The following is a 288,358-nucleotide window of genomic DNA, read 5'->3' as shown; positions in this document are numbered from 1 at the left end:
TACTACTATTCAACCTAATAATGTTGCTATCAACCTAATAATGTTGCTATACGTGGATTTGATATTATTGTGAAAAGAACTTTGGTAATTATTGCCTTACCTATTAAAGTTGGTCCAGTTATTCTAAATACACCTATTCATATTATGCTTGGACCTCTCAATTATAACCCTCTTTTAGGAAGACCTTGGTTACATACTATGCATGTGGTTCCTTCTACTCTTCATTGCAACATTTGATTCATTTATAACAACCTAATGTATACATTACATGCGGATGATGTGTCAAATACTTGCTTAAATGCAAAATATGTTAAGATCTATGAGCCTCCTCAACCAAGTAAAGAGATTGAAAAACAACCTAAGATACAACAACCTGAGATTCAACAATCACAAATTCAATCTTCTTCTTTGATTGAGGATGATTGGGGGATGTTGTATTTTAATCCTACTTTCATTAGAGAATATAAGGTCTCTAATTTTGAATTCATAAAGTGACAAAGTGATTTTGAGAAACAATTTTTTATTCCTTCATTGCTTTCCAAGGAATGAAAAAATAATCTTGTTGTTGCTTCGATTAATGAAATGATTAAAATGATAAAACCTGATTGTTCTGACATTGTAACATATGTCACTCCTTGGACTCCATCTAAAATGGCTAATTGATATGGTTCTAGTTATCATTTTCTTAAAAAATCTAGATTTAATGGGAAAGGATGTGGTAAATGCAAGCAAGGTATACAAGTACCTTTGGATAATGAAATTTATGATCATATGTATGGATTAGGATTTAATCTATATAAGAAACAATCAAATTTTCCTCTTAATGTTTTGATTAAGTAAAAATAGGTTCTAAAGGACCCAAAACCTTACATTAGCAGAGTATTAAGAAAGTATCATGAAAAGAGAACAAACAAACAACATGAAATAGACCTCAAAAAACATAAAGAGGTCATAGAAAATATTGCTAGAAAAGATAGCAAAAGACCAGCAAAGGAACAACAACCGACCAGCTAAGGAGTATTAATTAGATGCACAACCTAGTCCACCAGAGAATGCATAGTCTCAACAGCAGCATTCACCTTGTCCTTCTTAGTGGTTTCCTCCATCTTCTTAATGTTAATCAAATTTCCCTCTTAATGTTAATCATATATGTGGTGGTCACTTGAAATTGGCCAACCCACTGCACATTGATACGAATCAAGTGCCTACTTTGGATATTTTCCTAAAGATGAATCTTTAATGGAATTTTTTAGGGGTTTATGAAGATTTATCCAAGTTCCATCACAAACATTGGAAGCCTTATTGTTTAAATACAAATGCTTATTTTGGAGAAAATGATAATCAGGATAATCTTTCGTTACAGATAAATCCTCTGATACAAAGTTATTTTTTAATAAGACTGTTGATATTCAAATGGATGAGAATAATCCTGAAAAGATAATAAAGATTGGGAAATGTTTGAATCAAGATGAATGTGATCAATTGAGTTCCCTTTTACTTGAATTCAAGGAAATTTTTTGCTTGGACATATTCATATATGCGATGTATTAATTCTAAGATTTTTACTCATAATATTGTTTTAAAACCAAACATGAAACCTATGAAGTAGAAAATTTGAAAGATGAATCCACGGATTGCTTTATTAGTAAAAAGTAAAATTGAACAATTATTGGATTATGGATTTATTCATTCTATTGATTACTCAAATTAGATTTCAAACATTGTGCATGTTTCAAAAGGAGAAAATAAGGGTGTGTACTAATTTTAGAGATTTAAACCAGGCATCCTTAAAAGATGATTTCTCATTACCCAATATTGATATGATTGTGGATTCAATAGTGGGTCATGCTTTGTTATCTTTCTTGGATGGTTTTTTTGGATATAATCAAATATTTATTCCTCCTAAAGATCAATTTAAAATTTCATTTATAACACCTTGGGGAACATTTTTATGGGTCATGATGCCTTTTGTTTTAAAAAATGCAGGAACAACTTATCAACGAACTATGACTTAAATTTTTCATGATTACATCCATAAGATTCTTGAAGAATATGTGGATGATATCTTAGCAAAGTCTATACAAAGAGATGATCATGTTACTATTTTACGAAAAATATTTGAAAGGGTTAGAAGTTACAACATGAGATTGAATCCTATGAAATGTGTCTTTGGAGTAGACTCTAGTAAATTATTAGGATTTAAAATCTTGAAGAGAGGCATAGAAGTTGATATTGAAAAGATTGATGTTGTTGTTAATATGCCTCCTCCTAAGAATATTTCTCAACTACGCAATTTACAAGGATATATACAAGTTATTCGTCACTTTGTTTCTAAATTAGTTGATCAAACAATTCTTTTTACTTTCTTGCTTAGAAAGGATAAGACTTTCTCTTGGAATAATGAATGTAAACAAACTTTTGAGCAATTTGAGTACCTTACAAATCCTCCTATCTTGTAGCCAGCTAAATTTGATAAGCCATTAAATTTGTATACTTTGAAGTGACTCCAAAGGTTGTGAGTGCCTTGTTAGCTCAAAATGATGATACTAGTAAGGAAACACCTATGTATTACGTGAATCTCCATATATTTGCAAGTGTTTGATGTTAAGGGATGAAGCTACTCATTAACTAGCTATAAGAGCTTCATACTCCACAATGTTATTAGTACAAGGAAAAGTTAATTTTTATGATAAAGGGATTGGATTTTTTGTAGGAGGAATTAAGATAATACCAACACTAGAACCTGTCATACACTTAGATCCATCAAAATACAATTCCCAAATATCATCTTGTTGAATAACTAGAATATCATCATTAGGAAAGTCCATAGAAGTAGAACATGTATTCAAATGAGGACAAGGAGCTTTAGCTAAATAATCTGTTAAACCTTGTCCCTTAATAGACTTTTGAGAAATGAAATTAAGACCAAATTTATAAGTAACATCACCCACTTTTCCAAATGGCCAAAGAGATCAATTTGTGAGAAAATATGTTTCAAAGGATCAAACTTGACAATCACATTGACTTCAACATTTATAAGATAATGCCTAAGTTTTTGACATGCATAAACTAAAGCTAGACATTGTCTTTCCAAATCTATGTATCATGTTTCATAATAAAGTAAAGTCTAACTAATATATACAATTGATTGTTGACAATTAAAGGAGGTTATCAAACTAAGAATGATAAAATGACACAATATAGAGATTTGGATCTAGATGTGCTTTCACAATTCTCTTTTTATAAGATTCAAATCTTACCTAGGAAAGATAATCGACATGTGGACACCATGGCAAGCACAAATTCTTTGGTGTGTCTTGAAAATAATGTTGAAAATTTTCAATTTACTATACAAACTCTTAAAAACCCTACAATTTCTAAAAAGATTACCTGTAATTGTTTCAATTTGCATTTGGATGAATGGTATTCCCACATTTTTCATTTTTTGAAAGATGGTACTTTTCTTGAATCAACAACAAGAAACACATGTAATCATATTAGGAAACTTGCAACATGTTACATTATTTTAGGAGATACACTTTATAAATGCTCTTACGAAGGATTTTTATTAAGATGTCATAATAGAACTAAAATTTTGGTAGCTTTGGAAGAAGCTCATTCTGGTTCTTGTGGAGGGCATTTTCATGGAAAATCTCTAGTTAATAACTTAGTTAGAATGGGATATTTTTGGCAAATTATGGAGCAAGATTCTTTTATGTTTGTTAAGAAATGTCCTCGATGTCAACAACATAGTAATTTGATTCATGCTCCTATTCATGAGCTTCATAATCAAGTTTCTCCATGGCCTTTTAGTATTTTGGGTTTTGATCTAATTGGAAAAATCTCACCAGCTCCTTCTCAAGGGCATACTTACATTTTGACTCCTACAGATTATTTGACAAAGTGGGTTGAAGTTGTCCCTCTTTGTTCAACAACTATAGATGTTATTTGTGACTTCATCCTTAATAATATCATAACACGATTTGGTATACCTTTAGCAATAGTTTTGGATGATGGTGCTTCTTTTAAAAATAAAGAAGTCATGAAATTCTTGAAAAATATTGAATTCAACATAAATTTTTAACTCCTTATTATTCTCAATCTAATGGTCAAGCTAAAGCATCAAATAAAATTATTGATAAGATTCGAAGAAAAAAGTTAACAAACATGCAAAAGATTGTCATACTCAATTGACATATGCTTTATGGGCTTATAGGACAAGTGTTCGTATACCACGAGTACTTCTCCTTAGAATCTCATTTATGGTACTAATGTTATTATAAATTTGGAATTAGAAATACCTTCTTTGCGTGCTTCATTTCATGAGATAATTGACAAATATGTTTTTCTAGAACAATGCTTACAAGAGTTAGAAATATTGGATGAACAACGAATACATGCATTAGAACATATAAAATCTTATCATAAATCTATATAGAAGAAATATAATCATAAGGTAATTGAACAAACATTTTCGTTGGTAATTTAGTTTTATATGAGAATCAACGAAATGTGAATGCTTTACCTGGTGAAAAATGAAAGTTTAGCCCTAATTGGCTTGGACCTTTTGTTGTCATTGAAGACTTTTGTTAGTTCTTATAAAATTGTTGATATTGATGGTGTTTCTTTTAAGAAACCTATTAATATTATGCATCTTAAACATTATTATCATTTATTTTATTCTTTCTTTTTCGTTCTGCATTTATATATTCCTTATAGACTTTGTTTTATAGGTTATGATCTATGTGTCTGTGTATGACTCTTGGATATGTTCATAACATGTGAGCACTCTCTGGTACTTTGCAGCTTAGCTATTAGTTTCGCCTCTCTTTATTTGCACATCCTTAACTCTCATTGGACAACTGTGAAGATATCAGCATGCCTATTGGGATCTCTATAGCCAAGAGAGGACTCTCACTCGCTCATTAGTAGTCGGTAGGATATGCATGTATCCTTTAGAATCTTGGATACAAATCTCCTCCAATCTACTATGCTAGTTGTACAACAAAAATTGCATTTATCAATTTCATACTTTTTCAAATCAAATTACATATTTAAGCATATCTCATATTTCATACTGGGGTCTCCCTCCTAGATATCACTAAAAGATCTAGATGGTGGGGGCATGGATTGACTACTCTCTCCATGCTCATTGTTTCTAGGCCTTATTGGTGTTATCTCTATGTGGGCATATGAGGGTTATAAAGATCTCAGTGGTGATATGTGATAGATGTGTACATCTACACCAATATTACCAGTTGGGGGCATCTCCTCTGCTCTCTCCTCCTCCATGGGATCTCACTTGGAGATTTGCTCCTCCTCATCTCTGATATCCTCATCCTCCTCTATTGTAGCATCATCCCAATCTGTCCTCTCTAAAATGTCTAGATCACCTATAGGATAATCCTCAAGGAAGATGGGGCAGGACCCCTGCAGACTCTCGTACCTAATGTAATCTTGGCTCATGCCTGAATAGGTCACATCTGATGGTAACTCTATATCCTTTGTATCATCAACATCATTGGCCTCAATGTCTGTTGTTGATAGTTAGCACATGGCATTAGGTCTTTAATAGTACCTAGTCAAATGTATATAGTGAGGTACTACTCTAGGGACTCCCTGTACTAGGCCAAACTGTCTCATCACCCGATCATAGTAGTATGGCATCACTATATGATTCCATAACCCTCTAGCACCTTTTTCTACTATGAGTATCTCATCTAGAATCATGTATCAAGCCACTCTGTCATCCAACAGTAGGGTCTCCATATCACATATACACTTGAAATGCAGTCTAGAGATACTCTCCAATACATGATATCTCCAAATTGCCATGCATTCTTCAGCGGATAAGCAAAGACTCGTGTTGTGCTCGCATCTAGCATCACTAGGATACCCTATGGATGTGTACATGTAAAGTGCTTAAACAACCAAATATGTAAGAGTGTGCATGTCAAAAGACTCTCTCTCTCTGATATCTCACCAGCTAACATAGCTTATGGTATAGTTGGGCTAACTGTAATAACCCCAACCTGTTATAACTTTTTCAAGCACCAAATTATTTTATACTTCAGTTGTTTGAAATTTCATCAAACACTTTGCAAGCAAGAGGTATATTGAATATGTAAATTCTAATTACTTTCTAAATGCCAAACTTTAATAAATATGATTCCAAAGAACACACAAAACAACTAACAATGAAGATACAATTGTTTTTTAATAACACTAATTACAAATAGGAAAATATGCATCTACATCAATAAGACATTAGGGCAAAAAATTATGATATAAAACTATAATATAAATTAGATTACAATAGATTTTACAAACCCTATCAATGCCCTAAATATCTACTCTTAAACAATGCAAAATGTAGTAGATAAGAACCTAGAATTGCTAGAAGAGCCTACAACACAATGGTAAATTGTGAGCCTCTTAATTGGGAGGTCTTGATTTTGAATATAATCAAGCTTAATCGATAATTAAAATAATTAATTGCAACAAATAATAATAATTGACCTTGGCTTCAGCCTCTTATTGATCCAAAAAAAAAAAAAACCTATAATTGCTCCAAAAAACATGAATTTTCCAATAGCCAATCACTGTAGAAAATTCCAACTTATTCCTTACTCCACAAAGCTAGCCCTAGGCCACAAATTTGGCACAATGAAAAGACTAAATTTTCTTCTCCAATAGTTGCAACCCTTTGGAAGATATTTCACTGCCTCAGTTATGCAAATCAATGGAAGTGTTTGTTCCCAATGATCAATATAACAACTATAGAAAACCTTGGCTCCACAAGCTATCTGGAGTAGATGGCAACAAATTCAATGCTCAACAATGAAGCTGCCCTCCCTATTTATTCTTTTCATTCACCCTTCTAGAAGGAAATAAAATATTATTTAATTGCACTCTCTAGAAGCTCCCCCCTTTCCAAGGCAATAATTAGTTGTACTTCTAGAAAATGTACTCTCTAAAAGCTTCCCCTCTATCCAATACAATAATTATTTGTGCTTCTAGAAAATTAAATTAATTTAGTATAAAGTAACCTTTTAATTTTTATTTATTTAATGACTTTATAAGAAATTGATTTAATCAATTTCTCCTTATTTCTCCACTTAGCCTTTAGAGAATGTAAAGGCTAAGAACTCCACTAAGATGCTAAAAAGATGGCGACATTACAATCCACCCCTCTTGAAATTGCTTGTCCTCAAGCAATCTCAACTCTAGATGCTGCAAAATTTCTTCACTCTTCCAAGTGACATCCTCTACTGGCAGGTCCTTCCACTTCACCAAGTACTCCCTGATAGTACATCTCCTCAAATCCATCTCCCTAAACTCAATGATAGCCTCTTATACTAAAACCAATTTCCCCTCATCGTCCAAGGGTGGAAGCATTGTAGAAGGAACAATCTGGTGTCCTAAAGCCTTTTTGAGATGTGACACATGAAAAATATTATTGACTCTTCTCTTTACCAACAAATTCAACTTGTAAGCCACCTCTCCAACTCTCCAAATCACCCTAAAAGGCCCATAATAACATGGCTTAAGTTTTTTGGCACCACCCTTCTTGAGAGTGGACTGGCGGTAAGGCTGCAACATCAAATATACCATATCACCTACCTCAAAATTCTTCTTAGTCCTCTTCTAATCAGCATACTACTTCTATTGATTATGTGCCTCGGTGATATTACCCTTAAGAACCTTCACAATGTCCTAGCTCTCCTATAATAAGTCTCTAGCACTGGGTACTCTACTATCTGATAGCAAAAAATCCATGAAACTAGGTGCCTCATATCCATATAATGCCATGAATGGTGACATCTAGATAGACATGTGATAAGTGGAATTAACAATATTCACATAGATAGATCCACTTAACCCAAGCCTTCTATTGCCCTGCTATGTAATTCCTGAGGTATTCCTCCACCCATTTGTTCACTATCTCAGTATGACCATCTATATGGGGGTGGTAGCTAATACTCGGAGTGAGCTTTGTTCCTCACAATCTAAACAACTCCTACCAGAAGTGACTCATAAACCTACTATCCCTGTTGTTGATGATGCTTTGAGGTAAACCATGCAACCTAAATACCTCTCTGAAGAATAAAGCTACCACCTATGTAGCAATATATGTAGTGTTGATTGGGAAGAAGTGGGAAAACTTTGTAAGCCAATCAACAACAACATATATATAGTTTCTACCCTGGGCTCTTGGTAGTCCTATGATGAAGTCCATGGATAAATACTACCACTTCCTGTTAGGAGTCAGAAGTGGCTTAAGTAAGCCAGCTGGGTAAGAGTGCTATTGTTTATTTTGCTAGCAAGTAGGACACTCTCTAACATACTACAACACCTCATCTTTGAGCCCTTTCCATGAAAAATGCTCATGAATCTACCGATAGGTTTTGTAAAAACCTAGATGTCCTACCATAAGTAAGTCATGATAAACTTTCAACACCATCCTCTTCACCTTTGACCATGGCACCAAATAAATGCACCCTTTTAAAATAATGATCTCACTCAAAAGGGTGAAATCACTATTATGGATCAATCCATCTATGAACTCTAATGCCCATGTATCCTTTGCATACTCTGCAATGATCAAATGTCTCCAATCCTCTAATATATCAGTCATCAAGGTCAAGTGGGGTCTTCATTACAAGGCATTTGCTACTACATTTTGTGTCCCCTTGAAATAGGTAATATCAAAATCATATGCACGTAATCTACTTACCCATTTTTGTTTCCTGTCATTAAGATCTTGCTGCCCCATGAAATGTTTCAAGCTATTGTGGTCAATTTTTATGTTGAATTTGCTACCCACTAAATACTACTTGAATTTGGCCAAAGTATGCATTATGGCCAACATTTCCTTATCATAAATGTTGAATCTCCTCTTAGCCCCCCTGAGCTTCCTACTCTCATTAGCAATTAGGTGTTTTTCCTACATAAGCACCACTCCAACACCTTTGCCAGATACATCACAGTGCAACTCAAGAGGTTTGCTAAAATCTGGTAATGCTAGCACTGGACAAGAAGTCGTTAACTCCTTGAATTTATCAAAAAACTCATGTGCCTCAAGAGTCCATAAGAAAGCCCCCTTTCTCATCAAGTCCATCAAGGGTGTTGCATGCTTGGAATATCCACTAAAAAACCTACTGTAGAACCCACACAACCCCAAAAATCCTCTTAATTGTGTCAGGTTCACTGGAGTAGGCCACTCAATAATAGCATGAATCTTTTCAAGATCCATGCATACTCCCTGAGCACTGATAATGTGACCTAGATATAATAACTTTGATAATCCCAAATCACATTTGGACAATTTTGCATACAAGGACTCCTTGCTCAAAATGCTCAACAAAGTGTCTAGGTGTCACACATGCTCATCCCATGTCCTACTATACACCAGTATGTCATCAAAGAAGACTAACACAAATTTCCTCAACTGATGTTGAAAAACCCTATTCATTGTGGACTAAAAAGTAGTTGGAGCATTAGTTAGCCCAAATAGCATAACTACAAACTCAAAATGGCCACAATGACATCTAAATGTCATCTTTTCTATATCCTACTCTCCGACTCGGATCTAATGATAGCCTAATCTCGAATCAATTTTGGAGAAGAAATATACTCCTTGTAGCTCATCTAATAACTCATCAATATGTGGGATGGAGTACCTATTTTTTATAGTCTTCTTGTTCAGGTCCTTGTAATCTATGCACATCCTAAGAGTTCCATCCTTCTTCTTCACCAAAACCATAGAAGAAGCGAAAGGTGACTTACTTGGTCTAATGTACCCCATAGCAAGTAGTTCCTTGATGGTTTTCTCAATCTCATCCTTCGATCTCTTTGGATGCATGTAGGGTATGATCATGACAGGTTTAACACCCTTCTCTAACTCAATAATATGCTTAATACCTCTATTTGGAGGTCTACCTAGTGTTATTTCATTGAAAACCTTATAGTGCTTGATTCTCAATTCTTGTATGTCTAGGTGATATTCTAATTTTTGCTACCCCTATGATGGCATTAAAGTGCAACGAGTTGTCCACTCAATCAGGTCATGTCTCAACAAGCTCTCCATGCATCCGCAAGACATCATCATAAACCCATTGTCATGAATGGCATTAAGTATATGGGTCTTCCCCTCTAACTAGAACTTCATCTCCATATCTCTCAAATTGAGAGTGAACTCCCCTATGTCATGTAACCAAGTCATACACAAGACCAAATCTGTATCACCCATGTTAACAACATAAAAATATGCTTTGAAATCAAAATTTTTGATCTTTAGGGGTAGACATGTAATCTTCATGTCACATTTGAGGATGTATCCATCAACTATCCTTACTCTTAGACCATCAAATTACTCTATTTGAATCCCACACTTCTCAATCAATCTAGAATCAAAAAAATTGTGAGTAGCTCTTGTATCAAGCAAAGTAATAACTCACTAACCAACCAATACCCCTCTCATCTTGAATGATCCCTCTTGTTGTACACTAGTGAGATGAGCCTCCTTAAGTCTACCCTCAGTCTTCTCATCACCTAAATCATCTATGCCTTCCTTTTCTTTAATTGATTCCTCATTTTCAGATTGTTGGTCTAAATTTTTAGAATCAAAATCCTCATAATAAGCCCACATGACCTTGTTTGCTTTCCCCTTTGGCCTCAAAGGATAGTTATGGTTCATGTCATAAGGTCCTTTACAATAAAAACAAATTTATTTCTTCCTTAAATCATTCAATGTCTCTCTATCCAAAGGAGCAAATGATTTATCTTTATTTTCAGCCTTTGTTTCATTCCTCTTAGATTTCTTGAAGAATGGTTTGTCTTTGATAGATGATTCACCATTTGACTGAAATTTATTTACTGGGACTACTTGTTCCATACTTCTAGCATTCTTAATTGCTTCTTGAAAATTGAATGGATCAAAGACTTTTACCCAACCCTTGAGTGGTTTGGATGATCCCTCAATGAACAAAATAACCAATCTCCTATCTGATATATCTAGCACCATAACGAATAGCCACTAGAAATCACTGATGAAATACTCCAATCTGTCTATTTGTCTCAATTGTGCCAACTCCCTAAAGTAGACTTCTGGATTCTTCTTATCAAATCTCTCTACCAACTTGTCCACGAAGTCCTAATATGAAGTTACTTGGTTATGTTGAAGGGTAACCATCCCATGGTACCACCGATCATGTGCAGCTCCCTCTAACTATAGTGTGGCATATTTTATTGCCTCCACTTTTGTCATAGGTCTCGGTGCTAAGAATGTATCAAGTTTATGAATCCAAGCTTGCACTATCATTCTGCTACTCCCATCAAATGTAGTCAAGGAAATCTTCCCTGTAGCCCACTTTAATTAATTATCCTCACCACGAGGTCTACTATTATGTTTCACTACATGGTAATGTTCTCTTCTTTAGTTCACAAACCTCTCAAAATTAATTCAGTCCTGTACATGTGGTGCCAATAATTTCCATTCATCATTAACAGTCATAAGGATATCTACAAATGTCCCATTGTTAGCTTCCTCTACTGGCTCCTATATTGATTCCTCTCTAACAAAAGTAGGATGTGTGGGCCTATCTGCCATTTAAGAAAGAGTTCTATGAGCTCTAAGTGATCCCATTGCACTCTTGTTATCCCTTTGTTCTTGATTCCATCTATCTTTTGGGTTCATGCACTCAACCATCATAGTGAGTGCCTGCAAAGCCTGAGCCATCTGCTCTTGTCCTATAACCATTGCTTTGCAAAATTTCCTTATTTACTGATCCTCATTCCTATTATCTCTTGGTGGGCTATGCTCTTTCTTGTCACCCATGGTGTTTGGCTGCCTATCAAAAACTTGTTCCTTGTCAAACCAAGCTTTCCTAGGAGTGTAAAATATGTGAGAGCCAACCCCAAGTGGATGCATGTGATTGTTTTAATTAAGTAAAAATACATTTTAAAGGACCCAAAACCTTTTATATAATAAAAAAAGTCTAAAAAGATAAGCCAAAAGCTAACAACAGAGTATAAAAGCACAAATCAACATAAGACAGGCCTCCATAAAGAGCAAATAGTAGCCCAACCAAAAAAAAAGCTGTTAAGGACAACAAAAAGATAGCAAAAGACCAACACCTGACCAACTAGATAATCTTTATCAGGTCAAAAGCCTAGTCTGCTAGAATGTACATATTCTCTATAGTGGCCTTCACCTCTTCTATCTTGTTCACTTCCTCATTCTTCTTAGAGTGAGCCCAAGTGCATTTACTAAGATTCTAGTTCTCTACCACTGAAGGGGAATCCTGTCCTTTGTCTTGCTGAAACTTTTTTAGAAGATTGCCAAAGATTATCTACCATAGCCTTTAGAGATTTGCTATTATTGTCAACCATTTGCTTGATCATCTTTTCAATATTGTTCAATTTGGCTTCCAGTCTAGTAACCTTCCCTTGATTATCACTATTAGCCTTCTCTAGCACCCTATTTTTAACTTTGAGCTATAAAATCTTGTGCATAAGGTTTTTAACCTCTTCAGCATTTCCAATTACCTTCAAGAGTTGGTCAATATGTTGTCCTACGGTATGCTCTACTCTGGCTAGTTTGCTAACCTACTCCACTTTCTTACCAATACACTGCATTTATTGTTTCAGGATACCAATCTCCTTTAGAATTGTCCTAGGTTTTCCTAACAGACTTTTGGAAGGACCAATCACACCCTCTATTTTATCATCAAAATTTGGATTTTTCTCTTGATCCCCCTCATCCTCTTTCTTTGGCTCCACATTCTTCATAGCATTTTGAATCTTCTCCTCTTGAAGCCTCAAAGATTTTTGCTTCCTCTCCATTCTATGAGCTAGAGTTTCATCATCAGATGGGGTAGAAGCCCTAACATCATTATGACCCTTGAAACCCTTTCTTTACCACCATTCCTCTTCTTCTAGTAATCTCTCACCATTTCCTCCATAAAATCACTTTCGCAATCAAAGTCACTCCCTTCAACAATCTTCTTCTTCTTCCACGAGCTACTCCCAGAACCTCTTTTAAAACTCTCGTTACCCCCCTCTACATCATCTTGAGTATCCAAGTCATAACCTTTCTCCAGGAGACTACTCTCCATGTCATATTCCACTGCCTTCAAGTTGCCCCTAGGTTTCATAACCTTTTTGGATTTTAACACATTCATAACAAGAACCATAAGGCCCTCATCACACACATGTTATCCATTTATCTCATTTTGAATTGCCTGGATGGAGACACTCAGAGATTGCCTCAAATAAAAGGAGAAATTGATCCTCACATCATGCCTAAAGTGATTAGCTAACATAAAATGATATCCATATAGATTTGTAAACCTACCATCCAAAGTAAGGTACTCCATAATGACAAATGGCATGAATCTCCAAGGTCGAGAAATAGATGCCAAGTTGAAATAAGAATTATCTATTTTCACAAGTCGGTTTCTCTCATTTTTTGACTCTACAAATTCATCAATGGCCCTATCTGATAGCTTCCTATCCCAATAAAAGTTGATGTTGTCCATATCCAACCCCATAGCCTCTGTTATCACCTCTTCAGTCACTTCCATACACTAGTTTCCAACCATGATAGAGTCATCCCTCCAAATTTTAATGAATTGCTGAGTAATGGCAGGATTATTACCTTTGAGCCTTTCCATATAACCTATGAAATTCCCACACCTTAAAATGTCCCAAACCTCCATTTTCTTCATCCACTCCTTGCAACTTGTAGGTTCCACTCTCTTCTTTTTTCCTCCCATATTCCCCCCTTCAATGTCACTGGATTTCTCTCTCTGAAACACCTGATACACACTACTACCAAAAACAATACCGCATTTGAAGGACAAAATGGTAACAACCACCCATAATCCATGTGAAATAAAGCTCAAATTTTTAAAAATCATAACCCAACACACTCTAAGAGTAATCAACACATAATTACAAATATCTGACACCATCGTTATTAAAACATTTTTGCTTACACCTCAATTTAACATAAATCGATAAATTGGCGACCATCAGCAGGTAAAGGCTCATTATTATCCCAAATAACTTTATGCTCACTTAAGCAAGGCACGTTAGCTATGTAATCAACATCACGGTTAGCTTCCTTTAAGTTGTGGGTGATAATACATATATCAAAAGAATTAATAGTATGAATAGCCTAAAAAATAATATTACTAATAGTCCATGAAGGCTAAGTAATTTTATTAAGAAAATTTATGATGCTGAGAGAGTCTCCTTCCACCCAAACCTTCGTCAAATTCAAACTCTTTGCATAAATAAGACCATGAAGAGCAGCACAAGCTTTGGCCATGTGATTAGTTTTACTACTAATAGGAATAGTCATGCAACCCACTTTATCACGATAAGAATTCCTGATAACAACTCCACACCCAATAATGCCCGAGTTCCCTTTAGAAGCCCCATCAAAGTTTATCTTGAACTAATTCACTAGAGGACTATCCCATCTAGCACTATCCCTTGGATTAGGTTCCTATTTATCCTTACACAAGCTCCTTAGGTTCCATTTATGAAACACCTAGTCTTCCCAATCATTATGAGGTTGTTGTCCCAAACCATTAGTTTAAACATTCTTTATTATAAGGGCCTTGATTTTACAAAAAACTTGATCTGAACTAGAGTCCACTCCTCTAAAGACCCTATCATTGTGCTACTTTCAAATACCCCAGCAAAGGTAAGGAAGAATGAAATCCCACAGTTTTAATAACAAAGCATTCTTGGAAGGAGGTTTTCAACTAGTAAAGAACAGTTGAATAGTAGCAAGGAAAACCTAATCCATATTCAATGAGTTACAAACCTTATTGCATAGCTTTTTGGTAAAGGGGCAATGTAAAATAATATGGTTGACCGATTCATAATCATTCTTGCAGAGAACAAACCTATTGATAATGATGAAGCCTCTCTTCACACACCTATTGATAATGATGAAGCATCTCTTGTCAAGAGTCAATATCTTATTCTGCTAAAGAATCCAAAAGAAGATATTAATTTTAGGTGTCAAGCCTTTCACCCAAGCCTTAGCCTAGCAAGGTTCTTCATATAAGTCAAAAGAATTAGCATAGGCTGAGGATATAGAAAACATTCCACTAGGATCTGACATCCATATTAGATCATCCTCCTTTTGACTTAAAAAGACAACATTCAGACAATTATTAAGATCAACCAAGTTATTATTCACCCTTTTAAGGTCCAATCACATATCATTCTTCCAATAATCTGCCACAAGAGTACCAATAAGATTCTTACATTGCTCCATATAAGTGTTTCACCTTGGGTCATCACAAAGTGGGTGGTCCAAGATTCAAATATCTTCCCAAAAGAGAATTGTTCTTCCATTTCCCACCTTCCATCTAACCCCTTTCCTTATAATTTTTTTAAATATCTGAGCGTTTTTCTAGATCATGGATCCCCCTTGTTCCAAATCAATATTAAGGAAATGATTAAAGTCATAGTTATCCGTGTTGTATTTATCAACCCAGATATTCTTCCATTCCCCTTCCTCTTTGTGCCATCTCCATAATAATTTTCCCAATAAAAATTCATTCATTGTAGTAATTCTTCTCAACCCAAGCCTGCCCTTATTATGGGGCATACATACATTTTCCCAAGCAATGAGTGGTAATCTTTTTTTAATCTCTATTCCAGTCCATAAGAAGATCTTCTAAATTTTTTCAATAGCCAGAGAAAACTTTCTCAGAATTTTAAAAACACTCAAAGCATAAAGCAAAACACTTTGTAGGATGGACATCAACACAATTACCTTACTAGCCTGGCTAAGGAGGAAGCCTTTCCAACCAACAAGTTTCAAGTGAATTTTATCAATCAATGAGTTCCAAAAGCTATCATAAGGGTTTAAACCCAGAGGTAACCCTAGATGGGATCCAGGAAGAGAGCCAATCTCACAGCCAATAATCTTTTTGATTTTATTTTTCCTAGCCTCACTAACATTAATGAAGTACATCACACTTTTGCTCCAATTAATGATTTGGCCAGAAGCATTCCCATAGTCAGCCAAAGCTTTTCTAATATTCCTAGCATTTCTAACTGAGGCCTCCCCCATACCAATAGATTCATCAACAAATTGTTGATGAGAGAATATCAAAGAAGAAGAGGAAGGATTAAGGCCTACAAAGTCCCCCTTCATCACCATATTTTCCACAAATCTCGCCAAACATTTAGCCAAAAGAATGAAAAGAATAGGAGAGATTGGGTGTCCTTGTCTGAGACTCCTAGAAGCCTTAAAGAAGGAGGTAGGAGACCATTAACAAGCATCGAGAAGGAAGCTAATGAAACCAACATGAAGATCAAATCCCTAAATCTCTCATTAAACCCAAATGCTTCAAGACCTCAGAGAAGGAAGTTCCAATCCACTCTGTCATAAGCTTTGGAAAGGTCAAGCTTAAGAAGAAACCCTTCATTCTTGGACATCGAAAGGGAGTGAATATTTTCATGAACAATAATAATGGAATCCAAAATCTATCTACCAGGAACAAACCTATTTTGTTGTCTAGAAATGGCAAATGGCAGAAGAGGCTGAATTCTAAGGGTCAACACTTTGGAAAGAATCTTATAAAAAGAATTACACAAGCTGATAGGCCTAAACTAATCCAAGGTATCCACTCTCAGCTTCTTCAGGATAAGAGCAATGAAAGTACCATTCACTTCTTTAAGAATATTCTTGGAACCAAAGAAATCCTTAACCCCATTACAAACATCAGAACCAATGATGTTCTAGTACTGATGAAAGAACAAAAACTTGAACCCATCAATTGCATGTGATTGTTGAACCCTCAGGATGGCAGGATTTAGCTCTAATACCAATGTAATAATCCCAACTGGTTATAACTTCTTCAAACACCAAATTCTTTTATACTTTAGTTGTTTAACATTTCATTAAACACTTTGCAAGCAAGAGATATATTGCATATGTAAATTTTGATTGCTTTCTAAATGCCAAACTTTAATAAATATGCTTCCAAATAACAACACAAAACAACTAACAATGAAGATGCAATTGTTTTTGAATAACACTAATTACAAATAGGAAAATATGCATCTACATCAATAAGACATTAGGGAAAAAAATTATGATATAAAACTCTAATATAAATTAGATTACAATAGATTTCACAAACACTACCAATGCCCTAAATATCTTCTCCAATAGTTGCAACCCTTCAAATAATATTTCACTAGCTTAGTTATGCAAATCAATGGGAGTGTTCATTTCAAACGATTAATAACACAATTGCAGAAACCCTTGGCTCCACAAGCTATCTAGAAGAGTAGATGGAAACACATTCAATGCTCAATAATGAGGTTGCCCTCCCTATTTATTCTTTTCCTTCACCTTTCTGGAAGGAAATAAAATATTATTTAATTGCACCCTCTAAAAGATTCCCCCTTTTCAAGGCAATAATTAGTTGTACTTCTAGAAAATGCACTCTCTAGAAGCTTCCCCTTTTCCAATACAATAATTAGTTGTGCTTCTATAAAATAAATTTAATTTACTATAAAATTGCCTTTTAATTTTAATTTATTTAATTACTTTATAAGAAATTGATTTACTCAATTTCTCCTTATTTCTCCACTTAACCTTCAGAGAATGTAAAGGCTAAGAACTCCACTGAGATGCTAAAAAGATGGGGACATTACACTAACATGGTGTGACCCCGTGAGAATATAGTTCTCTCGCTCTCCATCCTCTGTATAACATGGGTAAGAGGTGTAGAAAATATGGTACCCTTTGATTTGGGTAACACAACCAAGGATACTATACCAAACATCACTCTTTGTACCAAAGGTGTAGGGTCTGATAGTATGGATGATAGAAGGACATGATTTGATCAAGTTCACATCTATGGAACCTATCCCAAGCAATACTTCTTATTTGCAAGGATCTCCTCATAGGCTCCCTGTGCTCTAGGTCTGACGGTCTCACCTTAGATTGGAAGCCACAAGATCCTATAGACATCCTCTAATGTCGTTGTAATCTCTCCCGAGGGAAGATGAAAGGAGCATGTATCCTCATCCCACCTTGCCAATAACATGGCTCAGTGTAGCCTAATCTGTAGTAAGACTACTACCAAGTACAATCTTACATATCTTAGTATTTGTGTCTCATCATCATCAAGCTCGGATAATCTCTCTTTGGCGATAACAAGAAATTCTCCAAAGAAATACCCTCGAAGATGAACCATGTCCTGAAAGCACAAATAAATAGCATATTCATATTCTATATCATCAATTCTACAAATTGAACTTGACTAGGTCAAGGTCAACCTCACTTAGGTCAGGGTCAACCTTCCTGGGTTAGGATCAAACTTCCTGGGTCAAGGTCGACCTTTTTGGGCTAGGGTCAACCTTCTTGGGTCAAGGACGACCTCATCTCAAAATGAGTGGAAACTTGTTAGTCTATGTTGACCTTCTTGGGTCAAGGTCAACATCACTGGGTCAAGGTTGACCTTTAATGGTCAAGGTCAACCTTGCCTATAAAAACCAAAGATTTGCACAAAGTACAAAAACAACCAACATCAAACTCACCTCAAGAAGTGATCCTCTGGCAACTAGGCACTATCTCAACAACTCCATGTGTGTCACTCAAAATTATTCTCTCCTTGACATCTTGTTTCCTCTTCTCAAATCTACAAAAGGTAAGATTGAGTAAGTATAATTTCCCTTTCATTATTTATAAGTAAAATTTAGGGTTTCTTTTAGGGTTTACTCATGGTAAACTTGGATTCCCCTTTTCTCATGCATTTAGATGGACATTCACTATTTTCATCATAACTTTGTTGCCAATGCCGTCGGTGGCATTGGAATCATGATTCAGATTCCTAACTCCTTAAATCAATTTAGGAAGGTTACAGATCCTTCTAATTGGTTTAAGAAAGATCTTTTCAATAAACTACATATCTAGTGTCTAGAGTTATCCTTATCACCCTGTTCTACCCTTTAGAAATAGAAAGCCAAAATAGGGGAGCATAAGGGGCTTTAAGCACTTCTCAAGTGTCATTTAGTAAGATTTAGGTGATTTGTGGATTTTTCATTAACCTTGTGTGTTGTGGGTTCTAACATTTTTTTTCTCTACATTGAGGACTTGGCTATATCCTTTTTATTTACTATGATGTTTCTTACTTTAGCTTACATATTCACATAGTGTCATATCTAAGCTAAAGTGGGGGATAAATGTATCATCTTAAAATGGAATAAAGTCCATCTTGTTGGGTTTATCACCCTCTTTTAGTACATTTATCATGATAGATTTTCATTTAGGGTGCATTCAACACTTGATTCCTTTGTTCTAGGTGAAATTAGGGTTAGGATCTTGAAGATTCTCCTTAATTTCCCTCCTCTGTGGATCTATTTTCTAGGTAGAACTTAGGCATAGGTCCTCCTAGCTTTCATTATATTCATTATAGGATTTTGTGCCTATTCCTAGCATTTAGTCTTATTTTGATATCATTTCTCAATTCTCAAACATCTTCAGGACCTTTTGTTTTCTACCCTAGCTAGTTTTGGATCCCTAGGTCGACCGTGACCTAGGGAAAGGTTTACCAGGTTGACCCTAACCTAGGACAGGGTTGCGATCATCCCTGACCTAGGTCAAGGTTGAGGTCATCCTTGACCTTCTTTAGGATTTGATCCCCCTTTTCAAATTTTGGTCCCACAGGGCCCTAAAATCAATATCGGGCTTTTAGATCTAAATGTGGAAGGGTTTTAATTTGATATTCATTTAATTATTTTCCCTTCGTAGGTGTTTATTATGATTGGACCATAATTTGAGGTAAAATTTGAATTATGGGTCCTCACATTACTCGAGGAGCCTCACCTTGAAGCCTCTATATAAAGACTCATTTGCATCCACTTACAACTAGAACTAGACAACTAGAATCAAGATATAATAAGAGAAAAAGATGACGGTATGAAGATGCAAGATTGCAAGAGAATGATATAGAAGATCAGGATATTTTGGATATCAATCATTTTTATGAACACACTATTGTGAATATCTATTTGGAGCAAGAGAGATTCACTCTTCCTTGATCTGCCATTATCAATATCCAAGCATTCAAAGATAAAATCATGGGGTAGCAATTGCTAATTATGAGTTTGGTAGGAGTACTTCAGCCTTGGGGGCTTGGTATGATTTCTTATCTAATTCAAGTTTATGCATTGCTTTCTCATATATATTCATGCTAGGGTTTCAATCTAGTGGAATAGATCTTGGCATAACACATTCAATACACACACATATTCTATTATATTCAGTTATTCGTAGAGGTGGAAGTCACCAAAATGGGGGGATGACTAAGACAAAATCCTACATAACCACCCCAAAACCCTATTTTCAAATATATGCAGGTGTTGTTTCAAGAATCGAAGTACAAATTTGGATACCCTTTTCGACAGACTTCTAAGATCCACAAACAGAATTTTCATCGGAGCAGTGCAGGTCAAGGTCAACTTTTTGGGGCATAATTATGCCCCAGGGTCAGATTGTACCCCACTATCTAGGTCAAGGTTAACCTTCCTTCAAAAGCATAAAATTTTTATGGGTTTTCTCTGTCTCAACATTGCCAATCCAAAACAGGTTGCAAAATTTCCAAAAATTGTGCACAAGCATCAAAAAATAGGTATTTCTAGATTGGTTCTATTTTGAGGTATGTATCTTATCTTATGTAATTTAAATAATTTCCATTACTTATTCCATATCAAATCTAAAATAATAAATGAAATAGTGGTGAATGTTAGAAGCATTGCTAAAGATCCATTTTTACTCTATTCACTGGGTAACCAAAATCTTTTGTGTTATGTGTTGATTTACATTATGTTATGGATGTGATGCATGGTTAGATATATTTCAGTTTATTTGATAATTTATGAGATGGATGAATGGTGAAATTTTTTTCTGGTAAAATTTCTAAGTGTTGATTCACACCCCCTCCCCCACCCTTCTCAGAACTTACTTTCTGATCTATATTTCCATCAATTGATATCATAGCCTAGTTCTCTAAAAAGTAAAGTTTGACAACTTGAGAGGTAAGATCTTGAAGATGGAAGTCTACCAATTAGAAAGACTATCGAGAACTAGAAGATTGAAATACAACTTCCCCTACATCAACTAAATGAGGCAAGAGATGAATTGCATCAATCATTAAAGAGGAGAAAGGATTTGGCCATTCAACAAAATAACACTCAGTATCAAGAAGAAGACATTTCAGGATTGTTTGAGACAAGAACTCTAGTGAATTTGATGCAACAATTACAGATTTGATGGAAAAGAATAAATCCCTAGATGAAGAAGTTAGGAATTTGAAAAGGGAACAAGAAACTCAGTTAGTATTGTTATGTGATAAATCTAAACTAAACAAAAAAGCTAAGGAAGATAAAGGCGTGATTGAAGAAGACAAAATATTACTGGCAAACAGACTTGAGGAGAAGTCATCAGATGTGAAAAAATTGACAAACACTCAACTACATTTAAGGAATAAGTTGATGCTTGCAAATAAAGAACTGAATAGAAAAGACATTGAGATTGCAACATTGAAATCATAGAATGACTTACTATAGAATGAATTGAAAACTAAGAAGGAGTTCATTGAAAGGTTAAATAAGCCTAATGAAGCCATAAAGTAATTTGAAAAAATAATGAAAACACCTAGAAAAAATGGTGATATTGCGGGATTGGGATATTCTACTACTAAGAAAGGAGAATCATCTAAAAGTGGTGAACAAAGGAGTGATAAAGGAAAGAACATCAAACACACTTGTCATCATTATGGAAAAATAGGTCACACAACAAATGTTTGCGGAAATAATACTGGAAATTAAAACCCTAAGCAAAAATTCAAGGGACACTATCATAATTGCAAGAAGCAAGGACATCAGGCACATGAATGTAGGACAAAGACCATCAACACTCAGATATTTGAAGGACATTATTACAACTATCAGAAGTATGGACATAAATCATATGAATGTAGATCTAAATCTAAGTGGACTTAAAACAAACAAACAAACAAAGGTACATCATCATGGAAATTCTTACAATTGGGATTAGAATACATGGTACAATTGTCACTGTTGCAGAGACTATGGTCATGTTGTTGTAAATTGCATAAGGACTCACTTAAGAGACAATTACAGAAAGTAGTTGAACAAAGATATTGTATGCTTTAGTTGTCTTAAGGTTAGTCATGTAAGCATAAACTGCCCAACTTAGTCACCTGCACTGAGCAATGAATTCAACAAAACCAAAGGTAAGGTAGGTATTGAAAAGGTAAAGATCTAAATAAACAAAACATGGAGAAAGAAAGAAGATTGTAGAACATCAAGCCAAGATGAGGTCACTTTATCTAATGGATCGGGTGATTGCATCACCCCCAACTAAGAAATCAGAGGTATGTATGGAACTGACATATGAGATGATATATTTTGCATCAATTCCAAGTATTTAAGGTATGAAAATGTTTTATCAACATAAATCAAGATGCAATTTAATGGTTGGAAGGATGAAACATTTTGTCATTGTGAGATATTTTGTGTTACTATTGAGTACAAGAGGTAATTGTTATGTTAGCCGAGTAGGCTATATTGACAAAGTATAATGTAAGACTTGTGTAGAATGAGTTGACAACTATGTAAGAATGAAGCATTAAATGTAAGGTTTTCCAGGATATATAGTCAATTTTTCATTTCATTTTCACATACCAAATGATCAAGAGAAAGCAAGAGATTTGTGCAAAAAGATTTGAGCAACTATAATGTGATTCAGCTATGTTTCTCAACACTTTCATCAATCTTGAGGCATTTTACTTGTGTCAAGTTACTTTTATTTCGAGAAATTCAAACCCTAGAAAGTTAAAGTTGTAATGAGTTCTTCAGTAGTAGAGAGGAAGGAAGAAAAAGAGGTTACAAATGTTTAATTGATTAGTAACGATGTACGAGAACCACCAAACTTTCATGTTATACCTAAGATAGCTTACAAGGGAGATCCATCAAGTGCATTGTCTATGATTTTATCAAAATTCTTGATGATACATGATGTGAGATGTTGGTACATGTGAAAGGTTGGAGACATTAGCGACCTTGAAATCAGAGAAGCAAATTAGAAGCTATGCGAAAATGGAATTCTGAAGGAGGAATACAAAATAGTTGAGCAAAAAAGGTTAACCTGTGCCCTAGATTTTCCATAGGTATTCAAGATAGAATAGATTATGGTAATCTTGAGTCAAATACTGGTTGGAGAATGGTCCTATCAAAATCTCAATGAGAATAATACATAGGGTAATAGGGTATCCTACCCTAGGTAGACCAAAGACCTTAAGGAGTGATGCCAAGGAAGCAATTGAAAAAGCTATAGGAGCTACAAGGAACAAGAGGGGGATGTCCATAGACACTATCACAAACCCTATTATTGCATTTTTAGTACATGTAATTACACACAAGTTTTACCAATCTAGCTGACTCAATAGTGTGCCATGTATTGCAATAGACCTCAATTACAAAATTGTAAAAAGGGATCACAATTATGACCTAGCTGAGTTACAACTACAACAACTATTAGAAAACCTTGGAGTAATTAGGAAAGACAAGAATTCCTCATGTAAGTTTGGTTTACTTATTGTATGTATATTTTTCTATGTGCAAAAAACATTTCCTACATTTGGTAAAGTTGTATGGAAGACCAATCAGTCCATTGCCCAACAAATAGGGGATTATATTGAACAACTAGGATAACACTTTGACTCGGTAATCACTAGTTATTTTGAGGACTTTAAGAAGTCAAAGAAGAAAAGTGTCATGCCCAAACTACGAGGACAAGAACACACAATTTTTTTTTTTAATAATTTAAATTTAAAATGCTCTAAGTTTTTAAAATGATTTCTAGCAAGAGAAGTGAAGGTTCACTACAATTCATCTTAAGTTTAAAACTCTAGTGGATGAATACATCGTTAAGATTTTGAAACTTTCGTTATTAGATTGATATCGATCATAAGTTATGTTATTACATTAACTTCACAATAACATACTAAAGTTATTCAAATAACAATTTAAATAAATTTGGGTTAAAATTAATTGAAATATCAAATCAAGAACTAATTACAAGAAATATCATGTCTACCCATTCATATATATATATATATATATATATATATATATATATATACTTAAATTAACTTTACTCAAATCTCAATTTTATTTAAACCCATAATGCTATTTAACAATTAAACATATCAAAAGATATTAACAATATAAATTACACTTAACTTTTGACTAGATGGTAAAGAAAAACAATTCAACATTTTCTATTTGTCTAACATATACTAACGTAATGAAACAAGATAATAGTTTACAATAAGTTTGCTAAAACCTTAAATGTCTAAAATTACTACTAAATATATTAAAAATTTAAAACAAATAACTTAAAAACAAATCTCAATTAAACAAACATAATTATCAACTAACTTAATAACTAAATTCAATAAAAATCTAACTACATAAAACATAAACTAATATAAACTATCTAACAAAACAAAACAAATGAAAATCTAAAACAAAACTTAAATTAACTACTTACTAACTAAATGAATAGAAATTAACTTTAACATAATACTAACTTAAAACTTTAAATCAACACAAACTAAGCTAAATAATAAATAACAATTTTAATAAACAAAACTAATTACAAACTAACAAAGTTTAAACTAACTATGAACCCTAACACCTATACTAACTACCCTATCTAACTCTATCCCATACTAACATAATCCTACTCTACAATCATGGGCAGTGCTTCCCAAGGAGCGCTGTCCTTAGGACAACACTCTGCCCAATCAAACCTGAGCACAGACCAAGCCTTTAATTCATGCGCAGGCCAACTTTTAAAAGGAAGGTAACCAAGTTTGAAAAAGGTTCAAACAAATTTTAATCTTTTCCATACTCTGCAAACATTTAGGATGTGACAAGGTGACGTCATCTCTATGATGACTATAGACTTTGTTAAAAACAAATTTTTTTTTTTTTTCTCCCATTTGCAAACTGCGCCCAAAATGATGGGACAAGGGGGTGACATCATCACCTTAAAATCACAGCTAATGAGGAAAGGGTCAAGTCTTAAGATGTAAGTCATATTAATTGGAAAAAGATTTCTAGGTGGGGAGATGAGGATATTTAGGATATTTAGCTTAGTTTAAAATTTCTTTTCTTTTTTTTCTTGTTTATTTAATTACTATTTTTAATTTTAATACAATATTCAATAAAGCAAAGAGGAAAATAAGAGAATCTTTTAGATTCTTTGTTACCAAAAAGGTAACAATTCTTTTCCAATACAAAAGACAGAGAGTTTACTCTCTTGAAACATACATTTTTTTTTTAGAAAAAAATTCTAAGTATAGATTTCAAAGCCATGTATTTTTTTTATTTTTTTAAAAGCAAATCTAAAAGGATTGATGCAACTTAATATACCAAGGATTTGAATTATCTGTTTTATTCAATAATGTAAAAATTGTTTGATTCTGATAATCATGAAAGTTGAATCTACATCCATAATATGATTTCTTTTTTTCTTTTTCTTTTTTTTGATGGATTTAAAACATAGATTTAATCATTGTGACTCATTCATACAAGATTCATTAATATCTCAAACAACTTAAATTGAACCATCAACCATAATCATTTTTCATATTTAACATATAAGGAAACTTAAATTTTTTGCTTAATTAAACCATCATCATAACATCTTATTTCTGATGTGCATCCATCTAATTTAAAATTACGATTGAATCACATGATAAACAATTATACTCAAACACCAATTTTATTGGCAAACCTGATTCAAAGGCTCAGTCGGGAAAGAACCAGGAAGAAAACCCGACGTCATTGCCATTACAACAAGGTTTTAAGATACAAATTTCATAGGATTTCAATCCTAAATTACAACACTTAAATTAAATTTCCTTCATGACCCTCATCAAGGGTTCCATATCAAATTTTGCAACACATTTCTACGAACCGTGGAGGGAACCGAATCTGATTAGGTGACAACAAGCATGACCAAGAAACAATTCAAACATGAAAATTCATACAAAGTTTTCACAATAGGATTCATAATGAATCAAAACTAGGGAAAGGTGGATTTTTTCAACAGGAGATGTCAGACACAACACCAAACCAGGTGCCCAATCAGGGCTATAAATCAAGAACTTTCGTTCTTCCATTCTTACATGCCAAAACTCATACATGGTTTGTGTTGACAGGTAGGGGCCCATAACACCCTACCCTCTCTCCCTCTTCTCGTCCTGAGAAGAGACTCTACACTGTTGGAGTCCAACTAAAATGCCCTTTCCCAAAATTGGCCACTTCTGCCCTCTCCAAGGGTGAGTAATGCCAAAACACCCATGCAAGAACATCTCAAAATTCAACAAAAACATGAAAGGAAATCATCAAAAAAATAACATGGTTTTCAAAGCTTCCCAACATACCCACAAACATACATCCATTCAAACAACAAAAAGGTAGCATAAGCATGAAACAAATACGAAATATGAACAAGGGAGATGAGAATTCCTACCTTCACAAAGAGGTAATGGCAAATGAACAAGTTTGAGTAGAGCTTTTCCCTTCCTTCCTTCAATCTTCCAAGACTCCTCTCTAAATGTAGAGATTTGGTAACAACCTCCACTAGTCCAAGAAGGGCCTCTAAATAAGCCTCAAACTCAACCACCAAAGGGATCAATAACTTCTCCCACCCACCTACAAATCTAGAAGCTCCTAACTCAACCCACACTATGGTTAAACACTAAGTGAAGGTGGGTTGATGAAACTCATGGTAGCCATAGTCAATTTTCGCACAAAGGCAAAAAGAGACTTTTTGAGTGGTCTCAAAAGTCAATAAAAGGGGCTTAGGGGTTGGAAAAGACCCCCAACCCATACCCATACCCCTTGGGTATAATTATTTCATGTTTTAAAGCCTTAGGAATAGGTTTGGAACCAAACAAAAGCTAGGAAAATAATTTAGGACCAACTAACAACTCTAAAATGCAGATTAAGCACTAAACCAGATTAAGGGTGGCTAAACTCGATTAAGAACCCAATTAGAAAACTAACACTAACTTAAACTAACTTAGGTCTAAAGGTTACACAACTAACCCTAATCAGCACGCTGAAGAGCATACACAATTCACGAGTGTCAAGTGACACTATAAGAACACAGTTTATGAACATTAACATTTACTGATCACAGAAAGATACATACATACATCTCTCAAAAAAATTGATTACGAACAACAAGATTTCCACAATGAGCGCATAGAGATTAGTTCTATTCCTCCATCGATTTTCTCGACTAAAATATTTGCACACTCATTGCACACATCAGTAGTCCCAAAAATCACATGTACATATGTATATATACGTATCAGGAATCACATAAACTAAAACATCCATCTATAACAAAATCAGGGTTCCTCTCATCCTATTCAATTCTTAACCATTTAAAATATCTTAAACCAAAATGTTAATCCTACCTTTTATTTAATTCATTGACATACATATACATAAAACATTAAATGACAGACATCAAATATCTGAAAATAACATCACACAACATGAAAGAATATGATATGTTCAAGTATCTGATAATGTCTCAACATCTCGAGTCGTGAGTATCAAAATGATAAAGTAACAACTAAGGCTACGAAGGGTCGGGGCGAGGCCTCATAAAAAGATCAAGAATGTTTGTGTCTCTAGTAGAGCAACTATACAATGATGTTTGTTTCCTAGTAGATGTCAACTTCACTCATGTACAGGTAGTTATTCCTAAAGTGAGATGGCTGAGACCTCTACCTTATGAGGTGAATGTAGATGAAGCATCTACAGCCATCACTGCTTTTCCAAAAGAGGACATTGACAAGGATGCTATAGTATTTGGTAAGTATGAAGAGGCAAAGGCATGGATAACTATCAACTTGCAAACTGCCACCATAGATAGGAAGAAAAACAAAATATTGAAGAAACTAGAAGAGCAATTTGGTGAAGAAGAAGAGGAAGAAGGTCAAGAACCATTACAGATAACTCAAGGAATAGGTGAAGATCAGGATTTTGATGAGGAAGAAGCTGAGGAAGAGGCAAATGAAACATGAAAGAAAAGAAAAGAATAAAATAAAATTCAAAAGCCCAAAAATAAAACCACAAAGAATGATGAATAGAAGTTTATTGCACCTTTAACAAGGTCAAGCACTGAGGCAACCACTGCACTAGCAAAAGAATCACAATTAAAAGTCAAAAAGAAGAAGAATGATACTGCAAAGCCGAGCAAGCCTAAAAAGAGACTGAGAAGAAGTCTTAAACTACAAGATGAATCAAATGAAGAGAAGACTAAATCAGATGATATAAGTTAATTCAAAGTGGTAAGCCACAATTCTTCATATGATCTAAACATAACTAAAAATAAGATGCATGCATGTAAACATAATAAGTAAACACATGCATCAACACACATAACACTAGATTTGGTAACCCAGAAACCCTCCAAGAATAAGAAGGTAAAACTAGGGTGGGGATGATACCCACAAAAATTACTGCAACAATAATTGTTTGACCACTTCTGATGGTCTTCCCTGTGAAAGGCCTGCCCTGTTAAAGGTTTTATATTGTGTCAATAGTGACCTAGTTAAAGGGTTTACAAATAATTTACATGAAGTGTCACCCTGTTAAAGGATTTAGTCACCTCTTCAAAGGATCTACAAAATAGTTGTTAAGCTAACTTATCAACATAGGATTTTCACTATCTAATACAATGGCTAGAGAGTATTAGAAACCTTCGACCTGATTGCTTACAATCTTCAATTGCTGATTTTAGGAACTTGTTCTGCTCACTCTGATGTGATCCTTGCTTGATCTGATATATGTGTGTATCCCTTGCTTTGTTCTAATCAACTAGATGTGTAATTGCTGCTCATCTGTGATGCCCCTATTATTTTCTCTATTCTGTAATTTGCTATCTACTTAGCAACTTCCTTGACTTCCCTTCAACAACATAAAATTGTGGGGTCTAAGCCTTCTCATAAAGACTTTGTAGACTTAAGGTTAGGTATGAATCTACGATCCATATTGAATCTTGAGTTCCCATTCATTCCTTGCAATTTTATCCTTGGTTGCATGCCTTCTCCATTTTTCTGATTGGTTGCATGTTGATTAGATAGGAAATATAAAAGATTCATTCTTATCCTTATCATCCTTCAAAATTCTTCTATGTTAGCTCTAAAAATGATTTACATCTGAGTTTGTGAGGGCACAAACTCATATGTTGATTCTGTGTTACTCGACACATATTGGACTATTGGTGCTTGGCACATATACTATCCTGCTTTGCTTGGCACCTATTGCATTTTGTCTTGCTTGGCACATGTATGACTCTAGCTTACTTGGCATATGTAGTGTTTTGACTTTCTCGACATCAACTGTGACTCAACACCTATATATCACTCGGCACCTGTATAATGCTCAGCACCTAAAGTCACTAGGCGCTTGTTGAAAATTTGACTTGGCATACACTATGGCTCGGCATACATAGTGTACTTAGCTTCAATGTAGAAAGTAGTTAAGTGTGTTGACACTCAAATGTCAAAACCATTCTAAGACCAACAATCTCTTCCTTTGACATGAGTGTCAAAAACACTTAACTAAACATTACTAATCTGTCCATATGAGTACCCTATCCAATCTGTTTTGCATATGTACAAAATTTCAAAATTTGTTCAAAAATGCCTTATAACTCCCTTGAGTTGATTGTGCCATTTCATTCTTGTACCCAAAATTTTGTGCTAGATGTGCCTAATGCTCTTTGTCTTTTACCCTGTACCTGTGTGCTGAGCAGTTTTGTCGACTATAGCTATACTTGGTTTTATTCATAAAACATTATTTCTCCCATGAAAGAATGTAATCAAAACTTAGTATTCTCCCCCTTAGATATATATTCCTTACTATTATTTCTCCCTGTAATCAAAACTTTAGTATTCTCCCCCTTTTTAACACTTATGTCAAAGGGCTCTAAGGAGTAATACCCTATTTTGCCAAAATTGTGTTGTTTACCTCCATTATAATTTTCAAAGTTGCATCCCAATTCTCCAAAGAAATGTCTAGTGACTTGTGCTAGATTTCAGTCTCTGCATCAAGATGTACAAGTCCATCTAATGTAGAAAGATTAGGATCTTTCTTTAAGATAGTTTTAGCATAGACTTGCTCTTTGTGGAGGACCTCCAAATGTGGGGTTATGGAGGATTGAATCTACATTAATTTGGCCTTTATATTGGCCTCTTCACTTGCTAATGTAGCTAACTCTCTTTGAGTGTGAAGCGATTGGGCAAAATGCTTCTCACTTTGAGCTAGACCCCTTGGTAGTTGCATGCTAGAAATCTTTAAATTTCTCTCTAAGCTCAATATCATTTGATTTGTTTCTTGTATGAAGTTGGAAAAATCACATAGCTTCTTGTACATGAGAAAATGTTCTCAAGTAAAATTTTGACCTTGTCAATTCTCTTGGCCAACTCAACTTGTTCAAGTGCTATACCACTTGATATTTTCTCATTCACCTTCCCCTGAAATTTCCTCTCAGACCATTCCATAAGTTTGGCATTTTTATCCTGGTCTTCACTAGTCACCTGGTCAACTATATCAAATAGTTGTTCTATTATGGGCTTTGCTTCATCTAGTGACTGCAAGCTGAAGGCATCCATAAAGATGTTCTTGATCTCATGTAGTGCTTGCTTGTGTATATACTATTTTCTGAATATTTCCTGCCTCTTCCATTTCTATTATCTAATCCATGGTGATGGTCTTGGAGTCATAGGCAAGTATTACAATGTCTTCATCTAGCTCAGTGTCTCCATAGTGAAGTACCCTGGCCACTCTGGTTGAGCTCGAGCCTAGTGTTGAGATTTGTAAAGGTATGGTTTCAGTGCTCGACTTCTGAATAGTTCTTGTAGAAGTGCCAGGTTTTGGTAGTTCTACCAATGTTTGGATAGTGGCCTGCTCCTTTTCTTTTGAGGTATCCTCCTTTTCATCAGACTTCCCTTCTTCTATGCTTGGCTTCTATAAAGTATTGGCTTCCATAAAGTATCACATGCTGCTGTAGGTGGTGGAAGCATCAAAATTTTAGTACTAGTAGTTGTATAGGTAAAAGGTGGTTCTTGTGGTTTCACCTTGTCTTTTTTTGGTTCTACTACTGCCTTTTGTAGCTCATCTACACTCACCAATACAGGGTTTGTGCATAACTGTGCCTATAGAGTGGATTGGTGAAGGATCTTGGAGAGATCCTTTGCAGTTAGGGGATTGATATTTTGAGCTGACTTGTCAGGAACATCCTTAATGATTATTGTGTCTGCAGGTGTGATGGTTATATGAGGAGGGCTAGGATGTGGCATTTGTGTGTCTTACACACTATGTTCCTCTTCTTGTTGATGTTCAACTGTTGCCATAGTTTCTTTCTTTTGTGTTTCTCCCTCCTTACCTTTTTCTTTATCCTCCTCATCTTTCTTATCTTCCTATTCTTTATTCTTTTCTTCATCTACTCTTGTTGTTACTTCCTTCTCTTCCTCTCCTTTCTTTGCTTATATTTCATTTTCCTTGGTACTGGCTTTTTCCTTATTTGCTTCCTCTTCCTTGTCATTCGTTAGTTTGTAAATTATTTTCCACAATTGTGTGGATTTATTTACTACATCCTCAATCTTGTTTTGTAGGATGCTGAAGGCTCTATATTTAGGTGCAAATTTTCCACCATGTTTCTTATTAGCCTTTGTTATTTGACCTCTTATTAGGTTAGACATCACTTGTGCCAAGATAGATTCTCTGATCTCCTTTTCCATTTTCAGACTATAATGCCATTTATTTTCAATTGTCTCATATAGCTCTCTAGGCATGGTATTGTCTAGCTCTAGAGGTGTATTCTTAAATTCAGCCATCATGGCATATACTCATTCCTCTATTCTATTTTGTTCTTCTCTACTTAACTTATTGAAATCAAGACTTTTCAAATTATTCAAATCTGCATTCCTCACATTTTCACAATTAATTTCTAAGGTAGATTTGGGAGGATGACTTACCACTCTGAATTGGCTGATATCCTCTGACATTATTCTTTCCTCATCATCTATGTCTGGTTGTGCCACATATTATCTTCTCTTCTTTGGCACTTCATTAGCTTGTTTAGTGTCCTTCTTCTTCTCTTTTGTTGCCTCTTTGGCCTTTTGTGTAGATGCCCTTGTGGTAGCTCTTATTACTGGTGCTGGCTTGGCTTGTGCAGGCTTAGTGACCTTCTTGGGCTTGGGCTAAGCTGGAGGCTGAGTTTTAGCCTTTCTTTTCTTTTGCTTAGCTGGTGTAGGTGCTTCCTTGGCTTCTTCTTCCTTGGCACCTTTCTCCTTGTCTTCTCCTAAGCCCTAGGTCAACTCCATTGGGCCTTGCCCTTCTTCTTCTTCACCTTCTCCTTCTTCTTCTTCTTCTTCTTCTTCTTCGTCACCTGCTTCTTCTTCAATACTTGCTCCAAATTTATTCTTTATCTTCTTTACTAATTTATCTTTCTTCTTGATAACAGAGGTTGTCTTCAATTCAGTTTCAACTTTGGATTTGACAACATCATATGTTCCAAAGTGAGGAGCCTTCTTATCTATCTTTTCTACAAACAATGTTGTGATTGTTGTTGAGGCTTCATCTATATCAAGCTCATATCCCAATGGCGTTAGCCATCTTACTCTTGGTATTGCTACCTCGATCTAGGTATAATCAATTTCAACCAAAAATCATATGTCATTGATGTGTTTTTCCACTAGGGAAACTGGTATTCTCACCCTTTGCTTCATGGATTTCTTAAAATCCTTAAAATAGCTTGTCATTTGGGCCTCAAAGTTGTCACCCATCTGATCAATGAACTCATTGATTTGTGTAATTGTAATTTTGTTAGGGTTCCAATTCACCTTTCCAATAGAAGGAAACTCTTCCATAACATAAAAGAATATACAAATAAGAACTGAACCAAATTTGCATTGAGCACCTTTTGATCTCCTTATTGCTCCTAGGTTTTCATTTATTTGATGTAACATTAGTTCTGATAGATCATATGTGTGATCTTTCTTTACCAGTTTGTAGGCTACATCAACAGTTATACATGGCACATTGTTCAATCTACTAGATTGATAGAATTTATGAGAAATCACTCTTACTACAAAATCTAGAAGAGGATCAGTTATAGTATTGATGGTCATACCCCTCTTATTCCATTTGGCTCCAGTATTCCTTTCAATGATCTCTTTGGAATCACTGCGTAGGGTCATAGGTTGATCTAGGGTTGGGAAACCCATAACCCTATGCACTATCATTTTTGTAATCTTTGGTCCTATTTCCAACCATAAACATCCATTGTGAATTCTGTCAAGGACAATCCCTATCCATTCAGTTTTGAAACCTGTAGGGTAAACTAGGGCATTGGTCAAACCCTTTTTCTCAACTACTTGGAATTCATCCTTCAGAATTTTGTTTTCACACAATTTTTCATAGGCTTGGAATATCATAAGATCACCTACTACACCTATCTTGTAGTTATAACACTTTCTCACATCTTGCACCATGACAACTCTAGGTGGAATGATAGACAATGCGCTACCTGGATCGTTATTCTAGGTGACTTCATGGATTGGCCTAAACTCGAGTTGTTTTACCTTATTACTAACTAACTAGACCTCATGACCTTCCTTTCCTTTGGATTTTCTTGAACTAGAAGCCATTATACCGAACTAGGGTTTTAATGTATTAAAAACTTTAACTCTATGTAGCTTGGCACTTGATAAATACCTTAGATCATTGAAATGTATGCTAAATCACTGTTGAGATCAATGCAAATGGCTTCATGATTGCTATATGATTGCTCCTACTCCTTTTTTTGTCTTTGCTCTATGTTTGAATGACGTAAAAATGATTAAAATTTAACCTTACCTATCAAAACCTAGCATTAAATGCTTAGTGCATACAGTTGTAAACTTGGCACTTGAAAATTTCAACATGACTCGACTCCCATTGTATTTTGTTTACTCAACTTCCATTAGGTTTCCACTTCACTCGGCATCAACTATCAACTCAGTCACTATTAGGAACTCGACATCTGAGGACAGTTCGGCAGGATTTCCAAAAACTTCAAATTTTGACTTGGCATCTTTGCTCATGTAGATTTCTTCCTTGTAGTACTTCTTTCTCTTGGAACTGATGTATGATATAACTTTGTATATTAGTTCCATACACCTATTCTTGTTTAGTTGGATGAGATGTGATCACTTGACCTCTTAGGTGAAGTGACCTCTCCATTTGATGTGTTGCACTCATCTTTCTTCTTCCAAGTCTTATTCATTTGCTCTCTTATTTGTTCAACATCAATCTTCTCTTTTCCTTTGTTGACTTCTGTCTTGGGTGCTTTTGACTTTGTTGGGCAATTCCTACTAATATGACCAATTTTCAAGAAACTAAAACATGTAGTTTGAAGAATTCCATCTTCAGACCTTTTCTCTAAGCTATTAGGCTTCTCCTTGTGAGAACCTTGTGCTCTAATACCAATTCTTGAAATATTCAAATGGGAAGAGTACTTCTGAGAGGGGGGGTGAATTAGAAGTATCACACTTTTAACCTTTTCTAATCCTTTAAAAAAAATAACTGAAAATAAGATGCATGCATGTAAACATAATAAGTAAACATAAAGTAAACACATGCATCAACACACATAACACCAGATTTGGTAACCCAGAAACCCTCAAGAAATAAGAAGGTAAAACTAGGGTGGGGATATACCCATAAAAATTACTATAGCAATAATTGTTTGACCGCTTCTGATGGTTTGCCCTGTGAAAGGCCTGCCCTTTTAAAGGTTTTACATTGTGTCAATAGTGACCTAGTTAAATGATTTACAAACACTTTACATGAAGTGTCACCTTGTTAAAGGATTTAGTCACCTCTTCAAAAGATCTACAAAATAGTTGTTAAGCTAACCTATCAACATAGGATTTTCACTATAATACAATGGCTAGAGAGTATTAGAAACCTTTGACCTGATTGCTTACAATCTTCAATTGCTGATTTCAAGCACTTGATCTGCTCACTTTGATGTGATCCTTGCTTGATCTGATATTTTGTTGTATCCCTTGCTTTGTTCTAATCAACTGGATGTGTAATTGTTGCTCAACTCACTAAGTCTGTGATGCCCCTTTTGTTTGCTCTGTTTTGCAATTTGCTATCTGCTTAGCAACTTCCTTGACTTCCCTTCAACAACATAAAATTATGGGGTCTAAGCCTTCTCATAAAGACTTTATAGACTTAGGGTTAGGTATGAATCTACGATCCATATTGAATCTTGAGTTCCCACTCATTCCTTGTGATTTTATCATTGGTTGCATGCCTTCTCCATTTTTTTGATTGGTTGCATGCTAATTACATAGGAAATATAAAAGATTTGTTCTTATCCTTATCATCATTCAAAATCCTTCTATGTTGGCTCCAAAAATGGTTTACATCTGAGTTTGTGAGGGCACAAACTCATATATTGATTCTCGGCACATATACTATCCTACTTTTCTTGACACCTATTGCATTCTATCTTGCTCAACACATGTATGACTGGCTTACTAGGCATATGTAGTGTTTTGACTTTCTTGGCATCAATTATGACTCGACACCTATATATCACTTAGCACCTATATAATGCTTGGCACCTAAAGTCACTCGGCACCTATTGAAATCTGACTCGGCACACACTGTGGCTCGACATACATAGTGTACTCGGCTTCAATGTAGAAAGTGGTTACATGTGTTGACACTCAAATGTCAAAACCATTCTAAGACTAACAGATTTCAACATATTGATTTTGATAAGTTAGACAATGGAGAAAAAAATAATGTTGAAGAGGTTATATATGATGTGATGACTACATTCAAGACTGCTCCATTATAAATTGTTAATTCAATACCTAAAAGCTTGTATAAGCAAGTGGAATAGAAAAGAAAATTTGGCATGACAACTAAAAAGAAGATAAGGGAGGATACCTTGGCACACATTATGTCTACTCTAGATAATAAGATGATTGCAAAAGCCATAGAAAAATATAAAGGCATATTTGCTCCTAAATATAGGGCTTTTCACATTTTAAAGAACTAAATGGAAGAGGTGGTAACCCAAAGTACATTGCTTTAGAAATCAATCTATGGGTTGACCACAAAAGTAGTACAAAAGAAGGAAGAAACGACAAAGGAAGGAATAAAAGAGGACACAAATGTTAATGTGTTGGAAACTTGTCCTCCGTAGGAAGAGAAAGAGAATGATTAGAACTATGTAACTATTGAGGACATCACTAACAATAGTACATAGAATGTTAATCCACTTAGTGATGATAATATCAAGAAATTAGTACAAGACTCTACTAATGCTTCTATTCCATGTGCTAATCATATCTTGATAAGGGTTGATGAATCTCCTAAGGATAAGATTTCACCCTCTGAGAAGCCAGAGCAAGATGCATCTACTATGCCCCCACATGTTGCAAAGATAAAGAGAAAGAGTCACATGAACAACCAACATGTCAAAATGAAGTTTTGGAGAAGAAAGATGAGCATGATAAGGATAATAATTAACCATCTTCAATGCCAACATTTTCCATTGAGATGAAAGAGAAAGAGGCATATACAACAACCACATCACTACTTAATCTACAAAGCTCGGATTTACTAGCAATAGTGGTAATTGATAAAGAAGGTTGTTTAGAAGAGAATAAGGCTAAGAAACATAGTCCTACACCCACCTCACTTAACCTATTGAAGAACACAAGGAAGATGAACAAGAAGAAGAGGATAGGAAGACTACTGAAATCAAGGAGTGGTAAGTCATAAAGATACTAGTTACCTTACTAGTTAGTACACTACCTCCCAACAGCCAGACTCTTCATACATTGAGTACTAAGCAACTCCATTGCAAATATCAGTACTGAGTACTAGTACACCTAAGAGTTACAATACTAAATCATTTGAGGATGTTAGTTTGGATGAAGTGATTGTGTTGCTATAATTCAATCTTGCAACAATCACACTTGAAGAGATGGAAGTTCTTCAAGAAGCTCTACAAAGGAAATCAAGGAAAGAGAAGCTTAGGAGGGAGCATAATAAAAAATAGGTTTTGCATGATATTAAAGATATGTTTGTAGATGCTTTTGATATTTCAGATTCATTACCCAATAAGCCTATCATTGAACAACTTGTACATATAGTGGATAGGATAAAAGATGAAGACTTAGAGACTAATGTCAAATTACTGGAATGATCTAAAAATAAGTTTCACACTAAGGTCCTAGATAAAATATCCAGTGCTATTGCACTCAAATAAGTTGACTTATGAACAAAGATGGAGAATGTGAAGAAAACTTTGGAAAATATATATTATCTCTATACTAAACTTTGCAATGTTGATTTCTTTACTCAAGAAACTCAACAAACTATTGATAAATTGCAAGGAGAATTGAAGTCTACTAGATCCACATTGAAAACATCTCCTAGCACCAGTCAATTACAATTTTAGAGATTAATCCTTACATAGGAAAGACTTGTTAGTTGCAAGCCAAGGATGCCAATATTAGATCAACTTTGATTAGTATTCAGTCCATGTTGACCCCACACATGGAATCTTTTCAAAGAGATCTCACATTTGCCAAGACATTGTTAAAGAAAGACCTTCAAAGCCGACATACTAATGAAGAGTCCTACACAAAACCATGAGGTTGCTCCATGTAGATCTCCTCATGAAGGTCTCCATGCAAAAAGGCACTCTCCACATCCATCTGAAAAGTTGCCCATCCTTGAGAAGCTGCAAGAGAGAGTACAAGGCAAATAGAATTCATCTTGGCAATAGGGCAGAATCTCGAAGTAATCAATACCCTCAACCTATGAAAAACACTTTACAACAAGACATGCCTTGTACCTTTCAAGAGAATCGTCTATAACATACTTGGTATGGTACACCCATTGAAACCAAACCAACTTTCTACCTTTTAGAAGAGGACAAAGATCCCATGTGTGGTTCTTCATCAAAGAAGAGTACTCCTCATCCATATGCCTATCACACTCTAAGTGTCCTATTGACTATGAAAAACTATGTGGATCATCTAAAATGGCACGAATCAAGAGGCCACTACTTGTAGTTTGAGAATGAGTGTGATAAGCATCAGTAGGATTACCTACCAAAAGTCTGACTGCATCAACAATATCACAAGCCTACTTGGAAACTCATAGAACATCTAGTGGAGGTGGTAAAGGGGGATCAATATCTAGATCTTTGTCAAAGGATGAGTAACCCTATAGAGGATTAGGGGAAGTACTAGGTAGTGAGGAAGAAGTTGGAGATGGAGGATCCATATGAGGATAATGCTCATCAAACTAAACATCTCATTGAAACAAGACATCTTCAAAATCAGGATCAAACGACTTGTACACCTTCACATCTTCACAATAGCCAACAAAAATGAGTGGTTGGATCTTCTTCTCCATTGTTTTCCATTGAGCATCTAGAATAAATGCCCAAGCCTCACTACAAAAATGTGCAAAGTAGAAACATCAGGCTTGACATGAGTCCAAGCCTCCTTAGGAGTCAAGTGTTGCAATGCCTTGTGAGGCATTTGATTCTAAATATAGTTAGCACAATTGATAGCTTCAGCCCATAATGAAGAACTCATATCTCTAGACTGAGTCATACAATTGGCCATCTCCCTTAATGTCTTGTTCTTTCTCTCTGCGACCCCATTCTGCTAAGGTGTGCAGGGAACATAGAACTGATGATGTAAACCATAATGAGTGCAAAAATATTTAAAAGACTAATTCACATATTCCCCCCCATTGTTAGTGTGTATACGCCTGACAAAAAGGCTAGACTAGTTCTCCACAAATGTCTTAAAGATTTGAAAGGAATCAAAGACATCAAACTTGTACTTTAGAAAGTACACCCATGTGTGTCTAGAGAAGTCATCTATGAAGGTGAGCACATATTGAGCATGTGAAAAAAGATGGAGTATAAAACAAAATAAGAAGATTGTGTATCAACTCAAATCAAATGGTGCCTTAGCATGTATGGATCTACTTGGATAAAAAGGATCTATGTGATGTTTTCCAAGTGCACAACCTTGAAACACACCATCAGTACAAGAGATCTGAGGCAACCCAATCACTAGCTCTTGTGTACTCATCTACTGTAGATATCTTTAATTGACATGGCCAAAATGCTCATGCCAAAGTTTTCTCATTGTGTCTACATGAGCAATGAGAGAAACACCTATAGAATCAGAGCTCTCAAAGACATCGAACTTATATAAGTGGGACTGAAGATCAACACTCCCTATAGCAATAACCAAGTCAGGATTATGAAGGTCTCAAATAACCACATCATATGGTGAGAACTCAACTGTCTTTCCAAAGCCTAGATGGCAAATCTAAAAGACAGATAGGAGGTTTGAAGATATGACTCAAACCAAAAGAACATCCTATAATGAACCATCTTCTAAAGAGATAGTTCTTGAATTTGTGACTGAAAACTGAGAAGAATCTCCAACTACAATCTGTGTAGTAACACTCTGAGCAAGTGAGGTAACCAAATCAAGTGAGTGTGTCATATGATGTGAAGCTCTGGAATCAAGAACCTAAGGAGTTGTAGAAGACAATGCTCATGTAGAAAGAGCATGTCCTTTCCTTGTAGGAGGAGGTGGAGGCTTTGGGGAAGCAATACTAGAATGTTGCATGGCCTCCTCTAAAGCCTCAAGATTTTTTCAACACCTAGAAATTGGATGTCCTTGCCACAAAAACTACAAGAATCACCTATGTACTTCTTAGTCTTGGAGGAAGTGTAATGCCCCACCCGAAGATCCTTAGAATAAAGATGAAATACAAGCCAAGTTTTTTTTTAAAACAAGTATGAGAGCACAAGTCAACATTATACATGGATCACATAGATCACAATGGAAGACTTAACCACCATCCCAACAACCAACGAATCTCCAAATGCTACTACCCAAACTGACACACAAATAATAGAAAATGGAAACCCAAAATGAAAACAACACAAAGAATCTAAGGTCTGTCAAGACATGCACAATTAAATAAACCTAAAGGGTACTAGAGTCCAAAAATTGATCCCCGAAGCCCAATGGAGATGCCCCCTATTTTTTGCATGAGGACCAATTGTAGAAAGATTCTCGTGCAAAGAGGTGCAACATGCCACATGAGGAAATACCTCTTGCATGAGGATGTGCACCAACCGGCGTGAGAAGGTACTTGGCCAAATAGTCAAGACACCCCAAACTGGTGTTGGGTTTTGTGAGAGAAAGTGCCAAATGCCATGCTAAGAAACCCAATACACCACATGAGATCTTACATTCTCGCGCGAGAAAGCATAATTTCACGTGAGATCCCAAGATAGTAAGCCAAAGAACAAAAGGGTAAAAAGCTAAGGAATGAAGTTCCTCCACACCGGGGAGTACCAAATCCACAATTTGAGGCATAAACACTCAAACACAATACTGAAAGATGAAAACAACCTCTAACCATCTAACAAGTAGTGAAGGGAAAGTATAGAAGGAAACATCATAGTGTACTAAAACAACATCACAATAACTGAAATAACATCACAATGAACAATACAACCAAATTAAGTGCGCGATTCCTCCCAACCATAATAACATCATAAGACCATCGTGGGCCCTAGCCCTCCCCCACGCATAACATCCCAAGCTATCAATTAGATCATTACTACTATAATATAAGGATTTCATTACTAAATTATGCTACAACAGAAGCATAAAGAAATCTAACGTGCTAGGAGTAAAACATATGATAATCCTACAAATCCAGATAACATCATCTAGCATATGCTAATTAACATAATAAGGACATGCATCAATAATTAACATCATCAAAACATGATATACAAGCATTCTAATGAAAGCATAAATCACAAGAAAGCATACTCCAAAACCTGAAGTACCAAGTGAAAACATCCAACAACGGTCACACTAGGATAAAAGATTGTCTTTATACACTACTCTGTAGTAGTGGTATAGGTAGCTATGCCTCTCAATCATGTGGAGCCCATAGGCCCACTCCCACTATGCTAATGGAGATAATGATCCAACCACAAACACTCATAAAGCACAACGTCCATGGCTAACACCCACACTAGATAGTATGATAATTGAAACCAAGAACATAGGCAATGCATAAACTACAGGTCCTGATCAAACACTCAATGGGCTACTAAGTAGGGTTGACATCATAGAGAGTCACTTGGCATCGACAAGCCCAAGCCAGTTTTGGCAGCTACACTCCCCAACAGAAGTCGCACAATCCGAGTACTAACTCTTCCCAACAGAAGGTACACTTCCCAACATTTTAATTATCTTATATTTATTACCACCTAGTAATTTAATCTTGTTATCACTTATATAAAACTTCTTCTTCCAACCAACGGGAAACAGTCACCAGGTTGTAGGATAGAAGCCCCCTCCATAGGCTACCCTATCCTACCCATGCTCATTCAATGATGAGTGCTCGTAGGCATGCAAATTCCCAACCCAACCCCAATGATCATAACTTCCAGAAGTACCATAGAAGATCGAGCTTCACAAGTCACCTAACAAATGTACGTGCACATACTCATGTATGGCGCACCACCATCACGAAGATCATAACACAAGGACCAGATGAGAACACAAGCAGAAAGTCACTCAACTGAAAATAGACTTGGGACGACGGCTGTGGCATGCATCCTAATGCGACATAAAAGTGCAATAAAGGTCCAATTGACATCCAAATAGATGATCCAGGTCCATGACCAAACTCATGCCAAGAAAACTTGAGAAAACAAGGTAACACACAAAATGAGGTAAACACCCCAAAAACTGGAAAACTTCAAAATTAAAACCCATTTGGCATTTGGGTACAAAAACCCTAAAAATCCAATAATATTTGCGTTCAGACACTATATGCAAAAATGGCCAACATAATGGTGCGAAACCCCAAACCCCCATCCCAAAAATAGGAAAAATGTTAGTACCCAACCAACTAGGTAGAACTAGCAAACAAAAATGGAGGGGAACACTAGTTCTCAGCCTCCAAATAAACAACTACCAAAAATAGAAGCTGATTTAGAGTAGAAACAAGAAAATTGGAAAGCCCTACCTATCAACAAAAGGGGAAAAAATTGAAAACAATAGAGTAAAAATAAATCGCCAGCTGAATTTGCCAGAAATCACAACAAAGCAAGGTCTATCGAGCTAGATCCAACAAGATTGATCTCGCAAAAATGTCACACTCACAGCTCTCAGAATGAGTAGAAAACTAATCCTTCTAGAAGAGGATTTTAGAAAAGCTCTCCAAATTTCTAATTTGCAAAATAGAAAAAAAGTAATGAATTAAATTCCTCTTTCCAAACTTATTCACTTTTTGAGTAAATAGTCGATTAGGGCAAATAGCCAGTTAGACTAGCTAGACTCTGAATCAACCCAAATGAAAATAGGTTATTCCTCAAAACGAGAATTCACCTAAGGAAAAGATTCCAAAAATTAAATTCGAGGAGATTTAAAGCCTGAAAACCTAAAATCATAGAGAATCACTTAACAACTTATGTGACAATGCAAACCTCTAAATGCATCGACATGCTCGCTAGTCTAATCACACAATGCAGATGAGTTTGGATTTAATAATCATTGAAAGGTTTTAATTTAAACAACTAAAATAAGGATATGTCAACCCCATAGGGATGACATTGGTAAAATATGAATAGTTGAATCACTAACTCCATGTGCCACTGCCAGGAATATAATTCCTACACACTAAAACACATGATCAAGTACAATTTCATATAATATCATAGCTAAAGCAATAATGCATTAAATATCTAATTTAACCACTTATTCAATTATACCTAAAAATCCATTTACATCACTCATGTTCGAATAAAGCATAAAGAGACAAGAATGAAGTAACTAACCATAGCATAAAATCCATCACATGGCATAATCAGAAAACATGTATCCAAATACCAGATAATCATATATCATCATAGACCTACTGTCATCTCAAAATGACATCAACATGCAAATATGATAAACTAAACAGCATAGCAATAATGCACCCATGGTACTAAATCAAAGAACAACATTTGAACCTCAGGTCATCTCAAAGTACATATAATAAGAGTATCAAGTATCGCTCAAATAAAAAATAGACAAGGTACAGACTGCAAATACGAGGGGCACTATAGGAAGACTCACCAGACTTAGAAGAAATACCCTTCTAAGAGGGCTTCTGAGCATCTAATTTGGGAGTAGGCTTGGAGGAACTCTCACTGCCTACTGAATCTGACTTATGCTTTGGTTTCTGCTTCAGCTTTCCTATAGATGTCTAAGCTACCAATGCCTTTGTCTCAGAACCAGTCATAGTATCCAACTATGTAAGGTTTAAATGCTCTCTAGTCAAGTGATCACAAAAGACCTCAAAAGTAGGCATAGAAAATCTATTCCTGAAAGCATCTTTGGTGGATTAGAAGGTAGAAGCAAAAATCTAAAAGTTCCCTCAAAGCTTAGAGAGAATAAGATGAATGCACTCGATGTCAGTTTTCACCTTTCCACAACCCTGCAACAAAGATCTCAATTGATTAAACTTCATCAAGAAGTCATCAATGGTCTAAAAGGAATTCAATGTAAGAGAGGTAAGCTTTTCCTCAATATGAAGTGCTCTGAACTCATTCATAATACCAAACAAGCCATGATGCTTGGTCCACATAGCTAGAGGAGTATTTCACCCGCCCACATGAAATTGTAGACTATCTGATACCTATAAAGAAATCAATCCTATTGCCTCATCCATCTCGTTCTTGTGTTGCATGACCTCGTGAGGCCTTTGAAAATTTGACTGCATGACATCTAAATAAGACCACAACCCTTTTGACCTGAGAAGTTGAGTCACCGAGGTCTTCCAAGTGTGATAGTTATGAGGGGTTAGAAGTTCTAGACTAGAAGAGATCTTGGCCATTTTTTAGAAGATGTTGATTATTTTTTAATGTAGTTCTAGTTTACATGAGTAAATAATAGAAATAATATGACAAAACACCCCCCACAATGCAAAAAACCAAACCCCAACTGCTAGAAGGAAAACGTAAATGAGAGAAGAGCAAAAAAGCTTTAGAAATGAATCATAGATACTTGATACACAATACTGGTGAAATGACAGAGAATCTGGAAAGTTCTCAAGAAGATTTTTTTGATGCTTTTTTTAGATTGAAAAATAGAGCTATAATGAAGAAGTTATGCCCTCTGGAAGATAAAAGTCATCAACAAACTTCAAATATGCAAACCAGTACCAATCTAGAAAAAATCACAAAAATACCTACTCCATTGTCTTTGTCTCAGAACTAGCTTTTTGGTGCTTCTTTCAAATTGAAAAAATTCCCCCAAAAGCACTTAAACAAGATTATTTTTATAAATAAATAAATAAATCCCCCAAAAAATTCACCACTTGGGTAGAGCAATACTGGAGCGATGACCTGGCTAAGTTGCTGCTAGTGGTTGCAGGCAAGGAGGAGTAGAGATGGAGCTCAATAGGTTGGTGCCAAACAAGACTTGGCGATGGTCGACAATTTTAAACAGTGACTAATAGATTTAATCAATGACCAAAGTGTTTTTGTGGGCTAGTAACCTACTACAGGGGTCGAAAACCTACTATAGGTGCCAGAAAAAGTGTGGCACTGGGAAAATGGTTTGCAAACCATTTTTAAAATTATTTTTTATTTTTTTGAAATCACTTTGTAAAGCGTGCAAGAGGTCGTACGACCCTACTAGACAAACAAATTGCCTCCTAGATCAACGTTGTCCAAAACGGATAAACTTTATATAAAAATGAGGGTTTTGATGCCTTCTAGATCCAATTATGAGGTTTGTTTTGCTTCAAAGTGCTCCAAAAATCAAAGACCCCCTGATTTCACAAAAATAGCCAAAAAATACTAGATCTAATCTGTCAAACCCTCATTCTCCTTTTTCTCCAAATAACAAACAAGCTACAACAGATCTAGCTCTAATACCATGAATGATTTGAGCAATACAAATCCACAAAGCCCAAAGAATACCTGCATGTAAAAACATGTCACAGAGAAGAAAAAGACAAGAGGAGACAAGGGTTTTGCTCTAAAGTTATGCAAATTGTATTCTCATAAATGAAAAAGATGTAAGATAATTACAAATGATCTATCCTTATAGAAGGAGATCGAAACCCAAAGAGGGTAACCTAAAAGGTAAATGCTATTTAATAATTATGAATTAATTATTAAATGAGAATGCAAAAGGTACATAAAGTAAAATCTTAAGAAGGGAGTACAACACATTTAATAAATGAAATTAAATTAAAGCTTTAGAAAATAAAATTTGCAAAATCTTTGTTCAAATGGGCACTAGTAGGAAAAAACGTCCAGTCTTGCCCAGGACTAAGGGTCCTATACAATGTACAAAGTTAAAAGGGGCATTCTGCAATTTCCCTATCCTGATTAAAAATATGAAACTCTACAATTTTTATTCTTAAAAGAAATATCTATTTAAATTTTGAAAAGGGTAAGAAATATATCGCTTGTATTGAAGCATAGTTAGATGCCACCTACATAGCATGAAGATAAGGTAATTCTATGAACTATTTAAAAATTCAGTTTTCATATTGAAATCTCACTTATTATTGCACACCACAAAAACAAACCAAAAAAATAATTATTTTTATCATATGTTTTGTTGAATTTTTAAAAAAAATCGTAAAACTAAAACATGTGGCAAAATCTTTTGTATGATTAAAGATCATATAGTTTTTTAATACACCTTGTTGAAGTAATAAAAAATAAAAAATAATCTGAAAACTAAAACATATCAAGAGCTTCGTGGAGTTGTAGTCCTGCCTTCTATAAGAAAGGGTAAGTACAAAGTATTTTAATATTTATTTGGAGGAGAGGAAATGTTCAAACAATATTGTTCTATGGTGCAAATCTTGGTTGCAACAAACTTCTATACCCATAAAAATATAATAAAAAACTTGAAACTATCATAGACAAGTCTAAAAATATGCAATCACATAGTAGTAGTACATGAACTGAAATGATCTTTGTTGAGAAGATATTTAGAAATAAGTTGTTGTCATATTAACTAGAGAAAATTAGATGGTCTTACATTGATTTAAAAGATTTGATTTCTAAATTAATATCTAAATTTTTTAGTCAAGATGCCTCAACTTTTTATAGTTGGTTCTCTAATATAGTTATATCCCAAACATTAGCAAGTTATTTTGTATTAGTAACACTTCAAAGCTGATTTGTAGTCATAGTAATAGTTTTTCTTTAATATATTTGTGATCAAATATAAAAGTTTGCCTTAATTAGATAGTTCGTAAATGAAAATTATTACCCAATAGATCTTCCAAACTCATTTGGACACCAATTTCAAATCTAATTTTTCACATGTACCACAAGAATGAGAACAATGAGATAAAAATATTTCTTAAATACTCTACAGAACAAAGAAGTAAAGATTGATTTTTTCCTTATTGTAAAAATTGGATAAGAAGCGATAGGTTTAGACATTAGGAGAATATATTTTGTTATATTTTTAGTTTTTGGAATTCATGTTAATTTCTTTTGAAAAACAATATTCTTCAATTTATTATTAGCTAAAGTTGTGTTCTCATCTACCATATTATTTCACTTTGAAAAACATTTACAATTGGGAAGCATGTGATTCCATGATGAGTTAAACACCTCCCCTACCTATCTTTTAATTTTGATCTATTGTAGTAAAGCAAATCCATTAGGAAAATAAACTACAATTTTAGAATGCTAAATTGTGATTAATGTAAATCCCACCACACTATCCCTACACAATAGGGTAGATGTGGGAAAATATTGGTGAAGTGCCAATACATGAATTCTTCTTAGTTCACAAGCAAAAGTGGGTTGAGAAAAGTAGGGAGAATGGAAATGAACATAACCTACAAAATCACTAATAACATTAGCTAGAAAGAATCATAGTTACATTAGAAGAATAACAAAAAATTAAAATAAGATCTTACAAACTGAGACATAAATTAGCCACGTGATCACCAAGAAGGATTACACTTCTTTGATAAATTTGTAATGAAAAATAATTGATTCCATATTAAATCATGAAGGATTTGAACAATACAAATCCAAAAACCTAAAGAATACCTGCATGCAAGAACTTGTAATAGAGAAGAAAAGACAAAGAAGAGGCAAGGATTTTGCTCTAAAAATATGGAAAATTATATTATCAGACTAAAAGAATGAATAAAATTTACAATTGATCAATCCTTATAGAAGGAGACTGTGAAACCTAAAAGGAAACCCTAAGAGGTAAATGACATTTAATAATGAATATTTAATTATTAAATAGAAATGCATGTACATAAAGTGAAATCTTAAGAAGGGAGTAAAGGTAATTTAATAAATTAAATTAAACTAACCCTTTACTCTAACACCACCCCCACTTAAGATGAGAAATAATGAAGCTACAAACAATGCATGAAAAGTAAGGAAACTATAATGTTGAAAGCAAACTTGGGTCTCGACAACAAGGCCTAATGAGGTACCCAATCACAACCAAATCTCTATGAAACAAATAAATGAAGAAAACCACATGGGAAAACCCCTACTCAAAAAAGAGATAGAAGAAGCTGAAAAACAAGAAAAGAAGGAAGGAATGACTTATCCCTAAGACCCCCTAAAGACAACTTCCTTCACCCCAAGCATAGAATGTAGTTGAAGATACTATCGAGATGCAAAAGGCTTAGTGAATATGTGTGCAACCTACTTAGCACTGGGAATGTACTCAAAGCTAAGAGAGCTATCCTGAATCAGATGCTTGATGAAGAGCATGTGAAGCTCAATGTGCTTGGTTCTCTGATGCTCAACTAGGTTGCATGAAATGTGTATAGCACTCTGATTGTCATACCAAAGAAAGGTGGAACTATCAAGAGGAAATCCAAACTTTGTCATCAACTATTGAATCCATAAAACCTCTTGACTAGCTAGCACAACCGCCTTGTACTCAACCTCTGTAGATGATAATGCATGAGCATGCTACTTCTTGCAAGACTATGTGATAGTAATTGGACCAAGATAGAAAACAAATCTAGCAGTAGACTTGTGATTATCAATATCACCAACCCACAATGAGTCTATGTAACTAATGATGTGAGGATCCCTTGATGTGTAGTGAATGTCATAACATGTAGTATCCAAGAAGTACCTCAAGATACATGTGGAAGCTTGTCAATGAATCTTGTGTGGATCATGTGAGAACCTAGAGACAAGTCCAATCACAAAGGAAATATTAACACGGGTGTGTGTGTCAGGTACATCAAACTACCCACAAGTTGTACGTATAAAGTGGAATCCACTGTAGGAGCAGTGCAAGTGGAAGATACAACAACACTCAACTGAAAATGTGTGGGATAAGGCTTGCAATCAAGCATGCTGAATCTTTGAAGCATATTAGGAGCATACTTTTGTTGGAGTATGACTATCTTATTCAAAGACTAACAATTTATAGGCCCAAAAAATAGTGCAAAAGTCCAAGGCTTGTCATCTCAAATTGCTCTCTCAAATCTCAATGAAAACTGTGAATCATGGAGGATGAGATACCTATAATGATGAGATCATCTACATAAAGCACAAGTATCAATTAGTCATCCCCATGATGTTGAATGTATACTGTATGATCAGAATGACACTGAGTGAACTATGAAGCAAACAAGAAAGAATTCATCTTCTCATACCAAGCTCGAGGGGCTTGTTTGAGACCATATAAAGACCTCCAAAGCCTATATACCAAAGAAGAGTCCTATACAAAACCATGAGGTTGCTCCATATAGATCTCCTCATGTAGGTCTCCATGAAAAAAAGCACTCTTCACATCCATCTAAAAAACTATCAATCCCTATGAAGTTGAAAGAGAGAGTATAAGGCGAATAGAATTCTTCTTGGCAATAGGAGCAAATGTCTCTGAGTAGTCAATACCCTCAACCTGTAAAAAAATATTTTAACAAGACATTCCTTGTACCTATCAATAGAACCATTTGCAACATACTTGGTATGGTATACCCATTGACACCAAACCAACTTTCTTCCTTTCGGAAGAGGACAAAGATCCCATGTGTGGTTCTTCATCAAAGAAGAGTACTCCTCATCCATAGCCCTATCCCACTCTAAGCATCCTATCACCTATAAAAAACTATGTGGATCATCTGAAATGGCATGACTTAATAGTCCAATACCAAAAGTTTGAGCATGAATGTGACAAGAATATGAAGGATCACCTACCATAGCTCCTACTGCATCAACAATATCATAAGGCCACTTGGGCACTCACTAAACAACTAGTGGAGGTGATGAAAGGAGATCAATATCAAGATCATCCTCAAAGGATGTATTATCTTGTGGAGGAGTAGATGAAGTATTAGGCAGTGAGAGAGAAGCTAGTGATGGAGGCTCCATCTAAGGATAACGCTCATCAAACTGGACATCTCTTCGAAACAAGGCATATTTGGAATTAGGATCAAACAACTTGTACACCTTCACATCCTCACAATAACCAAAAATATGAATACTTGACTCTTCCTTTGCATGGCTTTCTGCTAAGCATCTGGAATAAATGCCCAAGCCTCACTACCAAAAATGCAAAATGTAGAAACATTGGGCTTGACGTGAGTCCAAGCCTCCTCAGGAGTCAAATGACACAATGTTTTGTGAGGCATCTAATTATGTATATAGTTGGCACAATTGAAAGCCTCAGTCCAAAATGAACAACTCATAGCTCAAGACTGTATCATACAATTGGCCATCTCTCGTAATGTCCTATTCTTTCGCTCTGCAACCCCATTCTGCTGAGGGGTATGGGGAATTATGAACTGATGCTGTAAACCATGCTTAGTGCAAAAATCTCTAAAAGATTGATTCAAATATTTCCTATCATAGAAAGACCAAACTTCTTCTCCACAAATGTCTTAAAGATTTGAAATGAATCAAAGACATTAGACTTGTACTTCAAAAAGTACACCCATGTGCATCTAGAGAAGTCATCTATCAAGGTAAGCACATATCAAGCACTTGAAAGGGATGGAGTGGGGAATGACATAAGATCATTGTGTATCAACTCCCATGGTGCCTTAACACATGTGGATCTACTTACCAAAAATGGATCCCTGTGATGTTTTCCAAGTGTACAACCTTGACAAACACCACTAGTACAAGAGATCTGAGGTAGCCCAATCACTAGCTCCTTTGTACTCATCTATTGTAGATATCTTTAGTTGACATGGTCAAAATGCTCATGCCAAAGCTTTCTCACTATGTTTTTGTTACCGTATCCTTTCCTTGATGTGCAAAGTTACCACCTAAGGGTCATTTTGCAACTTGAAGTTGAAGTTGAAGCCCGATTTACTTCAAGTTTGAGTTTAGCTTCACTCTTTCCTTTTTGTCTTGGCAAAGTGTCCTCCTCATCGACCTAGGTTTTCTTGTTGAAGTTGAAGTTGAAGCGAAAGTTGATTCAAACTTCAACTTCAACTTCGACTTTGAGATTTTCAAATGTGTGCTTGTTTTCTTGTAGAAAGTGCATAGCGAGATTATAAAATCATCTTCATGAGCCAATGGAATGGGTCCCACCTTAAGGTGATATTGAAGATGCAAAAGGAAATAATTATGGTAATTATGAGAAATCATGCTAATGTATGGTTACTTTATGGAAAAAGGTGGTGCTCAGATTTTGTGACATCATGAAAGGTCAAGCTGCAAGAAAATTTGATGGGTATTAACTACAAATTTCATTACAAGTCTTGTCAAAGTAAAGGTGACATGTTTGTAATAGATTTTCCACCCACTCATATCTATTCTTGGGTTTCTGAGAAATCACTCCCCATAATTACTCCACTTTTCATGTACGAGTGTTCATTTAATCATTTTGAGCTTTTGACGACTACTGGTAAGCAAGGAAGGTGAAAGTCTGAACTCAACCAAAAATTGTAAGTGCATTATCTCCCACTTTGTCATTTCTATGCCTAGCTTTCATTTGAAATGTTTTTGGTTTAGTTCTGTAAATCTGTGTCTTTTAAATTGAACCATGATGCTCTTCCACCCCAAAATGCCTAAGCTCAAAAAATCTTTCCTTTTGAACTCCCTTCCTAAAATTTGGGATACTTTCATGGTAAATAAAATGCTAGGGTATGTAATTGAGTGGGCGAGGGATGTTCAGTCTGGTCCCATACATCAGAAGTTAGCCAGTAGTGGTTTGTTGGAAGCCCTTGCCTTCCCACTAGCTATTGAATGCCTAGAACTAGTTGTTGAGTGCGCAAATCACTACAACCCTAACACCAGATGCATAAAGAAAGTTTCAAGGGAGGTGTTAGTAAGAATAAGTAGGACAAGTGTTAGTGCAACCCTAAGAATCCCTCATAAAGAACCCTATGAACCATAAACCTTTGAGGAATCTGAGTGTCTATATCATGGCAGAAAGAAGATTATGACTCCATTGTGGCTCAAACCTGGTTGTTTAGGCTGGCTGAAGGAGGCTCAAGATTGCCTAAGCCATTGACAATTGAACATTTCATTAAAGAAATAACAGACATTGTGTTACTCCTGAACAGGGTCAAAGGCAATGATCATGCTTTTCATTGGGAAAGTTGGATGTATCTTTTCATTCTGAAGATTGTTGAAGGTGAAAAATTTATTGACTGGGCAGACTTAATAGCTGAGAATTTACATAGAGGCCTCATAGCGATAGGTAATTTCAACCCGTTCTTTATGTATTCCTTCCTAGTCTATATTTTAGCCGCATCCAAAGAATGGGAGGGACTTCCACATATGCCTTGGACACAAGAAATGACTATCTACTAATACTACAAAGACCTTCATGCAACCAAGTCTTGCAAGGAATTTAGGAGGGTTAATGATGTCTTTCTTGGGAGGTTAGTTTTTGAGCTCCAAGGTCATGAAAATCACAAGTTATCAGAGGAATCCATGCAGGCTATTAAAATTTATGGTTGTTTTTATATTCAATTCCCTAAATTTACATATCTCAAGATTGGGGGTTTTTTTGGTGAACCACTTAAGTTGCCACGTTATTGTTTAGATAGTATTGTTTTATCAGAGATATGTAGGCAACTCATTTCTATGTTTGACTCCTCCAAAAGTACAAAGAAGTCAGTCCCATTCTTGTTCCCTATTGAAATTGGTCACTATAAGTGTTCAAACTACAAATAGGCTAGGTAAGTACAACTCGCATTGTCACATTTATGCCTCGAACCATATACTCCTAGAAAAGAGTTTGATTATGCAGGATTTGCTAGGGATAATTTTAGGTATGCATCTTCATTAACCCATGTTCCTCATCTAGAAGATTATTGGGCAAATTGTCTTGATGAATTTGAAGTTAGAAAGAGATTATGGTCTAGATTGACAGTCAATCAAATCAATATGTTTAAGGTAGATCTCAATACCCACGGGATAAAAGGAGATAAAGTTGAGGAAGTGATTGACCCATTCTATGTTGAACAAATTGAATGCATGCCTATCCCTGAGCTTGACTGGATTAAGAGGGAAGAAGATGATCTAATGTCCCATACTTCAAAGGTGTTGAAAATAATTGAGAAATGGTTGAAATCAAAAAATGTTGAGTCAACCACTCTGAAAGTCCTAGAAAAACACTCAAAAGCTAAGCACAAAAAAGCACAGCCCAAACCTAAGGCCATCTCTAACCTTGATGTTGCTGACTCTATTGTAGGTTCTCCTAAAGCTAAAGCTGAAGTAACTCCCAATCCACTTCAACTTCAAGTCCAAGAAGAGGTCCCAAAGTTCAGAAGGGTAACTCATTCCAACACTAAGAAGACAACATTGAAAAGAAAAGGGGACAATCACAGTTGACCTAGATCCTACCGAAGCAAAAGCAAGTTTGAAGCAGTCTCCTGTTTCCCTCATGGCTGATAATACCCCGAATCCTCAGAAGCCTCCCAAAAATACCGGTTCTCAATCTGATGCCCTGGCCTTAGCAAAAATTTCTCCTATGGAAGGTAAAGAACCTACTACCCCCAAGTGACTGGAAAATTATGTTGAGAAGAAAAGGAGTTTAGTACCAATATCCATGCCTATTGATGACCTGGTCAGCAAATGCCTAGGAAAGCCTTCAAAAACTAAAAGGGCCTAAAATGAGTCTAGGTTGAGATAAAAACTCGGGACACTGGACAACTGAAATAACCAAGCCACCAAAAGGTAGTTCCCATGAAAACCTCACTCCTCAAGACTACCAAGTATTAAAGATTGACCTTGGAAAGGGGAGTCGTGCTATTGATATGAAGATTTTTGAGGTTTCAAATAAGAAGATATCATATAGAGTTTGGAAGGATGCTCAAGACAAGTAGGAAATGAAAGAGGCAATGAAAAGCATGGCACAATATATCAATGCCATCCTGCACCCAGAACCCAAACCTCTGAATGAGATGTCAACGATGGTGGATGTATCCTCTTCAACCAATCAACAATTTCTTGAGAATCTACAAAAGTGCAAAGCTATTGCAAAAACATTCGAAGAATGGTTGCAGCTTGTCCTAAAAGAAATCGAGTAACAGATTAGACTTTTGGACAAGGCTCTGAAGGAGATCACTGTCATCGTTAAAAAGGTAGAGTCCAGCAACGAAGGTTTTGAAAAAGAGGGAAATAACTGGGTGAAGGTGGTGCTTTGGATTGAAGAAATTCAGGGATTCGGTTTGCAAAAATTTCAAGTTGAATGCCCTATCGCTAGCCTTGATGAGAAAACCTTATATGTAATTAAGGATTGCATCAAATGGAGGAATGAGGTGCTAGTCGAGGCAGTCATTAAAATCAAAGAAATTTTGGATAGCCTTAGGCTCATGGATGAAATTATTCAAGGTGATCTGAAGTGTTTCGGTAAGAATTGTGCAAGAAAAGAGAGTGACTCTGTTGCCCCTATGGAATAACTGATAAGAGAAATCCAAAGAAAGTTCCAAGAGGTCCAAGACAAAAAGACACCATGTAGGCAGGATTTCTACAATGTTGCTCATACTGAGGCTATGCTGATAATCAATTTGAAGCATTTGGAGATGCACGCAGAGAAGATGACAGAACTAAAAAGAGAGAAAGAAATCTGGAAATAGAGGATGGCATATATTGGCTTACCTCATCAGCTTATTATCTCTACGTTTTCAACCACATATGAGACATGGAAAGCCACAAGGATTATAGCTGGTGCAGATAGTTCCTCCTGATGTGTCACATGATCATTGGGTAGTTGTTTTTCTTTCCTATTTTATTTCTGATGCTTTTCAGTTAACACAGTTGTGTTAACGTATAGACAATTTACCTCTGGCAGGGCAATTTTGGATAACTATCCAACCCTATGCCTATATATATGTAATATATGATATTTGATAGGGTTAACCTCTCCGTAGACAAAAGAAAAAATACTTGATACTCTGTGGTTTTAAAATTTTGAAATAGAACATTTCAAATTTGCAGCAATTGAAGTAAAGTTCTATAATTTTATTTTACTGAAACTTCTTGAAGCAAATACTATTGTTTTCTTTGTGGTGATATGCATTCTTGAGAGTGTATGTTATATTTGGAAGTTAAGTTATAATTGATGCATTCTTTTGGAATTATCTATTTTGAATCTCAAAAGCTGTGAGAGGTTAAATCTTTGTTGTTTTAACACTATTATTTTATCTTAACATTCAATTATGTATATGATATTGATTGTTAAGATTAAGTGGTTTTTCAACATCAAAATTTATCTTGTATTTGTCAGATGATTTTGAACTTTTAACTATTTTTAGTAAAATACTTCTTGGGAAGATTTCCCTTGATAGAGGAAGAACGATTATCTTTTCATAAAGGTTAGCTGCACCTTGATTAATATTGAGTAAATCTTTAAAGTAGAGAATTCATTATCAATAAATAGGAATTCAATTTGTTAGTTTGGATTTTTCTCCCTTGTTCAAATTTGCCAAAGATTTTGGGGAAAACTATTCATTAACAGTTTGCATGAGCAATAAGAGAAACATCTGTAGAATCAGAGCTCTCAAAGCCATCAAATTGATATAAGTGAGACTAAAGATCAACACTCCCAGTAGAAACAACCAAGTCAGGATCATGGAGGTGTCAAATAACCACATCATGTAGTGAGAACTCAACTATCGTACCAGAGCCAGAATGACAAATTGAAAAGATAAACATGAGGTTTGTAGAAATGGTTAGAACCAAGAGAACATTTGGTAGTGAACAACCCTCTGAAGAGATAGTGGCTAAACCTAAAACTAAAATTTGTGTAGAGCCACCAATTGTAATCTGTGTATTAACACTCTGAGCAAGTGAGGTAACCAAATCAGGTGTGTGTGTGTGTGTGTGTGTGTGTGTGTGTGTGTGTGTGTGTGTGTGTGTGTGTGTGATATGGCGGGGAGCATCTGAATCAAGAATCTAAGTAGTTGTAGAAGACAATGATTGTGCAGAAAGAGCATGTCCTTTCCTTGAAGGAGGAGGTGATGGCTTTAGATAAGCAATACTATGCTATTGCATGACCTCCTCTAAAGCCTCAATACACTTTCAACACCTGGAAATAGGATGTCCTTCCTTATCACAAAAGCTACAAGGATCACCTATAAACTTCTTAGTCTTGGAGGAAGACTCACCAAACTTAGAAGATTTACCCTTTAGAGTGGATTTTTGAGCATTTGATTTAGGAGTAGGCTTGGAGGAACTCTAATTGCTTGCTAAATTTGTCTTGGACTTCGATTTTTGCTTTAGCTTCCTTATTGATGTCCAAGCAACCAAGACTTGGGTCTTTAATCCTGAGAGTATCCAACTATGTAAGCTTGGACTACTCTCTAGTCAATCGATCGCGTAAAACCTCAAAAGTGGGCATGGTAAATCTAGGACCCAAAGAATCCATAGTGGAATGGAAGATAGAAGAGAAAATTTAAAAGTTTCCTTGAAGCTTTCAAAGAATCAGATTGATGCACTCCTTATTTGTCTTCTCTTTCTGACACCCGTGTAACAAAGTTCTCTGTTGTTTCAACCACATGAGAAAGTCCTCAATAGAGGGAAAAGCATATGGTACAAGTGAAGTAAGCTCTGCCTTAATATGAAGTGCTCTGAACTCGTTGATGGTACCAAAAAAGTCCTTGAACTTGTTCCACATTTTTTGACAAGTGGAACATTGATCAAGATGAAATTGTAAGCTATCTGAAACACTCAAAGAAATCAGACCCATGACTTCATCCATCTTATTCATGTGCTGCAAAGTTTGATATTGACTATGAAAAAATGGTTGCACTGTATCTAAACAAGAACACAAAACCTTTGAACGAAAAAGTCATTGCATAGTAGTTTTCCACGTGTAATAGTTATGTGGGTTTATAAGAACTAGATAAGAAGAGGTCTCAATCATTTTTTTAAGAAAGTATTTTGAATTTTTCTAATATACCGATATTGTAACAAAAAATAATGGAAAAAATACCCCCCACAATGCAAAAAACTGAACCCCAACTGCTACAAGGAATGCATATACAAGAAAAGAGAAAAAAGTTCTAGTTCAGTATAAAAAATACTTAGTACAAAATACTAGTGAAATGATAGTGAATTTGCAAAGTGCTTGAGAAGATCTTTTCGACATTTTTTTGGATCGAAAAATGAAGCTAAAATGAGCAAGTTATGCCCTCCGAGAGATAGAAATCATCATTTCACTTTGACCAAAAAAATAGGTACCAATCTAGAAAAAATCCAAAAAATATCTTCCTTATCATGTTTGTCTTGGAATCAACTTTTCGATGATATTTTTTTTTCCCAAAAATGCCTTCGTACGCTCAAGTTAGAGCCAAAAAACCAACAGGGCATCCATAAAGCAATAAAAATTAGAAACCCCAACACAATATTGAAAAAGGGGCTAAAGAATAAGCCCTTGACCCCCCATGTGCGTAGGTTGGGCACTAGTGACCGGGAGGTGGCATGTTGAAGGTGCACTCGGGCAAAAGAGGCAATGTGGCGGAGGAAAGTAGTAGTGCGGGCCAAGCGGAGGTTGCAGGCAGAGCAAAGCAGCGGAGTGCGGGTGGCACATTTTTAAAAATGTGACACAATTTTTTTTTTAAAAACAATTTTTTGCATCGTAATGTGTGTCGAGGGTCGTATGACCCTAGTAGGTAAACATTTCTTTTGCCTCAAATTTGCCCAATGTCCAAATATCAATAAATTTTATATGAAAATAGGGGGTTTGACATCTTCTATATCCAACCGTGAGGTCTGTTTGGCCTCAAAGTGCTTTGAAATTTAGAGACCCACTATTTTCACCAAAAAAAACCCTGAAAAATAGCTAAATTTATTCTATTAAACCCTCGTTACTCTTCTTTTCCAAATAAGAATAAGCTACAACAGATCCGACTTTGATATCATGAAGGATTTAAGAAATACAAATCCACAAAACCCGAAGAACACCTACGTGCAAGAACCTGTCACATAGAAGAAAAGACAAAGAAAAGGCAAGGGTTTTGCTTTGAAAATATGAAAAATTATATTATCAGACTGAAAGAAAGAATGAAATTTACAATTGATCAATCTTTATAGAAGGGGATCATAAAATCTAAAAGGGAAACCCTAAGAGGTAAATGATATTTAATAATTAATATTTAATTATTAAATGGAAATGCATGTGCATAAAGTGAAATCTTAAGAAGGGAGTAAAGGTAATTTAATAAATGAAATTTAATTAACCCTTTACTCTAACAAATCATATTTTAAATTGACTAAGAACTAGATGTATCAAGATATGAGATTTGTAAGCAAGAGCCTACAACACAATGGTAAACTGTAAACCTCTTATCTGGGAGGTCTTGGGTTCAAATCTACTCAAGGTTAATAAATAATAATAATAATTAATCACAATACATAATAATTCTAATGAATCTTGGCTTTAGCCTCTTAATGATAAAAAAAAGAAAGAGATTTGTAATCTTTTGGTTCTATAGTTGCAATTATATATGATGCAATGAAAGCGACAAGAAAAAACCAAAAATAAAATGAAAAAAATATCAAGTTAAATTTTTTACCATGGAATAAATAGTTGCAATAAAATATAATGTCTAACAAGAAGCCTTAATGTGTGTGCATGTGTTGTTCAATAAACAAAATTGCATCCACAATTTCTGCCACAAGGAAATATATTCAAACTAAATATCAATCATAGAATACAATATGATTAAAGTACTTCACAAGCGTAGCCTTTAATATAGTCGCACCTTGGCAAGATCTTGATTTTTGTTAGTCGTAAGAAACTTGGATGCTAATTGATCCTTCAATCTTTCATTTCCCTCCTTTTACCAAGTACAAATAATTGAGTGATTACTATGACTAAACCCCAAACCTAATCTATTCAGAAATTCACGGTTAAGAAAGATTCAAATACCATGAAAGGTCCAATAGCCGATTCGATTTGTATTTGAGGGCAATTACAAATGAAGAAGATGCTCTCAACTCCTCCAACTAGCTCCCCCTCTCCAATGGAACAAGTTGTCCCCTTGTTAATAGAAAACAAATCACCTATATTCAAAACTAGGAAAAACCTAAAAGTCAATCATGGAGCAACATAAAGAAGTGGGAAGTGATGCCAAACATTGAAGAACATACAACAAATAACAAAATAGAACATGCCCATTACAAAATGAAGGCAAAAAGAAACGGTTCCATCAGTTATTCTAAAATGCTGATTTAGTATGATAAGATTTTTGGACTTCAAATCTTAGTGAGATCGATAAATAATACATTGCGTCTTTGTAGCCTCTGTAAATGGAAAAAAGGATATATTTGTTTCATATTCACTTGATCAATGCCTACAAATTCCACAAGATGAGTAAGACACAACAATAGAAAATTTGGGGTGAGAATTCTACTTACAACATTGGGATTTAAAAAATTCTAATGCTCGAATAGAAGCCAATTCAACATAAATTCTAGCAAAAAGGAAATTGGGCAATGGGCATGAAAAGAAGAGGGGAGCAAAATGTAATATCAAGAGAGACATGCTCAATGCCATTTGTTCTAAATAGATGTTCTCTAATTACACCCAACTAATGTGAACGATGCCACCTAAAACGTCTCTTTGTGTACAATAGACACATCTACATAATATTTTGAAAATTGCTGCACTTCCAAACAATTTTTTTTGAGATTTTTTTTTTTTGGAAAACTGCCCCAAAAAGCCGCTCCACCAATGAGATAACAAGAATCGTAGAGCTAAAAACTCGTTTTAATAGGAAATGCTCAAATGACCATCCCATAGAAAGAATGTTATGAATTTTTTCACGATCCCGAAAGACTAACTAATTGTGAAGAACGATGTGAGAACTATAGTCTCCTAGGCGGAACTAATAATTAAAAAAATCTAGTATACGGTTAAAATTATATATAAGTCATAATTGTAGAAATTTCGATTTGGACGGATGTCTGAAAATTTCGTTGCGAAGACATGAAGTCTGAAAGGGCGAGGTTGTAAATTATGTTATTCCGGGCGGAGGAATTCCCCTCTCGTATGTAAACAGGGCGTAGTCGATCGTAGAAGACTAACAAATTTGTAAAATCACATCTTTGGCTCAGTGAGAAATTATTCAAATTGACAACTCCTCGAGTATTCTGCAATCATAGAGCAAAAAATACATAATGGAGGAGTCAGAAATAGAAAATGCAGTATTGGCATATTTGAAGAAGAAGGGTTTCCGTCAAACAGAGCTTGCGCTTCAGGAAGAGCAACGGAAGACATCTTCCTCGGCTGCCAAGACAGACCCCGAGATCGCCAAGCAGATTATTGCATATGCAGAGTAAGTAAATTAAAATGTTTTTATCATTCGTTCTCAAATTCTTTAGTCTCTTTAAGCAGTATTTCAAGTTTGTAATGGAATTTAATTAGTTTTCTGAGATTTTTATTTTCTTTTCGTTTGGATACCAACCTGAGTGTCTTTTATGACAGCTCCAATATATTTACCACTCAAACTTATTCCATTCCTCAGGGCTTTTTTTTTTCTAGGTTTAACTGATATTGAAGGAGAATAAGTTAAAATTTTTGAACAACTGACCCCTGTCAATTTACATGAGATGGACAGTTCTGAGATGTTTACAATTTGTTGAGTTTTTTACGGTAGATGAGTGATAGGTGAACTGTTACAGATACTCGCTAATCAGCTTGCAGTTATGTTGTTTTGCATTTTTTTTTCTCAGAACAATCACCAGACAAGAACAGAATACGTGAACAGCAATAAGAAAACCATGAAAATCTAGTAAACCCGAAGAATAGAAAAAAATTTAGTCGAGACACAGCAACCCCACCTTTTCCACCATTTAATCAGCTGAGTACATTGAGTCGAGTGCAGGAAAATCTGAACACAACCAATAGAGCATAACAAATAGTACCAAGAATTCAAATAAACAACAATTTCCTGTTCTGTTCTAATCAGCTGCTCCAGTGCTGTTTTATAATGTGAGGTTTATTACTTTCAGTAAAAACCGGGTGTCTACTAATTTACCAACATTAATTCATGTATATATATCTGTCTAAACTTCCCAAGTATGGAGTTATCAAAACAATGCACAGAAGAGAAAATGTACAATTGCAACACATTGAATTTCAGCCTTTGCACACACAGATGCAAGTTCTTATGTTCAAAGATAAATAGTTTGTTACTCCACAAATGTGCAGGGGCAAATGGTTGTTCTTTGCTAGATTTTAAAATGTTTGCAATGGTGTCATGTGAATTTCCTTCTTGTGTAAGTGGCAGACTTGCCAAAAGCCAGAAACACCAAGCTAGCTAGACATGCAAGTTTTTCTTCTTCCTGAGGATGTTTCAGGTCACCCCGAGTCTTCAGCAACTTTGGTTTCAAGTCCTCAATGTCCATAACTGATGAAAAACAATTGTTTGCATGGAGAGCCTTCTTAAGTGGGGGAAAATTGACTTTTCAATCTTGTAGATCAATAGGAGAGGGTGAGACAATGTTACAAAAGAAAATGTTACTACCAACAACCTGTGTAATGCCCCTTTCTTGGACCACCTTGTACTTTGCCCTAAATTCACAAATCCAATGAAACAAATAGCAAAATATAGTTAGAGATATAATCCTCACTTAAGAATAATATGAGATAAGCTTGTTTGGAGAAAACCTGCTACTAGATTAGCTTTGATTCATATGTAACTCATGAACAACATCCAGTTCTAGAGTTAGGAAATACGTGTGTGTGCACACTTGCATGTGTGTATGGGAAAGGAGGCAAAGGTTTGTAAACCTAACCCTAATCTAGCAGGAGATTTCTAGTGCAATCGTTTTTACAAATCATAACTGTTAAAGAATGAAAAAAACGCATCCACAAGGATATTGTAATCATGCATAAAGTCTATACCAGAGAATACATGATATATCATGGGGAAAACCCTTTTAGGAGAAAAACCACACACTCCAAAAGCACAATACTTTTTATTACCGAAACAACAGTTACAATACAATAGCATTACAGTGCTTCTTCAACAGGAGTATTCAACAATCAATCCAACACCTTGAATCAAATTTGGCAGCATGACTCTTAACCTGCAAACATAACTCATAGTCTCCTAGGCTACCTTCTATAGAGAAATACAACAGAAGAGGTAGCTTTGAGATTAAGATATAAGATGGGGTTGTGCATAACATTTGGCACCATTTTCCAACGACCAAAAAACATGCAAATGTCACATGTACATCTCAAATGACTCCCCATTTAAATCTCCTATTTAAAGCACCCAAAATTTACTATTTTGAGCTATGACAGATGCTTTTACACATCTTACTGCTGTTATAAGAATCTGTTGTAAACATTGTCATAACTTACAGCTGTAAGAGAATATGTCATAATCGACCATGAATAGTATATTCTCTTATAATTAATTGTAACCCAAATTGGGAACCCACCTTCATCATGCAAAGGGTATCTTCTGCCACTTGTCCAATTCATCATAAAAAATTGTCATAGGATGACACATATCAATATCCTCAAAGTGGGGTGCCTACCTCCACATGTGCAACTTAGGTCACAAGTAGGATTCACCAAGCTTGTGAGTCCCACTAGATGACTAGACATTCATAGGCAATTAATTTCACCTTCCCATCTTCTACTATATCTCAAACAAAATGAAACTGTACATCAATGTGCTTTGTTTAGGCATGGACACTCAGATTCTTGACAATTACAACAGAGATAATCAATCCTACATCAAACCCAAAATGCGACCACAACTGCCTAAGCCCAGTGGCTTCCTTCCACTGCTTTTGTCATGGACAAAGCGACTAGAACTTGTTGCTTACTCATCCAACTAATAACACCATCATATATAGTAAAAACATAACCACTTGTGGATCTTTTGTTGTCATTCTTGAAGTACAGATTACAATCAGCAGTACCTTTATCAAATCCAAGCTTCAATAAATACTTATTCAATCTAGCTTACCATATAAAGTTTTTTTCAATTGGCAAACCATATCACTTTGATCATTCAATTGAAATCCATCTAGTTGCTCAATGTATACTTTTCAATTCACCATTAAGGAATGCTGAGTTGACACCGATCTAGTAGACTTTGAAATCCTTGTAAGTAGCAAAAAAAAAAAACAAGAAAGAGTCTTATTTCTTCAATTCTTACCACAGGAGCAAAGATTTCTTCAGAATCAATTCCTTCCATTTGTGAAAATACTTTGTAAACAAGTCTTGCTTTGTTTCTAATAACTTCACCTTCCTCATTCAATTTGTTTCGGAAGACCACATGGCATACCACAGTCAGTGATTCACATTGACAGCTTGGATGGAGAGCTAAAATGTACATGTTGGAGGACTGTCAGGGAATTAAGTTGGGGGGAATGATTAGCCCCATTTATGCTTATTTTTTAGATATTTTTATGTTTGGTTAGACTCTGTTTAATTGTATAAGCCCTTGACTATATGGTTTTGTGGTATTCTATTAAGATTTTTATTATGAATTGATGATAATTAATCCTGCTATCATAATGACATATGTGGTAATTATAAACCTAATAATTGAAAAAGTTTAACCAGTCAGATAACCAATTCGGAGCGAGGTTAAAGTAAACATAAGAGATCTACAATACTCAATACATAAGAAACAAGCCATATCAATGGCAGATGGAGTCTAAAACTCAGATTTTACAATTAACTCAACCAAAAATATCTAAGCCTACCACTGAAAAGTGAAAACAAAGAACACAAACCAACACAGTAAGGCAGGAGTATGAGAAAAGCCTCTTGCAGAGAAAATCATCAGGAGAGGCCATGCAAAATCTTAAGCTAAAGCACAACATGCAAATCCATAGCACCAAGGAGCTGTGCAATGAAGCCATACCATGGCAACCAAAAAAGCATACCACAGTACGATTACCCATATCACCGAGGAACTATTAGTCGAAACTACGAGGAGTCTACCACCAAAATTGCAAAACCCTTGAAGCATTCAAGCATTTGCAACATCATGAGGGTTCACAAACTGCGTCAGCCAGCCATTGTGCCCTTGGACAATGCTAACTACGTCGTCCCTTCCGGAGTCTGCAACAACATTGCCCTAAATAGGCAGTAAGAAATGTTCATGGCCCAAGATGCATAACATTGCATTAACCCTGTCTCGGATCAGCTCGCAGAGAACCACCCCCAAATCCTGCCTGTGACAGATGCTGGCACGTTGGATGTACCCGAAGTCCTGAATCTGCACTGCATACTTCATGCTATCCTACATCGTAATAAATGCATGATCAGTAATCAAAAGCTTCCTATTAAACAAACCAACCGCATAACCCTTGACCTCCCAGAGATTATAATTCTGAACAACTGCAAGAAGGGAATCATCTGATAGAACCCCCAGAAGAACCACCTTCCTAACAACATCCTGCAATGTTTTGAGAGACTGTAAAAGATCCATCGCATTGGAGAGAAAGACAGCTAAAAATTGGCTTGGGAAGATGATTCAACAAGCAACCGGTGCAGGAATCTCATGTCCTATAAGGTGTGTTTCACATCTTCATAAACTGGTAGTAGTCCAAGACTAAGAGTGTGCAACCTCCTATAAGGTGTTTCACATTCTTAGGTCAATATTCCATTATACACTTAATGCACAGGCTACACCTAGGAGGAGTGCAAAACTCAAAATTGCCAGAGATTACTGAACCCACTTTACCTTTTTTACTCATATTTCTTCTGATAAATGGGAAAGAGTAGGAAAAATAAATGTAGAGGGCACAAAACTGCATAGTATTGTAGAGGCCACAGGAAGAAGCAAGATAATTAGCTCAGCCCGTGGAATGTGGAATTAATTGCAAAGGCGTCACAATAAATTGTGAAAAGACAATGTTCTAAAATTATCAAAGTTGCCAAGTACAAACACTGCTGTTTCCCACATGTTAGATTGATGTGTCGCACCCTGAGTAGATGGTCAATACTAAGGACAAATCACATTGCGAGTAAGTGGAGAGGAAAAAAAAACTGACAACGCAAATATATCGGGAGAAGATTTGAAAATCATACTGTGGTAACAGGAGAAATTAGTAATTGTCCCCTCAATTGCATGATTGTAGTGGAAAATGTGAAGTGCACAATCCAAAGTGCACCATGTCAATTAGGAAGAATGAGGGTCATTAAAAATTGTCTTGGTATACCCAAGTCATGATAGGACCAACAGACCAAGTTGTGAGCTGGATGATGTGACCCATCAGCTCGGTTATGTTTATTAAAACTCCACACGAGCAAAAGTTGAGGAATATTCAAATTTGAGCACTTGGAAAATGGAATACCCATTGGCAGTGGTAAGGATGTCTTGCCTAGCAAAGTTGAGAATTTTTGAAGCACTTGGAAAATGGAGTAGCTGTTGATAGTGGTAAGGATGTCCCACCTCATTCTGCACAATATTTCAGCTATGTTCATTGTGAAGGATATGCAAAAAATTTGGTCAACATATGCATCTTCAAAGTTCACAAGAATTGGTAGATTATCAACAGCACATGCTAAATTGGAGAAGCAGTCAACCAATTAATTGCCTCCCTGTAATTGTGTGAGATCAAGTACATCTGAAAGGAGTTTAGGATCCTCCATGCTTGTTGCAACGTATACCAAATTTTACAATTGTATCACTTTCGACTTTTTGTGATCAGCTGTGAATCATCTTTAATGTGCTGGTACATAATACCCAATCTGTGAGCTTGTACCAGACCATGTAAAAGTGCGAGTGCCTTGGAGTGGTTGTTTGGTCCCTGGAATTGCTTGGGTGACACTAAATCCCCAAAAGGTTCTAATACAAATGCCCACTCTCGAAAGACCTAGATTTTCTCTTGAAGCTCCATCAAAGTTGAGCTTCATGTATGGTGGGGGCAATCCATCTTAATTTTGGCTTTGGGAAGAGTCATTATAGGTCCAGGAAATGGCAGCTTGATACTTGGCTATCCCAAGACTTGGAGTTTGAGGAGATTACCTTGGTCTTTTGGGTGCAAGAAACAACAGCCTCCCTAATTGAATCTACAATTTTCTTATTATGTTCCCACCATATTCACCATACAAGTACTGCTAGAGCAATCACCCAAATGCAAAAAGAAAACTGACTCATTACATAGAATTGGCCAAGTCTGAAAGAGGTCACGCAATGTTGATGGAAGAGGCATGTTGAGCTGGAGTTTTGCTAGGAAATATGTCCAACAATCTTGTGGGAATTGATAATGAAAGAAAAGATGATTTGCGTTTTCATTCAGAAAATCACAAAGGACTCAAGGAAAGTGTTCTGCAAGTCTGTCACTGGTGAGAACTCTGTTTTTAAGGGCTAACCATGTGAGGATGGGGCCCAAACAATTGTGTCCTCATAATTACTAAGGAAAATAGTTCTATCACGTAGTATGTGCATTAACTGGTGTTAACAAATGCTTTACTGTCATATTGTGAGATTTTGTCTGAATATGTATCAGAGGATCTCTTCTTCTTTTTCTCCTCCTTACAATCTTTTCGGAAGTGACTAAGTTTTCTGCAATTCGAACATTTTGCCTTGGGCTTTACAGGAAACTTAGATCTCCCACAAGTTTTGGAACTGCCTCTATCATCTTTCTTGTCCCTTCTTCTTGCCTTTCTCTTTTGATCTACCATGAACCACAAGAGCCTCCGTGGTTGACTCAGAAGTTTTCCTCATCTCTTCAAAAAGCAACAATGCTACGACCTCATCCATCTTGAACTTGGTGGTTGTACTCTCAATAGCCATAACAAGGTCATGCCACGAGTTAGGAAAAGAGCATAGTAGAAACATACAACAATCTTGAATGCATTTAGATGATCAGCAATAGATCGTCTTTCTTCCATCCTTAGAGAATACATCTTTTGTTGAAAGAGCTTGTTTACCAGGTATTTAACCTGATAAACATCTCCAAGTTTCTTCCAAAGATCTTTTGCAATCTTCTCTTCATGCACATTCAAGAGCATTGAATTAGCCAGAAAAAGTCTTATCAAACCCTTGGCTTTTTGATCCATTTTATCCCAAACATCTTACAATGTATCTTGAGGTTTTGTCAAAGAAACAACAGCTTATGGATCTCTATCCACCAACATGTCCTCCATTTTCAACCTCCACAGTTCAAAGTTACTGTCATTAAACTTCTCCATATTTGTGAATATGCTTTCCATTGTCTTCCCGCAGCAAGAGTTTGAAAATACTTTGCAAAAGCTCCCACTCAAATATCGATCACTATTTAAAAACCCGACCCGATAATGAAATGGAAACTGGGGAGGCTCTGACACCAATTGAAAGGAAGCAAAGGCGCAGAAAATGCTTCCTAACACTAATCTAGTGCAAATTTTCTTTACAACTCATAATTTTTACAAAATAATAAAACACACATACACAAGGAGATTATAAACATGTACAAAGATTATATTAGAGAACACATGATACATACATATAGATGTGTGTGCATGCATGCACAAGAGTTCATACCAGAAGAACTTTGGCATATGTGTGTAAGGCTGAATTATCACAAGGCTGAATACCTCCAAATGCACTGCTCCATGGCTGACTGTGGCTGGCGTGAACTTCAGAGGTATTTTGTATGGCTAACCCAAGCTCATTGAATGTTTGCAAACTCTTTTCCCAACCTGATCTTCTTCTATGTCATCTAATTTCTGAAGTGACACTCAAATTTCTGAATTCTAATTCTGAAACATGCATAGTTATCCTTGCTGGGATACGTCAGCCTTCTATTGCTATGGTATGGCCTGTAAGGAGGCTGAAAGAAACCTGCAATGCATTTAAATCTGCACTGAGTTGACTGATTTGCAATTATAATATTTAATCCGCTTGGAAAGAGGTGAAACAATGCTTATTCAATTCAATTTGAACCCTATTGAGCTTTCCTCTCCCTCTATAATGCTGTGCAGTTGGAGTATTGCAATATTTTGTCTGAATCAACACAATTCTACATTGCTGGAAGCCAAAAGGGATGATGTCAGCCTCCAGGAAGTAAAGTACGGCCTCTACAATCTAATATGAATGTGAATACTTGCTGCTGGTCCCGAGGTATGCTGATGGGGCTTCACAGTCAATTCTGGGCCAGAAGTAACCACATTCAAACTCCTATTTGCAATTTTCTTGCTTCCTTCCGCTCTTTCTTCTGTCCAAAATCAAACCCTTCATAAGAAAATCATTGTCTAAGTGCTGCAGAAAGTTGATAGTACATATAGGAACCAATTCTATCAGCAATGGAGGAGTGTCCAAGCTGAAAGAGATCAAGGGTTTTTGTCTTTGAGCCTCTGCAAACACTGAAAACTCCAAACATGAAGTTTTTCATCAACCTGTAAGTGAAAATTCTCAACCATAGATGTCCAAAACGAGCTCCGAAAACACTTTCAAAATTTATAACCAGCCCTAGCCTTAATTTCAAATTAGGGTTTCATTTCCCCTTTTTAATACTAAAATAAATTTATTAAAAAGTGATAATAAAGTCACCTTTAATTATTTTATTATTATATTATAAAGTGAATATTATATCAATTTATATTATTATTCCATTCTAATCCTAAGCTTTGGAAATGGTAATTTACTTCCTCAATTACTCATAAAATGCAAACCATGGCTCAAAGTCAAATTCCATCTGAAACTCACTGATCTTTAATACTGTCTGAACCCTACAGGCTAGCTGGAAGCCCACTCAAAACAATCTGAAACTGCACATGAAGTCCCAGAGTGAGTCCCCTTAAAAACCAGTTGGCCTATGGGAACTCTAGTGATAGGCCGAACTCCTATTGACAACTGAGCAATCTAATGAGGGGACATGACATATATAGAAATACAACAGAAGAGGTATCATCTAGATGAAGATATAAGATGGGGTTGTGCGTAACAAAAAGCATTTAATGATACATGCATGTTTTTAAATGACTCCCCACTGAAACCTGCCATGTTGGGCACCCAAAATGTACTATTTTGAGCTATTACAGAAGCTATTACACACCTTACCACTGTCACAAGAATTTATTATAAATACTGTCATAACTTACAACTTACAGCTGCAAGAGAATATGTCGTAACCAATCATGAATAGCATATTTTCTTACAACTTGTCATAACCCAAATTGAGCACTCACCTTCTCCATGCAAAAGGTATCTTTTGCCATTTGTCCAACTCAATATAGAATCTGTTATAGGCTGACACTTGTCAAGATCCTCAAAGTGGGAGGCCCATGTGCACATTTATATAAATAATACATTCGTTGGCAATAAATCAATCAAACAAATAATTAATTACAACAAAATGAATGTGAAATCATTGTTAGGATTTGCAAAGGTTAGGACACCTCAATTTATGTATGTATATATGTATATATATGTACACTTACATACATACAAATGTATGTATTTATATATATGTATGTTTCTACACACACACACACAAAACAAGGATTAGTTAGGAGTTCAACTATAACGATCGTTGTGATGGAAGACATGACATGGTTCCCCAAGTATCCTTTGCCCTAGGCTCAACAATAGGATCTTGTCCTTGTTGGCTTCGTTTGGCCCTTAAATGATGGTCCTTAATCATCATCATGCAGTGATGTACCTAGCGAGCATTTTGTGTGATTCCCTTCCAACATGTCAATTTCTCACCTCCTACAATTGGTTCACTTCAACAATGGATCAATGTGGGGATAGTAGGGGAGCTGCAATAGGTTGCCTTTAACCCTCAACCATAGTTCTTAGGGTAGGACCTTATCCTCCTTGACCTCATGTGGTCGTTAACCATCATAATGAGGTGGCCTTGTGGTCCTTACCCATATTTACGAGGCACCGTACCAAGTGAGGAATCTTTCACCACTCACCCTCCTTGCACCTCCTCAACACAAACAATTAGTGTAAAATTTCATATTGATGAATGCATAAATATCAAATTCAAGTATATTTTGGTTGCATATAATCAGTTATAAATGCATATGTATTCTCATCTATGTATGTATTCACATCTATGTATGTATTCATAAGTGCATATGTATATCTATTTTTTCATACCGCTATAATCAAAAGATTAGAAATAGATCTCTTTGCTGTATATGATTGTCTTGTGCTGCTTATTTTATTGTTCTCTGCTGTCTTGTTTGATTGTCTTTGCTGAGCATATGTTTTCTTCTGCTGGTGATCGGTTTGATTGTTACTGAATGATTGATATTGGTATGGTGAGTTAATTACTTGAATGAACTCCTTTGATTTGATGATTCAAGGCATTACCGAGTTATGATCAAGTAATTGTTGATTAGATGAATGAAAAGTTATGATATAATGAATGCTAGTTTGATATATTGGTGGTCGACAGTTGAATGAATGTTGACTTGATAGAGTGATGCTTGATTGCTGAATTGCGTGTTTTTTCAATCCCAAGTTGAAGTGATAGTTAATATGGATTTCATGATTGTTTGTTTGATCTTGCTTATTGATTGTTTGCTTGATTTCTGAGGGATTAATGAATGATGGATGAGTGATGATTTATAATTCCTCCTTCAATGCTTGGAATCAAATATCCTTTATGCTTTATTGCTGAAGGGTGACAACCTTTCATAAGAAATGAGTCACTTTTCATTGTTGCCTTAAGGATATTATATTATCCCCAAATTGATGTTCCTTGAATGTATTCCCCTTTGCATTTTCCAATGTGGGTGAGAGTTACACCTCTTCATCATAACTACCTCTTTGCAATGGTCACGACCTTTCATAATTACCACCTTTTGAGAGAGTTACAACACTTAATCATTTCTGCCCTTTGAGAGGGTCACAACCTTTCACAATTACCACCCTTTGAAAGACCTGCAACTCTTCAAAATTTCTGCCTATTTAGGGAGTTACAACCTTTCATAATTACCACCTTTTGAGAGATTCAAAACCCTTCAGCATTTCTAACCTTTGAGAGAGACACAACCTTTCATTATGATCACCTTTTGAGAGAGTAAAAACCCTTAATCATTTCTACTGCTGAGAGCATCACAAGTTTCATAATTACAACCATTTGGAATATTATGGAGTAAATGGAAAATATTTACTTTTTATTAATAGAGACCGAGAGGTCATTATATACAAAAGAATGGAGCGATATTTCCTTAGGAAACAATCGTAAAGAATAGAAACATTCTATTCTAATTGAAAGAAAGCTAAAAAAGCTACAACTAACGAAAGCTAACTAAATATTAGAAACATTCTAATATTTACAATAGTTTACAAATAGATTACCATTAACTAATAATAGATAATTATGTATTATCGTAATACCCTCCCTTAATGGTTAATCTATCTACAGCACCAAGCTGTCTTCTAAATTTGACAAACTTATCAAGACCAAGAGGCTTGGTGAGAATGTCTGCTGTCTGATCTGTGGTAGGAACATACTGCAAATCTATTGTCCTGTCTTCAACCAGTTGTCATTATGCAGTGATAGTGAACATCCACATGCTTGGTTCGTTCATGGAAGACTGGATTTCGGGCTAACTTGATAATGCCTTCATTATCAACAAATAGAGTAGTTGGTCCTGTTGGTGACATCTGCATATCTCCAAGCATCCGACGAAGTCAAATAACTTCACATCTTGCCTTAACAGTCCCTCTATATTTGGCCTCTATAAAGGAGAGAGAAATTTCCGACTGCTTCTTGCTGGTCCATGTGACTGCATTAGATCCCAAACTGATCTCATATCTAGAAGTTGACTTTTTATCATCAGCAGAGCTTGCCCAATCTGAATCTGTGAACCTACTGAGTCTAGGATTAGAACTTCGAGAGTACAGAAGTCAATAATCTGAAGTGCCCTTCACATAACGAAGCAGATGCTTTGCGGCCATCCAATGATCAACTTTAGGGGCTGTCATAAAGCGTGAGATGTAGCTAATTATGAAGTTGATATCAGGCCTAGTAGAAGAGAAGCAGATGAGGTTGCCTACTAGTTGCCTATATGTAATATCATCAACGAAAAGAGAATCAGACTTTGTAGATAACTTGAGACCTTTCTTCATGGGTGTAGATGCAGGCTTGCAATCCTGCATACGAAATTTGTCTAATAGAGCCCACGCATATTTGGACCGAGAGATGAATATACTAGAAGATTGTTGCCTAACCGTAACACCTAGGCAATAATGCATGAACCCAAAGTCAGTCATATCAAAAGACTGGCATAAATTATGTTTGATTCCTTGAATCAAAGATGCCAAACTGCTAGTGGTGATCAAATCATCCACATAAATAACCAGAAGGATGATGTCACTATCAGTAGTCTTATGTACAAATTTGAGTCTAATGAACTCCTCTTCAAGCCTTGACCACTGAAGTACTTATCAATTTTTATGTACCATGCCCGAGGGGCCTACTTCTAGCCATAGAGAACTTTTACAAATTTGAGAACCTGATGGTCTTTACCAACAACCTTGAAACCAGGAGGCTGCGTCATGTAGACCTCTTCATGGAGATCACCATTCAGGAAAGCATTCTTGACGTCCATTTGAGGGACCTTCCAGCCAAACTGTGCTGCCATGGCGATGGTGCTCATCTTTGTTGTAGGAGCAAAAGTCGCCTCATAATCAATGCTCTGACATTGAGAAAAGCCCTTCGCAACTAACCGAACTTTGTACTTATCCAAAGTACCATCTAATTTGTATTTGATTTTGTAAACCCATTTGCAGCCAATGGGTTTCTTCCCTTATGGAAGATCAGAAAAGACTTAGGTGTTATTCTTCAGCAGGCTCTAGTGTTCAAATGTCATGGCCTATTCCCACTCTGGAATTCCTTTAGCTTCGGAGTATGTTTGAGGTTCAAACACATTGAATGTTTGCCATAAGAGCAAACTGGATAGACTGTGTAAGTTTGCTCTTTTTTCGAGCAGTTCTACCATCAATGAGCTCATCATCACAAAGACTAGCAAGTGTCTTAGCCCACCATTTGGGCCGGAGAGGAGAATGACCAACATTAGTACCAGGAGATGCTTGGTGATTAGGTTTCTCATCAAAAGAATCTGGATCAAACTCAGGTGAAGCATCTACAAATCGAGGTAATCTTGTAGGAGAAGCTAGATGTGTTTGTACAGGGATCACTGGTATAACTAGAGCTGCATGAGCTACTGGAGCCCTCCTATTAGGTGGACCTAATGGAAGCCTAACTCCCAAATCATGAGCCTTCATAGGCTAGTCTGTTGGATTAGGAACAGGAGAAACATGCATGAATGGTCTTCGTTTCTAATCGAAGACTACATCACGACTGTAGATGAGACGAGATGTCTCAACATCAATCAGGTGGTAGGCTTTGTGAAGACTACTATATTCAACAAACATGAGTTTCTGTCTCTTGGCATCTAATTTGGTGTGTGAGCATTAGGGATCCAAACAAAAGCAAGGGAGCCAAAAGCCTTCAAGTGACTGATTTTGGGCTTGTGATCTCCCCAGGCCTCTTCCGGAGTTTTACCTTTAACTGCCACTGTGGGTGACCGGTTCAAAAGATAAACTGCAGTGTTGATTGCTTTTGCCCAAAACTTCTTTGGAACATGTCTGTGTTCGAGCATGGATTTAGCCATCTTGGTGATTGTTCTGTTCTGTCGTTCAACTACACTGTTTAGTTATGGTGTGTGGGGTGTGGTTAACTGCTGTTTGATGCCAGGAGTATTCAAGAAGCTAGAGAAAACATTAGAACAAATTTCCCCCCATCGTCTTATTTAAGAGTAATAATAGATTTCCCACTCTTTTTCAACTAAAGGTTTAAACTTCTAAAATACAAGAAATGCATCTGATTTCTTTTTAAGGAAATACACCCACATTTTTCTACTAAAATCATCAACAAACAACATAAAATACCTAGACCCAAGAACAAAAGGAGTGGCAATAGGGTCGTAGATATCGGCATGAACAAGTTGAAGTACCTGAGAAGCTCGCCATGAATCGCCACTGGTGACAGGTGTGCGATGTTGCTTTCCAGCTTGGCATGCATCACAAACTCCAAGTTGTTGAGTTTGAATCTTTGACAATCCAAGAACAAGCTCATCTCAAGCAAGTTGTGAGAGATAATGCACATTTAAGTGCCCCTATCGTTGATGCCAAATTGTGCTGACAGAAGACCACCGAGCAGCCATAGCTAAGTCCCGAGAATCACCAGAATCAGTAAGTCTGAAAAGACCATGATCCTCGAGACCCACTGCAATAGTAGACTGAGTCGCTTGATCAGTGATGGTGCACTAATGTGAACTCAAACGTGACATCCAAGTGTGGAGAATGTCACAACAACTGATTGATTGAGAGTAGATTTAGTTCCATCCCTGGAACACAGTACACATCAAGGAATATGAGATTCCTCCCAACAGATTGAATCTGAATATTGCCTTTGCCAACAATCATGTACTTTTCTCTGCTACCAAAAATAATAGTCTAAGTAAGGCTGGTAATCAGTAAACCAGTCTTTGCAATGAGTGAAATGACGAGAGGCACCTGAATCAATATACTAGGCAGACGACTTCACATGATCTAGTAGGTGTTTTAGCCATGAAGGCGTAAAAGGCAGATTTCGTCTGCTTAGTGTGCTTTGCACTGGTCGCTTTGGGCTGCGAACCTGATTGCTTAGATTGTGTAGCTAAGCATTTCTAACATTCAACCTTCATGTGTCTAAACTTGTGGTAGTAGTTGCATTGAATGTTCTTCTTTCATGAACCATTTGATGCTAGAGTAGAAGACTTCTGTTGAGATGGCTATTGAAACTTGCCTTTATCCTTTTGAAAGGATATTGCAGCAAAGGCTCACTCTATGGAAGTGGAATTGGAGCTGCTACTGAACTGTTGTTTCCACCGATCTTGCTGAAGCAGTAGGGTGCAGAGATCAATGAACTTCAAATCAACACCAGAAGATGTGATGTTGAGAGTCTCGATAAAATGCTCAAAGGACTTTGGTAAACTCCGAAGAGTGATAATTACAATATCCTTTTCCTCCATCTTGCGATTGATGGCAACTGATCATAGATTTCCTGAATCATATTCAGGTGAGCCTGGAGCGAGGTTCGCTCATCCATGATAATAGAAAATAGAGTGTTCTTCAAGGAGAAAGTTCTGCTTTTGTCAGAAGTCTTATGAAGACTTTTGAGATGTGTCCAAGTCTCTTTAGCTGTCTTGCTAGATGGAATCCGAGAGAGCTGATCGTTAGCTACGGATAACTTGAAAAGCATCACCGTGTCTCGATAATTCAAATCCCATGTATCCTCATCAGTACCAGGAGCAGACAGACGCTTCGTAACACCCAGAACAAGTTGATCAGTATTCCGATATTCAAAAATTGCAATAATTCGCTACTTCCAAGTGCCATAATTTCAACCATTGAATTTTGATTTGTACTTCAGTAGAATGTTTGTTAGAGATGCAATGAGATGTTTTTCAATAAAAAAAATGAAAATTTGTGAAGGCACGTTCTTTGAGGCAAAAAACGAAAGACAAAAATTTGGAGAGTGACCCAGAAGAGCTCAAAAAACCCAGAAAGAAAATGTTGTCATTTTTTGGATCAGTTGGCTCGAAAATCAAGGCACCCCATAAAACGGACGACAACCAATTGTGCTCTTGAAAAAACCACCAAGAATTTGTAATCAAAAAAGTTTTCCGAGGTTAAAAAACTAGGGTTTTAAAGAAAACCCTAGCTGGCCGCTATGGAGGTCATTTGTTGTAGAGAAAATGGCGGATTAAAGTGGCAAACAGTCGATTTTTCCACGGAGATATGAAAATAACATCGTTTTTGGCAGATATGCCATTGAATCATTAGATGATTTGCTCAAATAAACGTGTGGAGTTGCACATTTTGGAGGAATGGCCACAACAAGATTCGTCAACAAGAAAACGTGATATGCAAAGAAAGTTGTGAATACTACTAAGAAGATTAGGCCGCTATTCCAAAAATATCAGACATGCACTGTTGAGGGAGGTGTTTGTGACACGATTTAGAAGAAATGAGCTTTGCAATAATTTCAGACTCAACTAGAGACCAAGGCCCGCAATTTGCACAAAGGAATTTTTCACCAAGATAAAAACCTTAGGCAGGTTTTGGAGAAAAAAACCTTCGGAATGATTTTGAAAAAATCTAAACAAATAATTTCAAAAGAAATCATAAATTTTTCAAAAAAATTAAGTATAGGCTCTGATACCATATTATGAAGTAATTAGAAAATATTTGCTTTTTACTAATAGAGATTGAGAGGTCATTATATGCAGAAGAATGGAACGATGTTTCCTGAGGAAATGATCTTTAAGAATAGAAACATTATATTCTAGCTGAAAGAAAGCTAAAAAAGCTACAGCGAACGAAAGCTAACTAAATATTAGAAACATTCTAATATTTACAATAGTTCACAAATAGATTGCCATTAACTAATAATAGACGATTATGTATTATCGTATTATGGAAGAGTCACCACCCTTCACTATTTCTGCCATTTGAGAGAGTCACAACCTTTCATAATTACAACTCTATAACAGACTGACGAGATTCACAACCCTGCATCATTACTGCCCTTGGAAAGAATCTCTTTCTTATTTCCTTCCCATTTCTTTCTTCTTACACTAATCGTTCATTCCTACATCCCCCTCTTAAGTCCTTCCTCCTTGTCTCCTTTCAAATGGACTCTTTCCTCTTATATCTTATGTTGAGGGAGTCACAACTCTTCTCTGCATATCACTTGATCTTTCATTAAACTCAATTAACTTGTAATAATATTATATTATATTAATTATTTTTATATTTTAATTTTTCTATTATATCCTATTCTAGGAAGGGGACATTACAACTTGGGGCTGACTGCAAAAATATAGTCCAAATCTTAAATAGTGTTGGTAAACAGATTTGTCACAATAGAATTGGCCCAACGGAGTGTGTGGCAAACTGTTCACAACAGTTGGATAGGTCCTTGATATGCGGCCTTCCTCTGCGTTTAGAGGGGCAGCTCCCTCGTATGATATAATTTTGAAGCTTTTCAAATAGATGTAAAATTAAAATTGAAAGGGGAGAAAGCTCATGATGACGAATGCACCACACGACTTCAAGGCTTTCCCAAACTACTAAATCAAAACCGCTAATAACAACAATCAAGATCTACGCTTGAAAACTATTACTAGCACAACGTTGATCCACAGATTAATAAACATCTACACCATACCGTGAGAATGCTCACTACAAAGAGAATCAACATTCTAAACAATTTAGATTTAGAATCAGAGAACTCAAATTGCACGTTCCTTTACTTTCTTGTACCAAGAACTTAAGAGGAATTTCTAATTATAAAGACAAATTTGTACATACTTTCCAAATATCATCTTCTAATCAAAATTTCTGCATAGTATTCCCTTTTTCTAAAGCCAAAAAGAGTCCCCCTTTACAAAGCCAAAAGATGTCCTTATATAGACATAGAGGTTAATAACTACCTCTTCGTGGTTAATAACCACCTCCAAAATATGTAATTTTGGAAGGTTAATTAACCTCAAGAAAATTAACCTATACAAGGAAACTTGTAAAAACCAAAACTTTAGCTAGAGTTCCTAAAGATGTTTGCATATACAATCACTAATTCTTCTAGCTACTAGCCCTATCTATCCGGACACAATTGATCTATCTCGGAAAGCCCTGTAAGCATCTCGGATGAGCATCATTGATTCATAGTTCGGAATGAACACATTTTCCATCCTGAGTTTGGCTGTGAGGTATCTATCTTGGATTTCTTCTGACTCTTGTCGATAGGTTAAAATGTTACAATCTCCCAGCGTGACTGCAACCAGGCTAAGCTTCATCATAGTTTCAGCATCTGATACACGGTTCTCTATTTCTGAATGAATCTGAACACTAAAGGAATCAAGGAGAAACTGACAATCAACATGCTGAAGATCACTTACTGGCACCCCACTTGTGATAGTAGAGATTAATTCATCTGTACTTTTTGTTTTCAGTTGCTCCAAAGAAGTTATTAACTTTTCGAATTCAGTGATCCCTTTGTTGATGTTTATCATCTTCCAACCAACACTTTTTCTCCAGATACGTATTTGGTTGTCATTTGGATCAGCAATAATTTTCTCAAGGAGTAGGGTGCTCGTATCCAACTTGGCCATTTCTTTTAATTCATCAGCTACTTTTTGCCAGTTGGATTTATGTTCTTTTCTATTTTCCAGCTCCTTAGAAATTTCCTGTATCTGCGTGATGGCTTTCCCATATATCTCTTTTACTCTAGTTATAAGTTTTGAAGCATCTTCTATCATCCTGTTTATCCAAGCCTCGATCATCATACTATGCGACTTTTGTTGGTCGATTCTTTGAACAACAGTATGATCTAAAATACCATCAAGACCTGTTAGAACCGGCGGAGTGGCCACAACTTGGGTATTAGAAGGATTGCTGATTGAATTAATATAAGCTACCATCATCTGAACTTGTTCTTTGAGTTGCTCTTTGGCTCTTTTCTCTTTCTTCGCCCTTTGCAACATCTGAGTGGCAATCAGTTCAAAATTTTGAAACTCTCTTTCCGCATTAGAAGGACCAAGGTCAACCTTTTCTAGAATGAAATCTGATTCAGATGCTTCATCAACATTCTTTTCAACTATAGGCTTGGCTAATTCCACACATAAATTGCCTGAAGTTTTATCAATAGCTAACCTGGACATCACCTTGGTCTTTTTCACTTTAGGAGGCTTGAAGAATGCTAGAGATCATATCAAATGGAGGTGGAACCATTTGTACAACTTTCTTCCTCTTTTGAAGACTATCCTGGAACCACGAATGTGTAATTTTTGAAGCTTGTACATCACCTGTTACGTTTTCAGCAACCATCATTAAGTCTTCTGAATTAGATAATGGGTTATCTAACTGTGTGATGTCTATTATTGACATATCGGGAGGAAGGAGACTCAAATTAGGAATCACTGTATCATGAGGGGATGTAACAGGGACATGCGATTCAGCAATTTGAGGAGTTCTTTGATCTTTTTCACTGGCTTCATTCCATTCTTGATTCATTCTACCTTTCATTCTTGTCCTTTTTCTTTTGACTGTAAACCTATCCGGCTGATTCAGATCTTCTTCCCGATCTTGAGCACCTGTATCCAGTTGTTGTGTCGTCTCACTAGAAGTTGCCTCTATCGCTATTCGAGACGATTCCCCTATATTATTTCTCTTCTCTTTATTTTGAGATCCACCAGTTGCTTTTTCGGCTCTGACTTTACTGATCCAGTCTCTTGTTCTTTTAAGAACATAGGAAGACCTCTCCTTCAAGCTTTTCAATTCAGGAATTGACCAATCAATAGGGGGGAGCTCTAGCAATTCAATCTTCTCATAATAGTAAGGATCGACCAAGGAAACCTCATTGTCATCTATGCCTGTCACATCAATGTCCAACTTGAAGTCTATTACCTGTCGTACTGTAAGCCGCATCCAATCTCTCTTCTTGACTTCGAAGTCATTTTCACAATCCTCCCAAAAGTCCTCTAGAGCCGAGAAGTGACCAAGACTGGAATTTAACTTTAATTCATTCACTGCATAGCCCTTACTATCATAAGGGAAACGCATCGTGTAAGGATGCAAATTTATTGTGGCAATAGATCTTTCAATGTTCCTGGCATCTGATGCAGTGTCACAACTATAATATCCGATGCCGATAGGAAAAGTTATTTCATCTGTCCTCCTATTCCTGCAAAGTTTATTGATTTGATTAATTTGCCTGCACATTTCAATTAAGATTAGTTTATCATCAACGAATCTCGGTAACATCAGCGGACACCCATCATAGGCAGCTAACCGGATATAAGTGAACTTCGGGAATTGTATGAAAATACTTCCATACTTTTGTACTTTCATCGCTGCTTCTGGTGAAATCCTGAGCCCAATGTTCCCCTGAATTTCCCTTACAGTTAGCATAGTGAATGCGTCATTCACTCTTCTGAAATGGTGCAGGCTATTATCATACTGAATTTGAGGAAGATGATTATAAATGATGGTTGTGTCATCATAAATGCCCTGCCGGTTAAGTCCTGGCCAACTTTTGGTACTTGCAATAGCATAGAAAAGATATTAAGTCATATAAAAGTAGTCATTTTCTTGAAGTCCCATGAGCTGTCTATGCAGTGAGTCATTGATAATTTCAGCCCAATCAATGTATTGTTTTCCTTCGCAGACCATATTAATGAATAGAAACATCCAACCTTCGAACTCGTGTGAATCCCGAAGACAACGATCCTGCTCAACAAGGTTACCATGTTCGCCACATCTTCTTTTAGTGATGATCTGTGAATGGATTTTCCTAATTGAGATTTGCCTCTTCTGGGTTGGAAGAACCACGATCTTGCCACAGTATTTAAACATTGGGTTTGATTGGCAGTAAAATATTCCTTGGCAGTCCTCAGGTTAATGCTGGCATATTGCATCCTAGTGGGCAATTGAAAAATGATAGCAATAGAGGCAGGGTCCAGACGGACAATTGTTTCGTTGTTCGGTGAAAGAACTTCTCTAGTGCTGGGATGATAAGCCTTCATGCATTCCAACACTAATTCTGGGCACTGTACAGAAATGGGATGCCCGCCTGCTTGGGCCAAGCCACTTTCCAATATTTTTCCAGCTAATGGAGTCTTTTCTTCATTTACAAGAGATGACCAGAAGTCTTGAAGGCAGATACTTCCTAAAATGGTATCATCGATATCTGGAAGCGTACTTCTTAAAACAGGAGCATAATCCGGCCTTTGGTACTTGTACTTCATGGTTTAATTTCCAATTTTTCTTTCAAATATGGTGGATGTCTTCAACCCTGCACTGCACCCTTTATTTCCAGCTGAATTTGGGTGACGTAATCAATGAGGCTTCCATGGCTACAGGTTAGGAACGAGCATTTCATTTTTGTCAAACATTTGCGTGCTTCCCTAGCACTCTATATGTTCTGTTTGTGCCCACCACCCTTTTTTTATCTTGACATTACGTCAAACAAATCAGGGGCGATCTCGGGAGGTGCTTGCATTCCTCGTTACATGTCCATGGATTGGTATTTTGTCTTCACCAATACCGAGCTAGATAATTATCCATTTATGTTTGCAGATGAGCGCTGTCCACAAATTATACTTTAAAGGACTTTAGGAAATTTGAAACGTTGCGGGCTGAGTCAGTATGTTATGTTTTGAGTCTGCGGCTGGTACTGTACCCACGTAATTTTAGACTCAGCAAAGGTGGTATAATTTCGGGTTTTAATATCATATCTGCTGCTCAGCAAAAATGCACTTGATTCTTCAATGTATCCTTCCCATTTAGTAAGAAATTGACTTGAGGTGGAGTTACAAGACAAGCAGATGTCTCCAAATCATCAGAGCGAACTACAAACAATCGTATTTTCTCATGTGGGGTAGGTCTTTTGGCAATATGAAAGTCAGTTGCAAGAACTTTGTAGCCTTTCTTAACTTTGAGAGAAACTGTAATGCCCGCCAAGCTCAACCGTGGATAAAACTGAGGAATAATACTTGACATGATGCTCATAGCATTGTGTGCATCAGAAAGTCGTCTCCCCCATACTTGTGAAGTAACTTGTTAACTCCTTAGATATTGTCAGAAGTTCATCTGTATCTGTAACACGAAACCAACCATTTCTACAAGCATTCTTGACAGATGGCATAAGTCCCATTATTGCTGGCTGAAGTCGAGTGTCCTTTTCCCTTTCAAAAACCTATTTCACTAATTGAGGTAAATCACGTACCGTAGCTGGAACTAGATTATAGACAACTGCAGAATTGATTGCCCTCTGAATTAGTTTCTCCATGCTTGGATTGGAAATTTCATATAGCTTGCCAGTATTGGAGAAGATGAGGAGAGCCACCTCTGCATCACATTCGGTATTATTGGCATTTCTTCAAACATTTGGTGTACTACTACCACTGTCCCAAGTTTCTTATGATTTATCACTTGTATTGCTTAATGAGCTGGATAATTTATCATTATCGCTGCACCCACTCTAGGTATCAGCACTGGTATCCCTGAGATCAAAATCATTTCCATCACTTTCTTCTCCTAGTGATACTCACTCCTTGTGTATACTTTTGTGTTCGGCCACAACATTGTTGGAAGTGGATAATGTGGGAGCATCTGTGCTAACATATCTATGAGCTCTCCTCTATGAAGGCTTCTCTCTGCACACAAACATCGACCATAGGCAGACGGAGTCTCATAGAGAAATATATACGCTCTCGCCACATCTCTCACATCCACATAAATGTGTGTTGCATCAACATATGTCTTGGATGACCCAGTTAAGTATTTCAAAACATGAGCAGTGCTTCCATTAATATCGGGCTAGAGCAAAGGACTTGATACAATACAGGGATGGATTCTTATCAATACAATGCAATATACTGACACTGATTTCTCTTGCCAACGTCTTTGCATAGCAATACCAATTCAACATATGGGTTAATCACTACATTATTCTGGGTTACATCTCTGGATTGAGCCTGTTGTGCATTCTTCGATCTCACAAAACAACCCGACAGCCTTGAAAGTATATCACAATGAGAAAAACCAAAACTGTCGCAAGCAGATTGGTCACATTTGGAAGGTTCTGCCTGTAAAATGCCTCTCTGAGTGCTCAGACCTTTCCGTTCGAGTTATCGACAAATGGAACAATGCAACCATAACTCCCTCAAATTCAGCACCCCGTCCACTATTGATTGTTGTGTGACTGTTGACAGCAAACATTCGCACACTGCGGGAGCCTTGCAGTTGCAATGGTCTATGCTATCTGCACAATCCGTCTTGTTATTTGGAGGGTCTCACTTTAATTGAAACTGGTTTGATGTCTATTGATCACCTTTACTATTCATTCAGGAACTCAAATATGCAGTCAAGAAACTCCCCATTATTTATACAATTCAAATTGCCTTTCACTGCTCACGGTGAATTATCAGGGACTCCCATTTGATTCATTTCCATTGTTGCCCATCGCTTTCATGTACATATTTGAGTTTTCATGAAAAAGCTTTGAACAGGTTAATAACTACCTTATAGAGGTTAATAAAAATGCGTTTTTAATGGCTATCATTAACCTTGTGGGAGGTTAGGAAAAACACGTTTTTAGTGGTTAACATTAACCTTTTTAAAGGTTAGGAAAAACACGTTTTTGGTGGCTAACATTAACCTTTTCTTTGGAGGTTAAGAAAAACGTATTTTTAGTGGTTAACATCAACCTATTGAGAAGTTAAAGGTTAAGAAATACGTGTTTGGGTGGCGATCATTAACCTTTTATAACTTGAGGCTCAGAAGTTGGATTTCAATGATCTCAAGTGCTGTGCGGAACCGCTAACAAGCCGGGGACATGGAGGCTTAAAGACTTGCAAATTTCACAGATAGAATGATCAATTTAAGGCTTAAAACCAGGCAAGTTTTAAATATTAACCATGGCTCATAGAATTGAAACAAATTCTATAGTCGGGCAACAAATAGTAAGGACAAACATATGTAACAAAACCTAGGACTGAGAACGGCTGATTCCTGAATAGAATCTACCTCTGTGCTGGGCTCAGGCCCCTGTCGGGCCATCTGCATTCTGGTAGATTATATGTAGTGGGAGGATATAGATACGCTCTGGGTCGGTGGGGCAGATATGATCGGTCCCAGTATTGGGCGAGTTTTTTTCCGAAGCGCAGGTCTTCCGGTGTTTGCAGTGGGGCCCCCATGGCCCATAGAGTTTTAGGGCATCACGCAGTAATCTGCAATAATGAATAATGAATAATGAATAATGTTTTCCCCTAAAATAGATTGATTATTGGGCCTACAATAATAAAGGGCTAGGTGGGAATAATCTAATAGCAGGGAGCAATAATCTGCCCATAAAATTCTAGGGTAGGGGCGGGTAGGGCACTGTTCAGCAATTGAAGCTGCTAAAAGCTACAGCCATAAATGCTTGGCAACTCAACAACACAATGTACAATTGTTAACTTCTGAATATGCTGGTTGCAGGACAATGCAAGTGGAACGTGTATGGAGAAACCTTTCTTCAAGTTAAAACGGAAAACTCCCTCAATAATATAAACTAAACTCTGAAACTTATGAAAACCACCTCTAGTTTTGAATGATATGTACAAGTTATATATTGTGATTTTGGGCATGCATAGCAAACTCACTTAAGAATTTGCCCATCCTTTTGGTTCTTGCATAAGGGCGCAAACTTGATCAGTATATCTTTCTCGGAACTAAATCTACAACAATGAACAAATGTTTGTGCTCTCTAGCTAAAAGCAAAGACGAAATGACTTGGTTACAAAAAAATTGGATTGAATACAATGCATTTGATTTTGTAATTTGAACAAAAAGAATTGTATACAAAGCCACTATTACTTGAATATAACCTGCAATTTCAATAAAGAAAATCAATTTACCTAATCATATATATGCATGATTACACCCGTGACAAAATACTTGAACAATAATCTTAGCAGCAACAAATACTGTTTCCAAAATGTAAGTGTCTATTTTGCTTATTTTTTAAAACTTTACTTGCTTTTTACCATGCAATTTATTGTAGATAAATAAAAAGCATACTAGATGTTTGTGTGCTAAAAATGGCTGGCTTGGACTTAAAATACAAAATTGTGAAACATTGCTGAAAATAAGGTGAAAATAGAACATCTTTGAATAGATCTTCTTGAAGATCATTTCAAAATTGCAGTCTCCATTATGGTGAAGATTGTAGCTGCGATGGAGATCTTTATCTCTGATTGTATGAGATAGAAATATATTTATGATTGTTGTGGTCATCTATAGCTGAAAGAGATATTTGTGAGAATATTTAATTAAAAGATGTGTCATATGTCATGCCAAAATGCATGCATACGGAAATATGAAATGTTGAATATTTGGAAATATGAATGCTCTTGTATTTGGGATTTGAATAGACCTTCGTGTGTAAGACGAAGAGTCTAAATGCAATCTATTTATTTGATTGCTTGGTATATTGTAAATCAATGAGTGAAAGCCTTGTACTATGAACATTTCTTGATCAGTAAAAGTCATATTTTGCTGGTGTAGCTGGGTTTTCCCCTTCTAGTCAAAGGTTTTTCCCAGGAAAAATGTATTGAGTAATTTGTGTATTTTTTTTGCTCTTTTTTTGCTGTTTATCTCTATTTCTAGGAATAAAACTTAACATGGTATCACAGCCAGGTTTTGGTAACAACAATTACGGTAGTTTCTTTCACTAGCGCATGTATCTGTTCATAGATATTTTAGACTATCTGTATATGTTGAAATCTTGAGTAGTAGCAAGATAGATTTGTTACGTCTAAGGCTATCATATTTTATTGTATTCCTGTTGTTGTCTATGGCTCTCCATTTGTATGATCTTCTGAAGATTTGCAGTTATGAAGTAGCAAAGGATTTGTCTAGGAAAGATGGAACAAAGATGAGCCTTGTTAAATGCAAAGGATCGACAGAGTTAAGAGTTATTTTTACTCACATAGTAGAGAATTTTAGAGACTGTTGGCGGATTTGGGGAGGTCTTCTTTAGGAAAAGCTGAGAGATGCTCTCAGAATTGCCAGGAAGAAAATGACAACTATTTCAGAAACCCTGTGAGGCCAGGGAGTTTTCAGGAATTTGAAGACAAGAGTTTCCTGTGCTGTCACGTTACATGAACCAAGTTGCTCAATGTACCTGGGAACTATCGTTCTTTCACAGCAAATAACCATGTTGTTTCAGACTTTTGAGTTCACTCAAATAGAACGTGAATTCACGGTAGTTTCATCAGTTTCTCTTCCTCAAGCTGAGGCTGAAGTCTTCAAATTTCTGATTCCACAAAAAAATCTAAACAATATGGTGGAGAGAAAGTACAACCATAAAGGCAATTATGTCAATGCCTTTAGTGATATTAAAGAAATGGCAAAGCAAATGGACAGGTCATTTTGATCAGGAAACCTTCTGCTTTAGCCTCTGGTTCCTAGTCGAGTGCTGTACGACTGGGAAGTTCAATTGTATATTTTTATAAGCTTGTGATACTGGTATTACCTTTTTGTTTGGCCTGTGTATCTTCTATAGGCACATATTTATTTAGTTGGTTTTTTTCACTATCATCCATGTGTGATAAAGTTTAAATGATTGCTGTGGATGAAATAACATTGTTTCTGATTTCTATGTTTTTCAAATACAACAATCTCTCTCCATTTATATAGAGAATCAGCCTATGAATAGACATGTCCCTTCAAGGGACACGTCTATTCATTAATTATATAATTAATATAATATCACATAATAATAATAATAATAATAAACACATTATATCTTATATATAATTATTCATAGTTTTATCCAACTAAAGCTATAAAACATTAACACTCCCTCTTAGCTAGGAAGGATAAACATATGATAAATATTACACCATTGGTAATATTAGGAAATCACATCAAGGAAATCTTTGTTCAGAATACTTCCATTATATAATATCATATAGGTATTGGCCTATTAGAATATCAACACATGATATTCACCAAATACTCTTTTGATATCATATTAGGTAACATGAGTATTGGCCTATCAGAACATCAATCAAATGATATTCACCAAGCATATAAGTAATGGCTCATCAGAACATCAACTAAATGATATTCACCAAGTACTCAATGCGGTAATGGCCTATTAGAATATCAAGGTCAGATATTCACGAAATACCTATCATATATCTATAAAAACAACTTATAGATAGTCAATTTAATGACATTTAACACTTAGTTTTTGATTTACAAGATAAAACCTTTCATGATCTATATCAACATTTACTCAAAATGTATATCATGATATAAGTTATTGTAAGGTCGTCACCCTTCCAATAACTTCTGCATGTACAAGTGATAATCATTTGGAAGTCGTCACTTCCGCATGATGTACACAAGATGGTTTCCCATATACATGAAGTCACCACGGATACTGTCATGTGACATCATCATGACATCCATCCGAGAATAAGGTTTTTACCTCAAAACTTATCTCTCATAGACAAGAGTATATTACAAGGGATTGCACTTGGAGATTCTTCTTCACAAAGAAACACTAACCTTTTGACCTCCTTGTCAAGGTTACTAATTAAGTGTCAAAACTCCCTCGTAGTCTGATACCAAATTTTCTGATATCTTAGTACAAGGTTCGCTCCGATGAATTGTGAGACTCCCTCTGAATCTGACATCAAACTTTTGACCTCGTTAAAGAAAGTTGTGTCACGCTCCTTGGGGTTCAACAAGCATCCATCTATTTGGAATGTTATAGTCTAGATATTCACAAAATGTGCTAGTTCCATAAGATCGAGTCTTGCATAAATGCCTTGGCAATATACTTGAAGCACTATTCTTCTTTATTTATAAGAACATACGCGGAGACAAAAGAAAAGAACAAGAGCATAAGGAGATAAATAACACTAATAATACATACAAGGATACATATAAGACCCCGATTGCAAAATTAAAAAAAAAAATATTACTCTTCATATAGAATACTTATCTCACTATTCTAAATCACATTGGGATAGTTCCAAGTGATTGTAGGCCTTGTCTTTACTTGGATCCAAGGCATTTTGGATTGGTTTCCATCGCATAAACACCTCTTAAAATTGTAAATTCCACCATTCCATGCTCATCTATATCAATTCTACACAATGGAGTATAACGAAGTAATTGGTAAAATACTTGTTATTAATAGAGATTGAAAGGTCTGTTAGTGTAGTTTTTTATTTTTCTTATTTTGCTAGATTTTTCCTACACTTTTAATAATCTCGCTTAGGTTAATAAAGCATGTCTTATTAAGTGAATGGTTGTGAGGTGTCACCTTCCTACATGTGAGTATCAATTAGCTATCTTGGGAAGATACTTTGCTATCTTTAGTCCGATAGATGGTTGCTCCTCATTGGTTGGTGTTGCCACCTCCTCCCTCTTCCTAGCCTATATAAGCATGCTACCTGGCTTGTATTTGGACATCTCTTGTTTTTGCGTCCTCTTAATGCTATTTTGCTTCCAACATTTGCATTACTCTCTTGGAGACTAACTCTATGATGCTATTTTGATTTTGTATCATTTGCATTCATAGTTTAGATATTTACTCTTTGCACTAGTTTTCTGGGTTATTAATCTTTTCAGATTCTAACATGGTATCAGAGCTTTTCTATGTGCAAGAGTAGATTTTAGTTTCCTTATTTGAGAGATTTGGGAGGGGCAAATAAACTTTATTGTAGTTTTTTGAAAAATGAAGTATGCTCTTCTCTTGCATCTTTGGATGATCCTGAGAATCAGAAAAGTTTTGACAAAAACAGTTTTTCTCTGGGGTTTCAATCTCAAATCTGACAACCAACATGCATATTTGGAGTTTTCAATCAGTTTTACAGGTTCCAGCATGCCATTGATGGACTTAAGAAGCTGATTCAGCATTTGCATGTCATATTTTGGTTGCTGGGGTCGTTTTTTGATTTTTGGAGCCGTTTTTTACTGTTAAAGGCATCTGATTTACACTACAGCAACATCTTCTATACATCAGCAAGAAAAACGCTTTCTGGGTTTTGTTTGCAGCCCCGAAAAACCATCTGGGTATCTTTTAGATTTTGCATGCAAGCTGTATATTTTTCAGAATCGAGCATGCAAAGCTACAACAATACCCCTCTCCGTTGGCAGCCGCAGATTTGAATGCAGTTTTCAAATGTTTCGTTCTTGCTCATACGGACTCCGATTTTGATGATTCTTGTTATGAACTTGGCTATTTTTTTGTGCTCTATCCACTAGTGGAGTTATTTTTTGATTTTCATGCATGAATTCTTCAGAAATTGCAGATTCTCAGCCGTGACTGTGCACAGTTTTCGTTTTGAAAACTTCGGAGGATCATAACTTTCTCATACGACCTCGTATCGAGGCAATTCTTTTTTTGAAAGTGCATGATTTTTCGAGTAGATCGCAGTGGTACTATATGTTTCTTTGATTATTGTGCCCAAGTTTCACTTTTAGCATATGCTCTTCATGAGGAGGCCCTTTCGATTTTTCTTCTGTAACTTGAGCATACAGACTTATTTTTTCGATCCAAAAAATGGGTTGGAAAGCTGGTTCTGAGACGGAGATGATGGTACAAGTTTTTTTGATTTTTTCTACAGTCTGGTTGCCTATTTTGGCAGTCAAATCCAGATGTTCTATTTTGTCTTCCGGGAGCCATATCTCGCTCATTCAGACTCTTTTCTGGGCTCGCCAGATATCATTGGAAAGCTGGTTCTGTGAGTTATTCAATTACAGAGATCTTTTATCCAGATTCTACTCCAGGTTCTTTCTCCTTCGAGTTTTGCACGTTCGCACTCTGGCGGATTACTTGGATTCTACAGGTCCTGGAATCTCTTCTTCTGTTCTTTTGGCTCACTCTTCTTTCTGAATTCTAAGAATTGTATGCTTCTATTCTGTTGTTTCAGCCTTATATTTTTTCTGATCATTGTTGATATTCATTGTAAGCATCTTTATGCAACGCACTGAGATAAAGTGCCACTCTTGCGTTTCGGGATCCTTTTCATCATTGTGATTCGTTGTACTCACATTATTATATAAAGTGCCATGGGGGGGATAGTTGTTTGCCACTTATAGGCCCTCTTTCTCTAATTCCTCATGCAGTGTCGACGACACATGCCTTTATTTGTGTTTGTACCTCACTCTCGATGAGTTTGGCTCCTGTGTTGTAGGAGATTTTTGGCCCATCTTTTCAGCTGCTTGTCACCTCACCTACCTTAAGGGGAGGTTATATTGTTGTTCTATGCTTCTTTGGTTGATGGTTCGTGCCTTCTATTTCCATGGAGGTTCTATAGATTAGCATTTTGACAGAGTTTTGCGGTTCTTCATGCTTCAGTGATGCTGCTTCTTCATGATCACTCCTTGTTCCTGTTTTAGGGGACAATTTACCTAGCGGGACACTTATTCAGTTCTTCACTAGGTTCTTACCTCTTTTTGGGGGAGGGTTTTTCCCATGTGGTTTTCTCTCTTTCCCCACTTTCAGAGGTTGCATCTTCTTGCATTGTACTTGGGTACCTAACATGGCCTCGTTGCCGGGACCCATTTCTACATCCACCTAAGCTTCGCTTATGGGGGGGTGTTAGTGTAGTTTTTTATTTTTCTTATTTTGCTAGGTTTTTCCTACACTTTTAATAATCTCGCTTAGGTTAATAAAGCATGTCTTATTAAGTGAATGGTTGTGAGGTGTCACCTTCCTACATGTGAGTATCAATTAGCTATCTTGGGAAGATACTTTGCTATCTTTAGTCCGATAGATGGTTGCTCCTCATTGGTTGGTATTGCCACCTCCTCCCTCTTCCTAGCCTATATAAGCATGCTACCTGGCTTGTATTTGAACATCTCTTGTTTTTGCGTCCTCTTAATGCTATTTTGCTTCCAGCATTTGCATTACTCTCTTGGAGACTAACTCTATGATGCTATTTTGATTTTGTATCATTTGCATTCATAGTTTAGATATTTACTCTTTGCACTAGTTTTCTGGGTTATTAATCTTTTCAGATTCTAACAAGGTCATTATATACACAAGAAAAAAAGATATTTCCTAAAGAAATGATTGTAAAGAATAGAAACATTCTATTCTAATAGAGAAAGCTCAAAAAGCGAAAGCAAACTAACGCTAACTAGATCTTTACAATAGATTACCATTAACTAATAATAGATGTTTATCTATTATCGTAATACCCTCCTTTAATGGTTAATATATCTAGAACACCAAGCTGTCCTTTGAATTTGACAAACATATCAAGACCAAGAGGCTTGGTGAGAATGTCTGCAGTTTGATCTATGGTAGGAACATACTACAAATCTATAGTCCTGTCTTCAACCAGCTACCGTATGTAATGACAATGAACATCCACATACTTGGTTCATTCATGGAAGACTGGATTTTGTGCTAACATAATGCTTTTGTTATCAACAAACATAGTAGTCAGTCTTGCTGGTGACATCTCCATATCTCCAAGCATTTGATGAAGCCAAACAACTTCACATCTTGCCTTAACAATCCCTCTATATTCGGTCTCTATAGAGGAGAGAGAAATTGCCTGCTGCATTTTACTGGTCCATGTGACTGCACCGGATCCCAAACTGAACACATTCAGAAGTTGACTTTTTATCATCAACAAAGCCAATCCAATCTAAATCTGTGAACTCACTAAGTTTTAGGATTAGAGCTTCGAGAATACAAAAGTCCATAATCTGAAGCGCCATTCACATAACGAAGCACACGCTTTGCTGCCATCCAGTGACCGACCTTAGGAGCTATCATAAAGCATGAAATATAGCTGACTGCGAAGCTGATATCAGGCCTCCTAGTAGAGATGTAGATGAGGCTGCCTACTAGTTGCCTGTATGTAGTATCATCAACGAAAGGAGAATCAAACTTTGCAGATAACTTGAGACCTTTCTCCATAGGTATCGATGTAGACTTGTAATCCTGCATACGGAATTTGTCTAACAAGGCCTTGGCATATTTGGATTGAGAGATGAATATACCAGAAGACTGTTGCCAAACTTGAACACCTAGACAACAATGCATGAGCCCAAGGTCAGTCATATAAAAAAATTGGTCTAAAATTTGTTTGATTCTCTGAACAAAGATGCCGAACTGCCAGTGATGATCAGATCATCCACATAAATAATCAGAAGGATGATGTCTCTGCCAGTTGTCTTGATGTACAGATTTGAATTTGAAGAACTCCTCTTGAAGCCTTGATCACTGAGGTACTTATAAATTTTAATGTACCATGCCTGAGGGGGCTGCTTCAAGCCATAGAGAGCTTTTACCAGTCTGAGAACTTGATGGTCTTTACCATGAAGCTTGAAACTAGGAGGTTGCATCATGTAGACCTCTTCATGGAGATCACCATTCAGGAAAGCAGTCTTGATGTCCATCTGATAGACCTTCCAGCCAAATTGTGCTGCCATGGCTAGGACTAATCTGATGGTGCTCATCTTTATAGTAGGAGCAAAGGTCTCCTCATAATCAATGCCCTGATGCTGAGAAAAGCCCTTCGCTACTAAATGAGCTTTGTACTTATCCAAAGTACCATCCAATTTGTGTTGGATTTTGTAAACCTATTTGTAGCCAATGGGTTTCTTCCTTGATCAGAAAGGACTCGGGTGTTGTTCTTCATCAGGTTCAGGCGTTTAGATGTCATGGCCTGTGCCTACTCTGGAATTCGTTTAGCTTCGGAATATGTTTGAGGTTCAAACACACGGTAAATGTTGGCCATGAGGGCAAAGTTAACAGAATCTGTAGTTTTGCTATTTTTCCGAGCAATTCTCCCCTCAATAAGCTCATCATCATGAATATCAAAAAGTGTCTTAGCCCACTACTTAGGCTGAAGGGGAGAACAACCAACATGAGTATCGAGAGATGCTTGGTGATCAGGTTCCTCATCAGAAGAATAGGGATCAAACTCAGGTGAAGCATCTACAAATCGAGGTGATCTTGCAGGAGGAGCCGGAGGTGTGTATAGGGATCATTGGAATAACTGGAGCTGCAGGAGCTACTAGGGCCCTCCCATCAGGTGGATCTAATGGAAGCTAAACTCCCAAACCATGAGCCTTCATAGGTTGATCTTCTGGATCAGGAATAAGAGAAACAAGCTTGAAAAAGACTACATTAGGACTGTAGATGAGACGAGATGTCTCAACATCAATCAAGTGGTAGGCTTTGCGAAGACTGTTGTATCCAGCAAGCAAGAGTTTTTGACTCTTGGCATCCAACTTGGTGTGTGACACATCAGAAATCCAAACAAAAGCAAGGAGCCCAAAACCTTTAGGTGACTGATTCTGGGCTTGCGACCTAACCAGTTACGGAGTTTTACCTTTGACTGCCATTGTGGGTGATTGGTTCAATAGATAAACTACAGTGTTAACTGCTTCTGCCCAAAACTTCTTCGCAACATGTTTGTGTTCGAGCATGTATCGAGCCATCTTGGTGATTGTATGGTTCCGACGTTCAACTACACTGTTCCATTGTCTAATCTAAGAGTAATAATAGATTTCCCAGACTCTTTTTCAACTAAAGTTTTAAACTTCTGAAATACAGGAAAGCATCTGATTGCTTTTTAAGGAAATACACCCACATTTTTGTATTGAAATCATCAACAAACAATAGAAAATACTTGGACCCAAGAACAAAAGGAGTAGCCATAGGGCCGCATATATCGTCCTGAACAAGCTGAAGTACCTGAGAAGCTCGCCATGCATTGCCATTGGTCAAAGGTGTGCAATGTTGCTTCCCAGCCTGGCATGTATCACAAGCTCCAAGCTATTGAGTCTGAATCTCTGAGAATCCAAGAATAAGCTCATCCTGAGCAAGGTGTGAGAGATAATGCACATCTAAGTGCCCATATTGTTGATGCCAAATTGTGCTGACAGAAGACCACCAAGCAGCCATAGCTAAGTCTCGAGAATCACCAGAATCAGTAAGTCTGAAAAGACCATGATCCTCAAGACCCACTGCAATAGTAGACCGAGTCGCCCAATCAATGATGGTGCACTGATGTGAATTGAAGATGACATCCAAGCGTGTAGAATGTTATAAAAATTGACTGATTGAGAGTAGATTTAGTTCCATCCTTGGAACGTAGTACACATCAAGGAATATGAGATTCCTCCTAGCAGACTGAATCTAAATGTTGCCTTTGCCGACAATTGTGTCCTCTTCTCTGATACCAAGAATAACAGAGTGAGTAAGGCTGGCAGTCAATAAACTAGTCTTTGTGGTGAGCGAAATGACGAGAGGCACTTGAATCAATATACCAGGCAGACAACTTCACATGATTTGTAGGTGTTCTAGCCACAAAGGTGTAAAAAGCAGATTTCGTCTGCTCAGTGTGCTCTACACTGTTCGCTTTGGGCTGCGAACTTGATTGCTTAGATTGTACAGCTAAGCATTTTTGACATTCAACCTTCATGTGTCTAAACTTGTGTCAGTAGTTGCATTGAATGTTCTTCTTTCGATGATGCTAGAGCATAAGACTTCTACTGAGATGGCTATTGAAACTTGCCTTTATCCTTCTGAAAGGATTTCACAGCAAAGGCTTGCCCCGTAGAGTTGGAATTGGAGCTGCTACTGAACTGTTGTTTCCACCGATCTTGCTAAAGCAGCAGGGTGCAGAGATCAGTGAACTTCAAATCAACACCAGAAGATGTGATGTTGAGAGTCTCGATAAAATGCTCAAAGGACTTTGGTAAACTCCGAAGAGTGATAACCACAATATCCTCTTCCTCCAGCTTGCGACCAATGGCAATTAACTGATCACAGATTTCTTGAATTCGATTCAGGTGTGGCTGGAGTGAGGTGCGCTCATCCATGACAATAGAAAACATAGTGTTTTTCAGAAAGAAGGCTTTGCTTTTGTCAGAAGTCTCATGAAGACCTTTGAGATGTGTCTAGATCTTGACAGTTGTCTTGCTAGATGGAATCTGAGAAAGTTGATCATCAGTTGTGGATAATTTGAGAAGCATCACTAACTCCCAATTATTTAGATCTCATGTATCCTGATTAGAACTGGGAGTAGTCGGACGTTTTGTAACACCTAGAACAAGTTGATCGGTGTTTCGATATTCAAAAATTGCAATGATCCGTTGCTTCCAAGTGCCATAATTTCAACCATTGAATTTGGAGTTGTGCTCGAGCAGAATGTTTGTTAGAGATGCCATGACATGGTTTTTAATGAAAAACTGTGAAAATTGGTAAAGGCACATTCTTTGAGGCGAAAAAACAGAAGACCTAGAAAAATTGGAGAGTGACCCAGAAGAGAGGTCAAAAATCTTAGAAGGAAAATGGTGTCGTTTTTTGGATCTACTGGCTCGAAAATTGAGGCACCCAGAAAAATCTAATGACAACTCGGTTTAGCTCTTGAAAAACCCATCAAGAATCTAAAATCAAAATATTTTTTCAAGGTTAGAAATTAGGGTTTTGAAAAAATACAGTTGATAGCCATGAGTCGTCAAAAATTGTAGAAATACTGAGGTTTTTTGATAAAATTGTCGAGTTGGCTTCTAGGATGGATGAATAGGGTTGAATACTACTTGAACAAACACCAAAGAAATGGCGTAGTAGGTGTGAGGAGGAAGACTTGAAGGTAGAAACTCGTTTGTAGAAACAACGGTAAGTTTTTTGCAAAAAAAGGGATGCAAAACACAGATGTCTGCAATTTTTAGTAGCACCGAGCCCCGAGCAAACAGGAGTAGTAGGTTTGTAGCAGCGCCAAGTTCCTTAGCCGACAAGAACGGGAGCAGTAAACAAAAACCACAAGATTCTGAAAATCATGATTTTTGGAGGGTTGACTACTCTGAAAAAATGGAAAATCACATTGGATGCAAGCTTGTTTGCATTCACGAACTAGAGATCATGCAAAAATTTAGACAAATTCAAAGATTTGTTTTTGACGATTCTCCAAAATTCAAACAGAAACCCTAGCTGAGTTTTTAGTTTTTTTTTTTAAACAAGAAAACTCTGAAATAATTTCAACAAATTTTAACAATTAAAAAAAAAAAGAAATTATAGAATTTTCAAAAAAATTTCTAGTATTGGTTTTGATACCATATTACAGAAGTAATTGGTAAAATACTTGCTTGTTATTAACAGAGACCAAAAGGTCATTATATACACAAGAATAAAACGATGTTTCCTTAGGAAATGATTGTAAAGAATAGAAACATTCTATTCTAACAGAGAAAGCTAAAAAAGCGAAAGCAAACTAAAGCTAACTAGATATTTTCAATAGATTACCATTAGCTAATAATAAATGACTACTATTATCGTAATATGGAGTACTTAATCTCAACACTCTCAAGCTTTACAATTGTGGCATGGAGCTGGTTGGTATTTGAATATCATCATCTCTATAAATCATTGTCTTATCATATCAATTGCTCATTGTTTTGAGTGTCGTCTTTTTCCTATGACTAATAATACACGATAGCTGACTTTTGACATTCTTGTCAATTGTCTTCATTTCTTGTCTACAACAACTTAAGAGATTCAGATAGAATTCCATTTGGATTATTTACTCTTATCTTCTGATTAACTGATGAGAAGGCTTGTAGAACTGAACATCGTGTGCATTCAAAGTTATGTCCAATTATTTGAGATATTAAGTGGACTTTGATAACTTGTTGATTCATTCGCTCAGTATTAGAAAATGACACACCTTAAAAAAAACTTTGTGCTCACTTGGTTCCTTGAAACAATATAATGCAGTTGTGCATTTCGCATCCAATATTCTCCTGCGACGACAACAATATTGTTTTAGGAATCAAGATTATTTTTCAATGTCTCTATGTTTTACTTTAAACTAGCATCGCATACATGTCATCCTCGAACTAGCTAATTGCTATTCCAAAATGTATGCATGAAGTCGATAAGATGATTCTATCCTTGAGCCTGTGGCTTCCTTTCAATTGTTCATAATATTTAATCCACAGTGCATAACTTGTTGTGCATCCAAGAACATAGAACATATATTGTTCTCGTCATCTATCGATCCCCATCACTGGAAGATCCTTAAATCTTCTTAATCCTCGATACTTCTTGTACACGTCATGGTATTCACGATGCCTCTTGAATTTAATAGAAGAAGGTTTGATTGGCTTAGGACCTCTGTCCTATTATCATAGAGGCGATATGTTACTTTTCCTTTTTGTAGCATTTCATGTACCTATACTTGCCTATAGAATAATGAAATTCATCGTGCTCGTGTTCCTCTTGATTCCAGGGCCCTAAATGGTACAATTTTATACTCTCAAAATGCCCAGCTACATCCATATTCATCAAAACCTACTATATTTTTACTAAAACAGAGGCTTGTATTTCAAAGCTAGGTTGATAATGTTTTGAGTGTGTAACAACACAGAGGGAAAATAAGCATCAATGCAATTCGAAGCATGCCTGAGCTTGCCTCCTGTGACATCCAAACTTGGTGATTCAAGTCGTAGGCACTATCATTACATCAATCCATAAAAAATGGTAATGTTGTCTTGCATCCAATCAAATCCAATGTAACTTTAAGCGGACCGTGATCTAAACCAGATCTTTACGGTTGTCTTCAACTTCCGAAGGGGGATTTATCGTTCAACCCCTATAAGAAGGCAAGATGCTTGAAACAAGATGCTCAAGGGAAAGTTATTCCAGAACACATTAAGGAGAGAGCCCTAACTGCGAGGAGTGTCACGCTCGGGGAAGCAAAGATTTGACTCAGATTGCATATTAACAAACATTCATGATAGCGATCAGTGAGAATATAATCTTCAGCTGATATAGAGGGGTTTGGATGAAATATTGAATGAACTGTTCTGTGAATTAAATTGCCAACCTCCAATTATCTACAATAATCTCCTCACAACACTGGCAGCACCTTTGAAATAATGTGGGAACTCAATTATTAAGCTGCTAATAACATTAATTCCCAAATTTCCAACAATATGCCAAAGGAGACGAAAATGTTATTTTCAGCAATGGACTTACGGCAAACCTGAAAAGTATCACAGCAATATAACAATATTTAAATGCACCAACTTATGTGGAACTGTTATCATATCGCTACCCATTCATTTAGGATGATAGTTGTAAAATGAGAATCAGTATTCAATATATAAAGGTTGTTGTCACTTATTAGAGTATCATCTGTAGCAATGACTTGTTAAATTAAGCAGCTAGTGACTGAATTGCTGAATGCGGTTGATTTATCCACTTGCTGTAACTGGTTATTACCACAAGTCTTCCAATGATATTGCAGATGATACCAAGTATGTCAATCATTTGAGAACTTACAACCTCACTTCATTTAGGGAATTATATCAAAAATGTAATTCCATAAATTTCATACAATTCATTTAATTATGTTAATTCCTTGCTGGTATCCTCTGCTCGATAGTGTGAATGATGGAGTGAGATCACTCTTCAACCATTATTTTTGTATAGTAGTTTTTCCCTGGTAAAGAACCTGCTCTGATACCATGATAAAGTTTAAATGATTGCTGCAGATGAAATAACATTGTTTGTGATTTCTATGTTTTTCAAATACAACAATCTCTCCTCCATTTATATAGAGAGTAAGGCTATGAAAAGACATATCCCTTCAAGGGACGCGTCTATTCATTAATTGTATAATTAATATATATATATATATATATATATATATATATATATATATATATATATATAAACACATTATATCTTACATATAATCATTCATAGTTTGATCCAACTAAAGCTATAAAACATTAACAATGTGTAAAGTGTTCAAACCATATGACATGGCATTTATGCTGGTGATACTCTCTATTCATCATATTCTTTTATATACCACATGGTATTTATGTTCTACGCTTTCGACACCTCTTTTATGTGTCAACTGCAAGATCAGAGATAAGATTATTTTTTGTTGTTTTCTCTGGAAAATCTTCTTTTGGTTGTATGTATTGTGCGAAGACAGAATTTGTAGACAATAAGATAGAATTTGTGTTTCTCTACAGCGATTTTCATTTTTGGTGGAAGTTCAAGAGCTTTATATTTATTATGAACGGTGAAAAGCTTCTGTTAGAAACTCCCTATGTATCAGGTAGTCTTTGTCGGGTGAAAGGCTCCTGTGAGAAGCGTTTTCTATCTCCTATTGTCTGTTGAGGTAATTGATGACATTGTGCAGTATTTGTCTTTAGTCATTGTGTGACAACACTGTTTTGTATCTCTTGGCACCATGCAGGCATCTTTGATATTGCTGTCAAGTTATTGGACTAGGCAATTTTTCATTATATATATTCATCAGTTATCCTATTGTATGTCTGTCCTTTCACCCATGTTGTTGCTTATGTTCATATCTCCATCTTTTGTATTGTAATGGGCAGGTGTTGTTTAGTTGGTTTGTAAAAGTCTTCTCATTTTAACGTTTCCTTAGTATCCTTAGTGAACTTCAGTATCTCAGCTGCTGTGAATATCAGCATTAGTAGCTGTTTATGTTGGGGGCATCATCTGCAGTTTAAGCTATTATTTACTGTCAAGTCATCACATATGTGGTGCCATGGCATTGTATTCCCAGCAGTTAAGAAGGTGAATATGAAAGGAATGAAATATAGACGAGAATTTTTGAAGGCATATACACGGTGTGTCCGGATAAAACTTCCAGCTCAATGCCATTACATATAACTAGGCAGTGACAGATAACAAGGGCATCTCTATGCCTTCTGACAAACAGCAACTTGAACCCAATAGAGTCTCTGCTAAACATGTGAATCAGCATCCAGTGATACATAACAGAGAACCAAGAATCTTTGGATGACCCACAAGTGCTCAAACTGGAAAGAAGAAGAAAAAGATCAGCATAAGATATATAATTCTGGTAAAGCTGAAAAGATCAACAGAAGTATGAGAGATCTCTCATGCAGCTACAAAACTTTAACTTTGAGCTCATCTCATTTTGATGTACATGACTACTGTGGCACAATCCCAGTAGTCATGTACATGGTACATTCTATTGACCCATTGTTCTGGTGTAATCCATTCTTGTGGAGCAGTTTTAGATGTCACCTTTCTTATGAAGATGTCTGAAGGTTGAAAAACCAAAAAAATGAAGAGTACATCATTTTAGAACATATTTTGAAGATACCGATGTCCTCTAATTTGAATGAAAGTTAATTTTTTCTATTCTAACCTGATATGAAAAACTAAGCCTTGTTATACATTACTGCAGATTAGATAATGGACCAGTGCGATACAGAGAGGAGTACAGCAGGCTACGAACATGGACCTATAATTCGTTAGATGTGCATAAGGTATGTTAATCATTTTGATTTTACTTCTACCTTAAGAGAAATGAATGGATGAAGTAAATATCATGTTTAAACATTTTGATTTTACTTCTGCCTGCAGAGAAATGAATGGATGAAGTAAATATAATGATGGTCTTCTGCAGGACTTAAGAACTAGATTTGCCATTATTGGCTCGTGGAGCAGTTTTTATTTGTTTATATGGCTTACTGGTGTTTAAAAACAGTTTTCAACTCTTGATTGATACACTTGGGATTTTACACACCAGATTTTATCCAGTTTGTTAGTGTGATAGAAGATAGATCTCTCAGTAGCACCTTGTCTATAACATTTTCATAATATTTATTTTTGTTTATGTTGTGTAAAGTTTACAAATATAGCTCATATGAGCAACTGCTTGAAAATGTGACTAAAAAAGAGCTCTGAATGAGCACAATATAAGACTTAACTATGGTCTGATCCGTCAAAAAATAATATATAATCATCCAAGCAGAGTAAATAGTAACACCTAACAGACTGACAATAAAAAAGGATGACAGTCCAGATTGGCCATGAGACAATATTAAATATTAGCCAGAAACGAGTATCATTTCATGGTCTTCTTACGAGCCCTCTTATTTGTTTCTGTAATGAGATTTTTAATTTTATTCCCTAATGCATTCACTCTGTATCATATACTCCTTAAGTGAGCAATGTGGGTAAGCACAAATAGTAATAGCAGGGTAGAGGGGGCAGATGCATCATCCTTTTCACCAGTGTCATATAATGTAATGTCTCTTCTTGGGATTTACCCAAATATAATCTTGAATCAGTAATTCCAACTTAAGATGAGAACTGTGTTACCTTTACCAGTGTAACATTATAATAATATTAACAAGTGTATTGCCCTTTATTCGATATTTCTGGTTTAGGACGTGGAAACAGTATTAGTCACTAGAAACTGACTTTAAATACATTATCAAGAATCCATGATAGCTGCAAAGTCCATATAAGCATCATTCAGATCCAAATCAATACACCATAATATCATTGCAATTTGGCCTAGGCATATTCCTTATAGTCAACCATATTAGGAATTCATTGGATATGCTTGCAAACAGCAATCAGAAGGATGGTTGCCCTTATCTTATGAGAGCACAGAAGGATTTCTCATCCATTCTGTCCCTCAGGCCACCTTGGAAGCTGGCGATCCTCCTCTTTGTGCAATTGCCTCATGGCAATGCAGCTCCACTTCTTGTACTATTGTATCATGCAAATGTTTCAGTTACATTAACAAGTGAAAATCCTATCATAGCACCACTGTTGTACTATTGTATCATGCAAACGTTTCAGTTACATAAACAAGTGAAAATCCTATCATAGCACCACTATTGAATTTTAGAAATGTCAATAGTATTTGAATGTCTGTATTCTACTTGCAAACATACCATGGACACTAATAATTAAGATCTCCGTTGTTCGCACAACTTATTGGGTTCTTGAATTATGAATGCACTTTCCACACATGTAAAGCTAGTGGTACTGTGGTACAAACTCAAAGGAACTCCACATGGCAAACTGAAAAGAAATCTTCATCATTTTCACTTCAAAGTGGACAATTCAATTCACTTTAGGCCATTGTGCAAATATTTAAACTCCTGCAATGTCAACAAAGTGAAATTTCTGGTACTAACTGAGCATCACTCTAGCAACATCCATTTCATGATTTTTACAGTTAATTAAGTGTGATGCATGGTAATAAGTAGCTGTATGATGCGAGAAGGAAACACTCTTACAAAAATGCATCCTCAAGAGGTTACAAGAAGCCATTTGTGGCTACATGCGAGCATTTGATGAACAAAGGCTGCTAAGTATGGCTAGATTACAAAGGATTCAGAACTTCGAATAGATATTGGACTGCCTATGGGCCATGATAATTAGCTTCAAGCTAAAGCTAAAGATCAAAAGAAGATGCATATTCGTTGCAGTGTCTGTTCCTTTTGCTGCTGTATCTCCATCATAGTGGACAAACTATCGCTATCTTTCAAATATATTATGAGAATCTTAATATACTGTGACAGTGCTTATTAAGTGACATTGTCGTTTAATGAATAAAAAATTTGAGCCTAATGTGTAAACTTTGGAGACTGATTCAAGCAGCACTTATATGATACAAATTTGGAGTGCATGGTGGAACAAGTATCATAAATATTTCTCAGAGTTAGAATTCATATGCTCAAGACAAGTTTTTGTCAGAGCAAAACCCTTTCATGGACATTTGTGAGAAAAGAATTTGACTGGACTTAACCATGATCAAAAGAAACATTTATCACAAGAAAATTAACTGAGTTTAAGTGCAGTTAAAAACAAGTTTTTTGGCCTTCAAATCTGTTTTTTGGAAAGAGACTTTTTTTTTTTTTTCGGGCTACAAATTTCAACCCAAATCCACAATGAATCCAACCTGGGGTCTGCACCCAGACTGGTTTGTTAGGATATGTCTCCAGAAATGGTGAGCTGGTAACATAGATTTTTGCTGATGATAAGCTTCCTTTTCCTTGACGAGCATTTTTTCTTGTATTTTGACTATTTTTCTGATAAATTTATTCTAGTTAGGAGCTACGAATAAGTTCAATTCCTGCTCTAGAAAGAAATGCCATTGTCTTTATCAAATGCGGTATATTTAGACTCTAGATTATGCTGATAATATTCGATTTTGCAGCATGAACTTCTTCGCGTACTTTATCCAGTATTTATCCATTGTTTCATGGACCTAGTGGCTAAGGGTCATTCACAGGAGGGTATGATGACCTTTCTTTTTCCGCCATATGCCAATTTATGTAAATATAAGATTAAATCATTTTATTTAACTTTGTGTTCATTCTAATAAAGCAAAAATGTTTATTACACACCAATCTCTTTTTCGTGCTCCAATATTTCAACACTTGTGTGACAGCTCGTTCCTTTTTTCAAAGCTTTCGGGAAGATCATGAACCATCACATCTTCGTGACCTGCAAAAGTTGGAAGGTGTTCTATCTCCCCACCATTTGGAGGTAGCTTATGTCTGTAATTTCACAGCTGGCTTTGTATAAATTTTTTTTGACATCATGAACCTCAGAGTAATTTTTAACTGTTACAACTCTTTGGATTTTTGACCCACAGGAGATGGAATTTGCACACTGTTTGAGACAGAATAAAGTGACCATGAAATTGTGCAAGGTGGGGGATACTTATTGATTGATGATTTCTATTACCTTTTTTATTATGCTGTTTATCATCCTTTTCTTCTGTTGCTTTCTTCACATCAATTTGTTATTAGCATTTGGACGTCTTGAATGATCTGATTTTGGATTCAGTAACAATTTTAAAAATACTAGGTGGGAATCTTTTTGAATCATTTGATTTTGATTTGTAATAAATTTCTCAGATTGCTCCAACAATAAATTGTTCATGAACTGAAATTTTTCAATGGGTAACCATAATTTTCAATGTTAGAATACATTTTGTGAATGTACCATTCTTTGTAAAATCATATAATTAGGTAGTAAGAGCCTAGTTCTGGGTTCATTGTGTATATTTTATAGATGGTGTGTGTTACTGTTGGCACACAAAATTGCAACCTCTAGAAAACTTTATCTTTAATCATATTTTTTAGCCCAAAACCAGGTCATGTATGTGACAACTATGCCAACTATATTATCTCTCTTGCCAAATAAGCCAAGTCCTTAGAGTTGGTTTATCAGAAGGGTCAAGGGGACTGTTAAATGCCAAATCGACTACCATGTAATAAAATCAAATAATGAACAATTTATGGGAAATAAAATTCTGCTTTGTTTCTTAATAAGAGAAGTAACTACTATCCTCTTCACATGAACATGAATAACTGAATAACTAACATCTCATGAAAAGGAATTTAATTAACAATTTTCCATTTCATTAAGATTAATGCCAAAATAACAGAAATCATTAACTGATATAACCAGTGCTGTACAAGGACACATCCCTTGCCTAATTTCCACCACTACCATCCCGGGGATGGTTGTTCCAAAAATGCAAAAAGAAACATCCCAGAAATGGTGTTTTGTGTGAAAAAGGGGACTTGGGGACACTATTAGGTACTAGGGACAGCCTAGCACTCCCCCAACCATCCCGACTATGTAAAAGCGTCTCCTCTTTTCCAGCCAAAAAAGCGTCCGCCATTTTGCAAAAAGTTACTTTTTATTTTTTAACTTTTTAATTGCTGGGCGGGCCTCATGTGAATATAAATATCAATTAAAAATTATGGAACCCTATTTGGAGGATAGAAAGGTAAAGTCTTATTTATTTCTTCATTTCAACCATTCTTGAGAGGAAGAAAAAGAAAGAGCAGCAGCAAGATTTTTTTCATTTTTGAGTTGCAAGATGAGGGTTTTCAATTTTGTTCATTTGCTATTTATTCAGCTTCTAAAGTGTCTGTGGTGAATGGTTTATCAATGTGATGGTATGCATATTTGAATTCTTTCTCTGTATGTAAAAATTTCCCTAGTTTTTTTAATAGTCATTCCCTGCTGTCCCTTGTACTGGAAACATGTACCTGTCACCTAAAACATCTCCGTCCAGTAAACTCTGTGGAGCATAGGATATGAATAACAAAACATAAACCATAGAACTTGCTAAGCTTGATGGTTCAATCTTGTTTATCGTTACTTCAACTCATTTGATCTCTTCTAGGGGTTGGGGGGTGGGGGTGGTGCTGGAGAGTATCAATAGAGGTTTTACCTCTCAACAATTGATTGTACGATCTTGAAATTTAACAGTTGGTGCACAACTTCCTTACAGAGTGGCCCAACCCTACATGAGTGATGCAAGCCCAACCCTACATGAGTGATGCAAGCATAGGTTCCAGTCTTTCATGTCATTTGAGACTTGGTGTAGAACATGCAACTGTCATAGTCAATCATACCTATGGACATCTTTGCCTATGAGAAAGACCTTCCTAGCTAGACTTCTACCTATTGGTTCTAGTAACCAATTGTTGCATTTTGTATACATAGTACCACCTTGGCCAAGGTTTTATAAGTGCAAACATTGTAATTTTGTGTTGTCATTTTCACCACCAAACTTGTATATATAGTCCTTTAGACCTTAGTTACTTATTCAAGCACCTGAATCGGATCCGTGGATTCGCGATTTTTTTCCCAATTATGATTCGTGAATACACACACACACACAATGTCACAAGGTTTGCCAAATTTTCGGCTTCAGATTAGAAATTCGGCGAACCTAGATTTTTTTTTTAAATCATTTAAATTCGGGTTGAGTTCGTCCAGCTTCAAAAAAAATGCTGCTTTGGCCTTAGTTCATAGGAATACAAATCCATTTTGCTTCTTTGCCTGAGCTCCGTCATTATTACTATCGTTATTTCTCTACCCAGACTGTTGTCGCTTGTTGTCGTTTCTCCTCCGTTTGGATTGCTGTTGCCACCATTGTTGTTTGTGTAGTGGGGAAAGAATGTCGTGCATGGTGTAGCTGCCGTGATTGCTTCCATCTAGCCGCAAACACAGTTTCCTCTTGCCTTGTCAAGCTTTTTTGTCGCCATGCGAAGAATATTAGGTTTTCATTTCATTTTTTGATTTTTAAGATACATTTAATATTTTAAGGTTTAAGTTCATTTATTTTTATAACATTTATCTTTATTAATTTTGATGATAATATTAATAGTTAGTATATAACTTATTTATTATTATATTAATGTGTCAACGAATTTATTACTTGATTATTTTTAATATATTTCATTTTGTTTGTAAAGTTAAAGAAAAACTATAGTATTTTTTTATTTTATGTTTTAGTTAATATAATTGGTGATTTTGTTTTGTTTTTAAAGTTTAATGTTCTGTAAATAAAAAATAGTATTATTTTAATTTATAGGAGTTAATAGAAGAAAATGAAAATAAAGTATTGGATATTCTATTATATATAATAATTTTTTTATATAAAGGTAATTTTTTTTCAAGTTTTTATTTGTGTGTGTGTGTGTGTGTATAAGAGAAATATACAATGAGAGAGCGCAATAAAGAGCAAATTTGAGGTGAAGTGTATTTGGTTGTTGAATAAAAGGGTCATTTTAGGATTAGAAAGCAAAAAAAATATTAAAAAGTTCACATTAAATAAGTTAGACCCGCTTAAAACCTTGGTCTACTCGTTGATACTTGAGGGATTCACATTGGATCCTTGAGGATTTGTGCTGGATTCATGTTGATTCGGGCAAGATCCTTGTTTTACGTAGTGGATTCGTTGCCCACGAATCCGGATGAATCCACCGTGTAAAAGAAGGATCCTGCCCGGATCGGCATGAATCCAAGCACGAATCTGGATCCGACTTCTAGGGCACGAAGCCGGTAACTAAGCTTTAGACTCTTTAATGCCATAGGGGATATTGTTGCTTATGCCATGCCAGATTTAATATCTCATCACCAGTTCAATAATCTATAGGCAAAATTCAATTAATGTAGTGCGAAATATCTATGAATGGCTTCTTTCATATATAGTCCACATATAAAATAAATTTGGGAGCTAATCTATTAATCTCCACTATGGTGTGGCTGTAGCTTATGAAGGAGTGGTTTTGTAACACGTTGTATTAAATATAGCATTTTTATTTTGGATGCAATAAACAGTCTTTTATTGACTGAGCTGCATGAAATTTTAATGGGAGATGAGTTTATTAATTTAGGCCAGTACATTATTTCTTATGAGGACGCTATTAAAGTGGTATGTGAATTTTAATATGGCTGGGCGTTTTACATACTTCCTAGTCATTTTTAAATATGTACTTGATTATAATGGAAATGATTTTATTGAAGTTGTTTTTCTGCAGGTTAATAATTGTGACAACATGGGTCAAAAACGTTCATTCAAAAATAGAATCAAGTATTTTAATGAATAGAAGCTGCATTTTTTTTTGGTAAAAGGAGTGTTAGTGAATTGTGTGGGGTATGCTGTATTCATGATCAAGTTTCTTGATTTAAAAAAATGAAGAGAAGTGAACATGGTAGGAGGATTTATCATTGAGTTTCAAATTCTTTATCGCTAGGAGTCTTTGGAGTCATGGTTTTCACCCGTATTACCATGTGAAGGAAGAAAAAAGACATGCAATGTGGATAAAGTGTGTAGACAATGCCGTTTTGGAAGGAAGACGAGTCCATGAGTTGAGTATAACAGAAGCCGACCATTGGTCTGTTGAATACATGTTGGTGAGAATATATTCCACTACATATTTGAATGCATTTACATTTTGTGCTGGGTGATATATTTTTTAGTTTGACTGGGCAGTGTGATTAATGGTAGCTTGCATTCCTCATATAGACTATTATGAGCGCAATTCCTTAGTGGAAGAGATGAATGGTGCAAATAATTGAATGAGCAGATTATTGGAGCTGTGCATATTGTTGGAGTCGAGCCTTTTTGAGTGGGGTGCTGTGCATTCTTTTCAGAAGTTTTGTTTTGACTGCCTTATGAGTACTCTGTGGGATAGAGTTTTGAGTTTTTTCCCCTTGGTTTGCAGCTGCTACATATGGTGGTATTGAACAGACATGGCCACATGTTATGAGTTGAGTTGGTGAATTCTTATAGAAAAAGTGGACATACTATTTTGGTCTCCTGCAAGCCTATATTCATTGATACATTTATTGCTAGGAAAGGCAAAAATGTTGTGTAATTTTAGCTTGGGATTGAAGTTCTGAAAAGCATTATTGACTTTCCTATTTCTGATTTGGTGCTCAAACTGTGGCTGGTGCCTTAGCTGATTAGAGTTGGTGCTTCAAGGAGAGTTGGTACTCACATTTGTAATTTGGGTTGGTGCTTGTTTTTGTAAGAAAGCTATTGTATGTTGTGGGTTTTTACCCAAAAAGGTTTTCCATGAGAAATTTGGTTTTTGCATCTTATGGTTGCTTTCTTTAAGTTTTTATGTGGTTTCATGTGTAGTCGGTAAATAATTGTAAATGAGTTGACGGGTAGGATAGTATGTATTATTTTTTATGTAGCCGACTTGTGCCCGATGGGTTCCTTCTGGAACTTTCCGAAAGACCCTTCAGTGAAGTATTTATACCCCCTTCGGGAAGCATTGTAATCATCTTATCAAGCATAATGTAATGTCTTGGCATATGCGAATAAAGGAAAAAGTTCTGCTGTTCTCATCTACCGTTTGTACGCATTGATTTCTTTACCTTGTACGGTAAACATTTGGTGCCGTTGCCTGATGGACCTGGTACAACAACAGACGGATGAAGACTAAATGCCAAATCAGTTGAACAAGAATAAGAATAAGTTGAAGGAAAAGGACGAAATACACACAGTGCAAGAAAATTTAATTTTGGCACAACAGGCTGAACGCAGACGAAGATTTCAGCAAGTTACCGACGGACGTAGAAGCATGGAAAAATTATTGGAAGAGACTCGACAGCGGCTTAATTTGGTGGAAGAAGCCAGGGAGGAGTTTTTGAACTGCATACGCCACGGGAAGAGAATCCAGATAGAAGGGGATCAACTCGCATGGCTCGGAGTGCCAAGGGAGTGCGAGTGTGGAGTGAACTCTTCGTCCAAGATATACTTCTAGAACAGACAGCTTCGGTTGACGAAAACCCTTCTTCACCAAATAGCGTGACAGTCGAAAACAATGCGGGCATTGGAAACAACGCGGGTGTCGAAAACAGTGCGTGTGATGAATAGCGCAAGTGTGCAGAACAACGCGGGTATTCAGAACAACGTGGGAGTGCAAAACAACACAGGAGTGCAAAACAACGTAGGTACACAACAAAACCTACAACATCCAGTAATAATGGTAGGATCAAAAGAAAAGTTGCCTAAATTTGATGGTGAAGGAACCGCCGATCCGATTCGACATTATAAAACATGTGAAACGGTCTGGAGGGTGAATGGCATAACAGATACAAACGAATGGGTCCGACAGTTTTCGGCCACCCTACGGGGTGTTGCGATTGATTGGTTTACTAATACAGATCCACAAAAGTTAAACAGTTGGGATAATATTAAGGAGTTTATCGTAGAATTTCAAATATTGAGCGACGATAATGAGATTGTAGCGGAGATATTCAATATTAAGCAGGGGAAGAATGAAACAGTCTGAGTCTTCGCCAAGAAGTTGAAGGACCTGATCAATAAGATGGAGAATAAGCCGGCTGATGGGCTACAAAAGAGATGGTTTATTGAAGGCCTTCACCCAAAGCTGCAAAAGAAGATTAAGATCGTGCCACCATCCACATAAATTGAAGCATACAATTGGGCAATGAACCTCGAAAGTGAGCAGAAGACAAAGAAGAAGAAGACTAGCTCGTCCGATTCAGATGATGAGGAACCTTCAAGAGAAGATAGCAGTGATGATGAAGGCAACAGCAAGAAGGTCCGCGCTCTTCAAAAGGACATGATTCGGATGATGAAAGAGTTCAAGAACATGCACAAGGAGACCAAGGGCAATGAGTTATGGTGCACGGAGTGCAAGAAAGGTCATACGAAGGGATCCTGCTCGAAAGATCAATTTTGTGAGATTTGCCAGATCATGGGACATTCGATAAAGGAATGCCCTTTCAACCTGAAATCAAGAGCACCACAGCAAGTGTTCCTCACGCAGGAGGCGTCCGTGTCAGGAGGGAGCGAGAACACCAATACGGAAGGTGCCACATCAGGTGGATACAGAAATAACTGGCGTGGTCAAAACAACAACAACAATAGCGGCAACAACAATAATGGCGGGAGGAGTCGAATTCAGTATGATGCAAATGGCCGGCCGATAGTTCAATGCCGCGCATGCAATCTGTGGGGTCACTTTGCTCAAGAGTGCACAACGGCGAACACACTGAAGTTGTTATGCCGATGGTGTGGACTAGGCGATCATGACGATGCTAAGTGCTCGAAGTCTGGAGTAAACTTGATTACCGTCGGGACGGACAAGGAAGAGGTTCTGGCAATCACTCGGAAACAAGCAAAAGTGTATCCTGACCCGACGGAGGAAAATAAGAGACTGGAGGAAGCATGGGTAGAGATCCACAAAGCAACGCAAGTAGAAACGACACACTTGTAGGACATGCTTGGTACCTTTGTATGGAACTGCGCAGAACATAACATTGTACGACAAATATTGCAAACTGAGTTACCTGTCAGGATAAATGATCTATTACTCACTATGCCTCAACTCCGTACGGCACTCACGAATATAGCCCCAATTGCTAAGCAACCAACAGAGCAAGGAAGGGAGAAAGAAGGTGGCACAAGTGTAGAAGATCCGATGCTGTTAGCCCTCTCATTTGGACGCCATCCGACAGTTGTCGAAATGGGCATCCTCGGAATTGTTTTGATAGACACGATTGTGGACGGAGGGTCCAGTGTCAATGTGTTACTAGAGGACACCTAGAAAAGGTTGGGGCAGGCGACATTGTGGCCACCCACATTCCAGCTACTAACGGCCGATCAACATGGAATCAAGCTATTGGGAGTCCTGACAGCACAACCAGTGACGATTGGAACACAACTGTTTCTGTTGGAGTTTGTCGTGATCCCACTGAAGCGGAAAGGATACGATGCTATTCTGGGCTGGGGGTGGCTAATACAAGCCAAGGTGAAGCACGATTGGAAGAAAAATACTTTATCACTTGAAAGCAAAGGGCGGAAGTACGTCATCAATCTACACACTCAAATGGTCGGGGAAGAAGCTCTATCGTTAGATTCCGAAGAAGAAGAGGATGAAAGGAGGTAGAATATGTAACCAAATCAGGAGGGAGTCCTACGATTGGAAGGAGATGACGATTTGGATTCAGTAAACGGTCTTTACCATTGGCAGATAGAGGACTATGAACTATTTCAGAGTTGCGACGTACTGACGATAGAGGAAGGACACAACGCTGACGAATTTCCAAGGGAATTTGCTGAGATAAAGGAAGGAGACACGCCACTGGATGTGACACCGGCACATAAGTTCACTGACGAGGAACCTATCAAATATAACGAGGCCACGCTACAGACCATGAATTTGGGAGATGAAGCCGAACCACGAAACATACTGGTGGGAGACAACTAGGACCCAGTATTGAAGGCAGCGGCATTGAAGATATTTTTGGAGTATAAGGATGTGTTTGCATGGACATACAAGGACCTGAAAGGAGTACCCCCGGAGTTGTGTGTACATCGCATCCCCTTGATTGAAGGAATAGTACCTGTACGGAAGCAGCCCTACAGGATGAACAAAAACTACGTGGCACGGGTTACGGAGGAAATCAATTGGATGCTAGAGGTTGGCATTATTTTCAAGGTGCAGATCAGTGAATGGGTGTCACCGATAGTAATCTCACTAAAGGACTCCACCCAAATCCGGATATGCGTCGATTTCAGATGCCTGAATACAGTAACCATCAAGGATCCATTTCGAATTCCATTCACGGACAGCATCCTGGAGGAGGTAGTGGGACATGAGATCTACTCATTCATGGATGGATTTTTCGGATACAATTAGATTTCAATCGCAAAGGAGGATAAGCTGAAGATGACATTTGTCATAGAAGATGGGGTGTACGCCTATAATCGGATGCTGTTTAGTCTGTGCAATGTGCTTGCAACGTTCCAACGGATCATACTGCACATCTTTGATAAGATGTCCGTCGGAAACTTTAAGGCATTTTTGGATGATTGGTCGGTATTCAGTGCGGAGGACAAACATCTGGTAGCATTGGGCGAATGTATGGAGAGATGTCGACGCGCGTGCCTAGCCCTAAACCCGAAGAAGTGCAGGTTTATGGTTCCGCAGGGAAGGTTGCTCGGACACATAGTTTGTAAGGAAGGATTGAAGATAGATCCAGACAAGGTGCGAGTCATATTAGAGATGCAGCCATCCACCAATGTAATGGAGGTAAAATCTTTTCTCGGACATATAGGCTATTACAGACGGTTCATCAAAATTTTTGCCAAGATAGCATATCCTTGGACAGGCTAACGTGCAAAGGAGAATCGTTTCGATGGGAAAAGGAACAGGATGAAGCATTTGAAGGACTCAAAGTACGACTGGCTACGACACCTATTTTGGCGTATCCGGATTGGAATAAGGAGTTTCATGTTCATGTCGATGCATTGAACTATGCGATCGGAGCAACCCTCGCGCAGATGGGAAGCCACGGGTTGGATCACCAGATCTACTTTGCCAGTCGTCTGCTATCAAAAGCCGAACAGAATTACAATACGACTGAATGGGAAGCGTTGGGGATGGTCTATGTCGTGTAGAAATTTCGTCATTACTTGCTGGCTACTCCATTCGTGTTCTATGTTGACCATCAGGCCTTGCTGTATATGATCAATAAACCGGTCATTTAGGGAAGAATTAGCCATTGGTTACTTCTGCTATAGGAGTTTACCGTCAAGATTATTGTACGGTCGGGGAAGAAACATGTCAGCGCAGACCACCTGTTGAGAATTAAAACAAGGGAATTGACAGATGGAGTGAACGACGACTTTCCTGATGCATAGTTGTTTTAGATCGCAGTACTGTCGGCATGGCATAGAAGCATTGGAGATTACCTTTCGACATGCCAGTTCCCAAGTGAAATGCCACCAAATGAAAGGCGTAAGTTGATAATCAGAATCTGTACTTTCCAGTTGATCAACGGATTACTCTACAAAATGGGGCCGGATCACATTCTACGATGGTGTGTGTTAGAGGAAGAAATACCACGGGTGCTAAAGGAAGCACATGAGTGTCCAGCAGGAGGACACATGGGACTTGATACCATAGTGCGGAAGATATTGCTGGCAGGACTGTGGTGGCCAATAGTGTACAATGACGCACGGTAATGGGTCGTTGGGTGTGACACGTGCCAACGGGCCGGGAAGCCGCTCAAAAGAGACTTCATGCCATTGTACCTATCCCACACTCAGGAACTTTTTGAAAGATGGTGGCTAGATTTCATCGGACCTCTGAAGGTGAGTAGAATCAGGAGGTGTCGATACATCGTTGTAGTGACGGAGTACCTGACCAAATGGGTGGAGGCACGCGCATTACCAGATTGGCGGTAAGCACAACAAAGTTTATTTGAGCAAATTATTACTAGGTACGGGATTCCATTGTAGCTAACAAGTGATAAGGGAGGACATTTTGTAAACCATGTTATCCGCTTGCTCACCACGGAGTTCAAAATTTATCATTCGTTATCAAGCCCATACTACCCAAGAGCAAACAGACAGGTCGAGGCTACCAACAAAATCCTGGTGTCCATCATCTACAAATCTTGTGTTGTCGAAGGGGAGGATTGGGAAGAAAAATTACCCTCTACTCTTTGGGCGTACCGTACAACGTACGAAGTGACGACAAGGCATACACCATTTCAATTGATGTTCGGCCAGGAGGCAGTAGTACCAGCGGGATTCATGATTTTGAGCCTACGGATAGCACTGGAAAACAAGTTGGGCGACATGGAAAGCCTAAGGGAGCGGCTGTATAAATTGAACAAGCTCGAGGAGAAACGATTGTTGGTACAGTGGACAATGGAGCAATAAAATTGTGGACTTTGGATGGACAAGAAGTGCCTCAGGTAGTGAATGGCTTGAAGTTGAAGATATACCATGGCCGGAAGACTCCATCGCAGAATGAAGTTCGAACGACCCCTTCGTCATTGCAAGATGGTGAAGCTTGGGTCCAAAACTAAGTTTGCTATGCAAAAAAAAAAAAAAAAGAAAAGAAGAAAGTGAAATGTCACCGTATGGATTTTGGAAGCCCAACCACCGTATGGATCTTCAAGCCAAGTTACCGTACGATTTTATTAGAAGCCTGTCCACCGTACGGATTGTGATAATTAATTGCAAGACCATTGTACGAATTTCTAGCATGGTGTGTGGACTTTCCTGGTGTACAGATTTGTTATCTTCCTGGCGTATGGATTTGTTATTTGATTTTTTGACTTGCCCAACGTACGGATTCCAATAAATTGTGTACGGATTTTGAAAGGCATTAATTTCACTTGGTGTACGATTTTTGTAGGTTTCTTTTATGGTCATTGTACGAAATTCTTATTAAGCTTTGAGAGGGTACGGATTTTGGGTGTGGGCTGAAGCATTGAAGCCGTACGGATTTCGGTGGAAGTTTAATAGGTTTTCATTATATGATTGGAGACGTACGGATTTTGAAGGATGAGGAAGGATATTGCTACAGTATGGATTTCAATGGATAAGTCCCCTGTGTGCTTCAGTATGAATTTGCAAATTTAAAGCTTCCAGTTGCGTACGGATTTTGCAAAAGGGAATTGTGTACGGATTTTTGAAGACTGAAAGACTTGGCCTACAGAATTGAAAGATTAAAGTTCTGTTTAATAATCTCAGGGCTTGGCCTGAGGAAGAGCCTTCCAAAATTTGGTATACGGATTTCATTATATACTTGAAATATTGTTGTTGTATGGATTTTGCCTTGCAAGGTTTGAGTTTTGCATAAAATGCTGCACGGGTTTTTATGGCGTATGGATTGTACAGGTCTGGGCGTACGGCTTCTGCAGGAGATGGCATTCAGATTTAATAACATTCTAGGTTATTGTTGTATAGGATTAAAATTTTGAAGAAGAGATTGCTTGTTGTACGGAGTTATTAAAGTATTGATTAAGGCGTCAAGTTATGAGGAATAATTGATACGTGCACTTCTCCTATAGCTTGGTAGTCGTATGGATTCGTACGATCGTTAGGAAGGGACGAGGAAAGTATAATAATTGACCTAATGGTATATGGAGTCTACAGGCAAACGTAAGTGGAAAAAGCAACTGGAACAGTCTGAAGTTGGGGAGGGCATGAACATTTCTAGTGCAGGAAATCAGAATGAAGGCACCAGTAGCAAGCAAAAGCGTAAGCCCTCGACACCTGCAACAATTGAAATTACACCACAAACTATACAATTCGAGGGGCTGAGTGGAATGGACTGCAGAAGATGGTGGCAAGAAACCCTTGATACGCATCCAGTAAAAGCCAACATCAGAAGAGCACAGGTGGAATGGGCAATTCGGATGCCTGTTTTTGCATTCGAGATTATGAAGGGTTCTTGCGCGCCATGATTGAGACCTATAGCAGAGCACATTTGAGTATTTGGACAGGGACTTGGTGGTCTTATTCAAGGCAGCTGATTCCACACAAGTCTTTGGCATTCCAGGGCCGCAGGGCAAAAAGGTTCAACCGAAGAAAATTTCTTAGGTAAAGCTATTTTTGATTAGACTGGTATGTGGAGATATGATTGAAGCAGAGTAGGTGGCATTGGCTGAGACATCGAAGGGAAGGGGTTTAAAGAAAGCCGACATTCAAGAAGGACCATGGCGATGCCTGATGGACTTGGTCAAAAGCAGGCTCACGGGATCATATAGGGCATCCGATATCTCATTTCCATAGGTGTCTATGATGAATGGAATAATGAACGGAAAGGTGTATGATTGGGTGTTTGTGCTAGCCGAGCGTATGCATGAGTTGATGACTCTCCAGCATAAGACATTCTATATGCCTCACTACACCATTGGTCTCTTCCTTGATGTGGCAGCATGAATGATTCTAGAAGATGAGTTGGAGGCAAAACCGGGACCACTTGCTCCCGGGGAACCCCCTATCATGCGGTGGAAGCACTTGGATGTAGCCATTGGATAGAAAGGTGCTGTAGGATAGAAGAGACCTCGGGTGGACACAGGAGGTGATACGGACAACGGCCGTCAAGAGACATCTTTTGAGGAGGGTAGCGTGGGGAACGAAGAAGGGGAAGAAGATGATGATGAGGTTCAGGTTGTCACGGCTACCCCCTTGTTTCCGCGCACTACAGTTCCTGTTACTCCCTGTTTGGTGCTAACAGGTCTACACATGGCTCACATTCCAGGGTTTGGACAGACAAGGCGGCCGATACTGATGATTGTTGCACCCTAGCAGGCAGTTGCAGTAGCAGCACCATGGCAGCACGGGGTAAGGTCTTCTCCTGTCCGGTCGGGAGTTGGGTTTGCTGTAGGGTTTGCTCAAGCGTCAGCACCCGTTAGTCGAGGGATTTTTTCAGCCCCTGCTGAAGCACTTCCGGTAGCAGCACCTGTGGCACCTACTGTATCATAGCCAGCAGCAGATGTTGCCATAGCGTAGCCAGCAGAAGTTCCCGAAGCACAACCAGCAGTGGAAGTCACCATAGCACAGCTAACAGGAGTTCAGGAACCTTCAGTAGAGAACATACTAGACGGAGGAGACCAGGTGGCCATGGAGATAGCTAATCTCCCAGCACCGGAGCTAGCAGAGAGACAGAGTACTTCGGGTGTACACTTGGATGTCGTAGGGTCTGATGCAGTGGTGACGGTGGATGAAGCACTTTTGGCATCACCAGAGCGTGATAGAGAGAGTCGCATTCGGGAGGTTAGTGCTTTCTTGAGCACGTAGTTCCACCGTGCTCTAGCTCCTCGAATGGCTTATGTACAAACTCCTACACGAGATGATATTCTCGTAGACACTCAGCCACAGGTAGCAGAGCTAGTTCCGGATATTGGACCATCGCACAATACTGTTGAGCGTATGGCGGACGTTGTGGAGATGGCTATGGGTATGTAGGGACATTCATCAGCACGGGAGATAGGAATGAAGGACGCATTTCTTGTTGACTTCGCAGCTTTAGCATCACGGGTTCGTCAGGTGTTGGATTCCATGGAGACTCGTGCATTGGATTCGATTGTGAAGGAGCTCGAGGGAGTCATCTCGTTTATGTGACTTGGATGCCCAGCTGCCCTCATGGTCTGTTTTGAGGAGCGAGGTTGGCCGGATGAAGAGATTGATGAGATGCTTCAGGACTGGGCCACTGCGGCAGATTTTGGAATGGATATCCGAGTTGAGGTTTTGCTCCAGGAGATAGTGAAGTTGCACAGGCAGGCATACTACACTCTTCGGAAGGTTCAAGCGAATCAGGTAGTAGCTTAGAGAGTTCGAGAGGAGTCAATTGCCAGGTTGGCTTTAGAGAGAGCAGCTTGGGAATCTGAGAGGACGGACTAGCAATTCGAGAGAGACGTCCTGTTAGCAGAAAAGGAGCAGTTGGTAGCAGAGGTGCAGGCGGTAGTGGAAAAGGAGAGAGATGGGAGAAGTTGGAGTGATGATGCAGTCCGTGTTGGAGCTTCAGATGGAAGAGGAGGCTGAGTTGAAGGTTCGGAAGGACCAAGTGTACAAGCTTCGGGCGGAGTTGAGCAATCTGAGAGCACGAACCTGTCCTCCTACCTAGTAGCTTGGTTTCTGATTTGAGGTCATTACTTGCACAATTTTGTTGTATTGTCGTTAGGAGACGACTATTTTTTTTGGGGGATGATGTAGTCGGTAAATAATTGTAAATGAGCCAACGTGTAGGATAGTATGTATTACTTTTTATGTAGCCGAGTTGTGCCCGACGGGTTCCTTCGGGAACTTTTCAAAAGGCCCTTCGGTGAAGTATTTATACCCCCTTTGGGAAGCATTGTAATCATCTCATCAAGCATAATGTAATGTCTTGGCATATGCGAATAAAGGAAGAAGTTCTGCTGTTCTCATCTATTGTCTATACGCATTGATTTCTTTACCCAGTACAGTAAACATCATGCATTTAAAAGTTAAAATTTTGAAATACTGATTCAATCCCTCTCCTAGTTTTCATGCGTGCTCTTAAAGATTGTGTTGTGTATATAGTAGATTTATTTCTTGTTATAGATTGAGTAGATGTAGAATGGATCTTAACCAAAGTAATAACGCATACATCCAAGTATACCAGATCAACAAAACATTTAATACAAATATCATATGTACTGAAGTTGGCTAGGGAAACTAGTATTCTTTTATTGATTACCAAAAACAACAAGTACATCATTCATATTCGAATGTTCTTAAATAGAGGTTGGTTGGTTAGGAAAACTAACTGACACATCCCCTCGCTATCAACTAGCCAACCCCAAACTATCTTTAATTACAATATTGTATTATTAGGCTCTACATCTCTCCCCTTCTACTAAAAAAAAGAAGTCGTCTTCCAAATGACTACCCAACAAGAAGGAAACAATATTTCAAGAAGTAGGGTGGGAGGACGTCCCTGCACTGGATGCCTACTCACAAAGGCACTATATGTTATGCTCCGCAACCATCTGCATAACCCGAACTCCCTGCAGGAACTCCCTACAGTAGGCGCAAGGCGTCCATCTAATCCCTTTCAGCAAATGCCAATTTCTCACCTTGAGCTGCTTTCTCCATTTCTCAGGCTGCTTTCTCCGTTTCCCAGGCTGCCTTCTTTGCTTCCCATTTTGCTTTCGTCCCACTAATCAACTCCTTTGTCTGCTGAAGCTCCATGACGGTTTCTCTAAACTCTTACTCCATATGAGCAAGTGACCGCATAAGTGGGGGCTGCCTTGTTGTAGTAGGTATGGTATGTCTCATCTGCCATATGCTAATGATCTCATGCCAGACTCCACTCTGCATGAGTAATTTCCTATTTGTACAACAATTTGTATTCATGAATGGTACTAGGGACTTTGCTGCCAAGACTATAGTATCCAAGTTCTGTGTCTTGGCTTCTTTGAGAGTCACCTTGGTGATTTGTTCCATCCCTTGTAACTCTAAGGAAGTTTTTAGCTTTTTCCTCAAATGAAAGCACTGCCATTTCTGCTTGTATTAGTTCCAAGTGCTCCTCGTGAGTTTCTATTTGGTCCTCTGTCTCCATTTCCAAGGGATTTGGTAAAGGGGGAGGTATCATTTCAATTTTTTTCAACAATTTATCGACCTCTACCAACAGTGTGTCCTCATCCTGTGCTCCTGGGGTACCTGTGCTTGTTCCGAACATGGGCTTCCCACCTTGTACTTCCTTCTTGCCAGTAGATTGAACCACTAGAACAATTGGTTGAGCCACTTCTATACTCACTGTTGTCCTGCATTTTGTCACCACAAAATTTAGGTAACAATACGAAACTTTTTCAAATTAGTTTCGCATTTCTCTGAGTTTATTTCATTATTTAATTGGTTAGTATTGATTAGCCAATTGGTACCAATTGATACAATGAATCCTTTTACTGAAGGCCTTCGTCAAGTCATTTTCGTTTCGCTTTCTGTCGAGCCTTTGCTTGATTTTTGAAGCCTTCACAGTCCGTTCTTTGCTTTTGAGTTTGTGTTTGTTTGTTTTAAGTCCTTTGGTTCAGCTCATGTCATGCCTTTCATTTTCCCTTTTGATTCGGTTTAACCTAGAGGTCAATCGGAGTTGTCAGTCAAGAGATATAGTCATTTTAGTGCCTCAAAAGTGGACATTTTAGGTGCAACAGCAAGAATTAAAAAAATGATGTTATATTTTCATTTTGACATTCACTTTTTGAAAATATAACATTTTACTCACTTTTTGTTATGTTTTGAAGTTACTATTCATTTAAATTTATAACTTAAAGTGACTATAGTGCACTTTATGTTATAATTTTAAGTTGAGTTACTTTTTAATTTTTCACTTAAAGTGACTATAGAACTATATAGTTACTTTTTAAATTTTTGATTTTTAAATCAAATACTTATATAAATGTCACTTTAATATAATGTTTATGTATTATATTGATTAATATGATGCATAAATGTTATTTTTGACCCATATTGATGACATTTTTATAAAATTAAGTGAAATACATAACTTAAATGCCTCAAAGTGGACTTTTTATGTGCATATGCATGTAAAAAAACTACGAAAAGTGAAAACTTTTCATGCTAATGCATATAAAAATTCACTTTGTGGATACTTTTCATGCCATTACATCAAAAGCTTGTAAAAGTGGACCTTTTTGATGCAATGACATGAAAAGTTGAGTTTTCATGCTTGTGTATGAAAAAGGTGAGATATGTTTATAAAATATGTAAATGACTCCAACAAGTGAGATTTTGGAGACTTGCACATTTTAGAATATGTAATGGGCCTCAAAAAGTGAGATTATGTCTCAAGACATATTTTAAAACATGTAATGGATTCTAAAAGGTCCTCTTTTGCCTTCCAACATGTTTTAAAATATGTAATAAACATAAAAATGTCCTATTATGTGAAGAAAACATGTTCTTGCTCCAAAAACCTCCTATTTTGATCATAACTTTTGATTTTCTCCATGGATTTGAATGAAATCAGTTGCATTCATCATGTTTTGGAGAGGTGATCATTTTGCCCTCATCAAAAATCAAGTTATTACACCCAAAAACGTGTTTGAAACTCCCAAGCTAGGGCACGTTGTTTGTATAAAACTCCATAAATCTTCAATTTTTGATACACATTTTTGTATGGAATCAAATCGTTTTGGCCCAATTTGCTGATTACATCACATAGTGATCACCATTTTTGTGTTTAAACATCAAATCGTTTTGTTTGGAAGATCACGTTTTTTTTGCTTGGAGAAACACGTTTTTGCTTAAATTGCTTGGAAATTGGGGTTTTAATCCACTTTTTTGAGTTTTGAAGCCACTTTTTTGCATTTTGATCCATATATATGCATTTGGGGAAGTCGTTTTTGCATTCACAAGTCAAAAATGACTTTAAAACATGCATTTTTTAGTCACGTTTTTGCAAAAACGGCCCAGATTTTTGAATTAAAAAGTCATATTTTTGTTCAAAAAACTAAAAAAAAATGCATTTTCAGCCCATACATTTGATCAAAAGGGATTGTTTTTGAGTTTTAAATGCATGATATTGTTTTTGGAGACCATTTATTTGGCACTTTCATGTCAAATCCGACTATTGAATGTCCATTACATGAAAGTGCTGAAAAAGTCAAAAGATTGTTTGAAAATCCGGATTTAAGGGAGAATTGGTCTTAAGACTATAAAACTTGCTATTTTAGAGCATCTTTTCCTTCATTTTTGGCACATATTCATCATGTAAGTGGACCTCTTCTTTCTTGCATTTTAATTCATGCTTATCCTTGCTGATTTTATGCATGAAATCGTTGAATGGATGCCATTTGTAAGAATCTTTGCCTTAGAAAGTGCATTTTTCCTTCATTTTGATGTTTTTGATTCTTCCCCAAGTTCCAAATTCAAATTTCATCTTTGGAGTGCATTGCATCTTGGCATGTTTTGAGTTGTTTTCAAAGGTATGTTTTTCTTTTGTTTTGGTTTTTTGTGTTTGTTGCCAGTTTTTCTCCATTTGGAGAAGTTGCAAGTTTTTTTTTCCAAAAACTTGTTTTTCCTTCATTACATGCAAAAGCGTTATCATTTTTCACATTCCATTTTCATGTCATTACACCTCACATCTCATCCGACAAATGTGATTACATGTTTTTCACCTCATTCGCCATTCACACATGCATGTAATCCCATTTTCCACTTCCGTTTTCATCCATCTCATTTTTTCGCTTTCATTCGCACGACATGATTACACAAAATGTCTTACATGTAATTGCATCTAAAAGGTCCAATTTTGACTAAAAGTCACTTTTTGTAAAGTCAAAAAGATGTCATTTTCTCCTCTCCATATGCATTCACACCTCCATGAGCAAATACATGTTTCCTTATCTTTCCATGCTTTCCATCTTAGCTTTCATCCGCATATGCATGTAAAGCGTATCTTTCACTCACACTTGCATCTCATTTCACCCTCCACCTTCCGTTACATGTTGCATTTACATGTAATCCATTTTTCATGCAGTGACATCTTGAAAGCTCAAGTCACTTTTTGAAAATTGGCAATCTCCATTTACACGCATTCCCATACGCCAAGCACTTTACTTCAAAAAAAAAAAAAAAAAAAGAGTTAAAGGTGCTGATGGAAAGTTGTTTCAAGTGTACGTCTGAACATCATCAAAAAGATTTTCAAAAATTCAAAGACTCCAATTTGTGCTGATCTACAAAGGAGAATTCACGACAACTTGAGCAAGAAAAGATGGATCACATCAAGTTTCCACATGATAATGGACAATTCATCAAAGAGAGCTAGAGGTTATCAAAAGATGCAACACTATGGTTATCAACGTGAATGTAGCAGTACAAGGTACAGGAACTCCCAATCCTGTTATCATCTAGGATTGCATCAACAAGTACAAGGCCTTTCAGAATTGTTCTTTTCTCTTTCGTCTTCTTTCTTCTTCTTTCATGTTTGTAGTTGGAGAAGATGCATTACATGAAAAAGTGTAATTACATGTAATGCGAGTTACATGTATGTAAAACAATGTAATGCGAGTTGCACATGCTGTTGCATGTAACCCTTTATTTTCTGTAGTTAGACTTGGTCAAAGTTGTTTGAGTTGCTCCCACTTTTTCCTCCCCCTTTTTCTCAATTTCTTTGCCTATATAAAGGAGTGCCCCCTCATTGTAAAAATTATCTTTTGTTGTATGCAAGAAAGCTCTACCACATTTGTGCAAGCATAACTTTGATTGTGTAGTACGAATTTCGGAGAAAAGTGAATAAAAGAAGCAATTGGATTCGAAGCTTTGACTGGAAGCAATTGTGATAGAAAAAATTAGAAGCTTTGACTATAATTTGTGCCTATTGTCTTGATTCATGTTATTATTGTGTGTTCAATAAAAGAGCATAGAGAGTTAAGAAACAATTGAAGCCCGAGCTTTGACCAGGAACATTTGTGAAAATCCATAGCTAGAAGCTTTGACTATGGCTTGCATTTTCATCTTAATTTGCAAAATAGTTAGATTGATCTTACTTTTAGGAGTCTTTGTGCCCTAATTGTAAAATTTTTACCATATAGAAGTACGATCGGACTTAGAGCCAAACCGGTATGTTTTAGCTAGCCTTTGAGTTAGTGAAGATTTATCGGTATCACTATTTCCAGCTCTTGATAGAAGTGTAGTTAGAGATTTACCTTGCCCATTATTCATTCTACGAGTAAGTGGATCCTTTCTTGAAAGTTAAGAAGAAAGGATATTAGTAACACCCTATTTAAGATCTCTCGACTTCTTGCTTACCTTGAGTTGATCTAAGGAACGGTGAGAAGGGGGAGCCTTCCCTTTAAGGTAGGAGAGACTCTGTCTCACACGCTGTGGCTGGTCATCCTATTTTGCGACTGAATTTTTACCCAAAACCGTCGGTTGCAAAATATCCACCCAACACTCACCAGTGTCTCAAGTCTAACATTGTGTGCCATCTTCTTGTGGCATCGAAGATCTATCACCTTACTATGAGGCCACTACTTTGGGCCAACCAAACTTGCTACCGTGGGCATGGAGTGACGTTTTGCACCCCATTCAGTAAGTTGTTTATGACCTTCCCTTTCTTTATCCAATGTGCTACTGCGTACTCCTCTTGTTTCCTCCAGACTACTGGTAGCGCTTGTTGTACGAGCTGCGTGGTTACAAACAACCGTACTTGTTATTGCATCTTCCGTATGGGCCTCCTGATATTTTTGGGTACAAACTTTCGTATGGGTTCGCGTACAAAATGCCTGGTGTGCCTCTGCTTCAACTACATAGTCATTTCCTTCCATATTGAGATTTGCTCTCTTTCCAATGCTTGCTACATTGTCTTGTATCTCTGCATACTTAGGTACTCTTGGTAGTGGTCCCTCTCCTCCGGTGAGTAGAAAAATAATATTTGCATGTGTGCCCTTAAGATGACTTAGCTGAAATTCCTCCTTGTTCGATTCATCTGAAGAGGATGCTCGTGTACTTGTTCCTTCTTCCGTTGTACTCCCATCTTCTCTGATTCATCTGAAGAGGATGTTTTTGTACTTGTTCCTTCTTTTGTCGTACTCCCATCTTCTCCGTTTGTAAGTTGTGTTTGAAAAGAAGTCTTAGGAACCCTCATGTGCCTTAGTTTCTTTTTCCTTGGCTGTCCCCCTCCAGGTCCCATTCCAAAGATATCAAGATGAAACCAGTATGCCATGGTTGGTTTATAGCATTCCACTCTACTTGCTAGTACAATTGTCCTCCTATGCTCTGTGGCTACTTGCATTCGAACTGCTTCCAAGAACAATGCTATGTCATGATGGGGCATGAAGAATGCTTTATGTTTTAACTGAAAAATTTCCCTCAACCTTTCTGACAAAAGTTGCGCCCAATTGTAAACTCTTCCCATATGTAGTCCATTTACTATGGCTAACATCCAGATGACAATATTAGATGTGCGGCTTCCACCAATGAGTTTTCTCTTCACTAGGTTTTCAATGCACCTTTAGTCATTATTGACTAAGAATATTATCTTTAGCTCATAGCTGTTATTCTTGTTTATAATGCTTTCCCATTCCTATCTTGACAGATCATTCGTGAACATCAGTTGAAGCCATTGCTCCTTTTCTTCCATTGTTATCTTTGCGGTTTTTGTTGCATCGTGCCCTTGGTTGGGAACCCCAAATACTTTATTTATCTCTTTTGGAGAATATGTGATAGTGAGGGTTTGCTGAAAATATTGAGTTACAAACTTATGCCCCTTCTTGTCATATCCAACAACCATGGTTTGCAACACAAGGTCAAATTCCTTTAAATAAAAAATGGGCATAAAAATAATTTAATCAACCTCTTCTTTTTGTAATGCCTCCTTGAGTACATGGTTTTGCTCCACATTCTCCCACCACATCCGACACTCACTCCTTGCTACACTTTAAAATGTGACATTTACAGCTGTGATGTTTTATGTGTTTTTCCCGTTGTCCTTCATAGCCATTTTTCTCACTTGCAAACCCTTGTTTGTTTCTTGAATAAAAAATGGTGCCTTTTCTTGGGTTGGTGATACTTGTCTTCACCATTTTATTGCAGTTTTGGAGGGTCTAGGTGGCTTTTGATGTGTTTCTTTTCCAACCGTTTCCCCTTTCCACATGTTTCAATTTGGCAATTTTTGTAACTTGTAGAGCCTGTATTGTATCTTGACTTGTGGTGCTTTGCTTGTATGCCAATTTCTTTTTGTGTTGTTCTACTCGTATGCTGGCTTCTACTGCTTGTACCCTTGCAACCTTTGTATAGAATCTGCCTCGTATGTGTGATCCAATGGCAACCTTTGTACAAGTTCTTTCTCGTGTGACCTTCGTATGGATTCCTTCCCATACTCTTGCTTGTATATTTCTTCCCCTTGTTCGTACCTTTGGTGGCCCTTCCGATTGTACGACAGTCCTAATGCTGTCTTTGAGCAAAGCCTCTTGTTAGTAACTTCTCATACAGTAACTTTTTGTGCTCCGACCCTACTATGTACAACCACTCCACTCTTTAATGCCTCAACTCGTACGCCTATTCTTTCTCTTGATTTCTCCCGTTTTCTGGCTCCTTTTTCGACTAAGAAAGCATGTAAGCCTAGCTTTTCAAATGATTTTTCCCATATGCTTCCTACATTGTGAGCTCCTATGGGCATTGTATGCAGCTTCATACATTCTTATCTAGGCATCTACCTGTATGTGGTATGCACCTAGTATGTCTGCTGCTTATACCCACACACTTGCTTCTCTTACTCATATGCGGTATCCATTGCACACGCTTGGGGTCTCAATTTCGTATGTAGGCTCTATTCGTGGCTTCCACTTGTATGTGGGCTCTACTTGTTGCCCACACTCGTACGCGACCTCCATGGCATACACGTGGGACTTGAACTCGTACATGGTTTCCCATTGTTTTCCTTCTTTCCCTTGCTTTTTGTGCGATGACCTTCATTATTTCAACTCTTCCAACTATCTCCCTTTGTACTCCAATCGTGTTTATAGATGATGTCCCTTGTACCATAAGGTTAGGTACTCCAACTTTGCTTCGTACCGCATTTTTTTCTCCTTGGATGCTATTCTTCCTTACATATAAAGCAATTTTAGGGTTGCTTTTTCTTTTTAATTTTATTATTCCTTCTTTAGTGGCCCCTTTATTTTAATTATGTCTTGCTTTATTTCCTTTGCTTGACTTTTTTCTTTTATGCCTATGGAGTAAATGGAAAAATCCTCCTCCTTGTCTTTATAAGGTTTCAATTTAGACCCATTGACTAGGTCCTTGAGAGGGTTATTATCTAGGGTTGACAATTTTATTGCTCTGTTTTCCCTTCTATTATTCTATATGGTCCCAACCATCCTATTTTGAACTTCCTATGCTTTATTTCGTTCTTACCATTATACTTAAGTATTAACTGCCTCAGTTTAAAATTCATTTCCTTCAAATGTTTATCATGCCAAAATTTTGGTTTCCCTTGTGCCACTTCAGTAGTCCATTGAGCCATAGTCCTTTCATCCAATTTTATTAAGGTATTTAGCCATTCTCTTTAACTCTCCATATCCCCTAGCTTATGTTCAACTACTATTTTTAGACTGGGTACTGCATATTCCGCTAGCATCACAACCTCTTGCCCATACATTGAGTGAAAAGGATCTGCCCAGTGGTGGCCTTGTAAGTATTCCTGTAAGCCCATAAGACTGCTGGAAGTCTTTCCTCCCAATCTCTTTTCTCCACTCCACAAGTCTTATACAAAATGGTTACCAAAACTTTGTTTGTGGCCTTCGCTTGACCGTTGGCCCTAGGGTAGTACACACTGGAAAAAGGAATGGAAAATTTCGTAGTCATTTGTCATTGTCCAGATGCCTAGCTTACAAAGTGCACACCTTTGTCACTTGTTAACTATAGGGGTATGCCAAACCAAGTCACTCTCTGTTCATAGAGGAATTTGGCTTTACTTATTGGTGTTGTCTGGAAGCGCCCTTGCCTCCACCCATTTAGTAAGATACTATGTTGCAACCATTATATATCTGCATTTGTGAGTGTTGCTAGCAGGTAGAAGGCCCACAAAGTCCAAACCCCAACGCCCAAACAGCTCCTATGGTGGTAAGGGAAATAGTGGCACAAAGTCTCTTTTGAAGGGTTTCCCCGCTCTTTGGCATGTATTACAATTGAGGAGCCATTCTTGAGCATTTGCATGAAGTGTAGGTCACCATAGTCTTGCCAAGAGTACCTTTTGAGTTGTAGCATGTGGTTCCATATGCCCTCCTGCTAGTCCTGCTAGGGATTCCCTTAGAACCCTACTAATCTCTTCCTCCATGCATCTCCTCAACACCTCATCCGACCTCATCTTATACAATAACCCATTAATAAGCTGGAATATTTTGCTTTTCAATACAATCTTTATCCTTTCAGCCACTGGCATTTCTTTTAGAAAGGTAGCACTTGATAAGTACTAACCAATATTTTCGTACCATTGTGGGAGTAATGCAATACAAGTGGGCATTTGGGAACTCTTCGTTTACTCCATTTCTAGTAGGTTCCCTTGACTTTATTCTAAACAGCTGGTTTGCAATCACATGACTTTTCCCTGGCCAAACTATGATTTTGAAAGTAAATTCTTGAAGAAGGATTAACCACCTACTTATCGTTCCTTGGGTAATTGATTTGTTAACCAGATACATGAGCGCTTGGTGGTCCATAAAAAATGTAAAAGGAGTGGCTAGTAGGTAATGTCTAAGCTTCTGAACTGCATAGACCATACCTAGTGCTTCTCTATCTGTGGGATTATAATTCTGTTCTGCTTTTGAAATTAGCTTGCTAGCAAAGTACACCGGATGGTCTAGTCCCTGTTTTCTAGTTTGTGCCAGAGTGGTGCCTATTGCATACTTAGATGTGTCCACATGGATGTGAAATTCCTTGTTCTAGTCAGGATATATGATGATTGGACCTCCTACCCATCTCTTCTTTGGTTCTTGAAAGGCCTCCTCCTAGTCCTTTTCCCATGCAAATTTCTCTCCTTTTCTTGTTAATTTCTCCAATGGTAGGGAGACTTCTGCAAATCCCTTTATAAACCTCCTGTAATATCCAATGGGTCCTAAAAATGATTTGACACAAGTTATATGCACGAGCTTCCATATCAATAATGACTTTGATTTTGTCAAGGTATGTTTCCAACCGTACTTTGCATACTAGGTGTCCAAGAAGCCTGCCTTGAGGGACTATGAATTTGCATTTCTTTGGGTTTAATACTAGCCTAGCCCTTCGGCATCATTCCATGCATTCTCCTATTACCTTCAAGTGGTGTTCCTTCCCGCTGTAGATAGACCAGTTGTCTAGAAAGGGCTTGAAATTTCCTACTGATATCCCCTCAAAGTTGTGCAAAATAATCCTCTGAAATGTGGTTGGTGCATTGCACAAGCCAAATGGCATCTTGTTGTAAGCATATACCCCATCCTCTACCACGAAGGTTGGTTTTAGTTGATCCTCATTAGCAATGTTGATTTGGCTGTACCTTGAAAATTCGTCCATAAAGAAGTACATCTCCTATCCAACCACTTCTAGAATACTGTCAGAAGGAGTCTTTTATGGTTACTGCATTCAGGGACCTGAAGTCTACACAAATTTGGATTTGATTTCTGTCCTTTTTCAAGGATATGACTATGGGTGACATCCACTCCCTGGTCTATACTTTGAATATTATGCTTGCATCCAACATCTTAGTTATCTCCTCCTGAACTTTAGTTGCATAGTTCTTATTCATTTGATAAGGCCTTTTGCATACTAGTCTTGCTCTTGGTATTAAGGGTATTCAATGGACACAGTTTTGGTGGCACTCCTCTTAAATCCTTGTACATCCAAGTGAACATGTCCTTATACTCAAGAAATATTCTAAATGCCATTGCTTTCAATATAGGATCCTAGTCGTCTCCTATAAAAATCTCCTTAGGCTGGTCTTTTTTGCCTAAATTCAACTTCCCCAGCTTAGCCTCCTCATACTCTATTCATTTATCCTTATGGAATGTGTGTCCTGGGGTATCATCAATTGAGGTCTGACCTTCTATGTGCTCCTTGTAACACCTTGGATAACCTTCGTTAGGTTCTATCTCTTGAATCTGCAACATATTATGCTCTAGTTGAAACACTTCATAATCCCCCATTTTCTATTTTGAGGGAGCTTGTTTCATCTTTTGAATATTCTCCTACCTATATAATGCCTCCTTCAATTGGCTTAATTCCATTGCCATCCTTTCTCATGGTTTTAAAATCCAAAGCGAGCTCCTGACATACAAATTGGCTCCTTAAGTAACTTGTGTATTTCCGACCGTCCACTTCAATAGAAATAGTATTTTTCTTCTAGTTGTGATTTGCCTTTTTTGAGATTAACCATCCTCTCCCCAATAATGCACCATACACCTTCTCTAGGGCAATCACTACAAAATCAAGGAAGAACTGCTAAGTCTCAATTACCTTTTTTTGCCCCATTAGGGTTCCAATTGGCTTGATCACATGTTGGTCCACTCCTACTAATTGGAAAGTGGGTGGCCAAAGGGTTGGTTTCCTGAGAGCCTTCCATGTTTCTTTAGGGAGGACATTAACTCTGGAGCCTCCATCTATAATTGTATTGGTCAATTTTCATCCCATAATCTCCTTTTCTACCTTGCCGGTGTCCTTCCCATTTCTATGGTAAATGTAGAGTTATTGTCTTTACCCATTTTTACTTTCTTGTTCAATGGTTCTTCCTTAGTACCATTTCCATGTGTTATTGCCATCCTTAATTGTGGCAGTGTCTCCAAAAGATCCCCAATCTTGACTGGTACAGTGATATCTAGGACTTGCATCATGATGTTAGTTTCTAGGTTGGACTTGGTGGAGGAAGTTTTGCGAATGCTCACCTTTCCTTATCCATTACCTGTTGTATCTCCCTTTTGACTTTGTCCAACCTCTCCTTTTCTGTACTCATATGTTGATATGTCAGTTTTCTGGCTAGGATCCGAGTGATAGCTAATACTTCCTCTTCTAGTTCTACCACCTTTGGCATGTTCACACTCTATTGTTTGAGGCAGTTGGCATCCTTATGATTATTGGGTCCACACCATTTGCAGAGCATTCCCCCACCATGTCATCCACTCTGACAGTCATGGGCAAACTGTCCAAATTTGTTACATCTCCTACATTGTATTGTGGGCCGTCCCCTAGAGTCATATTTAATTCAGCTCCTTGGTGTTTTATTATTACTATCATTATTGTTACCCCTCCTATTGTTGCAGTACCCTCCAGGTGATGCATCCATGTCTGTGTTGTGTAGGGGAGTAGAGGGTGGTGTGGATGGTTCTCTGTGAGAAAAAATACTTTGGTATTGTGTGCTTTCAAATTGTAGGGACAATCTTTGATGGAGTACCCCATTACCTGACATATGTCACAGAATGCCCTTCCTAGGGCAAGTGATCTTTGTGTCCTTGCTTTTCACAGTTTGTACACCATAGTTTTTTTCCTTCCTTTTTCTCTTACTTGCTTCATGTTATTTCAATGTAACACTAGTATTGGGTTACATCAAGATGAGGGGATGAAAGGACAAGATTTTGGGACGAGGGAAAATGGGCCTCATTTTTGAGATGGCGGGGAGACAGCCAAGGGACGGTGACAAGGGGAGGAAGGGATAGGGAGGGGTGTTGTATAGTATACATATATAACTTGAAATACTAGTTGTGAAATGATGTTTTAATAAAACATACCAAATTAAACTACTTGAGTATACCAAAATTACAACATGAACTAGAAACATTGAACATTCAACAAGGTAACATATTACATACCCAATAGTAACATTTAAAAATCAAAATTGAAATAGAGATTCAAGTACCCATCCCGACAATGACATGGCGAAGGTGGAGTTACTTGGGTACTCAAGTACCCGGTGCGGGGACGCCTCGGGAACGGGTACTACAAGGTTTGGGAGCAGGGTGTGAGATGCTATGTTACGTTGTGTTATTTCCTTTATTATCCTCATCACTTCTTTTCGCAATGCTTGGATGGTTTTAGTTTCATCCCCCACTTTCTTCAAAACTCTTGCTCTCGCTTCCATGCCTCCTTCCTTTAGAAGTTTTGCTTTCCCTCTCTATATCCATCGTGCGAGTACATGCCTCAGCAAATGATGATGGCAGAACAATTTTTCATTTTCCTTCGTAGGGACAATGATAATCCTTCAATAAACCACTTTTTCTTCAACCCCTTTGTGGGTGTCTTATACAATTTCCCTATTAACTCCTTTAATCTCCTACTATATGCTCTTAGTGATTCATTTTTGTCTTCTCTTGTGTTGTATATCTTTGTTACAATCTCATCATCTTCTCATAAAATTTGGAATTCCTCCTCGAAGGTTGTGTGTAGATCCCTCCATATGGCCCTCTTCCCAGCATCCAAGTTTGTATACCAATTGAGAGCCATACGCTGTAGAGTGGTTGGAAATGCCTTTAGCCATTCATTCGTGTCATTTTCTCCATTCGCCTGCCATATAGTTATGTAGGTTTTACAATGGCTTGCAAGGACTTTCATTTGGTTTGTTGTGAACCTTGGAAGTTTTTGCTTTTTTGTGGCCGTCCAGTTCCTGCTCCTTGTTTGACCGTTCCCTCCTGTCGGAGTGTGTTCCCTCCTATTGGGAGGGTTTCTAGGGTACTTGGTTTGGAGATGTCTCCTTCTCCCCCTAGTTCCTCTTCATAACTAGAGCTTTGTTCCTGAGTATAATGGTGTTCCCTTCAAGTTGGGGTCTCAAGGTCCATACACCCGTCTTTCCTTCTCTGACCTTTTGAGATTGCCATACTGGCAATTCCCTTTATTGTATTTTCAATTAAATTCTCATCGAGTTGATTTGGCTCCAAATTCTCTTAAGTGGTAGCGTCTTTCTTCCTGTTCCTTATTCTGTAGCAGTCGCCGCAAGGTAGTTTCCTACTTGGCTTCATCTTCTTCAACTCGCCTTTGGTCCTTGTTTGGAAGTAGGGGCATGAATTATTTTTAGTCTATTTGTCTTTCCTAGTTTTTCTCTCTCTTGAAGTTCCCGTGCACTTCTTTCAGTCAATTCTTGGAGTACTTGTTGCCTTCTCTGCACTCTTTGTACTTCGGCTCTTTCTTCCTCCATGCGTACCAAGTTTCTTGCTAGCAATTGAGGAATTTGTCCAAGAAGGTTGTACACTGCTGGTGGCATTGAAAATTCTTTCTGTATCATGCTTTCTGGGATTGTTCTCTTAATCACTAAAACAACAAATCATGTCAAGGATGAACCCTAACAACCATTCAGAAGTCCTTTAACCAGGCTACTTCTAATAGGGAAAGATCTTTACAGGTCTTATTTGATACAACCGACGTGTTGATGTCAGTTTTGTACCACTACATAACATATAGCAATTGAACACTTGATACGGGATATCAAACGCTCAATTCCTCTCTTGAAAAGTTAATAATAATGAAGACACGAGAATAACTCCAATGTTCCTTACACCTGTGGATGCTAACTCAGTATATCGATGTGATTTGCTGGTAATCACGTTGGCAGGTTTACGTTATTCATTCGAAGATAACTTGGTGGTACTTCGCTTGCTTGACTTGTTCTTTTCTCCTTGATCACTTTCACTTTCAACTATTCCTACCACTAAATGCTTATGCTCTATTACTAGTCCTATGAATGGAGAAATTAAGAAATGGACAGGGATCTAACCAAATGAAAGCTTGCCAGCGACGCTACCTCCATTAGTGCGATGATTCTAAGGGATACTCTTAGGATTTTCACATTGACACCTATCTCCCAACCCAACTTGAAGTACAAGCGGAAAGATGATATGCAAGTAGAACTTAGGAGTGATTCGACTAGATTACCACACAAGGCTTCCTAACAAGCCGCTAGGATGCTAGTGGCCTAGTATATAGGTCCCTATCAAACATTCACTAACATCACCATACAATTAGCCATCTACTTCTACTCTAAAAACATGAAATGAAATCCTACTTTAATTTGAGAGATGAGAAGAACCATGCAATACACCAAAATGATAATGTATATCCACCATGCAAGCCACAACAATGAATAGAGAACAATTTTGATAGTATTGTGCCAACAATTCTCCAACATAACTCTCACAAATGAGAGCAAAATGGCCTTATATAGAGCCTCCAAATTACAATGAATGGCCGAGATTAAGAGGTAAAATCAAGGGCCAAGATTATATCTTACAAACCCTAATTAGGGTTACCATTATTCAACCAATTACATGAGGGCACCAACTTTGTGGGCCAATGAGAAAATTACAATAATTTGTCAACCAATGAGAACATAGGACACTTGGCACGATTTGATTGCATGCACATGAAAGTGCCACCTCATCAACCTTATAAATTTATTCAATCCTTGAGATAAGGTGAAGCCTTGGATGCTTGAGCTTGTCCTTAGAAACTTTCTCATCACCACTCGAACTTGCCTGTACTTGATGTCCTGACCTTGAAAGGATGAGGTCTTCATGCACTTGGGATAATCTTGCCTTGGCCTCGATGGCTTCCCTAGATATGAACTTCTTTGCAACTTGAGAGCCTTGCTTTTGGCCACTACCTTGAAATCAAACTTAACCTCCCCCATTATCCTTGCCTTCCTTAACTTGCCTGGTCTTCCAACCTTCCCATTCAAATCCAACCAAGCTAGCTTGCACGGACAACCAAGCCTGGCCTAGCCTCAAATATTTTCAAATCTCTTCTACTAATCCACTCTTTCTTGAAATTGCGGGGCTTCTTGAATCTTGATCTTCAATCAAATTCGCCCTTCACCCAATTTCATTCTTCACCAAAGCTCGCACTTCAACCTTTGCCGGCTTGCAATTAAATAGAAAGGTTAGGACCCCATGTGGAATTGCTTCTAGTTTTGCATTACCCTAAGTTGTAATTCTAGATTTTCACTTATAATTCTAGCGCAATCAAATTTGCCCTTTCCATTTGCAATTCCATCAATAAAGTAATACATCCAATTCTCGAATTGCATACCTTGTGAGATGCCCATGACTCAGTTGAACAGCACAATGAGGTCGCCATACTCTGATTTGAAGTCTGATCGGGTGAACCTTGACACCTTGGTGACTCCCTTTTTGCCTTCATGTACCCAATTTCGTTTTAGGAGAGTGAAGTAGGCATCTTGATTATCCTGGTGGAACTTGGCAGCCTGATCCATTGTTTGTCTCTCAACTGTATCATGTTTATAGTGCCATTGTTGGTGTCACAGACTTGCTTCAATTTCAAAAAGGCGGTCTTTGACATCATGTCTTCCTTGTCTTTTTGGTATACGTTCCTCTTGGGTTCTTGCTTGCATTAACATCTACCATCCTAAAGACTTATTTCTGCCCTTTCGTTCTAAGTGATATGTACTACCCTTATCGATCTCCAACCTTCTTTCTATTGATGGATTCTCACTTATTTCTGTCTCGCCAAGTCCTATCACTACATTTATAAATCACCAATCTTCAACCTAGGAGTGGGACTACCACTTATTTCTGCCTCTTCGTGCCTTAGGATGGACTACACTTATGACTCTCTCTCCAATACCTAGGGCGGTCTAGCTTATTTCTGCCTCTCCAAGTGACCTATCATGAAAACTACACTTATATCTCCCAACTCCAACCTATCAATGGGATGATGAAGTGGTGGATGAAAAGTACAAGCAAGAGAAGAGGAACAAAATCAAGCAAAAACAAGAGAGAGACAACCTTGCCCTTGGAGTGGCCTCCAAACACGGAATGAAGTTCATCCTTCTACCAACAAAGAACACTTTTGGAAATTTGTCCGGCATGTGAAAATTTAGTCCTCCAAGCAAGAATGTGAAGTCATGGCAAGTGAAATAAGACCTTGGAATTCTGTCCACCTTATGCAAATACTGAAAATGCTTATTAAAAAAACTCCTTGTCTAGGGCACCAAAATGTGCGAAAATCTGCCCTTATGTTGTCCAAATCAGACTTGATCAAATTCTGGAAATTGTCATTGAAATACTTGATCTAGGGCGCAAAACAATGTCCTCAAATCTGCCTAAAATATCCTTCAAATTTTTTTGCCAATAGTAGAAGATGTCAATAAAAATTGCTAGAGTTTGGTTATGACCCAGTTAGGACATGAAGTGCTGCAATAAAACCTTTCAAATCAGGCCCTCAAATTTGTCATAAATGATATAATCAGACCTCCAAAACACTATCCAAATTCTGTCCAAAATGCCCTAGAAGTTGCCGGCAATAAAACCCTAACATACACATGCAAATTGCCCAAAATGAAGGTGCTCAAATGTGATGGATTTTGCTGCTTTATGAAGACTGGAACTGATGCCAAAGGCTTAGATTTGAAAATGAATCAAATGCTGCCCAAAACAGTCCACCATGGAGGCGCCAAAACCCTAGATGTTAACACATGCCTCAAAACCCCAGATCGCTGCCCATGAACAGATCTGATATAAAATCGCAACCCCTTTGTAAGAAAAAAAAATCAATCCTTCACAAAATTTACCCAAAAATCAGGCCTCCACAAAATTCGCCCAAGAAAGAAAAATCTGAATTTGCCTCAAAATCACCTAGGGCAGAAATTCGCCCAAGATGGAAGAAGAAGAAAAAATGCTTCCAAGCAAGGAAAATTTGCTCCAAGAAGAAAATCGCCTAGGCTGGAAATTGCCTCTCCACAAATTTCGCCCAACACGAGGAGGAGGAAGATGGAATGAGAAATGAAAGAGGGGGAAGCCTCTCTTATGCCAACATTTGACTAATCCTCCAAGCTGGCTGACTTGCCTTGGGAGAGACAAAAAATTAAATTAGGCCAGCATTCATGGTCCAAATTTAAATGCATCATTAAAATTACCTCTTTCATATTGAAATTAGCATATTTAATTGTCGGTTAGGACCAAAATTGCAAGATAAAATTAAGAAAGCCTTGGAGATGTTAAAATTTCCAATTAATAACATTTTAGTAATTAAAATATCATTTAAAATCGGATTTAACAAGCTAAAATCGATTTTCAACTTTAATTTACCAATTTTTAAAAATAATTTAAAAATCTTCAAGGCAAATTTAACCAATTTAATGCAAAATTTTGCAATTTAATCCATTTTTGATTTTGCAATGCAATTAATTTTTTTTAATTACTAAAATAAATCATTTCTCTAATGTCCAAAATCAATTGTTTTCAATTTAATTTCACTCTCGCAACTTTTTTCTTTTCACCAAAAAAAAAATAAAAATTTCAAAACAATTAAATCTAAAAAGATTTTTTATTTTGAAAAAAATGCTCAAGATTATACAATTACATCTAGTTTCAAAATAAATCGTCTAAGTCCAAAAAATTTGTAAATTTATCCTGCCGAATATGGTTCTAACCATCAAAAAAATGTCGTCTTTGAAATTTGTTCGGCCTAAGGATAAAATTGCCAATTCTGGAAAATCGAGCTAAGACCAAGTGAAAAATAAATTTAACCTCGGAGCTCTTGACCCGAAGGTGTCTAAGGCATAAAATTTTCTAAAATCAAAATTTTTTGGACTTCAAAAAAATTATTGCCAAGGCGATAAAAAAAGGGGGTCCCCAAAATTTTTGGGGCAATGATGTGAAAGCTTCACAACATGATGCCATGATAGATTTTTGCAATGACCTCTGTTGCCATGATATCACCTTTCGCTCCGATTTTTTCTCTTGCGACCTCGACAAAGTTCATGATCAATGGCTCCCAATAGTGTTGACTCCGTAGGCTTTTGGTGTGCGTTTGTTTGGTTTTCTCTAAATCTGTCTCCTTGGTGTGGTTGCGTGGATTTTGTCGCAGATATTTTACGAGAGTGCCTACGTCCTGGTTACGGGTGTGTCTGGATGTGGTTGCTGGGTTTTTGGTTTCTGTTTGCTGCCTGAACTTGGTTGCCCTGTGTTTACTGGTTTGTCTGTTGTGTTTTCCTCTGCCATGGATGTTATATGCCGTGGATGCTACTGTTGGTTCTGTTGTGAATGTTTGGTGTTCTCCCACTGCTTGCTTCTTGTCTTAGATCCTACCGTGGGTGTTTTCTCCCACCGCGTGCTTCCTCTCTCCGATCCTACCATGTGTGCTAGGTGTTTTGTTGTGGGTGTTTTCTCCCACTGCTTGTTTCCTCTTTCATACTTTTTCGTAGGGTGTTGGATTGCTTTTGCTGGGGTTTTTAGGCAGTGTGGGCTTTAGCGCTTCTCTACATTTGGCTACGGTTTCTTTGTTCTGTCTGATTATGGCAGACATTGTTGATTCAGGGCCAACCGATGGCTAGCAACTCCTCACTTATCAGAGGCTATGTGATAGAATTTTCAAGCTAGAAATTGATAACCTACAGCTGAAAGAGCAGGTTTCCTCCCTAATTGTTACCATTTTTGAACTTAGGAGTGCCACAACTTCTAATACGGCTCGATTCCAAAGTTTCTCAGATTTTTTCACTACTGAAACAACATGATTGCAAACTAGTATCAACTCTATCATTTCACAACTGAAGGACTTGATTCCATCAAAGAACAACATTCCATCATTACAGCTAAACACTCCTCTCTTGTTTTAGAAATTGAACTAAAGGTCAAATCTTGGGCCTCTCTCTGTGGTAACACAGACTCTCAACCTTTGGCTAATATTTGACAAAGTGGTACAAGGCAAGATCGAGGATGAGAGGGTGAGACGTGTTCATGTGCTTAACCTGCAGGTTTGTGAACTTTCCTCTTCTCATGATCCTCTCGTAGTGGACACTCTTTCCTCTGTGACCAACTTGGTCTTACTAATATCACGTTGGATAGGTGCTGGTTTGGACATGGGGATGTCCTATTTATCAGATTTCTTTCAATTGCTGACAGGCTCCGAGCTCTCTGTGCTAAGAGGAAGCTTTTTTCTCTTCCTTCCAAGATCTTCTTAGATGAAGATCTCACGAAGGCTCAGGTTGTAGAGCTCAAACATGCTCACAGTGTTGTTGCAAATGCGAGACGAGATGCTAATTGAGCAGTTATTAGGAATCTGAAAGTGGTTATTAGAGATTCAGCCTTGAGTGGTTGGATAGAGAGACATGCCCCTAAGGCCAAATGATGGTCCCACCAACAGTCTGACAAGAGGGAGACCCCCACTTGCTCCCTTCTTGTTAATTGCTAGAATGGTAATGGATCTTTAGAGTCATTACCTGGTCTGCTCCGTGATGCTGTGGGATCCGCAGATATTCTTGTCATAATCGAGACTCACGAGAGTCCTATATGTCCTTTCCCAAGTGTTACTGGTTTTCAGTGGCTTTTTATTTGTAGAGAGGAGGTTCATGTCTCTAGCAGTGTATGGGGATTTGGTGGTGTTGCTTGTTTGATTAAGGATGATATTTTCAGTAGCAGTTCTATTGTACACTTACTCATTTGCCAAATTTATGTGGGTCCGCATTGATCGTAAGTGTCACCATCAGAGAGATCTTTATTTGGCTGCTTGCTACATTCCACCGGCTTCATCTCACTATGCTATTCATGCTACTGATGACGGAGACCCTTTTATTGATCTTTGTGAGACTATTTCTCAGTTTGCTGTTCTTGGGGACATTATTATTCTTGAGGATTTCAATGCGAGAACCAAAATACTTCAAACTCCACTATATGATTGCAGTTCAGATTCCATATGCTCCACCGAGATTGATCTAGCTTTTTTTCAAAGGTGTTTCGAGGATGCTTCTGGGCCGTTATCCATTTATGGTAGACATTTGCTACAGCTTTGTGAGTCTTTTGGCTTGGTGATTTTGAAAGGCCTTTCTTGTTTCCTTGGTTTTGAGTTCTTCACTTGTTGGCCTCATTGTGGTGGTGCTAATGTCGTTGATTATGCTCTTGCCTGTCCCTCCTCCATCCCTTGCATTCATAGTTTTACCATTTTGCGCCTTCCTCTGGCTTATCACGCTCTCCTCAGTATTCATTTTCACCTCTCCCCTCTTATGTTGCCTCATCTCTCGTCTGTCATGGCTCGCTTGCCCAGTCGCTTCCATTTTTTCGATGGTGATTGTGAGCTCTTTTCCACTCTTTTCCACTCATCTTTCGAGACTCCTCAGTCTGTCGTGCTTCTCAGACTCATGCGAGGCCGCCTCCATGTTTAATTTGCTTGCATCGGCTATCCTTAAGTCTACCTCCCTTTCCATTCCTCATTGTCCTCTGTTGCTCCTTCGCGACACTCGTCGTAATACTTGCCCCATGAACCAGTGGTTCAATTCGGATTGCAAATCTTTTCATCGTTTTATGCCCTTTGCTTTTGAGGCTCACTCCACTGACTTTGTTAGGATTTGCTCGTATTATCTCCACTTTCTTCGGAGTAAGAAGCGTAACTTTGCTGCTTCTAAGTGCAAATCTCTTTGCTCCACACTGATCCGCAGTCCCCAACTCTTTTGGCGCACTCTTTTCCCTCATAATTCCTCTCCATCTTCCACCCTCAACTTTCACTCCCTTACCTTGCACAGTATGGCTCTTTATGACATTCCTAGGCAGCCGTCCATTCATCCCTCTTCCCCTCCTTTCATACGCCTTTTCACCCCTTACCATATTTATGAGGGAATGTGATCCATGAAGTGTAGTAGAGCTACTGATGAAGAAGGTTTTCAGGCTGAACTTTTCGAGTTTGATTCCTCTGTTTCCGGGCCCCTATCTCTCTATTATTTTTAATAGAGTGATTCACATTGGGTTTCTGACTTCTTGGTCTAGGAATCTGATTTATCCCATTCACAAGACTGACCCTGTGTTAGATCCGGGGAACTACAAAACCATCATGATTGGGCACACTTTTGCCAAACTGTATGCGACAACTTGTAATGCTATGCTATCAGCAGAACTTGACAGAAATGGTTGTAGGGCTAGAGGGCAGGCTGGTTTTCGTGCAGATTATCAGACTATGGATCATATCTTCACACTACGGGCTATCATTGAGGAGGCTAGACACAAATTGGAAAAGGTTTATTGTTGCTTTGTTGATTTCCACAAAGTTTTTTATTCAGTTCCTAGGGTGGCTCTATTTGAGAGACTTAGGGAGATTGGCATTTCTGAGATGCTACGTATTGCTATTATGAGATTGTATGAGATTGTGGTTGGCAGATTCCGAACTCCTGAGGGCTTCTTGGATCCGATTCATAGTACCATTGGGGTTAAGCAGGGTTGTCCTCTCTCTCCTACTTTATTTGGGTTATATATTGATGAGCTTGAGGACTTCCTCTTGAAGTCTTCGCTCCTGGGAGATGGTTGTTATTTTCATTAGGTTTTGATCTCTGTCCTTCTTTTTGCGGATGATGTGATTCTTCTTGCTTCCTCTCCTAATAGGTTACAAAGGCTTCTTGATGGCATAGCTTTATTTTGTGATCAGCAACAGTTTGTGGTTAACTTGGGTAAGACTTGGGTCATGGTCTTCAATGGCTTAAAGACTTCTCATCTTCACTTCATTTTTCAAGGCTAGGAGATTGAGATCACTTCATTCTACACATATTTGGGGGTTATGTTTTCTAGTCTGCGGTTTAGTATGAGAACGGCTATTTAGCCCAGAATTAATAAGGGTATGGGTTCTCTTGCTTTGCTTGAGAAATAGGGTTTCAGGCATCACTTCCAGGATACCCCATCTAAGCTATCTCTCTTAGATGCTCTTGTTCGGCCGACTGTTCTTTATGGATCTGTGGTCTGGGGCCCTTCTCTTCTTAGCTTTGATTGGGCCTTGATTGAGAGGGTTCAGACTCTGTTCTTGAGGCGCATCCTTAGATGTCATAGTTTTACTCCTCACAATATTATTTTTGCTGAGTTTGGTACTCATCCTTTCAGACTCGCGGCCATTTTTTATTTGGTTTGCTTTCTCATCGTCTTCGTGGGTTTGTAGATTCTGCTGGGGGCCAGAACCGCTACTCCTACTTAGCTTATTGTTCTTCTGTTTCTACTGCGAATGCTGAGTTTGGTTCTCGCACACGATGTTGGTATGCACAAGTTTCTTCCTTACTGTGTTCGATTGGGATTGACATTGAGTGTCTTCCCCCTTTTTTAATTCTCTTTGGATGCTCTTGCTCATCTTCTCCCCTCACGACAGGAGTTAAATGAGCATGCCCGTCTTGATATCTATAGATGTTACATTACCACTACTTGGGTTAACCCTCCTGGCGGGTTACGCCTGCGGATGTCCTTTTATGCGGAGTAGTTTTTGGAGATTTCTAATGGGATCATTGTCCATCCTAGTTACCTGTCACGGAGGTAGTCTCATGTTCTGCGAATCTCTCTAGGTTCTTTTAGAGTTGGTTCCCACCGTCTTCGAGCTCAAATTGATCATCATATTGTTAGTGGGGAGCGGATTTGTATGCTCTGTACTTTAGGGGAAGTGGAGAATGAGGCTCATTTCCTTTTTCGATGCCCTATTTACTATGAGATCAAAGGGAGATTCTTCTATTTGTTCTGGGAGTGCTTTTCTCTCTATGACTTTTTCAGCTATTATGATCAGAGATGCCTTGTACTTTATCTTTGTGAGGCCACCACGCTCTACAATAGCACGATCCAGTCACTGCTTCCTCACCGACACTCATCTACTCAACTCATCACTGCCTTTTTTACATTGTTATCTCCTTTGGGGGGTGTAAAAAGGCCTTCCAGCTCTATTCGTTCTCATGGGCTTTCCAAATGTGTCAAATCCTGTTCTGGATATTTGCACCAGTGACACTCTTCTGTGGGTAGCCAGAGACAGTCCAATGCCTCTACACATCGACACGTGTATCATTCAATGACTGATTTCTTCTCGCCCAAGAATGACTCTTAGCGCTCTCTGTCTTTGTTGGTTGTTATTGCTCTAGTTGTATTCGTTTATTTTCGGACACCTTTGTGTGTTCTTGTTGGTGTTAGCCTAGCTGTTGTAATCTTTCAGTCCCATAGACCTCTTTTTGGTCTTTTGTTGGACATTAATATCATTATCTTATCGTATCTTATCTTATCTTATCTCTCTCGGGCTTCCCTTTGCACATACTCATCCACTGAGATTTCCTAAGCTACCACCAGATCTCGTGCCACCTGATCGTCCCTTGTGATTTCCTCTTCTTCTTCATCACTATTCATTTTTTGTATCTGTGGACAAAATGGTCTACTCATCACTCCATTCTGTTTGATATATGACCTCTAGGATCAAAGTGAAGCCAAAATGTAGAATGGATCTTAACCAAAGTAATAAATGATACATCCAAGCGTACCAGATCAACAAAACATTTAATGCAAATATCATATCTACCAAAGTTGGCGAAGGAAACTAGTATTCTTTTACTGATTATCAAAAACAACAAGTACATCGTTCATATTCCAATAATCTTAAATAGAGGTCGGTTAGGAAAACCGACACGTGTTTACCGTACAGGGTAAATGCTTAACATGTGTAACACGATTCAACGCAGAACATATACTTTATTCATATATGCACTTATTGATTGCAATCCGAATACAATGACTACAATGATCACAATGATTACAACGGTGATTCCAAAGTCCATCTCGAACATGTACATATACCTTTCCGAAGGGGTGACTCAAGCGTCACGCGCCCATTCAGATACTATTCTACCCGTCGGCTACACTATACATTTTACCGACAGCATCATCCCCCCCAAAAGAAAAGTCATCTTCAAATGACAATACAACAAAATTTCAAAACAAAATACATCAATGCCTAGTACTAGACAGAGGGATGTGTCCGCGTCCTCAACTCGTTCAACTCCATCCGTAACTTGTAGACTTGTTCTTACCTGATCTTCAACTCTGCTTCTGCTTCCATCTGAAGCTCTAGGGCTGATTGCATCATCTCTCCGACTTCTCCCAACTCATTCTCCTTATCTGCTGCCATTTTTTCTTTTTCTGCTGCTAACTATTCTTTTTCTGCTAACAGGGCTGTCCTCTCGGATTGCCAGGCCACCCTCAGATTCCTAGGCTGCCCTCTCTGAAGCTAACTTGGCAGCTGACTCCTCCTGAGCTCTCTCAGCTGCTACCTGATCCACTTGACTCCTCTGAAGAGTGTATGCCTCCCTCTGTAACTTTGCTATCTCATGAATTAGAGCCTCTACCTGGTTCTCCATCTCAGGGTCTCTCGTCGTGGACCAGTCCTGCCGCATCTCTGTGGTCTCCACATCTAGCCATCCCCTCTCCTCAAAACAAACTTTAAACGCAGTTGGGCATCCCAACCTCATGAAGGATATGACTCCCTCCTTCACCACTGACTCCAATGCTTGAGTCTTAGCCGAAGCTAACACTTGGCGAGCCCGAGATGCTAGAGCGTGACATCATCAAGAAAAACTGCCTCTGTCATCACTGTCTCTTATGCGACTTGGTGTTCCTGCTGTGCACCCATAGCCCTTTCCATAGGCTCCGCCATACGCTCAACAATGCTATGTGGTACTCCCTCACTCTGTGCCTGCCCAACCTCTCGTAATGGGTTCTCTGGAACTGCTTCTCGTGTGGGTGTCAGCAAGTATGTCACTGGAGGTGCTGGGGTTCTGTGGAACTTTGTACTCAGGAAAGCACTTAGCTTCTGGGATCGGCTCTCCCTGTCTCACTCAGGTGCTAACAATATTGTATCTACTGTGACCACTGCATCAGAACCTACTACATCCAGTTAGACACCTGATGCCCCCAACTCCTCGTCTGCCGGTACCTCCATCACCCCTATCTCTGTGTCTATCTCTTTATCAGGTACCAAAGTCTCATCTCCTGTATTTGGTAGAGTCTCATGAACTAGCTCCATCGGTACCTCCAGAGCTGCTATCTCTGTCGGTGTCGGATGTGATTCCGCTACAACTCGTGTCTCTGCGATGGGCTGTGTCATAGCTGAAACTGGTCTCATCACCACTGGCTGCCTGAACTGTCCAAACCCTAGGATACCATGTATGCCTATAGGAACCAAGTGTGTTGTGGTCGAAAGTATAGGTCACGGAAATCTCAAAGGTGTAGCCGTGATCACTTCTACCTCTTCGTCCTCCTCTTCTTCCCCTTCAAACCCACTCTCCTCTGAAGATGTCTCTTGTCAGCCACTATCTGTGTTTCCAACATCCGGCCTTGGTCACTTCTGTCCTACAGCTTTGGTGCCAAGAGTATCCAAATGCTTCCATTGCATAATAGGTGGTTCGCTAGGCGCGAGTGGTCTTGGTTTCTCCTCTAGTGAATCATTCGGGATCATCCATGTCATTGCATCCAGGAACAGACCAATAGCATAATGTGGCATATAGAATGTTTTATGCTGCAAAGTGAGAAACTCTGACATCCGTTCGGCCAATAATGCTGCCCAATCATAAACCCTGACATGCAAAATTCTGTTCATCATGGCTACATGGGGAAAAGAGATATCTGAAGCATGGCTCGAACCTGTGAGGCGACTTTTCACTATATCCATCAAACAATGCCAATGACCTTCCTGAATACTAGATTTCTTTAACCCTTTGCCCTTGGATGTATCTGAAAGAGCCTCCTGTTCCGCCTGCGACCGGTCTCCGCACACAAGCTGTATCAACTTCAACTTCACTTCACGGCTCATCTTTTTTTGCTATCTATTTTTCTCGCACCTTGAGCATGGCCAGGTATGCCAAATACTCGTGTAAAATCAGCCGGTCTAAATGACACTACTAAATTGCGATCAAGATACTCAAACGCACTGGTTCGAGAGAACTTGTCATATGTTTTAATCATAATGTGCAAAAACCCTTCGTAGTCTCTAATGCAAAATACTAGCATTTGCACTACCCATTCCACCTGAGCTTTCCTGATACTAGCCTTCACCGGATGGTTGTCTGGAGTCTCCTGCCACCACTTCCGACACTCTGCACCATTTAACCCTCCGAATGTGATACTTTTTATTGTAGGAATGTCTTCCGGCTGCTTCGGTTGCTTTGCTTTTTACTTACTGGCACTTGTACTAGTCCCTGCTAGTCCCTGCATAGGTCCCTCTTGCTACATGAATTTCAGAAGGTAGTGTTTTCGCGTTCTTGTTCATGGTAGTGTCTTCGTCCAGTTTTCTCTTCCAAGCTCTCTTTCCAACTGACTGCATAACTATCACTTCTTTTCATTTTGTGAATCAATCTCAAACCGTTAAGGCAGTTACTTTTTTGTGTACAACTTCTACAAATTCTCCTTGGTATTCGTACTGTACGGCTTCTTCAGGCTTCTATGGTACAACTTCTTGCTCTCCTCTATCTGTATGGTCTCTATGATTCTTCCTTCAGTTCTCTTTCAGATGTGCTGTATGGTTTTCTTTGGTACGGCTATGTGTCCTTCTATGCATTCGTATGAAAATAGATTTATAGCTTCTTTGCCATATGTAGTACGACCATCCTTGTTTCCTTAAGCGGCTTCTACTTTCTCATGCGTGTATCTTTAAGGCTCTTCAGCCGTACGTTTGCTACTTCAATGCTCCTTACTGGCCGTACGTTTGCTCTTCTCTTGGAAAACTATTCTTTTCAGCCATACGACGTACGACTTCTCATTTTATTTCCTTCGTACCGTCACAATTCCGTACGGCATTGAGATTCAAACCTATGTATTGTTTTTCTTGAGACTGTACGGTCTTTTCTTCCTTTGCACTTTGTTTCCACCGTACGACTTTACTTGCCCTTCATGAGTTCCCACGTACGGACCTTTCCCTTCCTGTATTCTCCTATTGTTCGTACGGCTTAATTTTGTTCTTCCTATGATTCCCTCTTGACCATACGGCTGCACTTTTATTCCTTCTATACTTTTCCTCTTGACCTTACGGTTTGTATGTTCTCTGCAACTTGATTTGCTCCTTGACCATATGGTCTTTATATGGCCCACTCACTTGCAATGTTCTTGTACATGCTTCCATACGGTAACAACCTCCTGTCCTCGTACGGCCGTAGGACTTTCAATTTTCACCATCCAGTTGTCTTGAAGCCATACGGAAATCTCTCTTCCTTTTGTGAAATGTTTCCCCTCATACGGCTATGTTATTTCTTGTCAATGTACGATTTTCTTGCATTTAATCATGCTCTCCCCTGGCTGTACGGCTTCCACTTCTAGCCGTACTATTTCAAATGTGATTGTTTTTATGTCATGGCTTGCATTTTATATTCTTTCAAAGCCGTACGGTAGGCTTTTAACTTCATATTGCATCTTCTAAAGCCGTATGGCAGACTTTTGCTCCCCAAGTTCTCTTAATATTTTAAAATTCCCGTTATATACATTTGCCTGCTGCTTCATGTTTCATTATTTTATTACTTCATACTTCTAAAATTCTAGTTTATCACTTGGCACTTTAAAACTATCTTGACTTCATTATTTTATTATACACTATTTACATATATAGATTATTCTCAGTCATTTTTTCCTCACTCAATTGTTTGTCGGCGGAGGGCCATTTCTTTCACCGTATATTTTCAACTTTGATCCATTTACGGCATCTGATATTTCTTTTCCATCCAGTGTCCACAACTTAATTGCTCCGTTATATCCAACTTCCCATATCTTATACGATTTGACCCATTTAACTTTGAACTTCGCAGGCTTGATTACAGTCCATCCATTATACTTCAGTACTAACTGGCCGGGTTGAAAGTTGTTTAATTTTAAGTGCTTGTCGTGTCATGCGTTCCTCTTGTTTTGTGTCACTTCGATGGCCCACTGCGCCTGCAGCCGTCGCTCATCAAGTTTGTTCCGATTGTACAATCTCTCCCTTAAGCTCTCCATGTCGCCTAATTTGTTCTCGAGTGCTATCCTTAAACTTAGTACCATAAACTCTATCGGTACCACTGCCTCTTGCCCGTACATCAGCTAGAACGGGGTATGTCTAGTAGTTACTTTATACAAAGTACAGTACACCCATAGAGCGGATGGTGACTTTTCTTCCCAGTCCTCCCCTTCAACTACATAGGATTTATAAATTACTCCAACCAAGATTTTGTTCGTTGCTTCGGCCTGTCTGTTAGCCCTTGGATAGTACGGGCTCGACAATGAATGGTAAATCTTGAATTCAGTAGTGAGCACTTTGACAACATGGTTGACAAAGTGTCCTCCCCGATCACTTGTCAACTGGAGGGGGATCCCGTACCTTATAATAATTTGCTTATATAAAAATCTTGCTGTGCTTATTGCCGAATTCTCTAGTAATGCTCGTGCCTCCACCCATTTAGTCAAGTACTCCATTGCTACCACAATATATCAGCACCTTGTTTTACTCACCTTCAGTGGTTTGATGAAATCTAATCCCCATCTCTCAAAAAGTTCCTGTGCATGCGAGGGATTCAAGGGCATAAAATCTCTCTTCAATGGTTTTCTAGCCCGCTGGCATGTATCGCATGCAACGACCCACTCCTTGGCATCGTTGTATACGGTTGGCCACTATAGTCCTGCTAGAAGTATCTTCCGCACAGTAGTATCCAGCCCCATGTGTCCTCGGGCCGAGCCTTTGTGTGCTTCCTTTAGTACTTTTGGGATTTCCTCCTCGAGAATACATCGCCTTAAAATCTGATCTGGTCTCATTTTATATAATAGTCCATTGATTAACTGAAATGTCTGGTTCCTCAGTACCAATTTTCGTCTTTCGTTTGGTGGCATGTCACTTGGAAATTGCCCCGTCAATAGGTATTCTTCAATCTGTGTGTACCAAGTTGGTAGTACCGTGACATGAAATAGTTGCGCATCTAGAAAATCATCATTAACCCCCTCAGGTGGCTCCCTCGATTTTATTCTTGACAGGTGATCTGCACTCACATGACTTTTCCCTGGCTGTACCACAATCTTAAATGTAAACTCCTGTAATAATAACAACCATCAACTTATTCTTCCGTAAATAATCAACTTATTCACCAAGTATAGCAGCGCTTGATGATCTATGTAGAATACAAAGGGAGTGGCCAACAAGTAATGTCTAAACTTCTGTACTGCATATACCATCCCCAACACCTCTTGCTCCGTGGTACTATAATTTTTCTCTGCCTTCGACAACAGTCTGCTTGCAAAGTACATTGGATGGCCCAACCCGTGGTCACCAGTCTGCACCAGTGTTGCTCCGATGGCATAATTTGATGCATCTACATGGACATGAAATTCTTTATCCCAATTTGGATAGGCCAAAATCAGAGCTGTAGCCAACTTTGTCTTCAGTCCCTCAAAGGCTTCATTCTGTTCAACCTCCCATCTGTAAGTTTCACCCTTGTAAGTGAGTTTGTCCAGTAGATAAGAATTTTTTGCAAAGTTTTTAATAAATCTCCGGTAATACTTGATGTGTCCTAAAAATGACTTCACTTTTGACACATCCGTCGAGGGTAGCATCTCTAAGATCATGCGGACCTTGTTTGGATCTGTCTTCAATCCTTCTTTACAAACTATGTGCCCAAGCAGCTTTCCCTGTGGTACCATAAATCTACACTTCTTTGGATTCAATGCCAATCTTGCTTGTCTGCACCTCTCCATACATTCTCCTAATGCCATTATGTGTTTGTCCTCTGTGCTAAAAAATGACCAATCATCTAGAAACACATTAAAATTTCCAACTGACATTTTATCAAATATGTACAGAATAATCCTTAGGAATGTCGTCGGGGCATTGCACAATCCGAATGACATCCTGTTGTATGCATATACTCCATTCTCCACAATGAATGTCGTTTTTAACTTATCCTCCTCGGCGATGGATATTTGATTATACCTAGAGAATCCGTCCATGAATGAATAAATTTCATGCCCCGCTACTTCCTCCAAAATGCTATCTGTAAAGGGTATTGGAAACGGGTCTTCAATTGTTACGGCATTCAAACATTCGGAAATCCACACATATTCTTATCTGTGTTGTGTCCTTTTTCAGGGATATCACGATTGGTGATACCCACTCACTTGTTTGTACTTTAAAAATGATTCCTGCTTCTAGCATCCTGTCAATCTCCTTCGTGACCCGTGCTGCATAGTTCTTATTCATTCGGTACGGTCGCTTCCGCATAGGTACCACACCTTCGATTAATGGTATCCAATGGACACGTAGCTCTGGTGGTACTCCATTTAAGTCCTTATATGTCCAAGAAAAAACATCTTTGTACTCCATGAATATTCTGAATGCTGCCACCTTCAACATTGGGTTCGAGTCATCTCCTACAAGAATGTTCTTCGGATTTTCCTCATCACCTAAGTTCATTGTTTTCATTGTTGGCTCTTCATACTTCATCGGTTTATCTTTACTAATCATATGGGCTGGTGTTTCATCCACCTGCACTTCTCCCTCCTTCAATTCACTGTACTCCTTCGAAAACTCATTGCCTGCTTTTTCTTCCTCGACGCTCAATATGTTGCAGCCTGGAAAAACCTCGTAATCTTCCATTTGCCAGTGTAGCAATCCGTTTACTGAATCTAGGTCGTCATCCGTTGACCCTCCTAATCTCAGCACCCCTTCTTCATCTGGTTCCATCCTCTTTTTCCCTTCGTCGTCACTCTTGCCTTCGCCTTCTCCTTCAAAGTCCGACGACGCTGCTTCTTCTCCTACCATTTGCGTATGCAAATCAATTATTGAATCTCTTGCCTCCTTTTTCCATGGACAGGGTATTCCTTTTCCAATCATGTATTACCTTAGCTTGCACCAGCCACCCTCGCCCCAAGATGGCGTCGTACCCTCTTCTCTTTAGTGGGATGATCACAAAATCTAGTAAAAAGGGTTGTGTCCCAATTGTTACCGGCTGTGCCATCAAATTTCCCAATGGCTTTATTCCATGCTGATTCGCTGTAAGTAACTGGAAAATAGGTGGCCATAGTGTTGGTTGTCCAAGTTTTTTCCAAATATCTTCCGGCAACACGTTCACCCCCGATCCTCCATCTACTATTGTATCCGTCAGCACAGTACCCAGAATGCCCATCTGCACCACTGTCGGGTGTCTACCTATCGTAAGTGCCAACAACATTGGGTCTATTGCTGCCGCTATTGTTTCCTTACTATCTTTTGCTTCCTCCATCACTCTCGGGGACGACATCATATTTATAATAGCCATACGCAACTGTGGCATCGTGAGAAGAAGCTCATTCAGTTTAATCGGCACTTCCTTTTGCATTATCTGTTTCACCATGCTTTGCTCTGCCAAGTTTCTTTTTGATGTTTCAACAATGCCCTTCACTTGTAACTTCTTTGCTTTCATTTGCTTTTCTATCTCCATTCGGGCTTTTTGTAACCTCTCCTTCTATTCTCCACATTCAGATATTTTGCTTTCCTTGCCTGTTCTCGTGTGATCGCCAGTACCTTCTCATCACACGTTTGAATACTTAATAGATTTACGCCTTGCTTTGGACATTTTGAATCTTCTTGTCCCCCTGGACCACACCATCTGCACAATAGCTATGGTGTCTCCTTCGTAGGACAATCCCTAGCGAAGTGACCCCAAAGATTGCATGTCCGACACTGTATCATCGGCCGTCCGCTTGCATCGTACTATATTCTACTTCGGCCTCCATTGTTATTATTGTTTCCATCCCTTCCGCGTCTATTAGTATTACGATATCCACCTGAAGTTGCATCATTGTTTGTGTTATTGTTGTTATTGGACACTTCTTGCATTAGTAATACCTGCTAGTGTCCTTTTGCTTTCAAGTTAAATGGGCACTCCTTCAAGGAATGTCCTGCTACCTGGCATATGTCACAAAATTGCTTCTTCGGGCATGAACCCTTCATATGGCCATCCTCTTTGCAATCTGTGCACCATAGTTCTCCCTTCACTGTGTCCGGGTTCTTTTTCAAATTCTTGAATTCTTTCATCATCCGAAGCATGTCTTTTTGCAATGCTTTCACATTCTTGTTCGACTCCTCATCGCTACTGCTACTTTCTAAGGACGAATCATCCGAATTAGAGGATTTATGCTTTTTCTTCTTACTCGTCTTTTGTTCACTTTCCAAATCCATGCCACGAGTATACGCGTCGGTGTACGATGCTGGTGGTACAATCTTCATCTTCTTTTTAAGAGCCGATCGTAGCCCCTTCACAAACCACCGTTTTTTCAAACCGTTCGCTGGTTGGCTCTCCATCTTTCCAATCAGTTCTTTCAATCGTTTGGCATAGGTCCAGACTGTTTCGTTCTTTCCTTGTTTAGTACTATATATCTCTGCTACTATTTCATTATCATCTCGGAGCAATTTGAATTCTGCTGTAAATTCTTTTTTAACATTCTCCCATGTATTGAGTTTCTGAGGACTGGTGTCAGAAAACCAATCTATCGCCACACTCCGTAGGGTCACTGAAAATTGTCTCACCTAGTCATCCTCATCCGTCACACCATTCTCTATCCATATGGTTTCACACGTTTTACAATGTCTGATAGGGTCTGCTGTACCATCACCATGAAACTTGGGTAATTTTTCTTTAGAACCTTCCATCGTCACTTTCCTTTGATTCTGAGGTACTTGTTAAGCAAATTTGGCATTAATCTTCATATCATTCCTTTGTTCCAGGTTCGTTTGGCAACGGTGCCAAATGTTTACCGTATAGGATAAAAGCTTAACACGTGTAACACAATTCATCACAAAACAAATACTTTATTCATATATGTACTTATTGATTACAATCCGAATACAATGACTGCAATGATCACAATGATTACAACGGTGATTCTAAAGTCCATCTTGGACATGTGCATATACTTTTGCGAAGGGGTGACTCAAGCGTCACGCGCCCGTTCGGATACTACTCTACCTGTCGGCTACACTATACATTTTACCGACAACAACATGCCCTCGCTATTAACTACCCAACCCCAAACTAACTATCTTTAATTAGAACATTGTATTATTAGGCCCTACAGTAGACTAAGTCATAGAGTGTAGAAGCTGAAAATTAGTTCATACCTGAGGATGCGCTGCAAAACAAAAGATAACTTTCCATAAGAGAGTATGGCAACAAATGAGCTTGCATTATATCAAGACCTATATTACAAAGTGCACAAGAGGCCTTGCTTATAAAGGCAAGAAAGAGGGACAAGGTTATGTAACATCCATAACTCTTTGAGCAAGTAAAATAAATTTTTATATACTAATTGCGGAAGTGAAAACAGATTTATAACTACTTTCAATTTGACAAACATGAAAAGTTACTTAACTTTCAGTAACTACTAACTACGTACACATGAGACTGAAAATTAACTAACTAATTCAAGATGCTTTATAGGAAAGTAATTAATGATGATTTAACAAATAACTTAAGCAGAGTGGAACCTGCTTATGCTGACCGTATAACTTGATTCTGTTCGTCTGGATTTTTTTCCATCCAACCATGCATCTTTTGATCATGACCATCACCCGCAAAACTTCCATGTCCCCAGGTAATTTAGGCCAATTAACATAAATTAACATATATTTAATATACATCAAATTGAATTGCTTAAGATGTATTTATTTAACTCATGCCATTATAATGTGTTGGTAAACATATTTGTTCTTTTTAATTATAACTCTTAAATGACCAAACTTGGAACAATATCTGGTTACAAACAGTTGAAAAGCCACTTATGGATGAATTGACTTTTCTCTGAATTGGTAGGTGCAATTCTTTGGAATGGATTTGCAATGAATTATGTTTTTCTCCTAAACTAATTCGGGGTATGTTCTTAACCCGAGAACAAAAGAGGTAAAAACAAGCTAGACCTAAATAGAATCTAACTTAGGCAAATAAAAATTTCTGAATATCTAAACAAGTTTATGGATTCACACATCTGATGAATTTACAAAGCATAAGTGAGTAATAGTTACTATTGGACTAAGTTAATTTGAATCTGAACTATGATTTAGAAACGGAGAACGCTGAAGGGATTTCTCTTTGAATGAACAATGACACTACCTATCACATTCATTCGTTGCTTTGAAATAGGGGAGTGAAACTCTGTTCTTTCCTTGTTTCAACTCAAACAAAAGAGAAATCATAAGATTAAATCTAATAGAAATTGGAACAAAAAATAATTGATATAAAATACCATTCAATTGTCTCTGCAACAAAAAGTACTTAACACCAAAAATTCATTGACTTTTTGTTAATCTTTCAATCTCATACATATACAATTTCGAAATGATTGTTACAATGGAAGTTCAATCGGTTCATCTTCTCAAGATTGACAAATGGCAAGGCACCAATTTGTCACATTTCAATAATTACAAAAGAAAACAAAAGAAGCAAAATGTGAATCACTTTGACTTCTTCCCCTTTTCTGCTTTTGCTCTGTAGGCCTTGGTGGCAGCTATGATTTGAATGAGCTCTTCATGCCTAGGCACGTGGATATTGGTATACCTTAAGAGCTATTTGGAATGCTCTCTGGCTAACTCCTTTACAACGTTTAGTTGATTTGGTAGTTCCTCTGTGGCCACGTGTATGCACCCGCTAAGTGCCTGGAGTTCAGCTACCTTGTTTTGACTACGGGAAGATATATCAGACAAACTATCAAGAAATTTGGAAAAGTTCTCCTTCATGACGTTGATCCCAATAAGTGCTTTTCCTTGGCCACTAGTCTGAGAATCTATATGTAGTCCCTTCATAAGTTTGAATCCTTTGTCTTGTGTCTTCTTGACTTTATTCTCTGTTTCTTTAAGCCCTTTCTCTACGGACTGGATCATCTCAGTTTTAAAAGGCATGCTTTGAAGCCACTTGAATAAAGGTTTGTCTCCCTTTGGCAAGATTTTTGCTTCAACTGCTTCCTTGGCCTTCATTTGGATTGTCATCTTCAAGAGGGAGATGCAATCATCACACTTCACCCTTTCTCCAGCTAGAGTATTGCTATTTGATATGATGTTATCTTTTTCTGTTTCCAACCTTAAGATAACATTACCAATCTACTCCACTATAGTGGCTCCTTCTGATTTGAGCTTCTTAATCCATTCTCTACCAATCTGACCAAAATGCCTATTTTCTTGGAGTTGAGAGATGAGGGCTTGAACTTTAGCAGCAGTAGGATTTTTGGTCATTGATACTCCAGAGATGGCTGCCAATGGAGTGACTAGTTGTCTGATGAACTTATTCAATTCTTCTATCTCAGCCTTCATTTTGGTCTTAGACAACTTTAGACTTTCTAGCTGCCCCTTGATCACCTCGTTGGTTGACTTCCATAAGCCAATTTTGGTGTCATGCCTAGCTTCTTCAAGATCCACAAAGTGCAAGGTAAAATCATCGGTAGTCATGTCCTCAATCCTCCCTCCTTTGTTGGGCTTGGCAATCTCCATTGTCAGGTGTCCTGTTTCTGGATTTTGCCTAAGGATGGACAAGGTTTTTTGCTTCTTTACTCTTGTCAGTGCAGATCCAGAGTGGATTGCGAGAGACACAGTATCCTTAGCAGAAGTGCTCTCATCTTTCCTTTTCCTTTTTTCTTCCAGAGTATCCCCCAACCAGGAGTCAGTACCTATCACCTTGGAGGCTGTCCCGAGTGATTCTATACTAAACATCTTTCTCTTAGTTGGAGTTGCCGTCGCAACAGTCGAAGAAAAAGGATTCTTTGGATCTCGAGAGATAACCTTAGAAGAACTTTGACCTTTATCTACTTCTGGAGTTTTCTTTGCTGCTTCATCCGACTCAGTAGACTCACTACTACTGCTCTTTCCATCCCCTCAGTCTACTATCTGTATTGAAGAGCCACTTGGTTGCAAAAGTGTAGCACTTACTGGCAGAACGGGACTATGATGAGGAGAGGGAACTGGAGTAGTATGGGGAGAATGAATTGGAGAAACATGAGGTGATGGAACTAGTGTGACATGGGGGGATGGAACTGAGGCGGCCGTGCTATCCTTTGGCTCCTCCATCTTCTTTTCTTCAGCACCACTCTGGGTTCTAATGACTGGGAGGGAACCATCATGACAGGTCTTGGCTATGGGGACATTCTTGTTTGGAGGTTGATCACCTCCACCTGAAGGTTGAGCTGGCCCTTGAGTGGTAGCTATTGTTATGCCTGGCATAGCACTCTGAGATGAGGAAGGTGTTGCAGCTGTTGGAGAAGCTTGAGTGGCTGCACCTTTGCTCCAGCTCCTCTTGGTTGTCCATTCAACCCATTTCCTCGTTCTCTTGATGATTTTGGCCATCATGATATCAAAATTCTCTTCAACATCTACATACGGCTCTGAACTGATAGGAATCCCCCTTAACTTAGTTAAATATGTATTACTATACATATTTTGGCCATCGTCTTCCAAGCCTTCTACATAAAAGTTGATACCATATCTTTTGATTTGCTCCACTAAAAGCCTAGCGAAAGCACAATCTCTGCTTTCAAGCTCATCTCTATAGTCCACCCAATAATCTTCGACAGTGGTAACATGTTTGATCATGCTCCCGATTTGCAACACATCTCTTGCATACCCATTCGGGTCAAACATAGGTCTTACGACCTCATATGCCTCCAATTGATATTTAGTCTCGAATGCATTGAGCATATTTTTCGCATCAAAGCGAGACTCGCAACTGTAAGCTCCAACCTTCATAGGGAATTCATACCCCTTCTTCTTCAGGCTTGCGCTCAGCACGTTCACCTGGATCGCCTGCGTCACGATCTCTATTAGCACAATCATATCGCTCGAATACCTAGGCAGCTTCAAAGGAAATCCATCGAAAGCTGCAAGACAAAAATAGGAGAAGGATGAGAACTGGATAAAATAGTTACCAAACTGGCTAATAGCCGCCATTGCCTCCGAGCTGAACCTCCTCTCCAGGCATCCTTGGAGTTCCCTGCAAATTCTCATTGTAAATGCGTCATTAACCCTGACATATTCTGCATAACTGTTTTGGAATGTAAACATGGATAGAACTCATAGCTTTTCACATCATCAGGAAAGTTCTCTATTCAGGGAAGACTTGGCCACAATTGTAGAGATGCTAGCACATAAATCAGAAAAGAAGACATGTAAAAGGTATTGTAAAACTTCGCGGCGCTAAGGGCTCTGGATAGATGCTCACTTACCTTAGAGGCCCAATCAACATACTGTGTGTTTGAACAGATAATTTGTACCAGAAAGAAATATTGTTCAACAAAATTAAGTGCTTCTACCTCACCTTTCAATCTGTGCAAGAGAGCTAGAATGTCTACGATCTTAGGCTTGAGATTAGTGTTGAATAGAGTTTTAGGAACCTTACTCTTGGCGCCCTCCGACTTTTGAAACCAGGACCTCATAATTTCTTTTCTCTACACCATTTTCTTCAAGGAGAACTTAGACATTGCTCCTCCTACTGTCAACTCAGAAAACTCCTCACGTTCTGGAACTCAAGGGCAATTTACTACAGTTTGCCTATCAATAGAGATTAGAACTGTATGATTAGGTAGTAGAATTTGTTTGGTATGCGGGTTGTAGTCATTTATGCATTCAACAATCAACTTGGGAGCTTGAATCACCACCGGAAATCCAATTGCCTCCACTAGCCCACTTCCTCGGAGCTTCTTGGTTATAGGATGAATTGGCTCCGACCTCAACCTCCTTTGAAAATCTTGCATGTCATAGAAACGGAGCGAGGTATCTGTGTAACTCTTTAATGTGGATTTGATCCCATTAAGCTCATCAAACCTAGCAAATCACCCAGCAAATCTGGTTGCCATTTTATTTGAGGTGGAAGTCAATCGAAACTTTGAACTTGAAGGAAACGTAGAGAATAGAATTTGCAAGTATAAGAGATTCGAAAACGTTGTGCAATTCAACAATATAACAGTTCAAGAAAAAGAAGTAATTTGAAAAACTGTTATGTTTTCCTCTATATAGAGATCCTAATTCACCTGTTAATCTTCAAGATCCGTGCCACACGAGCGAATTAAAGGATAAATCCATTGGATTAGTAAATGCAGGAGTTTCTAATGAACATTTCCATGTCTTTTCACTGTTTCCATTGGCCTAATGGTAACTTTCCTTTATTTCATACTTACCTTCCTATTTTTCACCTAGTTCCGGAGAATTAAGAATAGAGTACCTTGTAAGGAAATATCCACCCAGTTAGATTCTGTTAACTACACTTTTCCAACTTCGATTAGCTTGTTTCCATTACCATCTTAAGGTATCTTACGTGCAATTTGCGTGCCCAATTTGCTTACAAAGTCAATTTCTTCATGAATGCGGAAAGCCACCTTCATGGGTTGAAAACCCGCCGAGGAGAAGGTGATTTCCGTTTTTCCGCCTATGCTTTTATTTTCGCTTTATCCTTCAAGTTAGCATACCTTTTAGTTTCAGAAAAGCTAAAAAGGACTTGTTTTTCTCTTTTACAAATGCCTTTAGCGGAAAATTGACTTCATGGGTTGAAAGCTCGCTGTGGAGAAGTCATTTTAGAATTTTTCGCTTAAGGTAATTCTGAGCATAGTTGGAAAACTCGCGAAATGCAAAAACTCGCCAAGCCCCCCAAAAGTTTAATCGGGAAAAACTCGGCGATTTAAAAAAAAAACTCGGGAAAAACTCGGGAACCTAAAAAACCGCTGAAATTTAATTAAAAATACATTTATTTTGCAAAATTTAATGAGAAGATGCATCTAATAAGTTAATTAAAGACAATACAAAAGAAAGAAACAAAGTTTAGATATATATAAATGCATAATGCGTACAAAATTGCATTCTCATGCAGAATGCTCATGGTAGGAAGCAAAATAGTAAATTACTAAATAGTTTCAATCTGTCAAACTAGAAGTAAATACTAAAAGTCTAAATACATCAATACAATGTGACAATGCCAATCACATCTTCCTCTTTCCACTTGCACTAGCAGGAAAGCGAGGGGGTCTAGTCTTAGAAGAAGTGCCCCGCACTGGGATAGGGCGTGAGCTGCGTGACTGTGAACTCTGTGGCTGTGCCCCCTCGCTCGACGTCCCTACTGACTGGCTCAGCGTCCTAGAAGAGGATGCATCTCCTCCTAATGGTAATGTCTGATCCTCGCTTGAATCATCATCATCCTCGTCCTCATTCTCAATGTCATCCATAGTGAACTGAAAATCAGTGTCAACCTCCCCCTCCATGGCCTGCCTCTCCAAATCAGCGATCTCATCTGGTGTAAAAAATGGACTTGGCTCCTGTGCTGTCCAATCAGAATAAGGATCTATCTCATCTAGATCAAGCGGACCAGGTAGTTCTAAGAGCTGTGACTTTTTTATGTGCAACTTAAGATTATAGTGCACATAAACAAGGTCATTAAGCCGTTTTTGAGTCATTCTGTTTCTTTTCTTTGTATGGATGGACTCAAATAAGCTCCAATTGCGCTCACAATGGGATGAGCTACAAGGTTGGGATAGGACTCTGAGAGCAAATTTCCTTCAATTGGGGGTATTGCCACCCCAACTTGCCCACCAAGCATCTGCAAAACAAAATTAAAAAAGTTATAAAGCAATAAAAAACAAAATCAGAAGCACAACTTATCAATTAGCAAAAGTTTTAAAGTTTGACGCTTTACCTGGTGCTTGAGTAGATCTTGCTCTCTTTGCTAGCATAGAAGAGAACAAAGGACCCCTTGATTCCACATAGATTTGTTGTTCGGTCACAATAAGGTCTCTCTCCTCTTCACTTGATATCATTCTCTCAATGCATTTAGAGAGACCTTCCATGACCTCTCCATTAGGATCTGAGTAGGAATCATCAACCTTAAAACAAATAGAAAATGATATCAAGTCTTACTACACAACCTTAAAAAGTAAAGTAAAATAAAGACTTATTAAAATCCCAACTTCAAGGACAATCAATTATCATAGTACCTGAATTTGGGATTGAGGAAGTAGCCTGCTGCATGAATAGGTTGGTGGAGCATATTGTTCCACCTCCTATCAATTATTTCCCAAATGGGGTCAAATCTGAGACTGTCCCCGTGATAGTAACTTCTAACAGCCTCTTTCGCCCTATCCATGGCCTCATAAAGACCTCCCATTGGGGATTGCTGCCCATCACATGTGCGCAAGACTAGAACCAGGGGCAGAGACATCTACATTTGAAATTTGAAAAATACAAATTAGTTAATAACATAGTAAGTTATGAATTGAAAATGAAACTTGAATAAACTAAAAATATAATGAAGTTACCTCCACAATCTCCTTAGCCTTTGCAAAAAAGCTATCATCAAAGACTATTCGTGCCACAGCTTCTCCTTCAGGCTTCTTTGAGTAAGGTGAAGCAACCCAATCAGCACACACAAACATTTGCTTCAAAGCCAATATGTGGTCAAGAATACTTTGCAACGTCAAGAAGACCGTTGCAAACCTTGTCATAGCAGGTCTCATCAAATCTTTGCCTTTAGTGGCTTTTCTCATCAAACTGAGAACTCATGGGTGATTATAGATATATTTCGTGACTCGCCTAGCATCTTCCACAACTGGACTCACCCAATCAAGTTTTCCTATGTCCTCCAAAAGAAGGTCAAGGACATGTGCTGCACAAGGTGACAAAAAAAGTGTGGGATGCCTCTCTTGGAGGATTCTACCTAAAAGATTAGCAAAAAATCAATAATCAGTAACAAACTTTCCATATTTAGTATTTACAAATTACATCAAATCTAAATTGAATAATACCATAGCATTACATTCATGATTCATATTGATTCAAATATAAAAAATTAAATCTACCTGCTGCCACATATGCTGCTGTATTATCTGTGATTATTTGCACCACATTCTCTATTCCCACCTCCATGACAACATTCTCCAACATTAAAGCCAATGTGGCTGCATTTTTCACTTTGTTGGAGGCATCGACAGATTTCCAAAACACCACATCATCTTTGCAAGCAATCAAGAAGTTAATAATGGTTCTACTTCTTCCATCTGTCCACCCATCAGATAAAATGGTGCAGCCATACTTCTTCCACTCTTTCTTTTGGTCTTCTATCAACAATCTTGCCCTACCAACCGCTTTGTCAAGCAACCTACAAAATTTAAGTGTAATATTAAATAAAGTGTAAGTGTTAGTAAAAAATTAGGAAATAAGTTATAACAATTAAGATTTAAAATATAACAATGAACTAAAGTGAATCTCAATTATTTACAATTACTAAATAGTAAAATACTAACCTTTCACTCATATCCTTGCGATTAGGCGGCTTGTACCCTTTGCCTGATATTGTCATTGCATTCACCATATTGACCCAATAGGGACTATCAGCGGCATTCATTGAGATATTGTTGAAAAACCAAAAATCAGCTGCTGCAATATCAGTTTGCTCATGCACCTCTTTAAACCATGCAGTGCCCTCTAATGATGGCTGTGCTCCAGGTGTGTTCTTGGGCACAAAATAACCACCTATCCCTGATGGGGATCTGGATGGTGATGATGAAGAAGTAGGAGATGTAGAAGAAGTGGAACCGGTAAAAGAGAAATTTTGTTTGCGGGTCCGTGGGCCACGAAGAGATCCTGGTATGTTCTCAAGTGCTTCTTCTTCCTCTTGCATATCAAAAGGAGCTCCTTCAGATTCAGCTATGGCTGCCCTCATAGCTATTTTTGCCCTCTCCCTATTCAATTTTTTCTCTTCAGCAGCTGCAAGTAGGGCATGGATGAATCTTTTTTCTTCATCAGTTACCTTGAGACAAGGATTTGAGTCATGTTTCTTTATGCCTGCAAGGTGGTATTTGAGGCGGTTTATGCCTCCAGAAATAATTCTCTCACAGGGAATGCATATCACCTTCCCAATATCATTTGGATTTGGAGCTTCATAGGCATACCGCCATGCCTTATCTCTTGTATTTTTAGGCCGAGTGCCTATATACCCAGATGGGCATGGTGTTTGTGGCCACTCTTCTTGTGGGTTTGTCATTTTTTTAATGGTTGACCGCTGCCCTACACATAAATATATAGAGAAATGAATAAACAAAGTTAGAACTTAGAAGCTAGGGTTTCAAATGATTCAAACTTCAAACTTGAACCATATCCTTAGCAAACAACAAACTTCAACCATATCCTTAGAAGCTAGGGTTTCAAATGATTCAAAATGATTTTAAATGATTTGAAAACATTTACAAAAAACAACAAAAACAAAAGAACATTTGTTATAAAACTATAAAAAGTTTTCAAACTATGATAAGATGAACATACCTGGAAAGAAATTTGTCTTCTAAAATCGGTTAGAATCCTCTACAATCCACTCAAATCCGCCTTGAATCACTTGCAATCAGCCAAGAATGCCTCCAAACCTTCTTCTCTTCACTCCTCAAGGTTCTAAACAATGCAAATACAAGAAAGAATGAGAAAAAACACACTCACTGCCGCTTAAATCCTCACAGGCCGCGTTCACCAGTAAATCGCGAGTTTTTAGGAAAAACTCGCCGAGTTTTTGCCGACTACTCACCGATTACTCGGCGAGTTTTTACCAGATTGCCGAGTTTTTAAATCGGCGAGTTAACTGGTTAAAAACTCGCCGAGCTAGGAAACTTGGCGAGTTTTAAAAACTCGCCGAGTTTTCCATCTATGATTCTGAGCACCATGATGAATCCCGAATGTTTTCCAAGGCGGAATACTGTGATGAAAATAAGGCTTATCCATAGAACAACTCATTCTCTTCTTGCTTTAGTCCGCAAGCCACATTTATTAACCTCTGCGAAAAATCATCTTCATGGGTTGAAAACCTGCTGAGGAGAAGGCGATGTTTGATTCTCCGCAAGCTTCATTTTTTTCACATGTAAATCATGATAAGCCACGAACAAGTCCATCATTGAAAATAACTTTGTGAACTGCAAGAATCTCCATCGAATTAGGTTCTAGACTACCCACAAACTCATGACATTGAGGAAAACCCACCTGGCCATGTGATGAAGGAGAAGGGAAAAATGGATAATCCGATGGAGAAACTTTATACCTAAGAAAGAAAGACTAGACCTAGACATACCTAGACCAAACTAAGACACAAAATTTTCCACTTTGCAAAATGGGTACAGGATGAAAAGTGGGGTAACATAATGTAAGTCAAAGAACTACATGTATGTATTAAACGAGAAATTCATGCTAAACTTATTATTTTTAGTCTTAGAAGGATGCCTGGATGTAATCAGATTGCTTGAACACCAATTCTCAATAGGCTCTCTCAAAGTTTATAGATCATGCCCTTAAGCCTTTCTTGGGACAATGCCCTCAAGGCACTCATGGTTACTGATCCCCACCCTATTTTGGGAATAACCTATTGACTGGAATTCAACCTAGCCTCTCCCTGAATATGTCTACAAGATAATAAAACTAATATTAAGTTTAGCCTGTATACCCGATGTTAAATATATTAACTATACATAATAAGAGTTTCAGGTTCATATACGTACCTGCTATATAATTGTATATTTATATTGCAACAGTTGATTCTTTGTCTTGGTATTACTCAGTCTAATTTTTAACAAAATACTGAAATATATATATATATATTTGTATTTTTGTAGTATTGCAGAACAATACACTACTGTTTCAAGTAAGATCCACCAGTTTAGTTAGTATCATTTGGTTATTATGGTTTGACAAGTCTTATTGATTTGTCATATTTGCTGATTAAATCTATCTTTGATAACCTTTACCGTATTTAGTAGTGTTTAATAGTTAGTCTTAGTAGACTGTCAACGCCTTGGTCTACATGGACTGTGGTCTGAGAAATATGTGGAGCTAAGAGAAAAAGGTGGGAAACGTCTAATCAACTTTGATTGTTGCTACAACTAACTATAACTTATTCCAAATTGCAGTCCTAATGTAACTTGACTTCCAATTTGCTTATATGCAATTACAAGTTACAATTTACATGTAAAATGTTTATTTTCAATTACAACTTTTCATCAACATGTAATTTGTCGAAGAGATTACATCCTATAAATAAAAAGTGGGAAAAAAACGAATTGTCTTGAGACACTCGACACTCTTCTCTCTTGTTCATGAAGGCTTGATATTTGTGAATTGATTCACAGTTTCACACACTTCTTCAGGATTAGGCACACTTGTGTTCTTTGCCACCAGAGTTGTCTTAATAATTGCATTTGAACACCTAGTGATTTCTTGTTTCAATTTTAGGTACTTTCAGATTTCAGTTTGACAAGTTCCACAAAACTAATAAATTGATCAGGAATTAAAAGTTTATATCTACTACTGATTCACGCCCCCCTTCTCAGCAGTAGAATTGTGTTCTAAAAATCCATCTTCTGCAAATTTTTAAAGAAATCTCTCACTACAACCCTTTTTAAGAGTGCACACTTTCTACTTGTGCATTTTTTGTCTTCCAAAATGTGTTTATCTCTTCATGATGGTGCTCACCATATATAACTTTACCCTAAAGCTTAGAAGGGCACTTTCCCATCCATTGTTATGTAAATTTTTGTCTTAGAACTGTCTTGCTTCTCTCTAACAAGGTAGATGACTTCATATTGCAAGCAATTAACTCAAAGTTAATATTGTATCCACTCGATGTGGTGCATGCTGCTCAAGTGCATTTAATATTAATCTGTTTCTTCATTGATCAAACTTTGGTCTTTGCCTTGATGTATGCATTTGAAAGTTTTTTTTATTGGCCTTGCAAAGATTGGGCAAAGATGGCAAAAACTACAAGGTAGATGGTCTTGAAGCTTTCAAACGAGTCATGATTTCACAAAAGGACAAGGGTTTAGCTTGAAATTTTACAAAGGAAAAAAATATTTAATGGGTACAAGAGATTCAAGGTAAGGAAAAGACTGGACATGTGAAGAGAGATGAAGGCTGGCTCTAAGTTTTAATCTAAGTCATATGGATAAAAATTTATCCGCTTAAGTGATGTTATGGTTAATTGATGTATTAAACAAAGGAGATGAAGGCTCCTTAAATAGATTTACAAGGACGATGTTTCTAAAAGAAACAATTGTGTACTGAAGACAAAGAAGGAAACTTCTCAAAGCAACTAAGATGGCCATTAAAGAAACATTGTAATATCGAGATAAGTGAAAGGGCTAGTACAAATTGTAATGGTATATGTGGAAGAATTTTTAGGACTGACTCGCGGTACTTGGGTGATGCTAGGATACATCTTTGGGAGACTCTCTAAACATACACAGGTTGTAATCTGTCTGGTTGGATCTCTTAGGAGGCAACCATGGATATTGGATCCTCTTCTAATGGGACATCACAACAACCTTGTCTGGAACAAGATAATGAGTAGAATAAAGATACCCTAGTGTTTCTTGCTGAGATTGACACAGCCTCCCTGAAATATCTCCATCCGTGTGAGTAATTTTGCTATCCAAGGAGCTCTTAACTCTTTAATTCCTGAAATAGGTAGGAAAGAGCTAATAAATTTGGTTCTTTGTGCCACATGGAAAACCCTAATCCTCAATATGATACCTTTTAGGAGGTAAAGAACCAAGCATCCTTTAGCAAAGGTATACTTCTAGTATCTCGTGGTGGATGTGAAACTCAATAATAAATGATGTGCAGTTGGTCTTCTTTCTACTGATTAAGAGAGGCAGAATATAGGCTGATTTTCCTAATTGAGAATTTTTAGTTTCTACCATAACATAAAACGTAGTATGCTATATTTATCTGAATGGCTTCATTTTCATAATTTTGACTGCACATTTTTTATTGCTTACAATTCCTTTCATAGGAATGTTTTGCTTCATATTAGTTGGCTTTGTATATGTTTCATTGCTTGATTGACTCCTTTCTTTTTGGATTGTATTACTTCTTATGTTATATGTGAGTAATGTTTTTGAGTCTTCAAAATTATTCTCTGTTGGATCTCTTGTTTACAATCACAATCATGCTGTGTTTGTTCCTTTGTCCTACTTTGGCTGTTTTGTGTGTCAATATGATGCATTCATTATGAGGTTAGCATAGTTGACTATATATGATCTATTTTCCTTTATTCTATCTGTAAAAATGAATTATAAGTGGCAAATGTTCTAATGACAAAATAGAGATGTTTTGGGCAAGTAAATATCTTCTGTGACACAATGCTGATTCATTTTCTTTTTCTTGTTGTGCTTCAGTACTCTTATGAATTACTGCTACAACATTTGCACAAAACCGATTCTATGGTTATGCTCGGAGTCATTAATGAACGGATTAATCTGCAAGGCAAGCAGATCGCTTGCACCCTATTCTCATTTTTTCATGCTTATCTTAGTCAGAATCCTTTGTTTTTATTGTTGTGCCTTCATTTTACTTTAAGGGATTATTTATATTTTCAAATAATATTGATCTTTTGCTTAACAGTACCACCTGGACAACCATGTTCAAATTCGGAGGAGGTAGAAGTTGTAGCACTAACTGGCAGTAGTCAAGAGGCAGTTGAACAAATAAATCAAAAGGAAATCCATTGGGGGGTAAGCTTAGGTGTTTTAAATCGGTGAAAGTATTTTTTTTTGAATATTTTTCAGTCAATGAACAACCACTAGAAGCATACCTGTAGAGTTTTGTGGATTTGTAACCTCAGTGTAAAATAAACGACTTCTTGATGTAGAAGCATCTAGATTTTGTATGATTTTCCTAAATGCATGTTTGGTACTTTGTATGTTTGTAAAGAAACATGAAGGAATTGCATTTGTAGTCTCTTGACATTTGGAGACCTTCCCAGATGCCTATCTCAGGTGAGGGCAGGTTTCCGATATGGGAGTCAAGTGCTAGGCGTCAGAGTATGAGTCTTTGGATAGCTATGTTGTATGTTAATGACTAAGATTTTTAATGTTATATAGTCAACAATCATGTTTGAACTTTGAATTAATTTCACTTTGAATTGTCGCAATTATATATGTAAATTTTTAAAGATTGGTTGTTCAGGGACCACAGTTCCTGTAAGCTTTCAGATCTGGAAGTAGTTATTATCTCATGCTTGTTATGCCATATATCACAAATTATCAATGGAGAGGGTCACGTGGTGAGATTAAAAGTATATAATGTAGGGATACTGGTTATGAATCTATGATTTAATCCATCCTACAAAGTGTGTTATTTATTAAGTGAGCCAAATAGTGTTTGATGGTGTTCTTACTGTCATTTAATAATAGTGGTGTTCTGGAGTTGAACTGTTGAACAATTTGCATAATGTATTCATGAGAGGAACTCCATTTATGGTAATAATGAAATCCATCAATTGTTATGTATTTTTCAATTTTATTTCCTTGACAAGGAACGGGAGCTATTCCTAAGTTGTAACAACTAAGAAATATTAACAGTTTGCATCCACTTTTTTTTTTTTCATTTAGTTATGATCATTGCGATGTTGGACAATGAAAGCTAAGTTGCAATTATTATTGGTCTTAGTAGCATAGGTAGTTTAAGTACTTTTCATGTGGATGATATCAAACTTGTAATGCATTGACAGTATTTTCTCATAGCTGGATGAGCTATTCATATCCAACAGTATTTGATAGCTTCATGCTTTCTACATGCATTGTGGTTATTCCTCTTTAATGTTTAATAAATTAATTGTTCTCATGACTGGAGGGGCTATACATATCCAGCAATATTTGATAGTTTGATGCTGTCTACATGCTTTTTGGTTATTCATTTTAGTTTTTAATTGAATAAAAATCTTATTTCTATCACATGATTGTTCTTACCACAGGTCCTTGAAGACTCCTTGGAGGAGAGATTGGAGAAAGAGATCTTGGCTGCCGAGGCTGATAAGGCTGAAGCAGAAGATAAAGATGGACATGGAGAAGAGAGTAAGGTTGGTAGGAGATGGTCTGGTCGTGTTGAGAATATTTATGATTAATTTCCATGGTATTTTAATAAGAGTGGTTATATTTTGGAGATCTTATTGCAACACAATATACTTATTAGTTTTTTTCAATCATGCAACCATTTAGGTTTTTTTTTTCAAAACAATGGAAAAAGGTTGTGCACCAAAAAATTGTGAAATCATATAATCCAAAGGTGATAAAGGTATTTTTTTCCATTCCCCGGGTCAACCAAAACCTGAGTTACAACTGTTATAACTCGAGAGAAATGAACATAAAAATTCTTTGACATAGCCAAAAGCATTGACTTACTAGTGGAATCTTCTTGTACAAAAGCAACATGTATGTTTGAGGCATACAAAGGACTACTTTGATCTCATGAACACCATCTTAGAAATTATTAATTTACCTTGTTTTAAGCAGGTTCATTGATTCAACATGAAATTTGGCTACATATTTCTAAAGAGTTGTCTTTTTGATTGAACATTTGAGATGCAACCATCTTCTTTGGAAATAGTATCTTGAATCTTACTCCACTTATTATATCCAGCTTTCTCTTTTTTTGTTCTGTAAAAGGCCAAATTTCTGTTCTGTGCAGGCACTGGTAGGAAAGAACAGAGTAAAGAAAAACTCCGTCCTGCCCAGGACTAATTCAGTCCTGATACCATAAAACAGAAAAGATATAAGGACCGCTCTGGACTAGTGGGAAAAGGAAGTCAGAAACCTTAATACAAGTCCAGTCTGAAAAGAGTTACAAAATCAAGGAGACCTTAATACAAGCCCAGTCTGAAAAGAGTTACAAAATCAAGGAGACCTTAATACAAGCCCAGTCTGAAAAGAGTTACAAAATCAAGGAAGCTTAATATCTCGCCCTGGAGCCCTAGGTGCATTAGGAGACATCAAAATGCTCCTTTACATGTCCAGGATAAAGAATTATCTCCACCTAAGGGGAATTACCTAAATCTATAAAGAGAACATTATAAAAATCCAAGATTCAGTTCTCATTCTGTGGCTTCTCTCATAGCATGGAATCTAACCTCAAACATAAAATCTATCACTTGTGCCACGAGATGGGTCAGCCGAGAAAAAGAGCAAACCTACAAAGTCAGTTAATTTTGTTCTTATGGCCAACATTCACATTGTGTTTGAACCTCAAGCATATTCAGAGGCCAAAGGAGTTCAAGAGTGGGAACATGCCATGACATCTGGACACCAATCTTGCTAAAGAATAACTCTTGGGTCCTTTTTGATCATCCATTAGGAAAGAAACCCATTGGCTGCAAATGGATTATAGGTATGCAAAGCCAAGCTAGCACTGTAGAAATTGCCTTTTTTTCATGCATAAAAGTTGTCGGCCATTTTTGAACGTGCCAATTCCTAAATACAAATGTGGTGGTAATTTGGATAACTACAAAGCTCGTTTAGTTGCAAAGGGCTTTTCGCAACATTAGGACATTGATTATGAGTAGACTTTTGCTCCTACTGCAAAGATGAGCACAATCAGATTAGTCCTAGCCATGGCAACAAAGTTTGGTTGGAAGGTCCATCAGATGGACGTCAAGTGTGCTTTCCTTAATGGTGACCTACAAGAAGAGGTCTACATTACACAACCTCTTGGTTTCAAGGTTGCTGGTAAAGAACATCAAGTTCTCAAATTAGTAAAAGCTCTCTATGGATTGAAGCAGGCCCCTAGGGCATAATACATGAAAATTGATAAGTACCTTGGTGATCGAGGCTTCCAGAGGAGTTCTTTAGACTCAAATTTGTACATCAAGACTATTGACAGTGTCATTATCCTTCTGATTATTTAGGTGGATGATTTGATCGTCACTAGCAGTTTGACATCTTTGATTTAGGGAATCAAATAGAATTTACGCTAGTCTTTTGATATTACTGACCTTGGGCTCATGCTTTATTACCTAGGCATTGAGGTTTGACAACAGTCTTCTGGTATATTCATTTCTTAGTCCAAATATGCCAGGGCTCTTTTAGACAAATTTTGTATGCAGAATTGCGAGCTTGCATCTACACCCATAGAGAAAGGTGTTAATTTATCAACCAAGGCTGATTCTCCTCCCGTTGATGATACTACATATAGGCAAGTAGTAGACAACCTCATCTACCTCTCTGCTACTAGACTTGATATGCGCTTCACAGTTAGCTACATCTCACGCTTTATGTCAACTCCCAAGGCTGAACATTGGATGGCAGCAAAGTTTATGCTTCGTTATGTGAAGGGTACTACAGATTATGGACTTCATTTCTCTCAAAGTTCTTATCCTAGACTCAGTGGGTTAGCAAATTCAGATTGGGTAGACTCTGTTGATGATAAAAAGTCAACTTCTGGATATGTGTTCTATTTGGGATCTAGTGTCGTCACATGGACTAGCAATAAGCAACAGGCAATTTATCTCTCCTCCACAGAGGCTAAATACAGAGGGAATGTTAAGGCAAGATGTGAAGTTGTTTGGCTTCGTCAGATGCTTGGGGATATGTAGATGTCACCAACAGGACCAGCCACTTTGTTTGTTGATGTTAATGTTATAATTCTATTGGATAAATTATATTATATATATGAGATATATAATATATGAAAAATATTATATATGGAATAATTAACTTATATTAAGAGTGATATATATATATATATATATATATATCTTATTATATAATCATTATAATATATTGAGGGTATATTAATTGTGTTATAACTAATGTAAGTTAATATATTAAAGAGACATGTCTCTTCAAGAGGCATGCCTCTTTATATCACATATATATTCATTCGTATAGTAACTTGGAAAACACGTAAAATATCTAGAAGTGCTATTACAAGTTATAGAACAGATTAATGGATCCTATTTCACTAACATGATATCAGAGCAGTGTTATGATTGGAATGCTAGATCAGATACTTGATTTTAGAACTTGTTAAATCAACAAAAGAAAAATTATTTACACTAAGACTTTTTAGATCTTATTTTACACTTTACCTTGATTGGCTGCTCACGATGTAGAACATAGTTTGCCAGCTCACGATGTAATTCACAGGCCCGACTGATCTTGTTGCAAATTTTCTAGACAACTTTATAATGGACATTATTGTTAGTGTTTAATCAAGACTGGAGGGTCTCACCTCCACTTCTAGAGTATGGATGTTCTTCCATGAATAGTGAAAGACCTATTTGCTTTTGTAAGACCTATCCAATCGGAGGCATATAATCCACGATTATTTGTAATGATAATCTGAAAAGGAAAAGAAACCAACAACAAAGTAAAATTGAAAGTTGTGAAAACAAGTTATTACTGCAAGACTTGAACACCCATCTTGGGTAGGTTTGGATGGAGTTCCAAGTAGGTGATTTAGCTAAGACAATGTTGTGAGGAGTGAGTTTTGTGACATCTTATGATATGCCGTAACATTAACGTTTGAACCCTCTCTTTAGAAGCCCAATCAGAAGTAGTAAGAGAAGGCCCTCGAGCCACTGAGCCAAAGAGGACTGTCAGACGAACTAAGGAGTCAAAAAGGGACAACTTGGATGAAATATCCTAGAAATGATATTTGAAGCATTGTCTTTCCAGCAAAGTCAGGGAACCCATTCCCTTACTAACTCTGGATTGAATGGCTGGTCTCAAGCTAAAATGCGGCCTCGAGAACTTCACACCAAGATACATATAAGAGGAAGTAATCTCAACCTCATGACCCTGAAAGAAGAAATGAAGATGAGAGGTCTTTAAACAGTTAAAGACCATAACCCGAGTCTTAGAAAAATTCATCACAAGCTGTCGCTGATCACAAAAAGAAGCCAAACCATTAAGGAGTCTCTACAAGCTGTCGAGAGAAGAGGCCAAGAGAGCCACATCATCAGCGGGAGAATGGAGATCAAAGCTTGATGTAAATAGCACCCATCACCCGGTTGAGAGGAGTTCACAAGAAAATCCTCCAACTCATCAATATATAAGCCAAACAGTGTAGGAGAAAGATGACAACCCTGCTTCACTCCAATGGTACTTTGAATCGGAACAGAAAAACCCTCTGGAGTCCTAAGCCTACTGGTTACCTTCTCATAGCCTCATAATAGCAGTCTGTAACATATCTGAGATCCCAACCTCCTGAAGTCTCTGAAATAAGGCCAACCTGGGCACAAAATCGAAAGCCTTACGGAAGTCCACAAAACAACAATATACCTTCTAAGAGCGGTGCCTAGTCTCCTCATTGATAGCCCGCAGCGTGAATACATGGTCCATAGTCTGATAGTTTGCCCAAAACCCAACCTGCCCTTTAGCTCTACAACCTCTTCTATCAAGTTCATTAGAGGTGTTTAGAGCAGTAGCATATAGTTTGGCAAAAGTATGCCCGATCATAATAGTTCTATAGTTACCCGAATCAAAAGTAGGCCCAGACTTATGAATAGGGTAAACCACATGTCTAGACCAGGACTTAGGAAACCCAGTGCAAACCACTTTATTAAATAGTATAGGAAGGTAAGATCCAAGAACTGAAGCACCAAGTTTGAAGAGTTCTTCTTGGAAACCCTCTTCATCATCTACTCTACTGCATCTCAAAGATTTGATAACCTCAATAATATTGGAGTAGGTGAACAAATGGTAGTAAGGAGGTGGAGGGGAGTGAAGAGGTGGCTGCGTAGGAATGTCGTGAAGCGTAATGATATGGGAGGTCAGAGAGTGGAGGACAGGGGGGAGCACCACGGGACAAGTGTATGCCAAAAGATCTAGCGATTCTGAATAGCGTGGAGCAAAGGGTTCTGCATTGAAAAGAGGCAAAAGAATGTTTCTTGTGGTGAAGAAAATAGAGGTATGAAAGGCGTAGACGGGTGTAGGCAGGAGACTGAGTCTCACGAGCGACGCGAACCGAGCGATGAAAAGCTTTGCAATTAGTATCAAACCATTTATTCATAGGACAAGTATTCCAACGTTTAGCTCTGGGAGAGGGAGGGGAATGGCAAGGAATGGAAAGGAGAGCAGAATCCTAGATGGCAGAGGCAAGTGAATCAAACATGTTAGATGCAGCAAGCGACTCACTAAAACTAGCAGGTGTCATAAATCTCCTAAGGTGATAAGTGAAAAGTTCACCATCGCTTTCGAGGTAATGAAAGCGAGTAGGAAAGGAGACAGGATCAGCCGGGCAGTGAGAAGACTAAAGGTAGTGCAACAGGTGGGGTGAAATGCACAAAGAAATGCTAAGAAGAGCATGATCAGCCAAGGGGAGATGCGAGATGATGAAACTGCAAAATGGAAGAAATGAAGGAATGAGAGAAAATGATATAGTCCACAATACTTGCACCACCACAGTGTGGCCAATAAGTAAAGAGGTCTGAACCAGGAAGGAAGGATAAACCATTCAGAAGACTCACAGAGCTGGAGGAGGTGATGGCCATAAATTGAGAGCAGTCCAAGGACATCCTCTGAGGTGTGCTGAAGTCCCATAGTAGTCGGATCTAACTCAAAAGTGCAGTTCGAATCAAAACCACAATCATGCAAAGGAGTTTGAAGATCCCTGGTTCTAGCATTGAAGTCCCCAAGAATAATAATGTTGCCCAAAGCCTCAAATTGTGTAATGCTCTCCTGAAGGTCGCAGAAAGGATCTCCATTCTCTGGGTCATGAATGGCATAAGGAGAGGTGGCCGGTGGAAAATAAAAAACCGCAATAAAAATATCTCTCTGTCAGAATTTTCGCCGACCAATCCGAACCCACATAAATCTGGCAAAGGCGTCAGAGTGAACAACTGACGTGAAACTGTAAATATCATCACGAACCAAGCAAGCAACACCCTCTGACCCATGGACCCCACCAGAATTCTAGACATCCTCTCTACAAACTGACAGCCATTGATAACCAGGATAACCTGGAAGAGGGTGCATGGGGCTCTCATGAGTCTCAGTAACGGCCAAAATATTTGAGAACCCCACCGCATCTTGAAAAAGACCAAGTAATGACCATAAAGAGCCATTACCATTCCAGTAGTTGACAAGAAGAGAAGGGGGCTTCCTCCTATCAGAAGAGAAAATGCAATACAAGCACTTGTGAACCGAAATGTCTCAGGACCGTCAACATGTGAAGAAAGAGTGGTGTTGTTGATCGCTTCTCCTGACTGTAGTGAGTAGAAGAATCAAAGATATCCAACACATGTGAGCATCATGAGTGCCCTAAGATGAGAGTTATAATCTTGTAGTAGGAATAAGAACTATTATGGTAGCCCTATATTGTTGGACAATTAATAGAGACTCGTCCAATCTAATACAATAAGAATATATAAAGATTGTATGGGTGCAATTACATCGCTATCCTTGTAATAGATTGAAATCTTCATATTGAGTGCAGCTACATTACATTGATTTTCAATGGTACTTATCGTAGATGTGGAAAATTAGTAAGGCATAAAATTATAATCCAAAAGAAGGAAAGTTAGCAAATTCCTCTTTTCCAATGATATATATTTATGCATAGCATTAAGAGATAAATAGTATTCGAAACCTGTTTGATCGAAAGAAAGCACTGACCAAATTAACATTTATGAATGCCAGTGTTTGGAGGGGACTACAAATTATCAATGAGACTATTGTATATGTTTAATATCTACTAAATGTCCTGGTATTCTACAAATTTGACAATGTTGCCTCTCTATATGCCAAAAATGGTGATCGATTCAGCAATTGTAACGTCTTTGAATAATTTGGAATCGCAGTGTATCAAACTGAATTCGTTGTCACGGGTATGTGGGTACACTGAATGTATTCATAATGCTCGATCCTCAGATGTAGTATCTCTGCAATTTTCAAATATCTTGTATTAAATTCGATGAGGATTCTATGCAATAATTCGGTCTCTATATTACATGAAGAAAGTTTGATCGTCAATGATACTGATGTTTAATATCGTTCTTCTTGATGTTTTCAATGTCAAGTATCTAATTGTATATCTTGAGTACAATTTTGATGCATATATTGAATCTTGGATTGACTCAAGATGTTTTTTTTGTTTGATGTAAATTGGGGGATCATTCCTTAATGTTTTATTATGGAAATTCACCATCTATTTCAACATGCCCTAAAGTTTACAATTGATGTATAGACCACGTTTGAGTGCATACAACTATGAATGATGTCGCTTGCTAGAATGAATGTACGCATAGAATGCAAGCATAGAATTCAGTCGAAGGAATGAGCTTGGATTACAAAGATCATTTTCTACACAGAGATCGTGTTTTGTGTGTAGATTTTGTTTTATGAAGGATTTTGTAGGGATCACCTTGAAATACAAATTTCTACAGATGGATATGAAGACCTTACAAAATTATGGACACAAACTTTTTGTTGTTAAATTACATTCATTTCAAAATATCAAATAGAATTGGCAATACAAAGGTACCAATCAACAACTACCAGGAAGGTCATATAAAGGCATCGAACATAGTTAGCTGGTATAAGAATGGGAATTTCACATTGCAAGGGGGAAATAGTAAACAATGTTTATTCCCATTTGAAACATCTTTAAAGGAGAGATGTTCCATCTCAAATAAAATAAGAAGGCATTTTGTGATTCAATGTCTATGGACCTTCATGTGCAGATAAGTATTTCTCAACTTTTAGTATTACACTTATCTACTTATTGTAGTCTCTCTCTTATTTGTACTTCTATATGTGCTATAAAGAGTCATTTGCCTTAATCTTTTCCTTTGTCTCTGAGGATGTCCTTGCAGGAGAGAAGATTGAAACATTAGGCATGCTACCAAATATTGTACAAACTCAATCTTATGATAGTTACTCCAAAGAGGCTGTGATTTAGGATTCATTAATCATCTGATCATTATGTTGGTTAATGTGAGGCTCTTGAAGCAAATATCCATGATGATTATGGTTATGAGAGGAAGTCTGACACTTTGTCTAAGGCAAGAAGCTCTGAAGATTGATGTTCAGAGGGAGCCTGACATTTCATTAGAGGCAACCTTGGAGAAAGAGAGGGAGTAGAAAATAAAAATGCTTAAATCAAATTTTTGATGATCTTGGTTCAGAAGGAGTAGACCTTGTTGATGGATTCTCCACTAGTCAGAAACTGTAACAACTAAAGGACTATGATTCATGGGATAAAGTCTCATGTATGTAGGCTAGAAGGCCTTATGCTTTCGGGATACCTATTGAACTAGGGAAGCATGACATTACTTGCTACCAAGAGGTTAGAAGGATGATAACAGATTCAGAGGGAGTCTGACACTTCATCAGAGAGAACTTTGTGCTAAGAGGTCAGAAAAGTTGATATCAAATTAAGAGGGAGCTTTGACACTTTATTAGTAACCTTGACAAGAAGATCAAAAGTGGATGTTGTGACAACACCACGTGACAGTATTCATGGAGACTTCATGCGAACTTTTGATGTCATACATGTATGAGCCTGTCCCCTGTGTACATTATGAAGAAGTGATGACTTCTAAATGATTATCACTTGTATTAGGAGAAGTTATTGAAAGGTGACAACCATATAATAACTTGTATCATGATATGCATTTTGTGTAAATGTTGAAATAAATCATGAAAGACTTTATCTTATAAATCAACAACTAGGCGTTAGATGTTATTAATTTAACTATCTACAAGTTGTTTGTATAGATATATTTTAGGTACTTGGCGAATATCTTGCCTTGATATTCTGATAGGCCATTACCACATTGAGTACTTGGTGAATACCATTTAGTTGGTGTTTTGATAGGCCATTACTTGGTGAATATCATCTGATTGATGTTCTGATAGGCCAATGCTCATGTTACCTAATATGATATCAAATAGTAATTGGTGAATATCATGTGTTGATATTCTGATAGGTCAATACCTATATGATATCATATTCTAAAAATATTTTGATCAAATATTTCCTATATGTATTATTCTTGAAATATTACCTATGGTGTAGTATCTATGTGTTTTATCCTTCTTCATTAAGAGGGAGTGTTAATATTATAATTCTGTCAGATAAATTATATTATATATATGAGATATATAATATATGAAAAATATTATATTTGGAATAATTAACTTACATTAAGAGTGATATATATATATATATATATATATATATCTTATTATATAATCATTATAATATATTGAGGGTATATTAATTTTGTTATAACTATAACTAATGTAAGTTAATATATTAAAGAGACATGTCTCTTCAAGAGGCATGCCTCTTTATATCACATATATATTCATTCGTATAGTAACTTGGAAAGCATGCCTCTTTATGTCACATATATTACAAGTTACAGAACAAATTAATGGATCCTATTTCACTAATAGTTGATAATGAAGACATTATCAAATTAGCACAGAATCTAGTCTTCCATGAATGAACCAAGCATGTGGATGTTCATTGCCACTACATATGACAACTGGTTGAAGATAGGACAATAGACTTGCAGTATGTTCCTACAGTGGATCAAAGTGTAGACATTCTCACCAAGCTCGTTGGTCCTGATAAGTTTGTCAAATTCAGAGTTGAACTTGGTGTTGTGGATAGATTAACCATTAAGGGAGGGTATTAGGATACTAGATAGCGTCTATTGTTATGTAATGGCTATCTATATGTAATCTATTGTAAATATTAGAATGTTTATAATATTTAGTTAGCCTGTAGTTAATTGTTAGTTTTCTATTAGCTAGAATAGAATGTTTCTATTCTTTCTGATCGTTTCCCAAGGAAACATCGTTCATTCTTTTTGTATGTATTGATCTATTGATTATTGTTAATAACAAGCAAGTATTTTATGAATTACTTTGTAATAGATACATCTATAAGATCAAGTCACTTTAGTATTCATTTAATTATCTAAATTAGAAATAGAAGTGGGATTGATATTAATCATTATTTTTGGAATAACATATCATTATCTATATGTTATCAATTGCATAAGTTAATATTGTATCAAATATTGTAATTCACATAGTATTTGGCACCGTTAAAAAATTATGGGCTTTTGGGCACATTGTGTGTAGGGCATCCAATGTGTATTCATGCCATATTGTATCTGTATCTGATACGGATATAGGGATGCATGCACCAGAGGAGGGGCAGAAGATTTTCCAGCTACTTTGATTATAATAACACATAGTGAAACATTAAATTTTAGAAACTTAAGTAGATGACTTAAATACTCCAGTCAAGCTGTGAAAAGCACTGCCAAGTCACTGGAAGCTAAACTTGATCATGCCATGAATTAACTGAAGCCAAGGAGTGACGATATGTGCCAACTCAAGGACTTAGTAAAAATGGATATTCTCTCTAAGAAGTTCAGAGAACACACTAGAAGGCCAAAAGTGCCACAATGATTCGTAGCACTAGTGGTTGAATTCGAATTCAACAACGACAACCAAGAAGGGATGTGCCAGTGCACTCCAAGAAGTTTGGAGTATTCCCCATCCCACTTGGAAGCTTTATGGCAAAAGCTGGAAACTGGCCAAAAGCTCACAGAACAATATTTCAGAAAACAGGGACAAATGGTTGGCTTGCCATCTGATGGTTTCCTTTCAGCAGTTTCTTTCAGATTGGTTGTATTCAGGAACAGCATATGCTCTCAACTTGCCCTACTTGGCAAGCTAACTTTGTTTTTTACAATTTTCTTGAGGGTGGTTATTACACTGGGTTTTGAAGTATCAAGAAGTTTAGGAAAACACCACACCAGACGACTGAGTGCCTTGGCTTGCTGGACAGTCTTTGTAGAATCTTCTTTGACTACTGTCTAACCATCTGGACCTTGGTTTAGAGGATATTGATGATCAAATAGAGGTTGATATAACTGAAAATTGAAATTATTGCCACGAGAGTTTGTGTCAATGTTTTGGTGCTAACAACATTAATGATATTTAATTATGTTTTGGTAATCAAATTTCAAAAATAAAATATCTTTGAAGGATCATCAAAACACATTCATGATCAGAGGCTTTCTGCTTTGGGATTTCCTCTTACGTTTTAATAATTACCCTCAAGAAAGCCATGCATCCTTGCTATTAAATCTGTTCTCATATTAGGTTGTGGTTTTGCTAGAATTTGGTTAGTGCTTGGAGGTCGGTTTTCCAATCTTTTTGTTTCTATTGATTCACTTGAAAACAAATAAACTACATTTATCTTGGAAAATAGGCTTGTTATAGCCTATAAAAAGGTAGCAAGAAACTTGTAAATGTAGATAGTAGATTGAGTGTGTCAGGAGTTATTATGATGGAAAAGAATAATGGTGATGTATGCAAGTTTAAAACAGGTTCTATAAACCTATTATTTGAAACTATTAAAGAAGCAATTTTTGGATATGAGAATCAATATAATAAGACATGGTATCATTCCTTGTTACAAAATTCAATAACTAGATGAAGGTTATGCCGTTTCATCTGCTGGACAAGCTGGCTCTGGTCTTGAATATGCATGGCAGGAGATAGAGACATGATGCTAAGGATGAGAATTCTTATAGAATACCCAGTCCAGTGAAATTCTCTTGTGCTATAGAGAACTTTATAAAGGGACCAGACACTCTAGCATGAATCACTATTTACATTGATTTTTGCTGGGCAAACCAATAATGTTAAACTAGAGAGATTTCTGATGTGAGAATAATGAACCTGAATGTATCATTGTTGAAGAGCAAAGAGCATGAGTCTCTTCTTCAAAAGTAGGATTAGAATACATTTTTTCCTCAAGAGAAGTGATATAAATATATCCAAAAAAATGCTAAATATTGCTTTCTTGTGGAATAAACTCTCCTCAGTATTGCGAGACTAATGTGTTTTTATTGTATGGAAAATTGCATATTCTTGCTTCATTGGCGTTTGATAGACCAAAGTTTGACTGTTTTACATACCAATGTAAGCAAAGCACAGTTTTATTGTTTTTATGGTAGAAACTTTAATAGAAGATATATGTTCTAGAAATCTGTCTAGATGTCATATATAATTTATGTTTCCAGAACTTTTAAATATCAATATATTTCATTTCAATGTGATGTTTGGTCTACATTAATGTTGTAATATTTTACTTTTGCGCCTACAGAAAAAAACTGGAGAAGGGGGAAAGTCTGGAGGTCCTAACAAAAAAATGAAGAAGGATAAACTGACTGGTACAACAGGCAAGGGAGTTCGCACAGAGACAAATGTTGTTTCTTCGGCTCCCCGTGTTAAAGCTGAGCTTACAATGCCTACAATGTATGGCTTGATTTTTAGTTTTACCAACTTATGCAGATTCTTAATACTGTCATGTTATTTCTATAGGTTTTCTGTTTAACAAATACCATTTTTTCTTTTGGGAGAGTTGGTAGATCATATTCTATCTCATATTGCAAGTGTAAATTATATTGAATGCTATTTCAAATATAGCAAGATCATTAATGTAATGAATTGGTAAGAGCATAAGAGTCATATCAGTGCAATCTGTATTAGGTTTGTATTCATTATTACTTTTGAATAATAAATACAGGTCGAATGCCCTAAGCTCAAATTGATCACTGGTCTTTGCTGGGCTTAGGTCACGGGGACACCCCTATGTAAAAAAATTTAAAAAAAGACAGCTTGAGAATGATTGTAGCAAGAGAGTTATTGATGTTTGGTGTCAACAGTTGAAAGGGAAGTCAAGAGTAATCCCTATTTAATATGGTGTGAGATAACGCACATTCCAACTTTGGTATTACTACTATAGTGATTCACCTCTATGCAGACTGGATGTGTCATTGGAGTTAGGCATGGAAACTAAATGAGCCTAGGCTATTTGTGTGTCTTCCCCTGAGTCAGGTGATTGAGTTATTGGCTTAAGCTTGCAAATCTTTGCTAGATGGTTGAAGTTGATATCACTTCCTTAATTGGGAAATAAAAACTTTAAGGCAGATATTGTAAGATTTTTCAAGAGTAGCAAGAAAGGTTTGAAAAGATAAATTACTATTCTTTCTCTCTTTCTCTCTGTCTCTGTAGTGTGGTTCCCATGCATTGTGGTTTGAGACGAGATTACAAAGGTAGGCATCAAGCTGGATTATTTACTGGAGAAGTGATTGGAAGCGCTTTTGCATAACAGTGGGGCTGTGGATATTAAAAAACACATTCATGACTGCAGCGAAAGGGTTTGCCTATCTGCACACAATCTGGAGCTCGATTGCTTGGAAGGAGGCAGTCTGGTGCCTGTGGCATTTTCTCAGATTATTGCAATTCATGTAATTGGTTAGAAAATCAGTTAATGATTTTGTATTAGTGATACCAAAGTTGGAATAAAATAGTTTGATTTTTATCTCTTTTATGTTTATCATTTATTCTTTATTTATTTCTGTGTTTTAATCTGCTAAACCTGTCTAACCACTCATGTTCATCTTGCAAAATTTATAAAAACTATCAAACCAAATACCTGATATTCCAGAGAAGAAAACTTGAAGAGCAAAATTTTTGGATAGATTTGGAGTTGGAATTTTACATTGAGGAGAAGCTTGAAGGTTCATTTTGAGTTTTGATTAATACTTTAAATGAGATTTTGCGGTCATGGCAAATTCTTACTAGAGGAACCGTGATGATGTGCTGAAGATTTGGGGACAAAATCTTCAAAACTCGTTTGAGCAGTTTTATCCTGAAGTTGCCATTGTATTGAAAGTCAATAATTGAAGACACAGTTTTTATTGAAGAATTTATCTCTCTTAGAATTGATGATTTAGTGGTACAAAAAAAATGAAGTTTTTGTAAACAAAAATCAATTTGTTCTGATATATGAAATTGCATGTGCATTGGGTGATTCGGTTTGGAAGTCTAGAAGAATTTAGACTTGAATGCCTTGACTCATATTTTGAGTATTTGTTGATTCCAATCTGCTGGATGTGGAATTGACTCAAGGGAGGCTTGGATGATAAGGGGTCAATTTAAAGAAGATTGTGTGAAATTTGTTCGAGGTCATGTGATTACTATAGGATTTGTGATGTCATAATAGGAGGTTGTGAAACAAATAAGGTGTTTGTCCTAAGTGATTAGATTACTGAGAGGTTGGGTGAATTAGTAATGAAGCAACTTTTACACCTTTTAAACCTTTCTCAGATAATCAACTTAAATCCATGAAATAAAAACATTCTTCACATGAAATCTCTGTTCCCTTGAGTTTTCGGGATAGGGGTGGTAGGGAACAAGGGGACCGGTTTCCAGGACGACAATGTTTGGGCGATTTTGGGACCATTTCAATTTTGTATGTTAAGGTTCTATAATGTGTGAATGCCATCTAGGAAATATTAACCGATTTTAGTACTTAATTGTCAATATGCATATCAATATGTGAACAAAAATATTTAAATATAAGTTTAGGAGTGAACAATATCATAAAAATATGAAAATCTAAATATGCAGAAAGCCCAGAGGGCTGCCATAAAGTATCGATGCATGATCATCATGTTCAAGTTCAACATTAAAAAAAATAAATAGAAAAATAAAGCAGATTGCGGCTCATATTCTTGTTATATACTTATAACCTAGTTACAAATCAATTGCACAATTAATTCACAGAAAGAAAACTCAATCTGATTTATAACAATTAATATTCTAGGTTAATTAATATAAGAAAATAGTAGAAGCAAAATAACAGAAGCCAATCAGGAATAGACAATAGCATAGATATAACCAGGAAACCCCAGCTTGGAGAAAAACCTGCAAATGGTGGATCTTCTATTCAACCTAACAGCAAACTTTCTCTTCCAAAATACAATAGAATCCAATCCAATTAAATACAAGTTTGTTATTGCGATCTTACATAGATAGAGCCCAACTACTTTACTTAGCTTGCAAGAAAAGAATGTTTTCTTGCTTTCTTAGGCGTTAAATCATATATAAAATCACATCTTGTTTTTCTTAAACTCACAAACTTAGAAATATTCTTTTAAAGAATAAAAGCAAAGTTGTTGCTAAATATCCAACTTAAAACAACTTCACTCCACCTTCCAAGCTAAACAAAAGAAAACTAACACTCCCTCTTAGCGAGGAAGGTGTTCTACACATCACCTAGCTTATCTCTAAAGAATACAAACTTATTCTTCACCAAAGCTTTGTCAATATATTTGCTATTTGTTTGCCAATAGGAAAGTACTGGAGTTTCACTATCCAATTCTCCACTCAATCTCTGATGAAGAAAACCTGCAACCGCACCTTCTATCCATCTTGAAGAGCAATAACAGACTACAAGATTGCTACAACAGTTATACAAAAATAATTTCAGCCTCACAATCCTCTCTCTGTTAAGAAAACAACTCTCACTGAATATGCACACAAAAACTTGTGTTGAAAACTGCCTTCAGAAGAATTTGAAAAATTTACAGCTAAAAGTATAGCAATTTCTATCCACAAAAATAATTGCCTTTGCTTCCCTCGCTGAAAATTTTCTTTCTCCATCTTCCCCAACTTCTCTTGGAAATCTCTTCCTCGTAGGAAATCACTTGTTCTATGTCTCCCAGAAATCTGTTCCTCTCAACATATCCAAGAAATGTCTTCCTCTCAATATATCGAGGAAATCTCTTCCTCCGGGAAATCTCTTCCTCAATGTCTCCATGCAACTCATCCTTGCTCCTTGGATCTGCAACATGCAAACCCAATGCCTAAGGATGATCTGCATAGCTGCCCTGCAACCTATCTTTACTCGATCACTAGTTGCCATAGCCACAAAGGAAATTGGAGACAAATCTTTTTTTTTTTTTTTGTAATCTGTGTCATAGATCTTGGCTCTGTACGTAGAGTTCATAGCTCTGATACCATGTTAAATTCTTATAACCCAACTATTGATTAATTGAACAATAAATTCACAGAAAGAAACTCTATCTGATTTATAAAAATTAATACTTTGGGTTAATTAACTGAAACTAAATAGTGGAAGCAAAACAACAAAAGCCAAACACCATTAGACAATAACATAGATATACCTAGGCAACCCTAGCTTGGGGAAAAACTTGCAATTGTTGGATCTAATATTCAGCCTAATAGCAAACTTTCTCTTCCAGAATACAATAGAATCCAATCCAATTTAATACAAGTTTGCTACTGCGATCTTACATATATACAACCCAGCTGCTTTACTTAGCTTGCAAGAAAAGAATTTTTTCTTGCTTTCTTAGGCTTTAAATCATATATAAAATCACATCTTGTTTTTTCTCAAACTCACAAACTTAGAAATATTCTTTTAAAGAATAAAAGCAAAGTTGTTGCTAAATATCCAACTAAAGTTGCTTTAAAGCAACTTCACTCTACCTTCCGAGCTAAACAACAAAAACTAACAATTTTGCCACTGCCACCATGTAGGAAGCAAAGTTTTTATGTTTTTTTGGTTACTTTTCTTTTGCATGGAAAATATTGGGGACGATCGGTCATCCCCAGTCCAGTTGGGGGATGTCTGGATGTCCCCTTTCCATACTGGGGACGACATTAGTCCCCCTTTTTACCCAGGCGTCCCTGAGTACCCAAAACGTCTCCTGCTTTTTTGCACTTTTGGGGATGGCAAGGGGAAGTTCCATAACTGTCCCCTTATCTCAGGGACGTCCCTATCTCGGAAACTTGGGGTTTTTTGCCGGGGACGTGTTCACGGAATACATAGGATGAAACCATTCACACATTTGACATATGTTTTGGTTACACAGAAACCAAACTTGGATGAAAATCGTGGTGGGGATTAGTACCCACAAATAATTTGTACTCTTTTAAAGTATGCCCTATTAGAAGCTTAATCCTGATTGGAGTTTACAAAGACATTGTTAGGTGCCACCCTATTAGAGGATTTTCCCATAGCCGTTTTAGAAACTTTACCCATTTAGGAGTAGCCTTGTTAAAGGACTTTTAACACTAGCCAAAGTGTCATCCTATTAAGGGATTTACAATAAGGACTTGTTAGGATCCATCCGTTTAAGGGATTTCACCAATTGCAACTTTAACTTTTAGGGAACAACAAAAAAGATTGATTTGTAAAACAACACTACCTCTGCTTGATCAAATCCACTTAAGCTTTCTCTCTCTCTCCTCTCAACTCACTTTTGTACTTCTTAGTTGGACTGCACCTTCCACTTCTTTACTTATGCAAACTGGACCAAAATTAACAACACTAAGCTTGCCCTTCATTCACTTGTATATATAGGTTTGTCTCCTCCACCTAGCCAAACCCTAAACATATTACTGATGAAAAATTCAAATCTCGCTCAGATCCAATTGCCATAAAATAATATTCTATTTTACAAATCATTTTACATCGATACACAAACTAATTCATGGTATTCTGTGCCAAAGTGTTACGTCCCAATTTTTGACCTAATTTAAAATATAGCTGTCGAGGTTCACATGATGTTAGTTGACAGTTAAATTGGTTATAATTTTGTGAAATGATAAGATGGTTAGTCGTTATAATTTCATGTGAAGATAACATGTTAGTTGATTATTTATCATGAATTCATAGAATTGAAAAGGCAGCTAGCCGTTATGAGCATTTATAACTTGTTATGATACTAGAATAGATATCTTAAAGAAATCTATCTAAACAAATGCCAATAGATATCCACTACAAAATAATTATAATTTGATTTACTACATCTAAAATTATTTATATTTCCTTTATCTTCATTTATTTAGTTTTTATTAATTTAAGCTTTTTATTTTAATTTCTTAATGGATGACTTATATCTACAAATATTATTTTAAATGTATATTTTATTTTCTATTTATTAAATTCTTTTTAAAAGTATATTATATTTATACTAAGATTTAAACTTTTGACATGTAGATGGTTGTCAAATTTAATCTAGAAGAATAAAAGTTAACATTAACACGCTCACACCATCCCATTCCCTCATTCTGCCATTGTAGAATGCCTATCAGCATTAAATATGATTTAATTGTGAAGAATTTCTTTGCAAGAAACACGTCGAAGGGGTGGAAGCATTGTCAGAAAAGAATTAGGCACAAGAGCATCACCATCACTAGGTAGATGGGTTGAGGATTTAGCGACTTGAAACATGATACATCTGTGGGACCAGCATGAGCAATTTAAATAAATAATTCGAGAAACATAAATAATTGGGTTAAAATATAAAACGTACCTCAAAGGATTTAATATGATCTTTCACCTTATTATTATAATAGATATATCTATATATGTACATATAGATATAAAAATGAAATGACACCATTATATTATAATAATTTAATAAAGTGATGTCACCCCATTAATATATTTACATTTACAATATAAAATTATAATAATATTCAGATATACTAACATTCGAATTATAATCCTTCCAACTTTATCTTCCAACCTTTTAATCTTTTCTCTCCTCTTCTTTGTTTTTAATCGATTTATTACTTGGGAATTTGAATCGATTATAATCTTTTTGTAACTAGTGGGAGCCAAGAAGTCATGTTTGCTCTCCATTTAATGAAGCCGGGAGGGAGAGTTGGGATCACCTTTTCTCCTTGGTACTCGAATTCCTCCTTCCTTGTTTTAGTCTAGATTTTTCATGTTCATTTACCAACTTGTCCCTGCACTGTTATGACTGCAATCTACCTTGATACGATTTCCAATCAGCCATTAAAATGTCTTTTTGCAATCTGCCTTGATACGATTTTCAATCAATCATTAAAACGTCCTTGCAATCTGCCTTGAGCGTTTGCAATCCGCCATTAAGTCTTTTGTAAATTGCCATTGTTATCAACCTTGTTCAGATTGAGCAGTTCCAACATAGCCGAGCAAGTAATTCTAGCTAGGATATTGAGGTCAACCGCTGAAGAAATCAAGAGGGAGCTGATCAGATTGTGAGTTCGCCAAATGATACATATCAGGTCATGAGTTTCCCTTCTATATTTTTGAATGCATATTCTCCTGCAGCCGGCTAAGCTTAGGAGTCTCCTTTAAGACTATGATTATATTATGCAATTTGCTGATTGTACTATGAGAATCATAATGAGCTTTTCTTTTTATCTTTCATTGTATCTAGTCGGATGGTATCTCTTATGGGAGAGTTTTCCAAATGCAATAAAACCTGAAATAAAAGGTACAATAACATCGAATTTCATAACAACAATTCTCAGCATTTATCATGATGATATCTTGCTTGAATTTATAGATTGAACTTCTTTAAAATTAACCTTGTTCATGGTAAGTGATAGCCAAGTAACCATAGTATGGATCCATAAATCATTATGCCAATGGATATTAGAATTAAACAATTAATTCTGCGATCTTTAAAGAATATAATCTCTCAAATCACAGATTGTGATAAGCTGGAATATATGTTAACTATGAAACAGTTGAGGATCAACAAAACGAACCAGTTGTTTTGAGAATTCCGAACACCTGGGACTCACCCGGCTATGTAGCCAAGGAAAAGGGTGAAGAGGTGAGAGAAAGGAATCTGCAATAACATGAAACAAAATCAGATATGATATAACAATGTTTATCATTTTTAATATGAATTATTTAATAACTCATGCATGATCCTGTTATTGTAATCTCCTACTGTCAAGACAAGTGGTGTGGTTAGATACTAGGATGCTTAGTGGATGACAAGATGATCCTTGTCTATTCTGAGTAGGGAGGGCCTTTCTCGTTAGAGATTGTGTGGGGATAAGTTGTGGTTTGAGGTTGGGTGGTTAAGCCCCTAACAATGTTTCACCTCTTCCCAAGTTGTCGGATGTACAACAAACAAAGATAAGCTATACATTCAATTGTTTGTCGGGAATAGGTATTTTTACTTTTATGATGTAAATGAAAGACTAAGGTAAGATTAATTGAGTTTTATCATTGATACAGTTACTTCACATTTAGTTGCAAGAGAAAGATTTATCTGATGGATTGTTATATCAATCTTTCATTTATATGAATAATAAATATGAGCATATCTTCTAATCTTATGTTATTGCCATAGTTAAGAAATCAGAAGGAAAGGAATGATACACTGGTATTTGAAGCCCTTATTAATTCAGTGGTATCTGAAGCTCTAAATGATATAGTGGTATCTGAAGCCCTAATTGATTTAGTGGTATCTGAAGCCCTAATTGATACAGTGGTATCTGATGCCCTGAATGATCTAGTGGTAATTGAAGCCCTAAGTGATATAGTGGTATCTGAAGCTATAAATGATCCAATGGTAATTGATGCCCTAATTGAAATAGTGGTATGTGATGCCCAAATTTTATGTAGTGGTATTTAATGATAATCATCGTTTGATTTTGATATAGTGGTATTGAATGGTAGTTTTTATATGATATTGTTATAGTGGTATTTGTGGACTAATCTGGATGATTGCAGAAACATTCTTACAATGATTTATTGGTTCAAATTCCATGGTATGTAAATTTTAATTTCCATAGTAAATTCATTTATGGTATTTCAATTTTTAGTTATGAAAATTTGTCTAATTGATTTTAATGGTGAAACTCATTCACATGAACATAATTGATATAACTATCTTCTTATGAAAATGAAGTAATAACTGTATTTCTTTGGATATGTTAGTTAATAGTCAACACTAGGGAAAACTGTATGTTACACAAAGGCCGAACACGTTTTTAGTTGTCACAAGCTTCCTCTAAAACCTTCTTGACAAACCCGATCTTGATCATTGTGATGCTAGATCATGACCTCCACATGCACATCTATGTCACTAGATCATTATTGACTCATCTAGACTCATCACAACCTAAACACATGTCACCAATGACTAGTTCACCAATCGTCGCTTAGGAACTCATTCTTCCATAACCTATCTCTCATAGCTTTACTTGTCTCTTACAGCTTCACCGTTCACCTCCAAGCTGAAACTGTCTCACTTGTCACCTTTTCATCTTGGAAATGGTTTATTTGTCATAAAAATGAGTTGCTGTAATAACTTTATCAACTTCACTGGCTGGTGAACATCATCTTGCGATCGCTTGTCTCCATTCACCACAGGATTTGATAAACCAATCAAATCACCTATTGTTTGTCACTAACTATTCTAGTAGTTGCACACTTCACCAATCATCTTGCTTGTCTCTTCACCAATGATAATTAACATATGCATCTCAAGAGGTAGTCGCAATGCTCTTTTGATTATGATACACACTAATCCTTATTGCAACACTCAATTCTCCATGACTACTTGGCCACATACTAGGAACACTAGGTCAATCTTTTTGACATCATGACAATACAATAATTGCTTATCATGAAATCAAATCATCCCTCTTCTTACTATCATCTCATCAACAATTATGCCAACATAAGGGAAATGCAGGTGATTGTTAAAGATGCCCTCAAACACTATCATCACCATTATTGAAGTGGTGCTACTGCTTGACCTGTCATTGTTAGCTGATGTGAGAGCTTTTTGGAGTGTTTTAGGCAGTTTGAAATTGTATTCCTCACTTTGTTAATTTGATGTCCATCTACAAGTGTGTTGTGAGTTTTTTAGACTATCACCGTTGTGCAAATGGGGACTGCCTCTTTTTGCTTTAGTAATAGGGTAGTGCTTTTAGGTGATCATGGTGGCAATTTTCAAGTCTCCAAGTCAAAGAGATTATTTTTTGCAACTCTGGCTTCCTCAATAGTCAAGTTTGTCAGGGAAATAGGCGAGAGCTGGGCTAAGCTAGTTGAGGAGTTGGAGTTGAAACCAAAGGATTTGTGATGAGATGCGGTGGAGTTGAAACCTTCTGAAAATCCTTGTCTAGTTTCAATTCTATCTTAGAAAATCAGAAAAGGTTGAGGGAGGTACATTGCTAAAGGTGTGCTATCCTCAAATTTGGCTAATGGAAACTCAAAATCTAAAATCTTATTGTAACTCCTATAGAGTCGAAACCTATCTCAAACATCTTAATAGTATTTATAGAAAATTTAACTTAAAGTCTATATAAATCACTTAACCCTTTGAGTTAAAATTTTTGACCAAGTTAGGTCAGGAGAGTAGGAGGTGGCAGAATTCCTCAGCCTAGGAATCCTGATCAAGGCCAATTCTTCTACTTCCAAGACCTCTGCCCAAGTAAAAATACCCCTTTTGAATGAAGTCAAGCACCAAAGTTATGACGATGGAAAAATTGATGATCAAGTGGATGAAATTCAAAAGGCAAATGGTGAGCTTTTTGAAGCATAGAAAAGACATGTAAAGTGTGGCGGAATTCGTCTTAGCCAAGGAATTCCACCCAAAATCATTCGTCTATCACCAAGATCTCAGCCCCAACAATGAAGACAAATCTTGATGCGAGCTAGATATACCCAAGTGGAGGAGATAGATAATTAATGAGGGAGAGAGGCAAATGTTGCAAGTCGAAGAGTTTTAAAGATATAAATGTTGAAGACATAGGGCAAAGTTGATCACGGCCAGACATATAGAGGTGGTGAAATTCCTCTCATCCAAGGAGTTCCGCCCTAGAATTCATCTAAATATAAAATTTTTGCCCCTTCAACATGAGGCTTCTTTTAAAATTGATCAATTCAATGATTTGGTGAGTCTAATGGCAACAATTAGAGATGAAATTTGGTCAGATTTTGAAGGTGAAATCAAGTTGTTTTAGACAAAACAATGAAGTATCATATTAGGTTGGAAAATCTCTCACCCAAGGAATTCCACCATGAATTCAAAGGCCAAAAATGGACGCTAAAAATAAATAAAAATAAAATAAAATAAAAACTCCCTGTACCTCTCCAAAATGATGAAATCTGCCAAGAACTTGTCAATTTACCAATGAAGTAAGGTCTTTAGCTTGGTTACCTTGGTTCGGCTATATGCCTTCCGAACTAGGCCAAGGTTTGAACTGGTACCTTGTCCGGGTACAGTTTGAACAAAGTTCGACTAGGGTTCATTGTTTTGGCGCCCAGTTCGAAATGGTCCCAAACAACATTGAACTCGGGCTAACTAGCATGCCATAGGTTGAATTGGGCCCTGTAGGCGGTGGAAAAGTTGCTTTTTTTGAAATGTTTTATAATTTTTTTGAGTTCCTTAATCCTAAAAAGTGAATGTGAAAGGCTTATGTTGGCTTCTAACACTCATTTGATGTTGGACTTGAAATATATGATGGTATGATCACGATTCATGATGCTATGATTACAAATTTTAAGTTTATACCTTTGGTGTTTTTGTTGTTTAAATGATTAAATCATATGATTTTAATGATACTATGTCACATTCTAATATAACTTTTGCTTCTAGACTTCATAAATTTTTATTTATGTAAAATTTTATAATTTTTACATGTTTTTGTACATATGAACGAACCCAAACCCCTTAACAAGATTTTTCTGCCAAGGCGAACCAGTTCTTTGAACTCGAACCGGTGACTATGGTCTTTAGTAGGGGCATGGTTTTTTAAGGGAGAGGAATTTTATTCCTCGCATCCCAAAATCTCTGCCAGTGCAAAGGGATACAAGAAGACTAAACTTGCACAACGAAAGGGGAGAACAAGCTTTTTTTCCATTGTCAATCTGTTCAAATGCATTAAGGCTATAACTTGGAGCCAAGTAGCGATTTGGTGGAATTCCTCCCAAGGACTGTTCTCTGAAACTGAAATCTCTGCCTTAGAGAATTTCAACACCAAACCCCCAACTCATCATTTCAATCCTAGTTTTTCAAAGACAGAAAAAAACGATTTTGATAAATGAGAAATCAATCCAAAGAAGGAGAAAATTGATCCACCCAAAGTGACAAAGAGCTGAAGCAAAATGAATGATTATGCCTAAAGAAGAGCCAAATTGAATTTAACTGGCTCAATAATCAAGGTCAGCTGGCTTGCAAAATAAAGATTGATTTGAATGCTTTAATTGGCCTAAAGGTCAACTTGGCCCAATGAAGAGACATATCTTTTCAAGTCTCAAGCAACCTATGTAAAGAGTGAAGTATGGATTGATTTGCAACATCAATCAACACAACTTCGCCTCTGCTTTTGACAGCGATCTTCTCCACAAAAAGGAGTTAATTATCTTGTGTAGAGTAGCGGTTTCTTCAACATTATGGCAGCAAACTATTAAGGAGAAGGAAATAACATTGAAGAGGACAGCATACAAACTTGGGAGAACAATTGCATCCTTGTCAACAACTTTGAGAAACCAAAGGACATACGATTTTGCAAAAAAGCCAGATTTTCTCCAAAACCAAAGATAAAGAGCAATAGAAACAAATCTGGGCATGATATTCATTAAAAGACCTATTCATTTTCCAGATTCTAAGCAATTTCAGATGGAAGTTGCAAGATTTAGAACATTATTTCAATAAAATCAAAACCTGGGATGGGCAAGAGGAAAGAAATATAATCTTGGACTTAAGAGGATACATTTTGCCTCTTTGATTTGATGTTGATTTTTATGAAAACATACAGTTTTCTTTCATTTCACTATTCCATGAGCTTAGTGCATTTTTCTCTTTTATTTTTGCAAGGTGAAAATGGAGAAACTTGGAGAGTAAGGAGATGATGGTGAGGCCAAATTCAAGACTTAAACGAGAGAACATGTAGGTTGTTTCAAGCTCAAGCTCAAGGATTTCGAATGAGAAAGAGGTTCAAACTCAGATCATCAAAGTACAAATTCAAGGCAAGGTCAAGACAAAGTTCAAGAAATCAAAGGATAAGGACAAAGGAAAATCAGAATTTACTAGTGAAAGAAAATATTTCATCAACTTAAATTTACTCTGGAAATGCAAGTTCATTTTGAAGGACCAACTACATGAAAAACTTCACCACTTCAAGAAGATCATGGTCAAGGCATTGAAAGAAATATCAAGCTTGTATGTATGTTTCAAGTTCAAATCATGATGATGACAAAATTTCCAAGAATGAGGATGAAGAAAGCTTGAGAGGATGAAGCAATTTGGGGATATGCCACCATAATCAAAGGCTTGATAATGTTGAGTATCAAGAGTTATTTACTCATCATCAAAAAATTGATCAAGTCTATGAGATAAGGATGTTGAGGTTGTGCCCACTTGTCTTCTACAAAGTAGAAGATTCTGGTCACACATATTCAAGCACATTCAATCATATTATGCCTAGTGTACAATTTTCTCATTGACTGTCAAAAGCAATGTAATTTGCTTATTGACCCACACAGCTATTTAATTTAATAATAGTGTGGCAATCCTAATTAGTGTTTGTAGTGATAAATATTAGCCCTTAATCTTTAATTGATCTTGGCCCTTCATTGTAATTGAACTATTATAAACGACCAAGGCCTTCTCATTTGTAATATTTAGTTAGCATGTAGTAGAAGTAGAGTAGGTGAGGAGATTTGATGAAATTGTTGCCATAATGTTATCAAAGTAATTGATGATTCATTGTTTGCCTGCATGATTGATTACTTAGTGCTGCTTTGAACTATTGCATGGTTTCTTCAATTCTTCACTTAGATTAGATTTCATTTCATGTAAAGTAGAAGTAGAAGTAGATGGATGGAAGATATTATTGAATTTTGATTAATGGTGAAGCTAGTATCCATGGCTTTTGGTACATGCTGATTGTAAATAACAATGCAAGGTTAGATTTTGGCCTGAATTGCAAGTATTTAACTTCTATTGGAGATGTTCATTAGATTTTCTCTTTGTAGGGCATCTGGATGTGCATTAACAATATGAAAATCATTTCTCCATCCTTAGAAGCTAGCACCCTCCTATGCCTAGTTGACTCAGCAAAGCAAGGATTGGTTAGAGGTTCACCTTATCATCAAATTTTTCTTACATTCCTAGAGTTAGTTTTTGTCTCTTTGCAATTTTTTGATTGGAAGCTCTTTGCAATTTTTTGATTGGAAGTGATCGAGGAAGTAAAAGTCAAGTTGATATCCATTGAATGAATAACGTAAGTCCCTTTGTGATAATCAACATATCACATCATACAACTGAATGAAAGTCAACAATTAAGAAGGAACCTTGAGGTTCTCTCATTTAATTACATAATCTGTTTACATTGTATAGCATATGAGTATCCTTATTCAAGAGGGATTTGTACATTTTGTATATCATCTTGGGATATTAAGTATTTGATTCTGCATGTTGTAGTGGAACAAAACTCATATCAACGACAACAAGGTGTTATTGGAATTGTGAGGAGTTTATAGAGGGTTGTTTGGCAAGTGATCAATTCACTTTCAAATTTCTGTAGCTACTGGTATGGCTAAGATTGGGACAGATAGATGCATCTGTGTTCACTTTATTCCACAAAATTGTGGTCTAGTTTATTGGGAAGTAGGAAATTCTTGTTATGTGTTGCACCTCTATACCTGAAACATGCTGTCCAGTGACAATGCAAATTTCCTCACCAATAAAGAAATTCACAATCCAATTGCAAGTTCTAAGGTTAGGTGGACTGCAGTAGCAAACATCAATCTTTTCTGTGGTCAAACAACATACGTAAGAAACATGGAAGGTTTGAAGAACAATTGGCAAACACAAGTGGGTTTCAAGCAATTTTCAGTACATGGGCATTAAAGATTTAGTCCGAGCAGTCTGAACTTATGTGCTACGTCAGATTGAGATACCATTGGTGTGGGTATTTAATCTTCTAATATTAACTTGCCTACATATATTGATGTATATTTGGCTTTAAGTGAATGTAATGATCACAATATGACTAAGTTCCTGATGCTGGTTCCTATACCGATGCGGGTGCAGGGTGCTGATGCATGGATGCACGAATTTTTTGGGGGGCGATTTTGGGTGCATCTATATATATACTATAATTTAGGTGGACTGGAGTAGCAAACATCAATCTTTTCTGGGGTCAAACAACATACATAAGGAACATGGAAGGTTTGAAGAACAATTGGCAAACACAAGTGGGTTTCAAGCAATTTTCAGTACATGGGCATTATAGATTTAGTCCGAGCAGTCTGAACTTATGTGCTACATCAGATTGAGATACCATTGGAAACATAATAAACTGATCTACCAATAGAAGGAAACATCAACTGGACCAAATATATCCGAATGGATTAAATCCAAAATACATTAGCACTTATGAGAACTGGAGTAAAGCTGAATGTAGTTTTGTTTACCATAGATACAATGCTCACAAAAATCAAATTCAAGATTGCAGTCATTTAACCCATCAACAAGGTTCTTATTTTTCAAGGTCCGTAGACCCTTCTCACCTATGTGGCCGAGTCTCTGGTGCCATAACATGGTCTTCTCTGCAGGCCACTTTGATTCAGTAGACAAAGCACCCTTGGGTACCCAAAAACCACAACTATCTATTGAAAGAGAAATCTTCTCCTTCTCCAACTGAGTAGTCTTTTTCACAATCTTATCAGAAGTACTATTGCACTCAATCGTGCATGCATCAAGCTGGTACAATGTACCCAGTCTGTTTCCTCTTGCTATTACCATAGCACCTCTCACCATTTTTACACCTGCTTCAGAAAATTGTACATGCACACCCGCATCTATTAGCTTACTAACGGATAACAAATTCCTTGCTAGTCCAGGGATATGCAAGACACCATCAAATCTTCTAATTCTACCATCAGAAAATTTCACACGAATACTTCCACGACCAACAATATCAAGTACTGAGTTATCACCCAAATACACCTTACCACCATCAAAATTTTCATACTTATTAAACCAGTTTCTATTAGGAGTCTTGTGAAAAGATGCACCTGAGTCTATTAACTATGCATTTTCACCTGCATGAGTGGCCAAGGCTGCGATGAAAGCGTCTCCATCTTCCTTCTCGGACTCAGAATCAGAATCTTGCTTCTTCTTCTTTCTCTACTCCTCTTTGCGGTCCTTTTGGAAGTGTCTAGGTTTGCCACAATTCCAGCAGATTGCCTTGGACTTATCAGGAGATTTTGATCTCCTATTATTTTTGGATTTAGAATGGCCATGCTGCTTTTCGTTCTTGCCTCTTTCTTTTGGTCTTCCTCGAACACTCAAAGTCTCTTTAGCATTCAGAGAGACCTCCTTCTCATCTCCTCAGAAAATAGAGAACCAACAATGTCCTCCATCTTCAAGAGAACTAAAGTGCTCCCTATAGCCATCAAAAGACTATCCCATGAGTCTGGCAACGAACATAGCAAGATTTAACACCTTTCTTCATCCATTGGCACCCCTACTAAGGTCAATTGAGTCACCAACATATTAAAGGTTTCTAGATGCTCAGAAATTCATTCACCTTCTTCCATTCTCAAGGAATACAACTTCTTCCTCAAGAAAATCTTGTTCACAAGTGATTTTTCTTGATAGCTCTCTCACTTAGCTTTTTCCAAAGCTTCTTTGCGGTAGGTTCTTCATGGACATTAATCAAAATTGAGTCTGCAAGACACAATCTGATGAGACCTTTAGCTTTTCTGTCTGTCACATCATATTCTACGGCTAAAGTCGGATCTGTGGGCCTCGACTTTTTCTCATTAGTCGCATCCCATAGATCCTGATTAGTCATTAGATCTTCCATCTTTAGCTTTCACATCTCAAAGTTTGTGCCAGAAAACTTTTCAACATCAATTCTCCCCAACATGCTAGCCATCTTTTCAATCCTGCAACACAGAAATGAAATACTCTGCATAAGCTCTCACTTAAACCTTGATTAGCTCAAAAAACCCTATACCCAACAAATAGAGCCAAAACTAGCTAGGCTTTGATACCACTTGTAAGGAAGCAAAGGTGTGCAGAATCGCTTCCTATGCTCATCTTTGAGAGGACGATTATGCAAATTCAACTAACTATTGCAGAGATCTTAAGAAATGCATAATAACATAATCAAAATAACAATGAACACATAACACAGTGATTACTGTGGGGAAACCCTTCTGGGAGAAAAACCTCACCCTCCAAAACTTGCACAATGTATTATCAAACTAAGATGATTACAATGCACTTGCAATGCAAGTTATTACAGGAGCGCATCGCCACAACTCGAACTCGGAGAGACTCCTTCTAGCACCAATCTTGCAAATTGAACTCAATTACACAAACACCTCCCCAAGCCCTCCTTTTATAGTGATTTTACAACTTGGAATCCACTTGTGGTTTTACAAAACCATGGGCAAAACTACCATGCCACATGTTACCCACTTTTGACATTTACATTTCCAATATGGAAAAACAACCAAGTTAAAATAGTAATCCCGTCCATAATTTTGTCTCTTAGTTTAGACCCCCATAAAAGTCATAAAACAAGCTAACTATGCTCTAAAAATGGCCCTCCTATATTCTACTATGGACAAGGCACCTTTTGGTATTTTATACACTCTTTTCCAAGATATAAACAAGTAGAAAACTTCCACAAACAAATTCTGGAATTTTCCAGAAAAAAGATTGCAAGGTTGAGACACATGTTCTCAACAATAACTAATTAGTAAATTGCTCAAGTTCAAGATTCCAATGCAATTTTAGTTACAAAATCAAAACATAGTTCATGATTCAATGTTGATCAATCAAGAATCAAGACTCAGGATTCACAAATCAGATTCAATCAGTCAAAATCATAAGGATTCTCAAAAAAATCCACATTCTCATCATCTCCTTTTGCAAGATTTTCAAGTTCATTTGAACTAAACATAGTTCCACTTGTGATAGATGCATGTGTGATGATGTTATCAACACCATCACTTGTCATTATAATAACATTTTGAAATGTTGCATCCAAGTTTTTACACATTCAGGGGCTGCATCCCAAAGCTTGGTTGACCCTTGCCTGTATCCATCCTCCTCATGTGACAAAAGACGCAAGTTGGTATGTATATCAATCTACTCCTCAACTTTCTTTGAGCCCAACCAATTCACTGAATGGATATAAGAGTTTGTACTCCAATTGTTTTCAGCAAAAGAAGAAATTGCAACTTGGATAGTCTTCATAAAATTAAACATACAAATGAAAAACAAATTAAAGAATGTTAAACACTAAATTGTAGAATGCAATTGTTAAACAAAAATAAGTAAAAAATTACTTGTGAGAATATCTTAATTGCAAGAGGTTGTAGATGCTTGAATGGTTGACCATACATGTACCAACATGTGATAGCTCCCATGGCATTTTGGTCCTTTGTTGCATATGGAATAAGTTTTGATCTCGAAGCAAATAAGCCAATTTCTAGCCTCACCTTTTTGTGTAAAGTTTCTGCAAATTCCTTAAATTTGGATCAGACTTTGGATCAGACTTTGAATCAGACTTTGGATCAGACTTTGATTGCTGAGAATGATATCTTAATATTCTGAATACTATGAATTGTTTGAGAAAGTAAACACCTTGTTCAATGTAGATCCAGTACTTCTAAATCGATCTTGATTGAAGAGGAGTAATACTGATTTTTAATTCGCTGGATGAGGATACTTGAAGAAGCAGACTTAAGTTTTCTATGTGTCCTTCAAACTGCATCAGCAACCAGCTAAATATCTAAACCAAGAGACTTAATCCGCAAAGGACATGTCCCTATACTTGGTCGGCTATCATGACCTCGAAATCGGCAACTTTATAAGACTTAGTTTAAGATTAAACACTAACAAACATATAGTATTAGTTTAGCATTAATACAAGCAAGTCTGAAAAATCGCCGCCTTAGAAAGGAAATACTAAGAGTATTTATAGCCATTCGAAGACATCTAGACTTAGAAGAATAAGTGTGACCTGCACTTATGGACCTAGAGATTATCATGTTACATTCTTAACATTTTGTGCATTTCATCATTTGGGAAGAGTCTAGCAAATGAATTGTAGCACCCAGTTGCAAGAGGTAATTACGTAAAATAAAGTACTTTAAGTAATTGTTAAGAAAAGTCTTGTACCAAGGATTGTGATGCTTGGCTCTTGTAACCAACCTAGGCCCTTTATATAGGAATCGTAGAGTATGGGAAAGTACACTGGTGATGATTGGTCTTTGTATGTAAACTCTCTTGCTATAATTGATAAAGATATATTTTAGTATTTGTGCGTATTGTTCTCTTCAATTATTTAAATGTGGCAATAAACTAGATTAAGTGCATTAAGTCTCATACTTAGTTGTAGGCTTTGCCATATTTGCAAAAGCATTGTTTGGTGCCATTGTGCAAGTACAAACCGAAGGGAGGATCAACTGACACAAGATATGCGGGTTGGTGTGTCGCCCCAAGTTTACCAATGGATTGGCGAAGTTTGTACACATATGCGGGTTGGCATGTCTCCTCAAGTTTACCAAATATAAGTCAAACCCTTGGGCCCATCGCCAAAGGATTTATTTCATTGGATCGCATTTCGAAACGAAATAGCCAATCAGAAATATTTTTGGCACACGACAAATTAACACATTTGCCTATGATTTCCTAGGCGGATATTTTTGGATGTCTTCAATTTGCCCTTGGTTTTAAAAAATGTTTTAGGAGAGGGATGACATTCGCCCCTCAAATATGCAGACTTGTGTCCACACAAATTCAATTTCACCATCTATATCATGCATGGTCGTATAATGGATGAACCATATTCACCTTGGAAATTTCAGAATATAGGTATTTCTTATGCAGGCTTCACCAAATATTTGGTACGTGCTATAATATTCCCGCGGATTTCGCCACAAAAGAGTGGTATAAATACATTCACAGATCATTAGGTTGTCTCAATTCCAATTAGTATTCAGTAGTGAAGTCTCAATTTCTCATACTGTCGAGATCATTGTCGGGTGATTCGTGAGTGCAACAACTACATTTTAGCCAAATGTCAGTAACTCACACCCCTATTTGTGTGTTCTCTGTAATTTTAGCTTGTTCTTATATGTAGTAGATACAAGTTTGACTCTTAATGGTTAGTTATCAACTGGGACAAGTGACCAGTACCACCGAGTCATGCAATAACCAGGGAGACTTAGGACATAAATATTTTAAAGTGTAGGTCGTACAACCAATGAATACTATTTGGATAAATATATGTAATAGACTATAGTTGATTGTCACTTTTTGGATAACTTGAATTTTATGGCAGCCTATATTTCTTCGGAGATGTCGAACATGAACAAGGGAAAGAGTCCTACATGCGGTGGAAGTCAAGAAAAGCCAGCCAAGCGCACTCGCACCTTGGCGTCATATTTTGGTGGCAAAAATCAGGAAGCAACATCATCACAAGTGCATTTACAAGATTCCCAACCACTGCCACTACCAGTTCCACCAGCACATATTGAAGAAGTTGGTGAACTGTGTTTCTTGATGATTTGATCAACACTTAGGATATGGTATTGCCGATGTTGGATTAATCTCTTATATATGCAGAAGCATGGATTCATATATATTTGCAGAACCTTATATGTTTATTGCAAAGGATTTACTATCTTTGTAAAATCACTACCATTGTGTCTTGATGATTTGATCAACACTTAGGATATGGTATTGCTGATGTTGGATTAATCTCTTACATTTGCAAAAGCATGGATGCATATATATTTGCAGACCCTTATCAATTGCACAGAAAATTATATAATACATGGCAAAGTATATATGGTAAATTCTCCTCTTACAGTTGCAGAACCTTCTAAATTGCATGGTAATCGCTATTAATATTGTCGTTTTCCTAAACAATATGTATTTCTTAGTAATTGCTAATAATGACTCGTTAGTCATGGTAATTACTATTTTAGTTAGACAACGATTTCCTTTATGTAATCAACAACTTATCTTTATGTTTTGTCTTACTGTCGGGTGCTTATTTGTCATAGCCTTCCAATTTATCACATTCTTTTAAGATTGGTCTACAAATTTCACGATCAACTAAATGTAGATAATCCCATCAATGTGATAGTGCCTCTCAAGATTACTTTTCTAGAATTTTGACCCGCTCTAATTCAATCTTGTGTTTTTGAGAATCGATTACATATGTAATAACACTGCCTGTTTATGGTACGTGTGTTCCAAATGCAACATCCTCTTAAATTTATATATAGGCCATGAATAGACATGTCCCTTCATAGGACATGTCTATTCATTAATCAGATAATTAATATAGTAACAAATTTAATCAATATATATATATTATATTAATTTTTCTCATATGACAATAACTTTATATCTCAAGTATAAAGAACACATATAATAGGTTTATCCGACTAAAGCTATAAAACATCAACAATCAGCCGATGCTTTAAGGACGGCTGCGACCATTTCCTTCCAATATGGCGATCTTACTAGCTTGAAAGGAAGACCATTGGCATAAAGGCAACATGCAATTGCTTCATCAACAAGCTCTCTTGCCTCCATTTTGAATGCATGATCCAACGGACCTCTTTTCTAGGTAATAACTTCTACTTCTTCCTCCTCCTCTCCCACTTGTAAAAATGGATGTTCAGAGGATGCAACATGATTGGTGGGCAAATTCACTTAGCTCTTTTGGGAGGAAAGTTGATACAAAATTGTTTTTGATTTGTTCACTAAACAATCAACAACGTGTTCATCCTTTTTCCATTTTTGCTTCCTTTGCACATTCCTATTCCTTTACCAATAGGGCCCATAAAATGAGCTTTGACCTGATAATATGAGCTGTTGAATGCTTTACTAGGACATACATAGTGTTTCCAAATGTATGAGACACCTCATGAAACCTGTGATAATCTTGTGGTATGTCTCCACAATGAAGATGCTATACCAATATTGAAGTTATCACTTCGTTCACCTTACCTTGCTGCTGAACTTTGACTACCAGCAGTGGCCATTCTTGCACAATACAAACTATGAATCTAATAAGAAGATAAAATAAATTAAATTAAAAATAATAAAATAAACAATGAACATCAAACATACAAGTGCAAAATACGATATAAAAATATTAAAAAAGATAGCTAAACTTGTTCCTTCATTTCTTAAAAAAAAATTAGGAAAAAACTTTTAAAAGTTCTTCCAAAACTTGAAAAATTCTTCATCATGTCAAAAAAGATCAGTAAAAGATCTCATGAAAGGGATCAATTGCTTACCTTAGTTGAAGCTATTCGACACCCTATGAATGATCCTATTGAAAAATAATGACTTTGCTTCCAAAATGCCAAAATGGAGACCAAATGAGAAGAGAGCCCAGCTGCAAACAAAATGAGAGAATGAGCAATGGATGGCCTCTCTTAGGGCCGTTTTAGGGTTTAGGAGCAGAAAGACACAAAAATAGAATTAAAGAAAATCAATTAGATACATGATTTTAGAGTAACTTAAGTGACTAGGCGTTCAAAAAGTCGTAGGTGCTCTCCAGATATGTCTCGGTGTTGTTTGGGCACACTAGTGCAGTGCCCACAAGCATCAGCGCACCCAAACAAAACAGCACCAGCACCTGGAGATTTTCAGGACACACTGGTATATTAGCAATATAATGAGAACCAAACTTTGGCATTCCTATCCACTTGCTATCATTAAATTTATGCGAATATCTATCTGTGGGAAGTCAAAGCGCCATTATTGTGATTCTCAAACTCCAAATTGTTAAATCATTTTCCTTGATAATTGTTGGACAAATTACTCAAGTAAGTTTGGCATTCCTATCCACTTGCAATCATTGAAGTTATGTGGATATCTACCTTATGGGAAATCAAAGCACTATTATTATGATTCTCAAACTCCACATTGTTAAATCATTTTCCTTGATAATTGTTGGACACATTACTTCAGTATAACCAGACTTCGAAGACAAATTTTAGGAGATTTTGATAGGGTTTCTTACATTCAGCATGATGAAACATGTCCTACTTTAGATGCAAAATTATCTCCTGATAGACTCATATGTAAGGCCTCTTCTAATTCTAGATACACATATGGAGTTGGATAGATAGAAATTACATAGAAGTTTAGAACACTTCAGTCTGGAGCACTTCTTTCTATTGAAGAAGAAGACAAATTTTGCAATTCTTTCAGGTTTCTTCTACAAGATAGTTATTATGCTGGGCTGGACTACAACTCAAGGAAAAAGAGACTTGGCACAGGGATATTTTAACTGTTATCAGAGTGCTGCAGAAAATGCCATAAGTTAATTGGGAATGGCAAGCTTCCAATTTGTGGTATTTCGAGTTTTAACTGAGTGCTGCAGTGAATTCCTTAACTTATTGGGAACGAGAAGATCCCAATTCGATTTCGGGGTGTAGGGAATTACGTTATTGATGGATTGCTTTGCAATATAACAGAGAAAGGAAATATTGTTCTGTCCAGTTGTATCAGAATGGTGTAGTGCAATTATGATGGAGCATACTATAGGTTCATTTGGTATCTTAGTATTTGCATATAGGTTCATATTGGTCGAGGAAAAGTAATCTTTGGGAATGGAGGATTGTAATTTTCCTGTCTTCAGCCCAGGCTGTGAGAAGAAACTAATTTAATTGATTGAAGTATGTTATTTAAATTAATGTTTAAGGGAACTTTGCATGGGGCCAAAACTAAACTAACATAAAATATTATAATGTTGTTTTAATACCAAAAAATAAAATAAAATTTTTAAAAGTGATTTTATAATTTATTTTTTTGGAAGTTTCAGAAGGGTTTTAAAAGAGGATTGTGCAAACTCATTACACACTGTTGTTTATTTTGGAGAACCCATCTTTCGCAATCCAAGCAGTGGTTGAGGTAATTCAACTCAGGCATAAGGACAAAAGCCCTTAGGGGGATATGGGAGTTTTTGGACAAAAATCCACGGTTTGTTGGGATTTTTGTTCGACAGTTGCTGAGTCTTTAATCTAGGTAATATTTATAGAGTTTTTCCTGCAAATGTAAATTTTTAAGTGCACAAATTTATCTGAAATTATTTGGTTTGTGAGTAAGTGGATTTGGATAGAGATTTTTGGTGTCGTATGTGGTGGTGATTAAAGGAAATAAAAAATTAAAATATTTATTTCTGCTGACAGACTAGTTTCAGCTTTAGCATTATACCCAAATGGAGGCCATACTACCGCACAATAGCGAAGCAATGGATATATCAAAGGTTTAATTGCCTTGTTAGCCATCAACGCATCCCTCCCAAGGTCAAACACAGGTCAACCTTAGATTTGTTTTTTTGGAAAGATAAGGGCTGAAGCCTAGATTATTTATTATTATTATTTGTTAAGTTATTACTATATGTTAAGGCTGTGTAGACTCAAACCCAAAACCTCCTAGAAGAGACTCAATTTATCATTGTGTTGTAGACTCTTGCTTGGTCAACTGTAGAATATTAATATAACAGTTTCTGTTATAAATGATTTTTTTGTAAGAAATGTTTGTGTATGTCTTGGAATGGCAATACAAATTGATACATCTAATTTCTGTTGTGATCTTATCTTGCCATAAATTCATGTATACATGAACTTATAATTTTTATACTTATGAATATGGCGAAATGAATGTGGGATGAATAATGATAGGCAAGTTGAAAACATTCTGAGATGTCATGTTTAATGGGATTTTTGTAAGAAAACTTGCAACAAAGAATATAACCGTTTCCAGATAATCCATAATAGATTTGAAATAAATATGTAATTGAAATCCACATGCAAGAGAATAGACAACATACCCACAAAAATTGTGACACAAGATATACCCTGGGAAACTCTCATTTAGGGAAAAAAAACCTAGCCTCCAAAAGCATCCATCATTATGTATTATTCAGAAAAAACATTATTGCAATACAACCATGGAAACCTTCAAAGCCATAGCCACAACCAAGCAATCCATGTGAACAAGCATGAATCCACACATGTCATGCCATGCTTCCAACTTTCACAAATGCTCCCTTCGCTAACCTGTCAAGCCTTGTCCCACTCGACTCTTTCCCTTTTTTGGCCTTATATCTTGTCTCTACAATTACCCTTGTGCCTGCTTATATAGTAGCAAGTCTCACAAAACCAGCAAGTGGTATTACATAAACCATTTGCTACCTAACCCATTAACCTCACATTTAATATTGAAAATTTAATTCTTTTCTCCAATATTAAATAATTACATCAAATATTATCATAATGTTACAGTATATCCCATGAGAATCTTTACATGTTGCACGTCCATCTAGGTGCAACACTACATAATAAAATAAAATAATACAATATAACAATATTATGCAATGTGTGCAACACCTATTATATCAACAATTTCTTCATAGCAAAACTGTGAAATACTTGGGAGAAATTGGTTTAAAAATTTAGCAGTGGTTGTTATAGTTAATAATCTGATATTATATGCTTTGTGCAACTTGTAATAGGCTAGGCTTTGTAAATCTAAATATGGTAGTTTATTAGATTTAAATGCTATATACTATTGAGAAATTTAACCTCATAGTGAATTGAAGCCAATTCTATATAATAAATATGTTAATATACGTGTTGATGGAAATCTAATCTAATACACATAATAATAATAATAATATTATATATATATATATATATATATATATATATATATATATATTATTACAAAGCATATTATTAAACCTTGCCAAGTATCGGCTTTATCAAAGACTGATTGTCAGTCAAGTATCGACCTTCATTAATAATGATATTACATTTGAAACAGCAAGCAATGTGCTACAATAGTCACAAGTGTTATCAGGTATGATCATGTAGGGTCATGACTATACATGGCATGAGCCACATAGGGTCATGCCCCTGCGTGGGTATGCCATTCTATCTATGTGGGTATGTCATTGTATCTATTTATATGCCTTCGAAAACTGCCGATGATCATCAATAACAGTAGGCAATGTGAATCACAGTCTTCGACAATAACAATTCAATCTGCAATATATCTTCCTTACAGTCTGCTATATATATATCTGCCCTCATCAAAGTTCATAGTCATCATTCATCTGACAAGCATTACTCAGCATATTTGAACTGCAAGAGAAGAACAATGAAATTTATATCAGAATTATAATAGAAATGTATATGTAATTCTCAAAAGCAATTTGAATAATACTCTAATCAGTACAGTATTTCTGCCAATATAAGTTAGTTCAGTCTCCACCAAATCGATCTATATTATTTAACTTATAATCTATAAAACCTATAATAAGCATAAGGTTTTATAACCTTATATTAAAACATTTGATAACTTTTATAAGGGTGAGAGATCTAATTGCATTATGATCCAACACTAATGGATGACATAGGGATCTCTAATGCCAGCAGACCAAACATTAGTAAGACGGGCAGTGGATCTCGGATGCAAATTAAAAATTTAGATCTTAAATTTTTACTAACATTTTCCTAATATAGTGTTACTAACATGCTAATTTAATTGCCTACCTGGTTCTGTTCATTAAAAATTTAATAGTTTTGAAATGATAAAGGAGGTCTAAGAAAAGGAATTGATCAATTGTATTTTAGATTATTTTAAAAAGCGATGGATTCTAATTTTCCTATGTGATGGAGATTTTATATTAAGCTTCTATCCCAGAGCCTGTTGTGTATGAATCTTAGTTTAAAATATACTTTTGAAGTCTGATTCTTCATATAATTATTCCTAATGTTGCTAATGGAATGCTTGTTTTTATAATCTTATATCACCTCTTTGAAGGGATATGCTGCAAACATGTAGTGATTTTGTTTCTTAGGTTTAATTTTCAGATTAGATGGTGATTCTTTATGTTGCGTGTTTATAAAATTTTAACATAAATTGCATCATATATTAATTGAATGGAAATAATAATTTTCCCGATATCTATGTATATATAGTTCCATGGAAGTTGAGCGTTCTGCTCTAGAAGATCTCCGAAATCGCGCTCGTCTGAGCAGCTCGGCTTTGCCATCTGTTAGCTTTTATACCTTTGTCAACACCCATAACAGGTAAAATAAGTGTCCATAAAAACCTAGTATAGTGGGTCCATCCTAGCAGGATCTTAATGGACTATTTAAGAAATTGAGTATATTATTCCATTTAATATTAGAGGTGGTAAACTTTGGTTTTTTTGTAGTCTGAACTGTGCATCTATATCTCATGATGGAGGATTGCTCGTTGGTGGCTTCTCTGATTCATCTTTGAAGGTTAGCATTTATCAGATGATATTTGTAGTTTCAATTAGCTTAGTTTTATTGTTTTTTACTAAACGTATTGTGCTAACAGGTATGGAACATGTCCAAAATGGGTGATCAACATTTCAATTCTGAAAACGGTAGCACTTCTTATGGCTCATTAGTAATTTTCTGAATATGGTTTTTATTTAATTACAAAATGAAAGTAAAAAAATCCATGCAATGTGCTTATAAAGATACTCATAGCTGCTCCTGTATGTCTGATTACCTCTTTATTGTTATCAATGATTGATATGAACCTTCTACTGAATCTTATTGTGATCAATTCTCTAACAAGCTAAAGGAACCCATAAGCCATGTGAAATTTTTCTATTCTCTTGCTCTCTATCTACAGAGGAACAAACTACCCTAACATCACTTTTACCCTCTATGTATTAGTTGGTGGACTGACTGGAGAGGAGGACATGGTCTTTCCAATTATACTTCTCTTACAAAGTCCAATTAAAGAATCATTTTGTGGCCTCGTTATGAAAATTTCTGGTATATTTTGGATGGGAAGTCTGGTCAAGGTTGAAAGCACACACAAAATGCTGAGAGCGAGAGGAGGAGGTGATGAGGGAGAGATGAAAGCCAAATTAGTATTTCAAAACTTTTTAACACTTTTGAATACGTAAAACATGAAATAAGCAATTATTATGACACCAGCAAAAGATTTCTCCTTGAAAACCCTTTTGGATAAAAAACACATCATACAGAGTTTTCATTGACAAGAATAGGCACCAACCCAATGAGCACAAACTTGGATTACAATAGTGAGCACCAACACACGGAGAGCACCAACTCTTATAGAGCATCAACCCTTTGTTCTACTGAAGCACCAACTTCAGATTATATACAAACTCAAAGATTCATTGAAATTTTGAATAATACAACACTTCTAAATTATTCAAATCCACTAAACAAACAAATAAAATCCTTGACATGATAGTCAGTCACAATCCCTCGCACTTCTGAAAATATTAATGATAGTCTTAGAATGTTGTATAGCAGCAGAGATATATACTGTAATGTCCCCACTTTAGCAGTCAACCAAGTGTGCGTGCGTTAGCCTAGTTCCACATGGTCCCAAGGGCTAACGAAGGGTTTAAAGGGATCTTAGAGTGTTTTGGCTTAGTCATCTCCAGTTTGGGCTAAAATGGAGTTGATTTACTTAGTCTCAAGCATGCTTACTATTTTTAGTCAGTTAGCAGGACACAGGGGAGGTTAGTTTTGGTGATTGAATTTGATACTCCGTGGCAAAAGCTTTCCGACGAGCTATCACTTATGCTATTTGGAGTCTGATAGCTAATATATTTTTATGCTTGAAGTATTATTAAAGTAACAATTAATTTAGGTGTAAAATATTAAAGTGTTACTTTAATATTAAATTTTTATGGGAATGTGTGCAAATCAAAAGGGGTGCCTAAGGGAGACGAGTGATTATTTTAATATGTTTTATATCACACATCTTTTATCCCACATTGCTCTTGTGAGTGGAATCGACTCTTGGAGAAAGAATAAAAGGGAGAGTGAGTGGCTTCATTCGGCAGATTGAATATGAGAAGAAAATGGATGTGTGAGTTGTAGATTTGTTCTTGGCATTAGAGGACGTCTATCCTCTCGTGTGACATTTGAGACGTTATTCCTTTGGGGTTTGGCATTTGGAATGCATTACTATCAGCTTTATATCCGATAGATTGGGTGCATTTCCAGCTACAACCAAGTTACTGTAGCAGCCCGTCACTATAGCAGCCACGTCACTGTAGAAGCCAAGTTATCGTAACAAGTTACTGTAGCAGTTTAACTATAGCAATCGAGTTACTATAGCAGTTGCATATTGTTTGCAGCAGGTCAATGCAAGGGCCATGCCCTCATCTATTTGATATAAACAATGTTTGTTCTGATTTATTGCTGGAGTATTCAGTGAGTCAGCTTTGCACTTGTTATTAAATTTTGGAAATCAATATAAATATAGTGTGCTAGTTATTTTTGCGATATATGTTATGCTTTTTCAATTCCTATATTTATGTTACATGCCAAACACACCAGGATACAAACAACCTTTTAGAGCCATAAGGGTTGTAGCACATATTGGAGACTGCTAGCTAAGTGTTTGATAAAATTACCATATAGTTGTGAATACTTGTAAGCAGATTTTGGGGGTATCCATGACATATACAGATCTCTTGTCATGAGTCACACTTACAAACTTATTTTTTTTTGGTTCCATTGTATAAAGACGACAATTTATATTAGACTCATTTTTTTTTTGTTCCATTGTATAAAGAGCACAATTTATATCAGTTTTAATGCTAGCATCAAACCACTTTGTATTAGCTTAATCTGTCATATTTCTGTACACTAGCTCTCATACTAGACAACATGTTTCTCTCCTCAATGTCAATAATATTGTCTTCGTGCTAAAAGCAGATGTATTGACTTTCCTCACTAAAAAAGAGTGACATATACCAAGATAGAAGACACTAATCATCAAAATGATTTGCACTACTCCTATAAAAAAAAATTCTGCACAGTTCATCATGCAAACAATAGAGCTCCGGCAGTTCACATTTATGTTACACAACCCAGATGACAAAGAAAATACACACACACACACACACACACACACATACATATATATATATATATATATATCTATACATATATACATGTATATATATAGATGTATATGTATACATATATACATATACATATACATGTATATATATATATATATATATATATATATATATATATATATATATATATAAACATATACATATACATATACATACATATACATACATACACACATATATACATATACATATACATTTACATATATATATACATATACATACATATACAAAACATATATATATATATATATATATATATATATATATATATATATATATATATATATGTATGTATATATATATATATATATGTATATATACACATATACATATACATGTATATCTATATGTATATGTACATGTATATGTATTACATATACATATATATGTACATGTACATATACATATATATAGTAACACATCTTCAACAGCCATCCAACCACAAAAGTCATGACACTAAAAAAATCATTCCACTTAAGTTTTTTAATGAAATAACCTTTCATTCCTCTTTTCTTTAAAATGCATCTTCCGTTCAAAGAGAGACTGTCCGCTTTTTGTATGCACATAGCTGTAAATAGAGAAACGCGTTACAAGATTATGTGTGTCTGCTGTAAACAAAAACAATACCCAAATATCACACCCAGTCAGAATATCAGAAATACTTGGCGTTAGTATCGGCTCTATCTTCACTGTCCAGACATCAACACACACACTGTGTAACTCTGATGCATGATACAATAATAAGAATATGCTGAAAATATGATACAATGCAAGCAGGTCCTTTCTGAATACACACAACACCATATATTATAACCCACAGGTTTTCTTAGAAAATGAGACTTCAATTATAAAATGCCCTGCTAAGATGAAAAGCCAATGCACTACAATTATTAGCGCACATCAACATTTAAAATGTATGACTTCAACACCCATAACTCAAAACATTGCACCAGAAATAGAATGAATTTATTTCAAGAAGACACCCAGCACTTAGTTCTGAAACGGAAAACTCCTTTAGGATAAATCACTTCTTTATACAAAGTTGTGTTAAATAATATCGGTTCTATATCAAGTCGGCACATAACTTTCCATCAGTTGCTTATAATATTTCACCTTTTCCTTTGATAGGCTACCTGGCAACTCATTAAAACAACAAATAACCAACTATAAGCTTTGTGCAACCATGCAAAATCCAAAATTGAAGAATAAGCTTTTGGGTGAGAAGGGACAAGAAGTTCCCTCTAAAGACCCTTGGAAGAAGAAGAAGACTACTGCTGAGTGGAATCCCTATGAGGCTTCATTGATTTGGTATGGCCAGAAGAGGGACCAAGACACCACTTGGTACCATGTGCTAGGGAAAGTACTGGGAAGAAAGAGGTGATAAGTTGTTTGAGATGCTGGCTTGTGGGTAGCTGATGCAGGAGTAAGTGACAGTGAAGTCTCAAGGCTTGTTGAGGATAACGTGCCAAACACCTCTGATCAATATACTTGAAGGAGGAGAGAGATTGAGTCTCCCTGAACAAGCAGTAGAATCTTCCTCTGATCTCATAGTAGACAGGGAGTGGAATATGAAATGCATTTTTGACTCAACCTCGACCATGTTACCAAGCAAGCAAATCTTGTCCTCCCTATGCATATAATGGTTAGTTTGGATTCGAAGCCAATGTGTTTCCATTTTGAAAGAGCCAAGGAAGATGTAGAGTGACTGAGGCAGCTTAAAGGGCGAACGATGATCTCATCTCTTATCTCAAGAAAGTGCTCAGTATAGAAGATTGTTTTTGGGCGAAGCCCCTCATGGGGATTAACCCAAGTGGTGTGAATATATTGATTGTAAATGTCTATTCTGATGTCCATATTCATCTCTTGTCTAGATGGGAAGAGATGAGGAGGGGCATCCAAAGAGTATTGGAAGAGAGGAAGAAAACCAATCTCGATCCTGATTAAATCTAAGAGCTGAAGCCTAAGCAAAACTGGCCTCATGCATGACCCAAAGAATTGGTAATTGGAATAGCCTTTAGGAGCAATAAGCTAGGTAGGAGTATCTATAACACACCTCTTAGAGGAGTTCGCATGATAACCAAACTAGGTTGAAGATAGTAAATAGGTAGAAAGGGTGAGCTCCAAAATTAGCAAGGATAATACTATGAGAGATGAGATTCTTGCATCTGATGATGCACCAAAGAAGTGTTTGGATTGGTTCAACTCAAGCCTTGTTTGACTTCGGTAAAGAGGGCTCTTGAACAATTGAGCCATAGAGCACCATTGATTTGATTAGAGCGTCCATAAGTCAAATTGGATGTGGTGTCCTGGAAGTGATGCCAAAAATAGTCTCTCAAGAAGGGCCAAAGAACCATAAGCTTTGCCAATGTGAGGCTGTAGGGCAGGTCTCATGCTGAAATAGGGGTGAGTGAACTTGATATCTACATATAGGTACAAAGAGGAAACCTCCACCTCAGTGCCGTAGAAAACGAAGTGGAGGTGAGAAATCTTGAGCCTATTGAAAACCAACACTTTAATCTTGCTAGTTTGACTAACAAGTTTCGTGAATCACAAAAAGAAGCTAGACCATCAAGAAGTCTCTATACCTCTTTAGAACAAGGAGGATCATATTGTTTGCAAAGAGAGATAGAAATCATAACTTGGTGCTGAAAACAATCATTTCCTCGAAGCAAGTGGTCCTGAAGAAAAGCCTCAAGCTCATCAATATATATCCCAAACAAGGTAGGGCACAAAGGATAACCTTGCTTTAATGAGGAAAAATGACACACCAAAAATACTTGGGGGATAGGTGAGTGAGGCACATAAGGCTCTACTGTGCTGCAAAATGTATGGTTATTTCTTGTGGTAGTGGAAATGGTAGGAGTTTCTCAGCAAGGTGTAAGAAGTGGGGTGAAGGATGAAAGTAAAAGACAAGGTGCAGCGAAATGACTTGCATTCATCATTGTACCACTTATTCATAGGGTAGGTGTTCTTAGGCTTGGAGAGAGTAATCAACAAAGTGGTGTGGTGTGGTAAGGAAATGAGAGAAGGGAAACCACCTCGATAGTAGTAGAGGGTTGATAAACTTGGAGGAGGCGCACATGAAGGTGGACAAGGAATATGAGGGTAGAAGTTCTTTGAGATGAAGGGTGAAGAGGTTTTGGTCTCCGTTGACACAAACGTTTGCACCCATGGTTGAGGCATGACCCTCAAGAAACCTTGTGTAACATGCAAACAACCTCCAAGTATGGGACTTGTGTTTTGAGGCTGAATCTCCTGAGAAAGCTCACTTCCTTACATTTAGGATGCACCTAACTACAACTTTTGAGGAAAAGGGAGGAGTGCATGAAATTTAAATGTTGCAAGGGAAAAGGTGATGCACCAGATTGAAATATGGTTACTTTCTCTGCCTAGCACTACACTATGCATCAATAAAACCCTCAAACATACACAACTCTAAACTCTATGTGTATTTCCTAAATATTACAGTAATAGATAATTCTCTATTATTAGTTAATAGTAATCTATTGTAAATATCTAGTTAGCTTTAGTTAGCTTTCGTTTTTTAAGCTTTATCTATTAGAATAGAATATTTTGTTTCTTTTTAATAGTTTCCTAAGGAAACATTGCTTTATTCTTTTGTACATATAGACCTCTCAGTCTCTATTAATAACAAGCAAGTATTTACCAATTACTTCCGTAATATGGTATCAGAGCCTAGACTTCAAATTTCTTCGGATTTTTTATAATTTCTTTCAAAATTATCTGCTCCAAAAAGAAAAAATTTCAAAATTCTTTCTAAAGTCTTTTACGTGCTTCGTAATACCTGTTATGGCTAGGGTTTCAGAGACAAAGATTTGCGAATTCGTCTTAAAAAGAGGCTTATTTTTCTTGGCCTTTTTTCTTAAAATCAAAAATCTGCAAATCAGTGATTTCTTGGAGTTTTTGGTGCTGTTTCCTCATCCTCTTTGCTGTCTCAGCCAAAACACCTCTATTCTGAATAAAATCAGCCATTCTTTTGCTTGCAAAACACTTTTTTTTTGCAATTTCGACCATTAATGGTACCAGCTAGGGTTTTCTTTGAAACCCTAATTTTTGGGCTCGAAATTTTTTTGATCACAAATTCTTGGGTTTTTCAAGAGCTCAATTCAGTTGTCATCGGATTTTTTGTACCTTGATTTTTGAGCCAATGGATCCAGAAAACATATTCTTTCTGGGTTTTTCGAGCTCTCTTCTGTGTTACTCTGAATTTTCAGGGTCTTCCATTTTTTGCCTCGAAGAATGTGCTTTCACAGATTTTCATAGTTTTTCATTGAAAAATGTGCCATGGCATCTCTGACAAATATTCTTCTCGAGCATAACTCCAAATTCAATGTTCAAAATAATGGCACTTGGAAGCAATGGATTATCACAATTTTTGAATATCGAAACATTGATCAACTTGTTCTGGGTGTTATGAAGCGTCCAACTTCTCCTGGTCTTGATTAAGATACATGGGATCTGAATAATCGAGAGGCAATGATGCTTCTCAAATTATCCGTGGTTGGTGATCAACTTTCTTAGATTCCATCCGGCAAGACAACTGTCGAGATCCGGACACATCTCAAAGCTCTTCATGAGACTTCTGACAAAAGTAGAGCTTTCTTTTTGGAAAACTCTGTTTTCTATTGTCATGGATGAGTGCACCTCGCTCCAGGCACACTTGAATCGGATTCAAGAAATCCATGATTAGTTACTTGCCATCGGTTGCAAGATGGAGGAAGATGATATTTTGGTTAGCACTCTCTGGAGTTTACCAAAATCCTATGAGCATATTAGCGAGTCTCTCAACATCACATCTTCCAGTGTTGATTTGAAGTTCACTGATCTCTGCACCCTTCTGCTTCAACAAGATCGGTGGAAACAACAGTTTAGTAGCAGCTCTATTTCCACCTCCACAAAGCAAGCCTTTGTTGCGAAATCCTTTCAGAAGGATAAAGGCAAGTTTCAACAGCCATATCAGTAAAAGTCTTCTGCTCCAGCATCAGATGGTTCTCGAAAGAAGAACATTCAATGCAACTACTGCCACAAGTTTGGACACATGAAGGTTGAATGTCGGAAATACTTAGCTGTACAGTCTAAGCAATCAGGTTCACAGCCCAAAGCGAACAGTGCATAGCACACTGAGCAGGCGAAATCTGCCTTTTACGCCTTCATGGCTAAAAGACCTATAGATCATGTGAAGTCGTTTGCTTGGTACATTGATTAAGGTGCCTCTCGTCATTTGACTCACCACAGAAACTGGTTTACTGACTACTAGCCTTATTCAGGCTCTATTATTTTTGGTGTCGGAGAAGAGTACACGGTTGTCGATGAAGGTAACAGTCAAATTCAATCTGCTGGGAGGAATCTCATATTCCTTGATGTGTACTATATTCCAGGGATGGAACTAAATCTACTCTTAGTTAGTTGCTGTGACATTCTCCACACTTGGCAGTCACCTTCAGTTCACATTAGTGCACCATCACTAATCAGGCGACTAAGTTTACTGTTGCAATGGGTCTTGAGGATCATAGTCTTTTCCGACTTACTGATTTTGGTGATTCTCAGGACTTAGCTATGGCTGCTCAACAGTCTTCTATTAGCACAATTTGGCATCAACGATATGGGCACTTTAATGTGCATTATCTCTCACAGCTTGCTCGGGATGAGCTTGTTCTTGGATTACCAGAGATTGAGACTCAACAGCTTGGTGTTTGTGATGCATGCCAGGCTGGGAAGCAACATTGCACACCTTTCACTAGTGGCAATTCATGGTGAGCTTCTCAGGTACTTCAGCTTGTTCATGTTGATATCTGTGGCCCTAGGGGCACTCCTTTTGTTCTTGGGTCCAATGATTTTCTGTTGTTTGTTGATGATTTCAATAGAAAAATGTGGTTGTATTTCCTTAAAAAAAAAATCAAATGCATTTCCTGTATTTCAGAAGTTTAAACCTTTAGTTGAAAAAGAGTCTAGGAAATCTATTATTACTCTTAGATCAAACAATGGGGGGGAATTTTGTTCTAATGTTTTCCCTAACTTCTTGGATACACATGGCATGAAATGCTAATTAACCACACCCCACACGCCACAACAAAACAGTGTAGTTGAATGTTAGAACAGGACAATCATCGAGATGGCTTGATCCATGCTCGAACACAGACATGTTTCAAAGTAGTTTTGGGTAGAAGCAGTTAACACTGTAGTTTATCTGTTGAACCGGTCACCCACAGTGGCGGTCAAGTTAAAACTCTAGAGGAGGTCTGGTCAGGTCGCAAGCCCAGAATCAGTCACCTGAAGGTTTTTGGCTCCCTTGCTTTTGTTTGGATCCTTGATGCGTCACACACCAAGTTGGATGCCAAGAGTCAGAAACTCATGCTTGCTGGATGTAGCAGTCTTCACAAAGCCTACTGCCTGATTGATGTTTTGACATCTCGTCTCATCTACAATTGTGATGTAGTCTTTGATGAGCAGTTAGGACGCTTCATCCCTGTTTCTCCTATTCCTAATTCAACAGACCAGCCTATGCAGACTCATGATTTGGGAGTTCGGCTTCCATTAGGTCCACCTGATGGGAGGGCCCCAGTAGCTACTACAACTCTAGCTATACCAATGATACCTGTACAGACACCTCCGGCTTCTCCTGTAGGATCACCTCGCTTTGTAGATGCTTCACATGAGTTTGATCTAGATTCTTCTGATGAGGAACCTGATCATCATGCATCTCCTAATACTCATGTTGGTCATTCCCCTATCCAACCTAAGTGGTGGGCTAAGGCACTTGCTCATCTTCATGATGATGAGCTCATTGATGGGATAATTACTTAGAAAAAAGAGCAAAACTACAAATTCTGTTAACTTTGGTCTCATGGCCAACATTCACTGTGTGTTTGAACATCAAACATATTCCGACGCTAAAGGAATTCCAGAGTCCTACATGCCATGCAATCTGAACACCAGAGCCTGTTGAAGAGCAAGACCTGGGTCCTTTCTGATCTTCCACTAGGGAAGAAGCTTATTGGCTGCAAATTGATGTACAAAATCAAATAGAAATTGGATGGTACTTTGGACAAGTACAAAGCTCGTTTAGTGACGAAGGGTTTTTTTTAGGGTTAGGGCATTGATTATGAGGAAATCTTTTCTCCTACTGCAAAGATGAGCACCATTAGATTAGTCCTAGCCATGGCAACGCAATTTGGTTGGAAGGTTCATCAGATGGATGTCAAGAGTGCTTTCCTGAATGGCGATCTCCATGAAGACGTCTACATGACGCAGCCTCTTGGTTTCAAGGTTGCTGGCAAAGACCATCAGGTTTTTAGATTGGTAAAAGCCCTCTATGGCTTGAAGCAGTCCTTTTGGGCATGGTACATAAAAATTGATAAGTACCTTAGTGATCAAGGCTTCAAGAGGAGTTCTTCAGACTCAAATTTGTACATCAAGACTACTGACAGTGACATCATCCTTCTGGTAAGTTATGTGGATGATTTGATCATCACTGGTAGTTCAGCAACTTTGATTCAGGGAATCAAATAGAATTTATGCCAGTCTTTTGATATGACTGCCCTTGGTCTCATACATTATTGCCTATTTGTTGAAGTTTGGCAACAGTCTTCTGGTATATTCATCTCATTCCAAATACACCAGGGCCTTGTTAGACAAATTTTGTATGTAAGATTGCAAGCCTACATCTACACCTATGGAGAAAGGTCTCAAGTTATCAGCAAAGTCTGATTCTCCTTCCATTGATGATACTACATATAGGCACCTAGTAGGTAGCCTCATCTACCTCTTTGCTACTAGGCCTGATATCAGCTTCGCGGTTAGCTATATTTCACACTTTATGATAGCTCCGAAGGCTAATCATTGGATGGCAGCAAAGCGTGTGCTTTGTTATGTGAAGGGCAGTTCAGATTATAGACTTTTGTACACTCAGAGTTCTAATCCTAAACTTAGTGGATTCACAGATTTAGATTAGGCAGGCTCTGTTGATGATACAAAGCCAACTTCTGGATGTGTGTTCAGTTTGGGATCCGTTGTAGTCACATAGACCAGTAAAAAGCAACAAGCAATTTCTCTCCTCTACAGAGGCCAAATACAGAGGGACTGTTAAGGAAGGATGTGAAGCTATTTGGCTTTGTTGAATGCTTGGGGATATGCAGATGTCACCAAAAGGACCTACTACTCTATTGTTGATAACAAAGGCGTTATCAAGTTAGCACGAAATCCACTCTTCCATGAATGAACCAAGCATGTGGATGTTCACTTTCATTACATACGATAGCTGGTTGAAGATGAGAGTATAGATTTGCAGTATGTTCGTACCACAGATCAGACTATAGACATTCTCACCAATTCTCTTGGTCCTGATAAGTTTGTCAAATTCAAAGGACAACTTGGTGTTCTAGATAGATTAACCATTAAGGGAGGGTACTACAATAATAGATAATTGTCTATTATTAGTTAATGGTAATCTATTGTAAATATCTAGTTAACTTTAGTTAGCTTTCGCTTTTTTAGCTTCATCTATTAGAATAGAATATTTCTGTTCTTTTTAATAGTTTCCTAAAGAAACATCGCTTTATTCTTTCGTATATATAGACCTCTCGGTCTCTGTTAATAACAAGCAAGTATTTACCAATTACTTCCATAATACTAAAAACTCATATGCATGTTAGAACTAATGAGATGCCACAAGGAAGATGTATCCACTTATATAGCATTCACGATCAAGTAGATGCAACATTCAGACTTAAGAAAATGAGAAAGAAACATGTAGCATAAGGCAGATAATATGCACATACAATTGAATGTGAGAAAAGGTAAAACTGAAAATTCTATTAGTGCAACTCATAAGCAAATTACATCTACAAAGCATAAACTTCTATAAATGAAATGGAGAAGAACTAACAAAATATGTACAAAGGTGCATTTTAAAGAGATCAAGCATAACTTAGATTACAAATGTTGAGTTTGAACTCCAATCACAATGGAGTTAAGTTACAGACTTGCAAGTCAAGAAAATATCAAATAAAATCTGATTTTATGTTTACATTTGATCATAGAAGTGACAACAAATAACCAGAGACGAAGGAACTTTGCAGAAGGAAGAGGCAACGCAAGTAGAATAAATTAGAACAAATCTTATTTATTTGCATATCTGATCCATGAAGTGATAGGGAATGGGCTAATAAATGCCCTTGCAATCAAGAAAATCATGCCCATGCCCTCTGCATATAGAACCCAAAAAATGCAGCTTGACATTAAATATTTTGCTCTTGGGTCGTGTGTAGTCACTAGTAAAAATCAACATAGGCACAAAAACATGCCACATTTCACCTAAAAGGTTAAAAGCATACAACCTTTTGGCTTTGCACAACTTGCTTTTCCATGGTTGAGGACATGTGGCACCATCACATGATCCCACAATGAATAATCATTGAGCATCTTTTAGCGTGGGATCACGCGAGTCGTTGATCTCAAAAGAAAGAGGATCGAAGTTCAAATCCTCAAAAGTGACTAGGACCCACCACAGGTTGAAAACAAAACATGTTTCCACTAAGAGCATATGTCGAAGAAGAAATTAAATATTGATTGATAGGAATCATCTTTTACATTGTCTATCGGAAAGGGCCAAAAATCTTTCTTCGATAAGCAATTTTATCCGATGACAAAAACACACTATTTTTGATCCCTTGGGAAGAGAAGAGCTATTCGCATAACATACACTATTGGCCAAACATAAATTTATCTCAACAATACCTGATGAAGTTATCGGTAAGAAAAAACTCAATGAAGTACTTGACAAGCAAAGACTATCACCAAAATTGATATTGAGCCTCCTCGGTCCCCAATGATGTTATTGGAATGCCCTACAATGATGGCAAAAGAACACAATGTTTTTGACTATCTGCAAAGAAAACACAATACACTTCTTGTGCCGATAACAAACAAAACTTTGCCCATGAAAGGTGTTTGTAGTCGGTACTGTCAAAGCAAAAGGAGGTATGGGGGGGGGGGGGAGGGGGGGGTAGGGACTGAAGGGCGAGCGATGAAGGGGGAAGGATAGTTGGGGGAGGGAAGGAGACCCCTAGATGGTGAGGCTAAGAAGAGCATGGTCGGCAAGGGGAAGGGATAGAGAAATGGCTGATGGAGGAGATGGAGGGACCGAGAGGGCATAGTTCACAACCCCCTCCGCCCATAGTGAGGCCCACAGGTGAAAACTCTGGAGTCGGAAAAGTAGGAAAGGCTGTTTAAAATTGTTAATGTTGATTCAATTTATTGTATTTCAGAATATAGATATCTTTTAAACTTTGTATCTTATGAATAATGTCCATACTGACTTATGATTCTTTGCAGATTACAATTAGAATGGTGATGCAATGATATTTCACAACATGATTATTTCTAATATGATAATGCTTCAATTATTTCTGACTATGGAACACAAACTTCTGAATATATAACTTGAATACCAATGACTTGCACTTGTGAATTTCTGTACTTTTCATGTTTCAATCTGCTTGGAGGTTTTATATATATGTGTGTTTTGATAAGACATACCAGTGGATAGACATGTCTCTCCACCAATTATTATATCTATTCATTATCGTTGACTAATATATGTTTTGTGCACTGTTTCAAACAATCAATATACATTATCTCATACCCAATGGCTATGAGCAATATATCAAGTCTTAATCAGATTCGGATTTGATTCATGATCGAGGCTATTTTCTCTATATCAATTAATTATTAACAGTTATAAATGACAAAGATAATGCTAATCAATATCGATCAAATGCAGATCGATAATTCAGATTATAGTTGCAACAATATTAATGATAATCAGATCATTATGAATGATAATTGGTTTTACAAATATGATCAGTATAATGATATATGGTTAAGTATCTAATATGTATGTATATATATCAATATACACAATGTATAGTGATATATACGTGCACATAATTATAGATTTATTCTATTGATAATTGTTATTCATAGTTTTCTAACTGAAGCTATCATTTCAACACACCCTCTTAGCTAAGGAAGATAGAATCTAGCCAAATATATATCACAATAAATTCTTTTATCGTGAGAAAAGATATCACCTTACTCGTGATATGAGGAGATAAGATATACTTAAGAATATCAAGTCATGTGATGTTCTTCATGACTCAAATATCCATATTATGGTATGTGCACTGAAATCAACTCTCATGATGTCTACCACATGGATGATACATCATGGTATATCCATAGATACATTATCCACCATGATTATCTCTTAAAGATCATTACGATCTATCAAATGATATCAAGGCTCATGAGATTTATCAAAATGCCTAAGAGATATTAATTGTCATGAAATGTCCACAGATATCAAGTCACATGATATACATCATGATAGTGAAACAAATCATTCTAAGGTCGTCATCTTACAATGTCAAATACAAGTGTTCATAATTTGAAAAGTCGCCACCTTTCAATTATTAGAATATTGTAATGCTTCTTTAATGGTTATCTTAGTTAGTCTTTAGTTTATTAGGTAGTTTCTATTTTTCGTCTTTAGTTCATGATTGTTTCTATTAGAAACATTGTTTTTGTAAATCTATTTAAGGAGCTTACATGTTTTTTGTTTAATACAACTACACCAACATCCATTTACCATAACATAGTATCAGAGCAGGTCGATGGGATTTTATAAAATTTGGATAATTTTTAAAGAAAAATTCAAGCCTCTTTTGATTTGGAACATTAGAATATTATAATGTTTCTTTAATGGTCATCTCAGTTAGTCTTTAGTCAATTAGGTAGTTACTATTTTTTGTCTTTTGTTCACGATTGTTTCTTTTAGAAACACCTTCTTTGTAAATTTATTTAAGGAGCTCTCATCTCCTTTGTTTAATACAACTACAACAACATTGATTTACCATAACATCAATAATGTCTACAGGGGCCCATAAAGGCATGGAGCCACTCACACGCCATAAAGTCATGGAGCCACTCACACGACACCAAAAAGAATTTACACATTAAGCATCTTTATATATTAGTACAAAATAAATAATAATTGAGACTAAATCTCAAGTTTGATTTACATTTTCAAACATACCAAGATTATTCTGAAAACGTTCAACTTTTACCCTGGAGAAAGGTTTGGTGACAATGTCTGTTGTTTGATCACTTGTGCTAATATACTCCAACTAAATCACATTCCTTTCTACTGTGTCTCTAACATTGTGATAAGAAATCTCGATGTGTTTTGATCTATCAATGAATATTGGATTTTTTGAAAGCTTGATGCAACTTTGATTATCATAGTGGATAATAGTAGGATTCAGGGCTCACCAAATAACCCCACAAGAAATTTTTTCTAGCCATATTGCTTCTCTTGCTCCCATAGAGGCTGCAATGTACTTGGCTTTTGTAGAGCTTTGTGCAACTAAGGATTGTTTCCTACTGATCCATGAGATCATTGCTGATCCTAAATTGAATCAACATCTTGATGTGCTTTTTCGATTAGTTACACTTCTTGCCCAATTTGAGTCAGAATATCCATGTAGATCTAGGTCAATACTTTTGCATTTAAGAACATATCCAATTATACCTCGAAGATATCTTAGAATATGCTTTGCAGCAACACAATGTATCTCCTTTGGTTCACACATAAATTGGCTAAGTGCAGTCACTGCATAACATAGATCTAGTCTTGTGTTGACCAAATACATTAGAGATCCAATTATCTGTTTGTAGAGAGAGGGGGATTTGCAAATTTTGAGTCTACTGCTGCTTCCTTCAATTTGTGCAAATTAGTTTCCCATGGGTATAGACACGGGTCTACATTCCAATATTCCTAACCTCTTCAAAATATTAATAGTATACTTCCCTTGGTTAAAAGTGATGCTATTTGACTGTTGCCAGACTTCTAATCCAAGAAAATAATGTAAAATGCCCAAGTCCTTCATGTGAAATACGAAAGCTAGATCGGTTTTATATTGAGAGATTAGGTGATCTCATGCTTGCGTACTCAAACTCTATTTATAGTGGGGTACTGGCAACATCATTTGCTGCTCTTCTATTATCTACCATCACCCATTTACTGTCATCTCCCACTTTCTAAATTCTTTCCTTCTTTGTATGGAGGTTGTGATAGATTTCCTTCTTGGTCTAGAATCTAATTATTACCGGTTTTTTCTCCTTTGGGACTTTTATGCTCGACATATTTGCTCCCTTTTTCTCTGGGTAGTCAAGCCCTCATGGTTTCTTATATGACACCAATTGCACAACAAATTGTCATTGTTCAATGTCACCTTTCACTTCCCAAAGTTATTCTTTCTCCATATGGGGTTTGGGATAAATTTCCTTCTTGGTTTGGAGCCTGGTTGATGCCAGCTCTTCCTTCTTTGGTCTTTTATGTTCAACATGTTAGAGTAAATAATTAATTAATTATTTATTATTTATTCTATTTACTTAAGCTTACTTAGGTTAATGCATTTATTTAATATTTAGTAGTTAATAGTTGTAGTGATGAGTTGTTGACAACACGGGAGTTTGTTCCCTTCTAGCATGTTCCACCTTTTTGTGGAAGAGTGCTTGGTTGTCAACTTTATCTTCTACCTCCTTCCAGCTTGTTCTACAAGCTTCCTTGAAGCTTTTATAAGCAGTCTCTCTCTCATTGTAAATCCATCAATTCACATAGCAATTTCATTTATCCTATTGTGAAATATTTTCTCTTGCTTTGTTTCCCTCAAGCTCTTGCCCCTTAGGTTTCTCTTCAGCAAGCTATTTGCATTGCAGGTGATTTTGGCGACTGTGGAGTTGGATTTCATGAACTCCTACATGGTATCAGAGCCTCCCTGTTGCTTCTTGTTCGAAAGATTTTTTTGAAGCCGCGATTCAGAGACACAAACCCTTGTTTGTTTGTGATTTTTTCTTCAATCTGGAGGAAGAACATTTTTTTCAGTATTTGGAGAAAAAAGAGAAAGAGGGTTTGGCACAATAGATCTGATATTTTTTGGGCTTTTTTCTTTATTTTTTGGAAGTGCGATGGCGGCGATTCAGAAAAAATAACTACAGAGGTGATTTTCAAACAGTGATATCTCCCTCATACGGATTCATTTTTTTGAGCAATTTTTTTTTGTTTTGGGGTAGAATTTCATGATCTACACATTGGTGTAGGTGGTTTGACATCTCTGTTCCTGAATGTTTTTGCAACTCGCAAATTCCAATTTTTGCCACTTTAAATGCTTTGTACGGGCTCATCTGGACACATAATCAGGTTCCATTTTTTTTGAAAGTGCATTTTTTTTGTCTACTTTCTAGATCTATAATTAGATTATAGATTCTGTGGACAGAAGTATTACTTTCAAAAATAGGCCCTAAATTGGCTATTGTAATTGCACTAAGAGTGCCCAAGTTATACATTGTGGTGGGGGAGCATTTTGTTTTATGTAATTTACTTCAGAATAAGGCCCTTCTACTTCTATCTTCTTCTTTCTCTCAATGGCGGATCCATCTGTGACCTGTCTCACACCACACAACTATCACACCTGGAAGGCACAAATGATAAGGCTTCTCATGTCAAGAGGCTTATGGTCATGTCTAGATGAGAATCAACCTGTTCTCACATGCTCTTTTGAGGTTCTTCAACATAGAAGCCATGGGATTGATTGCATTAAACATTTCAAACAATCTACCATTTCACTTGGATGGTTTGACCACTCCTCAGGCTTATTGGCTCAAATTTCAGACTTTGTTTGGCACAGTGAATGAATTTCGGGCATTGCAACTTGATGCAGAGTTGACTTCTTTGACACCTGACAGCTTTCCCACCATTGAGGGCTTCTTGATGAAATTCAAATCTTTGCGTACACTTTTGCAGGGATGTGGGAAAACCAAGACAGATGATAAGTGTATCTTTTTGATACTCTCAAAGTTGAGGGGACAATATTAGATCTTCTCTTCCACTTTCTACTACACTATGGATGCCTTGGGTGATAGACATAGGATGCCTTCATTTGAGATATTTTGTGATCAGTTAACTCGTGAACAGTCCAAAATCAATCAGATGGATTCACTTTCAGGTTCACAGTCACAGGCATTGCTTGTCAAGGATACACAGGAGCAAGAGTTGAAGCAGATATCAGATTCCCCTTCTACTAGTTCATCATCTTCTTCTAAGAAGAAGGAGAAAAAGAAGACTCAGACTCCTACCTGTTCCTATTGTCAGAAAGGATCTCATGATGAGGCACATTGTTTTCAGAAGAGATTTGATGGCTATGAGAAACAAATTGCAGATTTGCAAGCTCTTCTTCAGAAGAACACCTTTTCTTCTCCATCCTCTTCTACCTCACAGGGGTCTGCCTTTCAATCTTCTTCCACATCTTTGCCATCTACATCAGATCTTAGAAAGGGTCATACATTACAGGCTACAATTACATCTCCTTCACAGGTTCCTTGGATACTGGATTCAGGTTCTTCTCACCATATGACATCTTCTCAAGGTGTCTTCTCTACTCTTGAGGCTTCTCCTATTCCTCATATTCTCATGGGGAATAACACTACACTACCAGTCTGTGGAAAAGGTTCAGTTCACATCCAGGATGGTATATTCAATGATGTGTTGTATTTTCCATCTTTGTCTGCCAACCTTCTCTCAATTTCTTAGATTACACATAGTGGATCAGGGAAGATAGTTGAGTTCATTGCCGATTCAGTCTTCATTCGAGATCGTGCAACAGGAGGTCTTATTGCTACAGGGGCCATTGATCCTTCCACTCGTCTCTACACCTTCTCACACTTTGGTCCACCATCTCCATTGTTGGAGCACACTTCTCTTTTGCAGGAACATCATGTGGTGCAGTCAGGATACTTGAACCTTTGTATTGTTCTTGAGATCCCTATTTTGACTGCCACACCACATCTAGTTGAGGGCTTTTCTCCTCTATAGGATTGTTCTTTCGCTCTACCTGATCCTCTAGCTTCATTCATTAAGACTCCAGGAGCACTTGTTGTAGATACTATAGTGGACATTCATAATAGTGTCATCACACCTGCCTTGGGGATTCCCTTTCCGGTTCCTCATACATTCTCCTTCGGGCATCAGCTAGGCTTTCCAGTTTTGCCTCTCATTCAGGGATTCCCTTGTTATGCACCCTTGTTTCTTCCACATTGGAGTTGCATTGGTTCGATCCCTCCTTCACGGGCTCCTTTATTCTGGGGAGGCTTTCGTATCTCTCATGGGAGGGCTGGTTGTCCTTATGGTTTTTAGCGGGTCTCTTGACTCTTTTCCGATGGAAGTTGTCCTTGGGGGGATTGGTTGAGGCCTTCCTTCACTTCATGTTTTTTTTCTACATGTTGTTTTTATCTCTTTTTGGGGGAGGGTTTTTCCCACATGGTTTTCTCTCTTTCCCCATTTATAGAGGTTGCATTTTTTTTTACATTGTACATGGGTACTTGACATGGCCTCGTTGCCGGGAACCATTTTGCATTTTCTCTTAGTTTTTTGTGAGCTTAAGGCATTCCCTTAAGTTGCACTTAAGGGGGGCTGTTAGAGTAAATAATTAATTAATTATTAATTATTTATTCTATTTACTTAAGCTTACTTAGGTTAATGCATTAATTTTATATTTAGTAGTTAATAGTTGTAGTGATGAGTTGTTGACAACACGGGAGTTTGTTCCCTTCTAGCATGTTCCACCTTTTTGTGGAAGAGTGCTTGGTTGTCAACCTTACCTTCTACCTCCTTCCAGCTTGTTCTACAAGTTTCCTTGAGGCCTTTATAAGAGGTCTCTCTCTCATTGTAAATCCATCAATTCACATAGCAATTTAATTTTTCCTATTGTGAAATATTTTCTCTTGCTTTGTTTCCCTCAAGCTCTTGCTCCTTAGGTTTCTCTTCGGCAAGCTATTTGCACTGCAGGTGATCTTGGCGATTGTGGAGTTGGATTTCATCAACTCCTACACAACATACATACTCCCTTTTGCTTTGGGTAATTATGTCCTCATTGTTCCTCCGACCACACCACTTGTACAATAAACTCCCATTGATCTCCTTGCTCTGACAATCTCATGCAAAGTGACCCCACTTATTACATTATTAGCACTATATGATAGGACATCTCTCGATTCATACAATATTTGATTGTGATGTTTATTTCCATTACTACATGGAGTCTTTGTGTGTGAAGTGCACTTGGGCACATTTTGTCTTTAAATTATGTGGGCACTCCTTTATTGAATGACTCATCACTTGAAAATCTCACATAACATCACTCTAGGAATTTGGGACAATTACATTTAATGTGTCCTTCAATTTTGCACGCTGTACACCATAGCTTATTACTTTCTTTAATAGTCCCTTTCTCGGCCTTTAGTTCTTTCACCATTCTCATTATGTCTTGTTATAAGGCTTGGAGTGTTGTTGATTCATTGTCAATACTACCCTTGGTGCTATAGTCATCATGTGTCTTCCTCTTCCTTCGGGAAGATGTCTTGTTTTCACCCTTGGTGTCCTTCACTTGATTGTAGGCATCATCTTATGAGGGTGTAGGCATCATCGTACGAGGGTGTAGGCTTCACTTTCATCTTCTTGCATAGGGAGGGAGTCAACCTCCCTATGAGCCACCTCTTCTTTAATCTGTTGGCTAGTTGTTTCTCTAACTTGCCCAACAATTGTTTGGGCCTACAATTGTAAGCCTGGTAAATTCTTTTTTCTTAATTTGTTATTAATAAATTTCAGTGACAATCTCATTGTCATCTTAGAGCAATTTAAACATAGCCTCAACATCCTCTTGTGTATGTACCATGAGGCTATGTCCGAAGCATATAGTCTTGTTAACCAATCGATGGCTATACCACATAGCATTGTTGGAAATTCTCTAAGCCAATGGTCCTTGTCAAGCTGACCATTTTCTACCTAGATAGTCTTGCAAGTCTTCCAGTGCCCTGTATGCTGTTTCAACCAGTTTCTCATGAACTTTGACAGTTTCTGCCGATCCCCATTTGGACTTGTTAGAAGATTCATCATCTTTCTCACTTGCTTTCTCCCTTGTGCCTCGGAAATAGATGGGCTGTTCCAATCACTAATTTTTGGTGCTTTCCTTGCACTTGTGACCATGCATCTGTCCTCCACATGTTCACCTCCAACGTTCCCAACATCTCGGGTATTTTCTGGCATTGACTCGTACTTGTACTCCTTTTGTCTTAGGGTCTTCGGTTCAGATCCTCTAATGATGGGTCCTCCTAGATAGATAGATTCTCAATCCCATGCAATATGCCTGTCAATTCAAGATTTCCTTCTTCATACTTCTTGTCTGACAATTTGTACAGATGGTTCTCTTACTTGGTTGGTGAGGTATGTTTTGTCAAGGGGTGGTAAGTTTCTGTTAATTTCTTGTAATCTTTTTCTTCATTCTTGTTCTGCAATTCTTAAAGATTCCCTGATTACTTGGTCTTGACGACCTTGTGGTCTGCTCTTTCTTTTAGTGGGATCTAAGGGCATGAGTCATGCAACGCAGACCCAGCTGGTTTTAAGGCTACAATGCCAAATGTTTACTGCTATACCTAGTAAATTACATACGTGGAATAATAATATAGATTGCAATACCCACAAGATATAGGAGTCAGATATATCTTTATTCACTCATTAATTCATGGAGAGAAGAAGATCATAAATGGTCAGCCAAGGATTACAATTAATCTAGGTATGCGTTGCTACCATCCTTGGCAGTGCACAATGTATTCAAAGGACCTGTTTGTTTCCAAGAGAGACACAACCACCAACCAACCAACACCTACAACTAGCCTAGAGTGACAACCAATGGACAATTAACACATTGACGGATAACCAATATTATCAAACATAATAATAAGCATTGTATGCTTACTACAATAAAGCTCTACAAGGATTTGTTGGCTTCTGCCATGATGCCAACCTTTGGAAATGCTGCCATATTCCTGTTAACTCTGCTTAAACATCTGTATATTTTGTTTCTTGAATTGGTAAAATTTCTTATTGCAACTCATGCTGCTAAGAGCTACAATGTATCGATCTTCATCACATCATGCACACACAATAGTGGTAAGAAATTGTCCTGAATGCTGGAAAGCAGTCTATGTTTAATCCTAGTTATTCTGTCTGGGTTTGTTGACATATTATTATACTCACAGGAGTTACAATACATCCATTACTTGCCAGTTAACTGTAAAGTGGAATACTTCTATCATTTCTGTTCATTCATATTTGATGGGAACACAACCCAAGAACAGAATGGACACAACAGAAAAGGGAAATTGTATTAACTGAGAAAATAAGCTAGTAAAAACAGTACAGAGAAAATAAACTTCAAAACATGCCCTAAGGGCTTACAATAGCATAAATCTGGAGATAATTTCTCCTTTCAATACCTCCTCTCAAACTCCACTCCGAACTGCCGTTTACAATGCTAGAAATCTCCTTAAATAGACCCCGGAGGGTTAAGGATTAGGAGTACATTCTAGAAAATGCTAGTAGGCATCCACCGACAAAATAGAAGGTTCCAGAAGCTGCATTAGAAGTCAGTGCAAATCTAGAAGAATCTAGAAACGGTAACCGAATTTTTGGGAGGCATAACTTTTGAACCGTAGCTCCGATTGACGAACCGTTTACATTTTCGGAAAGCTCTCGAAGCGCTCTATAGCCCTATGGACAGCTTCGCTTGTCCCCCATTTTTTGGCCCTTTTCGAGGTCATTTAATGCCCCTAACCTGACTTTGAAGCATTCTTAGGAGGTCTCCAAAACTCGAAAAACTGCAATAACTTTCAAACCGTGGGGCCTTTTGACCTGATTCTTTTTCTGGAATGCTCTAAATCACAATTACATTCATCTGGCCAATTCACACCTTCTAGGTCACCAAAATGATGGCCAAATTGCATGCTCCTATTTTTTCGGAATTTTCTAGCACACTGATAGTTGAACTGTGAGAGTTGGAACCTTTATTTGACCCAAATGGGTATCCAAAAATGAAATCACATGAAACAAAAACTAAGTCTAAGTACATTTTTTTGGGTGACACAGGATTGCCCTTATACCTCTGGATGCTCTTGCATCAATATTTCCTTGCAGGAGATTGTTTACTCCAGGCATATTAGTCATTAGGCGATTATTTACCACAGTGAACTAAGAGGTCCACACTGAGTGAATTGGATTCAGCTGGTCTCTTTTTGAAACACAACTTTCTTCCAGTTAATGGTCCACTTTTTAAGCTTCTCTCGTGCATTGTCCACATCAGTGTGGATTTAAAGTCTCTTGAAGAGGAATTTTTATTTTTTCACAGAGGATATAAGAAGTAACTTTTCTACCTCAACCAACTTCTTTCTCCTCTTCTTTTGAAGTCATTCCATGACCTTCAATTTCAATTTGTGTAGCAATATCTTTTCAAAACAAGAGTTAACTCATTGTATGCATATTATTAATTAACTGCTGTAACTTGTAATAGCACTTATTTTATTTCTGTGTGTTTCAAGTTACTCTTTCAATAAATATGTATATGATATGAAGAGGCATGTCTCCCATAGAGACATTTCTCTTCTTAACTCGTATTAGTTATCACAAATGATATTTGCTCAATGTATTATCATGATTAAAAATACCTACCTACTTAATTATTTATTATCAATAATAATGCTCCATGATAATAATAGAGAGATAGATATCAAATGTTTAAGGCTGATAGGCCATTCAAACATTTGATTTCATTGATAAGAATCATCTGATCGAAGATACAATCATTATCAGTACCAATTTACAAAAAAGATATTGTTGCTCTCCCACAATTCATACACCTCTGTGCCTACATTTTGTGTAAGATTATTAAGGATTTACTTTTCATTTTTCTTACCTACATCCAGTATATCTCAATTTTGGTGCAGAAACTAGGTTAGGGAGGAGTTGCTATAACTACACCTAGCAAGGGGCCAAGAATAAAAATGGTATATAATTCATTTGAAACAAAACTTTATCTTAGCCAGCTTTCTCTTTCATCCCAGCTTATCTCTGGACAGGAGGGGCCAGAGTGACTCAGATAAAAGAATCTACCTTGTACTCCTGGCATGGTAATTCCCAAAGGTTGCACTGTGACATTAATTTAAACTAGGAAATGGAAAACCCAGCTGAACTAAAAACTCTGGTTTAGTTTTTCAATTCAGCTTTCAAATCTGTTGCTTTGAGTCAAATCTCTACATCTTATGGTGTGCAAACTGCCACCACAGCTGTAACTGTTTTGTTTGACATCCCTCTTCCCAATAGAGATGTGATGTCCCAACTGGGGAGTAAGTTTTAGTAAGGAATAAAGAATTAAATCGTCAAAGTTCTAACAATTTTACAGATATAAATATTGATAATAAATACACACACACATACATATATTAATATAATATTAAATAATTATGATAATACAAATATTAATTATAACAAACAAGATAAATAGTATTAATGTGATATACATATATTCGATATATCTAAAATATGTATAATAATATATATTATTTAATATAATTTAATGGTATGTTTAATATAAGACTACATAATATTATTCAAATTAATAATATAATATTATAATAGTCTTGTTAATATTAATTTATATAATTTATATATAATTAATATAATAATATAATATATAATTAATAATTACCTTATTAATATATTTAATACGAAAGGACACAACTCTTTGAATACACTCATATATATATATATATATATATATATATATATCAACTCATCAAATGAAAGGGGAATCATCAGAAAGAAATATTAAAAAAGCATACTAATAAAAAGGAGAGGTAAATTTAATGAATGACCAGAAGGGGTCATTACAATTGGTATTAGAGCAATGTTCCTGCCAGCCTGAGGGATGTGTGGAACACCAAGAAATGGAAGCCATGGGAGGTTGTCTGACAATCATATTTTTGTACAAATAATCATTTCATTGAAAAAACATTAGCAAATCCAAGGGAAGCAAGGCATGTGTAGTGACGGGAGCAGCTGAAAATTGAAAGGGATAAACAATATTCAATAATCAAAATTTAGCACGTCTACAGCTGTGCCCTCCAAATAAACTTTTCTGTCTGCATTTCCTGTCACTAGTCCTCATCCATTGGAACTTCTGGAACATCCCATCTATCTTCTTCGATTGTTTTATTGATAACAGAAACTGCAGATGGTAATGTTAATTAAGGAACACTAAAAATAGTTTCAAAATAACAACAAAAATAAAGTGCAGTAAGGTGAAACACAAAATGCGAGAGCAAAAAATGTACATTTTATCAACATTGATTATATTTAGCAACCACCCACCCCACAAAGTACTGTTGCAAAATGGATTTGAATGCCAAGAGCACTACCTACAATCCAACCAAACACGAATCAACTGGTACAAGCATTCAGTACAACATTGAAGTCTCTATAAATCCACTCGCTCAACTAAGTGGATTTCCACCCACAAAACTTATGGCCAAGAAGGTTTTTGTCTTTTGACTATAGAATGAGCCCGGTCCAATCTCCTAAATTAACAAGGATTTCATAAAATGTTCTACTTAAACAAGTGTGGAGAGCTCCCAGAATGCTGAAAATGCATCCAGAAAGTGCCATTGGACTCCATCACAATTTCTTGTATTCAATATCACTCAAAATTTCTTTCAAAAAGATAGCATTCTCTAAGAATCTGAACTTTCTGAGAATGTAGGAGAGGGTCATAACTGGAACACAACGCATTAAGCCTTTGGTAAATCTGTGATCAAGAACACTAGGCAGACTGTTTGCAGACACTGGCTTAAAGGATTGTGTATGAAAGAGGATGCGTGTCACTCGCTCACCATGTCGTTGAATTTAGAATGTAAAGTATCCATCCTTGTTGACATCTACGGGTGAAATTCATGTTAATAATTGTCATCAAGATGTCTAGACATGGCACCAGTTTTTGACAAAGCATGTACGTGTCTGGAATATCAAGCTAGAGGAATAGGAAAATCAAATGCATATGAGCAGTTGAAGGAAGTCAAAAGTTGCACACCAATGGAAATAAACCCTACAAAGAGAGTGGAGTGGAATTATTGAGGATGATGTATACCCCTAACCGTGGATATATCTAGAAACTTTGACTATATTGCACCTCCATCAATCATAAATACAATTTTGCTCATGGCAATGATCAGAAATAAGTTGTTCTAAATCACAGAAAATGCTAAAACGCACAAGGCAATATTAAGATCATTTTCCTTGATTCTCTATTTTGACAAAGTTGTCATCGCAAAGTGGTAATAAAATTAAGTGCCATGTCAAATGAAGGAAGTACTAAGGAAGGCTACGTTGCAACCTTTGACTAAGGAGTACATATGGAAGAATTATAATCTAGTTTCAAAAATGAAGTTATATATTAGGTACGTAGTTGGGGAGACCCACCTCAATATGAGCAGGCTAATAAATATGAAAACTTAATGTAAGACAATGAAGGTAAAGGCGATCCATCACTTCATAAGAAAAGTGAAAGAGGAGAGTGGACGTAAATGTATGCAATGAACAATTTAAAAGAATAAACGGTGAATACTTTCAGTAAGAAAGGTAAGTATGTCTTATTTAATTGAATGAGCATTAAATCAAAAAAATAATTTTTATAAAGATACGTAAATGTTCATTGTTATTATTAGTATTATTATTATTTTTATTAGAAATATTATTCTGAGATTCAAATATAATGATTAATATTGTATTTGAATGAGATTAGAATAATGAAAACAACGCTATCATCATAACTAGTATTATTATTATCGGATATTTAAAAGGGAAGTCTAATCATGATTAATAATATTTTGTGGATAAGTAGATAAATATTTTTGTGTTAATATGTAATGGATAGGGAGTGTACACAGGGTGAGGAGCAAATCGGTCGCGTTGGGGCGCGAGAATCCCAATATGTATTAAAAATCTGAGGGAGCCCCAAGTTGAGTGTGTCCAAAGTCATAGCTGCAATAAATCTTCCATCCATGTGAAAAGTAATTATGTTCCTAGTGGGTAGGGAGTGTGCACAAGGGGAGGAGTAAATTGGTCGTGTTGGGGCAAAATGAATCCCAATATGGACTAAGGTCTGAGGGAGCCCCAAGCTGAGTGTGTCCAAACTCAGAGCCGTAGTAAATCTTCCATCCACGTCAAAAATTAAGTATGTTCCTAGTGGGTAGGGAGTGTGCAGAAGGGGAGGAGTAAATCGGTCATGTTGGGGTGCGAGAATCCCAATATGGATTAAAAATCTCAGGGAGCCCCAAGCTGAGCGTGTCCAAACTCAGAGCCGCAGTAAATATTCCATCCACCATGGAGTGATACACCCCATTATAGTACTAGCTATAGAAAATATACATTTCCAATCTAACTTTTGATTTTTAGATAGGGGAAAGGAGCATGACATTCATGATCAAGGTGGTAAAACATTTCCTTACCTTTTTTTCTTATTTCAATTTGTAAGCAAGGTTTTAACATGTATACTATGTGTCTACATTGTGTCTTAATGCATCAATATGTTTGCTTTGTGTCTTCCTGCATTCATGTGTCTACATCGTGTTTGCATTGTGCCTTCATGCATTAATGTGTCTACTTTGTGTCTTTATACATATGTTCTTGTAAATGCTAACATGTTTACTTTGCAAGTATCTAACACATATGTAGGAAAGAGAATGAATCCAGACTATTCGACCGGGGAGGAATGTAGGACCAAATCAATTGCTTGAGGACAAGCAAATTCGAGCGGGGAGGACTGTGATGTCCCAACTTGGGAGTAAGTTTTAGTAAGGAATAAAGAATTAAATTGTCAAAGTTCTAACAATTATATATATATAAATATTGATAATAAATACACACACACACACACACACACACATATATATAATAATAATATTAAATTATTATGATAATACAAATATTAATTATAAGAAACAAAATAAATAGTATTAATGTGATGTATATATATTTGATATATCTAAAATATGTATAATAATATATGATTATTTAATATAATTTAATGGTATGTTTAATATAAGACTACATAATATTATTTAAATTAATAATATAATATTATGATAGTCTTATTAATATTAATTTATGTAATTTATATATAATTAATATAATAATATAATATATAATTAATAATTACCTTATTAATATATTTAATACAAAAGGACACAAATCTTTGAATACACTCATATATATATATATATATATATATATATATATATATATGTATCAACGCATCAAATGAAAGGGGAATCATCAGAAAGAAATATTTAAAAAGCATACTAATAAAAAAGAGGTAAATTTAATGAATGACCAGAAGGGGTCATTACAAGAGACCCCATCACCACTTTAGCTGCACTTTCTATATAAACTATCATTTGGTATTTTATGTTAATTGCATATTTTCATTTATTAGAAGGAAACATGAAAGAGAATTGAAATCGTATTGTCCAAAGCTACCCAAAGTCATAAATGGGTCTCGAAGAAAATTAAAGTAGATAAGTACTAGCCAAGAAATAAGTATTGAATGGGTTTTCTATGTGCTCATCATTATTTAATGTTTATGCTAAGACTAATGTAATGGAACATTAATCTTATTTCTTTTGGGTTCTCTCATCATTTGGGTGTCATACAATTTGTCATGAGCTTACCTTCTGCTGTTAGGTTTCCATTAATAAGTGTAGTTTACAATGCTTTGAATAATGAGTTATAGCTGTGAGCTTTAGCAGGTTCTGTAATCTGCCATATCATTCATTGTAGGAATCTAATTTTCTACATATGTGACACAGGAGAAGTTGCTGATGGTCAAAATGAACACAAAGCAGGTTTAGATGTTGGAAAAAGATCTTATACATTATTGCAAGGTCATGCTGGACCTGTTTATGCAGCCAACTTCAGTCCGGAAGGGGAATACATCTTATCTGCATCAGCAGATAATACAGGTTTAATTTATCTTAACATTGGTTAGTTTTGTTACACCATTTTTTTAGCAATGGGAGTGTTCTGTGCTTTTCTGGACTTCAATAAATGGGTTTTTTTGTGCTGATTTAATTTCTGTTACAGTTCGATTATGGAGTTCCAAGCTGAATGCAAACCTTGTCTGCTACAAAGGACACAATTATGCTGTATGGGATGTTCAGGTATGAAAACTTTAAAATTATTTTTTACATTTTATCTTGCAGTTAGGGCAAAAATGAGATGGATGCTGACTGCAATTATTGTTCAGTTTTCACTGGCTGTACTCTACTTCCAGGGCAGCATAAACACATACCATTTTAAGATAATGCTCTCTGAAAAACTTAAAGAATTCCTGGCATGACAGAGTAACTTGTAGACATAGTAAATTTCAATGAGAAAAAATTGGTCCTTTAAATAGATATCCTTTCATATTCAACTACATTATATATACCTTCCTATTCTGTGGTTCTCAATTTGGTACCATCCTGATTTGCCTTTTCAATGTGACACAAAATGGAAGAGTGTGTATGATAGGACCATATTCAAACTGGGGAAGCTTTTTGTGTCTAAAACAAACCTAGTCTGATATTATGCAATACAAACATACTTAAAATAAAAACTTATCTCTTTGGTTCTTAGGCTAGGGAACCTGGAAAATGATTGACATACACTAATGCTCAAAGCAAGATGTTATGTGTTTTGACCTAAGTTACCATTTCGCTCAAAAACCAAGAAATTCGACATTCAATTCTCACAAATTCGATGTCAGTTCAAAATCGTTACAAATTCACTTGTTACTGTTGTCCGACAAATTGAGTAGTTAGATGGTTACTCGTGCGGGCACGGTTGTGTTGCTTCATTGGCACCGTGTCGGATATTATAAATGTGGCATATACTTATGTAATTGGCATCATTGTATTGAACATTATTGTTATGTACAGAAGCATTTGATGAATGAATAATATTTTACATTGTTAAGTTATAAGTTTCTTTCCTGTTCACCTACAAGCTGAACATTTGGCACCGTTGCCATTCTCCATATGAGAATTCCCTGTAAATTCGTAGTTTCCAACCTTGGTCAAATTCGGAGGAATTTTGAACGAATTTGGTTGCCGTTAGCGGAGCCCGGGAGGAATGTGAAATGAATTTGGGCGAATTTCGAGGTCACGTCATCGTATTAACTTGTCAACTTAGTTTTAGGTAGCGATTTACATATTAAAACCTAAAATGACACCGTTTGGGATTTTTCCATATTGTGACCCATGTTTGGCAGCGACAGTTGAGGATTTTTGGCAGTGGTAGTCTAGATGTGTATGTTTGCTATTGGCTTGGTCTGTTCCCCATTGGAAGGAGCTCGTCCCTGTTATTGGCTTGGTTTGGATATTATTTGTGACTTTTTTATGATAGATTGATATTTGATCACATATGAGTCTATGATTGATTATTGATTAGTATTGTTGACATTGGTGTTTTCAAGTTTTTGAACCGAAACATTCATATGGTGGTGTATTTTGACATTTTGTCGTGCCATTCAAACAAAATCATCAGTATATGTGGTGGTGTATTTTGCTAAATTGCTTTATATTAGCATAGTGGTGTATGAACTTATTTGTTGCAACTTAATCTTACATATATATTTAATTATTTTAATTTTATTTTTTTTGTACGGACGAACCCAAACCCTACCCAAATTTTTTTTGAGTGAGTTTCGAATCCACATCTGAATTGGCAACTTAGGTTTTGACACAAAATTATTTAGAACTTGAAAAAAATTAAAGATTTACTTAGCTTTGATGGCTAAATCTTCATTGTGCCAGTGAGTTCTAATCTATTGGTGTAGGTCTTACTTTCAAAACACGATGACAGTAGATTGGAGGAGAAAAATCAAAATGTTGTTCTTGGTATTTTGTGAAATGAATTGCAAATATAAGAAACCCTTACATTAGGGTGAATGGAGTCATTGGGAGGCTCTATGTGAGGGTCGTCTTGGGTATGCGTCGAGTATGCCTAGGGTGTTTTCCTTGGGTGCTTGTGTCCCTTGTTTGTCCTTCTATGAAGGACCCATTAGGGACTTGGGCATACTTGAAGTAAATTTGTATTGAATTGAAACCCAGTTCGCACCCACATGTGAACAAGGGGTGAAGGATCCACAAAGAACTTGGTTGCCTAGGTGGTACCTTGGATGCACTCATGAGAAAACCTAGATGTGGATTGTTACTCTGACCACACCTGTGTGAATTGTGGACAAAATTCAAGGACCTGATAACATAGTTGAAAACTCTACATTCATTCTTTGAATGGAACGTTATTGTCTATGTTTGTGCAGCTCAAATGCCATAATTATTCTTATAGTTAGTGGCTTGCACTAGGTGATGTAGACATAAGTATGCAATATTTATTAAAAGCATATTAAACTTGTTTGCACTTATTCCTTTTTGTCTTGAAGGACTTGTGATTGTATTTGAATTAGTAGGCATGCCTCTGTTGTTAAAAGCTACCATGATACTAAATTTTGTTGCTTTCAGTTGTTGGAGTATTGACTACATTGCTAGGATATACCATCTGCCAAAAATCCTACATAGGAGACAAATATTTCATTAAGTAATGGATTTGTATTGGAGATGATAAAACCTTGCTAGTTTAGGATTCTCTAAGAATGAAGCTGATCCCAATCTCTATTATAAAAGGGATAAAGATGATATGATAATTTTGATACTATATGTTGATGATTTACTAATAACAAGTGATGATCATCTTATAGATCAATGTAGGAAAGATCTAATCAGAGAATTTGATATGAAAGTATTATGACTCCTTCATTACTTCTAGGATTGGAAATATGATAGAACTCCGACAACATCATACTTAATCAAGGAAAGTATACATAGACATCTTGAAGAGATTTGGAATGTGGAACTGCAGACCTATGTCTTCTCCAATGGAGACTAATCTACACAAACTTAAGGAAGCAGCAGTAGATTCACCCTCCATAGATTCTACTATTTAAAGATAGATGATTGGTTCTCTTATGTACTTGGTAAATACAAGACCTGATATTTACTATGCTATTAATGCCTTAAGTCAATTTATGTGTGAGCCAAAGGAGATTCACCTAGTTGTAGTCAAACACATTATGAGATACAAGGCACTCTTAACCTTGAGCTTAAGTATAAGAAAGTTGACTTAAACTTACATGGATTCACAGACTCAGATTTGGGTGGAAGTGTTACTGTTAGGAAAAGCACTTCAGGATGTTTCAGTTTAAGGTTAGCAATGATATCATGGATATGCAGAAAGCAGTCATCAGTAGCACAAATTTCTACAGAAGCTGAATACATTGCAGTTGCAATGGCTTTTCAGTAAGTAGTTTGTTTTAGAAAGTTACTTGTGGGATTATTTGATCTACCCATGAATCCCACTATCATTCACTATGATAATTAGAGTTTCATCAAATTTCCTATGAATCCAATTTTTCATGATAGATCCAAGTTTTTTGAAATTCCTTACCATTATGTAAGAGATATGGTAGACATGAAAACTGTCAAGTTAGAATATGTTTACACTGCAGATCAGATAGCAAATATTCTTACCAAACCTCTCTCTCAACTGAAGATAGATAACTTCAGAAAAAGACTTGGTATGGTTGAATTATAATACATTTGTATTCTTTAATTACTAATGAAATAATTTTGTGTTAAAATTATTATTGTTAGGCTAGTGACTATTATGGGCTTCACCATTTGTTTTCATTATCTAAGAGGTGACAATCTCTGAGATAATGAACACTTGTATAAAAGACATTATGAGAGATGACGACCTCTAAGATAATGTACTGAACAATAGAGAACTAGTGCCAAATCTGGATGAGCAAGACCACATTGTGATGTACACATTTCTATGCCTATGAGTCACAACTTGGATAAAGGAAGAATTTAATCGTTCTCTAGATTTTGTCCAGTGCACCAGCAGATCTTAACTCAGGATCATATTGTGATATAGGCCTTTTAGTACCTATGAGTCATAACTTAGATAAAGGAAGAATTTAATCACTCTCCAAATTTTATCTTGTGTATTTGCATTCATGCAATACTGTTATCACAAGACTAGGTGATAAGTCATATTATAGGTATAGTAATATGACAAAGTATCATGTGTTCAATGATACCATATGCTTAGAAGATTCAGATAGATATAGAATCTCAATCTATGCTTATTTATCATAATTGATGGGCTAGATATGTTATCTCTCTGTATGATTATCAAGTTAAGAGGGATTGTTAATCCTTGAATAACTTTGATAATATACTTATTAGTTTCTTTAGATCGAAAGATCTGTTTAAGCATGTTATATCCCTAAACTGAATTAGCCTTAAATAAATTAATGTCTTCATATGCATTAGCATCTATTTGGGAACATTAAACTAATGTTTGGTTGCCTAATTGTAGTTAGGTAATTACTAACTATTAGTCATCAAATAGGGGTGCCGATTTTGAAGGGCAATTTATTTTGCAAAGGGGCCAACCTAGACAGAGTCATGTCCGTTCTTAGTACACGCCCCTTGGTTAGACTATAAATAAGGGGTTTGAATGTGGATAGAAGACACACATTCAATAGACAAGTTTGCACTTCTAGCATATCTACCTTGGGCGATTTATAGTAGGGATATAAAACAATTTTCAGAATAATATACTATTCTCCAAAGCAATTAATATTCTGTCCTGAGTATTCTGAGGACCATTAGCAGCAAAAAGAAGGTATTTCATCAGTAATATTTTATTAGAATTTGCAGAAAACTTACAATAATGGCCTCCTGAACGTCAAAATGCATGATATTTACCAATTATTTTGAGTAATGGTATCCTGAACCTCAAGTTGCATGATATTTACCAAGTACTTTGAGTAATGGCCTCCTAAACATCCAGCTGCATGACATTCACCAAATACTCAAATTGTCCATAAGATATGTGCACACATATCCTCAATGATACTTACCATAAGAACATTATATTTGTGGTTTGTTTAAGGAAATTAATCCACCATGCAAGATATAAACTATCATGATCTGCTTAGGCATCATAAGATATCCATCATAATAGAAGATTAAGTTATTGCAAGATCGTCACCTTTCAATAAAATCTATAAATACAAGTGATAATCATTTGGAAGTCATCACTTCCTCATAATGTACACAATGGGCAGGCCCATTAAAATCATGTAGTCACATACATGGATTTTCAGACTCCCTCTGAATATCAGTCTTACGGTTCCTCATCCAATGTCGCTTTTGATTAAGTGTCAAACTCCCTCTAAACCTGATATCAGTCTTCCTTTTCTTGCAAGAGCATCCTCAGAGAGAAAGGGAAAGGTCAATACAAATAGCTCTTATAGTATGTATATAAAGGCAAATAAGAGAGAGACTATAGTTAGTACATAAATGAAATACTTAGGGATAATAAATAATTATCTGCACATCATGATCCTTGATACAAGTTTCTTTGAATCTTTTACTCAAATCTGCATAAGATATCATATCAAGGAGCTTACACATTTCCCATTTCTTTAGTATTCTTCACTAGGTTCTAGGACAAACCCTAAATTTGCAATTCGTTGCTCTTTACTCTCCACTCTTTGTCCCGATACCATGCGAGAGTAGTTGCAAGTAGACGGTTGCTGACAGATCATACTTCTCCCCAAAAATCCTTTCGATACAAAGTAGGTAGGATATGATTCACCCACCACATTTGATGGAATTCCTGAGCACGTCTCGTATATATTCATGAGCCAATAAAGGAATGCCAGCTGTTTTAAACTTCCTTTCAAGTTGTTTTGTCTATCAGTCAGATCCTTCCATCCAATGATCGACAAGTATGTATATGCTGGTAATATGTGTTTCTTATATTCATTGTTTATCAATGAGAAATCGTTCTTTTAAAATATGATTTTTCCTCCCCATATTAATGAGTTGGTCTTGTGTTGAATGCTTCTATATATTAATTTATTTAAACTCTGCTTTTCCTTTGATCCACGTTGTCATTTGATGTCATCCCATGGGTGATCTATGCTATTATTTTCCCCACATAGGATTGTGCCTTTATATTACACTCTCAACCTGTTCTCATATTCTTTGCAATATGGGTTGACTTCTCTGTATTTTCAATGCTATGCCTGAGAATTGACTTGTCTAGACTTGTCTTATATCTTTGTGCTGGGTGTCCTTCTTCTCACAGTGTCTGTTCAAACTATCTTTGTTTTTATTGAGTCCGCTAGATACAATAGTGCTGACGTGTGTGGGGATGAGCTCATTATGAGGCATCAATTATATGAATCTTCTTAATAACTATCTTACTGTGCATGCTGATATGGATGCCACATTAGTTGTCTTATGTGGCCCTCTTTTTGATGATCAACGTTGTTCTCTTTTGATTCTATATCTTCCTCTGCTAGCTACTCTTTATCGATTCTAATGGCTATGTTTTCCTATGCACGGGATATTTTGCAAGTGAAAAACAAATTTCTTAAAGCTGCCTAGAAAATTATAATCTGTCATTTTCATCTCCTTTTTTACATTCACAGCCTAGCTCTGATACCATGTTGATGAAGTAGGATTGCTGTAAATTGTATGAAATGACAATTCAATATTGATAAACACTGAACAATGATTTATATTTCTGAATATGGTATTTGAAGTCACTGAACTCCAAAGGGCAGAACATGTATTGATTTTGGTGTATTTCCTTGGGATCGGATCTGCATTATAAAAAGATATGAATAGACATATCCATAAGCAGACATGTCTCCACAAGGTGGAGACATGCCCGTTCATGGGTATGTCTCATGAAATGGTACCCCTTAATGCCCAATCTCTAATTCGGTCTCAACCCTTAACAACTACAAATGAATTCCTTAATAGTACTAGTGTGTGTATAATTAGCCGATAGGCTTTCTCACCCAGCAATGTGTTGCCAGATCATTTCATGCTTCCAATCGGTATTCTACTTCGTGGCCCTGGTTTCCTGCCTCCAACAACTCCATGACATTGAGCTGGTTGTAGATGGGTCTCGGGTTTGATGGACAGCGAGCTGCCCTGCCACCGCGCTGCTTACAAAGGTCTGGCCAGTGTGCAGAGGAGGGAGGCCACTAAGCTGCTTGATACTACTGTTCCTTGACATGTTGGCATCTTCGACGAGCAAGGGTAAGGACAAAATGACTACATTCGGCTGCCAGAAGTGTGGCTTTGTCGATAAATTCACCGCCGAGCTGCTCAGAATAGAGATTAGGGTATCAAAGTGTCAATGAATGTTTTGGTTGTGGATTCGCCTTGTATAGGGAACACTTGGGTCATGGCGGTGAAGGTGAAGCAAGTTGATGATGAATCCTAACAATTGAGTGAGAATTATATGAAATCAAATAATTTGCAGCTAAATTGGGAGGCATTTCAGACAAATCACCAATGGCCTCTCTTAAATTGGATGATTTAAATGGAATTTGTAGCAAATCAGGAATTCAGATGTTTTGACTGTCGTCAGGTATGCATTAATTTTATTAAGTGCTCTTGTGGATGTGGGGAGTAGAACTCCTCAAGGGCATTTTGATCGTCAGATTTGGGCGAATTTGTAGTATTAAATTTGTGTTAAAATGGGCAAATTATTAGGGTTTGCGAGAGCACGCCTAAAGTGATGTATTCATTGAAGTTAGGTTAAATGAAAACTGTCTTAAGCCTCTCTGCTTAAGATTATAGAGGGCTGGATTCTGTGCTTCGTGTTTGGATGTTTTGTTCATGGGCTAATTTTCCACTCAATGTAAATAGCTGATTGGAATGGCAGTGGCCAGACAACCGTAGGGCAGGGTCCACAGATGAAGAGCTTTTTGTGCGCTTTGTCTACTATTTCTTTGCCCAATTTAAATCGTAAGTCTAACAGTCATTCATTACTAGCATTGTACTATTATCTTGTTGTTCATAATATGTGGTTTGCTTGGTTATATTATTGGATTTCTGGTATCCTGAATTTCAATCATATTAATTTGCATGTTAAGAAATTCCTTAGATAATTTGTGTACCACTACAAACTATAGTTCTTTATTGAGTTCCCCATATGATCCGGTCGTTAAATGTGTCAATAATAGCTCTTTGAGCATAAAATTAAGGGTTTTTAATACCATCAGGGCTGGAGTTCTGTATGTAGGGTTTTAGTCAACATCATTTGGCTTTTCTATTGAGTTTGGATTGGTAATAGTTCTGTTGAAGTTAAGGTTTGGTTCAAATCTGCTGTTGGATATTTTCTTACCACAAAACTGATGGCTTATACTTTAAGACTAAAGCTTATAGTGTTTTCATGAGGATTCTTTAAACTGTTTTGAGGAACATTTACTGACAAGATCTGATTGGAAAGTGGCAATTAAGCCTCGTTTGGTACTTACAGATTTCCCTATGCTAGATCCCTTGGGATTAAGGATGCTCTTATTTTCAGCAATTGAATTCCTCATGGAGATCAACTCCATGTCATGTACCATTCTTGAATGTCCAAATGAAGCATAATTTGGGGTTTACTAACCCCTAAATGTTGTGTAGTATAACAACCTTCAAATACAGGGTCTGTTTTGAAATTTAGACTCTAGAGCGAATTAGGGTGGGGTATTCTTGTATGATGCAGCAAGATATCTTTTTGAATGGAGTTTTGCAATAAGCATGGTCTATTTGATGTTTTGGGACCATTTTAACAGATATGGGAATGGGTGTTCTTGAATTGTATGTTTGATGTAACAAATGTTTCTTTGTAAAGATTTAAAAAACTTTGTAGTGAATTTTCTTGTATGGTACATGCACATATATCATATATGTTTATATTAAGCATTGTCTGGTAGATATAATTTAACTATGGTTTACAAGCAACGCTTATTTGATGCTACAGAGCATCTTTATTGAATTAGCATCTTCTTCCATATCAAGATAGCATTTTACCAGTGATTTACCTAAGGATTGTATGTTTTGGAAGGACATTCTGAAATAACCCTTGGTGTTGCCTGATTGCTTACTCAGTTTCTCCTTGGTGTGTAAGCTAAGTAGGCATCATTCTTATAGAACAATCATTGTTTGGCCCTTTGAATCTCTTGTTGTTTAATTGTCTATTAGTTAATTTCATGCTGCCAACAAGTGATCTGTGAAAGTTGGCATTATGAAATTAGTTTTGTCTTGTGCTCTTTCAATTCTCTGTTCCTAAACTTGTTTTTAAATTTTTTTATTAGTTCAGTTCATGTCGACTGAGTGATACGGGGAAGCGAGTAACCATTCTCTCGCATTTTGAGATTGGTATTGTATTTTGCTTTTTCAATTCTGTTCAACCTTAATCCGTAGTTTAACAGGATTTTATTACCAATATTGTAAATGGTAGAAGGGAGTTGTAGTTTTTGTAGTTGGATACAGATTACAATCGAAAGTTTGGAAGAAGCTGACAATATCATTCTGTGTAAGTCCTGAGGTATTATCAAATGTCATTAAAATGCAATTTAATTTCTTGAACCATCAAAAGGATATTAATTGTCCAGACTTCATTTTAGTTGTCAGTTGAGGGAAACTGTTTTGCAATCGAATGGGTCTTACTGTTCTTACTAGATTTGCCCAAGAATCATGTCAGATTTTAGTTCTTTGGTTGTACACCTAATTGTCTAAATTGAAATAAAATGAAACAAGGGGAGCCTTTTTCGACAAGAGGGAGTCGTAGTTAAGCAAATGGGGTATTTGGAAATTTGGATTAGAGATTCATAGCTTTTAAGTTTTCTGGTGGTGTTGTTGATGGGAAGAAGCTAATCAGAAATGCTCTGAAGTATTTATTTGTGGTTGGAGGTGGGGCTGTATCATATTTCTCTCATCAGCTATACCATTGCTCCAGAATTGCTCCAAGCTGTGGCGTGAGGTGGGCTTTCTCCTGTGAGCTGCAGTACCATTCAATCACGATGATAAACTTATTTTGACCTCAGTGTCTGTTTGGGGTGTGTTGTTTCTGTGCTGGTTGAATGACTTCTCTAAGGTGTTATTTATCCATTACAAAAATGTTGTACAGGGCCTGACTTAATTATTTCTGTCTTGTTATGTCATGTTCCGCTTGTTCCCCTCTACAACAGGGCAACTTGGTTTTCCAATCCAGTTTGTTTAAGTCTGGACATATTAATTGAGGGCACACTTTCATATATTGTTACGAGAAAGCATTTACCACCGTTTTTGTGCTCTGTGAAAGAGCTAATTATCTTTCATATGCCAAGCCACAATACTTCTACTCTATTCTGATGTGTATGAATCCTAAACATATTTCAATAGCTAGCAAATCTTAAACTGAAATTTGATGAAGTGAAAATGGCAGGAAAGTTGTTAGGGAATGTTCTGCTCTAATCAGCTGCTCCAAGATGCTTCAACTATCTTGTTGTGTGCCCTGTTCAGGGCCAGTTAGATTTCCATGTTTCACCTTTACACAACTTTTACACAATTTAACTGTTTGTGAATCATCATATTTTGATTGTAAACAATTAGTGAACTGCCATTGGATATACTGAAAAGGTTGGGAAATGTAGGATAAGTGCAGACTGAGTAATAACAACTAATAGTAATCAAAATCTTGACCCTACATTTCTCGACCTTTTCAGTATATCTGATACCAATTCATTGCTTGTGTAAAAGTAGTGTCAGTTTAAAATGAATTTTTTTCGAGATGCAGTGTTTATGCTATGCTGGGATTGCTAGGTGTAACAGATGTTTGAGTTAGTTTTTCTTCTTGTTCTTTCAATTTAAACTAATTTTCTGATGGATATTGTCATAGCCTTGTCTCCAGCTGTTTGTTTTTTAGTTCCTTCTCATTAGAGGTTATAGAACAGACTGAGCTCTGTTGAATACTTTTTTTTTCATAAGTTCTAGTGCTGCAATGTTGTTGCCTTTACAAAATAAATTTTTATATAATTTTTAGTTACTTTTACCATAATGACTACATATCTTTGTATACTGTGAAAAAGAAAATATTGCATTATTCAATGAGATGTTGAAAATGTGGGTAGTAGAAGACATCCCTTAGAGTTTAAGCATTGTTTGGATTAGCCCAAACAAGTGCAAGAAAAAGTCACTCGAGTGTTAAAGATGACACTAATATAGAGCAAGTGTATAGGACTAATCAGATTAATAAATTATAGTAATAAAATAAGGACAAAATTGAAACTATATAACAAAATTAGCCAATTAAAAATAACAGAGCACAACCATCCTGTAATTTCAAAGTCCGCTACACTATTGTGAATTTTGTTTGGTAATCTCTATCCTCTTTATGCCTAGAAACAGATAATTGCTCACAAGGATTTAACAGGGAGCGGAATAGATAAAACCTGGTTAAGCAATTTAAACAAAATATGCAAAGTACCTTATTCTTAGCGGCCTGCTGGTTTCATCTAATGAGGCATCATTAAGATTATCAAGTTATCTTGTTTCCTTCAGCTCAACAATTTGCTCTTTTTTGTAACTAATATCAACTCAGGCTATAAACACATTGACAGGTTTCACATTATATTTCCCAAAGGCTCTGCAGTAGTTTGCATTGACATTACTATCCACCTAATATTTATTTCAACTTCTGATCTCTTTATTTTTCTTCATCTAGGTGTTTTTTTCTTCTATCAAGTCTTCCTTGCATAATCAACTAAGGCCAATGTCTGTCTTATTTGATTCAAACTTTGTAGCTTTTGAAATATATAGATATCTATCATTTTCTGTTCATCTCTCTTCTAATCTTTGTTTCTCCTCTGCCTCTCTCCTTCATGATGCAATTGGCACCATTTAAGACAGAAAAAGAGAAACATGGAGAGAACCCAAACAGAGCAAATTCGAAAAGCTTAGAGAACTGTTTATCACATTAAATAAATTGCAAAAATTATGCAACCAGTTTCATAATCTTAAAGCTACTCTGCAATCCCCCATACCTCGGCTGTACACTTACACCCTGCCGTGGTGCAAGCGCTAGTATATATATCTTCCATATATGATTTGTCTGACTGAAGCTACAAAACATCAACAGAATGCAATGAGCCCATGGTGGTACCCTATTCATGGTTAAATGCTATTCAAATGCACTCTGCTGCGAATCTAGATGCAACGATGGATAGAACAATTACAACTATGGGCATTTTGAACATTTATAAGGGAAGCCCTAGTGCTCAACGTCACTATGTACCTGGCCTTGTTTCCCAAGAATGGGAGGAATATTTTAAAGATTTAGATTGTCCTACAATAAATCTGAGGTAAATTTCCATGCACATTATTGAATTGGTGTATGTCATGTTTTGATTGATAGAGAATCTTTGTCAATTTTGATGGATTGCCCAACGGCATTGTAATAAAATGTTATAAAAATGTATGATATAGATGGAACAGTTGTTGGTCGTTGAACCAATTGTTGATTGACAGTGTCTCAGATAGGTACTAGGGTATCAAATGATGAATGCCCAGCTTTGTAAATGGTTAAGCATGTTTGTAGATAGTAGGGGAAGGTGTAGTCTAGTAAGGTTTTGCTATAAATTTATGTCTCCAGGATTGGCTATAGTATCTCATTTTGAACCTAGTTCTTGCTCCCACTGGACACTTTTGTTGGGATGATTGTAAGTTTGTAACAAGTTTTGTTCAATGTATTTTAAACTCTATTATAATGGTCTTGTTAAGTATCACATGGGCCCTGGGTTTTGCTGATGTGTAGCGGATAATTAGGCATATTCATCACAAGGTTCCCTTTCTTTTGGTGTTGTGTAAATACTATATACAATCTTTTTCTTTTTTACTGATTTGCAGACATATTTTCATGTTCTGTGCAAGTTTGAGGCTTTGTCCATGAATGGAGTAGGCATTGGTTTGGTTGTTGAGGGCCAAACATATATTATTATAATAATCTCTTTGTCCTCAATAGTCAAGGAGTAAATTAGGGTCCTACATGCTTTCATGATTCGGTATTATAAATCAAGGAACATTCAACTGACCTCAAATGTATAGAATCTAGATCACTAGAGAATCATATCCATTCATGCCCACACCTTGCACTTGTTTGTGAAATGTGAAATTGGATTCACTCATGGGGATATAATATTGCTGTCTTATGTAACTGCATATGGAATGATGTAGTTGTGAAATTAATAAGAGGTTTTACAGACAGGCAGGTAGCCTTTGGCCTAGTGAGAACTATTGAGTTCAACATTGTTCGGGATAGCTGCTGTTGTTTCAACCATGCTTCATCATAAATTCTTAATCGATTAGATTCTTTGTAACAAAGACCTCTAGGAATACCCTCCTGTATTTGTATGAGTTTAAAATGAAGGAGCGAATACTCAGGAATTGGCTTTTAATCATCCATAATCTGCTGACGAGCCCATTTCCCATCCTTCTGAAGATGAATCCCTGCCCTCGAGGATAGATGAATACTGTAGAATCGTGGAGTAGTGATTTTGGGAACCAACAAATTAGATGTAAGAGAATGTTTAAGTTGGTATGGGGTAGCTTAGAGCAGGCTTTGGTAGAGAAGAAACATGGTATTTTGAGCAGTTTTGGCTTCTTTGGAAAACCACCACTAATTCTCAGTCAATGGTTCTATCACAAAAGACATTTTTGTGCTGTTGAAGAGCAGTGGTTTCATAACAGCATGCAGGGTTATACTTCCTTTTGCTCTTTGAGTTTCTCTATTGTAAGGCTTTAACAAGCCATGACAAACCCGAATTGTTTTTGGGGATCCGTAATTGGGACTAGAGTAGATATATGCAATATTTTTGAATTCTCAAGTTGACCATGTGAAGACAATATCATGACTATGAAGTTGCCAGAGTGGCTTATAGATCATCAGGGGCTGAATTAGAGTTAGATTCATGCTCGTGAGGAACTCAAGATGCGTACATTTGTAATTTGTCATTGGAGTGTGGATTTAGGTATGTGGTAGCTACAGTTTGCTGGAGTTTTCTCCATCTGTGGGTTTATCCAAGGTACATCTACGCTCTTTCTTTTAGTGATATTTGTTTTCCCTATTGCTTGCATTTTCTGAATTCACTATGCTAAGAGTAATTCTAGCCAAGTTTTTCCTCAATTTAATCCTATAAATGGATGAATAGTCTATGGAATAACCATCCCAGTTTACAGATCACTATTATAATATAGTTGTGGTCTCCAAAAAATGTATTTATCCTTGACTTTGTACTAGCCATTTGAGGAGAGTGGATGGCTCATAATTAGGATAGTGAGGATCTTATACTAGTGGTGTTAAAGTAGAATGTAGTGTCCCTCTTTTTAGCAAGTTCCTGCAGTAGGCTAGGTCAGTTCACCATCACGACCCTCGTGAGTTGGCAGTAGGATTTGAGAGTCTTAGTTATGTGGTTATAGGCATTCCAACAACCTATGATGTGATTTGGCTCCACTTGAGGGACTTACTATTTATAGTGAGTCAAATTGTTGGTTCTGATAAGCTTAGTTGAGTGAGAGGAGTTGGGTAATGCTCTCAGTTTTTATTTCGGGCTTCTAATTTGTGCTTCATTCATCCTCTTTCATCATCAAGATCACTTTGGTATTGTCAGATTTAGAGTCTGATGCTTCTTTAGTTGTTTTCGCAAGATGGGTGAATTATTGTTATTATTCATCAAAATACGCTAAGGTTGTTATTTTTGTTGGTGTTGTTTGTTGGTCACCTCAGTACCATAGCTTGTTGGAACCGGTACGAAAAGTTTTAAATCGTGGGAACAAGAAATAGTGGCCTTGCATGTCAAAATATTGAGTTATGGTGGAGGTGGTCATTTTTGAAGCCAAAAACAATTAATAAATTATATTAATAATACTTTATTATATTTTAATGTTGTGTAGAGGAAGCTTCTTAAGTGGAGTTCTGTTGGGAAACTGGTGTCATTTGGAGATTTTAAATATGAGGACATTTGATGAGAAAAGCATCCAATTATTTGATTATCTTATTTTTCTTTGTTGTCTTTGTGACACTTCTAAAGTTTTGATTTTTGTGCCTTTGTTGAAGTATAATGGTTTGGGATCTACAGCTGAAGTATTGTAGATTCAATTCTAAGATTTCTTGGCAAATTGTGTTGAGGTATATGATTTGTCATTTCTCTTACTGTATTAATTGTTGCTAAGGAGAAGTTAAATTTTTCTTGCTGCTGGAGGTTGTTTTGGAATTTGTGAAGGGATTCACTGGACTTGTTATAACAAATTGTCTGCTGGTTGATTTGAAAACAAAATAATTCCTTTCCTTTAATTCTGCTGTTCTGTTTCGCTTAAAACATGAATATCTCTGTTCCATACAGTTTGTACTGACTTCCAAGGTTATACACATCATCATCAACATGTATACTATCTCCATCTAACTTTGCTAGTCATAACATGACGTCAGCAACAAGTTACAAACAAAATAATACACTGCTGTATACCAAATTCATACTTAGACAATTTTCTGATGCCAAAAGGTAAGTATGTTTATTTTCAAGGTTTCCTGTAAGCATGTACATCATGTATTGCCATAAATGACAACAATTACATATTCTCATTAGCCAATTGTCAACATGTCTTACCTACTAGCTTATATATATTTATTCAGATAATATCTATATTAAATACTTAGACAATTTTCTGATGCCAAAAGTTAAGTATGTTTATTTCCAAGGTTTTCTGTAAGCATGTACATCATGTATTGCCATAAATGACAACAATTACATATCCTCATTAGCCAATTGTCAACATGTCTTACCTACTAGCTTATATATATTTATTCAGATAATATCTATATTAAATACGCTGATCGATATCTTTCTGAGGCGCCTATAGTTGTTGAAGGGTTAAAATGGAGAACTGGATTTGTCAGCCACAAGTATTTAATTTCGAACTGCAGTTGTTAGTCTAAGTAATATATGTCTAATTGTAGTTGTCAGCAAGTATTTATTTTCGAAGAAAGATCATTTGAAACTGTCAAATAGTAGTTGGTATTTATCGGAGAACAAGATCAATGGAAAAGTAAAACTGTAGTTGGTATTTATCGCCGAAGAAAGATCATTAAAAACTGTCAAACTGTAGTTGGTATTTATCACAAGATCAATGCAAAAGTCAAATTGCAGTTGTCATCAGCAAATATTTATCGCTGAATAACCATTGTATTTATCGCAGAAAGATGAATTGAATAGTCAAACTATGTCAAACTGCAGTTGTCACCAGCAAGTATTTATGATTGAATAAACATGGACACAGATTATTTTATGACCATTCTTCCATTGTAGGACGCCTATCGGCATATTAAGTTCATGGATTGTAACTTCTAATTTTTTGGGTATTGTTAATTTAGATAATAGGGGATATTTTATCAACTGGGTTGTTGGTATTTTGTGAAAATACTCAGTATCTGAGTTGATATTGAAATCTAGAAACCTTTATTCACTATGTAATATCCAAATATTTGAGTTGAAATTATTATTGCAATATCTTCTATTTGGCTGCTATATTGTTGTATCAAAAATTGCTAAATCTCAAAAACAAAAGAAAATCAAATCAATTCTTCAGCACATATTGCTTGCAAAGTGTTTGACAAAATGTCAAACAACTGAATTATAAAAGAATTTGGTGTTTGTTATGAAGTTATAACCGGTTGGGGTTATTACATAGAATCGTTAATTTCCTTGACAATCATAGGAATTTAACATGCTTAGTTGTGTAGGTGGGGCTAGGTTGCTAGGCTGAGCTATTGTGAAGTTGCTATATGGTTTTTATGTATGACAAATTTTCAGAATCATAGTGTAGAACATTCTCATTATGGTTATAACAGTTAAAACTTCAAAATTCAAATATTTTTCCCATTGACTTCAAAAATTGATGGATGCAGTTTAGCCCTGTTGGACACTATTTTGTAAGTGCTTCACATGACCGGACTGCCAGAGTTTGGTCCATGGACAGAATCCACCCTCTACGAATCATGGCAGGACATCTTTCGGATGTTGATGTAAGTTAAACTCTGCGGTCTTTTTGTATTTTTTTCCTCTCTAGTTAGTCTGTTGATTTAGAATCTCTCAGTTGTCACTTTCCTAATTTTCATTTCAAATTGCATTCCTTTTTAAATGAAGATTGATATTTCTTCACGCTCTTTGGTTTAGTAGTAATAAATATTAGATAATAGTGTTAATAAACTATATCATTTCTAGAATGATGGATACTGTACATCATCTGTACTGATCTGAGCCAATTGTATTTTCCAGTAGTTTTTTAATTTGCAAAAGCGTGATACATGGATATTTTGTCACACATTTTTCATGCACTTAAAATTTAAACATGTAAAATTTCTGGTTGTCATCATCCAAATTTACTGAAAAAGATCTCAACTATACATTCATTTTGAAAATGATAACCTATGAATTTATTATTCAGGATATTGTAGGATAGTAATATGCTAACACACTAGTCCCTTGAGATACAACAACGTTTTAAGCATCCAGCAACCATAATGTGCTTTTACAGCATCTTGAACTGTTAAAATAGACAATGTATAGAGTCTTAGTAAGCAAAACCCAAATGCTGACAAGGTATAGGACGAGTTTTGGAAATGATTAGACATGCACATATCTGTAAATTATTGAACCTTTTCCACCATTTTAGTTTGTTTTAAAGGGTTATATCTCTAGGTTTCTCTTATTATTTTGTTATGCATTTTCTGCTAGTTATAATTCTTGAAAAATGCTGACTTCTTTTGTATGTTTAAAATTTTGGAACACAGTGCGTGCAGTGGCATGCCAACTGCAATTATATTGCTACCGGATCCAGTGACAAGACTGTAAGATTATGGGACGTTCAAACTGGTGAGTGTGTACGCATGTTTGTTGGTCATCATGGCATGGTCTTGTCCATAGCAATGTCTCCTGATGGGCGTTACATGGCATCTGGAGATGAAAATGGTACTATTAGAATGTGGGATCTGTCAAGCGGTCGATGTATAACTCCTTTAATGGGCCATACAACCTGCATATGGACGCTTGCTTTCAGGTACATAGTTCATTCTCTTTTCGATACACAGATTATTTATTGGAAAATGAACAGCTTATGTTGCAGGGTTAGCCTTAACATACTGAGCTGCATTGCTTTATGTGAGAGTTTTACAAATTGGTTTGTGGTTGTCTAAGATGAGTTTTCTAGTGTTCTTATTTACTATATCGTTGCTTATTGAGAACTGCCTTATTTAGTTAGCATAATTTGTGTCTGTATTTTTGTTATGTTTGAATTTAAACTCATGGGCCTTCTGATCTGCTTTTTAAGATGTGGTGGGTTCATTTTACAGTTTCTCTGATTCGTTTACTTTTTAACATGGATTTTATCAATGCCCTCGTACAAAATTTTGTTTTTAATAAGAGGCATACAATGTATGTTGAGGGTCTTAATGTGACAGTAGTGAATCAATTGTTACTAGCTATGTCACAAGGTTCACCGAATTTTTGGCATTAGGTTCGAAATTCGGCAAACCAATAAAAATAAAAATAAATTCGTATAAATTTGCTTCAAATTCGTATGGATAAAAACGGGTAAAAATTATCTGCAATTTAATGAACAATGGCTAGGGCAAATCAGTTCCGACCAACGGCTAGGGCAAATCGTTTCTGTTTTCGTGTGAGTCTGGACTATACATTGCACCATCACCCGCCATCATTCTGCAGCACCGCCCACTGTTGTTCAGAACAGCCGCCATGCCATAGCTGGTGATGTGAGTCTGCTGTGAAATTGTCATCGCAGCCAAATAATTGGTCAATCTTCCCTCCAAATCTCTGTTGTTGCCACGGCCGATTCAACCAGGCAATCCTACTATGTTTAAAGTTGTATTTGTTTTATATGTTTTTAGGTTTAGTTTAATAGTTGTGTTTGTTTTATTTGTTTTCAGGTTTGGATTGTTCATTTTATTTATTTATTGTTAGATTATTTTACTTTTATAAATTTTAGTTTGTTCAAAAGTTGAATTTGATGTATATATATATTTATTGAGAAATAATATTTCTGATTTTATTTTTTAGTTTCTATTTAGAAATTAGTATAATCGTTAATAGGTTAATTTATTATTACATTACTTTTATTATTTTCAATCTCTTTATTATAGAGAAAAATAAAATAGTTATTATACTTTTATTTTTTATTTTAAACTATTATAATTTAGTAGTTTGGTTTTTCCTTTAACATTTAATATTGTATTTAAAATATTATTTTTTCTTTTTCAAAGTCTAATAAAAATATTCTTCTTTGTTGATAAATTAAAATATAATTTGATATTTATTTATTTCGCATTGTAGTGTGTAAAAGAATTATCTAATATATTTTGTTCAAAATTTAATATTGTATTAAAAACAATTATTTTTTCCTTTGTCAAGTCTAATTAAATTATTTTTGTTTGTAGTTAATTAAAGTAGAATTTAACATTTATTTATTTTGTATTATATTGTTTAAAATGATTATTTGATATATTATGTTACAATGCATTTAAAATAAATATTGAATGAATAATAATAATTATTGGAGAGTTGTTTTGTTTTGTAGGGTTGAACTGAAAAGTTCTGAAACACATAAACATATAAAAATATTCAATACTATGCAAATTAATTCACTACTTAGAATAAATATTCACCAATACCATGGACAACTAGAAGAAATTCCATGTTTTGCCACTCACCACAAAGTTACAAACCCTCCTATAGCTAGGAATCTAGGGTTGAAAATTATATATTTATATATGTTTTTAAATTTTAAGGCGAATTTGATGTCGAATTTTTTTCCATTTTTTTCCTTGTCGAACTTCATCCGAACTTCATAGCTGTCGAACTCGAACTCGAACCTCGCGACTTAGGTTACTAGGACTGTAATTAGTGAAAGAAGAAATTGAAAAAGGGAACATGCAGTTATAATTTGCTAAGCTGTCATTTTGAACATTTAACAACCAATATTGAGTTGAATCTATTGGTGTAAACTTTATGCGAGCTAATACTATGTATGCTCTTATGTTGGATTGATTTCTTATTCTGAAACTCAGCAGTAAGTCTTCTACATTCCATGTCTTCTAGATTTTCAAAGAAAGAAGTGTTAAATTGGATGCAAATATTATTATATTTGTAGTATTTGGAATTCTAAGCCAGATTTTGTTTGAGATTAACCCTCGATTGAGCAATGCAATAGACACGCACGCACGCACGCACACACACAGACATTGATTTGTGTACTTAAAATGAACTTCATAACTGAGGACCATAAGTAATTTAAATCCAAGAAGAGCACATATGTCTACCAAATGTCAGTATATAGAGGCATTGATTTGTGTAATTATAATGAAGTGAACTTCGTAACTGAGGACCATAAGTAATTTAAATCCAAGAAGAGCACACATGTCTACCAAATGTCAGAACTGAAGATAATGTGGAGTTGCCTCAAACTATATATTCCTTGTTTCATAAAGCTGTACACGTTAGTGCTGTATGTATTTTGTACGACTATTAAAGATACTTGACATACTTTCTGGTGTTTCTGACAGTTGTGAAGGTTCACTACTCGCATCTGGCTCAGCTGACTGTACAGTTAAATTATGGGACATCAATGCAAGTTCAAGAACAACTCGGATGGAAGAAAAGTATACTTATATTATATTGTACCATCACTTAAATGGGTTGCATATAGTAGCGATGAGAGTATAGATATGTTTTTCTCATCTCATTACATATATTACGGTCATGCTGTAGCTAAAATAAGCCTTTTGTTGCAGAGCTGGAAATGCCCAGAGATTGAGATTATTAAAAGCTCTTCCAACAAAGTCAACCCCTGTTCATGCATTACGAGTAAGATCTTAACCATTTTATTTCAATTAACAGACTAGTATGTTGGAAATTGTCTGATGTTTTCTGCATGATATGGTTGTTTTGATTAGTTTTCTCGGAGAAACCTCCTATTTGCTGCTGGTGCATTTACCAAAAACCCATGAAGTTGAGTTAGTTGCACGTCGTTCTAATTATTTAGTTCTAGTGGAGAAGCTCATGAAAGTGACTAGGTTGCACATTGATCTAATTAACCAGTTTTGAGAAAGAAACCCATGAAGGTTGCTAGGTTGCATGTTGGTCGAATTATTTACTTTTGAGGAAGAAGCCCACGAAGGTTACTGGAATGGACAGTCATCTAATTGTCCTGTTCTAACTTCAAATAGAGAAACTGTTAAAGGTGGATATGGGTTACAGACATCTACTTGTCCCTTTTGAAGGTCTAATGGACAAATCTATCAAGATTGGTAAAGTAATTGGTGGTCTAATTACCCCATTCCTGTGTTAATATTTTGCACAATTTTCATTTGAAATTTCATAAGTGATCTATCCTGCTGTCAAATTTGCTCTCAGTAATGCTAACAGATTTCCACAATCCATACAGCTATCTGTTTTGTGCTTCTAAATTTGTTTGTGTAAAATTAACATAAACATTTCAGGTCATACTACGTAATCTGTCAGGATAAAAGGGAGCTCAATGAGCTGTGGTCAATTATCATTGTCATTATTTAAATATTTATTCTACAGGGTTTCCATAATGGCTATGATGATTTAAAATGCTCAATTAATACAAAAAAATTCAGGTTGTATCTCCCCTGCAGTGTATCTGTGAAGTATTATGAGTTCAGTATTGGCTGAGGTCTTGCAGCATGCTATTTCTTAAATGATTTGCATGATTTTTCTCTTTCAAAATGTTGATATTAAAAAAGCTACCACTTGTGTCCGGACAGTATTATGGATCATGGACATATGAGTCCCTTACTAGAAAAGAACCTTGTTGAAAATGTTAATAACTTGAAACTCATAGGTTTAGCGCAAATTTTGGTGATGTATAATGGTGTTCATGAATTTGACTTTGTATAGATTTTTCTTGTAACACTTAATCTATGCTCCTTGATCTTAATTATTTTAACTTCTAGCAACAGAGATGTGCTAATCGATTACAAATGTATTTTTTGTTAATCTATAAATGATCTGATATGATCTAATCACTTTTTATTCAATTTTATTTTACATAAAATATTTGTGGAAAGTTAGTCATGTAGTTCCGAATAAGGGGTTCTATTGTATTAACAACATATTAAATTTGGTTGTAATTTAAGAGTTAAATGGTAAATTGCTCATTAATTTCTGAATGAACAATATAGTATACAATCTATATAGAGGTCATAATAGCTTCTGTAAGATATTTTCCTCATTTAATCAATTTCAAGCTATTGAGACAATTTCTGAAAAAGCAACATTGCATTGGAAGGAATAATAACATAGTTTTTGCATTATTTCAATGTATGCTCTCATTTGTAGATTTAATGGTTTTATTTCTTCTCTTGGTTTCAACAAATGGGCTTTGGAGAATTCAAAGGTTCCTAATTGAGGGTAGGATTGAACTAATTTGGAGAATTCAAACGTTCCTAATTGAGGGTAGGATTGAACTAACTCCATCCCTTTGCTAGAGGTTCCGTGGCATTGGTTCAATTGGGCGACAATAGGTTGTGGATGTTGGATAGTAGTGGGGATAGCATTCTGCGCCCCCTTAAACCTTGATCTCTTGCCCTTAAATCACATTTGTTTAATATTAAATATTTTTCTCATTTGGGTCGAGACTTATCAATCTCCCATTCCAATTTGGAGAAGTCTTGTATTGAACCCATCAATAATGTTCCTATTCATTTCTTATAGGAAGATGCTACAATGATAACATGACTGTCTATTGGTGGTTACGCTCTCATAGATATTGACATCTCTAAGGATCTTCTTGGGATATTGTCTTGTTGGGAATAAGCTATGGACTGAAAACTCGATAACAAGTTTCCCCATTCACTAGAGGAGATACTTTTTTGTAAGACTCGGTTTCAACCACCCTAAGCTCTCACTCCAAGTAAGGCAATGCAACTTGTTGGAAAAAGAACACTATTGTGTGAGCTTTTAACAACTACGGGTAATTGGTTACGAGAGGTTGGAGGAGGATTTATCCCTAAGGGCCACATAATATTTTGAGACTGTTGATTGATGTATTCTCTTACAAGAAAAACAAAAAGAACTCATTGTATATTAGAGGTTTTTTTTTTTTTTTTTTTTTTTTTTTGGCTATAATGTATTTTAAGATTGTTGATCTATGTATTCTCTTACAAGAAAAATACAACCAATTAATTATATTTTAGAAGTTCCTTTGGTTCCTATATGCATCTAACTTATTGGTGTAGGAGCACTTAAAGGCTTGGGGCAATACCCTAAAGTTTTGGCTTGAAGACCCTTAAAGTGGAGTCTCCAATCTAACAAGGGCAAGTGAAAAGCCCATTGGAGTGTTTTGCTTAAGTTTGTGATCATTTGGTTATGATTAGGTCTATTAGGACCTAAGTTGCCATAGTTATTTAAACATGTCACCTATCCTCGTGTGGAGATGGCAAGGATATTATGGTCAATTATGATGTTGAAGGGGTTTGAGTCATTAGAAACCCAACCACATCAAGAGAAATAAAGTGGTATGTGGAAAGATAAATAGTTGCTCAAAGTTGCATGTAACTTTGCAACATTGTTAATGTTTTTTATTACGGAAAACAGGTTTTGAAGAGTCCTTGAAACCTTTCACATAAAAGATTTTCAACAATAACCAAGAGACTACAGACAAAAGATGAAATAGGTCCCCAACCAACAAAGGGAGGACCAGGGTAGCCCTACAGATAACATAGTGCGTTTTTGCCACCAGTTACAACTCAAAACAATTAAGATCTCCTACCCTAAGAAGACGGTCTAAGGAAAGTTGGGAATGTTTGTATTTCTTGCCTTTAACCTTTGTCCAACCTTCCTCTCCTCGAAAAGCCTCCTCCCACACCAAAGCCTCACCAACAGACCCAATCGGAGAAGTAGGTAAGATCTCATCTGAACCATTGACCAACAGAACCCAAACTACAGAGGAAGGTGATCCCGTTGCTGCCAAATCCTCCAACGAATCAAGATCTGAACCAGTTGAAGTAGGGCAACTATCGCCCACTATTGCCAAATCCTCCAACGAATTAAGATCTGGACCAGCCGAAGCAGGGCAACTGTCGCCCTCAGCACCCACAACATCTTTAAGGACCAAGTAATGCTAAACCAAAGCCCCAAGCCACCAAGAGGGTCTTTTCTTTGATTTCCTTACTTCTGCAGGGCAATATGTAGCTATATGACTAGTCTCAGAGCATACCCCACAATAGAAAGTAATTCCTTCATAGTCTAGAGTTTGAATCCAGGAACCATTAGGGACCTCAAGCTTGATCTTCTCAGGTAGTCCCTTCGATGTATCCATGACCACAAGGATGTGAGCATAAGTAGAATGCGGGATATCAGAAGATTTGGAGTCCACCATTTGGAAGTCACCAATGACATGTCCCACAGCTTCAAGAACTCAATCTAGCCACAGGTGAAGGGGGAGATTCAGGAGTCTTAACCCAAATAGGCATATGAGCAAATGATTTTGTTGCAAGATCAAAACCCTTGTGCCAGGGTTTGGCCAACAGAGGGTAACGATCCTCCCAATTGAAGTGGCTGCATAAAATAGCCTTCCTGTCCTCAACATCATCAAATTTAACAATGAAGAAAACCTTGGCCACAGGGAAAATATGGACATAACCCGAAATCAAAGGTTCCCAATACTTGGAAATCCAAGTGTGAGGAGCCTGAAGTGAAGGCCAAAATCTATGGAATCTGAAGATAGCGACTCTCTGAGAGAAGTCCATAGCTGTGAGAGATTTCATTAGCTATATCATTATCTAGAACCAATGGAATCAAACATCTGATCGCGACGAAACTCACCACTGAGGACAAGATCGGATGCTCCACCGTAGGAACCCCCAAACCATGGACGACAGCCTTGAAAGTAGCCATGTCTGCAAAGGATTTGTCCCCAACAGGGTGGACATCGAAAGTCGGCCAAAGTGGAACGCTCGAGGAGCAGTCGGGAGGGGCCATGGACTGAGCGCAGAGTGCTGGGCGGAAGTCGAGCGGGAGCCCAAGGGTTCAAAAATGTAGTAGTAGGCGGCTTAAACTTTGGGGGAAAAGCCCATTCCTATACCCCAGGCCAGTGGAGCAGGTACTTGGCACAAAGGTCTCATAAGGGAAACTGACCTACAACCATTCTCCACTACGAAGGGGAGTTGAACCTGTGACCTCAAGGTAGTAAACCTCAAGGCACATTGTTAATGTTGCTTGAGCAAGAAATGCACCTTTTACATTTCAAATGGGGAATTGGTTATGAAAACCACAATTCACACACACATGCGTGCATGCACACACACACGTTTGCATTTAAGGGACTTGTCCATTTATCGATTGTCCTCATAACTTATGTTTACCCATCCGTTTACTATTCTCTACCAAATAGTACAATCCTTATGTAGTTTCAGGTGACATCTCTAATTTGATTGATGCTAGTCTCCAATTATAAAGGAAATAAGAAGATTATGTTTGATGATTACTGAAAATTTTGCCATAAATTCTTGTTGAATACTCTGCTAACAATGTATGTGTTTTTCCCCTCCCTCCATATACGGTAATAATAATTACATCAAAATTTCAAAATTTCAAGCTATTATCATATATATCTGTCAGACACCTCTCTGCAACAATACTCACATAACTAGAAAGTCCAGAGGGTCGTAGGAAATGTTGAAAGTAGATATTAGACATTTTAGTTGCTCGTGACCCAGTCTCATTGGCTAATGTGAACAATACAACCAATCCAAGAATGTAAACAAGTCTTGGTACGCTTTGTGGTGTATGAATTCAATTCTTTATTTGTTCTTATTATTGTCTGCAGTTAGTTTTGTTCACCTTACTTGATATCTCACAAAACTTTTTATTTATCACCAATCCCTCTTTTGGTTCACCATTTCTCAACACTAAGTTCCATAGTAAGTCTTGCACTAGTTAGGATTTGTAGTCCATATCTTCATGTAAATCCTTTTCATTTACAAAATTATTAGTGTTCATTTCTCATGGTACATTTGCAGTCTGACTCTGATACCATGTTGGTTTTCTGAGGATCACTACAAATATATATATATATATGGGGTCCCTGTATGGGACGTACATACATACATACGACCTTATATCTCAATACAGAGAACACACACAAATTATATCTCATAATTATATATAGGTTTATCCAACTAAAGCTATAACATCAACACTTAGTTAGAGTTCATCGTGTTCTATATTTTTGCACTATTATCTCCATTAGCTTGAAGTTTTGGTTTAATAAGAATCAGACTCTAGGCTGAATTTCACAACTAGTCTTAGGGTTTGAAGAGAAAAATGCCCCTAGGATGAAAATCCATGGAAAAGTTATGAGCATTGGAGGGTTGATAGTAGAGGCAATGTACATCAGGGTGCAAGTGGAGTTTTGTCAAAATACCTTATTAGTTAATTTTGCAAGCAAGCCCTAAGTGAGTGAAGACAATGTTCGACTAGGAACTTCGTAGAAGAGACAACATGGCTTGAAGTAGTGGATTGATTGGTTTAAAATAATGATCAAGGAGCGTTGAATAAAGTTAGAGAAGGTTGCATGCAAGGTTGGAACCAAGCCTTGAATCCATTTTATCACAATTCTGCAAGAATAACTAGTTTATAGTCTCTCATTTAGGCTAAATAGGCCTAATCTTGGATTAAGGCATTGTACAGAGGGTATACCATTGAAACCTAGAAAATACATTAGACCTTCCAAAAGGGTATCTAAAAATTGTCAAGGATTTTGAAGGTCCTTTGGCAAGATTTTGAGAAAAAACACTAAAAATTGAAAACCTAGGCCTAATTGGGGCTCATTCCTAGTAGGCATTTTTTTCTTGTTTGTGGACACAACTAGGTTAGAATTCAATAAACTATCAATATTAACTAAGTTGCACTTAATGAGGATGTCTAGGGTCATTCCTCTCCTAAGTGAGCTATGAATGCATTTGGGAAGGTGTTGAGAAAACATGTAAAGAATACCTTGGTTAGAAGAATAGTTTCACTCGTTTTCCTTGGGAATCTCTAGAATAGTGTTTATATAAGATTGAGACCATTAGAGAAAGAACCTAAATCTTCATGGTTCATGCCTCATATTGTGGGAAAGATCAACTAGTGGATTTGATCTTATCAAGCATCTAGTAAGTGTTGAACTTCTAGAGCCTCCCTATCATAATGGTATTAGAGCCTAACAATGTGGGCAAGTGAGACTGACATGGTGACCAATGTAGAACTTTCTAAGAAAGTGAAACAATAGTAAAAAGAGAATAGGTTGCTCAACGAAAAATTTGAGTAGTTAGAAAAGAAGCTTGGAGATGTAGAGAGAAAAAATGAGAAATTGGAGGAAAAGGAAGTTGTTGAGGAGGATGAGGTTCCAAAGCCTGATCCAATCCTGTTTCAAAAGCCATTCCTCAAGGCCCTCAAAGGTATGGGAGGAAAATCCTTAGAGGGGGCAACTTCTTTAGTGGGAATATGTTGGAACCTGATTTAGCCAAACCCAGGTTGAGGGTAGCTTCCCTAACTTGGTGGAAGTTTGTCTAGATAGAAAGACAAAAAGACTAAAAAAAAAGGGAAGAATCCCATTGCTATATGGAAGGGAATGATTTCCAAGATTAGGGAAACTTGAGTGTTAAAGGATTATGAAATCCAATTACACAAGAAGAGACACAATTTGAAGTAGAAGGACCTCGATGTAAGTACCTACACTGAGGAAATTCATAAATTATGTTTGAGGTCAAGTATTGTAGAGGAGGAAATTGTAAATGTAGCTATGTATTTGAATGGACTAAGATGGAACATTCAAGAGAAGATTAGTCTATTAAGCCCTACTATAGTTCAAAGGTGTTATCACCTAGCACTTAAGGAGGAGGAGGAGAACAAGAAAATGTAGGAACAAAGTCATAGAAGTAGAGGTAACGATCATAGACATCACAGAGGTGGCAATGGAGGGAGAAGTGCAAGGTAGAGGTTCCAAGGGAGTCTAAGTCATCAGAGCAGAGTGGGGACTCCAGTAGCAAGGGAAGCTACAAGGTAGGGGACCTAATAGTAGAGGAAGGTGTGAAGAATTAGGTAGAGGACCCCACTTCTCAATAATGAGGTGCTATAAATGCAACCAAACAGGGCGTCTTGCCTATAGGTGTCCTGATAAAGCTTCTACATTTCAAGGATGGGAAATGAGAGTAAACTATGGCATCTAGTGTGAAGATAGTTGAAGTCAATTGGATTCAAAGGTTGGAGAAAACCTAATGGTGAGGAGGATATTGCTCAAAGGACTAGTCAAAGAGGAGGAAAGTCTAAGAAGGTTCTTATTCAGAATCAATTGCAAGACATCATGCAAGGTATGTAAAGTAGTTATAGATCCAAGTTCAATTGATATATCATATCTGAAGAGGCAATTAAGAAGTCGAAACTAAGTATGATCCCTCATAGTAATCCTTATAAGGTTACTTGGTTAAATAAAGGACAACATGTATTTGTGAATGAACAAGCATGGGTAGAGTTTACTATAGGTGGATAGAAGGACAAGATTCCTTGTAATGTCCTTCCCATGGATACTTGCCACCTACTCTTAGGTAGACCACACAGATTTGACATAAACACACTCCATGATGGTGAGAAGGATTCTCACTCCTTTAAAAGGGACAATGCCACATATAAAATTCAATCCTAAGTAGATGGAGTTGAAATTAGACCCGTAAGACCTAGTGTGTTATTAGTAGGATAAAATAGGTCTTTAAGTACTCTAAAAGAGAGAGATGTACTAGGGTTTCCTTTGGTATTGAAATCTAAGGAGGAGAACAAAATAGACAATGAAAACAAAGATCCCTACAGAAGTACAAACCTTGTTAGATTAGTACAAGGATATAGTGAGTGATGTGACACTAAGCCCCCTGCCACTGAAGAGATAAATCAGCCATCAAATTGATTTCATTCTAGGGGCTTCTTTGCAAACAAAGTAGCTTATAAGATGGCATCGCTATAGAATGAGGATGTAACAAGACAAGCTCAATAGTTATAAGACAATGGGTTAATTAGGAAGAACACAAGTCCTTGTGCAGTGCCCAAAGTTTCAACATGTAAGAAGGGGGGGTACATGGAGACTATGCACAAAATTGAGCAATCAATAATATTATAATTGGATATTGATTTCCTATACCCAAGATTGAAGACGTAATGGATTGTTTAGTGGGTGCACAAACCAAAATTGATCTCAATAGTGGCTACCACCAAATCATGATTAAGGAGGGAGATGAGTGGAAGACAACATTCAAACCACAAGGGGACTTTATGAATGACTTATCATGTTATTTGGGTTGACAAATGCCCCTAATATATTTATGAGGATTATGAATGAGGTATTGAAGGACTACATTGGTAAATTTTTTGTACTATACAATTTAAATGATATAATGATCTTTAGCAAGACTAAAAAGGACCATCTTAGGCATTTGGAAATTGTATTGAGAAAGTTGCATGATGAAAAACTAACCATAAACCATTAGAAGTCTGAGTTTATGAAGAAGAAATTTATATATCTTGGCTTAGTGTTCTCCAAAGACAACCTTAAGATGGATCCCTCTAAAGTGGAGGCAATATTGAACTAGCCCCCTCCTGGTCTTGCAAGTGACTTAAGAAGTTTCCATGGATTGACAAAATTTTATAGGAAATTTATAAAGAATTTTAGTGAGATACGTCCCCCTATTTTGGTCATAGCTAAAAGAGGCATGAAGACAAAATCCCAATGGATAAAGGTTGTTGAAAAAGAGTTCAAAACATTCCAAGCTTTGATAAGCTATTCACTATAGAGAGTGATGCTAGCAATGCAATAGTGGGAGTAGTCTTAAGTCAGGAAGATATACCAATAACTTTCTTTAGTGAACAATTCAATGTCGTAAAAAGAAAGTATTCCTTATTTGACATAGAATTATATGCCCTTGTTCACACATTAAGGAAATGGCGACACGACTTGTTGCCCAAAGGATTTGTGGTCTATATTGCCAATCAAGCACTTAGCTTCTTGAAATCACATGACAAGCTCAATCACAGACACTTTAAATGGGCAGAGCATTTGCAAGCCTACACCTTTACAATCAAGCATAAAAATGGGCAAACCAATAAGGTTACAAATTCCTTGTGTAGAAGGATTGTAACTATCAAGAGATTTAGTTGAAAATTATTAGTATTGACAACTTCAAGGAGTTGTATAAGGAGGATGAAGACTTCTTTGGAGCATACAAAGTATGTGCCTTTTTAAAATCATTTTCAAAATAAGAAATTTGATTATACATTACAAAATGGTTTACTGCTTTGGAGTGGACAACTCTATGTACCTAGGGGGCTATGAGAGAATTTGATTCAAGAAAAACATAATGAAAGTTTAGGGTGACACTTTGGTCTTAATAAGACCTTAGAGTTAGTACAAAGGTACTACTATTGGCCAAAGATGCAAAGAGACATTAGGAGATATGTGGACAAATTTACAACTTGTTAGAGAGCAAAGGGGACATCCAAAAATGCAAGGCTTTATCAACCTTACCCATTCTTATTAGGCCTTAGGATGTGTTAGCATAGACTTTGTAGTGAGATTTCCTAAGACCAAAAGTTGATATGATAGTGTTTATGTTGTGGTTGGTAGATATAATAAGATGTGCCTTTTTCTCCATGTAAGATAACAAATGATGCTTGTCAAATTGTTAATCTAATTTTCAAAGAAGTTATTAGGGTCCATGGACTCCTTAGCATAGTATTAGATAGGGACTCCAAATTTGTTTTGTATTTTCAAAAAATGTTATGGAAAAAATTGAGAACTAACTTGTCTTTTAGGTCTTCATACCATCCACAAGTAGATGGCCAAACTGAGGTGGTCAACATGACCCTAGGAAACCTTTTGAGATGCTTAAGCAAGGCACATGGTGAATCATGAGATCAAGTCATTCATCAGCCAGAGATTTCCTATAAAGATATAGTGAACAAAAGTACACGAAAAAGACATTTTGAGGTGGTATATGGCCTACATCCTAGGGGAGTTATGGAACTTATAAGAGATCTTATAGTGATGGATAAAAAAAGTGGATATGATGAAGACTTTGCCCAGACGATGCATGAAGTGCATGAATAAGTGAAACATATACTAATGGAAAACACTTAGACGATTAAGGACAAAGCTGACATGAAGAAGGGGGATATCCAATTCCAAGTTGGAGGCCTTGTGATGTTAAATTTGAACAAGGAATTATTTCCTAAAATGACTCATGGTAAGTTGCAAATGAGAAGAATTGGACTTTTTAGAATCTTGGAAAAGTATGACACTAATGCATTTAAGTTAGACTTGCCTGCAAACATAACCTTGTCTCTAATATTTAATAAAGAAGACTTGATACCTTGTAAGGGTCCTCCTCTAGTAAATAACATTGTGGTATCTATTGGTGAAGACTATATGCCTAAATTGCAACAATTGCCTGCTCATACTCTACCATAGGTTGACATGATATTCGATTCTGAAGTTGCAAAGAAATATAGGAATCAAGTCTACATGGATCATCTAACGAAATGGAAAGGTTTACCAAGTGCAGAATCTATGTGGGTCCAAGAATTTGACTTTAAGAAGTTAGGTATTGATAAATTACTCTTGTCATGTCCCGTGACTTGAGTTATTTTCACCTTGGGAGAATGGTTCAGGAGCATTTGGAGGTTTGGGATAAACCCCTAAAGTTTGGCTTGAAGACCCTTAAATTGTAATAAGGGAAAGTGAAAATCACATTGGAGTGTTTTGGTTAAGTTTATGGTAATTTTGTCATGGTAAGGTCAACCAGGATCTAAAGTTGTCATCATTGTTTAAACATGTCACATATCCTCTCATGGAGATGACAAGGATATTTTGAGTCAATTATGGTGTTGAAGGGGTTTGGGAGTCATTAGAAAGATAACTTCATCAATAGAAATAAAGTGGTATGTGGAAAGTTAAGAGTTTGTCAAAGTTGCATGCAACTTGTAAAATCTGCATGACAACTTTGTAACATTACCAATGTTGCTTGAGTAAGAAAATTGTTTTGCATTTCAAAGAGAGAATTCATTATGAAAACTATAATTCAATTGGAAAATGACTAGGCAACATATATATAGCTCCTAGATCAATTGTCATGAGGTTGGAGGTCAAAATACACATTTGTTGCAATATTGAAACCCTGACATTTTTACATTTCCTGAATAGGTTTTGTTGCAACCTGAGCATCTTTGTCATTTTGGATTAAATAACGATTTCTTTTTTGGATTTAGTTAATGTTCATTGTGTTTTACATTTTTGCATTATTACTTTCATTAGTTTGAATTTATGATTTACTAAATAAAAATTTAACTATAGACTACATTTCATTGGAAATCTTAGGGTTTGAAGAGAAAAAATCCCCTAGCAGGGGAAATGTACATTATGGTGCAAGTGTATTATTGTGAGAAGACCTCATCAATTAATTTAGGAAGAAAACCCTAGGCGAGCACAGAGAGTGCTTGATTATGAACTTTGCATAGTAGACAACATGGCTTGAAGGAGTGGATTGATTGGTTGAAAAGTATGATCAAGGAATTTTGGATGAAGTTCAAGGACGTTGTGTGAAAGGTTGAAGCCAAGCCTTAAATCCATTTTATCACCATTGTGCACTTAAAACCAAATTATAGTCCTATTTAGGCTAAATAGGTGTAATTACGGACTAGGGATCTGTGCAAAGATTACAACCTTGAAACCTAGAAAACATTTTAGACCTTCCAGAAGGGTATCTAAAATGGTCAAGGGTTTCAAATATCCTTTGGCAAGATTTTGAGAAAATCTCTAAAAACTAAAAACCTAGACCTAATTGGGGCTCATTCCTAGTAGGTCTATTTTTCTTATTTCTAGATTCAATTAGGTTGGACTTCAATAAAATATCAAGTTCAAATAAGTTGAGGTTGATGAGAATGTCTAGGGTCATTCCACTCCTAAATGAGCCATGGTTGCACTTGGGAAGGTGTTGAGAAAGAACATGAAAAATGCCTTGGTTAGAAGAATAGTTTCACTAGTTTTCCTTGGGAAGCTCTATAATAGGGTTTAGAGAAGATTGTGACCATTATAGAAAGAGCCTAAATCTTTATCATCCATGTGTCATACTATGGGAAAGATCAATTGGTGGATTCTATCTTCTCCTAAATCCAATACATGGTGAACTTTAGAGCCTCCTTATCACTTATTTACAAGCAATAATAGATCACTTTCTTTGTTAGTGAGTATCTACATAGTACAATTATACTATGGGTTCTAGTGAATATTAGCATGGAATGTCATGCCCAAATTTACTCAAGGCAAGAACACAACTAAATTATTTCTTTGAATTATGTTTCTTTGATACCATAAGAGTTGACATTTCCTCATCCATGTTGAAGGATACAAGTGGCATTATTGTATGTGATATGTTAGTATTCTTCCAACTATTGAGGACCTATTTCCCCAAATGGTCTCAAGATATGGGAAAATATGCAATGCTCTCCACAATTGTAACTTTTTTCAAGTACATTGTGATCTTTGTGTGATCAATGAGATCTTATTCTCTAGGTACCATATACAAACAATTTCATATCACTTCAATTGGCACGACATGTAAGGTGGGTTGGGGAATGTTTCCTCCCACTTTCTTGTTAAAAGTTGAGTGTGGTAGTACATGATTAATCTTTATTGTTTCTTCCAAATGGAACCCTTGTCACATCTTAAAATGGCTACTAGTGGCTAAATAACAAACTATAATGTAATATATACAAGGGGAGTTTGAAAACAAAACTAAGTGTCCCCCATGGTAAGATATGCATTTTAGTTTGCTCATTATATGGTGTACTTTGGTTCATTGCATACTATTTAACCATTTATGAGGAATTAATATTTGCTTGATAATGTTCTTGCTTCAATATTGTTACAAGACTCTTTCCTCCTAAAGGGTTGTAAAACATTGATAAAAAGATATTTTCTTTCAAAATTTTCAAAAGAAAATGTAAAAAATATATAAATTTGCAAAAGAGATATGAAAGTTGGATCCATCTTTGGATTATTTTTATTAATTATAGAAAAAAAAGGAGAGTGAGGAGAAGAATTGGTTGGAAATTTGTAGAGCACAAGATTTTGGTTAGTAGGTTGTGAGCTTTGGAGAAGGGGGTAAACAAAGCCTTTCCAACTTAGGGTACGAAATTGCACACAAGACTGTCATGTTTAGAGTTGTTGTGCATTTTGAGCATTTACTTTGGAGATGTTGTGTTGATAATTAAGAAACAATATTTGGTTCTAAATTAGAATTGATCCCTCTTAGATTGCTCACATATGGAAGATGTTGAATGAGAAATCCATTCCAAATAATATTTTTGATCCTTTACTCATAGCAATAAATATTAGTATTTATTTATTTTGCAAGTAGATTATTTTTGAAAAAATACTCTTTTTCACATAGTTCAAATCTTATTCTTAATTTATTCATTGTTCAATACAATTAGATATAAGGTATATTATTGTATATTTCAATTAAATTATGATTCATTGCATTCAAATTCTAGATGTTGCATTTGAATTGTCAAATATTTGATATTTAATAATAGGAAGATTCTTGTTGATAGTAGAACCTTTATCCATCAAGTTAGTACATAGGATCATGATGGTCTATATTAGCTTTTTAAGTAGAAATGAAAAAAAAAACAAATTTCACTACTTCACGTAAAAATTTGAATACACTATTTAACAAAATCTAAAAAATATGTTGAAATAAAGTCTATAGAAAAGTAAAATATAATTGTAGGTTATTAGTTTTCTAATTGACAAAACATAAATTGATTTGGTGAAAATTTGGAATTTCATTGTAATTTTACCTATTGTTTTGAAAAGAAAAAGTTTTATGTTTGGGCAACCTATGTATAGCCAATTTTTTTGTTTGAAAATTTCAATATTAGTAGAGGACGCTTGTCTAGATTTGATGCATAATTTTTTGGTAAATTTTTGCATGTAAATAATTAATTATGATTATTGGATTAAAGTTTTAGAAATTCTTAAAAGCTATTTGTTTGACCATATTAACTTTGTGAAAAAAAATATAAAATTCAATATTTTTTCAACCTATATCTTGTGAATTATGTATTATGATGCATATTTTAGATTTAAATAATTTAAAACCTTATAAAAGTTATAGATACTTTTCATTCAAGCGACCTATGAGGTTTAAAACCTTATAAAATTATAAATATTTTTCATTCAATTGACCTATGAGGACTTTTGACATAACACATGTAGAAATTTGATATAGTTATCTAATAAATTCAAAATAAAGCATATCTTATACAAATATAAAGCTCACAATTTCTCAAATAAACTCTTTTATTTCACGATATTTGGTTTTTTATTTATTAACTCAATATGGAGAGACCCTTGATGCATTACAAAGAGTACAAAATAATACATAGGACATCAACCAAGCCACTTTTGGTAGAAATAATATAGAAGTACAAAATACCATGCAACATAATCAAAATTTTAATTAAAGACATAAATCAATAAGGCTTTACTCTTAGACATAAACCATTACACATAGGTCTATTGTAATCCACCATAACAATACTACTAATCAAGGCAATAGACCTACTAGTGCAAAAGTTATAGTAACAATGAGGTCCAACCCTTAGATAAAACCCATTATCCACAATCCTATTGTAATCTACCATAAGAATACTATTCATCAAAAAAACAATCCTACAAGTGCAAGAGTTATAGTAAACAATGTTATAGTCCTAGAGTTTATGAAGTCTTGCATAAATAGAATAAAAACCATAACATAACTAAAGATAATTAAACACTATACTAATATCCTATGTGTTGACCCAGTAAGAAACAATAACAAAAATAATATAGAGGTTAAAGGCTCCAAAGAAAATCTCCATTTGCTCCATCAGTTTCTAGTAATCATGCCCAATTCCTTAGGAAACGATGTAGGTTCTCAATCCATTCTTCTCGATTCAGAACTGGGTCTAGCTTAACATCACCTTGTTCTTGTTTATTTACTTAATATTTATCCTCATTTTACTTTGACTAGACACTAGTTCCATGATAACCTTCCTTGTAACACTATCCATGATGATAGACATTGAGTTTACAATGGAAACAAATTGTAATTAAGTTCTTTTGAAAAACTAAACCATTTCATCAAGTTGGTTGACTCTTCCATGTAGGGCAACAATTTGGGTGCTAAGCTCAGAGATCCTTTTGTCATTATCAACAATGTTAGGTTTAGAGAAGTTTGTTCCCAAAATGTCCTCTTCATTATTATCAGGGGAATGAATATGTTTTCCATTAGTTCATCATACCCATCCAAGTTCACTATCAGATCAATTTGCACCCCCCCCACCATATATCCTCATCACTCAAGTCACCTCTTTTGACACTCATCCTCCAAATTGTTGGAAGAGTCACCTCTTTCAGGATTGAATTATTTATCACCCTTCTAGTCATTTTCAATTATCATTACCTTTTTACCTTTCAACTCCTTACTAAAAGGAGTTCAAAGAACCTCTCATGAGCTAATTTCTTGTCAAGGTTCCTCATACTTAATTTCTTCACATTAACCTTACTCCTAGTCATCAAAATCCACTACAATTTTTTTTTCTTTTAATCTATTTTGTTCCTAGTGTTCCTAGCCTTGGAAAGGCTAGGTTTGTAGGTAAACAGATCCATTCTTTTCAAGTGTAATTTTCAATAGTTCAACCTCAAGAACCTCTTGTAATACCCATCTCTTTTCCATCGATGTAGATTATGTTATAAAAGCACACTAGATCCTTTCGGTGAGCATGCTAGTTATAGTATATTTGACAACACAATGCCTTGATATATATAATGTTTAATTTTATCATGTTAGTGGATAGCGATGATTGCTTGCTTATGATGAAGATACTTTATATACTCTTGGCTAATAATTACATTTATTCTCATGATGATATTATACTATGTGCAATTGATCATTATAATTATCTTCATGATGGTTGAATTCATAGGTTAAGAAACAATATTATTTAGATTCATAGTTTACTAGTTGTATTCACACCATACTTGCATGCATATTGTGTGCATGTCTATTTAATATTTCTATTTGATGTACTTGATGTGGTTGAGGGAGGGAGTTGTAGCCACCTACGAGTTGGGATCTACAAGATGTACCACTCCTACCATTGTCTATTTAATTAGATGTATATTAGTACATGCTCATCATGTATGTAGGTACTCAGCACCAACTTCCCTAAATTATCAGGTTGAGTGCACCCTATTGCAATATCTCAGTGGTAAGAGGAGAGATATTGGGTTCCACTTTTTGACCAATTTTGACATTGAAATCAATATTTTTGCAAAAAATGTCACATTCAACTGACTATATCTCGAAAACTATAAATAATTTTGAAATGACATAAACTAATGATTTTGAGTACTCTATTCCTACTTTGTAACCATATTTTTTAATCTGAAAAAAAAATTATTTAGGTTAATTTTTTCATCTCCTTCCAAAAGTGGTACATAATAAAATTCAATATTTTTAAAGAGTGACAGTCCGTTCGACAGACATAACTTTTTTTCTAGAAATGATAATGATGTAATTCTTTCGGTGTTAGATTCCTAACATCAATATCCAGAGGATGCATTTGGTTTGATTCATTTTGGTTGAATATTGTATAGTTTATGAAGTTTTGAAGTGACACGAATCATAATTCAGACATACGTTCTGTTTGACATAGATAATTTGAAGTCAATTTATCAGAAATCTTTTTTTTTTTTTTTTTAATAGAAAGGTATCTCAATAAGCTAGTTCCTACATATTTTTCAAAAAAAAAATTGACCTAATTTACTAATTTTTTCGAGGTGTCGAAGCCGGTTGATGTTGAATCAATAATGAAGCTATAATGAGTTAAACTCATATTTGAAAGTCTTAATGAATATAATATGTATTACAATTATAGTTGTTGGAAAGCTTGCTCCGAGTAGCACAAATTGGCATTTTTTACTTTACAGTAGGAGATCATTCAATCTCAATTTTAGGGGTCAAAAGAGCCAATTTCATTTTTTCTCCAGAAAAAAGCACAAAAAATTTGTATTTTGATACGTTTGCATGAACATAATGTTCGTACGAACTTGTCTAATATGTTCACGCGAACATATGTTCACACGAACGTATGGCAAAAATAATCCGACTGCCAGAAATATAATTTAACGTGTTCGCATGAACATTTATAATCATTTGTGTTTGCACGAACATAAAAAAAAAAAAGCCAAATTGATCAAGATTTCAAACGGAAAAGTGGAATTTTAATTGCAAAATTGTCGTTACAAATATGTTCGCACGAACATATTAACAAGGTATGTTTGCGCGAACATACCTTATTTATACTTAATATGTTCACGCGAACATATCATGGTTATATGTTCGGGCGAACATAGTTAGCACGTTCAGGCGAACATGCGTAAAATTCTATATGCAAATTTTTCATCATTTCGCGATTTCCTTCGTCCCCCAAAAGTGGTACCCAGTATTGTGGGTTCACCCGATAATATAAAAACTCAATCCTATCCTAAGCCATCATTATCCTACCAAAATATGGACAAGTATTTGATTATCTACCTATTTGAATTTGTTAAGGTGACATGAATTCGTGCACCTAAGCTTGAGCATGATAGTTTTTTGAGTTATTTTTGCATGGTTTAGTTATGTGCGTTTTGTCGTATGTTTATTTAGTGAAGTGAATTTATTAGGTTAATTATGACTTAGTAATACTTAAATCTTATGATTGTTGGAATACTAAATGTTAGAATATTTGAGTGTGATGAATTGGTTAAATACCATTATTTAATTAAAAGACTTTCTTAAAAGTCTAATTAAGGAATTCAATCTTTAATTAATTATTAAATAAAAAATTCAAATTAATATACACAAATAATATGAATTGATTTTTAAAATCAAGTTGCATATTACATATGGCTAAAATTATCAATTATAATTCTTCTATAATATTGTGTTTCAAATATTAATTTTAAATTAAGTTATAACTTTTCAATGCACAATAATTAACTAAGAATTAATAATTAATTCCAAGTTAAGAAGTTAAGTGGTTATTAGTTGAATTGCATATTATAAAATAATTAAAATTAAATAATGTAACTTAAAAAAATACTTTATTATAAATTATAACTTAATCTTTTAAAATAAAATTGAGTTAAGTGACTTAACTTAAGGATTAATTTAATTATTATTGTTTTATTTCTGAAGGTTGAGTTCTATTTTTAGAAAATTTAGTTGGTTTGTTTATATGAAGTTTTTTGGATTATTATTTTTTGGTCTATCGAGTTGTAAAATTAATTTTGGGTGCAAAGATTATAAATTCATTTTCAAAGCTTGGATTAGGGGTTGCATTTTTTAACTTTGTTTGTTATTTTCATTCAATCATGATTACATGAAGAGTTAATAAAATATATGTTGATATTTCATTCGAAAAGATTGTCTACCTTGAATCTATATTGGTTGATTTTCATTAAATTATGTTATTGGTTGATTTGACTTTCCATGTTTACATGAAAATATTAGAAACCAAAATCTTAGAAGAAAACCTTAATGAGAAAAGAAACTTATATTTCACAAAGTTTTAAAATAAAAGAAAAAAGAAACTCATGTTGGTATTACCTTTATGAAATTTAATATCTCCCTTTCTTTTATTAAAATAAAAACTTAAATTGTTTCAAATTTATCTTTATTAAATAAAAATAAAAATAATTTAATTATTTTTTAGATTTTAAATATTAAATTTTATTTATTTATTTATAGATTTGAATTTTGTTTTTCAAATTTCAATAAATTGAATATACAAGTCTTTATTTATTTAAAAATATAAATAAAGTTTTTTAAAAATAAAATAAATTTTAATTAAAGAAAATCTAATTAAATTATGTTTTTTGTAAGGTTTTTATATAAGCTCAAAATCAAGTTCAATAAATACTAAAATTATCATATTTATTAATGTAATTAAACTTAAAGTTCATATATATATATATATATATATATATATATGATCAATAAAAGGTCAAAGTGATTAATTTATATATTTATAATTTGAAAATTGAAAATACAGATTCCTCCATTTAAATGGGCAATGGTAGGAAAGAATGGGGAAGAAAACCTCCAATCTTGCCCAAGACTGTAGTCCTATATTTTTACATAAATTAAAGGGGCACAACTAAGTTTACAAAGTTTCAATCTCTATAATCTTTATACCTATAATACAAATAAGTTTGATACATTTAATTTATTACTGACTATCTATCATATTGAAATTTAATGATAGATAGATTACATGATGAATATTTGGCTTCATTTTGTTTCAGAGAGGAATTACTTTGGGGAAAGTACATCAATTCCCATATAAATATCAACGAGTGAAATCAATATTCTTGTGAGAGTTCTGATAATTGGTACTTCATAATTTCCATGTCAGTCACCTGCATATCTAATGGGAAATAGAAGCTATGTTGAAAAGAACCAATTAGGACTTTCAAAAACATGTTCACAGATACCAAATCCAATTTGAAGTTTTAGGTGACTTCCTTCTTTTACATTATTTGTTTTTCTAGACCAATCCTTGGCCGCAAATCTACCTTTTTGGTTTGAAACGAACTTAAAACAAATTTCAAAAAGCTATCATTATATACTTATATAATTTTACATATGACGTTGCATAGATCATAATATATTAATTTAAGTCGATAGTGGCTATTTATAAAAGTCAGAGTTTTCTTCTTCCTAAATACAAAATGGGAGAAAAAATAAACTGAAAAAGGTATAATAACTTAGAACATAGCCTAAAGCCTTAGCTCCTAGTAAGAAATCTAGCTATGATAGAGGGCTAACTACTTTGAATCTTCCTCAAGCTCCTCTCACAATTCCTAGACCACTTGTTCCATTGCTTCGTCCTCCAAAACTTCATCCTCATTTATATAATCTTCTACCCAGTTAGGATAAGAGGGGTCAAAGACCCCATGGCAATGAGCCAAGAAATTCATATTTCTTTCAAATATGGGATGAGTGGCTCAGAAACCTTTCACATCCTTTGTCAAGATGATTGGATATGTAGGCACCTCTTCTCCTTTGATGTAGAGCATTCTGTAGTTGGTAGTTGGTGGGATAATTAATTCACCCCTAATGTTCCATATCGTCTCATCAAGACCAAGCTAAATGTTTAGAATGAAAATCTTGGCCCAGAGCTCCACATTCGTGTCATTATCGTTGTAACATTGCGAGCTATGGCTGCAAACATTGCCACTATGTCACAGTTCGATCTCCATTGGTTTGGAGAATTGATGTAATGTTCGCCCATAACTCTCATGACCACTCTTATTATAACCTTATTGCTTTTATTCAACATCAACCTTAACTGCTCAACCTTGATAGGTTCATGAAAGTCATCAGCTTCAAGTTTCAACACAATTTAATTCAGGTATCCATCACTTACTAATCTTGGAGAAGTTTTTGCAAAAAATGGCCCTGGTCTGTGGGTTTATCACTCCTGGGTGTTGTTAGTCAACAACATTACCCGATAAGGCTACAAGTTGACGTGATAATCACAACACAGGACGCTGCAAGAGGAACAATCTAACAGATCTAAAAAGTTTCATGTTGGGATAGAGTGGAAGGCAGTGGCGGTGATAGGATGTGAAAAGTTGTCGAGTCAAATCAAGGGAGATTCCTAAGAGTCTAGCAATATCTTTGCAGTACTTCAAGACCGTTGGCACCTTTGTTGGCTAGCTCATCAACTAGGGTATGGCCTTCCCTATAAATGTGGTTGATAGTTACATTTCCAAGATTCCTAATAAGCTTGGGGGCATGATTAAAGAAACTAGTTAGTTTCCAATTAGGGGTAGTTTTATTCCGCAAGGCGTTGATGATGATTGAAGAATCTCCTTCTATGGGCACTTATTTGAATTTGAATTGGGTGCATAGCCAAAGACCTTCCACCAAGGCTTTGAATTCTGCAAGATTATTTGTTGTTGGTCCTATATGCAATGATCTTTCTAGTAATGTTTTTCTTAAATTGTCCTTAATGTATCATCCGATCCCTACCAGGCCTGGGTTGCCTCTGGAAGCCCCATCAAAATTAAGTTTGACCCATCTGGCTTCTGGAGGGGTCCAGACACAATTTTTCCTTAAGGATATACTTGAGCTTTTTCCTTTACCAATGAAGGGAGGAATTCTATGTCCAATCCATTTTTTTTTTGATAGAACCATCCTGTGAAGTCATTTTATGATTAGTCTGATTTAATTTACTATTCAGGGTTTCAATTATCGATGCTTCTACTTTAAAGATAAATTGATTAGTAGAAATTTCTTGACTCTTAAAGATACATCTATTTCTCTCCTTCCATATTTCCCATATGATGAGTGATGGTGAGATAATCCATAGTCCTTTGACAATATTATTGAAGTGGAATCTTGGCCCGACTAAGAGGTGTTTTAAAATTGATTCATGTGAAACCATGGAAATTCCCATCCTTTAATAAAATCAAGTCCAAATTGTGTGGGAAAAATTGTAGTATAAAAGGATATGGTTTGGGCCTTCTTCTTCCTCCTTGCATGAGTGGCATCTTGACGAGATTTCATATCCCATTCTTTTGAATTTATCTATAGTTAGAATACTATTTTGTATGGCTAACCAAGAGAAGGTTCTTGCATTTGGTAGGCATAACGAGTGCCAACAAAGATTATTTGGTAGTAGTTTCAAATTATGTGACTTAAGACTGGATGCATAACCGTAACCATCTTTAGAATTGTATTCTCTAGTCTGAGATCCAGTCTATACAAGTTTGTCCCTAGATGAAGAGAGGGTGAAGGATCTAGAGGCTAGGGTTGATTCTAAGATAGAAAGCTCTTCTATGGGAATGCCAAATTTTCTAAGGCTTTTTCATCTCCATCCTTTAGCTGCAGATGCATCCTCTTCCCAATAATTTGCTAAGAGGGTTCCTAATGCCTGAGTTACAATAGTCATAAGCTTGGATAACCTCTGGATTTTACATAGGGGTGGGAATCCTTTCCAAGAATTTTCCCAAAATCTAACTTCCCTATCATTTTCTACTTGCTATGATACTTTGTTGAATATAATATGTCGACATTTCAACATGAAATTTCAAACCCTTGATCCTTGAGGGGGGATTTGGCTTTGAGGATGCTAAGGGAATCTATGGAGGTCAGATATTTATCTGAAAGAGTCCTCACCCAAGATAGTTCTAGATTATGAATCATTCTCCAGATCGATTTTTCTCCTAGGACACGAGCTTGGAACTTCATATTTCTAATACCAAAACCACCTTCCTCCTTAGCTTGACAGATCTTGTTCCACACCATTAAGTTGAATTTATTTTTGTTATATGGTCCTTGCTAGAAAAAAATCTTTAAGGATTTTGTTTAGCGAGTTCTCTATACTAGTTGGGGGGTTTTGTAGAGATGGTAGATTAGCATACTATTTAAGATTGGTTTAAGCATAGTCATTCTCCCAGTTTAAGTTAAGATTTTATTTTTTATTTTTCCTAATAGGGGTTCCTAGAGTTTAGCTGGTTTAGAGAAGTCATTTAATTGGAATCCTAAATACCTGCAAGGTAGGGATCCTATGATAATGTCAAGGGTCAAGCTGATCTTCTTTTGCGTTTCTTCCTCTATGTTGAAGAAGAAAATTTGTGATTTTCCTTTGTTAATTTCTTGACTTGATACCTTCATATAGTCTATAAGTGCGGTATTTAGCATATTAACTTCCTTTATGCTAGCTTCTCCATAGAGTAAGGTATCATCTAGAAATTGTTGGTGGGTTTTAGGTTTACTATTATTGGAAATCTTGAGACCTTTAAGGGATGCTTCTATGTTTTGTTGTTTGAGGTATTTTCCCAAAGCATCTGAGAGCAAAATAAAGAGGAAGGGGGAGATAGGGTCTCCTTGCCTAATCCCTCTAGAGCAGGAAAAAAATCCTTTTGGAGTATCATTGATTAGTACTAAGAATTTTGGTGTAGATATACATTCAAAAATTAAATTAATCCAATCTTTTGCAAAGTCAAAAGCCTACAAGCATTTGCACAAGAATCTCCAATTTACTTTGTTGTAGGCCTTACTAATATCTAGTTTAATTAGTATCTCTAGATTATTACTTAATTTTAATGAATGTATTGTTTCCTAAGAAATAATCATAACATCATAGATTGATATTCCTTGGACAAATCTAGACCTTTCTTCACTAATTATAAGGGGAAGAAATTGTTGGAGCCTTGATGCCAGTCTTGTTTAAGAGTTTGTAGAGAATATTGCGAAGGGCAATAGGTTTGAAATCTTTAAACCTATACACTGGTCCATTTTAGGGATGAGCACTAAGAAAGTGTGGTCAATTTCTTTGAATATACCCCTAGAGTTTCTCATACTCTCAAGTGCTTCTGTAATTTCATCACCTATGAATTGCTAGCATATTTGAAAAAAGAAAGTTGGGAAGCCATCTAGCCCTAGGGCTTTATCCAAGTTCATTTTAAAAAGAACATTCATTAATTCTTCCTTTGAAAGTTTCTTAAGTAGGATCTTTTTTTCCTTATCATTAATAATCTTAGGGATAGTTTATTGAGATAATGGGTGTTGTACACATTGCATGGTATTTTTATATTGTATTATTTTATTTTATTATGTAATGTTGCACCTAGATGGACGTGCAACATGTAAATATTCCCATGGGATATAATTGATGAGTTGCATTGTAACATTGTAATAATATTTCATGTAATTATTTAATATTGGGAAAAATAAATTAAATTTCCAATATTAAATGTGGGGTCAATGGATTAGGTAGCACATGGTTTATGTAATACCACTTAGTGGTTTTGTGGGACTTGCTACTATATAAGCAACCACAAGGGTATTTGTAGTGGAAATAAGAAGGCAAAAAAGGAAAGAGTCTAGTTGGATAAGACTTGATAGGTTAGCCAAAGGGAGCATTTGTGAAGGTTGGAAGCATGACATCGGATGTGTGGATTCATGCTTGTTCACAAGAATTGCTTGGTGGTGGCTATGGCTTTGACGACTTCCATGGTTGTATTGCAATGGTATTTTACTGAATAATACATGGTGATGGATGCTTTTGGAGGCTAGGTTTTTTTCCTCAATGAGGGTTTCTCAGGGTATATCTTGTATCATAATTTTTGTGGGTGTGTTGTCTATTCTCTTGCATGTGGATTTTAGTTACATATTTATTTAAGATCTATTATTGGTTATGTGGAAACAATTATATTCTTTGTTGCAAGACTCCTCACAAGTGGTATTAGAGCCTAGTTTTGTTGTTGTAACCCTAGATTGAATCCATGGGAATGAATGAGAGGATAAAAAAAAAGGAAAGATATATGAGTTGTTTATTCTAGATCTAAGGGTTTTGGGTTTGCTATTATGATGGGATATTGGTAGATGTTGGGCATGTGAAATTGTTGGACAAAAGGATTTTTTTGGATGTTTTATTTAAATGAGGATTTTAGGGAAAACTTGCAAAAATGAACTCCTAGGTAAAAACAAACCTCACCATTGGATCTGAGTCATTGTTTTCAATAAATTTTGATATATAATATGCCCTAGTTTGGCTATGTTAAGAGGAAATGAAAAATTTTTTTAGTTTCAACTTGTAATAGCCGTCAAATTTAATCCCATCTGAATTTTCATCACAAAAATAAAAACAAAAAAATCGCGGTGAAAATTATTGTCATAGTAAACAAATCATAAATTTCTCTAAAGATATTGGATTTCAGATTTCTTATAGGCATTGGAAAGCTAATTCAGAGCACTAAAACTTAGCATAGGTTTGTTTCTATGATTTTGACTTTTTTTTTAAAGGTCTTAAGAGCTCGAATGTAAGATGTTGTTTATTTTGAGCATAGATTAGGGCATAACTTGGGCATATAGAGTTGGATTCTAGACTTTGAGTAGTCAACAAAAAGCTCTTGAAGAGCTTGACATATTGGTTTAGATTTGGCGCAAGTTTGGCATGGTTTATTTGGTGATATATTAATCTGAATAATTTATGATATATATTGACTATCGTAGCATTGTGAGTTAATGACATTGCATATTTTAGAGATTTAAATTTGATGTCATTGTATACTTAGTTAATATTTTAGATTGGCCTCATGATGATATGAATATTAGTGTTTGGTTTGGATATGATTGATGAGTTCTTGGGTTTGCAAGTTGTGCAATGTTGTAAGTGGTCTATACTTATAGGTTGCATTTATGGCTTGGACATGGGTTGTCTTTGTCCATTGATCTTTCATTATTGATGCATATTCGGATAAGTGGCTTAAATTTGGGTTGTCTATGCCCTAAGTCACATGATATGCTGATTTTTCTTCATGCAGATGAGGTGAGATGTTATTACCAGGTATAGTCATGGTGGAGGATTGTGGTTGACTATTTTATGCTAACAGATTAGACACTTTGAGAGTTAGATACTCAGTTCATGGATGTGATCATGGTGTCATGGATTTTGGCGTGACATGATTGGATATAGAGGTACATCCTTGATGTTCATTGGTTTGGATTCCTAATTTGGTTATGGTGATATATCTTCTTGTTTGAGGATCATGGTTATTTGGTTTCTTTTGAGGAGCTCATGGTGTGCACTTTGAGTTTTTTGATAGTTTGATGTCTTGGTTGATTCTCATGGTTAGAGGATGGTTTTTTCATCATGATTTCAGGATAGCTTGGATACACGATTTAGTGGGAGCTTGTGATAGTGATGAGCTGATAGTGTAGGACCTGTTCTTGGTTTGGTTTATATCTTCTAGAGTTTGGAGATCTCGGTTTCACTTGGTACTAACACTTTGGTTGTGTGCATAGATCTGGAGGACCTTCATGTAGGAGATGGATTTTATGATGCCATAGGTGACTCAGTACCATAGTTGAGTGAGAGTTGTTGGCATTGATGTATTTGTTGAGTGTTTTCAGATGTTGGAGATTTGTGTTAGATCCTATTACTGTAAAAGCATCTTTGACATTTGCATGGCGCACTTGCTATCTTCATGATGTGTCAAGATGGTTAGATCTTGAGGACTCATGGAGTTCTTTGTTATCTTCATGGTTTATGGAGATGGTTCTTCATAGTATGTGGAGATGATTTTCTTCAGGGTATGTGGAGATGGTTGCATCTTGAGGACTTATGGGGTTCTTGGTAAAGGTGTGGTTTATTATTTAATTTGGCATGTTATCCTTGGTGTGAGAATGGTTTCTTTATTATGTCATAGTATACTCTTGATACATGTTTAGAGTTTTTACATGTTATAGTATGTTCATATGGAATATGTTATCTCTTTGGTCCAGATGGTAGATCATGTTGTCATGTTTATGTTTCTAAGGCCATGGTTGGAACTTTGGCATTGATCTTGGTTTAGTTTCTTGGTATTGAGTACATTGATCATAAGCTAGATACTTCATGAAATTGCTATGTTGCATTTTGAGTTGAAATGGATTGATTGGTTACATGTGCTCATGGATATTTAGAGATGAGGGTGATGCCTTCTTCTCTTGGATTAGAGATGTGTTTGTTGGGATAGTTGATGGTTTCATCGGGAAGTCTAAGGGGCATTCACTTGATATGGGCTTGAGAGGAAATTATTCTTAGATGAGTCTTTGTTGGAGACTTGGATATCTTGATGAGCATTCTCATTCCCCAGTCTTGGTGTACTTAGCAGTTTGCTATGTGAGAGGTATAGTCCATTGTTTCTCTCAGCTGCATTATATGCATGCTATTCTTTCATGGATATGAATCTTGAGCTATGGTACATGAGTTAGTTCTGGAGGGTTCATTTGAAAGATGGTTTAGCATTGGCTATCTCCATTTTCATATGTTGTTATGCTAGTTGAGTTTGGGAGATTATTTTATATTGGGCATATTCCTTGGATTAGGAATGGTTTATGAGTTTGACCTTCTTGTGAGAGGTTTACATCCATGATTAGTTAAATAGTATGGTTTGGGTGTTATTGTAGCTTCTTGTTGGGGTTTTATGGAGGAGATCATACTTGCATAGTTTACATCTAGAGGTGTGTGTAGAAAGACATGATACATGTTATGATTTGCATGGTTTCTCTTTTGTCTTAGTTAGCTTCCTGGATGTTCAATTTTACTTACATTGGATTTGAGATTGCTTGGAGATTGTGATCACTAGTTTGTGCTCATGTATGTCACGTGAGAGATGACATGGTTCTTTATTTATCTCTTTCCTCTATTGGTTGTGGAGAGATTGGGAGACTGTTGGAGATTTGTTATTAGAGTTGTTCTTGCAGGTTATTGGTTTATGTATTGTGGATGTGCTTCAGACTACATGGGTTCACTTCTTTGAGATGTTGTGAGTGGATTGATTATAGATTTGACATTATCTTTTGTAGTGGGAGCTTCTTGGTATATATGTGTTAGGTATTGCTCTTGAGGCTTGTGATTGTAGGTTATAGATTGGATATGTTGATGATGTGAGATTTACTTGGTATACTTTTGGAGGTATAGATAGTTGGATGGGTTTAGCAATTGTCGTGGGTGCTATTTCAGCTATGGATATTTTGACAACTATATATACATGTGATTACCTTTGGATTAGGCTTTTTGTGCTTGGAATTTCAATTGGTACAAAAATTTATGATCTTCTAATGTGATAGGTTGGGTGGCTTTCTCTTTGGATGGCTTTTATGTATGTCTGGTGGTAGTGGCATAATAGGAGGTGAGATCATTCATATTTGAGATGTTGGATACTTTTATTTTGTTGTAGGTACCAGGATGGAGCACTTCATGTACTTTGATCCATGATGGTGGATGTGCTAGGAGGGATTGTTTTCTTGTTCATTTATGTGGCTACAGATTGACCCTATGCAATGTATACAAGTGGGAGATTGTTGAGATAATGGGTGTTGCACACATTGCATAATTTTTTTTTATTGTATTATTTTTTTTTATTATGTAATGTTGTACCAAGATGGACGTGCGACATGCAAATATTCCCATGGGATATACTTGATGAGTTGTATTGTAACATTGTGATAATATTTCATGTAATTATTTAATATTGGAGAAAAGAAATTAATTTTTCAATATTAAATGTGGGGTCAATGGGTTAGGTAGCACATGGTTTTAGCACATGGTTTATGTAATACTACTTGGTGATTTTGTGAGACTTTCTACTTTATAAGCAACCACAAGGGTAGTTGTAGTGAAAAGAAGAAGGAAAAAAAGGAAAGAGTCGAGTGGGACAAGGCTTGATAGGTTAGCCAAAGGGAGCATTTGTGAAAGTTGGAAGCATGGCATGGGATGTGTAGATTCATGCTTTTTCACATGGATTACTTGGTGGTGGCTATGGCTTTGAAGGCTTCTATGGTTGTATTTCAATGGTATTTTGCTGAATAATACATGTTGATGGATGTTTTTGGAGGCTGGGTTTTTTCCCTCAATAAGGTTTTTCTAGGGTTATCTTGTGTCACAATTTTTGTAGGTGTGTTGTCTATTCTCTTGCATGTGGATTTTAGTTGCATATTTATTTTAGATCTATTATAGATTATGTGAAAATGATTATATTCTTTTTTGCAATTTTCCTTACATAGCTTTTAGAAACTTCGATTGATCTAAACATGATGAGTCTTCATTTAGGATTGTTTCAATATTCAAGGGCTTCCTTCGATATTTCCTCTTTTTCTTCTAGAATTTGTCTTTCTTGTGAGTGAATTTTTGTTATGTAATTGGTTGATCTTTTGGACTTGGTACAATTATGAAAGAATTTGGTATTATTGTCCCCTTCTTTTAGCCATGGTTCTCTAGATTTCTGTCTCCAATAGATTTCTTCTTTTGTCAAATTGTCTTCAAGCTTCAATGTTAGGTTTTTTTCTTGAGTATACAGATTCTCATCCACACCTTTTCTCATTATTGTTTGATTGATATTTATTAAGGCTTCTTCATATTCTCTTTCTAGATCAAAGATGTTACCAAAATGGTGTTTGTTCCATTGTATTAAGTTAATTTTAATTAGTGTAAGTTTCTGTACTAGTCTATTCATCTTAGAGCCTTCCACTTTAATTGTGGTCCACCATTATTCTAACAGGTCCAAAAGGTTTCTATCTCTGAAGCACGTTTTCTCTACTCTGAAAAGATTCCTCTTCAGGGTGGTTTTCATTTCTACTATTAGACAAATAGGGAAGTGGTTAGAGCCAAAGTATGGGAAAGTTTTAGAAGCAATTTAGGATACTACTATTGGTAAGGATCCAAGAATGAAAAATCTATCTAGTTTTTCTGTGACCTAGAATATTCATTGTCTCCTGTTATTCCAAGTGAAGGCATTATCTTTATAGGGAATCTCATTTAATTGAGTTGTTTGCATCTAGTTATAAAGGTCAACTATTACTTGGGGTAATTTAGACATTCCTCTAGATTTCTCTTTTAAAGCTGTAGTGGCATTGAAGTCCCCCCTAGTGTAACAAAAAATATTTTCTTGCTGAGTATGAAGATTGATATCTTTCCATACTACCATTTTGTCTGATTTGGATGTTGGTGCATAGAAATTAATCAAGTTAAAGGTTAAAGAATTATTCCAATCATGTACTTTCACACTTAACCAATTTTTTTCTATTTGTAAGGGTTCAACTTGGTAAGTCTTTGGATTCCAAATAATAGCTAAACCCCCTGAAGCTCCTTCTGAAGGTGCTCCTATAATTTTCATTAACCTCAAATTTTCCTTAAACTTTTCTATTTCTAAGTAACTTAACTTTGTTTCTTGAATTATTATAATATCCAATTTATATTTATTAATGCAGTTCTTTAAGAGCTTTTTCTTGCTAGGGGCATTGAGGCCCCTAACATTCCATGAGTATTTTCATACCTTTTTGGGAAGGTACTTCCCTTTCCCTACATCTTAGATGTTTGTGATCTTTGTTTGTCTTTCAGCTGTAGCAATTCTGCTTCTTAATTCTTTGTGTAATTTTTTGCCTCTTTTCTTATGATTCTTTGTTACATTTGGGGTAGTTAAGGCTTGCTTTGATTGTTCTATACCTCTTGTTTCTATTTCTTGATCAAAAGATTCAACATCTCTTCTTAAGTCTTCAAAGGTGTAATCATTTCCTCCAAGTTTCAATAATTTTTAGACTAGTTCAACATTATGTTCATCCAAATCTTCCTCAATTGCTTCTTCATTGAATATCTCATTGATTTCTTTCGTTAATTGTTCTAAGTAATCTATTTTGTCTTTTTCTTCTTTTGACATCTCTTCATCTTGTAGAAATTTCCTTGGCATATTCTTTGATTGTTCAAATTCTTGTTAAGCAACTTTTCTTACTCTACTTTGTTCTCTTCTTTCTAATTTTCTTTTTTTTTGGTGTCTGCCAAAATTTTGCTTTCTTTATAGTTTTATTTGATGGTTACAATAGTTTATCTCCTATTTCCATAACTGATGTTTCTATTTCCATAAAGTTCTTTAATATTAATATTGAATTTAAGTAAATATTAAATGTAGAATAATATTTATTTAAAAATGTAGGTGGAGTTTTTAAACAAAAGAAAAGAGATTTAAACTAATTATAAATTAGAGAATTAATACATGCTATTAGTGAACTTTACCATATAATGAGAATTTAGTGAAACTCTACATTAGTAAGTAATTATATGGTTATGAAATATTTAAATGATATATTTATAGCCAAAATAGACCCTTACAAAATAAAATGACTTTTATTCATTAAGGACTTTTAATGTGAATTTTATGTGTGTTTATTGTCTTTGTGGTTGTTGGGTATTGTGAGATTTACATTGGCTATAGAGGTTGTACATAGAGGCTTGGAAAGTATCTTGTTTTTATGTGATGGTGGTTATGTGAAGTACATTATGTGATGTTTCAAATATGATTATTCTTTCCCAACCAATATTTGAAGCTTGTGTATTTTGTACTCTTTGAGAGTGTGCATCTGATGGTTTGAGGACCAATTTTGAATTTTTTATATTGTGGTTTGAGGATCTATGTCTATTTTTTATATTGTGATTCAAGGACCCATTTGGAACTTATGAGAATTATGGTTTGAGGAAAAGTGTGTGTATTCTATTTACCTTCTTATGGAATCATAATTGATTATTATTTCATTTATGAGACTCTTTATGTTTTATATGTTTAGGATAGGTTATCTAGATGTATGGATGAGAGTGGCTTGCAATGGGGGTCGAGGCCCAAAGTGGCTACCGGGACAACCCATTGTAAGTAACTTAGTAAGTGAGAACTAAATTTTATTGAGAGGTTAAAATGAATTAATAAGATGCATGGTTCCTTTCCCATACCTTGAGCACTACCATAGACTAGGATGAGAATATGAGGAGATTCCTATCACCTGAGTAAATTGGAAATAGCATGGTGTTTGTCACCTAAGTGGACTAAATATATGATAGATAGTGATCTTGTCTATATGAAAGGTTATTGATCTATATAGAGTCACTAGGGTGCTAGGGCCTAGTGAGACTACCAGGATAACCTTAGAGTTGACTCATATGAAGAAACTTCCATATATGCATCTTGGCTCCACTATATGTTTTTGTTTCTTGAGTATTGATCTTGAGTTAAATAAAATTTTTAGGATTTCATCTTTAGATCTTTTGTGATTAGCTTTATGATTTAATATATGTATGGAGTCTATTATTATCTCCTCAACATAGAGGGAGTGGGCCTTCCTTGGGTTCTACGAGGTAGGGTGGTAGTGTGATCTTTATCATGTTGAGATAATTTTTTACTTATTATTCTGGTGTTGGATGATCCTTGTAGTAGTTGCATTATCTTGACTTATCTTGGGACACATGTTCTATCTTCTCATCTTATTATTGTATATAAATTTGTGTGTTAGTCCTAAAACCTTTACAAGATGTTTTACTTTATACTTTTAATTGTATCTCATACCTTGTGACTTGTGTAGTGGATGAAGAGCCTTATATATTTGGGATATTTGTATTGGTTGGTTTAGAGGTTCTCATATGTGATGAAGTTCTTAATCATTCATATATATTATGCAGAGGGTTATTGTATGATGATACTTGGTAGATTTAAATATATACATAATTGTATGTTAGATAACCCTTGAAGCTTTATAATCTATGTTTGAGTTGTATTATGTGCATGTACTATCTTATTTGTACTTTCTTCCATATTTTTGTCATGTTATAGTTCACAAACTCTTACTAAGAAAAATATTATTCTATAAACTTAGTTGTCGGCCGTTATATCTAGTATCAAAGCCCAAGGTTTCTACACTGAGAACTTTGGGATATTGCATAGCTATTACATGTCAAGTAGTGAAAACTCTAAAAAAATTAAAACTCAAACTTAATTTTAAAAAAGAACAAAAAAACTACCACCTCACAACCAACACTTCTAGAGCTTCAAAATCTTAGGATCTCAAATAATCTAAAATAGGATCATCATACTAGTCCTTGTACCAATTGATGCAATCATGACATACAACTCCCCAAAGGAGATGGTCCAAACCATGAAATAGAATTTAATATAGTATAATCAACAATATTAGGCACAAAATAAGAAAAACAACACGTGGCACCAATATTTTCATTATCATAGAATCAAGGGCTTAGAATCAATTGGCTCACAACATGTAGTTTACATTACTGACATACATGCCCGATTCAAATAGAAAATCCTACTGCCAACCTTCAGCTCAAGACCTTACTTCATATCATCATCCAAATATATCCTTGTCCCCCCTAGAGAGATAATTTATAATTCTTACAAAGACATCACCACAATCATATTAGCCAAGAACAAATTACATTCTCCAAGAATTAGAAAAATGTAATACAAATAAAGGTAAGACCTAGCTACTTAGATCTTATAACAAAATCTATAAAATGTACTATGATCCAAGTCCATACATGATCTAAGAACATCAAGATATGCACCAAAATGCATTATTAATTAGGAGATAACTTTGTAAGATTGAAAAATATGATTTGTTGAAGAAACTGGGGAAAATATTAGTAACCAGAGAAGAATCAACTCATAAGAACATGATGCATGTTACGATTAAACCACAAAAAAAAATAACAATTACATGCAAATATAACCAATAGCAAAAAATATTAGATTACACAGAAAAAAAACACAAGCACCAAGATTTAACGTGGTTCACCCAATCCTTGGGCTATATCCACGAAACAACAAGTTTGATATTATTATGATCCAATGATTACAACCTGATTACAATTTGTAATCCCTTACAGCTCAATACTACTATAAGAACCAATTTTTACATCACCACTTAATGAAAATACCTAACCCTAAGCCCTTTTATACAAGTAATTTTATGCTACTTTAGGGTTACAACATGTCGGCCACAACGTCAGCCACGGCCTGAACCCCAAAGAATTTATGAAGTATGTACAATACTTTCCTAATCAGTCACCACAAACTAATAATCTCCCACTTGGGGACTGATTAGACTCCACACTAGACAACAATCTCCTACTTGGAGACTGATCTTGCAACAATACCGCTACCACATGTGGCTCCCATTGGATCAAACCACCCTGGACTCTATTGTTATTTTATTCATGTTTAGTTTAGAAGACCAATCGAAGCGAAAGAGGAGGTCAAATTCTCCGTTGTCACTTCCTTTGTAAACATATCTGCTATATTGTCATCTATATGTATCTTGTCCAGCTTTAACTATCCATTCTCCAAAACTAACTGAATGAAATGGTACCGCAACTATATGTGTTTGGTCTTTGAATGCAGAGCTAAATTCTTCACAAGATGAATGGCACTCTGACTATCTGTAAACAAATAATTATCCTTCTGAGGGTGTCCCAATTCTTCCAAGAAGAACTAAAGCCATATCATCTCCTTGGCTCCCTCTATAGCAGCTACATACTCTGCCTCTACAGTGGATAAAGCATTAACCTTCTGTAACCTAGAAACCTAGCTCACGGTTGCTCCACCAATAGTAAAGACATAACCTACAGTACTCCACCTAGTATCAATATCCCCTACCAAATTTGAGTCAACATACCCCTATAAATTAGTAATAGAGCCCCCAAAGCGTAAACACTTATTAGATTTTCCTCT

At 36.4% G+C, this 288,358-nt stretch overlaps 2 protein-coding genes across 3 annotated transcripts; one reads left to right on the top strand and one right to left on the bottom strand.

Moving 5' to 3' along the window:
- The first annotated feature begins 59,631 nt into the window (after nucleotides 1-59,631).
- On the top strand, nucleotides 59,632-254,809 carry TAF5 (TBP-associated factor 5). Of its 2 annotated transcripts, none has more exons than XM_089793024.1 (19): nucleotides 59,632-60,012; nucleotides 99,444-99,525; nucleotides 102,219-102,297; nucleotides 102,453-102,550; nucleotides 102,660-102,716; nucleotides 163,970-164,057; nucleotides 164,196-164,305; nucleotides 165,547-165,651; nucleotides 177,708-177,859; nucleotides 204,210-204,320; nucleotides 204,449-204,518; nucleotides 204,598-204,646; nucleotides 233,012-233,164; nucleotides 233,286-233,362; nucleotides 250,050-250,166; nucleotides 250,935-251,200; nucleotides 253,719-253,814; nucleotides 253,947-254,019; nucleotides 254,109-254,809. In XM_089793024.1, the coding sequence occupies exons 1-19, from the start codon at nucleotides 59,855-59,857 to the stop codon at nucleotides 254,160-254,162; spliced, it is 1,995 nt and encodes a 664-aa protein (XP_089649150.1). In that variant the 5' UTR covers nucleotides 59,632-59,854; the 3' UTR covers nucleotides 254,163-254,809. The 2 variants fall into 2 exon arrangements, with proteins under 2 accessions (XP_089649150.1, XP_089649149.1); XM_089793023.1 differs by having other exon boundaries at nucleotides 233,012-233,185.
- Nucleotides 156,579-159,218, bottom strand: LOC149549748 (uncharacterized). The gene is made up of 3 exons (XM_089794958.1): nucleotides 158,081-159,218; nucleotides 157,462-157,983; nucleotides 156,579-157,365 (listed from the first exon to the last, which is right to left on the bottom strand). The coding sequence occupies exon 3, from the start codon at nucleotides 157,220-157,222 to the stop codon at nucleotides 156,752-156,754; it is 471 nt and encodes a 156-aa protein (XP_089651084.1). The 5' UTR covers nucleotides 157,223-157,365; nucleotides 157,462-157,983; nucleotides 158,081-159,218; the 3' UTR covers nucleotides 156,579-156,751.
- Nucleotides 254,810-288,358: the final 33,549 nt, after the last annotated feature.

The sequence above is a fragment of the Cupressus sempervirens genome, chromosome 7 (assembly GCF_028749045.1).
Source record: "Cupressus sempervirens isolate cs-2001-9-10 chromosome 7, ASM2874904v1, whole genome shotgun sequence".
NCBI classification, from domain to species: Eukaryota; Viridiplantae; Streptophyta; class Pinopsida; order Cupressales; family Cupressaceae; genus Cupressus; species Cupressus sempervirens.
The sequence above is the reverse complement of the archived record's forward strand: the minus strand, read 5'-3'. Positions and strand labels throughout refer to the sequence as shown.

Bases quoted from the DNA above. Each gene is read 5' to 3' on its own strand.
- LOC149549748 (XM_089794958.1), bottom strand. From the start codon at position 157,222: ATGACTCAAAAACGGCTTAATGACCTTGTTTATGTGCACTATAATCTT.
- TAF5 (XM_089793023.1), top strand. From the start codon at position 59,855: ATGGAGGAGTCAGAAATAGAAAATGCAGTATTGGCATATTTGAAGAAG. The intron at 60,013-99,443 runs GTAAGTAAATTA...ACATTACTGCAG, and splicing joins CAGATTATTGCATATGCAGA to ATTAGATAATGGACCAGTGC. The intron at 102,298-102,452 runs GTATGATGACCT...CTTGTGTGACAG, and splicing joins TAAGGGTCATTCACAGGAGG to CTCGTTCCTTTTTTCAAAGC.